Source organism: Arvicanthis niloticus, chromosome 7 (assembly GCF_011762505.2).
Source record: "Arvicanthis niloticus isolate mArvNil1 chromosome 7, mArvNil1.pat.X, whole genome shotgun sequence".
NCBI classification, from domain to species: domain Eukaryota; kingdom Metazoa; phylum Chordata; class Mammalia; order Rodentia; family Muridae; genus Arvicanthis; species Arvicanthis niloticus.
In genome coordinates, this window is record NC_047664.1 from 15,788,883 (window position 1) to 16,077,240 (window position 288,358).

At 35.9% G+C, this 288,358-nt stretch overlaps 1 non-coding gene and 1 pseudogene across 1 annotated transcript; both read right to left on the minus strand.

Annotated features, from left to right (window-relative positions):
- Positions 1 to 169,161: 169,161 nt before the first annotated feature.
- LOC117712342 (NHP2-like protein 1 pseudogene) lies at positions 169,162 to 169,537 on the minus strand (annotated as a pseudogene).
- A 116,705-nt stretch (positions 169,538 to 286,242) lies between these two features.
- LOC117713202 (small nucleolar RNA SNORA48) lies at positions 286,243 to 286,385 on the minus strand. The gene has a single exon (XR_004607381.1). It is a non-coding gene; the product is annotated as a small nucleolar RNA SNORA48 (small nucleolar RNA).
- Positions 286,386 to 288,358: the final 1,973 nt, after the last annotated feature.

The window sequence follows — 288,358 nt, forward strand, 5'->3', positions numbered from 1 at the left end:
TCTCTAGGATGCCTCTGGATGCAGTTTCCACAGGGGATTAGATCAGCTGTGTGAGTGCTCCAGCCACCAGGATCTGGGTGAGAGCAACACTGTCCTTCTTAAAACAGAGAATTTTCTGAAAGAATAACAACTGTTAATATAGAAGAGGAAAACATTTTTGCACAAACTTACATTTTATGGGAAGAAAATATTTAGGGCATTTAAATAACAAAGTTTACTCTTTTTAGTTGTTTCTCTCTGGAGGTGAGATATAAATACAGCCATCTGCATGCTTTTCTTGAAGATGCTTAAATCAGTGTTACATTTCTTCCCTCTTTCAGTTGAAGCTTCTTTTTGCATTTAGATTATTCCATCACATTTTAATCTTGCTATTCTCTTTATTATCCATGGATTTTACCTATATTGCATGGCCTTTGGTTAAGACATCACATCACTGTAGTCCATTTGACCTAAATACACATACCACTTTTATTACTGACTTCCAGACACATTGTTATCTCTCATATCCACTCCTGGACAATTTCCTTAATTCCAAGGTTGTCATTGTTTTGTCTCTTGTTACAAATTAAATTTGTCTATGTAGAAGGAGCTAAGGTGGGAGGAGTAAGGAGAGGAAGAGGAGGAGTAACAAGAAAAAAGTGGTGCACCAAGTTCAGGAATAAATTCACTAGAAATTTAAGTCTATTCACCTGAGAGTAAAAGTTTTATTTTTATTTTATTTTTTTTAAAGAAAGTGAGTGAGTGATGATTAGTGCTGATAGGAGTCACATGACACCAGTGCAGTAACTATGAACAAAGAAACTGCTGGCAGGCAGGTCCTCTCATGAGAGAAATTACAGGCTGCTGCAGTAAGAGCCAAATAAATAAGTCTCCAAAGTTTTGGAGCAGTTACTGATTTAACTGTGAATTTATAAATGAGGATTACTTGCTTTTAGGAAAGATTTATAAACAAATTTGTCTGAATCACATGGGGATTATCGCCCGTGGCTTGGAATTTAGAGAAAATTGTCACTGGCTCTAGAGTAAAGAGAACAGTGAAGAGTGTATAAGCAGAAGCTGCTCTGGAGTACAGAGCCAAACAGATAGTATAAATCAGTGTATATAGTATAAACAGATGGTATACATGAGACCACAAGAAGAGGGAACAGAGGAGAGAGTGCCCATGGAAGAAGAAAGTATGGGAAGGAGAAAGGGAGCTGCCATGGGCTAAGAGCTGGAGAACATGGTCCAGAGGGCTACTCAATTGGGTTAAGAGCAGACAAAATGGAAAGTATCAGTGCAAGTGAAAACTTGCAGTTATCGATAGAAAAAAAAAAGCTTGTAACAGCAGTGAAGATAGGCAGCTACCCTACTATTGTGCTGCTTAAGGCTTATTTAAAAATATAAGGCTATCACTCTCTTTCTCTGTCTCTGTCTCTGTCTCTCTCTTTCTCTCTGTGTGTGTGTGTTTCATCTAGAAACATAAATGGTCTAAGGTGAGGAAGAACCTCCAGGCCAGAATTTTTTAAAAAATATTTTTTACTACAATATTACATTGTGTAAGTTTTACAACTTGATTTACTGATTAAATCTCTATTTAAACCATTCTCAAATTAACTAACATTTCTTTTTCATTGTAATGATCTTTACCTTTCATTTGGGTTTAATTCAAAATTTTCTTTAAGAGTTTCCATTTTTCTACCTTCTTCAATTTTTCTTAGGTTATTTTTTGCATTTATCACATCTAAACATTTTTCATGCCTGATTATTTTCTGTATCTCATTATCTTTAATACCTGCCCTGAAGTTTTCCCTCAATTCTGGTGTTTTAAACTTAAAGCTGTTCATTTTACATCTGCTCTACTTTGTACAGCTAGGATGGTGCACGTGTTGTATGTGATTTATTTGGGTGAGTATTATGTTCTCAAATGTTCTTTCTATATATTTATAGTATTATTTAAAATGTATAGATTTAATGTATGTCTTGTGCTTAAGCAACTTGAACATATTTCTTCTTTAATTTCAATGAAATTATTTTGTTAAATTAACTTGACCAGGAGTAGCCACACATTTCTGCTAGTTCCTTGGTTTACATACCTAGCACTGTATTTTTTATGAGTTTTAAAATTTCTGTTTAGATTAACACCAAAACAAAGATTTTTGTAATTCTGTCTAATTTTCTTTCCACTCTAAAAGGATGGTGACTGTGCCTGGAATTTGTCAGGATCCTCTGTTCTCCATTTTCTACTTAAGTCTCTCCAGAGTGTTGCACACTATTGCATACCTGTGCTATTAATGTTTTATTTTACAAAAATGATTGTTTTATAGCAGTTCTCAGTTTATCTGATTGCTAAAATTTGCATTTTGATTTCTAAATGCTTTAAACTCAAAGTATCAGTGTTGTTTACCAGGCTTGCAGTCATGTTGCAAAATTAAAAATGTGTCCACAATAGATTTTATAAAGAAGTAAAATGAAAACCCAAATCTATTCTCAGTGAATTGGGGTGCCTTGATGCTCTCCTAATTAAACTGGATGAAGGAGATGAATCAAGTAAATAGTAGCAATATAGTGTACTTCAATGTTACCTTTGTTGTCATGATACCAGTAGTAATGTAAGAAAAAGTACACTCAGGGCAGAGTGTGTTTCATGTGCAATTGATTTCTAGCATTGCAGAGTCAAGAGGCTGAATACCATGCTCAGGCCGAACAGCTTTGTGATGGATTGTTTGAAAAACACTCATCAATTTTCCCCATCTCCATGACAACAAATAATTATAATTCTCAGGAACCTTTATCAAATCATAAAATAACTTGAGTCTTGGAAATGATCTGTTCTATTTTATCTCTAGAGATAGAAGCCTCTTATGATTAAGAGATCTAAATCAAAAGTAGAATTTCTGATATAATTGCTTAACCTAAAGACAATTGTTTTTCTAAAGTTGACCATAAAGTATGTGGTTACTTACAAGACTGGCGCTAACCTCATTCTGAAGATGCCTTGTGTTCATTTGTTTGACAGAAACATTTTGGGATAGGCACTTCTCTCTAACTTATTTTCATTATTAACAATAATTTAATTGTGAAAAAGTTATGAATAGAAATCATATAAGGTTTCTGTAAAAACAGACTTTTTAAAAAACAATTTGTATTTGAATGTCAATAGAGAAACATCTGTTACATTTACTCCTAAGAAGCCAACTGTATACTATCAGACCAATATCTAAAAAGTCAATTGAATTGTGCTATGTCCAGCCTCAGATACTTGATTTTGCGTTTACTGGAAAATTATAATAAAATGCCTGGAAATATTAATGATGCTGATCATTTTGAATTTTGAAGAGACTTTCTATGTAGAATGTTTCCAATATTGAGCATCTGGTACAAATTTTAAGAATTAACTTTTCTTCTTACAATGGAAGATGACAGAATTAAAAAACTCTAGTAGAGTCAAATATTAGCAAAATGAAAAGAAGACAACAAAGAGTAAGTGAACATCATCATATATTTTGTTTTGTCTCTGTGGCTATTTGTGCATGAGGTGCATAGCAGTTATAGTTTTTATGTAAATATCTCCTGAAATGGCTCATATATTGAAGGTTTGGCCCTTAATACAAGTAGCATTCAAAGGCTAAGTTTAGGGAAAGAGATTAGAGTCTGTAGGCTCTGACTTCATAATTCGTGGATCCATTGGTAGATTAAATTAGAATAGAATATAAAGGGGTCATAGAATTTGGAAGGTGGATCATGGTTGTAGGAAGATTACCAGAAGCCTGTCTTTTGAGGTTCTCCTATACTGCATTCTTCTTGCAACAGCACTCTGAATCCTGGTTTTCTTGAAGTGAACTTCATTTTACCACATGCTTCTTGACATGCTGACCAGGCTTAGATCACACCCCAAAGAACAGACAATTTAATAGAACAAAAACCCTGAAAATGTTTGCCAAAACAGATATTTGCCCCTTTAAGTTCAGGTTTGCTACAGTATCCATCTAGTGGTGAAGAGCTGACATATACAATACCCAAAGCCCACATTTCTTTCATGTCAAAGAGGTTCCACTCTAGTTTCCTATTACAAAAGAATTTATCAGTTAGCATAGACCATACAGTGCATTATTTAATGCTAAATTTCATGTAACTTTCACAATAAACCAACTACTAGCCAGCTTACTCCTGAAAAAGTACACAGATTTATTTCTGTTTTCTTGATGTTTGCAACTCTTTTCCTAGACTCAAACCATATCCTTCTAGGCAGATACAGCTTCCTACTGGGTTCCTTGTTTCCATCATGTTCCGCTGTACATTTCTGAGCACGGCTTTCTATATATGTGGAATAATATACCACTCTTTCCCAAATGTGACACCAAATTTCTTTTTCAGCCATATTGTCTATAGGCCCCAGAATCCTCTATGTCAAATTATACCAAATAAATGTATAGTCAGTAGAATTTTCCTATGCTGGTATTATTCTGATTCTACAAGGTATTATTGCTCAAGATTTCTTTTCCAAAGGAGGCAAAGTGTGGGACAGAAACTGAAGGAGGGGTCATCTAGAGACTGTCCACCTGGGTCTCCATCCCATGTGCAGTCATCAAATATAGACACTGATATGGATGCTAGAAAGTTCATGCTGACAGGAGCCTGATATAGCTGTCTCCTTAGAGGCCTGCCAGAGCCTGACATATACAGAGGCAGATGCTCACAGCTAACCATTGAACTAATCATGGGGTTCCCAACTGAAGAGTGTGAGAGAGAGAAGATTGAAGTATCTAAAAAGGTTTGCCGCCATATGAGAAGAACAATACCAACCAACCAGAGCTCCCAGGGTCTAAACCGCCAGCCTGGGAGCACATAGGAAGGGACCCATGGCTCCAGCTGTATATGTAGGGGAGAATGGCCTTGTCAGTTGTTGGGAGCCGCAGTGAGCATGTCAACATTCGCCATTACAAGATGGCGCGGACATCCTGTCCTCCCACTAGTAAACAACTGACTGCGCAGGTGCAAAAGGCAAAAAGCACGCCAAAGTCACTGCCCATCCCGGGGCGCAATATGAGTGAACAGCCAATCAGAAGTGAACAAGCCACTCTAGGGTACATAAGCAGTGCCTTTTCCAGTCTTTCCATCTTTCTGCTTCTGCTTATACAAGAAGTAAAGCCTCGCTGTAGTAACCACCCGAACATTGCCTCACGTGTCCTCAGAACAGTCAGTCATATGTAGAAGAGTAGGTCCTTGGTCCAGTGAAGGCTGGATGCCTCAGTGTGGGGCAATTCAAGGGTGTGTGAAGGATAGTGAGCAAGTGGGTGGGGGCACATCCTCATAGAAGCAGAAAGGGGGTGTGTGATAAGGGTTCCTGGTTTTTGGGGGGTGGGGAATGGGGAAAGTGGATCACATGTGAAATGTAAATAAAATATCCAATAAAAAAAAGAAGAAAAAATTTAAAAAAGAAATTATTCCTGATATTTCACTTCATATAGTTATAAGTACTTTCTATATACAAAATATTACTTACATCCTAACAAAATTTCCTTAGTTAATACCTGCTGACTCCTTCCACACAAGAGTTAACCAATTTGGCATTTTAAATTTTTATATCAAACTGTACTTATCAACTCAAATATAAAGATTTTATTTATTTATCTATTATCTATCTATCTATCTATCTATCTATCTAATATATCATCTATCTATGTACAGGTGGTCATGAGATGTCCTGTAAAGTACTCTAATCTAATCCTTAGTTTTCTACAAAAACAGCAAGTGCTCTTGAACACAAACCCATCTCTCCAGTTGACCCACTAAACTATAAATCTTCTCTAAAGTCTTCAGTGTTGTTTGTGATAATTCTTTAAAAGACCTTTCTATGGTTTAATCCTGTAAATCAATTCTATCCTGACTGTTTGGTAACTTCAATTTTTTGTTTTCTTTAAAGAGATAGATGACCAAACCAATATCATATGTGATCTAAAAAATAAAGTCTCAACTTTAATCATGTTTCACTTTTTTATCTTACTTGTTTTTCCATTTTGTTATGAGTTTGATATCTTTTAATTGTAACTTGTGACTAAGATTCATGCACTTTCCTTAATATGCCAAAATTTTTTAAAATGCATTTTAAAAATAGACTGACTGTCATTCAATTTTATAAATGTTTTTTTCAAAGATAAAGCAGAAAAATATACATTTTAAACATAATGGCCAGTTTTTTTCTTTAAATAACACAGGATATATACTTCTTACAAAAGACTCATCTTTTTAATAATCTGATGTTGATAAGGAAACCCAACTTTTCTGTTCACATAAGATAGACATAACAGCTAAAAACATTTTGATTTCATATGAAATAAAACAAAATCATTTAGTGTATTTAGAAAATCAATGCAACTGGAGATGCAATTCTTCACATGCTTCACATCCTGCTTGTGTCTCTATGTATATGTGCCTTAGGGCATTAGGGTGACCTAGTTTTAGAAAGAGCTTAACTAAATGCCTCAAAATTGCCACTATTTCAATTTTTAGGTGTAAGATTTTAATCAATATCTATTACTCTTTCAGTAAGTTTAAGTTGAATATCTCAGATATTTTATTACAGCAAATAAAACTAAAATGGAAAGTTTGTTATATGATATCAAAATTAATTTGTATATATCATAACAACCATTTATGTTCATAAGTAAGGTATATTAATGATAAATTATTATGTAATGCACTATGAAAAATTAAGTGTGCATTGTTGTCAAAGGCATATTAAAGGTCACTGATCATTTAATTTCTACATTTAGTGGCTATGTTTCTAAGATATTTAATTCATGAAATGATATGTAGACTTCTTAGCATGTTACTCATTGTCTAAAGTGCTTATATATCCATAGATCTTCTAAACATTTTTCAGTGGTTGGCCTTAGCTAAATCTGAGTAATTAATAATTTTAGATAATAGCCTCTTAGAAACCAACAAATCCAGGATTGGAGTAGAAGTTGAAAGGATATTATAACAAGGCCAAATTGGGACAATTATTCAATCTATTATATAGTTATATAGCCACACTGATAGAAATTATTACACATGGCTAATTTTATGTACAATGTAGAGTTGAAAGCAGAGTATTTGAAAGCAGAATATGTGGCTTCCACAGTCAAAAATATCTCCCATTAAAAGCTTTGTTTAAAATCTTCCCTAGCATCTGGCCTAGAAACAACTCTGCTCTGGAGATATGGAGTTACTTCTTACTTTTTGTTCTTTGCTAGCTGGAGTGAACAGATGTGCTTAACTTGTCCTTATCGGTTTTCAGAGTATGAGACATAAGAAGATTATGCATGTGTGAGTCAGAAGGGAATAACTATGGGATTGTTGACACATCATTTTTCTTTAAGACTTGGTGGAAATTGAGTAAGTATCAAGGAATTCATAAGTCTACAGAAAGACAACTTTATATTGTCTGTCATATTTTGTTTTCTAGTTGTGCTTTCAATGCAGCAAAATTGTTTTTGTTTGGAAACAGTATATTTTATCAAGCAAAGTTATATTCTATTGAATATCACTTAGAGTTTCTCAAATGTAATGCCTATATTAATGTATCCTCAGAACACCTTAGTTGATGAATTTATAAAATCTTGATACCTGTTTGTCCTGCATGAGCAATATGGTTCTTGGGTTGGAAAGATGTCTCAGTTGTTAAGGGCACTAGATGTTCTAGAGAATTTATTTCAATTTCCCACACTCACATGGTGGCTCACAACTACCCATAACTGTAAACCCATGGGATCAGGTGCCTGCTTCTGTAATGCAAACTTAACTGTAAACAAAATTTTCATACACAAAAGCACATAATAAATCTTAGAAACAAATATAAAACATAAAAAGGAATATAACATATTCAAATTTCTAAAAATTTAGGACAAATTTAGATTTGGAGAAAAATATAAAGATATCAAAGAGACTATCTAATATGTACATCTATCATCACTTTTAACAAAATGGGGGCTTATTTATAATTTGATGGTTAGTCCATGATCATCACTACAGCAGGAAGCAGGGAGATATGGTGCTGGTACAGTAAGTATCTGAGCAGGAGGCAAGAAGAGAAAGAAAAACTGGTCTGACATGGGCTTTTGAAACCTGAGAGCCCATGGATCCTACAAGGATTCTTCAATCCTTTCCAAATAGATACACCAACTGGGAACCAGCATTTAAACACATGAATCTAAGGTGTCTATTTTTATTCAAACCATAACAAGCCCCTCGAATGTTTAACTAATACCAAGTGGTCAGCTGTAAAACACACACACATATATGTGTGTGTGTGTGTGTGTGTACTAATGATGTTAGCTGTTTGTAGTGCTTGTTTGTGTGTGTGTTTTTTTTTTTTGTATACAGGTAACAATAATTAAGGAAAATGAGGTCATAACTTGAGCAGGTATAAATGTAAGACAATAGAGGAATTGTAGCAATGATAGATGCTGTGGGAGTAAGGCTTGTTTGTGTAATAATGTACATATTTTCTGAACCCAGTACTCAGTACTAATAGTGGAGGACTCTTTCCTTCCAAGGAATGTCCTCCCTGTTAACATTTATGGCTCGATGATAATTAGATGGCAGGAGTCCAGGAGTTGAGGGAGTGTGGCTCTTTTTCAGCAAAAACAGTAAGCACTGGGACCTTCAGCATAGTCCTTAAGGCTTTAGGAAATAGTTCTAAACACATGAGTTCAAAAAATATATAATTTCTCAACTATGCAAAAAATAAGGATGCAATATGGATTATATGAGGGGCTTCATGAATTTAAAGGAACAAAAGCAGCTGAGCTGTGAGCCAACTTGTTAGAAAGTTACTAATGAAGGAGATAAAGAGATTTAGGGAGTGGTGATTGCAGAAGATCTCACCCAGCTAAGTTTTTGTTTGTTTGTTTGTTTATTTGTTTGTTTATGTTTACAAAGGCAGATAGATTCCTGAGTTCAGGTTCAGCCTAGGACAGAGCAAGGTTAGGCCCAGACATCGTGGAAATGATAATTTCAGGAAAGGGGGCCACCCAACTAGCTCTAGCTTACTGTCTGTGTTAACCAAATCACAGATCTCTGAATTCTTTTTCAATGTTAAGAAAAAATGTATACTTGCTGTCTCCTTAGAAGCAAAGGGCTGGGGTTATGAAATGCTGATTCATAGGACAACCAAAAGGAAACTTTGAATAAATAACTAAAGTGATTTGTAAAATTAAAAAAAAATCTGGGTTTTTTTTTTGTCTTCATGAGATGAGCTAGCAAAAAATGATAGGAGATTTTCTTTAGAATATTCTCTAGAGAAAACTGGGCTGTCTGGAGATGTCAGGGGAGCAAAAATAGCTCTTCAATATTTTTTTTTCTAACAGGATTTTTGACTTGGTCGGAAGATCCAATAATTTGTATAGAAGCTTTTCTGTCCTTAGTCAGAAAACCAATCAGCTATCCAGCTAGCTTTTACACTTTTGCTAGGAGAGAGAGAGAGAGAGAGAGAGAGAGAGAGAGAGAGAGAGAGAGAGAGAGAGAGATAACAGCAGTCTGGAAAGCCATCTCAATAGAACCTAGGTTATCAGCTTGGACCCACGATTTGATTTAGAGTCATTTCTTTGGTTTTGGTTTTGTGTTTTTTATTGCGTATTTTATTTATTTACATTTCAAATGTTATTTTTTTCAGTATCCCCTCTGGAAACACCCTATCCTATCCCCCTGTTACCCTGCTTCTATGAGGGTGCTTCCCCACTCACCTACCCACCCACTTCTGCCTCAGTCCTCTAGCATTCCTCTATACTAAGGCATCCAGCCTTCACAGAAACAAGGGTCCCCCTCCCATTGACAACAGATAAGGCCCCTTCATCTCCTTCAGGCCTTCCCCTAACTCCTTCACTGGGGTCCTTGTGCTCAGTCCAATTGTTGGCAGTGCGCATTCACATCTATATTGGTCAGAATCTGCCAGAGCCTCTCAAGAGACAGTAGTATCAGACTCCTGTCAGCAAGCACTTCTTGGCATCAGCAATGGTGTCTGGGTTTGGTGCCTGCATATGGGAAGGATCCCCAGGTGGGACAGTCTCTGGATGGTCTTTTCTACAGTCTCTCATAACTCTTTGGCCCTGTATTTCTTTTAGACATGAGCAATTATGGGTTAAAATTTTGGATATGGGTAGGTGGCCCATCCCTCGACCTGGGGAGGGGGGCATGCTTAACCTCTGGATATGGTCTTGACAGGTTCTCTCTCCCCTTTGTAGGGGTATTTCAGCTAATGTCTTCTCTGTGGGGTACTGAGAGGCTCCTGCTTTCCAGGCATCTGAGACTTTCTGATTGCTACCCTCAGTTCCTCATCCCCCATCGCTACACACCTCTGTTCAATTTCCTGACCCTCTGTACACCCCCTTCACTTCCTCCCATACATGATTCTGTCCCTCTTTTTCCCTCTCCATCTTCTCTTCTTCCCAAGTCCCTCCTACCCTCCACTTCTCTTGATTATTTTGTTCCCCTTCTATGTAGAACTGAAGCATTCATTCTTTTACTTCTTCCAGATAACCCTTCTCTCAGGAACCCCTCTCCAAGCCAAGGCTTGTCCTTGACTGGCTTTGGGGAAAGAAACCAAGGGAAGATATGATATAATTATATTTTAATTGAAATAACATAAACTTATAATTAAACAAACAAATATCTAAAGGAAAATAAGTAAAAACAGCTTGGGTACCCATCCATACCCAGCAATGCCTATGATACTCAATTTCTGCTATAAAAATGCCAAGAACATCAGCATTTAGTGCAGAGAAACAAGAGAGAGAGAGAGAGAGAATTCACACTGCTGAAAACAATAGAGACTGAACTTAAGTGTTGAGAAAGAAAATTAGCTCATGCCAAATTTTGGTAAAACACTGGAAAATAAATAAGCATATATATTTTTAATTTCTACAGAAATTAAATCTAGAAGACACAAACAATTCAAACAGACTTGTAAAAACAATGTGGTTGAAGCAGCAGTGAAGTCTTCTCACCAAGAAATTCCCTGAACAAAATGAATATACTGCTGATTTCTACCAATCTGTAAGGAGGATCTAATACCAATATTTCTCAAATTATTCTATAAAATAGACAGAAAAGTAATGTTAACCAATTCATTATATGAAGCCAATGTAACTTTGATATCAACTCCAGAAAAGAAACAAACATACAATACACACACACATGTATACACATGCAAAAAAACAGTCTGACACAAAACACAACATGCAGAACAATATCCTTGATAAACATAGATGAAAAATCCCAACAAAATACTTACAAAATGAACTCAAGATTAGATTAGAAAGAGCATAATGATGACTAGCTTATTTCACCCTTGAGATGGAAGACAGTTTCTACATCCACAAATAAACACATGTAATAGACAACTTTAGTAGCCTTAAAGACTAAAATCTCATAATCATATACATAGATGCAGAAAAGTCATTTGGAAAAAAAACAACAAAATTGAAGACACTAAAGTAACTAAAAACAAATCTCTAGGTAATAAAGCTACATAGCACTGAGTATAAATATAACCTTTGTACTCAATGTGAAACATTGAAGAATTTCTTCTGGAACAAGATAAAGGTACCCATTCTCTCCACTATTATTCAACATGGTGTTTGAAATATTAGCTAGAGCTATAGAGAACATCACTTGTATACTATGTGGAAGCATTGTCTGTCAATAAAAAGTTGATGGCCTATTAGCAAAAGACAGGAAGCAATAGGTGGTAAATTCCAGTAGAGAATTTGAACTTCGGGAGAGAGTCAGAAGTAGGAAGATTTGCCACATGGACTTAAAAAGATAGAAATATGAAACTAAGGAGAGGTAGCCAGACATGTGGAACACAGAGAATAGAATAAAAATATTATATAAGTTATTAGTTAGTTGGTCAATGAGCCAAAGTTTATGGCCTAGGCATTTATTCATAAATCATTAAGTCTCAGAGTAATTATTTCAGGAACAGGTGCAGGGATATAAAACCAGTGGCTACAAGAAACAAATTTTAAAAAGATAAAGTTTTAAAGAAAGAATTTAAACTATCCTTATTTGTGAATACCATCAATCTATCCTTTAACAACAGAAATAACAGGAATGATGCAAATATGAACTCAAAAAGACTATGGCAGCTTGTATAGAATCTGCATGAATCTAAGCCAGATGGGGTTCTATTGCTGAAAGGGAAAATGGATACAAACAGAGTAGCCACACTTAGACCAACAATAGATGAAAAACACAAAATAAATTCAATGGTATTTTGCTGTATTTTTTTCTCATAATGCTTTGTCGATGATGATGATGATGATGACAATAAAGATAGATGTTCTTACCTTAGAGGTCTTTTGCTTATATATTATGGTTTCTGGATTTGTATTTTATGGCATTTTTTTTATGTATGAATGTGCATGTGTTTGCATCTTGTGCTTTTTCTTTACCATTTTTCTGTTTATTTTGTCCTATTCTGTTTCTCTTTTTTATTTTTATTATTTTATTATTATTTTTTAGATGTTGCTTGTTTTCTAATGAGATATTAAAAGGGTGTGTGGATTTGGGTGAATAGAGGTGAGGACAATCTGAGAAAAGTTGGGAGAGTGGATATCCTAGTCAGAATTTATAGTATGAAAAATGATCTATTTTCAAAAAATACCAGTCTCTACTATAAAATTTATGAATCTTATGAAAATTTTCAGTTGAAATATGGAAAAACAATACAAAAATAAGTCACATTTAGACTGTACAATAGATTTTACACATAAATACCCTGAACATTTATATTCATTGCTGCTTTTTTCACAATAGCAGTAGCATGTAGTTATATCAAATAATCATGAAAAAAATCAACAATGAAGGGATATAAATACACAATGGAATATTATTCAACTATAAATGCAAAATATAAAGAACAGATAAATAATGTGTATTTCCTCTCATATGTAGATTTTAGCATCTAAACTTTAAATATTTGTAGTTGAGTGGGAGAAAATATAGATAAAAGCCAGAAATATAGAAAAAGACCTTTAAGATGGAGAACTGGAGGGAGGTAGACTAAAGGGCACCTGAGAACCTGAAATATGAAAAGAGAAAGTAAAGTTATGGTGGCCAAAGTATATAGTAGGTCAGGAAGGGAGATGAAGATGGAGGAAGCAAGGAAACTACATCCAAACTATGTTTGTAAAACACTTCTTAATGTCATTATTCCTTCAATGCATTGAGAATTTACTCTGTATTAGATGTATTAACATTGTATTACATACTGTCAATGTCACTTTTACCTCCTCAGATGAAGAAATAAGATAAAAACCACTAACAAGCTGTGTGAACACACAACTAGGGCTGAGCCACAACATTTCTTTCTCCGTTTTAAGAATTCCAATTGTTCTAGCCCAGGATGCTTCTAATCTCCATACAATCTAACTTCCAACTTGACTGACTCAATCTAGCTCCTCTTGGATTCTGACTAAAATGCTCTGCTTGACAGAATACTAACTTGGAAAATACATTATAATCTTGTTTTCTTCTCATTCTCTGCCTTGTTCTGTCTTCACCTGTGTCTAGCTTGTTTTCTCTGCATCCTGTCTCTGTAAAATTGTCCCAGTTAAACTGTCATACAAACACACCACACACATTTCTCTATCACTGCTCTTAAGTAGTCTCTCTTTCCTGTCCTGTTCTCTTATCCTAAGCAAAACCACACAACAGGAAATCAGATCACCTGACCTTAAACTGTTAGTAAGCAGATTTAGTGACAAAGACAGCATGATCCTAACTCCAACAGGTGGATTTATAAATGAATAGGGATGCAGGGTATAACTTTGAATCTCCCTAAAAGAAAAGTGAAATAGTATTTATTGAAAAAATTATGTTCAAAGAGTTCTATTGTGACAGTGACATTTTAAAATAATTTAATAGAGTCAATATTTTAATAAAGAAAATACTAAAACTGAAATATAACAAAAATGTAATTCATATATATATATAAAATGTACATATGTGTATATGAATATGCTTTTGTATATGTATGCACATATGTGTATATGAATATGCTTTTGTATATGTATGTACATGAATAATTAAGATTAGTATATATCCATGCACATGAGAATAGGAGTGTGGGTTATATATTGTATAATATATATATATATGTGTGTGCGTATGTGTGTGTGTGAATATATGTTGGCTATATGATATATTTGTATATGCATAACTCTGTGTTTAGAAATAGATAGAATTTAATGGATCAGTTATTGTTCTTTATCACTTTCTATATTTTCCACAGTATGATACAAAGGTTAAGTGCTCTTTGAGTGACTATTTGTGATTGATTATGTGATTGGCTTCCAGCTGATGTGAATTAAGAAGCTCTTCAAAATATCATTTTGAAATGCTTTAACACTTTAAAAAAATAAAAGCGATAAATGTCTATAGTATGATGTAGAGGAGTGGTGCAGATGCCTTGATTTAATGGGGAAATATGTATGTAATGATGCTGAAGGTCCTTGTCCCCAACTGGTTCTTGATCAATCAATAAAGATGCCAGAGGCCAATGGTTAACTGTAAAGAAAGAGATAGGAATTCCAGGTTCCTGCCAGCTAGGAGAGAGGAAAGAAAGGAGGAGGGAAAATGAGATACTTGGGGGAGAGATACGAAACAAACTGAAAACAACAGGGGAGATCTTCCAAAACGTAGGGGGAAAGGTGAAGTGGCCATGAAAGTGCAGCCTGAACGCATCTTGAGCAGCAAGCCTGTGAGGAGCGGGTGGGACGGTGCAGCCAGCTATAAGGGTGCCTGCAAAGTCTTGAGCGCTGCTTCTTGGCGGTTTGTGTACCGCCCACCTTTCTCTGACAGAGCCATGACCACAGAACTACTGTGCAGACTTGCTGCCATGCAGAATCGGGCTGTTTGAGGTGCACCAATGAGGCATGCCCATGTGGCAGGTGCTGATTGGGACAGGCAGGGGTAAAAAAGACGGCCATTAAGGGGCTGAGAGAGGAGGGCTTCCAGAGAGAGAGGAGGGAAAAGGATCCTGAATAAACTGCGTTGAGAAGAACTCTGTTGTTCCTGTCTGCTGGTTGGATAGAGAAGTGACAAGTGGTGGCCTGTACGGGGAGTTCAGAACTCATTGCAGTCAGGGCAGCTAGCTGGTAAGTTCCCAGGTAAGTGGGACAAGTTAAGTTCTCAGATAGGAGACAATATAAGTTTCCAGTTTTGGGACGAGTTAAAAGCGAAAGGAAAAGTTATTACAGGCCGTGGATAAGGTTTTGGTTTCAGGAAAGGACCTTAAGATGGCCGAGGAATGAGGGGTACTAGTCACAGGAGTAAAAGGCACTCTATACCAACCACAGAAGTTTTTCCAGGAGTATGAAATCATCTTTGTTTCTTTTTCCCCCCTCTATTAGTATCTATCGAAGGAACGAGGTCAGCAAAAGTCTGGGTGTCTTTAAATTGGCTTAAAATTTTACTGGAGTATAAAGATTTTAATATCCAGAAGAAAGGGTAGTGAATTGATGCACCCCTCTTAATTTTCAGTAAACTTTGGTACTAGACTAGCCCTTGAATAAGAAGAACACACAGTATTTAAGGGATTTCTTTTTTAGTTGCATTAAAAATAAAAGGCCCTTGTGCTTCTAATACAAACATTGCAGCAAGCAGAATGGGAAATTCATCATCCTCACAGTCGCTGCAGCATGCTCTTTGTGGCTTGCTAAAAATGAGAGGGGCTGGTCTTAAAAGGTCCACCATGGAAAAATTTTTACAGGCTATAGATGAGGTTGCACCCAGGTTTTCAGTTTCGGGGCACCTCACACTACCCAGTTGGGAGAAGTTAGGAAGAGATCTTAAGTCAGCTGAAGAAAAAGAAGAACTAGCCAGCGGAGTAAAACCTATGTGGAAACTGGTGAGATCTTGCATTGAGAATAGAGAAGGGAAATGCACTGTAGAGTTAGAGAAGGGTAGCAATGCATTAGAGCAACTGAAAGAGGAGCGATCTCAAAAGTCTGAGAATGAAGAAAGTTCTGAGGAAGAAGAGTTTCTGAAGCCTAGTTAGAGAGGCTGTCGCAAGACCTAGAGGAAGATATAGAACCCTCTGCGCCAGGGCCATCTTTGGCCGCCTCCGTATGCTCCTACTGGAGAATCAGGACGGAGTTTTTGCCATGAAACCTGTAGGGAACTACAGGCTCAGTGTTTCCCAGTATTTCAAGACGCCCAAGGCATTTGACACCATGAGCCTCTTGATTGGAAGGTTATTCAAAGACTGGCTGAGGGGGTCAGAGCATACAGCGTTAGTGCCGCTTTTGTGGTTTCTCAACTGAAGTCCCTCCATAGATATTACATGACACACAGTGATTGGCAGAATTTGGCTAGAGTTTGTTTATCTCCTGCCCAATACTTAGATTGGAAGGCCTACTTTATAGAGTTCTCAGCGGAGCAATCTGCTGTAAACGCCACTAATGGCCAGCAGGCCTGGGACCAGGACATGTTGTTGGGCCAAGGCAGATTTGCAAATCAACAAACAAATTACCCTTTGCAGGTATATGAGCAAATCAATTATATAGGGACTAGAGCATGGAAATCTCTTCCCAATAGAGGTGAGGTGTCAGGAAACCCAACTAAGATTGTTCAGAGATCAGCAGAGCCATTTGCCGACTCCATGGCTAGAATGGTGGAGGCAGGGGGAAGAATTTTTGGGGATCCTGACACAGCCATGCCACTATTAAAGCAACTGATTTTTGAACAATGTACCAAAGAATGTAGACAGGCTATTAATCTTTATAAGAGCAAAGGGTTAGAGGTGTGGATGAAAATTTATAGAGAACTAGGGGGGCCTCTTTCTAATGCTGGGTTGGCAGCCGCTGTTATGCAAATGACCCAAAGTCAAAACAACTCTAAAAGTGGAAAATGTTTTAAATGTGGTCAACTGGGACATTTAAAATGAGTGTCCCCAGTTTCAAGTCCCAGATGGCCCCAGAGCAAGGGTGCCTGGTCTTTGCCCTAGATGTAAAAAGGGAAGCCACTGGGCGAATGAATGTAGATCTGTAAAGAATATCAATGGGCAGCCTATCAATGCTGGATATAGAGGAGTCAGGCTAAAAAACTTGCCACAGGGCCCCCGACCTCAGGCCCTCAAATATATGGGGCAGTAGCCAAGAGTTGGCCAAGCCTGAGGCCTCCAATGCAATGGGATCGCCACGGTGAGCCACAGTGGGAAGTGCAGGACTTGACCTCTGTTCCACCTCCAGACTCATATTAACACCTCAGATGGGCCCTCAATTAGTTGACACAGATTTTCAGGGACCATTACCATCTGGCACAGTGGGTTTGACTATAGGAAGGAGCTCCATCACTTTGCAGGGCTTAATAATTCATCCTGGGGTGATTGATCCAGACTATACAGGAATAGTAAAGATTATGGTGTCTTCCCCAGAGGAGTGTCCGCCATTTCTCCTGGAGATAAAATAGCACAGATATTACTTGGGAGGCCACTGGGCCAGTAAGGCAGGATAAAAATGAGCTAGTGTGTGTGTGTGTGTGTGTGTGTGTGTGTGTGTGTGTGTGTGTGTGTTTCATCATTGGATTCAAGAGAACCTGGGCAGATAGCTGATAGCACAGCCAGCCCAAGAACTTTAAAGTGGAGTAGTAAAAACTACACGCTACAGTATTCTCTTTCATTCTTCTACCAAACAATGACAGTATTGTGCTCGAGGTTGCAGCAGATTTCTCAATAAAAAAGAATAATCAAACAAGAAAAGTCAACATGATAATGATAATATAGTGAGCCAAACAGAAAGAGCCAGGATCGGCTACTATGAATCAGCTGGAGGGATGCACGCAGCTAGACCCTGATGAAGCCCCTGCTTTGAGTTCAAGTCTCATCTGCAGAACTTCTTCTCACCTATAGTCATAGCATTCCAAGCTCCATGTTTACAACATGCCACAGTCCTATTTGCAGCTTTAAGATTTGAAACTGTGATCGGCAACATTACTGAAATCAGACCGAACTCTCATATTTAACATAGAGCATTTGTGGTGCATTTGATTGGCATTTAGATGGTAATAACCCTACTATATACTGGAAATATAGCTTAATATTCTCAAAGCCTCGTGCTATTTTCAGATATACCACTTACAAATACATTTCTAGTAGGCAGCATCTAACTGTCATTTATAAACCAATTTATCTGTCTCTTTGCCACAAGTCTAAACATTTGTTATTACTGAATGAAAAAATAAAGAAATAAATCTTAAGCTAGGCAAGTTGGTGCATACCTTATAATTTGTACTTGGTATTTTAAGGCCAGAGAGTTATGGAATCAAAGCTATTTCCCTTACACAGCATGATATTTTCTCAAAATAAAAACAAAAATAGCAGCACCTCCTCACACATACATATCCTGAGGATATTTTACTCTAAACAATCACAAGTAATTTTTATATTTATGTGTAAAACTGAGCAGAAAATAGCCTTAGTCAATTTCAACAGACATCTTATACATTAGTGCAAGATCTTTATTAACTATATTAATAAAAAAAACAAAGTCTTCATAAGGAAAAGAAGACTGAATATATTGTTCTCTCAGACTCCTTTCAATGCATGGGAATGTACTGGTCAAATATACTAAAGAACAGAAAGAATAGAAAGAACATATACATAACAACACTTGAGTTATACCCAAGAGGTTGAGAATCTGGTAGTTTCTTGGTCCTTGAGGCTGGTTACCTCTGCAGACAGAATAGATACATAGATATTCATAAAGAGATATGTCTCTCACTGGATTGGCTGACAATCTGCTAGTTGCTCAAGATGGGGACACTCAGTAGTCCCAGCCAGCCACTGAAATCCTGGAAAGTTCCTGAAGAGCTGCTTGACCTTAATATGTATGAGAGCTTGGAAATGCTGGCTCTGGCACCAAAGAATCAGCAGCAGGAAACATTAGTTCCTGGCAAGAAGACAAGGCAAGTTGACAAAAGTGGGGTGATCTTCCTCAGGCCATAGAATGTCTCATTTGAACTAGGAAATCTTCCCCACAATCCAGTTATTCTTTCTAAATCTTGGATGCTGTAGTTACATACAGAAAGATAGTGAGGATTGCTATTAGGTAATCCTGGTTTCTGAACACTTGATGTTGAACCAACAATGTTAGGAGTAGTTTGTTGTTTTGCTTTATTTTGGTTTTTGGTTTGTTTTGCTTGTTTCTGCTGTAAGAGATAAAGTGCCACAATGCTCAACTGGCTTCCCTGTTTTATCAGTCTAACAAGTTACTTTTAGTTGTAAACCTTCCATGTACCTGGCCAACAGAGTCACTACCAAAAAAAGCCATGTGGTTTATATGATTTCCAGTTACTGTCTTGTATTGTTCCCTTCCTTATATGACAAGAGGGTTTTTTGTTTGTTTGTTTGTTTGTTTTTAAAGGCTTCTAATGCAAAATTTGTCTTCTAAATTTTGTTTTTATTTTCTGACAAGGTTTATAGGTAGATGAACCAAAAATAATATTAAGTGGCTTACATTCTAGATCTCAAATTCTGTTTCTTAATAAGGATACTTAAATGAGTACAGAGTATAACAGCACATGATTACATAATATACTGTATTAAAAATCACCATGACTTCCGACAAAAACATCACAGTGTTTCTTTCACTCTGGAGAGACAAATTACTGAGAATAATATGTAGTTATATTCCCTGTTTGGGATACACTGAAAATCACTTTTTATGGCTTGAAAATTATTATTGAATGAAACTATCTTCAAAGATTGACCTCCTATAAATGCAATGATTCATGTTCCATTAGGAAGCTCCAACATGGTTCATTTACTACTTAAAATATTTTATTGACAAGCAAAGGCTTATTGTTTTAGGTGTTTTTTTAGATAATAACAACAGAAATAATATGAACAAAGAGCAAGGTGTTTCTCTTCTTTTTTGTAAATTTATTTTATGTATATGTGTGTTTCAAAAGCAGATATATATAGTCTGTGGAGGTAAGAAAACATCAGGTCCCAGGGGCTAGTGTTACAGCTCTTTTTAGATGTGGGTTCTGGGAATTGAATCCAAGTCCTCTGTAAGAGCAACAGCACTCTTAACCACTAAGCTATCTCCTCGGCTCCATTTTGTTTTGATTCTGAAATTTAGATTTGTTATCTTTTATAGAAGCTTTTCTTATTTTTAAGTTTAGATAGTTTTTCTCAGAATTACCACAAGACAACCCCTAACATGATTAGCCTTTACAATGTTTTGTGTGAATGAATCAATACCTTTTCCATTTTTCTTGGCTACTTGCTTAGGAAAGGGGGTTTTATATCATATGGGAATCCCAATACAGTACTTACTGATTACAAGCTCTCTGTTTGTTGGTGGTAAGTATTTGATGCCCCCCCAAACAATCCAAAACAAACAAACAAACAAAACCAAAGCCAACAAAAATAATCTCAACTAACAAACAAACAACCAAAAACCTGTTAATTCCACTGGGAAGGCATTACACTGTTTCTTGAAGAACTACCTAAAAAATTTAGTAGGTATTAAAGTCTTATATCTCAGTAACGTATTTTACTTTGTCTATAATTTTTATTTATTTCAGTAATAGAAGCTGAGAAGAAAGTATGTATTTAAATTAGAGCTTATTTTAGCTAGAAAATCATATTGTCATTGGCTGTTTTAAACAATGCAAGTCATTTAAGCTGAATGATTCACATAGGACTAGTTAAGTTGCAGATTCACTTGGTGAACAGAAAACTCCACAAACCAGGACAATATGTATTGCAGTTTACTTCATGCATTAAACAGAATAGCTAATGTCTAAATTAATAATAAGGCCTTTATTTATCCTTCTTCTTTTTCCCATGAAACTTTTTGGGTAAATATATGAATTAATAAGTGTTTCCCTTATTTAAAATGCATCATTAATTATTTAACTAGGCATAAAAATACTACCAAAGTAAAACTATAAAATTAATCATTTCACATCCAAACAAGCTGAAAAAGTTCTTTGTTATGCTAGAAAAACTTAATTACATTAATTGACTGCAGTAACAAGAGAAATGAAATTATTCTTGATAGTTTACTGGTTTACTGGAGGTGGCAAATGTACTCCTAAAGTAATAATAAAATTATACAAGGAATGGCAACATCTAATGCACAAATCACTATTGCCCTCTATCATCAGTTCTCTTCATGTACTCCTACAGAGACAGCTTTTTGATAAGCAAGAAGGCATGCGGTTTATAAGTTTCTGTTTTTATATCATTGATTTTAATTTTATTTTAGTAGAGACTACATTCTATACACTTCAATCACTAGAATTTTTTTGAAAAATTATGTTCCATGTGTATTTTCAAAAAAAAATAATCTGTTATACTATTGCTTTATCTGAGAGGTCATGATAGTAGGGTGACATTATTTAGACCAGGTATGTTGCTATTAATCGTTTAGGCACAGTAATTGTTTTTTAAAAAGTGGAATTTTTTAACAGTGCTTATAATCTGAGTTTCTTTAATGCTTCTGAATTTTTAACTATATAATTTTAGCTTTGGTGTCAGTTGCCACATAGGCTTTAGGTTGATGTGTGAAGGGATAGCATCAATATTAAATACCTATTACAGTGTGATAATTTGATGTTTAGTTTTCTTCTGTCATTAATATAAGCACTTTGGCCATGTAATATATACTGTTTACATGATGCATATTTAACTCATCTAATTTCAATGTGTATATTTATATACAGAACTTAGCTCTTGCATGTAGCCTAGAGTTGAATAGTTCTATCAGTTCTGACTTCCTCAATTGTTTTGACAATTTCATATATATATTCTACTTATATCATTTCTCTGTTCTTTGTCATCCCTCCAATCTCCCTGCTCTCTCTCAAATTCATATCTGTTTAAAATATTATTGATACAGATATATAAAATAAATAAATATATAGAGAGAGCCTGCTGTGTGCATTTAGTGTTGCTTACATGTATGTTTTAGAGATGACCACTTGGTTTCAGATAACCAACTAGGGGGCTCATTCCTGCAAAAGATTGATTTTCCCACTCTCAGGAAACATTGAGTATCTGTAGCTCTTCATCTGAGGGGTAGGGTTTTATGAGATTTCCCCACAACTCTGTTGACATATCAGTGGATGATGGTATTGTATATATCTCATTTAGGTGACTATATTGTTGAGATTTCATGTCAAATGTAGAGGAAACTATCTCATATTCAGACATCATGGTCTTCTGTATTCCACAATATTTCTGCTATCTCTTCCATTATGTTCCCTGATCCTTAAGAGGTATGGGTTGTTTTGTAGATGTATAACTGGGAAGCTCATAGTCAGTTTCTCTGTATTTTGACCAATTGTGGTTTTCTGCAATGGTTTCCATAAGTGACAAAAAGAAGATTCTCAGTAAGCAGTGAGAGGTATCTCTGGGTATAAAGGCAATATTTAAAATGTAATTAGGAATTATACTGATTTGGTAAAGAAGCTGTAGTGGGTTCACCTTTATGTTCCATGATGTCACTCCCGAGGAGTATGGCTAAATTTCCAATACTAGGCAAAACATTTTTTTCTATTGAGTTTGTTTGAAGTCCAATTAGACAAGTAATGGCTACCACTAAGATATAGGTGCTACTACAACATATTGGAGATATCTTACTTTTCTAATCAATGTTTTGTTTCACAGGTATCTCTCCTGGGTATAACTAATAATTGTCTTTCTCTTGAAGTACCAACGAGAACCAGTTCTCAAGGAGGAGGCATCCTAGTCAGAGCCAGTCCTATGAATTCCTCCAAGACCTATTTCTGAAGTGTGTATATGTGTGTGTGTGTGTGTGTGTGTGTGTGTGTGTGTGTGTGTGTGTGTTTCAGCAAAGGGGACTTACTTTCAACTTCCAGAAAGCAACCAAGACCAACAGTAATAGCTTATATTAGTTTGAGAATTAATTAGATATCCTTGACCAACAGCTGGAAATGCTGTTACTAATGCTGGGTACTAGGATATTGTCAGTCCATGGTTCTTGGGAGGATGACACTTTTCAATTGTGGCCCTTCCCGGTAATTTCCAGAGGGAAGTGACTTAAAGCTTGGGGGGATATAACTTTTCTCTAGTTGCTAAAACAGTCTGTTCTATGCACATGAAGACAAGCACATGCTTGTACAGCTGTTTGCACATTAAGAAAATAAATGAATCATATGGCCATACAGAACTACGCTTTCATTATGAGTGCTGCCTGATACCAATAGGGCATACTCAAAGCTATTGTTGCTTCTATTCAATCTCCCATAAGTCTTTTATGCAAGTTGTAATATTTAAAACTCCTAGAAGCAATTTATCTTCATAATCCTGTAATCAAGATCACTTTCTTCTGATTTAGTAATTTTACTACACACAATCTTTCCTATTAAGATATGGTTCTCTCTCTCTCTCTCTCTCTCTCTCTCTCTCTCTCTCTCTTCTAGGAACACAGAAACTATGCTACAAATGGGGATATGACATAAAGTTTATAAGGTGTGAATATTTGACATAATAAAAAGCATAATACAAAGTTTAATATGTCACAACTAATACATTTCATAAAATAATACACTCATTTTCTTAGTGAATATCTAATTTGAGAAGGGACAAAGTCCTAATGAGAAAAATGAAGATTGAAGCTAAATACTGAAAAATAAATTATTTAGTTAGATTAGGGTTCTGGTCATGCCTGGTGGATATAAATACCAGAATGCCAATAGGTGTTGAAAATGTTGTGGTGATAAAAATTCATGTCATGTTAAGTAATTGACTCTTTCACTTAGTTAGTGTAATAATACAGTATCAGTATGCTCAATGGGCAAGTAATATGATAGAGTTTATACTTGATAAATGTTTCTGCATAAAATGCAGACAGAAGATAAACAATTATCATATAGATATTTGTGCTTGATATTAGCCAAGCATGAATCTATAGCCACATTGGGTATCCACAATGATCTGTTGGCAGAGGAAGAAAAGACTGGTTTACTGATGGTTCTGTATATTATGTAGGCACCACTTAGCAGTGGACAGATGCAACATTACAATGCCTTTCTGGGACAATCTTGAATGACACTAGCAAAAACAATTTTTCACAGTGGACAGAATTTTGGGCAGTACATATGGTATTTTAGTTTCTTTGGTAGGAGAAATGTCAAGGTGTGTGATGATTCACTGGTTCATAGGCTGTATCCAATGGATTATCTGGATGGTCAGGGACTTGGAAACAGCATGATTGGAGAATTGGTGAGAAATAAATCTGTGGAAGAAGTATGTAGAAAGACCTCTCCAAATGTGCAAAGGATGTGAAGACACTTCCCTTGTAAATGTTCACCAAAAAGTATATTCAGCTGAGGAGGAGTTCAGTAATCAAGTATCAACTAGGTGGTAATAACCTGGAGGGGTAGGGTAGGGTTCCTCAGAAGGCAGTATGTGCTTTGAATCAGTGTTCAATATGTGGTATGGTTTCCCTCATTGCTGGGATGCATAGGTCAAGGAATCAAAGGGTGTAAAATGGAATAGTTCTTTTCACTACCATCCCTAAGGACCAATTAGAAAACTTTACTTCCTGTTCCTGTGACCCTGAGTTCTTCTGACATAGAACTTTTATTTTCAGAGTAGAAAGTACTCCTACCAGGTAGGAGACAAAACAAAGAGTACATTGAACTTGAATGCCCTTAAACCCACATGATAAGAAACAAATTAAAGCATTAGGAGTGATAATTGATCCAGATTACCATGAGGAAATTGGATTGCTTCTCCACAATAGGGGTAAGAAAGATTATGTCTGGAGTGCAAGAGACCCTTTATTGCATCACTTGGCACCATTGTGCTTTGTGTTCTATGATTAAATTCAATGGGGAACAACAACAGCCTAATCCAGGAAGAATGACAAAGCACACAGACATTTTAGAAATAAAAGTATGGATCACTCCTACAAAAAAAAGAGCCAAGACCTGCTGAGGTGCTTGTTGTGGGTGGAGAAAATACAGAATCGATAGGAGAAGACTGTAGTTACATGTATTAACTAAAGCCACGTGACCAGTTATAGAAATAAGAATAATAGTTGGCATGAGTGCTTCTGTTATATTTTGTTAATAATGTATTTATACAGATATTTGTGTTTTCTTTAAATTTTATTATCATATGTTTTAATATCATTTAAAAGAATGTCAATGGTTTCCATATTTAACTTAAAGATATTAAAAAGATGTTCCCCAAGGGACATTGCCACCTATTATAAATTTGTGATGCATTTGAACTGTATGAGGGATATTTCAAGTTAGGCATAATTATGACCTGGTTACATAGATAATGCCTTTACAATTTTATGTGAGATACCTATAATATGTTTACATTCAATTATCACCAGGTTATTGATTTCATTTGAAAATTAATCATGCTATAAGGAGCTATGATTGTGTGTTAACTTGACAAAGTGTGGACTTTTGGTGGGTATTCTTGATTGTCAACTTGACTATGTCTTGAATAAACTACAATCCAGAAATGGAGGGCACATGAGTAAAAGATTTTCTGCTTGCTTTAATGAGGTTGATCTACTTCTAGTCTAGACATTTGAGGTAGGAAGATGCACCTCTGATTTGGATCTTGAGGTAAGAAGACAAGATAACTTTGATCTGGATCTTCAGGTAGGAAAACACATGACTTTAATCCAAATCTTGAGATATGGGCCATACCTACTGCTGGAAGCCTGTAAAAGGGCAGGAAAAAAGGAAGGGTTTGCTCTTTCTGCTTTCTCTTTCATTGCTAACACATTCATTCCTTCATTGGCATTGGAACCTACATCTTTGGGATTCTTGCATATACAGAACACCACCTGAGAAACACAGCCTTGTGAGACTGAACAATTACTAGATTTTTGAGCTTTACATTCCCGGCTAATTATTATTTGACTAGCTGAACTGCAGCCTATAAGTCATTCATATATGTATATGTGTATGTATATGTATAAATGTATATTTATAAATTCATATGTATGTGTGTATGCATATGTATGTACATATATATGTGTGTAAGAACATATATTCATATATGTGAATATATATGAATCATATATAAATATAGATTAGACATAAGTATAGATAAAGATTCCCGAGGTTTTTATTTTTATTGTTATTTTATTTTTTTTTTATTTATTTTTTTATTAGATCTTTCATTTACACTTCAGATACCATCCTGTTTCCCCATTCCCCCCCCTTAGAAAACCCCTATCCCATGCCCCCTTTTCCTTTTTGCATTTATACATTTTTTTAAGAGATGTTAATCATAGGCTTTATAAGTTTGGTATTGTTCAATCAGAGGTGTAACCCACTACCCAACCTAGATATATCAACTATCTTTGACTGGTGGAGATACATGAACATCTGCTTCCCTGTCTCCCCCCTCTATCTCTCTTTCATCACCTAGCTTCTCCTCTCCTTCTTCTTCTCCTCTTCTTACTCCTTTTCTTCCTCTCAGTACTCCTCCCACCTTAGCTCCTCCTACACATCACCCTTTCTGTTAAAAGGAAACTTTTCTCTCAAAATACAATTAGAGCATAATTATGCCTATTTGTACCAGTGAGGTACAAGATAGTCCTAATACCCAGTCCATCCTTTTGTTGACTAACCAGCACCTCTGTCATCTATCCTAACTAAAACACTTAGTTCTGAACCTGGCTTTTTCCTTGGCTTTAGGATGAATGTCAGCTGATGACCATACACTCAGATCTTTTCTCTCGAAGTAAATAGCCAGGATTGGCTATGAGGCTATAAGTTTTCAACCCCATCAGAAATCCAGAATGACTGAGTTGACTATAATTGTGGGAAGCACAAAGCATAGCTTCTAAAACTTAGCCAATTTATAGAGACCTCTGAACACCTGGACACTCGCTCTACTTCAAAACGTTGGAGCATCTGTTCTTCTGCCTTCTGGCCCAGGATCATCTGACAGACCTTAGTGCTGCAGAATTATTAAGGGCTGATTACTCTGTCTAGGCAGATATAATCAGTCGACTATTCTGCAAGTGTGTCCTTTTCTGGACAGTAATTTGTCTGTAGAAGGAAAGTGGCAATTCTTGCCTAGTGGCTGTCTCACCACAACTGGAGTAACTCCAAGGATGCTCAATTTCTTCTTAGAATTTAACATAGGAAGCTGTCCGGAGCAGACAGGTCTCTAATGAAAATGAACATTAATACTGAAATGTTTGTCATGTCAATTCTAAGGATTTCTGATGTTTTGAAAACCAGCTATCCATGTAAGGTAATCTGTACTGTTGCCTGTTAACTCCACTCAGCTATTTCTAAATAAAACATAGAGAACACCCTTATAATAAACTCCAAGTCATGAATTTGCTATAGTCCCTTAACTCACAGGCTGACCATCTCAAATCAGTTAAAAAAGTTAAAGAAGGACTGGGTCTAAGCTTTGTATTCCTAAGTGTATTATACTGGTACAATGCCTATGAGAGTAACAATATTCATCTCACTCTTATATCACTAAGAAGCTCATGCCAATGAAAACCTTAAAATTTGTAAACAAAGTAAATTGGTGCCATTTAAGAATTTATATCTTCATCTTGATATTAATTATACAGATTTCTACTAATAGGTTATGGCTATGTAATAAACCCTAGCTAATCCTCTCTATTCCGACAAAACCACTACTTTTCCCTAGGGAGACAGCCCAACATTTACCACCTTAGTCCCCATGCCCAGGGAATAGGGGCGCTGACTCATCATTAGCTTCTTCAAGCTGATTATGGGCGTTGAGATATTAGAAGGGGAGTGGGGGGGGAGAGCAAGTTGACAATCCTCTGATGCTGTGTCTTCGCTGCCTCCAGATGGAATTCACGGACCTCAGAGGTTTGAGCAGGTCTGCCCAGCTTGCTTGTTGAGTAGATACACCAAGGCTGATCATTCTGCAATATACAATTCTCAAAACAAATTTTAGTATCAAGATAGTTTTTTTTTTTTTTAAAGAGGGCTGACATTTTATTAAGAATGTTGGTTCTAACCGCTTTTCTATTTTTCCCCTCTTTTATTGGATATAATATTTACATTTCAAATTTTATCCCCTTACCATATTTCCCCCACCACCCAGGAACCCCTTATCCCATCCCCCCTCCTCCTGCCTCTATGAAGGTGTTTACCCACCTACCCCCAGCCTCCCTCCCCACCCTCAGATTCCCCCCCCCTCAGTGCTCAGCCTTCAGGGTACCAATGATCTTGTCTCCCACCTATGCCCAACAGGGCCATCCTCCCCTACATATACAGCTGGAGTCATGTGTCTCTCCCTATGTGCACCTGGGCTGGTGGTTTAGACCCTGGGGAGCTCTGGCTGGTTGGTATTCTTGCTCTCCTCACAGGGCCACCAGCCCGTATGGTTCACGGTTCCTTCAATTTACTCTCTAACTCCTCCATTGGGAACTTTGATCAGATTAATGGATAGCTGTGGGTATCTGTCTCTGGGTATGTCCGACTCTGAGAGACCTCTAAGGAGACAGCCTTATCAGGCTGCTGTCAGCTTTCCCATCCTGACATCCCTATCAGCGTCTATTTTTGGTGACTGCCTATGGAATGAATACCCAGACACAATGGTCTCCCTACAACCCCCCCTTCAGATTCTGACCCACACTTTGTCTCCATATTTGCTCCCTTGGTTATTTAGTTACTCCTTCTAAGAAAGACCTAGGCATCCTCACTTGTTCTTTCTTCTTCATGAGCTTCATGTCGTCTGGTAGTTGAATCTTTGTTGTTTCAAACTTTTGGGCTAATCTCCGCTTATCAGTGAGTAAATACCATGTGTGTTCTTTTGTGATTGGGTTACCTCACTCAGGATGATATTTTCTAGATCCATCCATTTACCTAAGAATTTCTCGAATTCATTATTTTTAATAGCTGAGTAATATTCCATTGTGTAAATGTACCACATTTTTTGTATCCATTCCTCTGTTGAAGGGCATCTGGGTTCTTTCCAGCTTCTGGCTATTATAAATAGGGCTGCTATGAACATAGTGGAGCATATGTCTTTGTTATTTGTTGAGGCATTTTCTGGGTATATACCCAGAAGTGGTATAGCTGGGTCCTCAGGTAGTGCTATGTCCAATTTTCTGAGGAACCGCCAGACTGACTTCCAAAGTGGTTGTACCAGCTTGCAACCCCACCAACAATGCAGGAGTGTTCCTCTTTCTTCACATCCTCGCCAGCATCTACTATCACCTGAGTTTTTGATCTTAGCCATTCTGACTGGTGTGAGGTGGTATCTCAGTGTTGTTTTGATTTGCATTTCCCTGATGACTAAGGATGTTGAGCATTTCTTAAGGTGCTTCTCGGCCATTCGAGTTTCCTCAGTTGAGAATTCTTTGTTTAGCTCTGTACCCCATTTTTTAATGGGGTTATTTTGTTGTTTGGCGTCTAATTTCTTGAGTTCTTTGTAAATATTAGATATTAGCCCCCTATCAGATGTAGGATTGGTAATGATCTTTTCCCAATCTGTTGGTTGCCGTTTTGTCTTGTTGACAGTGTCCTTTGCCTTACAGAAGCTTTGCAATTTGATGAGGTCCCATTTGTCGATTCTTGATCTTAGAGCATAAGCCATTGGTGTTCTGTTCAGGAAATTTTCCCCTGTGCCTAGGTATTCGAGGGTCTTCCCCAACTTCTCTTCTAAGATTTTCAGTGTACCTGGCTTTATGTGAAGGTCCTTTATCCACTTGGAGTGGAGCTTTGTGCAAGGAGATAAGAATGGATTAATTTGCATTCTTCTACATGTTGACCTCCAGTTGAGCCAGCACCACTTGTTGAAAATGCTGTCCTTTTTCCACTGGATGAATTTAGCTCCCTTGTCAAATATCAAGTGACCATAGGTATGCGGGTTCATTTCTGGGTCTTCAATTCTGTTCCATTGATCGTCCTTTCTGTCTCTGTACCAATACCAAGCAGTTTTTATCACTACTGCTCTGTAGTACAGTTTGAAGTCCGGAATGGTGATTCCCCCAGAGGTTCTTTTATTGTTGAGAATAGTTCTCGCTATCCTAGTTTTTTTGTTATTCCAAATGAATTCTTAAATTGCTCTTTCTATCTCTATGAAGAATTGATTTGGAATTTTGATGGGTATTGCATTGAATCTGTAGATTGCTTTTGGCAGGATAGCCATTTTTACTAAATTAATCCTGCCAATCCAGGAGCATGGGAGATCTTTCCATCTTCTGAGATGTTCTTCAATTTCTTTCTTGAGAGACTTGAAGTTCTTGTCATACAGATCTTTCACTTGCTTTGTTAGATTCACTCCAAGATAATTTATTTTATTCGTGGCTATTGTGAAGGGTGTCATTTCCCTGATTTCTTTCTCTGCCTGTTTATCCTTTGAGTAGAGGAAGGCTACTGATTTGTTTGAGTTGATTTTATATCAAGCCACATTGCTAAAATTGTTTATCAGGTTTAGGAGTTCTCTGGTGGAAGTTTTAGGTTCACTTAAGTATACTATCATATCATCTGCAAATAGTGAAATTTTGACTTCTTCCTTTCCTATCTGTATCCCTTTGACTTCCTTTTGTTGTCTAATTGCTCTAGCTAAGACTTCCAGTACTATATTGAATAGGTAAGGTGAGAGTGGGCAGCCTTGCCTAGTCCCTGATCTTAGTGGGATTGCTTCAAGTTTCTCTCCATTTAGTTTGATGTTGGCTACTGGCTTGCTGTATATTGCTTTTACTATGTTTAGATATGGGCCTTGTATTCCTGATCTTTCCAAGACTTTTAACATGAAGGGATGTTGAATTTTGTCAAATGCTTTCTCAGCATCTAGTGATATGACCATGTGGTTTTTCTCTTTGAGTTTATTTATGTAGTGGATTACATTGATGGATTTCCGAATATTGAACCATCCCTGCATTCCTGGGATAAAGCCTACTTGATCTTGATGGATAATTGTTTTGATGTGTTGTTGGATTCGGTTTGCGAGAATTTTATTGAGTATTTTTGCATCAATATTCATAAGAGAGATTGGTCTGTAGTTCTCTTTCTTTGTTGGGTCTTTCTGTGGTTTAGGTATGAGTGTAATGGTAGCTTCATAGAATGAATTGGGTAGTGTTCCTTCTGTTTCTATTCGATGGAATAACTTGAAGAGGATTGGTATTAGGTCTTCCTTGAAGGTCTGAAAGAATTCTGCACTGAAACCATCTGGCCCCGGACATTTTTTGGTGGGAAGATTTTTAATGACTGTGTCTATTTCTTTAGGCATTATGGGACTGTTTAGGTGGTTTATCTGCTCCTCGTTTAACTTTGGTACCTGGTATCTATCTAGAAAATTGTCCATTTCCTCCAGATTTTCCAATTTTGTTGAGTATAGGCCTTTGTAGTAGGATCTGATAATTTTTTTAATTTCCTCTGTTTCTGTTGTTATGTCTCCCTTTTCAGTTCTGATTTTATTAATTTGAATGCTGTCTCTGCGCCCTTTGGTTAGTCTGGCTAAGGGTTTGTCTATCTTGTTGATTTTCTCAAAGAACCAGCTCCTGGTTTTGTTGATATTTTGTATAGTTCTTTTTGTTTCGACTTGGTTGATTTCAGCCCTGAGTTTGACTATTTCCTGCCGTCTACTCCTCTTGGGTATACTAGCTTCTTTTTGTTCTAATGCTTTCAGGTTTGCTGTCAAGTTGTTGATGTATGCTCTTTCCACTTTCTTTTTGTGAGCACTTAGAGCTATGATTTTTCCTCTTAGTACTGCTTTCAATGAGTCCCACATGTTTTGATATGATGTGTCCTCATTTTCGTTTAAATCTAAAAAGTCTTTAATTTCTTTCTTAATTTCTTCCTTGACCAAGTTATCATTGAGTAGAGCATTGTTCAGTTGCCAAGTGTATGTCGGTTTTCTGATGTTTTTGTCCATGTCAAAGACAAGTCTTAATCCATGGTGGTCTGATAAGGTGCTGGGGATTATTTCAATCTTTTTGTATCTGTTGAGGCCTGTTTTGTGACCAATTATATGGTCTATTTTCGAGAAGGTACCATGAGGTGCTGAGAAGAAGGTGTATTCTTTTGTTTTAGGATGAAATGTTCTATAGATGTCAGTTAAGTCCAATTGGTTCATAACTTCTGTTAGTTTCATTGTGTCTCGATTTAGTTTCTGTTTCCATGATCTGTCCAGAGCTGAGAGTGGGGTGTTGAAGTCTCCCACTATTATTGTGTAGGGTGCAATGTATGCTTTAAGTTTTAGTAAAGTGTCTTTTATGTATGTGGGTGCCCTTACATTTGGGGCATAGATGTTGAGAATTGCAAGTTCCTCTTGGTACATTTTTCCTTTCATGAATATGAAGTGTCCTTCTTTATCTTTTTTGATTACTTCTGGTTGAAAACTGATTTTATTTGATATTAGAATCGCTACTCCAGCTTGTTTCTTGGGACCATTTGCTTGGTAGATTGTTTTCCAACCTTTTACTCTGAGGTAGTGTCTGTCCTTTCCACAGAGGTGCGTTTCCTGAATGCAGCAAAATGTTGGGTCCTGTTTACGTATCCAGTCTGATAGTCTATGTCTTTTTACTGGAGAATTGAGTCTATTGATATTAAGAGATATTAAGGAAAAATGAGTGTTGTTTCCTGTTATTTTTGTTATTGGCAGTGGAGATATGTTTGTGTAGCTACCTTCTTTTACGGTTTTTGCAAGATTACTTTCCTGCTTTTTCCAGGTTGTAGTTTCCCTCCTTGTGATGGAGTTTTCCACCAATTATCCTTTGAAGTGCTGGGTTTGTGTTGAGATACTGTGTAAATTTGGATTTGTCATGGAATATTTTGGTTTCTCCATCAATAATGATTGACAGTTTTGCTGGGTATAGTAGTCTGGGCTGACATTTATGTTCTTTTAGGGTCTGTATGATATCAGTCCAGGATCTTCTGGCTTTTATGGTCTCTGGTGAGAAGTCTGGTGTAATTCTTATAGGTCTGCCTTTATATGTTACTTTGCCTTTTTCCCTTACTGCTTTTAGTATTTTTTCTTTGTTTTGTACATTTGATGTTTTGACTATTATGTGGCGGGAAGTATTTCTTTTCTGGTCTAAACTATTTGGAGTTCTGTAGGCTTCTTGTATATTTATGGACATCTCTTTCTTTAGGTTAGGGAAGTTTTCCTCTATAATTTTGTTGAGAATATTTACTGGTCCTTTAAGTTGGGAGTCTTCCCCCTCATCTATTCCTATTATCCTTAGGTTTGGCCTTCTCATTGTGTCTTGGATTTCTTGTATATTTTGGGTTAGTAGCTTTTTGTATTTTGCATTTTCTTTGACAGTTGTGTCAATGTTTTCCATGGTATCTTCTGCACATGAGATTCTCTCTTCCATCTCTTGTATTCTGTTGGTAATACTTGTATCTATGACTCCTGATCGTTTTTTTAAGTTTTCTATCTCCAGGGTAGTCTCCCTTTGTGATTTCTTTATTGTTTCTACTTCCGTTTTCAGATCCTGCATGGTTTTGTTTAATTCCTTCTCCTGTTTGGTTGCATTTTCTTGTAATTCCTTAAGGGATTTTTGTGTTTCCTCTCTAAGGGTTTCTATCTGTTCTTTGAGAGTGTTATTTATGTCTTTCTTAAAGTCCTCTATCCTCATCATGAGAAGTGATTTTAATTCTGAATCCTGCTTTTCTGGTGTGATGGGGTGTTCAGGGCTTGCTATGATGGGGGAACTGGGTTCTGATGATGCCATGTAACTTTGGTTTCTGTTGCTTATGTTCTTGCGCCTGCCTTTTGCCATCTGGTTAATTCTAGTGCTACCTGTACTTCTGTCTCTGATTGAAGCCTGTCTTTCCAGTTGTCTCGCTTTTGTTTGGTCTTCTAGGAGTCCAGATGTCTTTGTGATTTTTTTCCAGCTGCCCTGATTACAGTGGTATCTCTAGGATGCCTCAGGATATGGTGCCTTCAAGGTAGCAGTCCAGCTAGATGTCTGCTGTTCTGGGTGCAGTGTCTCCTCTTGGATATCTCAGGGTATGTTGTCTGACACTCTGAGTTCAGTTGTTCCTCTGTGGCTCTGGGTTGAGCGGACCTTCCAGTATGTCTCAGGTGGAATCCGGGGTCCACACAACTGCAGACCTGGTAGAGGTCTGGTCTGGGACTCAGACCCTGCAGGCCTCAGACCGGAGGGGGGGCGAGCAGCAGAAGGAGCGTGCTAGCGCTGGCTATGGGTTCTATGGATCCCCCAGAATGTGTCTGGGGGACTCCTGGGTGCACTCACCCGCAGGCCTCCCTTAATAGTCTATGTTTGAAAGAATAGAATTTAGTGTTGGAAACTGGGAGGACAGGATAGGATGGAGATAGAAATACATTAATGTATTAAAACATCAAAACAGCCTGAAGATGAGGTTCAGTGACTAAGTAAGGGCACTGGCTCTCTTCCAGAAGACTGGTACCAACTTGGAAACTAATCCTTATCTGTAACTCTGCATCCATATTGGAGGAGCTAAAATCACCTTCTGGCCTCTAGGCTTCTCTCCCAGAAGACCTAGAACCAACTTGGTAACTAATACCCGTCTACAATTGTGCATCCACATTGAAGGAGCCAAAATCACTTTCTGGCCTCTAGGAGTATTAGATATGCATTTGGTACACAAACATAGATGAAAGCAAAGTATCCACTCATAAATAACAATATAAATAAATTCTAAAACATTCTTTAAGGAGAAGCACCAAAACACAAAATGGACAAGTAGTAACACCCAGAGAGACAAAATAGTGATTTCATATCCTGTATGTTAAATCCCAAACTTAGAGGGAAAAAAAGATAGAAACACATTTCAAGCCTATCACAGGCTGAGTGAGATGGCTCAGCAATAGAAGTTCTGCCTCTGGAGTCTTGTCAAGCTGAGTTCAATACCTAGAAGTCACTAAAGATGGCAGGAGTGAACTTACCCTACAAAGCTAACGTCTGACCTCCATACGTACACCATTGTACATGACACTTGTCTCTGCTTAATAATAATAAATAAAATACAATAGTTTTTAAAGTGTTATAACATACAATGTTCCATGAGGTCATGTAGAGATTTTGGAGACAGAAGTCTGGTGTAACAATTTCAAATGCTGAGCTTTTTTTGTTTTATAAAAGTTTGTTCAAGATGAAAGGAGACTAACCTGAGGAGAAGATGGCATTGACAAGCAGATTTAGAGACTCCTTAAAAATCTCTCAGGTGCATAACACAGTACATCTAGACTGTGGATGTGAGTGACATTTTTATCTTTCAAAGAAAGTAATATTTTCTCAGCATGAATTATGTTGCTATTGATCATTGTGACTAAAGGCTTGATGAAAGAAGCTCATTTAAACTCATTGTATATTTTCTCCTTGAGTTTTGTTTTCTAGTTTTCCACTCATGTTTTAAGTCAAAACAAATAACAGCCACAAAAAAATGTCTGATTGTGCTACCTAAAAAGCACAGGTTATTCCATGGTATAGTTTTAAATTTTTGTTGCCCCAACTCACAGGTGACTTTATTTTTCCCTATTCAATATCATGTATCCTTGTGTTTGTCCACAGAATGCTTAAAGAACAAAATCCAGTAATTCACACTTGTAGGTAGGTTATCCACAATGCCTTTGAATAAATGGAATAAATTTTATTTTCATGGATCCTAGAGATTATTAAAAAATTTTAGGAAGATATTTCATAAAATGTTCAAAAAAGAGTTGGGAATATGGCTCAATAATTAAAGACCTTTAGCACAAGTATAAGGACCAGTGTTTGGATCCACAGCATCCACATGAAAAAGCTGGGTGAGAATGATAGCCTGTCTAAAATCTCAGCACTCTACTGATGGATACCATCCAATAGCCCACAAACCCAAAGAAACTGAGTAACAAGGAGGGCCTAAGTGAGGATGTATGAATCTCACTCAGAAGGGGAAACAAAATATTCATCAGAGGTGAATGGAGGCAGGGAACTGAGTGAGAAAGGGGGTGAGGAGAGGTGTGGGAGTGTCAATCAGGTGTGGGGGAGGGGGTGAGTGAGATCTGAGAGTAAACATAAAAAATCAATGGGGGCCAGTAGGCTTCTACTTTTTAATACCTAGTTTTAATAAGGGTTCTTAAATGCTTTAAACTCCCTTCTAGCCTACTGCCCACCAGAGCTAGTAGAAAAGAAAGGTTATTAGAATACAGGAGAAGTGGACTTGTTTAAAAATAGTTCTTTGGAAAAAATCCAATTTGTATTGTCCGGATATGACCATTTCAGTTCAGATAAATTGGCAGCAGTAGCATAGTCTACTTATAAACATCATTCACAAATCATCAATGGCAGGTTGATCCAGAAGAAGCTGCAGGGCTCTGCTGTATGCTGTTAGAAGTAGTTCCTTGAGGTGATTTCAATCTCCAGTTGTCAGGATACTAGCAGTCCAGTTCAGTAGTGTCAGGATAGCAAACATGAATCAGAAGTGGTAGTATGACCCAGCAGAAATAACCAGACCTCTACTGAACTGGCATGAGTCAGCAGAAGCAACCAGGACCAGCAGGAATGACAGGAGAAGTTCTCTACTATGCCTCTCTCAATTAAATGCACATTATCAATCATTCTGTGGAAGCAGCAAGAAGCCAACAGAATACCACTAAAAGTTTTTTTTGGTGAATTTCTTTCTATAAAGTCACAACAAAGTATGACCAATAAGGAATGGCAAGATATACCAATATCATTTGGCATCATCTACTGTCTATTGGGTTACATTTATATTGCTTCTTAACATCATGTGTCCTTTCACATGTTTGCTTTAGCAAGACATCCTTTGCTTGCATCTGCTTCAGGAAAACATTCATTCCTATGATTGTTTTTGCAAAACATCCTTTCACCTCTATGGTGGAGGAAAACATCATTTGACATAACTGACTTTTCAAACAAACCAGAAGTTTCTACTTCAAGGGCAGTTCTGGGATGAGGGAGGCTATAGAAAGTCTATGAAGTTGATGCTATCTGAGATTTCTACCAGTAAAGTATATAGAAACTGAAATGACTACCTCCTGTAGCCAGGCAGGACTTCTGTTTGAAGGAGGGGGTCAATGTATCCACAAAATTATCAACTTAAAAGTTTCCTTCCTACAAGATGTGCAGGAACAAAGATGGAGCACAAACTGAAAGAACTCCTAACCAATGACTGCCCTAACTTGGGACTTATCTCAAGGGAGAGAGACAACCCCTGAAACTAAGAGTGATACTCTATTATGCTTGCAGACAACAGGAACTTAGCATAACTGTCTCCTGGGTAACTTCATTAAGCATCAGATGGAAACAAATGCAGAGACCCATAGTCAAACATCAGATGGAGCTTTTGGGTCTTGTGGAAAACTGGGAGACAGGATTAAACAAGCTGGAGGGGTCAAGGATACCACAAGACCTACAAAGTCAACTAACCTGGGCCCACGGTGGCTCACAGAGACTGAACCACCAAACAAGCATGAAGGGGTTGGACCTAGGCCACCTACACATTTGTAACAGATGTGCTGCTTGGACTTTATGGAGGTTCCATAACAACTAGAACAGGGTTTGTCTCTGATTCTGTTACCTACCACTGGATCCCCTTCCCCTACCTGGACTGTCTGGTTGAGCCTCAGTGGACTGCCTGATTGAGCCTCAGTGGGGGAGGATGCCCTTAGTCCTGCTGAGCTAAATATGCCAGGGTGGGGTGTAGAAAAAAGAAAAGGGGAAGGGGAATCAGGGGAGAGCTTTTTAAGGGTGTGACTGGGAGGAGAGAAGGAAAGGAGGTTGAAATTTGGATGTAAATTTTGAAAAAAAATAAGAAAATCATTCCAGTATATCCTAGGCCTAGAGCTCAGAGAAAGTCAACAACTAAGACAAGCAAAAGAAACCACTAACTAGTATGTGTGTATGTGCATGCACAAGCAAACACACACACACACACACACACACTCACACACAGAGAGAGAGAGAGAGAGAGAGAGAGAGAGAGAGAGAGAGAGAGAACTTTCTACAGTAGAAATTTGAACAAATATCCTATGAACTACCTTGTATCTTTATGAGAAATTTTATTTCTTGTAGAGTCAAACACCAATCTGAATTAGAACCCATATAATAATATACTATTAATATGAAAGGCTTGTCAGGGGTTGGGGAGATGGCCTAGTTGTTTAAAGTGGATGCTGAATAAAGAACTCCAGTTCAATTACAAGCATCAGACTAGTAAGACACAAATTATCTTGCAAGCTCAGCACGAGAGAAGCAGAAGAGGATTTTAGCTTACCCTAAAAGAAAAGCTCCAGGTCTCAGTGAAAATCCTTTTCTCAAAAATTGAAGTGTCTAGCTCCAGTGAAACAGCTCTCATGGTTGACCTCTGGCATTAACATATACTCAAACAGAAACTTGCATCCTCCCCACATAATCACATGCCTGTGCCTTAGTTAAGGTGTTTATTGCTTTGAAGAGACACCATGACCAAGGCAACTCTTATAAAGGACAACATTTAATTGGGGCTCACTTAGGGGCTTAGAGGTTCAGTCCATTATCATTATGTCAGGAAGCATGGTAGCATCTAGACTGGCATGGTGCTGGAAGAGGTGAGAATTCTGTATTTGGATCTGTATTTTGATCTGACTCCATCCAGGAGAACATTGACATCCTCAGGCAGCTAGCAGGAAGCTCTCAAAGCCTACCTCCACAGTGACACACTTCTTCCAACAAGATTACTCCTAGGCCAGCAAGGCCATGCATCTTACAGCGTCACTCCCTGAGCCAAGCATATTCAAACCATCACAACCTGTAAATATACAAATATGTATACACACTTGCAAAGTATATACACTAAAAATAAAATAAAGAAAAAGAAAGAATGGAAGGAAGGAAGGAAGGAAGGAAGGAAGGAAGGAAGGAAGGAAGGAAGAATGGAAGGAAGGAAGAACAAAAGAGAGAGATAATGCCCTAGGGAGTTTAGTAGGGTGAGAGGAGCTTGAAACACAGCAGAAATATCATTTTATGTTTTATGATATCAGAACCATAGTATGATATAGTAAAACCTATGATTTCAGGTAATCTTCTAGATGAGTCTTTAGCTTACAACTGGAAGTCCAAAGTAGAATTAAGGTTTATGAGGGAAAATAATTAATAGTAAGCTTTGTTCTTAGAAGTACTTCAGTACTGAAGTAGGACCTGGCAAGTGAGTCCTTATTGTATCTATGTCTTCACAGCTGAATAAATCTTTGGAAAGTCATGGAAAGAGGATTATAATATGAGAACAATCAAATGGTTAATGAAAATAGACACAGAAGTTAGTGATAGGCAGATTAAAATGCTGGAATAAAGTGTCTGTATTTTTAGTCCAGATTTTCTGGGTTGCTGAACCTAAAAATTGAATTTTCACTTTCTTTCCAGATGAAAAGTATCACAGATTTTGAGTAAATATTCCCATCTGACTGTGACTTTAGATGTGTTGGTAAAGAAAGATAGATTAAGGACATCTCTGTGGTGTTCCAAGAAAAAAAGCAACAGCCTTAGTCACATACACACAGTGTTTTCCAAGGTTGAGATAATAACATTTAAACAAATGGTGTGGCAGAGGTGGAGGTCTCCAGTATAAATAGTTATATCTATATAAATAAGAGTTACTTAAGTAAAATTAATGAATGTAAAGCAAGTTTTATAAAGAGTGAAACCATGTAAGCAAGAGAATGAGAAAAGATAGCACGAACCTATAGCTGTCTCTAGGCATTATGCCTTTGCCTTGGTGGCTCTTTTATGTGAAAGATACTGTCAAACCACAAAAGAAATCATAGAGAAATGTTAGCTAGAATGCTAGCTAACATAATTCTAGTTACTTCTCTCTTGTTTCAAAGAGGAAAGACATTGTTTTAAATGCTAATAGGCTGAAACTTATAAATGGTATTTCATTGTCACTGACTTTGATGTGTCCCATGCATACACAATGCCTATTGAGAACACATATTCCCCACCAGAAGCCCTCTCAAGTTCTACAATACATGCCCTTCTATCTATCAAAAGCCCATAACATTTTACCCAGTGACGACAGTTTGAAAATTACCAGATTGTTAAACTACCTACAAAGGTAAAGTGTCCCAGCGTGAGATTCACAGATATAGAATGAATAGCTTATACCGTGCAATTCATTATCAGTAATATTTTTTTACTTTAAAAATTTCCATTAAGGTAAAATATGCTTTGTAATGTACATAATTAAGAATATAAAGTGTTGATAAACATTGACAGCATTATAGCCAAAACCAACCACAAAATTTAAAAAAAAAAAATCCAAAAAGTAAGATTTTCTCATATTCCTGTAGTCTATTTCTACTTCTCATAAATATGACATGATCACAGGAAATTATCTTTGCCTATTTATGAATATCATATATTAGAATCATCTCAAAATGTTTTCTTCTAGTCTGTAGCTACATTTTCAATTTCCTAAATGTGTTTTTTGATATGAATATTTTCATTTTAATAAAGTTAGCTCTATTTCTCTTTTATGATTAGTTTATCTAAGAAACGGTGACTTTCTCAATAACAAAATATATTCCACAGTCTATCAAAAGATCAATACTTTTTACTCTAATGTTTTTGTCTTTACATGTGTCAAATGAACTTGCATATCTGGTACAATGTCTCAATAAAGGTTCATTTCTGTGCACATATTTGTGAGGTTATTTCAGTGACCTTTATTGTCATTCATTCCTGTTATGACTGTGTTGTCTTTGTTGAAATTAAATTGACTGTATCATCCCTCTTTCCTGGATTTTCTATTTCTGTTAAACCTGTTCAGCAAATATTTTCAGAGGCAGTGATGTTAACTTTTCTAATTACACTTTTGGATATTTTAAAATTAGTTTTCATTATTTAGTGAAGTTTCTTGAGCATAGATATATGTATTTTAATTATAAATTATGTTAATTTCTGTATCTTGGTCATTTTGAGCAATTTTTCAAGGCAATTTTTTCTTAGTTATTGATAACATTCTTGATCCTTCTTCATAGATCATTTACTGTTATTATATGATGTGCAATTTCTTTTAATACCTTCAACTCAACTATATTTCTTTCTAATATTGTTTAAATTTACATTTTAATAGTTTTGAAATTTCTAGTAAATATGACCAGTCCTTTGGATTTTGCTTTTGTAGAGACTGATGACATAGCATGGTATGATTGATGGGAAGGTTTTTATCACCAGAGGCTCCTAAAAGAGTAGAGAGCTGAGAGGAAACATAGTATTGTAGACTTGGCCAGCAGACTGGAAGTGGCTGTGAAAGATGCAGGAATAGAGTTAAGGGTGGGAGTGTGGAATAGGGAAGGAAGATGAGGAGAAGGTCAAGAGAATTCAAAAGAGTAGCAAGCATAGCCAAAATAGAAGGTATATTAGAAGAAGGTAGAGGAAACTAAGGGAAACACTTGAGCTGGAGGATGTTTGTGGCAGGGGAGGCTAAGTCTAGGATGGTAGCATGGACTCTGAAATGTGTAACAAAACTTTTGATACTGAGGAAGGCTGGAAGGTAGTATGTGCTATGTGCTTTTGTATGCTAATAGGCACTACAGGTAGCCATTTTTTAATCTTCTGCCAGTGGTAAAGAAATGGTTCTTTTAGTAGAGAAGGACTAGCTCATGAAGTTCCAGAGGAGTCCTGGCTTTGATCTAAGTTCCACATTTTGGTGAACGGCACTTTCTTTAGACCTGACAGGTTTTTAGAGATGGTATTGATGCAGGTATCTAACTGTGATTGATCATATCTTGGAACAGCTGTACTTCACTCAGGGCCCTATGATGCTGGAAGATTAATACCAAACCAAGAGAGTGCTGAGCTCACTGTCAAGTTTCAGTGATGGCTAAAGACAGACACATGTAGAAACAAGCAAAGCAGAATGAAAGCGTCATTTAAATCAATTAAAGAAAGAGAGAGAAAATGCCAAAGGAGAGCTCATCTTAAGACAGGCTGAAACTCTCCAGCATTTTATCATGAGGTATTTACAGGGTTATGGCAGAAACCAAAATATGTATAGATAAACCACCTAGAAAGTAGCTGTCAACATTTGAAAAAATTTTATTCTTTGCTTTCCATGAAAAAATGTAAAAACCATTCATGTCTAAGAATTTTAGAAAGAGCCAACTGCCATCACTTAAATTTCCAACACATTGTGATTGAAAATAGAAACTGACTGATGCTTTTGTCCACAGAACTTCCTACTTCTTTTAGTTACATTGATTTCCAATTTGAAAAGAATTCATTGTCCAATATTTTGTGGAACTTCTCTTAAATATCTTTTTACTATCTAAGCTAAAGAATAGTTTCAAAACCAAGTTTAATAAATTATCCAGTCTTCCTAAGAAGTAATAATATAGAAATAATGCTTTTATGTGTATTCAGTGTTTGGAACAGTAAAAACTACACTTGCAGCTCTTTGGGTCCAGGACATCCTTTATTTTCATGGACATTTTCCACTATACCCTGTTTTCTGGTGCTTACTGTACTGTGATTTCATTGTAAGAAGACTGTATGCTATATATGACATTTGAATGGACTATAGAAACCTGCCAGATCTATGTGATTTACGATATCATTTAACTCTATCATCTCTCTCTACAGTTTGTGTGGCTGATCAATCTAGTTATTAAAAAGAGAGTACTGAAATCACCAGCTGTAAATATGTTCTGGCTAGTCTCTTGCTCTATGTCTAGTTGCATTTACTTAACGAAATCCAGTGCACTAGAGTTTCATGCATATATGTTTAGGATTGTACTCATCTAAATGGCTTGATACTCCGATGATAAAACTCAGAATTTCTTCTATGAAATGTACTAAGAAATATAAAAGAAAGTTAATGATTAAATCCTATAATGAGTGTTTGCAATAAAGGCAAATACCTCTCGAAACTTTTGAATAATTTATTTTGTAAGAAATCTTTAAAGTTTTTCATGTTGTTTCTTGATCTTCTTTATAATGATGTTGTAAATTGAAAAAGTTTCTTGATAGATTGTTTTCTTGAATCACTGGGAAGTAACTGTTACCAGCTCTTCTAATTAGATGTGAGTAAAGAATATTTCCACTGTAAAGTATTATAGCAATGCCTGCTTTTCATCTGGGTCCACGTACTTGGAACGTTTTTTCTGTTAATCTTTGATGGTCATGTACATCTTCCCATTATTAATTTGAGAGCACTGATCTTCAAAGCTACCAAAAGATCTGTATTAATTCCTGGAATTTATTTACATATGGTGTTTGTTTCCCCAGTACCACACAGAAAAAAGAAAACATCTTCAACAAATGGTGCTGGCCTAACTGGATGTCTGCATATAGAAGAATTCAGATAGACTCATATATATCACATTGCACAAAATTAAAATCTAAGTGGATCAAAGACCTCAACATAAAACCAGATATACTAAAATTAGTAGAAAAGAAAGGGAAAAAGCCTTGAACTCATTGGTACAGAAGACAATTTTTGGAAGAAAACACCAATGGCTCAGGCCCTAAGATCAATAATTGATAATGGGACCTCATGAAACTGAATAATTCCTGTAAGGCAAAGGACATTGTTAACAAGATAAAAATGGCACTCTACAGATTGGAAAAGAATTTTTACCAACCCCACATTTGAGAGGGACTAGCAGCCAAAATTCATAAATAGCTCAAGAAGTTTGACACCAACTACCCAAATAGTCTAATTAAAAATTGGGTACAGACCTAAACACAGAAATAAATTAATCTCCAAGGGCTGATAAGAACCCAGAGATATGTTCAAATCCTTAGTCTTCAGGGAAATACAAAACAAAACAATTCTGACTTTTATCTTACAGTCATCAGAATGGCTAAAATAAAAAAAACTCAAGAGATAGCACATTTTGATGATGAGGTAAAGTTAGGTAGAGCAAGGAGAAAACTCCATTACTAGTGAGAGTGCAAATGTGTACAACCACTCTAGAAATCAATTTGTTGTTTCCTCAGAAATATGGGACTAGTTCTAGCTCAAGACCCAGCAACAACACTCCTGGTCATATACCCAAAAGATGCTCCACCATACCACAAGGCCACTTACTCAACTATGTTCATAACAGATTTATTTGTAATGGCCAGAAACTGAAAATAGCTGAGATATACCTCAACTAAAGAATGAATAAAGAAAATGTGACACATCTATACCTGAAATTCTATTCAGTTATTAAAAACAAAGACATGAGTTTTGCAGGCAGATGGATGGAACTAGAAAATACCAACTTGAGTGAGGTAATCCAGACCCCAAAGAACATGGGATGTACACAGTTATGAGTGGATATTGGCCATAAAATACAAGAAATGCATGCTATACTCCACAGGCCCAAAGAAGCCAAACAAGGAAAAAGATCCAAGCTAAGATGCTTGAATCTCACTCTGAAGGGAGAATAAAATCTTCATAAGAGGCAGAGAGAGGGAAGGAGGGGTGTTTGGGATGGAGATACAGATAGAGATAGATAATAAGTAGATAGCTAGATGGATGGATTAAAGATGTTAGTCAAAAAAAAAAAAAGTACCACACTTTTTTCTGTATTGTTTTGCCTTCTTTGTCAAAAATCCATACATGTGTGAGTTTATTTCAGGTACTTCAGTTTGATTCAACTGATCAAACTGTTTTTTCCTATACTAACACCATGGAGTTTTTATTACTATTGTTTTATAGTACACCTTGATGTCATGGATGGTAATACCTTTTGACGTTCTTCTTTTTCAGAACTCTTCTTAGCTATCCTGGGTTTTTGTTTTTTCCATATGAAGTTGAAAATCATTCATTGTCTGTAAAGAATTATTTGGAATTTTGATGATAATTGCATTGAATACATAAATTGCTTTTGGTAAAATGGCCATTATCACTATGTTAGTCCTACAAATCCATCAACTTGGGAGATCTTTCCTTCTTCTGATATCATTCTCATTTTCTTTCTTTAGAGATTGAAGTTCTTTTCAAATAGGTTTTTCACTTGCTTGGTTAGTGTTATTCCAAGATATGTTATATTACTTGTGGCTATTGTAAAGGGTGTTGTTTCCCTAATTTCTTTCTTGGCCCATTTACCATTTGTATAAACAAGAGCAACTTGATTGGATTTTTTTTTTTTTTTACTTAATTTTGTATCCAGTCACTTTGCTGAAGGTGTTTATCAGCTGTAGGTGTTCTCTGGAAGAATTACAGGGGTCATTTATATACAATATCATATCATCTACCAATAATGATCCTTTGACTTCTCCCAATTTGTATCCTTTTGATCTCCTTTAGTTATCTTGTTGCTCTATCTAGAATTGCAAGAATGTTATTGAGTATTTTTATGTCAATGTTCGTAAGTAAAGTTGCTCTAAAATTTTCTTTCTTTGTTGAGTCTTTGGGTGGTTATGTATCAGGGAAATTGTGGAGTCACAGAACAAATGATGTAGTGTTCTTTCTGTTTCAACTTTAAGAAATATTTTGAGGAGTATTAGTATGAGCTCATCTTTAAAATCTAGTGAAATTCTGCACTACAACCAGCTAAATCTGTGTCTGTGGGTTTTTTTGGGGGGGTGGGGAGGGTTTGGTTTGTTTTTTGTTTTTTGGGTTTTTTTGTTGTTGTTATTGTTGGGAGGCACTTAATGGCTGTTTCTACTGGTTTAGAAACACCTGATCTTGATTTAACTGTGGTATGCAGTACTCATCCACTTCACATAGATTTTCCAGTTTTGTAAAGTATGGGCTTTTGAAGTAAGCCTAATGATTTTTTTTTTAATTTCTTCAGTTTCTATTGTTATGTCTCCCTCTTCTTATTTGATTTTGTTATTTTGGATACTTTCTCTGTACCTTTCAGTTAGTTTCACTATGGACTTGTCTCTCTTGTTTTTCTCAAAGAACCAGCTCTTGGTTTTGTTGATTCTTTGTACTGTTCTCTTTGTTTCTAATTGATTGATTTCTGCCCTCTATTTGACTACCCTTGTAATTTGACTACTTCTTTTGGTATGTTTGCTTCTTTTTGTTCTAAAGATTTCAGGATCCCTATTAAGTTGCAAGAATAAGATCTCTCCAATTTCTTTATTAAGGCACTTAGTGCTATGAATTTTTCTCTTTGCACTACTTTTATTGTGTCCCATAAGTATGGGTTTGTTGTGCCTCATCTTCACTGGATTATAAAAAGTCTTTAATTTCTTTATTTCTTCCATGACCAAGTTATCATCAAGTATAATTGTTCAGTTCCCATGAGTATGTGAGGCTGAGCATGAGGAGTTGAATTCCCCCACTATTATTATGTGGATTTCAGTGTTTGGTTTGATCTTTAGTAAATTTTCTTTTATAAATTTGGGTGCCATTGCTTTTAGAGTATAGATGTTTAGAATTGATGTCTTAATGATTTTTTTCTTTGATGAGTATGAAGTGTCCTTCCCCATTTCTTTTTTTTAAATTGGATATTTTATTTATTTACATTTCAGATATCATCAACTTTCCCCATTTCCCCTCCTATACAATCCCCCTCCTCCTTTTTGCTTTTATACCATTTTAATTACTTGCAAGTATTAGGTCAATTTTAGGTTGAGGAACTAGCAATACAATAGATACAAATAGTCAAGGAACAAGCAAGACAATAAATACAAATAGTCAAAGAACAACCAAGGCAATAAACAAAGTTCCATGAACACTTCTGTGATCACTGTTTCTAAGAGCTTATCAGGATGACCAAAATATCTGAGCCTACTTCCCTGTCCTAGCCCAAAGTCATTTTCATATCTGAAGCCTACTTCCTTGTTCTAGTCTAAGATTTAGATTCCTGCCTGAAATTACTTCTTTGTTCTAGCCTAATGTTTATATTCCTGCCTGAAATTACTTCTTTGTTTTAGCCTAAGATTTAAATTCCTGCTTGAAATTACTTCTTTATTCTAGTCTAATGTCAGATTCCTTCCTGAAGCCCACTTCCTTTTCTTTGGCCAATGTCAGACACCTGCCAAACAGCCCATTTCCTTGTCCTTGGTCCATCTCAGATTCTTGCCAAACAGCCCCAAAAAAGGTCTCCAACTCTTCCCCTTTTTTATTTCATAAACAAGACTGAGCCTGTCTTAGATCAGTCTGTCAAGAATGCCTTCCTTACCCATCATGGAATATACATTATCAAAAGCAATGCACTTCTATCTTAGGTTGGTAAGACTGTGCAGAATCTTACCCATCCTTGGTTTGCCAGCCTGTTAATTTAATACCTCTGTCTGGGTGTGCATTTTCAGTTTCAAGCCATGTACTTTGGCTGCCAACATGTTGATGCTGTTAAAGACAAGCTTTACCATGATTGGCAGGAATAAAAGTATTCCCAGGACAAAAAGGGATAGCAGGATCAAGCTATATAAGCCATTCTTGAAGCTTGACCAAAATAGAAATGCTGACCTCAGGCCATGGGTAATTTTATCAGCAGTATCTGCCACATCAACACTCAGCAGAACAGCATTCTTTAAATGTATAAACTCAGTATTCAAAGTTAAAACATCCAAAGAGGTATTAGAATTATGCCAAATACGCTGAAAGTAAGGTTTTTTTAATTATAATGACTATCACTGTAAATTTTAGAACTAACACAAATCTAATGGTATTTGGCATGATACTTGAGATGGCTCTTTACTCTTGAACTCTGAACCTCCTTTCAATAATTTGAATAGGGTAAAGAACATCAATCGATTCTTCCAAGTAACTCTTAAAAATCCTTCATAGGACTAGTTTCATTTCTTTAAATTCCACAATTCTGCATTTATAATGGAACGTGTGTGTGTGTGTGTGTGTGTGTGTGTGTGTGTTTTATTTCAATCATGACAGATTATTTTTTACTAGGTTTTGTAATCTAGGCTGAGATCTATGGTCTCTCAGATCTTATATTACATTTGTCCTAGAATCTGGCTTTTAATGTCATCATGGGGGAGGGAACAGGGCTGTTATTCTGATAGGCTTTCCTTTATGTGTGACATGGTCTTTCTCTCTTGCAGCTTTCAATATCCTGTATTTGGTACATATTAAATAGGGAAGTTTTTTATTATTGTTGCTTTATGTGGTCCTATTTAGTGTTCTATATATGCCTTTGAACTGAGTTAAAGTCTTTTTTATTTAACAACTTTACTTTTTCTATGATTTCATTGAAAATATTTTCTATAAATAACTCAGTTTTTTTTCTTTTTCTATATTGTTCAGAGTATTTTTTCTGTTTATAATGCTCCATTTTCCTGAATCCTCTGTTCATGGGTTTTTAGATATATCATTTTAATTAGCTGAGTATTCTACTTCTTCTACATTGAATTCAATCCCTGATATTCTCCATTCTATTTGTTCTTCCTATTGCTGAGAATTTCCACTCAAAATTGGCCCAGGCTCTAAGTTCAACTATAGACAAATGGGATCTCATAAAATTGAAAAGCTTCTGTAAAGCAAAAGGCACTGTCATTGGGACAAAATATCAACCTACAGATTGGGAAAAGATTTACCAATCCTACATCTGATAAATCCTACATCTAATATCCAATATATACAAAGAATTCAGGAATTTGGATTCCAGAGAACCAAATAATTATATTAAAAATAGTGTACAGAGTTTTTGAATATTTTAATTTTTTCTTTATTTATCACAATATAATACATGTATACAATAAAATGTGATCACATCTCTACCCCACTTTCCCAACCCAAGCATTCCCATACCTGTCCAATATTCTTCTCTGCCAATTTCATGTCTTTACTGAACAACAAAATTTAGTTAGTGTATGTGTTTTGGTTTAATTATTGGAACATGAGAAACATACCAATGACTATCTCCTAACAAAATAATAAATAAAAGTTTGACTCACTTGATCTTGTGCAGGCCAGCATAGCAGCTGTGAGTTTTATAGGTCATGTCTATGCCACAGTCTGAAATCCACATTTCATAGCACTCCTTCCCTCACACTTACTAGCAGTTATTCTTTCCTCCTCCTATTATGTAGTGTTCCTGGAGTATTGGTGGTTGTTGTTAGTAAAGATAATCCATTTTTGTGTAAGCACCTTCCAAACCCTGTTCCCCATTAATCCTCATTAGGATGAGGAAGGTACCCTTAAGGAAATACCCTGAAGTTCCACTGTCATCCATTCCATGTGAATACAAAAGGCTGTGTAGATTGCCCACATATGGGAATAGTTTTTTAATAATATGTTACTGTGGTACAGTGAAGGTGTAAGATGCTGTGGTAGTTTGAACAAAAGTGGTCCCATAGACTAAGAGAGAATGGCACCTATTAAGAGTTGTGGCTCTGTTGGAACAGGTGTGGGTTTGTTGAAGTGGATATGCCACTAGGGGTTGGCCTTTGAGGTCTCAGAACCTCAAGCCTGGTCAGTTTGTCACTGTCACTTCATGCTGCCTGAAGATCCAGATGAAAAATTTTCAGTTTCTTCTCTGGTACCATGTCTGCTGGTACACTACTATTCTTTCATCACAACAATAATTGTCTAAACATCTGAACTGGAAACCAGCCTCAATTAAATGTTTTCCATTATAATAGTTGTCTTGGCTCTGCTGTTTCTTCACAGCAATAGAACCTTAACCTAGACAAGTTCTGCTTGTGAAGAGGAATGCTAGACATATTTCAAATCATTTTACATTCTCTGCAAAGTAAAATAAGAACATACAATAGTTGTTCTGTTAAATATCATTTCAATCACCATAGTCAAACATCATTAGTTTTTATTGCTTGGGGATTTATAAATTCATTTTTAGAAATAGTGTTTAGTGGAATGCAGGGGAGATTTTCTATTTATTTCCTATAATTAACTTTAGGAGATGAGAAAACTGCTGTTATTTATTAAACCACAGGAGGAAAAAAAACAACAATGAACAACTATGCCAACAAGTTAAACTACAAGAAGACATAAAAATGGCCTTGAGAGAAACTAAGTGCTACAACAAAGGAGCAAAGTCATTTTCTGAGAGGACATTCTGAGCAAAAGTACTTAGATTCAAATTTGACTGCTACCTCACAGGATGGCTGTCATTTGGCCCTTGTTCTACAACACTTAGATAAATTAAATGAGTATTACAGATAATGTTTTTGTGAATTTTCCTATAGCTACATCAAAACTATCTAGACAACATGGTATTGCATTTTAATACAAAAAATCTTATGAATAAAAATGTATATGAAATTATTACTTGAATTTAGATTTAGAAGAAAATATTTTAAACTAATAAGTTAGTACCAATTAAAAATGTGTTTGTGTTTTCATTTTTCATGTTTTTGAGGTTGCATAATGATCAATACTGTTTTTCTTCTAGCTTTCTTTCTCTCTAACATTCCTTTTATAACACTCAGTTTATTTTTAGTGCCAGTTATAAATCACCTAGCAATTCCTGCCTACATATTGTTATTACTAAACCTGATGTTTTTACACCTTTGAAGAGAAAAATATTGTATAATAACTACATCATATGTACATTATAGATACTCATATTTAAATAGCAAACACACCATTATAGAAAGATCAGAATGTCGATATTTAAAAATATATATTTCCTCCTTGATAGTGACCACAACTCCACCTTACAAAGTGGGGTTGTGGGATCTTATTTTAAGTTGCCTCTGAGTTTATAACTCTGCTATAAGACAAGTTTTGATGTAAAACTCAACACATGTGAATTTGGTTTGAACATGCTTCATTATACTATTCAAGTATATTTTAAATTTATTAAAATATTTTATGTGGCAGGAGAAAAGTACAAAATTTGAATGAGAATATATCTTGTATCATTTTGTACTACTATAACAAGGAAATTAATATCTCACCTAAAGTATATATTTTTCAAGGTATGGATGCAATATGTTATTGTGTTAACTGAGAGTAAGCCATCAAGAATGTTAAATCAGCCAGAAACGCTCAGATAAAAATATTTAGAAGAAAAATGAGAATGAGAATCATTTAGGTTTTCTGTACGAATTTCTTTTTTTTACTAAAAAGTCAGATTTTAGGAACTTTCAAAATGTCAGTTATACAATTATTTTATTACAATAAATTTGAGTGATTAAAAATAAAAATGCTCATTTGCATATATATATATATCAAATTACCTCGACTAAGATAAAAAGTAATCAAATGTTTACTAAGTCTATTAACCAAAGGCAATATTATTAGACAATAATACACCTATATTTGTCTTACATAATTGTTGTGTATAGATCAGAACATGAAAGCTTCAGTTGAATATTAGACTCAAATACACATATCTTAAAGTTCTAGTGTATCACTGAAATTAATAAAACAAGTCTTAGTTCTGCAAGCCTGTTTTATAGAATCCTGAAGATAATACTAACTTTGGGAATAACTTGTAAAGATTTATTAATCAACTTCATTGAAGATCTCATTCAATGAAGTGGTGTACCACACTCCTAATTCATGAGAACATCATTTTCATGTATGGACTGACACATTTTTTTTTTTTATTTTTAATTGTTTCCACTATTAACAGGGACTATTCAAGATACTAGAATAGGATAAAGTACCCATCCTTTGCTTTGTTAGAGTTTTTATTACGTATTCAAAATCTGGAGGTTCCCAAAGGACATTAGGAGTTTTGAGTTCAACTAGGAGGTAGCAAATGCAAAGCAGACTTTTTTGAGACAAGCACAATGAATACTGACAATGACAATGACTCACACTTATATAGCTGTCTCTTCAGAGGTCTGCAAGAGTCTGACACATTCACAGGCGGATGCTCACAGCTAATCATTGAACTGATCAAGGGGTTTCCCAATGAAGGAGTTAGAGAGAAGACTGAAGGAGCTGAAAGGGTTTGTGGCCCCATGAGGAGTGCAGCAATATCAACCAACCAGAGCTCCCAGAGTCTAAGTCACTAGCCTGGGAGAACATAGGGAGGGACCCAGGGCTCCAGCTGTATATGTAGGGGAGGATAGCATAGTTTGGCATAGGTGGGAGAGGAGATCCTTGGTCCCATGAAGGCTGGAAGCTGAGTGTGTATGTGGGGGGGTGGATTTGAGAGTGAAGAAGTGGGAGTGGGGGGGGGTAGGTGGGGGCACATCTTCGTAGAAGCAGGAGGAGGGGTGTTGGGATAGTGGGGTGAGAAATGGGGTAAGGGTATAACATCTGAAATGTAAATAAAATATCCAATAAAAATAAAAATTAAAAAAATAAAAAATAAAAAAAATGACTGACATTGAATAAGAGAAAGAGAATCTTTGAGATACTATACTTCAAGACATGTTAGCTGTGGGGCTGTTGTCCTGAAAATTAAAGAGAAGCAAAAATTAGTTCAGAGTTGCTGTTAGCCACAAATTAGAGCTTACAAAGCTTTTGGTATAGAAGAAAATCAGGTAATATATTTTGGGATGTGAAGTAATTGGTAAAAAGTTATAATGAAGAAACAAAAGTTTGATTGAATAGTGTGGTTCTAAATAGGGAAATAGAAAGACTTGTGACTATGTTTTTCTAATTGAAAACACTGCAGTTACTTCTGGAGTGTGGAAAATTCAATGAATGAAAGTGAAATAGAAGATGACCAAGACAATTGTCAGTTAAGTTATTTTAAAGCACAAATAAGCTAGATTGACATGAGCTTTAGAAACTGAAATGCTGGGACATGTGGCATGGTCAGATACACTCGATAAATATTTAAGTTTTCTCACCACAGAATTTTGTACATTTAGTTAAATCCAGGAAGATAATTAATTTAGCTAATCAAAGAACAAAGTACTTTCTTTAGAAAAAATAACTATTTCTGGAGATACATTACAGCTATGTGTAGGCTTATCAGTGACTGTCAAAATCTTTGAACTAGCAATAAATAACTGATAACATTGAAAGAATGTATGCATTGTGATTAATTAGAATTCATTGACATAGAAATTCTTTTCTCTCAGTTTTATATGAAACTAAGAAAAATGTAGAACACTACATCACAGATATGTGTGTGACAGTCAAGAAAAAAAATATAATAAGCACATAAGAAGAGGATTATTTAGAATATCTGTAAGTCTAAAATATACCCTTTATATAATTAGGCACTTGTAAACATTTAGTAAGTTCCTATGTTTTTCTTGATAAGAAATATTTGCTCTATTACCCCAGAGCCAGTTATCAAAGTTGTAATCAGCACTGCAATGGAATACCAACTGTAGTTCTGTCCACACCTACCATGGATTCCACAGACCATCTCCCCCTGGCCTTCACTCCCTGCTTTGTCTCTATATCTGTGTCCTCAACTCAAGTAGACAACAGAAGCCATATATGCAAGATGACAAAGGATGCTAGCCTTGCATATTTCCTATATTCCATGATCTCCCAAGCTCATTTCTCAGAGTCACCTCATTCACTGCAACAAACCGTATATGCCTAGAATCTATTTACCTACAATAGGGCTCTCTTAACCCTAACCCTAATCCTAGCCCTAGCCCTAGGCCTAGCTCTAGCTTTAGCCTTAACCCTAAACCTAACCCTAGCCCTAGCTTTAACCCTAGCCCTAGATCTAATCCTAACCCTAGCTCTAAACATAACCCTAGTCCAACCCTTAACCCTAACAATATGTATCTACAAATCCAGTTCAACAGAAGATACTAAAAGGAAAACTCACACCAAGGAGTGTTGCTGCCCGAGCAGCCCTACATTTGGGGGCCAGAAATGTTGAGAAATACACTACCCCACGTTTGGGGGCCAAAATGTCTCGGACTGTTCTGTCAATGTTGGGACTCACGCTGCCAAAAGCCTTGGGGACTCAATTGTCCTGTACTGTCCCAAGCAGCTCCAGTCCATGGGTCAGGGTTCAGCAAGAGAGAGAGAGTGAGGACAGACACGAGGAATGGAGACCAGACAGAGTGTGATTCAATCCCGTTTATTCTTCAGTCTCTCTTCCTAGTACAAGTTCCAAGTCTTGAGTTCCTAGTCCCTAGTTCCTAGTCCCTAGTGCCTCCAAGTTCCAAGTCACTTCTTCCAAGTGCTAAGTGCCTAATGTCTAATAACTAATTCCAAGTTGTACTCTCTAACCTAATTCCTAGTTCCAAGTTGTACTCCAAGTTGTACTCTCTAGTGCCTAATAATCTGTTCTTCCTCAGTGCCTAATTCCTACTCCAAGTTGTACTCTCTGAAGTGTCTGATTCTCTGATACTCTTCTGTCTGCCTCTCGACTTTTATATGTCTCACTTCTAAGCCACGCCTCTAAGTCACACCTTTAATCATGCCCTTAGGTCTTGTCTCTAAATCTGATCTCTAAATCATGCCCTTAAGTCACACACCTTTAAGTCTCACACACCCAAGGGAAAATCCTGGGTATCTAAAGCAAGATGTTATCAGAGTGTGCTCAGCTATTGTAGGCTAATGCAATCAAGTCTCTGGTCAGGGTATATGGCTCAAGATGTCTACAAGGATGATAGCTGCTTTCTGTCGGCTCCCCACAAAGGAGGTTAACTTCACACATGAAAACAGAAGAAATAGAGAAGTCTAACAATTACGACAAAAATCGGTGAAACAAAGAGTTGGTTCTTTGAGAAAATAAATAATACTAATGAACTGTTAGTTTAATTAATTAAATTTCTGCCCAGGGTTTGTACCCTGACTTAGGTCATTTATGTTCCCAATGAAAGACACACTCACAACTTTTATATTTACAATAAGCCTTAAAAAACACAAGACCTGGGCAGCTGCCTACACTCCATTTTGATAGAATCTACTTTCTTATCAATAACCCCAAGTTATTACTTACTATTTATTATGTTCCATCTTGTCTGCTCTTACCACCAATTGGTCATTGCTCAGGACCATGCTCTCTTGACTTTTAACCCATGTAATTTCTCCTTCCCTCTTTCCTTTGCATTTGTCTTCCTTGTGGTCCCAAGCCTAGGAAACTTAAGCAAAAATACTCAATAAAATAGATGCAAATGGAATCCAAGAATGCATCAAAAAGACCTTCCACCATGATCAAGTATGCTTCATCTAAGAGATGTAGGGATGTTACAATGTATTAAATCAGTAAATATTATCCATACCATGAATAAAATGTAAAGAAAAATATGATCATGCATTAGATGCTAAAAAAGCCTTTGGCAAAACTGAACACCCCTTCATTATAAAAATTTTGGAAAAAGCAGGGTTACAAGGGACATACCTAAACACAATAAATGTAATTTATAGTAAGCCTAAAGCCAATGTAAAAGTAAATGGAGAGAAACTCGAAAAAAATCCACTAAAATCAAGAAAATGCCAAGGCTGTCCACTCCTTCCATACCTTTACAATGCAGTACTTCAAATTTTAGCTAAACCAATAGAAGAACAGGAGATGAAAGGAACAAAGAAAGGTCAAGCTATCTTTATTTGAAGGTGATATTATTGTAAACATAAATGACCATAAGACATTCTATACACCCTAGAATTTTTATAGCTGATAAACTCTTTTTGCAAACTAGCTGGATAAAAAATTAACTCACAAATATCAGTAGTCCTTCTAATACAAATGATAACAGATTGAGAAAGAAATCAGAGAAATAGCATCTTCCATAATAGCCTTAAATAATATAAAATATCTTCGGGTAATTTAAAGTAATCAAGTGAAAGATTTTTATAATAAAAACTTTAGTGAGTGCATACCATGTGTGTTCTTTTGTGATTGGGTTACCTCACTCAGGATGATATTTTCTAATTCTATCCAGTTTCCTAAGAATTTAATGAACTCATTGTTTTTAATAGCTGAGTAGTATACCATTGTGTGAATGTACCACATTTTCTGTATCCATTCCTCTGTTGAAGGTCATCTAGGTCCTTACCAACTTCTGACTATTATAAATAAGGCTGCTATGAACATAGTGGAGCATGTGTCCCTGCTGTATGTGGAAACATCTTTTGGGTATATGTCCAGGGGTGGTACAGCTGGGTCCTCAGGTAACACTATGTTCAATTTTCTGAGGTACCACCAGACTGCTGTTCATAGTGGTTGTACCAGCTTACAATCCCACCAACAATGGAGGAGTGTTCCTCTTTCTCCACATCCTCGCCAACATCTGCCATTACCTGTGTTGTCGATCTTAGCCATTCTGACTGGTGTTATGTGGAATCTCAGGTTTGTTTTGATTTGCATTTCCCTGATGACTAAGGATGTTGAACACTTTTTCAGGTGCTTCTCAACCATTTGAGTTTTCTCAGTTGAGAATTCTTTGTTTAGCTCTGCACCCCATTTTTAGTAGGGTTATTTGATTGTCTAGAGTCTAATTTCCTCAGTTCCTTGTATACCTTGGATATTAGCCCTCTATCAGATGTAGGACTAGTAAAGATCTTTTCCCAATCTGTTAGTTGCCACTTCGACCTATTGATGGTATCATTTGCTTTATAGAAGCTTTGTGATTTTATGAAGTCTCATTTATCAATTCTTTCTTTTCTGATCTTACAAGGCTTTTAGTAAGAAGTGGTGTTGAATTTTGTCAAATGCTTTCTCAGCATCTAATGAAATGATTATGTGGTTTTTTCTTTGAGTTTGTTTATGTAGTGGATTATGTCGACAGATTTCTGTATATTGAATCATCCTTGCAACCTTGGGATGAAGCCTACTAGATCATGATGAATGATCATTTTGGTGTGTTCTTGGTTTCAGTTTGTAAGAACTGTATTGGGTACTTTTTTATAGATGTTTATAAGGGAAATTGGTCTGAAGTTCTCTTTCTTTGTTGGGTATTTGTGTGGTTTTGGTATCGGTGTAAACGTGGCTTCATAGAACAAATTCAATAATGTCCCTACTGTTTCTATTTTATGGAATAGTTTGAAGAGAATTGGTATTAGGTCTTCTTGGAAGGTCTGATAGAATTCCATACTAACCCCTTCTGGCTTCTGGGCTATTTTTGGTTGGGAGACTTTTAATGACTGCCTCTATTTCTTTAGGGGTTATGGGAATGTTTATATGGTTTATCTGATCCTGATTTAATGTTGATATTTGTTATTGTCTAGAAAATTGTCCATTTCATCCAGATTTTCCAGTTTTGTTGAGTATAGGCTTTTGTAGTAGGTTCTGATGATTATTTTAACTTCTTCAGTGTCAGTCGTTTTATCTCCCTTTTCATTTCAGATTTTTTAAATTTTCTGTGCCTTCTGGTTAGTCTGGCTAAGGGTATATCTATCTTGTTGATTTTCCAAAGAACCAGCTCCTAGTTTAGTTGATTCTTTTTACAGTTTTCTTTGCTTCTATTTGGTTGATTTCAGCCCTGGCTTTGATTATTTCCTTCCATCTACTCCTGTTGGGTGTATTTGCTTCTTTTTGTTCTAGAGCTTTCAGGTGTGCTGTTAAGCTGCTAGTGTATGCTATCTCCAGTATCCATTTGGAGGCACTCAGAGCTATGAATTTTCCTCTTAGCACAGCTTACATTGTGTCTCATTAGTTGTGTACGTCGTGCTTTCATTTTCATTAGATTTTAAAAAGGTTTTAATTTTATTCTTGATTTCTTCCTTGGCTAAGTTATCATTGAGTAGCTTCAATGTGTATTTGGGATTTCTGTTGTTTTTGTTGTTATTGAAGACTGGCCTTAGTCTGTGGTGATCTGATAGGATGCATGGGATTATATCAATCTTCTTGTATCTGTTAAGGTCTGTTTTCTGACAGATTATATGATCAATTTTAGAGACAGTACCATGAGGTACTGAGGGTATATTCTTTTGCTTTAGGATGAAATGTTCTCTCTCTCTCTCTCTCTATATATATATATATATATATATATATATATATACACACATATATATAGACACACATATATATACATACATATATATGTATGTATATGTATATATATACATACATATATATGTATGTATATATATTATATCCATTGAATTCATTTGGTTCAAAACTTCTGTTAATTTCACTGTATCTCTGTTTAGATTCTGTTTCCATGATCTGTCCATTGCTGAGAGTAGGGTGTTGAAATCTCCCACTATTATTGTGTGAGGTGCAATGTGTGCTTTGATCTTTAGTAAAGTTTCTTTTATGTATGTGGGCACCCTTGCATTTGGAGCATAGATATTCAGAGTTGAGAGTTCATCTTGGTAGATTTTTCCTTTGACAAGTATGAAGTGTCGTTCTTTATCTTTTTTGCTAACTTTTGGTTGAATTTCAGTTTTATTCAGTATTAGAATGGCTACTCCAGCTTGTTTCTTGGAAACATTTGTTTGGAAAATTGTTTGTCAGACCTTTACTCTGAGGTAGTGTCTGTCTTTGACACTGGGGTGCATTTCCTATATGAAGCAAAATGCTGGGTCCTCTTTATGTATTCAGTCTATTAGTCTATATTAGTCAATGTTTTTTTAATAGGGGAATTGAATTTGTTGATGTTAAGAGATATTAAAGACCAATGATTGTTGCTTTTTTTGTTGTTGTTGTTAGAGGTGGAATTATGTTTGTGTGGCCATCTTCTTTAGGGTTTATTGAATGAATATTACTTTCTTTCTTTTTCTAGGTTGTAGTTTCCCTCCTTGTGTTGGAGTTTTCCATTTATTATCCTTTGTAGGGCTGGATTTGCAGAAAGATACTGTGTAAACTTGGTTTTGTCACATAGTATCTTTGTTTCTGTGTTCATGGTAATTGAGAGTTTTTGGTGGGTATAATAGCCTGGACTAGCATTTCTGAGGGTCTGTATGGCATCTGTCCAGGATCTTCTACGTTTTATAGTCTCTGGTGAGATGTCTGGTGTAATTCTGATGGGCCAGCCTTTATATGTTACTTGACCTTTTTCCCTTATTGCTTTTAATATTCTTTATTTTGAGCATTTGGTGTTTTGATTATTATGCTATGGGAGAAATTTTTTTCTAGTCCAACCTATTTGGAGTCCTGTAGACTTCTTGTATGATCATGGACATGTCTTTCTTATGTTAGCGAACTTTTCTATAATTTTGTTGAAGATATTTACAGTTAGGAATCATCACTCTATTATATACCTATTATCCTTATGTTTGGTCTTCTCATTGTGTCCTGGATTTCATGGATGTTTTGATTAGAAGCTTTTTGCCTTTTTAAATTTTCTTTGACTGGTGTGTGAATTTTTTTCCATGGTATCTTCTGCACCTGAGATTTTCTCTTTTATCTCTTGTATTCTGTTGGTGAACCTTGTGTCTATGACTCCTGATCTCTTTCTGAGGTTTTCTATCTTCATGGTTGTCTCCCTTTGGGATTTCTTTATTGATTCTATTTTCATTTTTAGATCCTGGATTTCTTCACCTGTTTGGTTGTGTTTTTTTGTTATTCTTTAAGGGGTTTTTGTGTTTCCTTTTTAAAGGTTTCTACCTGCTTATTGGTGTTCTCCTGTATTTTTTTAAGGAAATTATTTATTTCCTTCTTGAAGTCCTCTATCATCATCAGGAAAGGTAATTTTAAATCAAAGGTTTGTTTTTCTGCTGTGTTGAGTTATCCAGGGCTTGCTGTGATGGAGAAATGGGTTCTGATGATTTCAAGTAGCCTTGGTTTCTGTTGCTTATGTTCTTGCCCCTGTCTCTTGTCATCTGGTTATCTCTGATGTTAGCTGGTCTTGCTGTCTCTGACTGTTTCTTGCCCATCCTCCAACCCTGTGTGTCAGTACTCCTGGGAGACCAGTTCTCTCTGGTAAGAATTTGGGTATGAAGAGCTGTGGCACAGGGTCAGCTCCAGGGTGCAGACAGAAACTAGAAGGATCCTGTCTTTGGCTGTTTCTTGGTTCCTGTGTCCTGATGGCTCTGGGCGGGTCCCTCTTGGGTCATAAATTTGAGCAGAAGTGGTGGTCTTACCTGTGTCTCAGGTTTGTCAGCACTCTTGGGAGCCCAGCTCTCTCTTGGAAATATTTGGGTATGGAGAGCAATTGCACAGAATCAGCTCCAGGCGCTGTGTCACAGGGCCAGCTCCAGGCACAGATGGAAACTGGAAGGATCCTACTTGAGGCTACTCCTTGGTTCCTGCATCTAGAGGCTTCTGGACTGGTCACTCTGAGCAGACGTGGTAGTTTTACCTATGCTCACAGGCATGTCAGCACGCCTGAGTGCCCAGCTTTCTCCTGGCAATATGGGAAGCTGTAGCACCATCAGTTGTTATTTTTAACTTTTCAGAAAATCCTTAATTATTTTCTTGGATGTCATATATTGTTTCACAGGTAAATGAAAGGATTAAATTGAATGTGTTTGTGTGCTAAACAACTAAGTGCTAAACTTTATGTAAAAAGAAATTCTTAGATTACAAGCTATATACTTTAGAATATATAAGCAGTTTATTTCTTCCCTTCTGTCAGTTGTTAGTTTTGTTCCTCAGCTCACAGTTACACAATGATGTCTAAGTGTCAAAGCAAGGTTCATAGACAACTCCTACCTGAGATTACATTTGTTAAGATTACTCTTATCTTATGTCGTCAGTACCTAAGAATTGCTTTGTCCATTATTATCTCCAACTTATTACTTTGGTCACTATTTAAGAAGGTCCTTTTACCAACAGAAAGTGACAACATCTGTTGGGAGCTGACTTTAGTAGAAAGTGGCTAGATCAACTTTGCAGCCATCTGGAACCATATACCCTGATGAAAGACTTGGTTGTCAAAAGCCTATAACAGCTGAAGCACACTCTGATAAGTATATTGTTTATCCCACATAGCTTGTTTTGCTGTTTAGTGACCTCAGCTGTATGGTGCACGTGGTAAAATGTTTTCACCTGTGTTCTCCTGCTTGTGTATATAAATACCTCAGAATTCCCTTCAATAAGAGAGACTTGAGAAAATAGAAGAGACTGAATCACACCCTGTCTTGTCTCCATTCTTCGTGTCTCTTGCCCCAAGAGCCACACTCTCTCTTGACCAGAGCACTTAGCCCCAAAAGTGTTGAGGCAAAGTGTTGAGGCAGAATGTGGGCCTGAACAAACATCTCTATTTCACCATGATTAAAGCAAGTTATAAGGCCTCGTATAATTCTCATATTCATACAACACAGGAAGGTGGTGTAATCAGCTCAGGCTATGACTAGAGGCACTTCAGGACACTAAATATACATATATACATAGCCTATTACACACCTACCAACTCTTTCAATACCACTTCCTAGTCAAATACCACTCACTGGCATATATTTGCACATCAGTAATTTTTCTGAGCTTCAGTTCAGTTCTTTTTTTTTTTTTTTTTCAGATTGTATCTACCCTGTTGCTTGGCTCCTTCAAGCCATATTCATGTTTGTCTTGGGCTTTTCAACTTAAAGGTTAGTTAGAGTGCTAGAATGAGGATTTTCCTAGAGATCCAGCTATTAACACCATGTTGGTTACCTGCTTAGGAGGTTCCAGTTCCTTCTCCTATCCTTTCTTTAAAGTCTCCTTGATAAGCCTAACAAAGTCACTGTAGGCGAATGAGTTTTCTGATTCTATGGAAACAAATTTATATCCATAGAGCTTGAATATACCAAACTTAAAATTTAACATTAGATAAAAATAGAGCTTATTCTCATACAACACTCTCTCAATATTGACAACATTTTTGGACTTTGACTCATGTTATTTTCATTGATCTCCTTTGTTTCCAAAATTTTTAAAGGTATATAATCTTCTGCTAGTGGGTCAGGCCTTCATAGCTTCTACCACAATAAAATAACATATTGATTGTGTAGTAAATGTCATTCATTTTTGAATAGCATTGACCCATGTTAACCTCCTTATCATGATATACTTTTGCAAGTGGGAGCCGTCAGCATCATCCTATCATGATGCTTGTTTGTGTAGCAAGGAACATTACAAGCAATAAATAATGTCTTGAGAAATATTATGTGGGGAGCAGAACTCAAGATGGTACCTGGCTGGGTGCCAGACTCCCCTAGCATGTTGGCGAACCATTTCAGGAAGCCTGGGTGGCACGTAGGCTAGGCTTTACTGTGCATGCATTTTGCTTGTTCATCATTACTTAAGATCAGGCCATGTGACGTATGCGCTCAGCACCAATCAAGAATGACTTCATGGTAGGTTCTGATTGGAGAGGACACAGAGATTTAAGAGCTGGGAGCTACAGCTTGTGGGCTTTTGCAGTAATTCAAGGTTCCCGAATAAACCATGTTGGGAAGGAGATCCTGTGTCCGTTGTCTTCTGTCTGCTGGTCGGTTTCAGGAGACGACAAGTGGTGGCCCCGTACGGGGACCTTCAGAACCCATCACAGTCAGGGCAGCTAGCTGGTAAAGTTCCCAGGTAAATGGGACAAGGATAAGTTCTCAGTTTAGAGACTATAAAGTTCCCAGTGGGACAAGGATAAGTTCCCGGTTTGGGGACAAGTTAAGCAGAAAAAGCGAAAGGAATAGGGCTTAAGAAGGCTACTGTGGAAAAGTTCTTACATGGCTTGGATGAGGTTTCGGTTTCAGGGAAGGATCTTAAAACTGCCAAGGAACGAAGGGTCCAAGAATGATAATGTTAATTGATTTAACTTTTAAAATGGGTGTGATTCTGAGTTGTCTACTTATATTTCTCCTCTGGATAAAAGGTCAATGTAAAGGTTTTTCTGGTTAGTGGATAAAGGAAAGGCTGATTTGGGAAAAAGGGTTTTTCTATGAGTTTTTTGATGAGGTCATTAAGGTAGTAAGTATATCTTCCAGAATTATATGGATCAGACATGACAGAGGTAGGCCTCCAGAAGACTAGATTCCAGAGAATCAAACAAAATAATCATCTTGATACTAAAATTTGTTTTGAGATTTGTATATTACAGAATACACAGCTTTGGTGAATGAATCTAATCCCCTGCATGTTCACCTGATGCCCTGGACTTCCAGCTGGATGCAGTTAAGACAGATATCAGAGGCTTATCAATTTAATCTTCCCCTCATCCCACTTCTAATATCTCAATACCCATGTTCAGCTTGAAGAAGTTAATGAAGAGTCGGTGCCCCAAATCCCTGAACTTGGGTACTGAGGTGGTCTTTCTACGGAAAAGTAATGGTTTTACTGGAACAAGAAGAGGTAAAATTGATTACACAGCTATAATCTATTGGTAGAAATCTGTATAATTGTTACTAAGCTGATGCAAATTCAAGGATTTCATTGGTATAATTTCTTCTATTGAAAATTTGTGGGTACAAGGTTTGTGCGGGCCTGCTTAACACCTGGCCAATATTTAGATTGGAAAGTCTATTTCATAGAATATTCACCTGAATATGTGGCTCAAAATCAGGCAGCTGGACAGCAGGATATGCTTTTAGGACAAGATAGATGGACCATCTTGGATATCAGAGAGAAAGGGTTTTGAAAAGCAGTTGTTCTCTCTCTGGGTTGTGTCAGAAAAAAAGAATGAAAAGGTTATTTCAGAGCTCTCCTAGGAACAAGAGAAAATTCAGGAGATGTACCTTCCCCCCCCACCATGAGCAAGCCTGAAGAGACCTTGGTTACCACAACAAGGTCAAGTGACGGGATCTAGGTGGAGTTACCCACCTTGGCTGCCCGGAACACAGAAGCGGAACTGCCCCTGGGCTTGCCTTGAGACATCTCCTGGAATGGAATGGACTATGGACTATCCCACCCATCTGGAACCAGGAGGGGTTGTGGGTTGGGTCTTCCCCTTTAAATTGAGAGCCGAACATTAAAGCTTTGGGCCTTGATCAGAGAACTTTGTCTTGGCCTCATCTCTTCTCGCCCTCCTTCCCCCTTCATTCCCAGCCCCCCTTTCAGGTGAATCCAGTTGACTTGTGGCCGCGGGCGGCTACAAGGAGATGTCTTGAGTTTCTCTCGGACTTCCACAGGAGAAATCCTTAGTTCTGCTTTCTTTATTTCTTGTCTTGTCCTTAGTGCACCAATGTCCACGTGTGTCAAATTGTCTATGTTTCGTTGTCTGAATGAATGAATAGTGCTCTATGTTTCATGTTCAAAAGAAAAGATTGTTAAAACTGCTTGATCCAGCCTTTGATCTAGTTTACCTTGGTTTGAATGGCAGTCGTAATGTGCACAGCGGAGGCTGATAAGTTACCCTACACCTGTAGCTAAGAGTTGAGCTGAGCTGAAAAAGCCGTTCCAGGAACTTATTGTCAGCATAAGTTGCTTTTAAAAGGCCCAGCAGCTTTTTGGCTTCTATGATAAAGAAGAGTTGTCTTTCTTAGAAAAATCTCAGTGATAAGGTGCTTTTCTCTTGAAATTACAGCTAGAAAGACAAGAAAATTTTGTTGGTCTAAATATAAAAAATTTGTAGGGAAATAGGAGGAACTTTATCTAATGCTGGGCTAGCCGCTGTGGTATGCAAATGACAAATGACTCAAGGTACAGGTGCAGCAAATAATAATGTGTGCTTTAAGTGCAGGCAACCAGGACACCTGAAGCATCAATGTCTGCAGCTGCAGGGTAATCAGGATCAAAGAAGCCAAATTCCAGGTTTATACCTGAAGTGCAAAAAGGGAAATCATTGGGAGGCACCATCAGTTATGACCCTTTTTAGAAATAAGAGAGATTTTGACATTACAGCTGCTATCATTACAGCCATTACAGTATCTGCCATGGCGGCTACAACGGTTGCCATTTCATTAACTACCACTGTTCATACTGTGGCAGTGGTCAATAACATTTCTGCTTCTGTGGCACAAGTCTTAGATACTCAAAGCAATATCAACAGCCAGCTTAAAGCTGGAATTTTGTTACTGAACCAGAGAGTTGATCTGGTGCAAGAACAGGTGGATGTCTTAATGGAATTGGCTCAGCTAAGGTGTCAATGGAAGTACTCTGGGTTGTGTGTGACCACAGTCAAATTTGAGAATGCTAGTTATGCAGCACAATTATCAAGAAATATTTCTCAGTATCTTACAGGAAATTGGTCCAGGGAGATGGATGATCTTCTTTGAAAACTACGGCAGTCTATTGTTACCATCAATTCTACTCGAGTGGATGTGTCCTTTGCATCTGACATGGCTGATTGGATTCTACAGACAGTTTTTCATCTGAGGGAATGGGCAGGCTTGGGAGCCTTGGCTCTGTGTCTTCTACTTATCAGTTGCCTAGCATTCTGGTGTCTGTGTCGCATGAGAGTTAGACATGCCCATGATCAAGCCCTGATGGTACAGGCATTTGCAGCAGTAGAGCTGGGACAGTCGCCACAAGTATGAATTGGAAAAGATTGATATGGATATATGGTTTGATGAGAAGAACCCTTGCCCAGCAGTTTTGAGGAGGGCTCTGTGTACCAGTAATCACAGGGTGTCAGGTGGCACTGCAAGGGATGTCCTTGAATTATATCAAGGTAGATTCCCTGAGGGATATGCCTGATTGCATGGAGGTTGACACCAAAATCCTTCCGCCATGAAAAGGGGTCGGGACAGGTATGATTAGTAAACCTACTGCACAATGACAGAGGGCTTAAAATCATTACAATGTCCCATACCTGTCATTCTGATGGGGATCAGGCCTCTACCCCTCCAATAGAAAATGGTAATGAGTACCCTATCCTCTTTTTGTCTGAGGTCGGTGAGACTTCTCATCAAATCAATATAAAAAGGGGGATACACTTGTCATCTCCTGAACTGACCAGCAGACAGAAGACAATGGACACAGGATCTCCTTCCCAACATGGTTTATTTAGGAACCTTGAATTACTGCAAAAGCCCACAAGCTCTAGCTCCCAGCCCTTAAATCTCTGTGTCCTCTCCAATCAGAACCTGCCACAAACTCATTCTCGATTGGTGCTGAGCACATACATCACATAGCCCGATCTTAAGTAATGATGAACAAGCAAAATGCATGCACAGTAAAGCCTAGCCTACGTGCCACCCAGGCTTCCTGAAATGGTTAGCCAACATGCCAGGGGCATCTGGCACCCAGCCAGGTGCCATCTTGAGTTCTGCTCCCCATAATATTAAGACAAACTTTGAGTGGCTTTTAAAAAGTGACAGAAATATTGACTGATTTTAATCTCACATTAAACAAATGTCATATATATATATATATATAATATATGGCATTTGTTATACACATATATCTCCACTCTGATAAGTATTGAAAGCTCACTGAATCTTTTTTTTTTTTTTTTAATTTACAGCAGGTAACAATGCACCAACTTTTGCTTGTAGTCACCTGGACTTTGTACTTATTTTTATCTAAAGACCCTTCTCATGTATGTTACTGCACTTCGTTTCTGCCATTTACACAAAAAAGATAAGTAAGGAAAGAATGAGCCTGAGTCATGTGTTTCTTTACTTCAGGACCATCCCATACAAAAGTTCATTTGGAAATTTCAAATTTTAAAAATGATAAAAGACTGCAAGAGAATGGGTAGCGATTGCTTCTGTTGTTATTTGATGGGAAAACATACTGGATATTAGATTATTGTATTCTGTACTATAATCACTTCTTAAGAAACAACTATTTAATTCAGACTTTAGAGTTAAAACATCTTGAGGAATTACCTATCACAACACATTTTAAATAGTCTAAACACCCTGAGAATGTTTCTATATAAAATGATATGCTTTATGCTTGATTACATCCCATAATACCATATTCATTTCTTTGCAAGGCAGCCCAAGCTTTAATTAAATCATGATTACAGTGCAATGTTTGTTCTGGAAATTTGATCCCAATTTTGTTCTGTTGGTAAACATAGACCAAATTACACAGTTCTCATGAATAGACATTCTTATAAAACTTTATAGACAGGGATTATTTATTTTTAAGTTTGTCTATGTGACAATTTATTCTTTTCCTTATGGTTTGAAGAATGTTTGCTCTGGTGATGATTAAAAATATCAGAATAAAGTTAGTTAAGAAAGAAGTGTGAAATTATATTTTTACATACAATTACATTTTGATATTTTACTTATTTTTATGTGTATAAATATTTACCTAAAGAGGGCATCTGGTTTTCTGTAAATACAGTTTTTAGCTGCCATGTAGGTACCAGGATTTAAATCCAGAACTTCTGGAAAAGCAGCTAGGGCTCTTAGCAGTTAAGCCATTCTACATTCCTGAAACTAACTTGATTATTATCTTTATCCACAATTGTCTTAAAATAAAAAAAAATTGAACCTAAATATTTAATTTGCTTTTTAATACCATTGGCTGAAATAAAGAATAGAACAAAGAACAAACCCAAGATTTTTATGTTTATTTTCACTGGCATGTATAAAAAGTTGAATACAAAATCAATGTAGTGCCATTTAACTTTCTAAGGCTTTGAAGTTTAAAAAATAAAAAGGACAAACATCACAGTGCAGTAATGGGTATTAAGTACTGACCAATTCAGTTTCTAAAATGTAGAAAATTCACTAAACACACAGGATCCTGCTTTACATTTAAAATGGTCTTTGAGAATTTTGATGACATCAAAATTTAAGATGTTAATGTGGCCTTTCCAAAGTCACCCTAAAAGTACTGATTGAAATAAAAACATAATTTAGAATATAATGTATATTTCCTCTAGACAACTGGAAATTTTTTAGTGAATAACCTTTCAGGTATGAGTGAAATGAATCTTACAATCATCATTATGCATTTTAAACTTATGACACTTAGAAATAACATCCATCTCCCAGAGGGACAGTTACATATTTTGTCAGTAAAGTAAATATAGGACTTCAGGATTAGAAATATAACATTATTTATAGTAACTGCAATACTGATATTCTTTGCTTCTATCCTGCGTGCTCCAGAGGTGTAGCAAGAGCTAAAAAGAGAATTCACAACAGAGTAATCACAAATGGTCAAGAAGCACGTAAAGGCTTGTTCAAAGTCCTTAGTCATCAGAGAAATGTAAATCAAATCGACCCTGATATTCCACTTTACACCAATCAGAATGACTAAGATCAAAAACTCAGATCACAGCAGATGTTGGTGAGGACGTCGAGAAAGAGGAACACTCCTCTCTTGCTGGTGGGATTATACACTGGTATGTCCACTCTGGAAATCAATCTGGAAGTTCCTCAGAAAACTGGAAATAGATCTGCCTGAAGAACCAGCTGTTTCACTTTTGGGAATATACCCAAAAGATGCCCTACCTTGCCACAGGGGCACATGTGCCACTATGTTCATAGCGGCCTTATCTGTGATAGCCAGAAAATAAAAACAACCCAGATATCCCTGAACTGAAAAATGGATACAGAAAATGTGATTCATTTACACAATAGAGTACTATTTAGCTATTAAGAATATGAACATCAAGAGTTTCGCAGGTAAATGGATGAAATGCCCAACTGTGGGTAAAGGGAACCCATAGAGTCTACCTCCAATAGGAAGACAGGATATCAGTTGTTGGGATGGGGTTGCCATCTCACAGTCAAATTGACCAAGAATTGTTCCAGTATAAAAGGACTGCAGGGACAAAAATGGAAAAGAGACTGAGGAAAAGATGGTCCAGTGACCAGCCCAACTTGAGGTTCATTTCAAGGGGAGGCTCCAAGGTCTGACAATATTATTGATGCTATGGTGTACTTATAGAGAGGAGCCTAGCATAACTGTTCTCTGAGATGCTCAACAAGCCACTGACTGAGACAGATGACCCCATAGGAATACCACCAGTCTCAACTATCCCAAAACCCTGAGATCTCTCAGATACTGATCCACCAACCAGATAGAATACAAGAGTTGGTCTGAGGCCCCTATCACATATATAGCAGAGGACTGCTTGGTCTGACCTCAATGGTAAAAGACACACCTGACCCTTAAGAGACTTGAGAATCCAGGGAGTGGGGAAGCCTGGCAGGTGGGTGGACATCTTCTTGAAGACAGTGGGAAGGAGGAAGAAGATAAGGAACTGTGGAAGGGGGGACTCGGAGGAGATAACCACTGAACTATAAAAAAAAAGGCATCACACTGTGAGGAAAGGACAGACACTATTAAGTCAAACATTTTTTTATAAGAGCTGGACAGCTGCTTGATGTCTCACCTTCTGAGACAGGGATGAAGACCTTATGATCATAGCAAATTAATTCTCTCTAGGTGAGAGAAAGAAAATCTGCCACCAGAAAGGCAAGCATCTGACTCTAGAGGAACGGAACTCTATAGCATAACTCTATAGCTCTTAGGATTCACCGTGATGGACTGAGATGGTTCTGCTGTAAGACCCGCTAGTTATAAGTTTAAGGTTTTAGAAAGTGGAAGTAAATGAAAGTATTGGACAAAAGGATCCAAATTTGTCATTCCAGAGGAGGACAATTTTATTTTGTTCTAAGAGTCTTAAAATAAAACCGTTGGAACCAGGAAAATTTATGTACAGTTTATAGCAGTTGGCAGATTAAAAAGAACTTTCACTATTATATCCCAAATATACAACAGCTTTCAAAATGGTATTTAGTATTTACAACATTAAAAATGTTGTGTTGAGGTTGAAAGAATAAATCTTTTGTTTTGTTTTGTTTTTGTTTTTGTTTTTCAAGATAGGGTTTCTCTATGTAGTCCTGGCTGTCCTGGAACTCATTCTGTAGACCAGGCTGGCCTCGAACTCATAAATCCAAATCCACCTGCCTCTGCCTCCCAAGTGCTGGGATTAAAGGCATGCGCCACCACTGCCCAGCAAGTCTCTTGTTAAAATAGCTTACTATTCTTGCAGAGAGCCTGAGCATGGTCCCCAGCACCTACATGGTAGCTCTAGTTCCTAGATTTTGAGTGTTCTCTTCTAGCATCTGAGAACACATGTAACCATGTGTGTGGTGCACACTAAGTCATACACATTTACACATATATGTAAATTTAAAAGATCGTTTCTAACAGTCTGTATAAACACATACAGACATAATATGAGTTAATGAAAAAAGAGGCCATAAATATGCATAGCAGGAGAGCAAACAGGAGTATAGCAGAGAGACTGGAAGAAAGGGTTGAGGGAAATGTAATTGTAATCTCCAAAATAATTTAAAAGATCATTTTTAAAACAGAAAGGAAAGCTGTTTTATTCTGCTACCTAGGCTGTAGCTATAGCTCACTGGGTGGACTACTTGTATCACTGGATTCCCTCTGCTCAACCCAAGGATCCAAAGAGGAAAAAAGTAGGGGATCGTGGTGCCACTTCAATTCGCACACCCAGAGAATGATAGCAGATGGATCTCTGACACTTGGCAACCAATCACTCTAATCCCCTCAGTAAACATAGGAAGGAGAAACAAGCTGTCTCAAAAGGCACCTGAGAAATGATGTCAAAAGTTGTTCTTTGACCTGCTTGTGCACCTATACTGTGCCCTCATGCACACACAGAGAAAGCATCATCTTTCATAGCCACATTCAAGGGAACACTTTATGAATGACTTTTTTATCTTAAAGACTTTCTGTTAATTATGTTGATTAATTTTCAGATATCAAATGTACTTTTGCTGTCTAGAAATATATGTACTTATTTAATGAAGATTATCATGTCATGTTCCTAGACAGATATTGTTTGCTCTTAATGTCATAGAATAATTCATTTAGAAGGTATCAAGACTTAAAATGTATTTATGTGGGGTGTGTATGTGTGTGTGTCTGTGTTGGTATGTATGTGTCATAACTGTGTGTATGTGTGTGTAGTAAAGATTAAAAGCTTAAAATCCTTAATTGAATTTGTTATAACAAAGCACTCATGTATAACATTTATGAGCTAAGCCATGTGAGAAGGTTTTAGGTCATTGAATGGGGTGTGTCTGAACAGGGATATTGGAAGCTCAAGTTCAATCCCCAGGACCCATGGCTGGAAGCTCACACCTACTTGAATCACATCTCTAAGGAATAGAATGCCTCTGGCCTCCTGGGCATCTGTAGGAATGTGCATATACCATCCCTATGCACATGCATGCACAAAAAACCATACATACATAAATTAAAAATAAAAAAAACCAAAACACTCAAAAGCAGAACAAACTATTCTTTTATTTTTCTCCCATTATCTGTAAAATTAGTTCTTAGTGTCTGAACTTAGTGATGCCTACTTTTCCAGTTTTATGCTTGATCCAATTTCTGGAGAATATCAATTTCAGTAGCTGTTTTACAGACCAAGTCTTAATTCTTGGTTCACTCTATGCATTTTTTCTGTATTCATCTCTAATCTTTTACAGTGACAATGGTTTTCCTTAACTTTGTGGATAGATATTTACAATAGTCATTTTCAGAGATTCTGCATGTCTAAATTTGTCACTAATGCAATGAAGTTCCACTCAAGCAAGTTGGTATGTAGTGGCCTACACACACATTTCTTTTCATTGCTGTTATGCCATTATACTTTTCACTTTTAATAATATTCTTTTAAATTTGTGAGTTTTAAATGTATATTTATTTACATTATTGTCTATTTTTTATATGTGCATGTGTATTTGTTTCCTTGTTTTATGTGTATCACATTTGTCCAAATACCTGCAGAAAAAGATGATATTGGAACCCTTGGTACTGGACTGATAATCAGTTGTAAGCCACCTGATGTATATTTTAGGACCCAAACTTGGGTCTTCCATAGGAATAGAAAGTGCTCTTAACTGCTAATCCATCTCTCCAGTTCTCAAATGCATTTCTTAACTTTGAAAAAATAATTATCTCTGTACTATGGATTTCTAACTTAATTTAAATAAGTTCTAAAAACATATTATGTATCTTATAAATATGATAAATTAGTTGACAGTTTTTTTGGTTCAGGATATATTCAATTTTGATGGATGTTTTCCTTCATAATTAAAAACTATATATTTTATGAGAGCAGGAATATATACATATAAGATGAATTACTGTAGTTATATCTGTTTTTCAGATATTACTTGTGTGCATTCTTTTACATCTATTTGTAATAGGCTTATATAAAATTAGAGAGTCATCTTGGTACACTGAACATTTACCATTATGATGTGCCTTTTTATTCACTTCCTCTCATTAGTTAATGGAGACTTTTGTTTGTAATTCTTCTCACCGTGAAGCTCTCTGTATCCTTCCATTTGAGGTCCATCAATCTAAGCATCTTGTGCTTTGCTTGCACTGATCTTTATGTTAACCTTTACTTTTGGCTTCATCATCAGCTGAATTTGTGTTTGAATCCACCTAGTTTTAGTATTTTTAGCTTTTGAGCCCTTCATGTTTGTTTTTCTCTACCATTTTTTTTTTAAATTACTATTTTGAGTATTGCACTTTCACCCCTAATTTCCATTTTAACTTTTGTTTGCACATTAATTAGACCTTATAGCAATTGTAGTTTACAGGTTGTCTCAGACATTACTTCAATTGGTGTATTTTTAAAATTCAGGCATATAAGATGCTAAATAGCAGCTTATCTCATGGTGTGGCATCCTCCATATTTTTAAACAGCCCATGTTTACTATTTTTATCATCTTCATTGTTATCATATACTCACTGTGCACTCAGTTTACCCATGCACATGACTTTTGTGCTATTGCTCATTGCACTTTCCCAACTTATTCCTGAGATAGTATTTTGTCGACATTTCTTAAATTTTGTGTATGTGCCAAGTGGTATATTTTGTTATTATAATTTTACAGTGTATCACTGTACCACTTTTATTTCAATGTTTCCTATACTGTGAGGAAAGCCTTTATTATGTTCTTGTTTCATTGTTTACACAAACAGATCTACTCATGGGTAGATCCCTTCTGTCCTGATACAAAATCTTTATTCCTTGTGGCTTTCAGCTGTTCAGTTTTGTGTGTGACACTCAGGTGTAATTTCTTTTACTTGCCTGTCTTTGCATTCATTGTACTTTTTTTTTTAAAAATTTTAACACTTGCCACATATTTTGTTGAATGAGGAAGAATCTCAGACTATACTCACATACACATGCATACTGCTGTTGACCATTTATTTCTTGTCTATTCCTATGTGATTCTAGTAAACAAGCAATCATTAAAGTACTTAGAAAATCAGGAAGGCCAACTGCCTGAGGACTGTCTCCACACTCTCTGTTTTGTGACAGGAGTTTTGGCTACTTCACTGGGTAAAGTACTTTTTTTCTACCACCCCTCTTTACCCCTTTAAGAAAGGTAGAGAAGAAATAGGGCATTAATATTCTTAGAATACTTCCTGATTAGAGGTATCGAATTGTTTGGGGGGCATATCCAAATTCTTCTATGTAACAAACAGCGACCAACTGCAACCAGCAACCGGCAACCGGCAACCGGCAACCAGCAACAACAGCAGCAACCACAATGAAAACAACAACTGAAACAGCAGCAGCAGGAGGAGGAGGAGGAAGAGGGGAGGGTAAATGACAGTTTTGGCTTCTCTTGGGTGCTCTGGCATTTGTATACCCTCTTTAAAGTCCCCAGAATTCCAAATGTAAATGACCTGCAGATGGAAAAATCATGCCCCTGCTAGAGCATAAGTCAAGTCATAATTAGGCACAGTATACAGTCTGAAGTAGCCCTATAGACCACACCAGGGATTAAAACAACAACAACAAAAAAACCATATTCACATCTCATATTGTGAGATCCAGAAAGAAGAACTGAATAAATCAGTTTAAAAAAACAGAGACAAAGAAATAAATTCACAAAAGTTTAAACACTTCTGTGTTTAAACAAACAAAACTTCTCATTACACTGTTCCCAAGGCAGATACCCCTGTCTAACTACAGGCCACACCTGCAAAAAGGCCAGATAGACCAACCACCTGGGGACCTTTTCTACTCTTTAGCTTCCAATAGAACCAATCTTCATTTGGCCTTCACCTTTCATCACTGCATCCCAGACACAACTCTAGCAAACAGCCCCTTCTCAAACACAGGGCACACCTTCCAGGAGAACAAGTAGGTTAACAGCTTGTTAACTCCACTCTCAGTGTGTCCAGCCCAACAATATCAGCAGTCTTCCCTCCTGTCCTTATTACCATGCTCCAGCCCCCAACTAGAGCAGAGATAACCTGATCAACAGGAGACCAAGCCACCTACCAGAAGTCCAGCTCCAAACTCATGTGGAGATGGCTTGCTTAAACACATACCACACAGGCTAGAAGGATAGAGCATAAACAGGAAATAAGGAACAAAACACCCTTCCAAGAAACACAAACTCAGAAATCAACACTTAGGCCTATAATCATTCCAACCCTAGCTGCTTAGACAACAATATATGAACACAATCAACAACAGCCAGGGCAATATGTCTCCATCAGAGGCCATCTATCCTAATACAGCCAATCCTGGATATTTCAACACAGCCAAAAGGAAAAGAAAAGGACCTTAAACAAACTTTAAGAAGATGATTGAGATCCAGAAAGAAGAAGTGAATAAATCACTTTTAAAAAGCAGAGACCAAGAAATCAAAGGGCAAGATCACCATGAAAAATCGAATAAATTGTTCAAAAACAAACAAGCAAACAAAAAACCATATAAAATTGTTCAAGACTTTAAAATGGAAATAGAAACAACAAAGAAAACACAACCTGAAGGAACTATGGAAATGAAAACTCTATATAAGTGAACAGGAACAACAGAGGCAAGCTTCACCAACTGAATAAAAGAATGGAAGCAAGAATCTAAGGAGAGCTAGAGGGCTGATCAACTGAAATACCTCTCAGGCTTAGATCCTGGGCTTTGAATTGGTGGAAGTCAACATCATGAGCTGCTCGAAGAGGCTGATACTACAGATCCAAAACTACAGGATCTCCATGGCACAGTGCAATAATAGTATGTCTGAGAGGAGTCCTAGTGAGGCTCCATTATTGATGGTTTTGCAGAAGCCATAGGTCTTGGACCAGACCAGTGAATCATTGAACATTTCAAAAAAAAAAAAAAAAAGTGTGGACAAAAGGAATACTGTGGGACACACTATGGCACAGTACACCTTCCAGAAAATTTGTTTTTTTCTGTTGGTGAGGAGGTAGCAAGGGTGGAGGGTAAAATAGAGGGGAGAAGGATTGGAGTACATAATGTGAAATTCATAAAGAAATGATAGAAATTTAAAAAAAAAATAGAAATAAAAGAAAAAGACGAATCCCAGCTCAAAGGCCAGGAAAATATTTTTAATACAATCATACAAGAAAATTTTCTGACCCTAAAGATGGACATGCTATAAAGTTGCAAGAAGCTTACAGAGTACCAAATACATTTGAACAGAAAAGAAAGTCCCCTTGCCGCATAAGTTTAACACATTAAATATACAGAACAGAGAAATGATTAAAAGTAGAACAATTAGAATTACACCTGACTTCTCAGTGGAGACTCTAAAATTAGTCAGACAGGCCTGGACAGACGTTTTATAGACCCTAAGACAGTACAGATGCCAGTCAAGATACCCAGCAAAATTTCAATTACCATGGATGAACAAAGCAAGATATTCCATAATAAATTAAAATATACACAATATCTATCTACTAATCCAGCCCTAAAGAATATACAAAAAAAAAAAAAAAAACAAAACCAGCAAACAAACAAAAAATCCTCCAAACCATGGAAATTAAGTATATCCATGAAAATACAAGAAATAAATAATCTTACCCTTATCCAAACTAATTAAATAATAAAGAGAGACTATCAAAATTAACAAAATAAGAAATTAAAAGGGGGATATAACAACATTCCCCTTTATATTTCTTGTTCAAAGACTTTTGCCAATACTCCTCAAATTATCTCCTACAATAGAAACAGAGGGACATTGCTAAATTGACCTATAAGGACACAATGACCCTGATAGCCAAACATACAAAGATTCAACAAGCCAAGAAAATTTCAGACTAATTTCTCTCATGAATATTGATGCAAATGTACTCAACAAAATCCAAGAAACTAGCAAAAAGAGTACCCACCATGATCAAGTATTCTTCATCTCAAAAATACAGGGATCATTCAACATATAAAAATCAGGTAGGGTAGCCCAACATATAAACAATGTGCAATCAAAAAACCCACACATCATAATCTAGTTAGATGGTAAAAAAGCCTTTGACAAAATCAACAGCCCTCTATAATAGTCTTGCAGAGATTAGCAATAAAGGGGACAGCAAGACTTTACCAATATCAACTTGAATGGAGAGAAACTTAAAAAAATAATGCCACTAAAATCAGGAACAAAAAAGGCTGTCCACTCTCTCTGTATTCATTAAATACAGTACTTGAAGTTTTAGCTAAAGCAATAAGACAACTGAAGGAGAACAAGGGAATACAAATTGCATAGGAAGATGTCAAAGTATCATTATTTGCATATGGTATAATATGGGTTTGCATTCTGCCTCATCACTGGGTTGCCAGGATACTACTTAGATAAATGAAATGCAGAAGAAGTAAGCTATGGCACCCACCGTGCCATTGGGGTTAAGTGTCAGGCTAATGGCACACCAACACCTGCTCAGGGGAGGCAAAATGCAGCCTAAGATGGGGGTAGGGGAATTGGCAGCCCATTTCTCTGGGTAAGAAACAGTGCAGCCTGGACCTGAGTCTGTGGTTCTCTAACTCCCAGGCACCCAGATGTCACTGGGAACCAAAAGGAATTGAGAACTGGGGCCCACCACGGCTGGGGGGAACCCAGCTTAGCTCAGGAGTGTCATGAGCGCTAAGGGTCCTTTTGTGGGAGGCTTAGGTGGCACAGCTCAGTAACAATGACTTCCACCCATGACAGTTCTTCAAGAAGAAGACAGTCCTTGGTTGTTCAAACAGTTTATTCATGGTGAAAAGAGTACATACCACTTACTCAGAGGGGACCAAAGATTAAATTCCTTTTACAGGACAGAATGTCCAGGAAGGAAAGCTTATTGGCTAAGCCATCAAGGCTGACCTATCAAAATGAAGAGCTCTGGGTTCTATGCTACTAAGAGGACCAGTAGTCACCCCCTCTTAGTAGGGTGTCATGGTTACATGCTCAAGAACAGGAGTCTGATTGGGAGCAGTCTCAAGTGACTTCCATTCTCTATTATGAGAATTGCAGGGGTTCCTTAATATGCTGAACCTTACAAGTTTTTCTGTCTGAAAAGAAAAAAAAGAAAGAAAAGAAAAAGAAAGAAAAGGATAAAAAAATCAGTAACTCTCCTATATTCAAATGACAAAATACAAATATACAAAAAGCTGAGAAAAAAATTAGGGAAACAACCCTATAGCTTTATTTTTTTAATTTTATTTTTAATGATAATCCTTAAATGCTTTAAGCTTCCTTATAACCCATCACCCACCAGAAGTAATAGAAAAGAAAGGATACACAGGAAGTGGACCTGTTTAGAAAGGTTCTTTGGAGCAACTCCCATCTGTGTTATCTGGAAACTAGCAGTTCAGTTTATGAGTTAGCAGGCAGCAGCAGCTTGATCCACTCAAACACTCCTCATGGATATACGAGTAGTCTAGTTCTGTAGAGTTGTTAGCAACAGTGATGACATGATCTAGCAGAGACAGCCAGGCCTCAGCCTCAACTCGAGTCACCAGAAAGGACCAACAAGAACACCAGAAGAAGTTCTTATCTGTGCTTCCCTCAGGGAATCAAAGATCAGTGAAAACATGAGACCTGCAAGCATTGCTGAGTGAGCTATGCCAGCAAACCAAGCTCTGTCTCCTCGGAGTCCTATTCATACCCTCCAAACATCGAGTGTCCTTCCTGTGCCTTGCATTAGCACGTATCTTGCCTCAGAACAGGTATTGCCTCAGCATATGCATCCAATAAGCCCGAGTCTTTGGAAGTGGCAACAAACTCTAGTATGTCACCAGAAGTTTTTTGGTGCATTTCTCTCTATAGTGTCCGAACAAATGAAGCTCAACTGTGCAATGTAAAGCAGACCAATACATGGGTGTTGTTAGCAAAGAATCTTTCATCGTGTGTCCTTTCACATGCTTGCTTTAGCAGAGCATCCTCTTATCTGTGTCTGCTTCAGCAAAACATTCTTCACAAGCCTGCCTTAGCCTTTCATACCTGTGTCCACTTTAATGAAATGTTCTGTTACTTCATGTGTTTCCCCAGCAAAGCACCATCCAATCAATTTCCAAAGAACCCTTAAGTTTCCACTTCACAACCCTTTTTAGAATAGCCACAAACAATATAATAAACCTTAGAGTAACCATAAAAATGCAAGTAAAAAACATGTCTGACAAAAAACATCAATTCTTTGAATAAAGAAATTGAAATATCAGAAAATGGAAAGAGTGTCATGTTCATACATCAATAGGATTAACATAGTAAAAATGGCCATCTTACTACCAATCTACACATTTAATGCAATCCAACAAAATTCCAACACAATTTTTTTACAGACGTTGCAAGAGTAATACTTAACTTCATATGAAAAAACAAAAAACCCAGGATAGCTAAAACATTCTTCACAATAAAAGAACTTCTCAAGTTATCATCATCCTTGATTTCAAGCTCTAATACAGAGCTATAGTCATAAAAACCACATGCCATCAGCATAAAAAAAAAGACAGGTTGATACATCTAATCAAATTAAAAACCCAGACAAAAATCCAAGTACCTCTGGACACCTGAAAGAAAGAAGCCAGAATTATCAAATGAAAAAAAGAATGCATTTTCAACAAATGGTGCTGGTTTAACTGTATGTCAGCATGGAGAAGAATGCTAATAGATCTATATCTGTCACTCCACACACAACTCAAATCAAAGGAGATCAAAGATCTCAACCTTAAAACAGAAACACCAAGCCTGAAAGAGGAGACAGTAGGGAAGAGCCTGGAGCAAATTGTCACAGAAAACAACTTACTAAACAGAATACTAATAGCAAAAGCCCTAAGATCAATAATTAATAAATGGGACCACATGAAACTGTAAAGTACATTGTCACTAGACAGTAGACAAAATGTCATTCTACAGAATGGAAAAAGTTTTTCACCAACTCCACATTCAATAGAGGGTTAATATCCTTCATTAATCAAGAATTCAAGAAGCATTGGCACAGGGAAAATTTTCCTGAAGAGAACACCAATGGCTCAGGCTTTAAGATCAAATATAGACAAATGGGATCTCATTTGAAATTGAAAAGCTTCTGTAAGCAAAGGATACTGTCATCAGGTCAAAACAGCAACCTACTGACTGGGAAAAGATCTTTACTAATCCTTGCATGATAGATGGCTAATTTCCAATATATACAAAGAACTCAAGAAGTTACACACCAGGGAGCGAAATATCCTACTAAATAATGTGTCAGAGAGCTAAACATTGAATTCTCAACTGAGGAATGTTGAATGGCCAAGAAGCACCTAAAGAAATGTTTAACATCCTTAGTCATCAAGAAAATACAAATCAAAATGACCCTGAGATTCCACCTCACAACAGTCAGAAGGGCTAAGATCAAAAAACTCTGGTTACAGGATATACTGGAGAAAGAGGAACACTCCTCCATTACTGGTGCGATTACATGCTGGTACAACTACTCAGGAAATCAGTCTTGAGGTTCCTCAGAAAATTGGACATCGTACTACCTGAGGGCCAAGGATGTTAGCTATTAAGTTAAGGAAAGTCTTGCAAAAATGTACAGACGCAGTGAGACTAAGTCACAGAGAACTCTCTCTCTCTCTCTCTCTCTCTCTCTCTCTCTCTCTCTCTCTCTCTCTCTCTCTCTGTGTGTGTGTGTGTGTGTGTTATTGTGGGGGTTGTTATTGATCTCTCTGGGAAGAGAAAAAGAATAGAGTTTAGAGTTTACTTGTAGACTTCGAGTGAGTCTGTATGGGAATAGGATGGATCATCTGGAGGAGGGAGAAATGAAGGGAAAGAGTAAGGGGGGATATAATTGGAATTGGTATTCATCTGGTAGACATTGTGGAAACCTAGTACAGGGAATATTGCCTAAAATCTATAAGTGTGGCCCTAGCAAGGGCTTCTACTACTGGAGGCTATGAAGCTTAAATAAGAAGGTTTGAGTATTAATGTCACCAAGCATGCAATTAACTCAAAGAAAACATGCTTTAGCAATGCAGTCCACAAGACAGTCAGAATAGTGAAGTTATATTTCACAGTGGATTAGAATAAAGACTCATGAGCTAGGTAAGTGATTAAGAGTATATGAATAGCAGTGGTGGCTAAATTCTGTTGGAGTATAGATTAGAGTGGAAATAACAAATGCTATTTGAGACATTCACTGCTACCTCAGAATGCTTTGCATAGCTCACATTCTATGTACATTGTACTTTAAAGCTTTTCAGAGTCTACAATCTTTATTGACTAGTTAGTGAATGAGTGTATTTTCTGGGCATATGTATGTCAATATCTAACTTTCTATGGTTTTCTTTTTATTAAAACCCGAAGAAAGATGATCAGTGGAGTAAGCAGAATTTTAGGATTATCCTATAAGTCTTATCTTCAGAATTAAGCCCCTGATTATGTTATATTACATGGCAGAGGGATTGTGAAGATGTAATTAAGATTTTTAATCAGTTGGTCTTGCATTAATTCAAGTAGAAATTATCCAGGTGAGCTCAGCTTAATCCCAGGAATCATTTAAAAACAGAGTTTTCTTTGAGTCTTTGTAGATGTCAGAGAGATTTAAAAATGGAAAAATGTAGCTATGTGGGAGGTTCTTACTGTGATGGAGCCAGCTGAAGGGCAAGGACCTAAGAGCACACTCAGAAACAAAGGCAGACTTTTTCCAGAAACAAGGAAGGAAACAGACTTAAATCCTATAACCACAAAGTAATGAATTTCTACATTGTTGCGTGATGTCTCTGAACAGGATTTCACTGGGGAGTTCATGCTGGCTTTGAGCTTTTCTTTCCAATGGTTCTATCTCCCATAAAACTGGGGTTTTTTTATAAAAAAAAAAACTGAAGAATATACCTGGAAGGAGAATTATTATTATTATTATTATTATTATTCTCAAGATGATAACAGACCAGCTGGCATGTTGATATTAAAAACAGAGAATTTATTCCAAGCACCCAAAAATTCTGAGCTAGTGAGACTAGGAAGTATCATTTTAAGTTGCTAAAGTTAAAAGAGTTTAGGTAGCAATAGATGATGATAAAGGATATTTTCTTGTTGGTGGTGGTGCTGGTGGTTTGATAACAACCTCTCAAGTGGGAAAACAGACCTTGCAGGATGATTTAGAGCAGTGGTTCTCAACATTCCTAGTGCTGCTACCCTTTAATGTTGTTCATTATGTTGTGGTGACCCCCCAGCAGTTATCAATTACAAATAGCTTCTCAGCTATGGATGAGACTGCTGGGAGAGGGAAAGGTAATTTTTTTAAGGCTTAGCCTCTGGTAAGTTCTGACCCAACTCCAATAGAATCCCCATAGCCAAGAGTATATTGGCAACATTAATTGTATTACATGAGTCCAAAAATGCAAAAAATAAAAATGAGGATGCAATATTGAGAGGGCATGGACTAGGCAGTGGATCACGCAGGAACTGGAGAGGGACTGAATATGACCAAAACACAATGAATGAAATTCTCAAAGAATTAAGGTTAAAGTGTTAACTGTATTGTCATAGCTAACTTTAGCAAGAGATAGCTTTCTCAGCTCTCAGGTCTGTGACTTCTTGCTCTTTGGTACTGATGTCTCTGAAGTATACCTTTGTTTCTACATTTTAACAAACTGGGAGATTTGGCAGTTTTCAGTAATGTGTTAATCTCCTCATTCTTGCACATATTCTTTCATGTTGGCCCTAAATTTTATTTCCAGAATGATTACCTTCATTGGACTATTTTCCTTAACATCTTTAAAGGATTAGGCTAGAAATACTGTTATACAAGTCGAGACTGTTTTGTTTATTGTCTACTCAATGGGCATTTTCTTTACATTTAAAGTTGAGATTTAACTGGTACTTTAACTTATTATTTTTCTATCCACTATTTGCATTACTACCTTCTTTTTAACCACACAGCATTGTTGAATGGTTATTCAGTGGATACTTCCTGTGATTATACACTTGAAGGTTAAACTATCTTTACTTGTAAGGAATTCACATAAAAAAAAAAAAACTTTCACTTTCTGGACTGTCGTTCAGTACAGGCACTGTAAACAGTGATTTAGGTAGAGGGGTGACTTTGTGGGACACAACCTGGTGTCTCTAAGTATGCTTCCTGTAGGTAGAGCTGCATGTCATTCATTACACTTTCTTTACGTGTCCTTTACACATCTTAGTCAGTTTTACATTTCTGTGACAAAATACCTAAGAGAAATGTAGGAACATTTAAAAGAAGAAAGGTAAATGTTGGCTAATGACTTCAGAAAAGGATGATTCTTGTCTTGCTTATTCCAGGGCCATTAGTTAGAGCCAAGAAAGGCGACTGTAGAGGAACTGGTTGTGGCAGGAGGCTAGTCATCTCATGGCAGTGAGGTCACAGGACTAGAGACAAAATACACTTTTCAAATGCATTTTCCTAGTGGCATACTTCCTCTAGGAATGCCTACCTTTGGGTATCAATCAAATTCAGGTGGGAACTCATCCTGTGGGTTAATCTATTACTGAGGTTAGAGTCCTCATGAATTTATTACTTCTCAATGCTATCACCAACTAAGGCACAATCCTTCAATATTTGAGCATGATGGGGGAAAGGGGCTTCATATTCTAATCTAGGTAACTGTTAACTCTTAAACCTCATTGCAATGAGATCTGCTTTATGTATCAAACATCAAGCCATCTATTTGCCTCTCCTTCTCCACCCTTCTTTCTCTTTTCCTGGGATATTTCTAGTAGCACTTTTATTTGGCAATGTCTTACAGCAGCTACAGAAATTTACTATACCTGCTGAAAAATGGAAATGGGATGTTGTGAAAAAGCCCAATCCTCTGAGAGGTGAGGTAAAAAAGAGTTTGGAGAACATCATACAAAAATATGGAGTATGACAAAGACTCATAGGAGAAGACACCTAGACATTTGAGGGACTACTAGGGAAGACTCAAAAGTGAGTGATGATATCAATCCTATAAAGAAATCTAGGAGTTCTTGCAAACTAATACAAGTGGAATTTTCTACTAGGCCAGAAAGGAAAGGAGAGTAACATGACTAAAGTCAGAGTTGGGAACGGGTCATTCATAACCCACATCATATGATAGCCTTTAGATGCTGAGTGAGACTCATCTAGCGCTGCCATAAGAAAGCATTTCCAATTTCTGAGCTCTACAGCTATTGCATGTCCAGTTTCTGCCACAACCAAAAAGAGACTTTTCTTTTTTTTGTCAATAGCTACAAAAGTACATGAAGGGAGGGATGATTTATTAATGATCACAGGCAGATTTTTGTGTGAAGATGTATTCCTAGTTATCATTTTAGTATAGTTGCATCAGATTCCTTTGCCAGAATATTGCTAGGATAGTACATTCATTTTAGAGATTTACGTTCAGTTGTGCTGTCATCTTACTTTCTAGCATTGTTATTAGGATCTATTCCATATAAAATTTGCCTTTTTCTCCTCCTTCCTTCCTTCTTTCCTTCTTTCTCCCTTCCTCTTTCTTTTGTTCTTTCTTGCTGTGTTCTTCTGTTAGTGTGTGCATGCATGTGTGTAATAGTGTGTGCATGTGTGTAATAGTGTGTGTGTGTGCTTGTGCATGTGTATGTTAAATCTCAGTCAATTATTGATTGGTAAAGTGGAGCTTTCTCACTTAATACTACTTGCCAATTTATCATTATGGAGTTAAAACATTGTAAACCTTTCTGACTTAGCCATGTTTGTGTGGGCAACTAGCTGATGAAATGTCATTGCCATAGTACACAGTATCATGAGGACTAATGAGTCATATATAAGACTCTCTTCACATGTACAAAAAGTCACCTTCTCTACACTTTTAGATTGTGATAATTTATATTTGAGTTAGCAAAACAAAAGCTCAAACTGGACATCTTAGTATTTTGTGTTGGGGCTTGGTATGTTAGGGTAATTTGGTATAGGAATTTTGGTGACTCTTAGGGGGATTTGCATTTGCTGTTAACCATTTAGTCTATGCAAATGGTTAATTCCTGAGAAGAAATAAGATGTAATACATAATTATCATTAAGTTACATCTCTACCAAACTATTTTGAAAATCAAGCCATGTAAAACGTTCTAGAAATATTAGCTTCGTGACAAAGAATCTCATGAAAATGTAGTATGTTTTGTATGAAAGGTTTTAAAAATGATTTTTATATTACGCTTGTGAAATATTGATTTACTTATTTATTGTATGTATGCATATATGTGTGTAGGTGTGTGCTTGCATAGACAAACATGGATGTCAGAGAATATCTTGCATGAGTCTGTTTTGTCCTTCAATCATGAACTTCAGGTACTAAACTCAGGATGTGTTGGCAACAAAAGTCTTTATTCAATGAACTATATTGCCCCCATATAGAAATTTGAAATATAAGTTTAGTTCTCATTTAAGGAGATGGTAGAATTTCCTACTGGTCATCTGGTCCCCATGCCCATTTTATAAAGCACCCTATAAATAATAGTATATCAAGTTCAATTTAAAAATAAAATCAAAATAATTATTCCAATATCTATATCTATTAGAGTAAATTTAATTAGATCATAAAAAATTTAGAATCTAAAAATCTTAAATAGGTATAATGTTATTTTACTCAGTTTTAGTTGCTCCCCACATTGCCTTAGAACAAAAGCTATGGGAAGGCATTGTAGGAAGTAGAAATAGTTTGGTTTATTAATTTCTGGCAGTGCTTAGAATTGAATCTGAGACTTTGTACATGCTAGGTCACTGCTCTACCTCTGCGTGCTATCCTTCCACCATCAGTTTGTTCTCCAGAGCATGAACTAGTATAGAGAATTTCTAGGCCCTTACAATAGAAATTGCTCATGTGCTGGGGGTGCAGTCCATAGTGCTTGACTAATTGCCCAAGGTCTTGGCTTTATCTGAAGCACTGCAGAACAAAGAAGCCTACAAGTAGGATAAATTGAAGCAGATCGCATTCTGAATGTTGCTCCTTTCTTCTCAAGTATGGGGAGATGCCAAAACAACATTAAGGATGCACACTGTTCAATGCTGGAATAAATTTAGACTGTCTCCTTATTGTGACTCTCTGAGATTTTCATTTTATTTCTAATATTATTCAATGTGTCATTGAGAAATTATCAACTCTTCTGCAGGCAGATTATTAGAAAAAAAATAAACTTTTTAATGCCTTGTTATGCCCTTTAAACATTTTGACCTTGGACAGATCTTTCAATTTAACTGGAGTCACTCCTTACATCTGCTGAACTTCAACTTTTTCTGAGGTTTATACTTTTATATCCACAACCATACTGAAGGTATTGTTTTCTTGAGTCCAAGTAATAGTATACTCATTACGTCTACAATCATGTAGTTGTTAACCATTTGCTATCTTAAATGCAATTGGTTTCTCTTTCAAATAGATTAAAGAAGCAGAACTTTCTAAACATTTGCAGTTATGCTTCCTGTGCCTCCATTCAGGAGTAAATATATGAGGTTAAAGAGTAAAGGGATGCTGTGATATGACTGAGTCATGAAAAGTTGAGGACTACTAACAAATCCTTGTATTGTGTTCATGACATAAAAATCACATGCACTATAAGTAATGATGCTATATGCAGATAAAAGTAATAGAGCATGGAAGGTACCATTTGCCATGGTACATGTTTTATAGCCCTTGGTGATGTGTTGTATTTATTCTTGTTGACTGACCAGGAGAATAGGAGAACCCAAACATGCTGCCAGCATCACTGAGCTCATAAATTAGAAGTCCGCCTTACTTCAATGTCTGTCTTCTTACCACTAACAGAAAACACAACCAAAGAAACATCTTGGCATGAAAGATGGCAAATGTGCACCTAAGGTGATGGATGGATTGATGGATGGATGGATGGATGGATGGATGGATGGATGGAGCATTTTATGATATAGAAAGAATTATGAATTTCCTTAGAATTTCTGCAATAAACCTGCCTATTCTATAACAGGATTTTCTTTGTCTTATATTTTAAATTATTGCTTTTTTATAAGACTGAAATTTAATACAACTTCATTTTATTATAAAAGTCAAATAAAAAATTGAGAGCAAAAATAATTTACTGGCTAAAAATTCTACAATTCACTTACAAAGACCTATTATCCTTTTTATAGTTTTCTGAGGAGTTAAAGTTGGGGTATATATTATCTCCCTCTTTGATATTAGCTAATGATTCTGTGTGAATATGGAGACATTCATATAGCTTATTAATTAGCCATCAAACATTATCATTTCAGGAAAGTGTTTATTCATATGTAAAGTCCTATATTAACTCAACGCAAGACTTTTCTGATGGAGAATTTTAGTGTCACAGATACCCATAAGACTTTCTGAAGCCGTGGGGTCTGGAATATATGGTGGCTTCTTTCCTGCTAGTCCCTATTACATCCAGCACACTGACGATAACTGAGATACGGCCTGCAAGGAGAAGATCTGTTACAAGGAAGTAAGAAAGCGCAGGAAAAGCAAGTGTTACATTATAATGAATATAAACATTTTCTATACATTCAATATTTACCTCTTCATGTCCCATTGATAGCCACATGAGTACATCCTCATACATAGATATATGATATGATATATATGATAGATAGATCTCTCTATATATATGTGTGCATGATTTATGTTTCTCATTTGTTTTTTAAATAATTAAGAATTTTAAATAAGTGTATGATTAAAATTAGTTCCATTGTGGAAACAACCAGAAATCAAACAAGATGACCCTAAGACTCCTAGTAATGGGGAAAATGAAACCCGGAACTAGATATTTCCTGTAACCAGGCAATACTTTCAGTGGAGGGATTGGGACACTATCTGAGCCACAAAACCATTGACCTGCAATTGGTCCTACCACAAGATGTGCTGGGGTAAAGGTGGCACAAAAATATGGGAGTGGCTAATCAATGACAGGTCCAACTTGAGACCTGTGCTAGGAGAGGGACTTCAACCCATAACCTGCCTAGAGAAACAGAAACCAGAAGCCTGATGGTGGAGAGACCTAAAATAAAAAAAAATAAAAAAAAATAAAAAAAAAAATCTCAGTAACTATATATAAATAGACAACCAATAAATAAAAAAAAAAGAAAAGAAATAATTACTAATTATATTCTGCTATACTCATAGATAATAATCACCATCTGAAAAGCTCCACACAGTAACTGATAGAAAACAGAAGACGAGACCTACCGACAAACAAAACTCAGAGAATCCTGCTTGTTGAGAGCTTTTGGGGCTGCTTCTAGAAATTTGGAAAGCATTTGTCACTGGACTCAGAATGAAGGCTCAGAGAAGAGTACTTACATTAATTCGAAGTTCAAGGTAAACTCAGCTAAGGAATGTGTGGCATTTCTTTTATCTTGGTCATCCTGATAAGCCTCTAGAAACAGTGAACTCAGGGCTTTGTTTAATATTTTTATTGATTACTACTACCTTATGTGATCTCTCCGTTTACTGCTTTGCTTGATCACTACCTTGTGTGATCCCTTTGTTTATTGCCTTGATTGATTATTTGTCTTTGATCTAAAAACTGTCTATGGTTTTTGGATGTACCTAGATTGATATAAAAGCAGACTGGGGAAAAATAAAGCTGCTTCAGCTGGAGTCATGTTATAATGTTGTTTAATTGTCTTTTTCTTTTCAATCCTCACTGCCCGCCTTGAGATCCTGTACACTGACTGAGCTGGCTTGGTCACCTGCTGAAGGAGAGGATAAACTGTACGAGCCAGAGGGGTCAAGGACACCACCAAAAGAAATCCAACTAACCTGGACTCACAGGAACTCACTGAACCTGAACAGAAATCAGGGAGCCTTTGTGGCTCTAACCTAGGAGCTCTACATATGTGTTATAGTTGTTTTGCTTGGTGTTTTTGTGCTCCTCCTAACAGTGTGAGCCTGGTTGTCTCTGACTCTTTTCCCTACCTTTGGAACCCTTGTACTCTTACTGGGCTGCCTTACCCAACCTTGATATGAGGGTTTATGCCTAGGTGTTTTGGAACTTGATATGCAATGTTTTTATGATATCCCTGGAAAGCCTGCCCTTTCCTGAAGGGAAATTGAGAAGCAGTGTATAGAAAGGGGGGAAAGGGGAGAATGACTAGGAGAAGGAGAAGGAGTAGAAATTAGTTGGGATGTAATTTAAGATAGAATAAGTTAATAAAAAATTAGTCCTACTGCACAGTTGTACTTGTTTTTACAAATATATATATATATATATATATATATATATATATATATATATGATTTTGTCAGGGCTTTCCTCAGAACTCTTTTGGGGAAAAACTATAAGCCTTGTGTGTAAGAGTCCTTTTTTAATCCCCCTATGACAATTCAGGTTAGTATGTATTGAAAATTTATATATTTTGAAAAGAAAGCAATTAAAAATACTTTAATTTGAGGATAGAAGTATTGCATTTACAATATAAATTGATCCAATAAAATCTTAATGAACAAAAACCTGCACAAAAATAAAATTAAACTTACTTAAAGAAATTTTCTGTTTTCTTCTGCGTGTTAAATTAATCATGACCTTTTAATCTAAGTTTTCTGTTTTAGTAAAAAAAAAATAGTAATTTTAAAACATTATATCTCTATTCTTCAACTATTTTCCCCATTATATTTTTTTCCCACACAAGAAATAAGCCTTGAAAGCAATAAAATTCTTAAGGTAAATTATTTTTCAAAATTATCCAGATTGGTCTATTAAAATTTCCTATAGTTCATGGTTGATTACATAATTTCAGTATCATCTGTAATACTCAGACTGTTTACAACCAAATTTAATGATCCTAACATGCTTTTTCTGAATAGTGAAATGACTACATTCATTTGTTATGCCATCAGTGTTACTGGTGTACCAAATATGCATGTATACACCTGCATACACATCTACATACCCCAGAACCAGTACCAAGACAGCATGGCACTGACAGTGGTTATTATGTCACTAGGTACTTTCACAGTGTCTAATCAAATTCTGATTTAAAAAAAAAAAAAAAAAAAAAAACTGACCAGATGGAACAAGAAACTTCTTTATATCCAGAACAATCAAGTCTACAAAGGAAGAGATTTGTTATGGGCAAACTGAAACAGTGTTTTGCCAAAGTGTAATTTGTTTCATTGAGAAGATACAAATATAAACAGAATTATGTTCTAGATTAGTTTATTAGTTATTTGTATAACATAAAGATATTTTGTAAAAATATCTTAATATATCAATTGAAAAATTAAAAAAAAAAAAGTCTGTTTTGAGCAATTTTGATTGACCCAACTGCTTGTTGACTGTGTCAAGTTGGTACATGATGATAAGGGAACCTCAACTCATGACAGCTGGTGCAGAAAAGCACAGAGTGCCACTTTGGACTGGTGCTACTATGCAGGAGGAACTGCGGTGGGTAAGTGAGCTTCCTGGAGAAGGCTCACCATTTTTGCACAGCTGTGATGGATATACCTCAGAGAGGCAGCAACTAGGGGTTCTTCTCTAGACTGCCTCTTGCTGCTGCTGTGCCTTCTCATTTTTGTCATTGCTACATTCCCCCTGTATCTGGCATGGTGTGAATGGGTACACAGAGACCCTCACCGCCTATAGTCTTGTGTGATTGCTTCTTGGGAGACAATTGACTATATTGGGCAATTTTCCTGCAGAGCAATATGAAGATGAACATTTATAGATTAATATTATTTAGATGAATTACTATTTTTACAAAATTCTTGAGTTGAGTTGAGTTGAGTTAAATAACTTTTGGAAGTAGGATAGTTGATAAGAAATTTTAAGGAGATTGTTTAGGTTATTTTACTAGGAAAATATAACAAATATAGATCCAAGACTAAAATGCGCCCCTTCTTTATATAGTGTGGGCTTTATAGGCTATAAAAGAAGTACATGAGGACCAAGCTGCACATCTGCTGTATACGTGTGGGGGGCCTCAGTCCAGCAAATGCTCCTTGCTTCGTGGTTCAGTTTCTGAGAGCCCTCATGGGCCCAGATTTGTTGACCCTGTTGGTCTTCCTGTAGAGTTCCTATTTCCTTAGGGGTCCTCAATTCTTAGCCCAACTCTTCCGTAAGAGTCTCTGAGATCTAGTCAATGTTTGGCCGTGGGTTTTTTCTTCTCTTTCTGTCAGCTGCTAGGTGGTACCAATCAGAGGACTGTCATGCTAGGCTCCTGTCTGCAAGTATAACAAAGTATCATTAATACTGTCAGGGACTGGTGCTTCCCTGTGGAATGGTCTCATGTTATGGGTTGGCTATTCCCTCAGTCTCTGCTCCAAAATTGTCCCTGCCTGACTACAGGAGGTGGCCATTTCAGGTTCTATAACCCCACTGCTATGAGTTTCTTCCCGTAGACTCCTGGAAGGCTGTAGCTTCTTGAACCTACTAGCAGACAGAAGACAGCGGACACGGGATCTCCTTCCCAACACAGTTTATTAAGGAACCTTGAATTACCACAAAAGCCCCCGAGCTCTAGCTCCCAGCCCTTAAATCTCTGTGTCCTCTCCAATCAGAACCTGCCACGAAGTCATTCTTGATTGGTGCTGAGCATATACATCACATGGCCTGATCTTACATAAAGATGAACAAGCAAAATGCATGCGCAGTAAAACTTAGCCTACGTGCCACCCAGGTTTCCTAAAATGGTGAGCCAACATGCCAGGGGTGTCTGGCACCCAGCCAGGTGCCATCTTGAGTTCCACTCCCCACAGAAGCCACCAGGCCATAGGTTTCTGCTAGGTACTAGTAATGACCACAGGGCCCCACCCCCACCAGCTGCAGATCTCCATTCATTCTTCTGGGCCTCTGGTACTTCCTTCTGAATCTCCTTACACTCATTACAACCCTGCCTATTCACCTCTCCATCCTCTCTGCCACCAAATCCCTCCCTCTATCTGCCTCTTTTGACTAATTTACTCACCCTTCTCTGTGAGATTTGAACATCCTTCCTTGGACCTTCCTTCTTGTTAAGCCTCTATGGGTCTATGGAGTATAGGGTGGTTATCCTATATTTTATTGCTAATATCCACCAATAAGTTAGTACATACCATGCATGTTCTTTCAGGTCTGGGTTGCCTCACTCATGATATTTTATGGTTCTATCCACTAGCCTGCAAAATGCATGATGTCCGTTTTTTTGTTTGTTTGTTTGTTTGTTTGTTTAAATACCTGAATAGTATTCCATTGTAAACACAAACCACATTTTCTGTATCCATTCCTTCATTGAGTAGCAGCTGGGATTTTCCCAGTTTCTAGTGATTACACATAAAAGTCCTATGAACATAGTGGTGCATGTATCCTTGTGGTGTGGTGGAACATTTTTTGAGTATTATGCCCAGGAGCAGTATAGCTGGGTCTTCAGGTAGAACTATTACCAATTTTCTGAGAAAATGCCAGATTGATTTCTAGAGTGGTTGTACAAGTTTGCACTCCCCAAAACTGGAGGAGTGTTCCCTTTGCTCCTCATCCACACCAACATGTTCTGTCCATTGAGATTTTATTCTTAGCTGTTCTGATGTGTATAAAATGGAATCTCAGTGTTGTTTTGATTTGCATTTCCGTGATGACTAAAGACAGTAGACATTTTTTAAGTGCTTCCCAGCCATTTAAGATTTCTCTTTTGAGAATTCTCTGTTTGCCCCATTTTAAATTGAGTTATTTGGTTTGTTGGTGTCTAATTTCTTGAGTTCTTTATATATTTTGGTTATTAGCCCTCTGACACATGCAACATTAGTGAAGCTCTTTTCCCAATCTGTAGGCTGCACGTTTTTCCTATTGACACATTAATTCACATCTTTTACTTTTTAGAAATTTATTCTTAAAAACAAGACATAGTTGATTAATTTTAAAATAACTTATTTTAAGTTAAAATTATTTATAATATATCATATACTTATATATTATACATAATAGATTACATATAATATACTCTGAAATTTATTTACTATATTTAAATGATTTGTATTTATACAAATTATTTATATATTTGGGTTAATATTTGGTAGATATTATTCTATATTCTAATTATTATATATTTTTTGTTCTAAACCTCCTTTTTTCATCATCTTTTATGGCTTTGTTTGAGGGATTTCTATGTTTTCAGGATATCTTGTACATCAGCATTTTAATTATTTTCTATCAAAACCCTTTTAGTGGTTGGGTATGAAGGTACTTGAATATAATTTCTGTACTCTGGAGGCAGATGCCAGATTGTCTTAAGTTCAGAGAAACCCTAAACCATATGCTGTGATTTGTGGCTACATAAGATGAAGTTTCAAAACAAAGCAAAAAAACAGCCAAAATCCAGGCAAACAAAAGGCATGTGAGATATATCATTACCTTCACATTAATAATATATGTTGAAAATTATATGATTAAGTCTCTCTTACGCTTCCTTTCTATATTGGCAGAATCTTTCATTTATTCAGTAATAAGATATTTACAATTATTACTTCAAAAAAAAACCCAAAAAACTTCTAGACTAATTAAGAATAAGAAAACTTACACATTCACACATGGATTTGCTCTGAACACACTATGAAAATCACTGTTTCTATTTTATGTTAAATTCTTTTTAACTTCTCTTGCAGAGTTCATAAGCATACAGAATATTTCTCCCATTTTTGTCTGCCTGAGAAAGTCTGTAGTCATCTACTTTTGAAGCATAGTTTCACAGTTATAGATTCAAGTTTGATTGTTTCCTTGTGCTAACAGTTTAAATGATTTACTTTGCTTTCTTCTCTCCAGCATGGTTTTTGACAAGAAGGCTCTGTCTCCTCTTCTTGCCCTTTGATGTGCATTAGTTTCCTAGGACTGTCATAACAGATTACTGCAACTGATGTGGCTTTTAAGAAAACAAAGTTTTCCTCTCACTGTACAGAACACACATTTGAAATGAGTGCTGATATGGTTCCTTCTGAGCCTGAGACAAATTTCTCCAGGCTTCTTATAGAACGTTGGAACTTCTGTACATGCATCAGGGAACATCTATTTGAGTCTGTGCCCAAAAGCCCTTATTTTTATAAGATTAGTCATTCTGTTCCATCCACATTCATCCATGATGATTTATTCCTCACTCGATCATGTCTGCAAGTCCTCTTTCAAAATGAGGCCATCTTGTTGGTATCAAAAACAAAAGCTGTGGACCTATATTTTGGGAACACATTTAATTGTATAGGAGTAAAAAGCTACTTTGTGGTATTAGTCAACATATTTCTATAGAACTGGTTGCTTTATTTCTGTTTGAATAATAATAAATAAAAGTTACATATTTTCTTTTATCTCGTGTTCTTCTGAGCTTTTTTGCAGCTATGGTTTCATACAGCCATTATTTTTCCAAATATTTATTCTGCTCTATTTTGTAATCTTTTGATGTTCTAATTGTGTATACTCTGCCTTTTATCTCCTGTATTTCTGTATTTTTCCTTTTTCTATTTGAGATTTTTTTTTATTTAAGTAGGTTCTTTCTACTCTCAGTTCTCAGAAATTTGTTACTGTCCCAATTTGATGTTCTATTAGTTTATGGCTCCAGAGGCCCCAGCTTCTGAAAAGCAAATCTCAGCTGTAGCTCTTTCACATCACCTGTGTTTCCAAATGTAAAGGTTGTCACTTTCCCCATGTTCTTTTGGAAGACATACCTATCCCAGAAATAATGTCATAGAAAAACATTGAACAAAGAAAACAGAACAAGAACTGTTATTTTAATGTAATCTTTTCAACTTTCATCCCAGATAAAGAACTGATGAGAGTCTAAAGCAAGGGAACCACCAATGCTCAACATGGTGAATCAGTGAGTATCACTGGTATTATTCACTCAAGTATGGGTGGCAGGCTATTTACAGGAGCAGAAATGATTCAAAGATGGTTGTGTCGCTAAAGGCCACCCCTCTATCAATGATGAAGATAACAAAATCTAGAAGTCTGGAACTCACTGCACAATGTAAAGGCAGCTTGTTCTTTGGAGAATGTCTCTTCCAGGCAACTCAGCTGGTCTCAGTATCACCCAGGCACCTCAGCTTGTTGATGAGTGTGCCCCTTTATAGTCCTTAGTTCTGGAGAGGGAAAGAGTATTTTGAAACTACTTAGTTTCCAGGACTTTGTAAAACTTTTGAGATGTTCACTTTCTGGGCTTAAGGAATTTTGTTGCAATATGTAATGTGTTACCTTCGCTTAGAATATCCTGTGACTTATGGAGCTGCACTCAAAGATTCAAAGTTTTATCTTAAAGGAAATAGCTGCATCATAGCCACAGGCCACATGTTGTTAATAGGACATATGATTTTTACTTAAGTGTTTACATTTGATTTTCATTTAAAAATTAAAGTAGAAAATTAAATCTCTTGACACAATGCAGAGGAGAAGAGCTGTAGAATGGGGAAGGCTGAGGGACTGTAGGAACTGTGGACCAGAAGGGGCTATGTAAAGTGAATAACAATGGATCTACCATATGGTTCAGCTGATCCTCTTGAGATTCCAAAGCTAAAGGAAGTTAAACCAGAATATCAAAGAGAAGTCTACATTGGTGGAGTGATGTTTTGGCAAACTGTGTAAAGACTGTCTCTGTTTTATTCAAATGTTGATTTCTGAATTGGCAGTGATCTGATTACAGACCATCTCTAAATCTTAACCTAAATGATCCTAAACATTCATTCACTGTCCTAAACTCATCCAAAAACGAAGATTAAATATCCTCATACTGTTTCTGCATTTTAGTAGACTAGAAGATACTTAAAATAATAGTGTTTGAAGAGGAAAGAGAAATCAAAAGCTGGGAGGGTATATGGTATATAGTATTTTTCAATGACAAAGTATAAAAGGCTTTGTATGCAGTACTGTAAGACACAAGGCACTTAAAAGTACATTCAAGTCTTCAGCTAAGGCAATACCAAGCATTAAAATATTAGTGAGGCCTAAAGACACTAACAAAACAGAAAGTTTGTTGACTATCTGTCTTCATGCCAAAGCCTCAAAAATTTCTATGACAATATGACAACCAAAGAAAAACCACTATTCACATGTGAATATCTAAGTAGAAATCATCAAATTCTGTGAAAGTCCTCTTACTTATGCGAGTCATGTCTCAATGAGTTATTTTTAAACAGAAGCCCAGTGCCAATACCTCTGAGCTGTTGGGGAAAGCTATGAGGAAGTCAGATAGAGAAGTTGCAAAGGAATTATCAGCAGTAACACAGAAGCTCAGTAGAGAAAGGGCTAGGAATTACATGCATTTTCACAAATGTGGATGAGCAAGTATCTACAGTAAGCAGAGGTTGCTTCAAAAGATTCTATCTCAGAGGTGCACCATGCCCTTTAACGCTGTTTAACTCTGTGAAGGTGTTATTCAAACACACCCATCTCCATCTACTGTAGCAACTTTGCATCACTTTGCAGACAGGCTGCCTTCTTCCACCTCACACTAACTACTAACCCTTACCCTCTGGTGCCTCCTCCACAAGCACATTTTAGGTTTTGTCAGGCTTGAAGCCCACATGGATTAGTACCTATTAATCATTTACTATATGTAAGATTACACTACTGATTTGAATTTGGTACCTATATTTTTTGTATGTTCTAATGATGATACTGGCCACTGTGATATACTCCTTTCTCCACAAATTCCAAGCATTCTGATATATCATTTTGCACAATGTTATGTTATATAGCAGTACACGTATGTCTCTAACTCTATTTATGACTGAAGTTGAGTATCTGTCTGGATGTTTTTTCACTCCCATCTCAAGCACAAGCTTTACCCTGTATTCCTGTTTTCCTAGATGGCTTCTGATTTTACATTCTGAGATTCAAAAGCTATCATTCACACACCATTTAGCTAACAAATAAATACACTGACTATGACAAAGGATGTGTGAATAAAGAAGAGATCTCTTTATTTTTCATTAAATATTCACTTTCAGTCCCTACAAACAATGTTTTATTCAATGGCTATGTCAATAAGAACCTGAAACATATTTCAAGCCAGAAGAATTTGAATTATAGAATTTACCATCTAAAGAAAAAAGAATAAGATTTGTATGTTTTTTTTTACATAGTTCATATATTTAGTGCAATGGGGAGTCTAAGAACAAGATAGAAACATTTTTCAAAATGGATTGAAAAAAATTTTAATCAAAACTGCTTCTCCAACTACATGGACTTAAAGTGGCACAATTATGACAGCTGTTGTGTAGTGCTTCCTGGTATTTTACTGAAGCTTTATGGTAACTTCAGCTCATTATTACTAAAGAAAGACTTCATCTGTCGTTTCCAAAGGAGAGAAAAAAGAAAGAAAAATATAAAACCTCAACAAGACTATCAAGTAATATGTAAAATCCACACCACAGGCAAAGCATTGTTGTGACAATTAGAAGGGCATATTTTTATCTTACAATTATAGTCACACAGAAAGAATAATAGTTCCTCTGTATGTTCTGAAATGTGAAGGTAGGCATGCCAATGAACGAGTGTGATTATTTTTTAAGATAATGGGATTTTCATTTCACACTCCCTGAGACATAACACAAAATCAATGAACCATGAAACCGAGTCATATTTAAGTCCCTCTGTATTCTTAGTAAGTATTTCATGTTTTGGTAAAGTCAAATATAACAACTGCAACAAATCATGAAGGAATTAGAAACTCAAGGACTGAGCAATTTTTTTTTTTAATATACAGAACTCTAAGAACAAAAATAAGAGAAATAATCAAAATAACTGAAAAATGATACATGCAAGAGTGCAGGAATTGCCTGGTTCTTGAGAACACAGGTGGCATATGACAAGCCCCCCATCAAGTGCAAGTGGCACATAGTGATATGCTTCTAAGCAACTGGAGCCTGAGTTTCCTATGTACATTGTGATGACTTGGTCTGCCCCTCTGCTGGGGTGCCTAGGTGCCACTGGCAATTCTGCCCAGAGAGGGCAGTGCAAAAGTTAGATTTTAGAGTCTGTAGCCCATGGTTTCCACCTGGTCCAGACTGAAGAGGGAAACAGCGGGATCTGGGACAAATGATGTGGTTCCTGGTCTACTCTCTTTGTACCCAGGCGCCACCAGTATACTCTCTCAAGAGCAAGTTAGAGTTGATGGTCCATAGTCTACCTTTTCCCTCCAGGCATCTGTAAGACAGGGGAGACAGGAGAACTGAGAGTGATTGGTTTGAATTAATGAGAAGTATCTAGAGGAACAAACAAACTAAAACCTAAAAAAATCAAGGCAAAAGTTTGACTTTTGGGTGTAAATGAGGTAGCTCCACAATTCTGTTCTTTGTGGGTAGAATTTACATAGCCAAAATGAGTGAACATTGAGTAGTAATTAAAACAAAATAAGGATTTAGGATGTTGAATAAATAATAATGCTGATAGAGCCAAAGAAAGCAGGAAAGAAAAAGAAATAAAAGGTATAAAGGAGGAACACAAAATGTCAGATTATTTCCATTTTTTTTTTTTGTTTGTTTTTCGAGACAGGGTTTCTCTGTGTAGCCCTGGCTGTCCTGGAACTCACTCTGTAGCCCTGGCTGTCCTGGAACTCACTCTGTAGACCAGGCTGGCCTCGAACTCAGAAATCCGCCTGCCTCTGCCTCCCAAGTGCTGAGATTAAAGGCGTGCACCACCACTGCCCGGCTGATTATTTCCATTTGTAATTAACATGTAGAAATTTCAATACTCCAGCAAAAGGAATTTAAACTAATTTTCTACAAAATCAACATAAAAATTTATAGAAATTTTATATGTCATTAACAAGTTTTCTCAAAAGGAAATTATAAAAGCAATTTCATTTTCAATATTGACAAAATCTTTTAGAATGCCTAAAAATAAAGTTAACCAATGAATTAATGAAGAAAAAAATACATGGAAACATTACTCATCTTCATGGATAAGAATCAATTTTGTTAAGTTTTACTATTTCAGTGATCTACAGATTCTATCAAGAATTGCAACAAAAACATTCTCAAATTAATGTGACAGCATTAAAGTCCCTGTGTTGACAACACAAACTTCAATAGAGAGAGTGAGGCAGGGGATCAACAACTAGTTTAACAACATATTATAGAAATGTACTTACAAACTCTAAATGGCATTGGACCAAAAACTGAAAAAAAGGACCAATAGCAAAAATAGGTATAGTAGAAATAAGGTCCTGATGCTTCACAAAGGATTCATAATCATACATTGAAGAAAACAGATTGTCTTTAAAGGTCTGGGAAGCTGTAGAGATGGCTCAGAGAAAAGAGAGATTTTGATACAAAAATGAGGATTTTAGCTCAGATATCTGCACCCATGTAACATCTAGGTAAGTTTCTGTGATGCCAGCTATCTGGGAAGGATGGAGTTGAGGCAGAAGTTTCTGTGAATCTCATTGTCTAGCCACCTGGACCAAATCAATGAGCTCAGTGAGAAATCCTACTTCAAAAATAAGGTGGAAATTGAGGAAAACATCAGATCTTGAACTCTGGCTTTCAACTTCAGGTACCTACACCTGCACACGCACATGAGCACACACACACACACACACACACACACACACACACACACACATCATATACACATGCACAATGATGACATGATGACTGGCAAAACTAGATACCCATATGGGAGAACTGAAAAGCAGTTTTAAATCTTAATACAGTTCTACATGTCAATCCTGGAAATGACCAAAAGATGTGTCAAGGATCTAGATGCATAACAGAAAGCTACAGGTCTACTAGAAGTAAGCACTAGGAAACATCTCAAATCATTAGCACAGAAAATTATGTTTACTTGATTCCAAAAGCATTAAGAGAAAAGCAAAAATTGACAAATGGAATTAATCAACTAAAATATGCACAGCAACAGAAGTCAACAGAATGACAAGTAAAGGAAAGAATGAGAAAAACTACTTGTCAACAATTACTCATGTGGGAGAAGATTGACATTAGATAGACGAAGAAAGCAAAACAATAAAAAAGTAATCTGATTTAGAAATGGAGAAATTGTGAGTAGACAATTTTCTTAAAAAAATAAAAAATATAAAACAAATACAAATATAAATGTAAAGGACTTCAAATGTTAAATATCATTTTCTAACAAGAAAACAGAATTCAAAAGTACAGTGAGACCTCATCTCAACCCAGGTACAGTGGTTATTACCCAAAACAATTAAAAACTGAAATTGCTTGTGACAATGGGGAAACAGAGGCATTTATAAACTGTTGCAGTTAATGTAAATTAGAATAACCATCTGAGAGAAATGTGTGTTGGTTCTCAAATACTAAAAATGAACCTATTATAAGATTTAGCCATGCCACTTTTGAATAATAAACAAAGGAAATAAACACATATTAGAAATCAACAAACAAAATAGGTTTCCCACTTAGGGTCATAGTGAGAAAAGAGAACCTTAGGAGGAAGTTGTAAGGAGCATATGAGAATAATGGGAATGAGGCCTCATGTAAGAGGAAAATCACAGAAACAACAGATGCCAAACTCTGCCAAACTCTGCCAAACTCTACCAAACTCTGCCAAACTCTGCCAAACTCTTAGCTTCGTAACTCAATGCTCCAAACTGAAAACAAAGCTTATAGAAAGTAATACACCCCACAAATATATGCGAAAATAAAATTCATCTCATAGATTATGCTTCAGAGTATACAAAAACAATTGGCTTCAAAAATCTACACAAGAGATCAGTACTTCAAAAAGCAATTACATTATATGTATAAACAAAATATAGTTCACTCTGAAGAGCAATGGTAATCAGTAGAAATTTAAGTAATCTATCAAAATCAGTGACTTTATATATTTAAAATCTGTTAGATTTTGTAGTTTCTTAGTATTTACTATAATTAATCTGAGAAATTTGAATTGGGAATGTTGTTGATACTAACAATATAATAGCAGTGACTAGTTTGTAAGAAGTGAAAAGTTTAACTTATCTATATCCTGTGACAAAAGAACATTTTTCAATATTACCACTAGAAATGACTAAGTATGAATGTGACTTATTTATAAAATAGCAAGATATAGCTTCTTTTCTGGTCATGCAAAAATGAAAAAAAATTAATCCTCCTTTAGACCTCATATGCAACAAATTGTAGATATTATTTGTGATATATTCTCATCTTTGTCTAGACAAATTTTATTTTAATTTCATTTTAATTCAGCTAGATAATTATATTAATACTAGTAGGCATATTCAAACATAAGTGCATGAACTTAGTACTTCCTGATTTGTAGATATCATAATCAGATATACAGATTTCTAGATGAAGTTTTTAGCTGTCAACATAAAGTTTAACATTTTTATATGGACAATGATTGAACCTGGAAACACCATGTTATGCATGGCAACAGGTAACATGGATTTGAATATTTAGGACATATTAATAATGAATAAATAAAAGACCTAAGTGATCAGGGATGCAGGAACCATAAGTCTTCTTTGCTATTATTTTAAAGGGTTTTTTGTTTGTTTGTTTGTTTGTTTGTTTGAACTAAATATCAACAGCACAATTCTGGAGAGTGTAATATTTAACAAATAAAAATTTGTGAATTAAAATTTTGGTTACTGGTATTTAATATAACATAATTTACCTTCAAATGCAGAAGATAGAAAACATGAGAAATATTTTAAATGCAAAAGATAAAAAGTGATCAAACAAAATTGTTTCAATATTTGAACAAACAAATTTAGGGGTAGATATAATTTTCATGGAATGTTCATCTTATAGTTTAACAAAAAACATCAAAGAACTGTGTTATTCAAAGAAATACAATAATGAGGCATTTCCCCATTGTGTTCTTTCTTCTCTTTCTTAAGCTGAAAGCTGGCATGAAGAAACTATGAAACCAAACACTTCAAGTAAACATGTCTTTTTGAAATTTAATTTTAGCTGTTACCAGCTACAGGTTTTGTTTTGTTTGTTTGATTGTGTTTGTTTTTCTGTATTCTTTTCTTTTATAAAAATTTCCAATCCTGGGAAAAGTTTGTATTCAGAATGATTTTTATGTTTGTTTTAATACAAACACAGTTTGGAACCCACCCTATTTAAAATGGTCTAGATAAAGGTAAGGTTAACAATCGTGGTTTTCATTCTCTGCTTATCTAGAGTTCACTAAGGCTTTGTCAGCTACACCTGATATGAGAGATCCAATGCAGTGAGATCAAGACAAAAGTGACTGTGGTTAGTGTACAACAATGAATATAGAGTCATAGAAAACAGACACTGGAGAAAAAAATATCACCTTCAACAAATCATGCTGAAATAACTAGGTGTCCACATGTAAAAGAATAAAATTAAACTTATATTTGTCACTCTGAGCAAAGCACTCAAATAGGATCAAAGACCTTAATGTGAAGCCTGAAACACAGAAACTTATAGAAGCGAAGATAGGCTGTAACATACAAAGTATAGGTACAGGAAAAGACATTTTAAGTTGACATATAACATGATTGCTCTATGGCTTTTCAAACTTGCTTAGTGTTATTTATCCAGTAGTGGGATAGAATCTCAGAGTATTAACAGACAGAATTATAAAACAAAACAAAATAAAATAAAACCCTAAAAACAAAGTCAAAATAGAAAATAGCCACTTGTAAAGGATTTGAACACAGATAGCAGGATTGCAAACTGATCTAGCCACTCTGAAAAGTGGTGTGTAATATTCTCAAAATACTAAAATGAAATCTCCCACATACCCAGCTATAGCACTACTTGGCATAAGCCCAAAGGTCTCAACATTCTACTCAAGAGACACTTGCTCAGCAATTTAGTTGCTAATCCCTCAGGCACATTGTTCAGTGTAGAAAATGAACAGTCAGCATGCTGTCACAGCCCTCAGACTAAATAGGTTTCTGAAGCCTCAAGAACATTCTCATATGCTGCATTTTGGCCAGCTTCTCGAGGTTGACAGGAAAGTGTCACTTGACTCAAGTCTCATCCTGAAACTCACTGTGGGTGGTCAGGCTAATAAGGAGTTTTGAAAATAAAGACTAACTTCACACGGTCTCTTTGGAATTGATCTATAAACTTGATTGCAACACCACAGTTGTATTGACAGGCTTGGACAGTAGAAGTCAATAGAATCAATAGGCACATTGCTGATTTTGAATCATTTTGGAGGGAATAAATATGACTCCTGAAATCCCTTGTCTTATACAAAACAGATGCTGTGTAGCAAATGCTGTATACGTTCCAAAATACCTGGATTTTGACAGTGGAGTCTGAGGGTGGAGTGGAGTGTGAGGGTGGGAGACAGGCCTGGTGAAATGATTCACTTCATAAGGAAACATCAGCTTGACTCCATTGAAACCCTGTCAATGCTAGCATTGCCTAATTTAAATACTAACATTTTGCATAAATGCCCATTTACATCTCTCTATTAATGTATTGCTCTGTTTTCTATTCATGTTTTATATGTCATTTATCTACATACCTATCATATATCTATCAGACATCTATCCATCTTATCATCCTAGATGCTTTCTCTCTTTAGAAATATTTATCATTATTACTTTTTGGTCATTATCATTTCCTAGGGTAAATTGAGCTATCTGGGCAATTCATATTCAGCAAGAATTCTAAAACTTCTTTGTCTAAGATTGCCTTTGTAGAGATATTTTTTTAAAATGAGTTTCTTAAAGTATTTAAATGCCAAAAAAAATAAAGAATGGTATTTAACCTATTTAAATTGAAATACATTTTTTTCTTATTTAACATACTATTACATAGTTTTAGCTTTCTTAACAGATTTTAATCTTTATCTTAGAGATTATCTTAATTTTAATTCAAGGATTATTAATATAAAATAAGTTATAGCAGAACAATTTAAAGATTAATTTTATATATGCACATTCCCCAGTAAAATTTAATAAGATAAAATTTCTATAGAGTTCATTTTTCAACTGTATTCTTAAGTATAACCCAATAAATATGATTTACAGAGCAATTATACAAAAGTCTTTTTTATTATCACTGGATTAAATGTATTTGAGGAAGTAATCTAATCAAATGGTGATTAAGGCACAGCATGTCTTCCAAATGAGAACATAAAAGTTGGCTGTTTTTTCATTCTTTTCTCTAGTCCTATCTGTCCTCAAATGACTATAACTTTGTCAAGCATAATCTTATAAAACAATGTCTAACCCTGTAGTGATGCTGGTCAGACAATGACAGTCATCAATGTTTCTAGCAAGAGGTAATCTGTTGAAGTAATTATTTTTAAAAAGCAGCCGCTGGTCAAGCTGACTCTGGCTAGATCAGATGCCATGTTCAGTGGCCAGAGGCCACGTGGGCACTGCAGCTAGAAACAGCCAGCCAGAAAAACCAGCCCTGCCACCCACGAGACACCAGCATGGGAGATAGCTCTGCCAATCTTCCATGCTGTCTCTGCAAGGCTGGGCATTGCCCAGACTATCTCACCATCCATGTGGGCCCGGTAGAAAAATAAGACTCTAATGCTTAAAGATTAATCAAAGGCCTATATATTTGGTAATGATCAATAACAAGATGCCCTTACAATCAGAGGTGAAACCCAATACCCAACATAGATATACCAACTACCATTGACTGCTACGGACAAGCAAACATCAGCCTCCATGTCCCCCTTTCTTTTATCTCACCTCTCCCCTAGCTCCTCCTCCTCCTTCTCCTCTTCCTCTCTTACTCCTCTTCCTCTCTTTACTCCTCCCACCTTAGCTCCTCCTACAGTAATCTTGTAGAATCTCATTCTGTTATTCATACTGAATCTATCCAGAGTGTCTCAATCTTCTTTATCTCCATCTACGTAACTCAAGAGCTGAGGAAACTAGTGATGAAATTTATATCTATTCTAAGTTTAATGCTGTCTAACTAAGCATCATTAAATTATGATTATGCTCAAAATGCCATGGATGATTCAAGACAGAATTTTGGGAAGGAAATGGTACTTTGACATTTCTTCAGGACTTTCTTTCTAAAGTCTTTCTTTATACATACCATTTCAATTAATTTTGAGTGTTTATATATGCAGTCATATATCGTATTAAAGCATTTTAAATTCTAAATAGAAAAGAAGTAATTTTTTTAATTTGTATCTCATTAAAACATTAGTTTTAAAATATATTAATTTGGGACTACATTGACAAGGGCTCTGCCTTTAACCCTGGCGATCTGCTATCATGTAGGAGAAAGAGGAAAGATCACTGAGCACCAAGCCCCTGTCCTTTGGATCCCCTCAGCAAACCTAGCAGCTTTGAGGCCTGCCCTGTCCCCATCCACACTCCATTTCCCAGGCCACGACTCCACCTGCATCCCTGGAGGACCTGTTGTCACCTTGGGCAACCATGGGAGATCCCTAAACCTCAAAAGTCCTGCTTACAGTGTCCCATAGGAAGCCTAGCAGGAATGAAATCTGCCCTGTCCACTCTGTACTCCATCATCTGGTCCATACTTCTAACCAAGTTTCAGAGGTCTGTAGCCTTCAGAGACACTTTAAAACCCAGAAAGGCATGGGCAGATGTCTTACAGTCTCCAAGAGATTACAAATGGCAGCCCAAACTCTTCAACCCAGCAAAGCTTTCAATTACCATAGATACAGAAAACAAGATATTCCTTGACAAAACCAAATTTAAACAATATCTTTCAACTAATATAACCCTACAGAAAATACTAGAAAGAAAACTCCAACATAAGAAGGGTAACAACATACAAGTAAATACAAAAAATAAATAATGCCACACAAGAAAAACAAAGAATTACACAAATACACACATACATGCCAACTGTAACACCACTAACATCAAAATAACAGAAATTAACAATTAGTCATTAATACTTTTCAACATTAATGTACTCAGCTCTCCAATAAAAACACACAGACTAACAGAGTGAATGTTTAAGCAGGATTCATCACTCTTATGCACATTAGAAACATACCTCAGCAACAAAGATTCATAGTACCTCAGAGCAAAGGGCTGAACAAGATTTTCCAAGCAAAAGGAAAAAAAATCAAGCTGCAGTAGACATTCTAATATCAAATAAAATTGAATTTCAACCAAATTTAGTAAAAACAGATAGAGAAGGCCACTTCATACTCATCACAGGAAAAATCAACAAAGAGGACATGTAATTTCTAAACATCTATGCTCCAAATATAAGAGCACCCACACTTGTAAAAGAAACATTGCTAAAGCTTGAATCACACATTGAACCCCACATATTATTATGGAGAGGCTTAAACACCCTACTCTCACCAAAGGACAGGTCATTGAAGCAAAAACTAAACAGAGAAATAATTAGCTAACAGATGTAATGCATCAAAAGGAACTAGCAGATATCTACAGAACATTTCAACTAAACACAAAAGAATATACCTTCTTCTCAATAACTCCTGGAAACTTCTCTAAAATTGACCAGATTGTTGGTCACAAACCAAGCCTCAATAAATATAAAAAAATTAAAATGATTTCTTGTATCTTATCAGACCACCATGGATTAAAGCCAGACTTCAACAACAAGAGAAACAACAGAAAGCCTACAAATTCATGGAAAATGAACAACTCTCTACTCAATGATGACTGAGTCATAGAAAAAATATAGAAATCAAAGACTTTCTAGAAATCAATGAAAATGAGGGTACAGCATACCCAAACTTATGGGACACAATGAAAGCAGTGCTAAGAGGAAAGTTTGTAGCACTAAGTACCTTCACAAAAAAAATTGAAGAAGTCTTAAACTAGCAAGTTTTATGTTTACCTGTAAACTCTAAAAACAACAAAACAAAACATACAAAAAACACTCACAAGAGGAGTAGACAGCAGAAAATAATAAAACTTAAGCCTTAAATCAATCAATTAGAAACAGAGAACAATACACACTGTCAACAGACCAAGAGCTGGTTATTTGGGAAAACTAACAAGACAGACAAAGGCAACAAATTCTTAGACAAACTAACTAAAAAGAAGAGAGACAGTATCCAAATTAACAATACCAGAAATGAAAAGGGGTACAGAAAACAGACACTGAGGAAATTGAGAAAATTCCAAGAATCATCATGTCTTACTTTGCAAGCCTGTACTCCACTAATACAGAAAATCTAAATGAAATGGATAATTTTCTAGACAGATACCACTTATGAAAATTAAATCAAGATCAGTAAACTATCTAAATCTACTCTAACTCCTCAGGAAATAGAAGCAGTCATTAAAAGTCTCCCAACTAAAAAGAGTTCAGGGCCAGATGGTTTTAGTACAGAATTCTACCTGACTTTCAAATAAGAGCTAATATCAATATTAATAATCCTCAAACTAATCCACAAATAATGTGAAATATCTTGGTGAAACTGTTTAACAAGAATACCAAGTCTCTCAAAAAGGAAACTGAGGAAGATATCAGAAGATAGTAAGATCTCCCGTGCTCATGAATCAGTAGGCTTTACATAGTGAAAATGGCCATCTTATTAAATGGAATCTGTAGGTTCAATGCAATTCCCATCAAAATTTCAACACAATTGTTTACAGATTCAACAGAACAATTCTCAATTGTGTATGGAAAAACAAAAATTCAGGACAGCTAAAAGAATTCTGTACAAGAACACACTTTCTGGAGGCATCACCATCCTAAACGACAAGCTGTACTGCAGAACAATAGTAATTAAAAATGCATGGTATTGGTAAAGAAACAGACCCACCGATCATTGGTACTGAATTAAAGACACCCCCCAAAACCCCTCACATACCTATGAAAACTTGACTTTTAATGAAGAATTCAAAGCCATATGGTAGAAAAGGGGGAGCATCTTCAACAAATGGTGCTGGTCTAACAGGATGTCTACATGTAGAAGAATGGAAATAGATTCGTGTTTATTACTCCTGCAAAATACTCAAATCCAAGTGAACAAAAACCTCAACGTAAAACCAGATAAACTAAATGTAATAAAACAAAAAGAAGGGAATAACCTTGAGCTCATTGGTACAGGAGATAAGTTCCTGGACGGAACATCAATAGCTAAGACACTAAGATCAACAATTAATAACTGAAACCTCATGAAACAAATGCCTTTGTAAGGCAAAGGACTTCATCATTAGGAGAAAATGACAGTCTACAGAATGGGAAAGGATCTTCACCAGGCCTTCACTCTAGAAATGAGATATCAAAACAAAACAAAGCAATACAAAACAAAAGACAAACAAAATAAAACAAAAGAATAAAACAGAAAATGGGGTACAGAAGTAAACAGAATCCTCAACTGAGGGATATTGAATGGCCAAGAAGCATTTAAAGAAATAGTGCTTTTAGTCATCACGAAAATGAAAATCAAATAACTCTGAGATTTCTCCTTAAACCCATCAGAGTAATAAAGATAAAAAACTCAAGTAACTGCACATGCCTGTAAGCATGTAGAGCAAGGAAAACACTCCTCCGTTGCTGGTGGGAGTTGCAAACTTGTACAATCACTCTGGAAATCAGTTTGGCAGTTTCTCAGAAAATTAGGAATAATTTTAACTCAAAGTCCAGTCCTGGGCATATACCCCAATGATGCTCCTACATATAAACAGGGACACTTGCTCAGCTATATTCATAGCAACTTTATTCCGAATAGCCAGAAACTGGAACCTAGATGTCACTCAGCTGAAGAATAAGTAAAGTATGCATACTACTCAGCCGTTAAGAACAAGGACATCATGAATTTTGCAGACAAATGAATGGAACTAGGAAATATCCTGAGTGAGGTGACTCAGACCCATTAGAACATGCATAGTATGTACCCATTTATAGTTAAATATTAGCCATAAAGTACAAGATACCCCATGCAACAATACATAGACCCAACATTGCCAAAAAACAAGGAGGGCCCAGAGGAGGATGCTTGAATCTTACTCAGAAGGGAATAAAAAGCAGACATTGGAGGTGGATAGAAGGAGGGAACAAGTTGGGGGTTGGGATATTTGGGGATCAAGTGTAGGGAGGGGGGAAACAGAAATTGGCAGTTGTCAGTGTGTGCATTTCTAGGATGTGCCAGAGACCTGGGATGGGTGACACTAGCTGATACTCCTAGCAGTAGGATATACGGAGCCTGAAGTGGTAACCTCCTGTATCTAGACAGAACCGTCAGAGGAAGAATAAGGACACCAACCCATCCACAAAATCAAAAACACTGGTCCTTTCCCTGATCCGTTGCCTGCTTGTAGATCATGTTCCCCTAACTAGCCTGCCTTATCTGACCTCTTAGGAGAAGTTGTGCCTAGTCCTGCAATGACTTCATGTACCAGGATGGGTGAGACATCCAGTCGGCTTTCCCTCTTCTGAGAGGAGAAAAGAAGCGAAGCGGAAATGAGTTAGTTAGCTGTGGGAAGATGGGTCTGGGGGTGCAAGCTGGATGTAAAGTGAATAAAGAAATAAATACAATATATTACTTTTGGATATATATTCATAATTTTTCTTATATATAATTTTATGTCGTCTAGTAAATATTTAGATTGCACTTAGTGCAAAAGTTTTGTCAAATCTAAAATATATTCAATCTTAAAACTCATTCAGGAAAATTCCTGTTCTTCAACAAAACACACACATACGCACACAAATGCACGTATGTGATTAATATATAATTGCAATATATACTTAGATAATTAATTTTATATTACCCAATATTCTAAATGATGAGGATTTCTGTTAAATTATCTTCTGTTAATATTACAGCATATCTCTTCAAATAATGATAATCATGAAAATTTTTAAAAATAATAATTATAAAAGAAAAAATTTAACTACTCCTATTTATCTCTTATAGACAGAGTTGTAAAAGTTAATTAATTTCTAAAACATAACTACAGATACATTTTTAAATTCATTTTTACATGGCTAGATACTTTGTCTTCATTTGGATAAATCTTAATAAACTTACAAATATAAACTAAGAGCCAATAAAATCCATATTAAATATCAAATAGTGACCAATTATCAAAGTTCTTTGATGATAAATTTGTTGAGACTACTGATAATTATTACATCAATTTTCTTGAAAATCAAATATTAACAAATTACCTTGATAATTACGTTTAATCAATGATTATAATTACTGAATTTCTCAACAAAAATCATAGTGTTTTTCTTTTTCTTTTTGGCAATGGAAAAAAGACTAAGAAAAAATATACTATACATTAACATTTGGTGAAGTCTTTTTTTCTCTCTTTTTTTCAATTGGATATTTTATTTATTTACATTTCAAATATGTTTTTTCTTATTCCAAATGAATTTGAGAATTGCTCTTTTTAACTCTGTGAAGAATTGAGTAGGAATTTTACATTGAATCTGTAAATTGCTTTAGGCAAGATCACCATTTTTTTACTCTATTAATCCTGCCTATCCATGAGCATGGGAGATCTTTCCAATCTTCTGAGATCTTTGGTTTCTTTCTTCAGGGACTTGAAGTTCTTGTCATATAGATCTTTCACTTCCTTTGTTAGAGTTACATCAGATATTTTATATTATTTGTGACTATTTTGAAGGGTGTCATTTTCTTAATTTCTTTCTTGGCCTGTTTATTCTTTGAGTAGAGGAAGGCTACTGATTTGTTTGGGTTAATTTTATATTCAGCGACTTTGCTGAAGTTCTTTATCAGCTGTTGGAATTCTCTGGGGTCACCGAAGTACACTATCATATCGCCTGCAAATAGTGATATTTTTACTTCTTCCTTTCCAATTTATATCTCTTTGACCTTTTTGTGTTGTTTAATTGCTCTTGCTAAGGCCTGGAGTACTATATTGAATAGATAGAGAGTGGGCAGACTTGTTGACTCCCTGATTTGAATGGAATTGCTTTAAGTTTCTCTCCATTTAGTTTGATGTTGTCTACTAGTTTGCTGTATATTGCTTTTACTATGTTTAGGTATGGGCCTTTAATTCCTGATCTTTCCAAGAATTTTAACAAGGAGCAGGGTTGAATTTTGTCAAGTGCTTTCTCAGTATCTAGTGAAATTATTTTTGAGTTTGTTTATGTAGTGGATTACATTGATGGATTTCTGTATAATGAACCATCTCTGCATTCTTGTAATGAAACCTACTTGATCAGGGTGAATGATTTTTTTATTTGTTCTTGGATTCTGTCTGTGAAAATTTTATTGAGTGTTTTGCATTGATTTTCATAAGGGAAATTTGTCTGAAATTCTCTTTCTTTGTTGAGTCTTTGTGTGGTGCGTGGTATAGGTATAAGGGTAATTTTGGCTTCATAGAACAAATTGGTTAGTTTTCCTTCTGTTTGTATTTTGTAAAATAGTTTGAAAAGTATTGGTATTAGGGCTTCTTTGAAGGTCTGATAGAATTCTGCACTAAAACCATCTGGTCCTGGGCTTTTTCAGGGGGGGGGGGTGAAGTGGGGAGACTTTTAATGACTGCTTGTATTTCTTTAAGGGTTATGGAAATGTTTAGATGGTTTATCTGATCCTGATTTAACTTTGGTACATGGTATCTGTTTAGAAAATTGTGCATTTCATCCAGATTTCACAGTTTTGTTGAGTATAGTCTTTTGTAGTAGGATCTGATAATTTTTTGAATTTCCGCAGTTTCTGTTGTTATGACCTTCTTTATCTTTTTGGATAACTTTTGGGTGAAAATCAATTTTATTTGATATTAGAATGGCTACTCCAGCTTGTTTTGTGGACCATTTGCTTGAAAGCTTTTTCCCCAGCCTTTTACTCTGAGGTAGTATCTATCTTTGTCACTCAGGTGTGTTTTCTATATGCAGAAAAATGCTGGGTCCTGTTTATGTGTCCAGTCTATTAGTCCATTTCTTTCCATTGGGGAATTGAGTTTGTTGATGTTAAGAGATACTAAGGACCAGTGTTTGTTGCTTTGTTTTTTTGTTGGTAGAAGTGGAATTGTGTTTGTGTGGCTATCTTCTTTGGGGTTTATTAAAAGATGTTTACTTTCTTGACTTTTCTAGTGTGTATTTTTCCTCCTTGTGTTGAAGTTTTCCATTTATCGTCCTTTGTAGGGCTGGATTTGTGGAAAGATATTGTATAAATTTCATTTCTGTTGCTTATGTTCTTGCACTTGCCTCTCACCATCTGGCTATCTCTGGTGTTATCTGGTCTTGCTGTCTCTGATGGGAGCTTGTTCCTCCTGTGAGCCTGTGAGCCAGTGATCTTAAGTGTGTGCACAACTGGTACATCAGCTCTCTCCTGGCAGAAGTTGGGTATGAAGAGCTGCAGCTCAGGGTTAGCTCCTGGGTGCAAATGGAAACTGGACAGATCCTTGTCTCTGGCTGCACCATGGCTCCTGTGCCCTGTGGGCTGCTGGCATGTCCTTCTTGGGTCAGGTATTGAAACAATAGTAGCGGTCTCACCCATAAACATAGGTGTGACAGCACCCCTGGGAGACCAGCTCTCTCGGGGTGAGGTTTGGGTACAGAGAGCTGTGGCACACAGGGGTGGCTCCTGGGTGCAGATGGAAACCAGAATGTGGTGAAGACTTAAGAAAAACTTTCTATGAAAAGGGACATAAATGAGAATTTAAACTTTTCATTCTAATTGAAATTTTTTATTAAATTTTCTTATAACTTTCATGCATATGTACTCTTATGAAGATCTTTATGTACACCAGTGGGTATTTGCATCCACATTTACATCTACAGTAGTAAAACCCTGGCCTGAAAGATTTCTTTGATTTTAGATTTTCCCAGAGTTATGTGTGAACAATATCACCTGAGCCACAAGCACAGAGAGCAAATTGAACTTGGGTTTGTGACAGGTATGCTTTTCTGAGAGGAAGTTGTTGGCTTACACATTCCTTGAGTCCAGGTGATATGTTACTTCAAGGCAATATACTTCCAAATGCTCCTATCCAACTTTGTATAACCAGTAACTGATCAATCACAAGTTCCACAGCCAACCTTGTGTATTTATTTAAACTTGGATGCTATTAAATAACACATTTCAATTTATCTTGTCTTAGAATAGACAGCCCAAAATCTGAAAATTATTAAGCCTGACATGGAAATGGAGATTATTGTTTTTCTGAGGAAGTCTGCTTTTTTTAAACGTTAATTATGCTGTTTCATGAATTCATTAATTTTATTCACCTTTGAAAAAGATGATTGTGTGGCTAATAACATCCAAGGAGTGATCTGATTTTATCTTCTGGATGAATATAAATGATAAGAATATTCTTATTAGGAAAATGATATGTAAACTTCATAAGAAATATTAAGTTTTCAAGTACTTTGAGCCACTGCCATCTTTTGAAAGCTAAAGAAAAAACAGCTAATAACCCTGTAGAACTTTGGATTTCACATTCATTTCCTTATCAAGAAGAATATATATATATATATATATATATATATATATATATATATATATATATATATTCTCAAAGATAAATGTCAGAAAAAAAAGATTGTGCATTACACTAACAATACATATATATTATTGTTCAAAGTGCTGCCACTGCCAGGGCATAAGAAACTTGTACATAACCAAAAATGATATGGATATTCTCTTTATACTTTAACAAAACCCATTAAAAGAGAGAATTGAGCTTTTCAGTATGGGGCATATGTAATTGTCCTAGTGTGCACAATTAATCTTACCTAATAGTACAGTTAAGTCTGGAGCATCCCCTTAGCAATAATCACCATGCTGAGTAGTCCAGAAATTCCCATCTCTGATGCATAATTCAGCAAAACAAATGGGCACTTGTAGATTTCCTTCTATGTAAAACTCACATCTAGATTTACCACTTTACAAACTCAGTGCCCCAGCTTCACTGACATAAACTCACTGCAATTCACAGTCTGGGCCCTTTATTATTTCTTTCCCTGCTGTGTGATTTTGGATATTCCTTCTATAGAAATAAAAGAAAAAACTAACTCAATAGGAATGTTTATTAAGGTTCTGACTAGCTCTACTTAATATATGACCATTAACTGGATCTTCCAATATAACTGAAATTCCTTGAGAAGAATCTAGCTGTTGTGCAGGACACATAGATTGTTTATAGAGCTGGGTGTTATGGTTAGAATTTTTTTATCTTGTCTCAGAACCTCACTGTCACCCACCCTTTTCAACAGGGTAGTAACCGTTCCTGTGCTGTTTTCCACATCAGCTAGTGGTAAGTTTTAAAATCTTGAAAAATTGAAAGCTTTTTCATTTCATCCTAACCAAACTCTCATTTGGAAGATAGGTAAAGAAGTAGCTTCTAACCATGGCAGCACTGGCTGCCATTTGTCTACTTTCCTCAAACCTGGAGTATACCTTTTAGTAACAAATTGGCTCTTTGCTCTTTGGACTTTTCTTTGGTACTTCATTCCCACATTTGTCTGGTCATTAGGATATTGCAAGATACCCATAGGCCCCAAACAATGAGACTACTAATTTTGAACTTCCCTGTGGGTAGGATTTTGTCTAGAGATGTCACTAGTTGTTGTACCCAGAACATTCACCACATATACTGATCTTTTTTTCATCCTAGAGAAAAAGAGTTTGACATAGAGTTTTACAAAGTGTTGACACTTCAGCCCATTTAATTGGGGAGTAAAGTCTAGTGAGCATAATTTTCTGAAGCTCTTTGAGATAATAAAATATATTACAATGGTTAATGATTTTTTCATTTGCCTTCAAATTTCATAAAGTCACTTTTGAACAACTGAGTAATACTCCCTTATGAAAATATATCACTTTTTCTTTATCCTTTTTTAATTGGGGCATCTAGATTTTTTCACTTTCTAGCTATTTAAAAAAAATAGCTGCTTTGAACATATATGAGCAAGTGTCAGGTGGTAGGACAGCACATCTTTTCAATATTTTCCCAGGAGTACTATAGCTGGAACTTGAGGTAGATCAGTTCCCAATTTACCAAGAAACTGTCATATTAATTTCCATAGTGGCTGTACAAGTTTCACAACCACCAGCAATGGAGTAGTGTTCTCCTTGCTGCACATCCTTCCCAGCATGTGCTGTCCCTGAGTTTTTGATCTTAGACATTTTGACAGGTGTAAGATGGTATCTCAGAGTTATTTTGATTTGCATTTCTCTGGATGACTAAAAATATTAAACTATCTTTAAGTGCTTTTCTATTATTAGAGATTACTCTGTGGAGAATTCTCCCTACCACATTTTTTTAGTTGGGTTATTTGGTTTATTGATGTCTAGTTTCTTGAGTTCTTTATATATTTTAGATATTAACCTTCTATCAGAGGTGAAGTTGTTGAACATGTTTTCCCATTCTACAGGCTTCTGTTTTGTCCTACTGATAGTGTCTTTTGCCTTATAGAAACTTTTCAGTTTCATGAGGTCCCATTTATTAGTTGTTAATCTTAGTGCCCGTGCTATTAATATCCTGTTCAAGAAGTTGTTTCCTGAGCCAGTACATTCACGGCTAGTCCTCACTTTCTTTTCTTTTGGATTCAGTGTATTTGATTTAATGTAGAGGCCTTTGGTCTACTTGTACTTGAGTTTTGTACAGAGTGATGGCTATGGATAGATTTGCATTCTTCTATATGCAGAGATGTAGTTAGACAAGCACCATTTGTTGAAGATGCTTTCTTTCCATTGAATGGCTTTGGCTTCTTTTTCAAAATCTAAGTGTCCTGTGTGCATTTAACTCTGGGGCCTCTATTCAATTCCATTGATGAACCTATCTGTTTCTATGTCAATACCATGTAGGTTTTTATTACTAAGTCTCTGTAGTATAGCATGAAATCAGCGATGGTGATACAACCAGAAGTTTTTTTTTTTTATTGTTCAGGGTCATTTTAGCTCTTCTGGATTTTATTTTCCATATGAAGTTAAATATTGTATTTTCAAAGTTTTTAAGGAATTATGTTGGAATTATAATAAGAATTGCACTGGATTTGTTAATTAATTTTGGTAGGATGGTCATTTTTACTCTGTTAATTGAACTTATCCATGGAAAATCTTTTTGTGTTCTGATATCTTCTTCGATTTCTTTCTTCAAAGATTTAGGTTGTACCAGTGTTTCACTCGTTGGGTTAGAGTTATCCCAAGATGTTTTATATTAATTGTAGCTATTGTGAAGAACATTGTTTCCATAATTTCCTTCCCAGTTCGGTTGCCTTTTGTATATTGGAGAGCAGCTGACATTTTTTACTCAATCTTGTATCCAGCCATTCTGTTAAAGGTGTTTATCAGCTTTAGGAGTGCTCTGATAGGATGGTTGGGGTCACTTATGTATCCTATCTTATCATCTGCAAATAATACTACTTTGATTTCTTTCTTTCCAATTTGTATCCTGCCAATTTTCTTCACTTGTCTTATTGCTGTAGCTGGAGCTTTGAGTACTATAATAAATCTATATGAACAAAGTGGATAGTCTTATATTGTTCCTAATATTAGTGGAACTGCTCCATTTAATTTGATGTTGGCTATCACTTACTGTAAATTACCATTATTATATTTGTTGTATCCCTGATCTCTCAAAGACTTTTATCATGAAGGGGTGTTGGACTTTATCAAATGCTCTTTTAGTACATTAAGGTAATCAAGTCATTTATTTTCCTTTCAAATTATTTATATGGTAAAATATATTGACAGATTTTTTTTTTATATTGCAACATTCCTGCATCTCTGGGATGAAGTCTACTTAATCATGGTCCATGATATCTTTTGATGTTTTCTTGGACAAAATATTAACAAAAGCTAATATTTTGTTGAGTAATTTTCCATTAATTTTCAGGAGGAAAACTGGTCTGTGATACTTTTTTGTAGTCTTTGTATGGTTTGGGTATCAGGGTGACTGTGGCATAAAATAAATTTGGCAATGATTGCAATGTTCTTTTTGTTTGTATTTTGTGAAATAATTTTAAAAGTATTGTTATTAGCTCTTCTTTGAAAGTGTTGTAGAATTCTGTGTTAAAACCACTGAAAGAAAGATTTTCTTGTTGGGAAACTGCTAATGACCTCTTCTCTTTCTTTAGAGTGATAGGTCTATTTAAATTGTTTATCTGATCTTGATTTGACTTTGGAAAGTGGAATCTACCAAAAGATGCCCATTTCCTTTTGGTTTATCAATTTTGTGGAGTACCAGTTTTTGAAATATGACTTTATGATTATTAGGATTTCTTCAGTGTCTTTTGTTTTGCCCCTTACCCTTTCATTTCTGATTTTCTGAATTTGGAATAACCTCTCTCTGCCTGTTTGTTAGTTTGTCTAAGGGTTTGTATATCCTGTTGATTTTCTCAATGACTCAACTTATGTTTCTTTCTTTTTTTATTGATTCTTTATATTATTCTCTTTCTTTTTATTTTATTGATTGTAGCCCAAGTTTGGTTATTTCTTGGCATTTACTCATCTTGCATGTGTGTGCTTCTATTTAGAGCTTCTATCTAGGGCTGTCGTGTGTGCTGGTAAGTTGCTTGTATAAGATCTTCCCAATTTCCTTATGGAAGCATTTAGTATGATAAAGTTTGCTTTTAGCACCACTTTTATTGTGTCCAATAATGTTGGGTATGTTGTACATTAATTTTTATCAAATTCTAGAAAGTCTTAAATTTCTATCTTTATTTCTACCTGGACCCAGTGATCATTGATTGAAGAGAGAGTTCTTTAGTTTGTAAGCTTTTCCTCATTTCTCTGTCTTTTTATTGTAGAATTGAGTCCATTAATAGTGAGAGATATTAATGACCAATGACTGTTTATTTCTGTTGTTTTGTTGGTGATGTTGGTGTTGGTGCCAATGGTGGTGGTGGTGTGTATAAGTGTACTTTATGGTGTTGGTGATGTAAGATTATTTATTTCCTGTGTTTTCATGGGTCTAGTTGGCCTCCTTGTGATGGAGTTTCCCTTTTAGTATTTTATATTGGGCTGGATTTGTCAATAGATACCGTGTAAATATATCTTTGTTATAAAATATCATGTTTTCTCCTTATATGTTGATTGAAAGTTTTGCTGCATACAGTAGTCTAACCTGGCATCTGTGGTCTCTTTGAGTTGGTAAGATATCTTTTGAGGCCACTAAAAGATATAATTTTAAAGATATAAAGTGAGGTATAATTTTAGTAGGTTTGCTTTTATATGTTACTTGGCCTTTATCCCTTGAAGTTTTTAATATTCATTTGTTCTATATGTTTATTGCTTTGATTATTATGTGGTGGAATTTTTTTATTTACCCAATGCTTGTGGTATTCTGTACGCTTCTTATATCTGTATAGGTATGTGCTTCTTAAGCTTAGGAATGTTTTTTCTATAATTTTGTTAAAAATATATTTTGGTCTCTGAGCTGGGATTCTTTTTCCTCTGATATCTGGATGTTTTGTGTCAGGAGTTTTTTAGATTCCACACTTTTATTGACTGATTATCAATTTCCTCTATCAAATCTTCAATGCCTGAGATTCTTTCGTATTTTATGTTTTTTTCAGTGGTTCTTGTGTCTGTAGTTTCTATTTATTTACCTAGATTTTCCAACTCAAGAAGTCCCTCAGTTTGTATTTTCTTTATTGTTTGGATTTCCTTTCTCAAATTTTATTCACTTCCTTTACCTTGTTGATTGTAATTTTTTTTTTTTTTTTTGATTTCTTTAAGGGATTTACTTATGTCTTCTTTTCAGACTTCTGTCTTCTACATAAAATTGGTTTTATAAAATAGGGTCATATTCTTGTGCTTCAGCTATGTTAGACTATCCATTTCTTGCTGTAGTAGAATAGCTGTGCTCTGATGGTTCCATATTGGTTTGACTGATCTTAATTGTGTTCTTATACTGGGTTGTAGGCATTTAGGTTTGGGGTAATTATAGATTTAGCAGTCAATTTCTGTGTTTATCTTTGTTGGATGGATTTTTTTCCCTTGGTTTTGCTTTCCTTTCAGGCCTTCTGACCTGAGTGACCAGTATTTCTGATGACCAGTGAATCCTCCAGTACAGTAGCCTGCCACCCATGGGGGCTTGGCAGCCAACTTGACATTTGGAGTTCTGGTGTTCTTCATACTGGTATGGCATCTGGGATTCCAGGTACTTATGCTGGCTCTAGTAGAGCAGGGTACTTCTGCCAGAGTTTTAAGGCAGGATATGGAGACCAGATATGATTGTTTCTTATAATTTGACCTACAGAGAAATTTATAGACAAGCCCCAATGTAAAGAAAAATCTTAGTATGAAAGCAATTTATTTTATATGCTTTGGAACAACTTATATAATTTCTGGAGCTATGATACAGTGTGCTATAATATATAGACATTTACATATTAGCAGATGAAAGTAATATTCTTTGTTCATGTCTTTTGGGCATGAATAAAGGCTGAGGATATATGGTACAGATTTAGACATAACTTTTTACCAAATTTGTATTCAACTACTGAGAAGTACTCATATCCTCATGTATGTGTAGTGTACAGATAATAAAGTATGTCTTTAAATATGTAAGTGCTTCTAGGCATGTGATAGGTGAAGAGGATGAACAATGGGTGTGTTTTACTAATATGAGACCTGTCAAGACCTCAGTGATTTTCTTATAAATAACTCCATAACCTAAATAGTTCTACTTATCAAAAAAAATAACCAAATCATTCAGTGATGTGGAGTGAATGTGTTTTTTGTGAACATGTCTTACTGTGCCAGCCCCATGTATTATTGAATTCTATCCAGATACACCATAACAATAATAGTAGAATGGGGATTGGCAGGGAGATTTTGATTGAAAATTTAGTTAAAAGTTCCAGGGATGTTGAACATACATCAAAGAGAAATCTCTGTGTGACCTTAAAACCATGAGTAAGCAGTTGAGGTAGGAATGGGAGGAATACCATGAGCAAGGATGTCACCTGGGGGATGATGCAACCAACATCAGTAGAAAAGTAGGATGGCGGATGGAAGAAGGATATAAAACTAGTCTCTTTTATGTTTAAAAACATTACTGTGTTAGAGAGGAGAAATGTCTTGCAAAGCCAAGAGCTAATAAAATCTGTTGCATTTCTTGGTTATCTACAGATGCCTTCAATATAAGAACCTATTGTAAAGAAGAAGAGAAAGAAGCAGGAAAGTGAAGACTTCTGTCTTTTTTTTCTGGAATGTTTCACTAGTATTTATGAAAAAAACTAACCTTTCCCCTCATTTAAAAGTGTCCCTTGAGCTGCTGGTCAGATTTTATCATAAGATATACATTTCTAATCTGTATTACAGTCATCACTATGTTCTTCCTGGGCACAGCACAGCTCCCTCATGTTTCATTTTCACTCTATTTCCACTATGACTATCACACACAGAAAATCATTGTGCAAATTTCAGTAGTCACTGAACTGAAAGCACTTTTTATCTTTTTTTGCCTTGATATCTTGGTTTTACCAGTGAGGTAGAATTAGGTATGATCTTTTGTTTACCTGTAAAAAGACATATTGACTTTAGAGACTAAAGCAATGCTCTCTTTGTTTACAATGACACTGCATTTACAAAAATCTCAACTGCAGCTATCAATTCATGGTGTCCTAACTAAAGTAACAATTTATTTGAAATAACCATAAAGTGTTAGCTGTGAATAATTCTTTTGCAAACTGCCATACTAATAAAGAAAAGGCAAAAGCATTTTTCATCTCACTGTCAGTAGTTTTATATATTAAACATTTTGACATTGATAGTTATTAAAAAAAAAAAGAGCATCATTGAATGTATTAGTAATCTGGACCACATGAGAACGTGCTAGTTGCTGCCAAACCCATGGCATGTTTTCATAATTATAATCAGCTAAACTGCCTAAGTTAGGGATACCATTTAAATTTGGAAATGAAAACTTTGAATTACTTTTCTTCAAATATGTGGCTGCTTGTTAAGGAAGCTAATGCTTGCAGGATGCCTGGGTTTTCTGTAGCCACTGATTGTGTGCTGTTTACATGCACTCGACAATTTGCCTAGTTGCTTCTAATAAAATATTAATGCAATCAGATCTAAAATGTTTTTTTCACAGTAATCTTATTGAAGGTGATACTCTAAAGTACTTTTATGAAAATGAAAAAAATAAATTTCCATTTAACTGTACATATGTTAGTTTAAAATTATCGGACTAAAGCAGTCAAGATTTTTTAATTTTTTTCTTCATTTTACTCTGGGTATTTATGGTTTTTAAAAGCTTTTCTGCAAAAAGTTAGATATATACATGTGCCAGATACTAGTACACTGTTGAGTTACAGGATGAGGTTCTGACATTTACAGTACAATTTAGAAACAATAGTACACACACACACACACAAAGATAAAGCAACATTTCTCAGGAAAAGCAGCTGCAGGTTGCCAGTGCTAAAAGAAAGCAGTTCACCTTGGGGCAATGGTGTGATCAGATGATGTTCTGCTAGACCTGAAGACAGGGCAAGGATACATAATTTCTGTCCTCTCACACAGCTTTAACCTTGACCCTTTTTCTAAAGTACAGACATGCTGTAAAATTAGGACATTCCATTATATAAAACAACCAAGTATTAAGTCAGAGTCATTGATGGTATATGAACTGAAGTTGTTAAACCTGGTGTGGGGGGTAAACATAGAGAAAATTTGAGGCATAATTTTGACCTGGAAAAAGTGAATGAGAGTATAAGGGAAACCAAAATGGAAAATAATTCTGATGAGAATGAAATTGAAATACTTTAATTCAAAGAGAATTATGAGTTCAAAAAAATCTTATACAAGCTGAAATAAGCATAAATGATATTATACTGGGCTGAGATATGTCTAATGTGCTCCTAAGTTTCTATGTCATAATACAGTCTGCATTTAACCAGAAGTTCAAGACACACTCTGTACTAGTCCTTCTTGTATGATCATTGGACACTGACTTCCCCAAACTATGGAGCTAACAGTCATACAGCTAAAAGTCTTCTTACATCATAGAAATGGTTATTGATTTAATGCAGAAACTGATGTCATCCCAAATAGTCTACAGGCTTTGTCATGTCAATAAATGGTTCTTCCTTTTAGAGGTCAGGGAACCCTGAGGAAGAAAGGAAGGAATAATTTTAAGAGTTAGAGAAGATTTGTCTGTCTAGGACAGTCTACAGAGGTGAGTTGACTGTGGTTTTTTGATCACCATTGTCTAGTTCTGAGTGCATGCTTCGGTCTGGAGGAGGTCAACAGTGTCCTGCTTGCCCATGGAAAACATCAGTTGCCCCAACACTAACCAGATTAGAACCCTACTCCAACAATCCTATGGCAATTGGATCCACCCACCATCCCAGTTGGGTCTGATTTAGGCACAGCCTTCATAGTGGGGTCTGCTTGAGGCCCAGCCAGCAGAATCAGATACTCAGATCTTCATTGTCTGTCCTACTATAATTACCCAACATAAGAAAGATTGGATGTTAGGTGGTAAAATGAAGATAGATAGATAGATAGATAGATAGATAGATAGATAGATAGAATTTAAAAAGAGTTAGAGGAGATGGAATACACCAGAACATAGCTCACTGAATCAACTAAGCAGGGCTCACATGGGCTCCCAGAAACTGAAGTAGAAATCACAGGACTTGAAAACATCTGCACTAGGCCCTCTGCATATATGTTGTGACTGTTAGCTTTGTATTTTTGTTAGATTCCTAGCCGTGGGAGTGGGTGTCTTTCTTTTGCATTTGCCTATTGATCTTGGGACAATTTTCTGCCTGTTAAGTTGCCTTGTCCAGCCGAGATATAAGGGCTTTTGTGTTGTCTTATTGCATCTTGTTTGCCTTGTTTAGTTGTTGTTTCTTGGAGACTTGCTCTTTTCTGGGGAGAAATGAAACAGGAGTGGTTTTGGTGAAGATGGTGGGTGGAGGAAAACAGGAAGTAAGAGGAAAACCTATGGTCAGGATGTATTGTATGAGAGAGGAATCTATCTTTAACAAATATTTTTTGTAAAACAATAAAAATAAAGAATTACAATAATATAATTATAAACCAACCGACCAAACATAAAATCTTACCATAACTGAATAAGCAAAGGTAAACCACTGCTTAAGATTTGAAGAAGAATCAAGGAATACATTTCCTGTCTCTCCTGGAGTAGACAAGTAAAGAGAAAGCTAAAGTTTCCTCAAAAACATTACTCACATGTTGGATTTCTTAAAATTTAGTTATGTATATATGTTTGGTAGTGAGGATGCATTATATAGTGCAGGATGCAGAGAAATATCTTCTGTCTCATGTTTGTTGTGTGTTTTACCACAACTGTCTTTGATGTCAAAATAAAAATTGTTTTCAGACATTTGTCCCTTTCCCTTTGTGGGAAAAACCCTCTCCTGGTTAAAACCCAAATGCCAAGAAATTGGAGGAGAATGTCGCTATGCATAAGTAATCATCTCAGTTCAGTAAAGTCTCCTTGTTGAAGTCACTTGTGAAAATAAAGTATGAAGAGTAAGTAGACACAAATTTAATTAACAATCCCAATTCAAGTCTTTGGGGTAGTTTGTAAAACAGATTACCCAAATTATACTATTTAAGTCAGAAAAGACAAATACTTCAGACAGATATGGGTAGAACTCAAGTAGGCATGCAAACATTTGAACTTCAATGTAAGTTTTTCTTTAAATTTACATGTGCATTGTTTGTTCTTAAAATCAAACTCCCAAATATTCGATTTTTGTTGAGGGCCATCTCCAACACCACAGTGTAAACTGAGGAGAGCTGAGTGTAAAGACAGTGAATGGGGCACTGCTGATAGCAACCAGCAGAGTCTTCTGCAGATAGTGGCAGATAATACACAGCACAGTAAAGTCAATGAGAGAGCAGATTTAATTGTCTGGGGCTGGTACTCTCTGTGACTGGCAAGAAACTCTGAACTCTTTAAATACTTTGGAGGATGGCTAAATATAAAAATAGAGAAAAGAGAAAATCTCTCTCTCTCATACACACACACACACACACACACACACACACACACACACATTAGGTGAAGCAAAATAGGGTCCAACAAATATACCTTTCTCCTTTAACCCTTTTACATCTCCTAAGACAAGGTTCTTTATATAAAAAAAATTACCTCACTCAAAAACAGATAAAATGTTACAATAGAGGGAATTATAGAAGGATTGTTGATTTTATGTTCAAAACTATAGCCTTTTATCTTTCTTTCATTCTATAAGTTTATTACAAGTTTAAAGCAATAGTTTTTTATGTAATAGAATTACCCATTCCTTGTTCATGACCTTGCATACTGACACCTATGACCTCTATCCTGGACCTAACCTAGAATGAATTATTTCTTTGATCATTAATTTGTTCCAAGACTATTTTTCTTTCTAGTGCAATTTATGTGCTCAATCACATGAAACCTCATTGAACTCCTTTTCTAACCTATGGAGCCTCTACTATGCTACAAGGAGAAAGAGGCTCATTTTATGTTTGATTCTAACTTTAAACTTTTTATCAACTGTCTTTACTTATGAGCAGGAATTATAAAACCATCAATTTATCTAAACAGCATTATTTTATGAAAGTTCAGCTTTACATTGATGTGTAGAAAATTTGTCCAGTAGAGTGAGCTAATATGCAAAAATTAATTATCACAGATTATAAGCACTTCATTGTAAAATCACACCATGTCAGAAAAATGAGGAATACAGCAAAGACAAACATTAGAAGGCAAGTCAGTGTCAAGAAGCAATTTTGGGAGGAAGCTCCTGAGGCCTTGCCTCTCCAGGATTTACCTGTCATAGATTTGCATAGCAGTGGGCTGTCTCCAGGAATCTTGCTTGCTCACTGCAGCTTCTCTTGCATGGCATCAGCCAAATTTTTACAGTAAAGACTCAGGAGTCATGTGCTGCTGTGAAAACCTGCAGACTCACAGAGGCAGAAGCTCTTGGGTTGAAGGAAGGTGCTAGGAGTCAGTCATATCACAACAGTAAACAGATTTTTCCACTTTACAATCTTGGGGTTTACAATGTGATCACATATCCTGCAACATGTTTTTTTTCTCCCATCCCTGGAAATATGGACAGGAGCAGCTTTTGGGTATGTACAAACATCTGTTATGTCTTTAACACTGTAGACAACCATTGGGATCAGAGACTATGAACAGACTTGGATGAACGCCTTACCATTCTGCTCTCTTAATCAGCTCATTTCCCTTTTGTTAATGAACAAGGTTCTAAAAATAATGAAAAAGACACTGGGAATCAGACACATGCAGAAATGAGATGAAAAATATCACTACTAAAAGATAGGACTGATCATGTTTCAAGTCCATGACTCAAAATGCCTAATAATCTTCATAACAATCCATTTTCTGATTGAATTTTAAGTCCTGCCTCACAAAATTAAACCCATACCCGGCACCATTATCAGGCTAAAAGCCTATGACTACACAGGTCATTGCTTCTAGGGAAGAACCTTCTATTATGTTGCTAAATGGACAAAACATTAAGATGACTTCTAACGACTTATTGTTATTTTAGCAGATCAATATTTCACTCATGTTCACCTAAAGAAGCTTTTTATCCAGAGTAGACGGTGAATAACACAGTATCCTGTGGGACCATGAACCATGGTGTGATCACTGGTTGAGCTAAGATAAAAGCCCCAGAGACCCTGAACTGATGATAGGAACTTTGCCTGTTCCTAGGCACCAGGCCGCTGTCAATAGCTGTAGACCCCCTACCCCCATAGATTTGTGGCCATCAGTCATATAAGAGCAATGCCCTAAGCCACTCTACATGCGAAGGACCTGACCTGTAGTCACATAGGCTCATGACAGATCTCCATTTTCATGAGGTATATAAGGGCCTAGAAGGCTTAGCTAATAAGCTTTCCTTCCCAGACAGACATTCCTCCCTGAAAAAGGTCAAGTGAAGGACTCTTCTCAGTGAGACCAGTTGGAGCTCCCCCATTTTTCTCCTAGCCCTAGGCTAGATCTAGCCTGTGGGCTTCCACTCCTTTCTGCAGCTTCCAATGGTGTCTGGATGTCCAAGAGCCTGAGACAGCCCTTGCCTTCTTGCGGGCTCAAAGAACCAAGCCTATGCCTCTGACTGTGCTTTCCCAACCCTGGAGCAGTGCACAGGGCTTCCCTATGGTCCGACATCCACTAGGTGAAAGTGTGGGGTAAGCATAGTCAACTCCTTCCTCCCCAAGCAGCTGTATCCCATGGCAGAGTGGACAAGGACCCATAACACTACAGTTTCCCACGAATAGATAAAGTACAGAAAACCAGAGACTGCAGAATGCCCAGTCCTAAACAAAACAAATATACCACACAGCACCCTAACACTCAGAGATCATTAGAGAAGGGGGGTAGGTAGATAGAGTGCAAGAGTCCAAGGCAGTAGATGAATACATGGGAATATTATTAAATATTATTGTGTGGACACCACAAGGCTGCACATTTGAGGACATAGAGACCATAACAGCTTGACACAGCTAGAGCTGAGCCACACCACAAGAAACAGATATTTCTAGTTCACAATCACAAGGATTAAAATTTGATCACAAAACCTACAACCTGTATTTTATTTTTTGTATTTAGTTTGATATTCTTAATTTTCCTACTCATAATTGATAACATTTTTGATGAAGCAAGAAGATATGATATAAACATTAATAAGGGATTGAAACTATTGCTCAGATTGAGTGCTTGCTGACTTTCCAGAGAAACTGAGTTTGATTCTCAGAACCTATGACAGCCACTCACATTCACCTGTAAGTCCAGCTCCAGGGAATCTCACACCCACTTTTAGTTCCTGTAGGCACCAGCACAGATGTGCAAAATACCTATATGAACACACATATAAGCATAAATAAAAATAAATCTTAAAAGCTAATACAGTAAAATATGAAAAACTGGCATTATGAATTTTTCAGCTTATTTGAAATGGTATCATTATAAACCCAATATTATAAAAAGGGTTTTTAGTTTAAGTGGAATCTTTTCATGAAAGGTGAGATAGTTTGGTATAGGATAACATTGGGTAATTCTATTTACTTACATATATTAATACAAAAATTACATAAGCTTTGGAAATCACTGTAGGTACAATGAAAATGGATATAAATGCTTGGTCCACAAATTGACCCATTCTTGAGAATAAACCCATCTTGTTTAACATTATATCACAGTTTTCTGAATGCAATTACCCATTTGGGGTGGTCTATATAGAACTACACTTCAGTTGTCTTCTCACAACTTCTTCTTTTCTATATTGTTACTATTATTATTATATTGTCATCATTGTCATTATTGTTGTTTTTGTTGTTATTTTAATTTTTACAGTGTATTTCAATCTTATGCTTCCCCTCCCCCAGCTTTTCTGACATCTTCTTACCTCCCAATACCTCCCTTCTTTTTAACTTGTATTGTTATAGCTAAAATTCTGTTCATCTTAAGGGTTCCTTTCTCCATGCATGAAAACCACTCCCTATACCTTCTATTTTTACCATCACTGGCCTATTACATCACACTAACAGACACTTGGCTTTCTGTTTTGTGCACATTTCCCTTTTTGACCCTGGAGAAAAAAATCACATAGAAAAAAACCATCAATGATGAGTTCCAGAAAGATGAATCAACAACCTATCAGAAGATAGGAGTGAAAGACACAGATGCTATCTCTCTCATCTGAAGGAAGTTCCTACCAGTGATCTTGCCAGCAAGAATATTTTGCTAACATTGGACATTGAAAAATATAAAGCCATCAAAGTAAACACAACTTGATGAATGAATAGGAATCTGAAATTGCTGAAAAGAATAAAGTTTAGATTTGGAAAGCTTTGAACAAAAGGAAAAGATTTCTAAATTTCACATTAATGAATTGAGTTTTGTAGCTGATCATTAATCCCAATTTAAAATCATGGCGCTAACCAATACTTGGGTAGAAGAGTTTAGAGAGCTAGCAGTGTCTTAAACATGAGAACAAAAACAAAAATATCAATCAGATACACACATGCACACACACAGGCATATGCACATGCAAGCATGCATACACACACACAAACTGAGAGAAAGACAGAGAGAGAGAGAGAGAGAGAGAGAGAGAGCGACAGACAGAGCCAGAGACAGACACAACTGATGCACCATTGAATACATGGGTATCTTTGTGACTCAGGCTAGTACATGGTACTAGCATGTACAGTCTTAGTCTTGGGATGAGATTGTTCAGACTCTTGGAGAAAACTTGTTTTAGTCTTTTGCCTACATATTAGAACATTGCAAGGTTTGAATTGTGCCATAATCCTTCACAGTGTGATGCTTTGAACAAAATGAGAGCTGTAGCACTGAAAATTCATGACTAAATGAAAATAAAGAAAATTTCAACCTGTAAGTCCTTCCCTATCAGGGGGAAAGCAGTATAGTTCTGCACATTAAAACACCTTAATCTCCACAATATGATAACAGCATGTAGAATATCACATAAAAGAGGGAAAGTTTGGATCAGGAGACAATAGTGAAAAAAGTATGAAGCATGGTCTAAATTTACACTATTTACATTATTCAACAAACAAAGGATATCAAGAAGAACTTTTCTAAAAGCTGATAGACATGAATGACTTTGCTTAATATTCTTAAAATAATTATAACATTTTTAGAAGAAATAGATTTGCAAAATTGAAATAAATAGCATATCAGAAAATGTTAATATAAGAAACATTCCAGTTAAAAGAGGCCAAACAAGCAGCTGAAAGAGTCAGATGCAGATATTTACACCCAACCAAGGGACAGAAGACAGGGACCTCTGTGGTTAAATTGTAGAAAGGCTGGAAGAAGCTGAGAAGGAGGGCAGCCCCATGTGAAGACCAGCAGTCTCAACTGACCTGGACCCCACATATCTCTCAGACACTGAGCAACCAACCAGACAGCATACACCAGCTGATATGGGGCACCCGACACATATACAGCAGAGGACTGCCTGGTCTGGCCTTAATGAGAGAAGATATATCTAACCCTAGAGACACTTGAGGCCCCAGGAAATGGGGGAGGTCTGGTGGGGTGGGGGTGGGGCATGGGGACATCATCTTGGAGACTGGGGGGAAGGAGGTATGGGATGGGAAGCAGTCAGAGGGCAGACCAGGAGGGGGATGAAGTCTGGACTGTAAAAAAGGATTAAAGAATAAAAATAAATCAATTTTAAAAATAAAACAAATAGAACAAGGAGATGAACCCAATAGTATATGGAAATAAGATAAAGGCACAAATAACCTCAACACTGATTTTCATAGAGAATAATGCTTATGACAACTAGAGATCAAAGAATAGGTATAAAATTTCTAAGTTTTAAAAGTTTTTTTTTTCCATTTTCTATGTAATATGCTAACACTGAAGTAAGTGAAAACAGAAGGCACACATTGATGTCTGGAATTTAACATTGCTTTTAAGAAGCAGTGAGATTCATGCCTGAAATTACTTCTTTGTTATAGCCTAAGATTTAGATTCCTGCCTGAAATTACATCTTTGGTCTAGCCTAATGTCAGCTTCCTGCCTCCAGGCCACTTCCTTGTCCTTGGCCAATGTCAGACTCTTACCAATCAGCCCTAAAAGCTCTCTGCCTCTCCCCCTTTTTTATTTTATAAACAAGACTAAGCCTGTCTTAGGTCATTCTGCCAAGAATGCCTTCATTACCCATTGTGGAATATGTATTATCAAAAGCAATGTACTTATGTCTTAGGTTGGCAAGACTCTGTGCAGAATCTTACCTGTCCTTGGCTTGCTATCCTGTTAATTTAATAATTCTGTATGGCGTAATTTCAGGCAGGAATCTAAATTTTAGGCTAGAAAAAGGAAGTAGGCTTCAGACATGAAAATGACTTTGGGCTAGGACAGGAAAGTAGGCTCAGATATTTTGGTCATCCTGATAATCCCTTAGAAACAGTGATCACAGGAGTTTTCATGAAATTTTGTTTATTGCCTTGCTTGTTCTTTGACTATTTGTGTTTATTGTCTTGCTTGTTCCTTGACTATTTGCATCTATTGTATTGCTAGTTCCTCAATCTAGAACTGACCTTAATATTTGGATGTAATAAAAAATGGTATAAAAGCAAAAAGGAGGAAGGGGGTTGGGATAGGGGGTTTCAAGAGAGGAGAAATGGGGAAAGGGGATTGCATCTGAAATGTAAATAAATAAAATATTCAATAAAAAGAAAAAGTGAGATTGTAAGCTGAAATTCAGACATCTCATTTTCCAATGTGTTACTGATATCTCACTAGTTGCGGCCTACTACAATTGTTAATCTGATTGTTTAAACATTGTGCCTTGTTTCTTTGATCATAGTTGCAAGTTAAGGGCATTTTGACAGCTCTAGCAGCATGTCAGTAGACTAAGCTTTTCATGTTGAAATAACAAATCAAGGACAGCTAGAACTATAATCACTACATGAGAGTGCTGTGGACTTATCTATGAATTGTCATGGCGGGCATTTTTAGAGTGTTGGAAATACTAATAGAAACTTTAATATCTTGAAGGTTACTTCAGTCAACATTGGTCAAATTCTGTGTCAACTTGAATAGGATGTGTTACCCTGTGACACTTGGAGCTCAAAACCACTTAAATACATCATAGGAAATATGTCAACAGATGTTCTAAATAATTAGTTTTTACAAATTACCTAGTTTGTAATACATAGTTACCAAAAAGTGGTTATACTTAATATTGGAGACATAAAACATAAATTGTAAGGAATGATCAATGCATTAATTATATAGGTCTTAATTAATTTCAATCTTAGTAACTCATCATTAGAATGTCTAGACACCCAAAATTAAATCTAACTCATTTATAATCTACATTTGCCTAATTTGGTCTTCTAAAAATCATATCTCAAATGAAAATTTTAAATTTCCATAATATAGGTATTTATTACCTTGATTATAATATTGACATAAAAAATTATAGATATTTAATACACCCAAACTCTTTGTTTGAATATACTGCAGCAGAGCTGAAGAATATGCTTACTACGAGTGATGAGTATCTTCCAAACTCTCCTCCTCAAGTCTCTAGTAACTGATTGTTCATTCTCTTTCTATGTATTTTTATTTCTAACTAGGAGATCATAGTGATATTTTCAGAAAAAATAACAGAAAACCTTATGAGTCAATGAGGATAATTTGATTATAACTTTGGGCAGGGATTTTAGCCCTCCATTTGATCTGGGGTGACAAGCCTCACACCTGTTGGAGATGTATCTGACAGCACCTTAATGAGCTATACCATTGACAGCACCAATGAGACAGACACAGGACAGTTTCTAACAAAAATTAAATGTTATATTTCAGTGCTACCTTGTACTGTAGTGAATGAATCCTTGAGCTGTTTTCTATGACTTGAGGGGTTAGTTCAGAAAGAATAGTTACTGTGAAAGGAAGCTTTCTCAGATGGGAAAACAAGACTAGTGAATGTAGCATTGAATATGTTTATGTTTGAAGCATCAAATTATTTTCTAAGTACAATTCTATTTATTATTTATTGAGTACTATATTATGTATCAAGAACTTTTTAGATATTATCTCATTTAAACATTATAAAATTTAAACTACCTGTTCTCTATTTTATAGATTAGAAGATCTAGAATGAAGTTAAATTGGATTTCCAAAATTTATTTGTCCAGCAAAATAACCTAGATTTAAAGTTTGATCTTTGTCTCCAGTGATCCTAATAATGCCTTTATTTATCATTTTAAAAGAATTATTTTCTTCCATAAGTTGGAATAGATGCTGACAAAAATACTATAAACCTCTTTATTATTTATTATTTTGTAAGCAGAATTTTATTTATAACATATCTTTCAAACTCTAGCATCTACTTCTTGTTTATAGAACACTCTGTGACCTCAAAACAGCTATTGGATACATAGATGGCAGGTAAGACACGGCCTCCCTTCATATGGTCAGGAAAGCGCAAGAGACTCCCAAAACAGTATAAGCTTTTGGTATTATCCCTTGATTGCTACCCAGATCTTCAAGAAAACCCTAATTGAGAAATATACCACACACTTCAGATATAGGACTTGGAAAAATTAGACTGGATTAACTTGAAATAGTCCTCTGGGAGGACTAGCTCTCATAGTATCTTAAGGTGCTATATAAACTGCAAGGGAGACAAGTCATCAATAGACTTACCAGCCTGTAAACCACAACAATGGTCAAACTAGCAAAATATTCTAAAATTTACAATAGTAGATTCCAAATATAAGTTCCAAAATTTATATCCTGAAAGTAACCAACTTAATTTTTCTCTCAATAGAAAGGAGCATATGATAGGTACAATAAAACTACCTAACTACCTGTATCTGATTAGGTCATGGATGTTGGAGCAGAACCTACTAAAGTCATATAATCAGTGTAATTCCCAAAAACATTATAAATAGTTACCTTTATATTTACAAATAAGTCTATGTATCATTAATCAACAAAAGCTTTTATGACATAGTTGGAGACCATTTCAGAAATCCACAATTATTTAATGCAGAGAACAACTGATCATGGAGTGCTCATCCCCATTTATACAGTAATACCTGAGGCTGAGAATACAACAGTGAAGAAGAAAGGACTGTAAAAGCCAGAGGACCAGGACATTTGTTTGGACTGCTGCATCTATGATATCTGAGCCATATGACTGCCTACAGAATGATACCACCAGTTTACATCCCAATACAGATATGGGAAATCTTAAGGATTTCCAGTATAAATGAAGATCTTTATGCAATTAATGTATGCTAAGAAAGGGAGACCCATGCTTCTCTAGAGACCAGCTCTCTGACAGTATTCCAACACCCATTGGTGTGCCCTAAACTCATAAAATGGATGACAGTAAATGGACTTATGCAGTTGTATATATGTCAATTTAATATATGTGCAATTATTTTCATACATGTGTATGTTAATATGCAAATTATATTATGTATATTATATATATATTGCATATACTAGATAAATGGCATACATTTACATATAAAACACTTATATTTAAGAAGTTGTGAGTTTGATCTTCTGGGGGACAGGACAGGAGTTTTAGGTAGTGAGAAGAAAGTGGGAGAGAGGATGGGGTAAAAATTATGTACATATGGTGCCCATGTATGAAATTTTCAAAATTAAAATAAATGTTAAAAAATATAATACCATGATTTGAGTCCCCAATAGAACATGTACCAGGTCAGGAACATGAGGTTACTGAACAGACATTACTTTATTACATTTAGTTTGGAAAAATTCAGAAATGTGTATTTTCTCTTTCACAATGGACATATGCTTCCACCAATTTATATAAAAAGCTGATATGCCACAAGTCAATCCTAAATAATAGGGTCCATTCTATAAAATATTACAAATATGAAGTATTATTTTATATAAGAACTCATAACTCTGTAGTCAAACCATTCCCAATTAGAAACATGTACAATGCTCCTTAACCTCAAGATGAGTTTCCTGTTGGAAGTTCAGAGTTTTTCAGACTACCTAAATGAGAATAACTAATGATTCAAGTCAAATTATTAAAGAAAGTATTTGAAAATATCATTTAAGATTAGAAAAATTAATTGGCAAGTGCTTATCCAAGCAAAGTTGGTTATGACAGAAATGTAAGTTCTCTATTTAGCATTTTAGGCTACAACCTGCCATATAACAATTAAATGATAGTTATTCTGTATAATTGATATTTAATGGTAGATATTAATGTGTTTGAATTTTTTATTATGGGCATCACATTAGTTGCCTTTAAACTTATTTGTACTCATGAGTCCAACTATATTTAATTTCCTTACATATGAACTTAACATTAAAGTTTATATAAAGTGAAAGAGCTCAATATCGCAAACTATTCTTGGTGACTGAGGCCACACATTTGATCTCCTTTCTCTCTTTTTACTGAATATTTTTCTTGCCAGTTTACAGAAAATAAACACTTAAAGTATGTGATTATGTGACAGAATGTACTTGGGTTACATTTATAAACTTATGATTTTACAATCATAAAATACCATTCAAAGAATCATCTGATAGTGCCTAATTACGGGCCTAATGATTTTACATCTTCCTCAGAGAGAAGGTTTATGGTACGTATGCTTGGAAAATCTGGAGAAAGGCAAAGACCATTGGTGAACTCATGACAGCTGAGTATTTAGGTATGGTTCTAGATGTTCTTTTCTTTTGACTCTAAGGGCCTTCCAGCACCTCCACACTGAGAGAACAGGAGACCTCTCTGAATAAGACTAGTTTGTGATTTGTGTTTGTAATGTTACCTCATTTTATAATGAATTAAATGTATACTTTTAACCACACACATCTATTTTCTATAGATATGCTTAGCACATTCTTAAGGAGTTAGCTCAATGTTTCACCTGGGCTGTATGCAATATGAGAACAGCATTATTAGGAACTGTACGTCCAATAAATGGATAATGTTTTGAAGGGTAATGATAAATTAGTCACCTAATGATTGTAAAGCCCAAAGGGGAAACAAATGTAATATTACCAAAAATAAAAAGGATAGCAAAAAAATAAAAAAAGGGAACAACCTTCGAAATGTTTATATATGGGTCTCTCAAGGTGTGTGGTGGGCAGCATTTCTCATGCTCAAACATAGGCCAAAGGGGATGGGGCAATAACCTAGGATTCAACTTATTGTTAATAAAGAAAGTAGACAATGAAGGAAAGCCATTCTACTTGCTCAGTATTTTTGATGAAGTAATAACTAATATGCCCTCAAAAATCCATGAAAACGTAATCTGGATAAGTACATCAGAGCAATATCACCTGTGACAGACCCTGAGAAGTACAGTGTGAAAATGTGAGGAGTAAAAGATATGGTAGAGTAGAAGCATTCTGTACAATCTAAATGTCAGACAAATATCATGGGGATTATGATGTACTAGGAATCAAGATACTGATACCCTTTTGAATTAAACAGAGAACCGCTCTTTAAATAACTACAGAACTACCTAGAAAAACATCTCACTACATAAAATGACATTTACTGTATTTATAGATTTTAAGACATTTATAGGATTTAAATGTCAATTATTTTCACAAATACTCCATGAATATTCATGTTTAAACATTTTTGGAAAGAAAATGCATGGGATAGAATTAGGCAACATATCACTCACTCCATCCCACGCAATGCCATGAAACAAGATCCAAAGAGACTAGATATGTGTTTGCTTTATTTCACTCCAACAGCAGGAGAGCTCAATTGCTTTTCCACCATGGGAGAGAATGTTCTGTTCCTACTGTCTGTCAGTTTCCAAGCAAGTAGCATGACGCTTTTGTGTAGCTGTGTTGCACTAAAGGAAATAAATGTCTTTTTCTAGTACTTTTTTCTTACAATGTTTTGTTTTCTCATCTTAAGTTTATAGAAGCAAACCACTCAATCAATTCTCAAGGAACATTGTTTATGGCAGTCTTGCTTATCTTAAACATTTATCATTGTATCATTATGACCACAAGTGCATTAAAAACACTGCTCTCTGATCAGTGATATAGCATGGTTATTGGTTTCCTCACTAAATCAGAACCACAGTATCAGACCACACAAAAAGGTAGAAAGAGGACTTGAAATAAGCCCTTGTCTTTTCATTCTTAATACTTGTTAGAGTATTTGAATTTTGGTTATTTGCCTTGAAATTTGTAGAAAAATATGGCTCAGTAGTAATAGTGTTGGGTTTATTAACACATAATATCTGAAAAATGTAACATGGAGTGTCAATAAGAGAAAAATACAGACACATAACAGGCCACTGATAGGAGTAAATCGATAGAGTATAATAAAAAGAAAAATAGAAAGAAAGAAGTAAACCACTCGCAGACCATATTATTTTCATCACCACCACTATGGATGCTAATGCAATTGTTATTGTAACTGTACATAGAGTGGAACGTGAAATCATAGCATCAAATGGAGACTGTGTTTATGGAAAGTGCCCTAATTAAATGATTAAACAATTCTATATACTGGACACATCAAACAATTTATTGTTTAATCCACTCAACTACTGCATTAGACAACTTTTAAAAATATTTTTCAAAATACTGAGAAATATGAGTTTTCTTGGAGAGCACTAGACTTTTATCATTTACCAAAAGAGAAGTATTTGTTTCTCCGTACTTGTGTTTCCAATGAATCAATCTGGTAAGTAGGAACAATTCTACTGAAATAAACATCATTGTTATTCTCCTGTGAATACAAAAATGAAAAGGTTTGAGGTAAACGATTTATAGCTCCAGAAACGGTATTTCATTCATAATGATTACTTATCCAGTTGACAAATAGATCAATAATATTAGAGATTGTGGAAAACATCCTTATACCCTTACTAGATTTTTTTTCAGAGTCAAAAACAAAACTAAGACCATGAGACGACCCATATTCTCCAGACTAAAGACCTCAGCATTATTTGGCTGGATATGGAATTGTCAGAAGCCCTAAAAACTTCTGGTCATGGCTATCAGGCTGAACTGGGTATATTAGAAAGTTCATATAAGTTAAAGAGAGATGACTTTGGCCAAGGAAAGTCTTTTTTCTTTCTGGTTATTATTTACTGGATCTCTTCCTCCAGGTAGAACAAACACCCTGAAGGAATCAAGAAATTCTGGATGGTATTCCAAATGTTTTTCTGTTGTTTGAGAAATATCTCAGAACAGTAGTCTATGAGCAAAACTTACAATGAACAGTTGCTCCTCTGGGAGCTACGTGCAGGGTATTGCTATATCTTCAGTTAATTTTTTTTAATGATTTCCTTTACATTTCTAGATTAAAAATAATTTTGTTTAATACATTTTCATCTGGCTCATAAAGTTAGACAATAATGATCCTAGAGAAGAATAAAGGGAGGCAACTGAAGATGAAGGGGAGTATTAGTAGTGCTAAGAGCTGAATAAATTACAAGAAACAAAAAACAGTAATTGCTCATTAAACTGTAACATGATACCACAGGAAATTTGAAGAATGTATAATAAAAATACATTTTCAGAGAAAACACAAGATAAAATTATGAAGTTATAACAAGTGTAATTTTTTGTTTCTTCTGCAAAATAAATGCAAAGGAGGAATGTATGAGATGGGTCATTAGTCACAAGGAGATGTGGTAAGTGAGGTAAATTTTATTGTTATAATAAAATGGAAGAAATAGAGGAACTGTGCAGGGGAGACACAGAAAGGAGGCCATGGGCTGTGTTCCATAGGAAATGTAAACGATAAATTGGAGATGATAAAAAGAACATCATTTACAGAGAGTCCATATAGCTGCAAGACTCTAGATGAACAGAAGGAATATTTCCAAGAATCACACCTTGCAGTGACTTTAGACTTAATGCTCAGTAGTCATTTGGAAACAACGTGGAAGTATCAGGAGACTGAAGCATTGTGCCACAGGGCTGAGAAATGAAATGGACAGTACAGATCTTGATGGAAACAGTATCAAAAATACAGATTTTAATTATCTTGTGTGTGGCCTTCTTCTGATCCCAAGCAACATAACAGAAAGACAGTCAAGGTAAAATAGTTAAGTTGATGATAGAAAATACTAGATATATAATAAAGACATATCCAACTATGACTGTAGATAATAGACATGTAACAACTTCCAGGTGGCTACAAACCAACCTTTCAGCACTAAGTCACCAGAGAATTGCTACAGAAGCACTAAGCACTGAATAGATGGGCTTATAGATTATTCCTTACGTTATCTGTACCAACTTGGATAAGAACACTGATGAGGAAGATAAATTTCAGAAGCTATAGTTTTGGTTTCTCCTGGAGGGATGTGAAAAAAGGTTAAGAGGATCCTTAGTGTCACAGACATTACTTCTGGCTCTTATGGAACTAGCAATTCCCAGTTACAACGAGATACTTGCAGGACTGTTGCACTCAAAAAGCTTTGCTTCTTGTTCTGTCTCTGAAACATCACAAATGTTCAAACTAAGACCAATGTCTTAATTTTGTTTCCTTACCTTTAAAGTAGAAAGTAGCTATAAAAACATCAGAGTGATTTACTGAGCTGACAATAATAATGGAACCTGTCTCACCACAGGAAAAATTATACTGCATGTCAATCTTTCACAGAAATTCAGTACACGTGATAAATCCAGAAAGTAAAAATTATAGAGAGAATGAAGCCAAGGGACAATCACTTGAGTTTTCTATGACAAATGATATATGGAGTATGCCTTCTCCATTAAGTAGAAAATGAGAATAAAGTTCAGTGTTAATTTTATAAAAAGCAGTTAGTGTGCTCTTCTAGTGACAGAGTCTATTAACTTATTGCCACTTATTCCCTTTCTTTATACATGGGCAAAATATTAATTCAACTCTGGATATAGCCCTGATGCCAGGAAGTAGTTTTATCACCAGCTCATTAGGTCATTACTTGAAGTTTCTTATTGAAATATGATTTTTTAAATAGCAAATGATCTGCATATGTTAGGTGGAATGTGGTCTTGAAATTTAAAAAGAAGGTACTTTCTACTCCAATTAGTCACAATGAGACACTGAAATAACGATGATTGGTGTGTTCTTACAGGTGTTTCTAGGGCAAGAGAACATCTTCAAAATGTTCTCTATTATCTTGGTTTCATTTGACAACTATGGAGAGGGTATATTTTGGATATGTGTTAAGGAGGTAAATTGCACAGAGACTATGAGGCACAGGCTTTGTATAACAGGAGTGGGAACTTCAGCACCATCTAGAGAGATGTATTCCAAGCTTTATTTGAGAGTGAGCCAAATGATCCTGCCTTCTAAAGCATACTTGAGTGATGCCCATGATCATTTAGTTTTTGAAAGGTTATGAAACCTGCTCTCATATGTCTATGTACTGTCCTTTGCCATGTTAATAAGAAATATTGGTTTCTTAGTAAGGTAAACTACTGTTATATCAGTTCTTGAAAAACAGACAAGAAATTGAGAAAATACTTGAAATGGCCATATGTAGTACATGAAGGCATTTTCTTGACACTTTCATATCTTTCTCAAAACCCAGTGGTAAAGGCTCAGCATGCTCACATGCCATCACTCCCACTGACTTGAGTCTCCTGGCAATGATAGATGTTTTGCTTGAAGACACAGGATGCTCTTGCTGTGTTCAAAAGTGTAGCTCATCAATTTTTTGGCAACCACAGCTATTGAAAACAAAATCGTAAAATATGACTGAACATACAGTTTGACGATGGGGAATAAATTTTCCTATGAGAAGAATGTTTTTTAATCCTCTAAGTTTGTACTTGGTGATATGTGCTTTGTCAGAAATGATAACTGTGTTGGATTTTCAGTCTAGTGGGATTTAAGCACAATACAGTTAAGGACAACACAGTCAAGTCATATTTGTTTAAGATTATGAATTTAGTATATTCTTAACATACAATATCTGGCTATAATTTAAGTGGATAAAAGTCATCCTACAAGGCTATAATCATAAAATCTCTAGATGAGCATTTTATAGTTTGTATATGAGAAAGTTATGAAGACTATGCACATGCTCTTTGTGGTGGGGCTTACAAATCCCATTGTTTATCTCTCATTGGTGTACATCTTATTGTTCTTTAAATTTTATACAGGGAAAATGTAGTCTTGTAAACACCCTTCTAAAAAAATTAGACTACAATTGTCAGCTTAGATGAGTTCAAGATTTTCAAAAATTGTTCTGTATGGTTGGCAGTGATGGTTAGTCAATAAAATGTCACTTTTTGGTTTGGAGTATAAAATTTTCAGTTGTTAAAATAATCATTTCATGTTGAAATACTTTTAGGACTGGCACTGAGATGAGATGTTATCTGTGTTTATGGGCACTAGCTTGGTAGTTTTTTATGTCCTTGAAAAGGCAAATGAGGAGATATATATAGTATATATGAATTTTCAAAAAAAGAAATTTAAGATTTATACCTTTGAGAAAGAGTCAGCTTTATTGGCTATAGTGAAGGAAGAATTCACATATTTGTAGGATGCATATACTTGAAGAGAGATTTATACTTTAAATAAATAAAGCAAGTTCTGCTTTTAGAACTTGTAAGATTCAGTGAGTCAAAGACATGAAATTCCACAAGAAAAACTTTCATGTTCAGTTACTATGATTTACTAAAATTACACTATATACTGTACAGTGAAAACTTATAAGACCATTTTATGAAATATATGTAGACTTTTTCTTTGCCCTTAGACCTGAGCAGAAAAAGTACAAGTTCCAGAACACAGAACTGAAAATAAGATTTCAGGCCTTCACTGCCCTGGGACACATTCTGGGTGGAGGACATTATCCCTGAATCAGAGGACACTTGCTGGATTACATTCCTCAAGCCTCAGGGAGTAGACCCACCTGTGGGTGGGAAAAGCCCAAAAGCAGGAAGGCACATTCCTGACCACAAAAAGGATACAAGATGGGGCTGTGACTGGAGAAAGTGAGAAGTAGTTAACCTGAAATAGTTGGTAATGACAAGGTAGGGCACAGTGACATGGTAAAACTACATTTTTGAGAAGAATGAGTATGCAGAGTAATTTTCACGTGGCTCTAAATAATTTAGGGTGGATTCCTCTGAAATGTTCCACTGTTCTTGGTTAACCCCCACCCCTTGAGGTTTCCCAGTGTTACAGCCTGCTGATGTTCAAAATTTGTAAAACAACCAATCGTGTGTAACTGCGTGAAAATTCCTTCCTTTCCCCACCCTGTGCTATAAATAAAACCCCTCAGCTTGCTGGCCTTTTGTCAAAATTCTGTTCCTGCGTGGACGAGGAGTTTTGTCCATAGGCTAGCCAACTCTCCCCAATAAACCTCTGCTGATTGCATCCGGGTATGGTTTCTTGTGCTTTTTGGGTGGTCGTGATTACCTGAGACTTGAGGAAAGGTCTACCGAGTTTGGGGGTCTTCATATACAACACTTGCATACAATAATTTTCAGTGACTTGATGGTTCAACTAAAGTTAGAGAAAAAAATATGAAACTTACTGATTTTTTTTTTTACAAAAACGAGTCACTGTAATACACAGCCTCAATCCAACTCCAATCTGTAAGAAAGTACCATTTAAAATATATACAGTTCCCATAAAACGTGGTCTCAATTTTTCTCCTCCTAAGTTATGTTTGTAGCCTTTTCTCATTCAATGATTACAGATTCAGAGAAGAGGGAAGGGATGATGACTCAAATCAGGAATTCAGCATTGGTAGAACATTGAAGGAGAACGCAGACAAAAAAAAAAAAAAAAAAAAAAAAAAGCCCAGTACTCGGACAAGGATGCCGAGGGAGGCTCAAGACAAGTCTGTTACATTGTTGCATACTGGAAGCTCTGCATGGAACAAAAACTACAAGAAAACATTTCCAGAGAAGAAGCTGAACTATTTAAAAATTTAGCAACACCAGCAAAACTAGGATGTGACTACTTTCTAAGTTTAAATTTAATTCTTATAAGTCCAGGGGACAAATGGTAGCAGAGAATCATAAGGACAATTTAGCAGTAACAGGAAAAATATATATGAGTGCATTTAGTGAATGACTACCTTGTATTATTTTTATCACAATCTTTTAGTTTTTAATTTCTTCGTATATTATAATTGACTGTGGCATTCTTCCATATATCTGATTCTGATACAGTGTTGCTCATGAATACATAATAGAGGGAGTGACTTTTTTGCAAACCTTTTTCTTTTTCCTCATGTGCAGGCTACTTTTATGTCAATGTGAAAAAGGCTAGAGTCATTGAAAAGGGGGGACTTTCAAATGAAAATGTGACTTCATAAGATCTGGCTATATGCAAGTCTGTAGGCTTTTTTTTTTTTTCTAGTGACTGATTGAGGAGGCCCTAGTCTATTGTGTGTGGTACTGCTTTGGACTAGTGGTCTTGGGTTCTTTAAGAAAGAAGGCTGGTGAGGAGGCTGCCCATAAGCAGCACCCCTCCATGGTCTCTGAATCAACTCCTGTCTTCAGGTTTCTGCCCTGTTTGAGTTTCTTTCCTGACCTCCTTCAGGAATAGACTATGATGTGAAAGTATAAGACAAATAAACCTTTCCTCTTCATGTTGCTTTTGGTCAGAGTGCTTCTCACAGCACTGGTTACCCTAACTAGAACACTTGTGTTCTTCCCAGTGTGCTTTACCATGAAAGCTGGTAATATTAGTGTCATGTTGCTCTTTGATGGGATTGGAAGCAGCACTTCTCAAATAAGGTTGTACAGATGTTGATTGAAAGAGACAACTTTCTAATGGCAGCTCAGTTTAACTGCATTAAACATTGTTTATTGGGCAGGACTGTGATACCCAGGTCTCCATTAGGATGCAAATACATTTAAACTGAGATTTAGAGATGGCTACTATCAAATCACTAATGGCTATCAATAGTTAGGGATTTCCTTAAGCTGGAAGAAACTACCTGTGCAAGGTCAGACTCCCTAATAATCATAGCCTGGATCCTGAGAATGTTTGATAAAAGTGTGTATGTCTGATTCTCCAATATCTTCTCAGTTCCTGAGCTCTAATCAAGCTCAGTGGGGCTCAGTATTTTCTTCTGCTGAAGCCAGGTTCTATTGCATTCATCTCAAAAGGTAACTACAAAAGCAGTGCTTTTTAAATTTTGTATACTGATTTCAACCTACAAGTCTGCTTCATCAATATTTGGCTTGTAGTTAATTATGCTTCTCAATAGACTAAGAATGCAGAAAGACAGTATAATTTGAAATCAGCTAACAAGGATTAACTCACTGGTGATAAATGGAACTTGGGTACTCATGCAATTATTAAAACTTCCATTCATAAGAAGTAAACTGGTAGACTGAAATACACCAGCAGGTATAAAGTGACATGTCCTTGAGAAATATGAGAGAAGTATTATTTATTAAGGTGACTAAAGCTGAGTGTAGCTGGAGACTGGGACAAACTAAAAGAACAAAAACAAAACCATAAAAGCCAGATGATAGATCAGGTAATAAAATGCTTGCCTTGAAATAATGAGACCTATGAAATAATGACCCTATATTTTATGCCACTAAAACCATGTTTTAAAAAGGGGTAGCCATAGTAGTATGCACTTGAAATCTTAATGCTGTAGTCGCATGAAATTATGAATTTCTTGTATTTGCTAGTCAGATAGCACAGCCTGTGGTGAGCTTCACGACAAATGAAAGACATGGATTTCAAACCAAGGTGAACAGTACCTGAAGAGTAATTGCTAAAGTAGTTCTGTGGTCATCACAAGCTGGTGAACATTCCTGCCATCAAACTTATACCCTTGTTTACAAACATGCACATATGTGCGCGCGTGCGCACATACACACACACACACACACACACACACACAGAGAGAGAGAGAGAGAGAGTACAGCTGCAGAGAAGAGTGAGATAAATAAGGTCATCAGGTTTCAAATTCTTAAAAATAATGTAACAACAGATTTTAGGTCCTTGACCAGTAGAGGTAGGACATATTTGTTAGAGGACAGTACTTCCACTTGTTCTAAAGGAATCCTTTCTTCTGTGACATCATGTATCCTCCTCAATATCTGAAACTCTATCCCATATTAGGCAATATGTTGGGTGTGAAGGTTATATCACATGGTAATCTGAGGAAAAAAGAGGCAGGGTTGTGCATGGAAAAAGGAGACTCAAATCAATTGGTCATCTGGTGAAACTGTGAAATATGTCCAGAACTGAAGTGAGAATATGCAATTATGCAGTAAAGGTTTATTTTAAAAGGTTTATTTCAACAAACATTTTAGGAAAGACTCCAAGTTATGGTACTGAAACAATGTTAGGATGCCAGTTTGAAGCATGGAAAAGAAATGTTGTTCCAGAATAAGTAAAATAGAGTTTCTAAGACTTCTATGGCCAATGGTAATAAAAAGGAGTAAATATATATGACAAGTTTTCAGAGTTCCTAGGGTTTACAGGAATTCTAGGAAGGCACCTTACTTTATAGTCATAAGAAATAGAATGGTGAAAGCAACTAAAATAGAGGTTACAGCCTAACTATAGTCTAAGAATAGGGAAGGAACTAGTCTCCTTGATAGGCACAGTAATGACAAACTTCCAGAATAATGTAGTATATACACAGGTTCTTACTAGTTTTAAAAAGGAAGTTTCTATCACCTAATAAGGAGAAGGGTTGGCATGGCAACCAGAATGCCATGGCAGAGAAAATATCACAGATATAGCTGATATGACACATCATTCTTGAGGTCAAGATTTGTACCTAGTGTTACTCAGTATCTCCAATAAGAATTTAAAGCTCTGCTCTGTCTTCTTCAGTTCATAATGTCTCCTGCAATTGCCTCAATAATTTCTCAGTATCCTCACAAAGATCCTTTCTGTACTGATTTGGCTCAGTCCATTCAACTCTGTACATCTCTCTTTGTAAAATTTACTAAAAATACTATTTTGCTTCTGATGATATATTACTCTTTTACTCACACCTATTATTCAGTTTACCCAATCCACATGTAGTGCTTATACAACAAATCTGGTGACTTTGGAAGGACCTAATATGTCTTTATTTGCATTGCTGATTTTCTAAGAATTATCTTTATTCCAGGACATATGCTTTGGATGTCATAGAATATTGCTTATTGTGTTACTCTAATGTACCTAAATGTGTGGAGTGACTGTCCACCATAATAAGATCTTATTAAGCATATTGTTAAAATCACAATTTTTAAAGATAAATGTCATAATTGTTTCAAACACAAGAGGAAATACTGAATCAAATCTGGATTCCCATGTTTGGTGGTGACTCTGATTGATAATTGAGCCAAAAGAAGCAAAAGTTTGGAAAGGTATGACTAATCTTTGACATAATTGTGCTGGTGGTAGGTGATCTAGACATATACAACAATGAATAGCCGGTTTATTTATCTGTTTTATTTAGTAGTTATATAATGCTTATTGCTACTGGCATATTATCTTGAACTGTGCATTGGTGGACAGACAAGTAGAGCAGAATAATACAGTGGTAGCTAGGTTTATAATAACAGTAATAGAGCTATTTGCCCACTTTAGGAAAAGTCAGAATACTATCAACTGTGATTCCAGGTATTACTCAAACCTTCAGCTGCAAATAATTTTGGGTATGCCATATCATATAATGAGCATAAGGTTAATTAAAATTGGGATGTCATGCTATATCATCCATGAAGTTACCATTCATGATGGCCTGGTACTTTGTATTGATGCAGATGTTTGGGTGGTCACCCATCCTCCTGTAAGCAACCCCTCATCCATGTTCTGTAAGTGAATCCATTAAATTCACTTCTCTGTCCAAGTTGAGTTTTGATGAAATTGTAGTTTACAGTTGGTGCCCATCTCATGTAAATAGGTGACCCTTTCCTTCTGCCCAGGAAAATCAATGCAACACCAGTACACATACATTATACAAAAATAATGGGTTTTGTTATGGCATTTTATAAATTTAGAGGATACACTTTGGACCTATATACCTTCTTCATTAGCTACACAAAGGAACTCTTGTAGAAATGAAATCTTATAACATGTTTGTCACTTCTTTTAGAGCTGAGGCTAAGGGGCGTCTCAAAAATGTAAAGAACAAATGCTCAAATCTTAGGCTTGGCTCTCCCTTCTTCCCTCCAACCACATTTCTTCCCCTAGCCCAATTGTTTCCTCATTTCCTTCAACTGAAGTTGCCTATTCTTTCTTCTCTAAAAGCCCAACTATCCCTTAGAATTTTAAGTAATTGTGGGTCATCTCTACTTTTATGACTGAAACATCTCAAACAAAACAAAACATGATGAAGGCTATATTCCTAGGAAAGGATGAGAAGAAGTATAGAAATTAGAATCTTCATAAACTTTGTATCCACAGTTACATACATTTCTTCTTAGTAATACTCTCAGGCAAGTATCATTATGAAATGCAAAGTGCTTGTTCCCCTATACAGTGAGTGTAAATATAAATAAATCCACTTTTGAAAAACCTAGATTGGTGACCTGGGTCTGTTCTCTGAGGTTAAATTTTTTCACTTATAGAATGATGGTGTGAGAGATGATCTCTAAAGACCCAAGAACCTCAAAGCTGTCTCTATGTTATGAAATGATATAAGGAAAACCAACTCAATGGGATAGAAACTTATGAAATTTTTAGCTTATCCCAGTTAGAGATTCTTCTTAGCAGATTTTATGTCACAGTGAGAACAGATGCTACTTGGCTTTATAATGTGTGTTTAATTCATTTAAAGGCTCATAATGCCTTTACAGTGGAATGGCTTCTCTACGTAGGGGATAAGTGATACTCCAGAAAATATTTCCACTCTCTGAGATGAAGTTATGTTTATGATTCCTGTTGAATTTGCTATTGCAAGGACTTTCCAAGGCCTTCATTTGCCTGCTTGCTCTGATCACCACCCTCTTTCTGTTTCCTTGCCCATCCTGAGATGCCATACACAGCCATTTGACAAGCAGAGTGTGGAGTGTATCTGAAGATTTTCTTCCTACTGGGTTGCCTCGCCAAGCCCTTATATGAGGGTTTGTACCTAGTCCTATAATATCTTGTTCCATGTTCATTTGATATTTTTGGAAGGCTTGCTCATTTCTGAAGGGAAACAGAGGAGTAGCGCATCTGAAAAAGGGAAGGGGGCCTGGGAAAAATGGAGGGGAGGAAACAGCAATCAAGATATATTGTATGGGACAATAAATAAATAAAAACTGAAAAAAAAGCTGAACTATATTTCTTAACAACCTTTCCTGAGCTCTTGATTTATTTCCATTCTTTTATGACAAAAGAAGAAGGTGGGCTCATGTGGGACCGTGAAGGGTAGCTTGGTTCCTGGTCGAGCACAGGCCTCTAACCCCGGACCCTAATGGGATGACGGTAGGTGTTCGGCCATGCCCTCAGACCCCAGGCTCCTGACATCAGCGAAAGACCTCCATTGATCAGCACCTTTCAGTCACATAGGGCAACAACCCTACCAGCCCCTCCCAAAGAGGTTTGTGTCACCTAGTACAGGTAGAGGGCATGACTATTGGCCTCAGCCTCAAGAGATTTCCAGATTAATGAGATACCTGAAGGCCAGAGGGCATAGACAACTAAGTATTCCTTCCCAGACCCTCCTCCCTCCCTATTTAACTGAGGTCTACCCTGAATTTCGGTGGGGCGAAGCCAGATTCATCTACTTTCTGCCATGACAATAAACCCTTTAAGACCATAGACTTCCTTGTGCCTTTGGGGCCCCACCATGACGAACCATAGAGAAGGTCTTTAATGAGACACCGCACCGCTGCCAATTAATCTTTTGCTGAGGACTTCTCTCCATTCAGCCATGGGTCTGGCTCCTGGCCACTGGACCATCAACCAAAAAGTACACATGGAGAGACCCATGGCTCTAGCCACATATGTGGCTGAAGATGGCCCTGTTGGACATCACTGGGAAGAGCATCCTTTAGTCCTATTAGGGTTTGATGCCCCAGTGTAGGGGAATGCCAGTGTGGAAAGGAAGGATTGAGTGGAAGAGTGGGGGAGTACCCTCAAAGAGGCAGGGAGAGGAGGATGGGATAGGGGTTTCTAAAGGGAAGCCTGGAAAGGGGATACCATTGGAAATGTAAGTAAAGAAATTATCCAATTACAAGAAATAAGAAAAATATGAGGAAAAAAGAAGAAATGGAGCCAATAGTTGGTCCATGAACTTTAAATGATAATAACATAAATGATGGTTGTTCTTGGTGCACATGAATCACATATCAAACAAGAACTATGATCCTCCTTAACTCCCAAACATTGCAGTACTTTCCCAAGTCTTCACAGGGTGTTCTCCTGCCATGACACAATCTTCCTTGCTGCATACACAACCATTCACAACTACCCTCTCCTGTTTTGGTGTCTCAATAAGCTTCGTTTCACAACAGTGTCTGTCATCCTATTTCTCAATAAAAAGCATTGCGTTTTCCAGAGCTCTCACTGTGTGACCTAAATGCCATTTCCAAATTCATCTCATATGACCTATTATTACCTACGTTGTGCCAGAAAATGTTTGTGGAACCCTAAAAGACCCCAAAGGAACACACTCCAATGCTGTTGCATTAGGGTCTTTATTACAAGCTTTGGCTTGGAATCCCTCCCGGCCCTGACTCAGCAGGATGGGAAGGCAAAGCCCTGAGCCTAGATTTAGACAAGCATTTATAGAGTCAAGAAGAAAGTATCTAGCTTGGCATACACCTGACTGGAGGGGAGGGCATTATGGTTTTAATCGAACTGGCTGGTGCTGGGAGGCAAACCATAAACTTAACTGTTGTTTTTTTCTTGATTGGTGGTTGTTAGGAAGTAAAGTGTCAGGGACGGGCTTGTAACCTGTAGGTTCAGATTTGTTGGGGAATAACCTGGAAATAGGTCTTGTTGGAGGGAAACCTGGAAACTGGTGCTCTGTATCAGTCTGTTATATAACTCAAACTTGACCTTATGTCAGGTTCTCTAAGATGGAGTCTGAACCCAAAAGATCCAGTCTTCCACCTGTAACTTCAGATCAGCCATTATTGTGTTTTCTTCCCAGTGTATTGAATAGCTTGTCCACTCTTCTGACATCTTCGGAGCCATATTTTACTCATTCCATTCAGAGCCATATTTTACTCCTTCCATAATAATTAAGGTTATATACCCAGCTTGTTGGGAGTTTTACCTCCGTTTCTCTCATTTGCTAATAATTAACATATTAACTTCATTTATAGTATTCATTTTTCCTCATTATTAAATTAGACATATATCTAATTCACTTCCCACAAATATTTTCAGCAAGTGAATTTTTTGTGTTCAGACATGTACACACCAAAGAGCTGTTCACCAGACATGTGAGCAAACAATATTCTTAAAGAATGAATAAAGAAAACCATGTAAACATTTTTATATTTAGAGAAATAAAAAAGATGTAAATACATTTTAAAAACAAACGCATGAACTGTATGAACAAATTAACAAAACGCCATTCATTACATGCTTTATAAGTTGAAAGAAAATTTCAAGTAAATTCTTATAAAAAAGAAAAACTTCTAAGTAAATATGAATGAATGAAACCATACTATAAAGGGCACTGTTGATGAACTAGGACAAAGGATGACACTGTAAAAGTCAGACCAAGTGATAGAGCTTACCTAGTACCACCTATGTTTTCTCACTTTCAGCACTTACACACATGACAATTTTACTATACCTTGAATTCGGACATTGGCTGCTCAAGTTAAATGTGAACAACAATGCCAGGACATTCCGTTTCATATTACTGTAAAGCTCCCAAGTAGGGTTTTTTTTTTTTTTTTTTTTTTTTTTTAATGTGTGTTTGGCCATTTTAAATCTTTGCAAAGCTTGTGTTTGTGGTATTTTCTTTTTGTGTTTGACTAGTGATTTAATGTCAAAATGATTGCATTGTCTAGCTCTTGATAATAAATGTAAAGGCTGAGACTCATGTCCAGTTGTGGATTATATATCTGTTCCTATGAGTTAGTGGTTACCTATTAAAATACAGCAAACCAGAGAGATAGAGACACATGTTGTTCTAAGCACAAACTCCTATTCTGGCCACTGCTATTTTTAAAAAATGCAGAAGCTTCAATCTGTCAGGCTGTGATCAACATGCTGTGTAGGCTACTCTTGACAAGGAAAAATGGTCCTTCTACAGGCTCTTCATCAGAGTTCTAATATCTCAGAATCCACACTACAAACTTTCTCTAAAGAATTGTACTGTTCCCCTGTAGATTTTTCGCATCCTCTCTAAAGTCTATTTTCTCTGGATGATTTGAGTGCTGAAAAGAAAACAGAGGTACCAGAAAGACTATGAATATTTGAGTTAAAACCTCTGTCAATTTGGAAGAGACAAACACTGCTTAAAAATAAAAGAATCATTGTTCTTCTCAGCATTGCCTCATTGAACATCAAATTATAATTTAGTCATCTTTGAAAGGCATTATTAAGAAAATGAAAACATCATCAAAAGCAAGCAAATATTTACAAAACGTGGTAAATTTTATAAAATAATTTTATGTTCATAACAAAAGGCATGCACAGTTGAAATTTGATCAGGTACACTTAACAAAGAAGATCTGAAGGGCAAATACATGTGTATAAGTTTTTAATCTTCATAAATCATAAATAAATGCAAAGCAGACTGGAGTGAGTTATAAGTATTAGAGTAATAGCTCAAAATAAAAACTCAGACATGCAAGGTGTAACTGAAATCCCTAGTGGGTTTTACAATGTTCCCAAATCAAAGTCAACCTAATTTTGGGCATGAAGGATTAGGGGAACATGGTAAATTGTTACTCAGCATGAAGAAAGGGATGGGATAGTGATAAGGATAACTACTTGAATGCAGTTCAAAATTATTTTTAACTGTATAAGTGGCTAGATTGAAAAATATCTTATGCTTTGTTTATGTGATATTCAGGCAAAAGTAATTCAGCTTGGACTTTTCAAACTCCAGTAGATTAACAGAAGAGCCATTCATGACTCCTGGTTTCCAGACATAAGATCATCTGTGTTGGAGAAAGTGTTTCTCAATTGTTCAATCTAATGGAAAAGGAATCTTAGGCTGTGGAAGACTGACTGGGAGGAATCTCTTCCTGTGAAGTTGTGACACTTCAGGAAGTGAGTCAGACTCACACAACAATCGGAGCCCTTTGCTGTTTAATTCAGTATTTTCTGAGGCTTGCTTATTCAATTACTGAGTTGGAGTTTATATTAAATATAGTAATACCCATCAAACATGATCACAACCTAATCTTGTGCTTTAATAGGACAAAAGGATTAGCATGTCCCATTTAATGATTCAATACATTAAATAATTATAGCATGTCCCATTTAATGATTCAATAATTAAATTTATAATATATAAACCTGTAGATTTGCTACATGTTTAAAATACTTACTGTCATGTCCTTCAACAGAAACATTTTAACTCGATGATTTTGCATGTAGTTAAGAGATTATGGTTCATTATGTTATAGATACATAATAAATGTCACGGCAACATATATTTCTTTATTTCAATTTAGAAAGCTGAAAATGAGTGCTGCACACTCTTTCTTTTGATTTCTGTGACAATCATGATTATCAAGGTGATATAATTTAGAATCACTGTCCTAGGTAAGGTTGCTATTATTTTGATGATATACCATGAGCAAAGCAACCTGAGAAAAAAAGGGTGTACTTCAACTAACACTTTCAGGTAAGCAGGTAACAGTCCAAAAGTGAGGAAACTCATGGGTAAGAACTTAATCAGGGCTGGAACCTAGAGACAGGAGCTGATGCAGAGGTCATAGAGGAGTGCTACTTATTCACTTGCTAATCATGGCTTACTCAGCCTGCTTTCTTATAGAAACCAGGACCAATAGCCCAATGTAGAACTGCCTACAGAGGACTAAGCCCTTCCCACACCAATCACTTATTAAGAAAACATCCTACAGATAAAACTTATAAAGGCTTTTCTCATTTGAGCTTTCCTCATTTCATGCTGGCTTTTGTCAAGTTCACATAAAACAAGCCAACATCATTGACCCCTTATCAATTTGACACACAAACATATTACTGTTAAGCCATAACCCCCTTTTTTTTTGTTCTTCTCCACAATCACACCTAAATATCATGACTTTAATATTTCAAAAGTCCCACAGTCTTTAAATATTTAAATTCAACCACTTGATAAGTCTCAAAATCTAGGGCTTTTAAAATTCAGTCTCTTAACTGTAAGCTTCTGTCAATCAAAAATAAAGTGTTTTCTTTATTTCAATACCTAGAAGGTATTGAACCAGAGCACAGTTGCAATCTGAAGAAAGGAAAACAAATTCCAAAAGTGTAAATAATTCAAATGTTCAAGTATTTGGGGTTCACAATGACCTTCTGGGCTCCTCTAAAGGGTTTTTTTTTTCTCCAAATGTCACTTTGTCTGTTCTCCCTTGGCAGCACACACAGCGTATCTTCTAGTTTCTGGCTGGTTCTACTCCATTGATGCTGCTGTTCTTGAGGCCATATCAAGATACTGGCATCTCCACAACTGCTGTTTTCCCTTGCCATAACTGGGATGCACTTTCACTTTCTCTTGGGCTTTCTCAGGAGACTCAGCCCTGCCATCTATTGCCAAGCTTCTACTATTCTCTTTGACACCCTCCTGCCTTCAAAATCAATACCATCCACTTGACACTACCAAGTTTGACTCTGAGCATGAAATAAAATCTTAGTCAACTCTGGAACACAGATTCTGTGTGTTGACTTTCAAGAAAATTTCCAGAGAAGACTTCACTTGAATGATGCTAGTCTCTTCTCAAGGACCAGCCTTGACAACCAGGTACTGAGGAGGGATACATTGTTGGATGACCAAAAAGTGAGAGCTTCTAGCAATTGACACTCTCTTACTGTTCTGAGGCTAGGTTTGATGGCTTCTGGCCATTGACTCCTACTGATAGCAGGATTAGGAAAAAAAAAAAAAACAAACCTTAATTTCTAGTGCTCTTTATTCTTTAACTCAGGGGCTACTCTTTCTGCAGCCTTTACTGCATGGCTTTTGCCACTCTAAGTCACAGATAATTCTGCAGTCTCAGCTGATGAGATACTCTTCAACCTATTCCACAAAATAGAAACAGAAGGAACACTAACCAATTTGTTCTATGAAGCCACAATTATGCTTATAGATAAACCACACAAAGACACAACAAAGAAAGAGAACTTCAGACCAATTTCTCTTATGAATATGAATGAAAAACTACTCAATAAAAATTTCACAAACCAAATCCAAGAGCACATCAAAACAATCATCCATCATGATCAAGGATGGTTCAATATATGAAAATTCATCAATGTAATTCACTCTATAAACAAACTCAAAGGAAAAAAAAAACCACATGATCATCTTACTAGATGCTAAGAAAGTATTTGACAAAATTCAACACCCCTTAATAGTAAAAGTCTTGGAAAGATCAGGAATTCAAGGCCCATACCTAAATATAGTAAAAGCAATATACAGAAAGCCAGTAGCCAACATCAAACTAAATGGAGAGAAACTTGAAGCAATCCCACTAAAATCTGGGACTAGGCAAGGCTGCCCACTCTCACCCTACCTATTCAATATAGTATTGGAAGTCCTAGCTAGAGCAATTAGACAACAAAAAGTCAAAGGGATACAAATAGCAAAGGAAGAAGTCAAAATATCACTATTTGCAGATGATATGATAGTATACTTAAGTGACCCCAAAACTTCCACCAGAGAACTCCTAAACCTGATAAACAACTTCAGCAAAGTGGCTGGTTATAAAATCAACTCAAACAAATAAGTAGCCTTACTCTACTCGAAAGATAAACAGGCTGAGAAAGAAATTAGTGAAATAATACCCCTCACAATAGTCACAAATAATATAAAATACCTTGGTGTGACTCTAGCCAAGCAAGTGAAAGATCTGTATAACAATAACTTCAAGTCTCTGAAGAAAGAAATTGAAGAGGATTTCAGAAGATGGAAATGGATTAGCAGGATTAATATAGCAAAAATGGCCATTTTTTCCCCCAAAAATCTATAGATTCAATGCAATCCCCATCAAAATTCCAACTAAATTCTTCATAGAGATAGAAAGAGCAATTCTCAAATACATTTGGAATAACAAAAACCCAGGATAGTGAAAACTATTCTCAACAACAAAAGAACATCTGGGGAAATCACAGCCTCTGACCTCAAACAGGACAATAGTGATAAAAAAAAAAAAATAACCAAACCAAACCCTATATGGTATTGGTACAGAGACAGGCAGGTAGATTAATGGAATAGAATTGAAGATCCAAAAATGAACCCACACACCTATGGTCACTTGATCTTTGATAAAGGAGCTAAAACCACCCAGTGGAAAAAAGACAGCATTTTCTTTTTTCTTTTCTTTTCTTTTTTTTTTTTTTCAGTTACTGCAGCACTTTTATTTTTCTTTACACAGTGACATGTTGCTGGGGCCTAATGTTCTCACTGAACAGTAGAAAACCAAAATTTGTCATTTCTTAAAGAATTGAGCACAAAAAACCTTACATAAATTAAAAGGATGAATATATTTACATATGTGGATACAAACGTTCCCAACTCAAGGCAAGTAAAAACCCATGGTGGCCAGGAGGGAAAAAAACAGAACAAAAACTGGGTCCCAAGGCTTGGACTTTCCCACCCTGTTAGACTGGCAAGAAGGGGTAGTAACTGGTTCAGGAACCCGTGCTAGCCTCGGGAAATCCTGGAAGAAAAGACAGCATTTTCAACAAATGGAGCTGGTTCAACTGGCAGTCAACATGTAGAAGAATGCACATTTATCTATTCTTATCTCCTTGTATAAAGCTCAAGTCCATGTGGATCAAGGACCTCCACATAAAGCCAGATATACTGAAACTAATAAAAGAGAATGTGGGGAAGAGCCTGGAACACCTGGGCACAGGAGAAATTTTTTGAACAGAATACCAATGGCTTATGCTCTAAGATCAATAGTCAACAAATGGGACCTCATAAAATAGCAAAGCTTTTGTAAGGCAAAGGATACTATCAATAGGACCAAACAACAACCAACAGATTGGGAAAAGATCTTTACCAGTCCTACATCCAGTAGAGGGCATTTATTGTCCCAGGAAAGCAAAGATTTTACTTTAGTTGTTCTGGTCTCTTGTTAATCACAACTAATTCTTCAGGTACAGCTAACCACATACCACAGATTTGTCACACAAATTTCCCTGCAGAGTCTTTTCTCACCTCTGAAACTTGGAAATACCGGTCTCCATTGTTTGCAGTTCCCTCAATTTTTTTCATCTTCCAAACATGTACAGAACAGCTCGCTGAGTTCTCAAGACTCAATGGTTTTTCTAGTCCAAAGTTCCATAGTCCTTCTACAATCCCCACCCACAACAACAGGCTCAGGTCTGTCAACAGCAATACCTAACTCTCCAGTGTTTTTTCTAGCCCAAAGTTTCATAGTCCTTCTACAGTTCCCCCAGGCCTCCCACAACAACATGATCAGTTCTGCCATGTTCAATACCTCACTGTCAGCATACTGACTTTTGTCCAAGTTAGAGTTACTATAGCAGTAATGAAACACCATGACCAAAACAACCTGTGGAGGAAAGGGTTAGCTAATACTAACAAGTAATAGTGCATCAGTGAAGGAAGGATGCCAGAACAGGAGCACAAATGGCTAGAACATGAAGACATGTACTAATGCAGAAGCCATAGAGGAATGCTGCTTACTGGATTACTCATTATGGCTTAATTGCTCTGCTTTCTTACAGAACACAGAACCATCAGCCTACCAGGTACTAGACATTCCTCCATCAATCACAAATTAAGAAAATGCCCTATACCCAGATTTTATGGAAGAATTTTCTCAATTGAGATTCTCCTTGTGTCAAGTGAATATAAAACTAGCCAGCATGTCACAAATCTCCGGACAACTGTGGAAGGGATATTTAGATTAGATTAAGTAAAGTGAGAAAGTTCATTCTAACTCGGGCAGCATCTTCTATGTTGTAAAGTTCTGTACAGGAATACAGCAGCAACACACTGAGCATTAGCACCCATCACTCTGAATCCTGCCTGAGCCTACCTGGCGACCGCGTTTGCCTGCCATTCTGCCTTCCCTGTTACATGGCACTGTGTTTCTTGGAACTAAATGACAAAAATCAACTTTCATTTCTTCAAGTGGCTTTTATCACAGCAATGAGACAAGTAACCTCAGTGGTTAGGGGCTTATGGAATCAGGAACACTGCAGGAGGTTACATTGCCTACGTTCACCTCTTTATCCTTATTTACGAGGGAGGTTTAATAATAATTACTGCCATTCTACCACTAAAAGTGTCACACATTACTATTTGCTGAAGTCAAAGTGCTCAGGTCAGTGCCTGCTATAATGCATCTTCTCAAAGTTAACTGTTCCACCACTCACACTGACAACTCTCAATGTGTTTCCTTAGTAACCCTTTTCTATGGAGCTCATATCACAATACATAGGGTGAGAAATGAATAAACAAGATTGAAAGACTGTTCTTGTTGGTAACCATGGATTTCTAAATAGATCAGAATTTCACATTGCTTTCAAGTTATAAAAGGTTTTAAACAAATTATTCCTGGCTGCCAGACTGAATTGCTTTTGAATAAAAAGTAAATGTAAAAGCTTTAAGCCTAAAGAAGTGCTATCCAAATGCTTTTCCCTTTTTCACTGTCTTAAGTACAGGGATTCTGCCCGGTAAATGGTGATTCACTGAAACCATGAATTTGAACTTTATGTGGTAGGGGTAAAGACTAAACTTAGCTCAAGGATTATAGAAGAAGAAAATATTTGGAGAAATTACTAGCTAACATTCTTCTAATAGTTGTGAGTACATCCACGTTCTTCAACATCAAATTAATTTTCTGTTAAGAGCAAAGTAAAATGTTTCTTTTTACCTCCTCACTTGATGTTCACTGACATAATAATTTGAAATTCATGAGTAGAAGTAATTATTTAATCACTGAAATTGTGCTAGAAAGTAGAAATTGTATTAAAATAAATCTGACTAAGATTATTAAATAGCATGCTGCCTTGAAGCAGAGCGGTTGCTGTGAATAGCTGTCTCCCTGCATTTAAACCATAGTTGATTAGCGACCTTCCTGTCCTTGCCATGCTGACAGCACGACTAGCATTTAGAAGCTCACATTCAGATCTAGAAGGATCTCACAAGGTCATCTAAACTAGAACTTTATTCTTTTTATCTAAAGTTCTTGCCCTGAGGAAAGACTTCCCAACCCACTTACTTTTATGTATTTGTACTTAGGCTTTAGTAGATCAGAAAAAAAAAATTCACCTAACATTCTTCTCACACCTGTGCACAAGACTGAATATCTAGGAATTCAAATTATTTTAATGGTCTCTTTGATACAAATTTTGTAACTTATTTTATACTCCAAGCCAATGCTATTATCCATAAATTGTTTTAAATTATCTTTTTTAAAGAGATTATTCTGGCAAAATAAAATTTCAAATATTATCCAAGCTTAGAATATCTTTAGAATTTTGTTCCTTTAAAAAATTCCTTTAAAAAAATTGACATGTGTTTATGATCTATCAATCATCTATTTATCTATCTGTAAATCTATCATCTAGTTATCATCATCATTGATTGTCCAATCAATCAATCAATAAATTTGTATATTTCCTCTAATAAATGTATTTCCCTAGCATAGAAGCTACAAATACCATAGACAAGATTAAGATACTTAAGATGAAAAATCTGTTGAGAAAACTAAAACAATGGAATAATTTTGTCAATAGAGAATTATAATTGGCAGGTTTTGTGACATTGGAATTGAACGTGAGTGGAGATGTGTGAAAGAGAAGTAGCAATCTACTTTCTCTTCCAGATTGCATGAATCTCTCTTCTTTCTTGGTGAGCATTTGCAAACATATTAGGCACCCATCCCTTTACCTTATCTCTTCTAAAGCCACATTCAAATACTTAGTGGTTGAGAGCTGTAAAAATTCTCAGAACACTTGTGAAGCCATGGCCATGCCTACCAAGCATCAACTGATAAACAGAAGAGGCAGCACTGAGGCAGGGGAGGTCTGACTGTAATACAGTGTACAACCCATTTAAAATTTGGCAAATTCTTCTGGTAAATTCTACCCTCTTTAAAATTCTTATTTTAAAATGGTGATCAGACATACATTAATGGTTCCAAAATGTTATGTTCTTATGAGTAATTTTCTTTCTTTCTTTGACTCTATTTTTTATTCTCAAAATATTTTTAAATTAAAGATTTAATCTTTGTATTTTGAGTTATTTTAGATAAGCTGGTGGTTATGTCAGATTTTGATCGACATTTTAACTTTTTCAAAGTTTTGTTGTTATTTTGACACAGAGTGATTCACAGCTAAGACTGGGTTCAAACTCAACAAAAACATGAAGATGACCTTCCTCCATTTTTAAAGTGCTGGGATTACAGGCACATCTCATCATCATCACATGTCTGCCCTAATTTTGTAAGTGATTTTCAAAATAACTTTATTTAAGGTCATGAAGTACTTCACAAGTAAACTGAGGAAGCACAAAATATATATCTGCTCTTCTGTCAACTTGAGTTTTCTTGATATGTAATATCATCTGAGTATTTATGACAATCCTTTCAAATATCAATACATTGCTCAATATTAAATTTCACTTTATCCATAACTGGCTGGGTGAATAGAGAAAGTTGAAATAAAAAATTAGAAAATATTCTGGTTATGATAGTTTTCTCTTAGAAACAGGAGTTGTATCCCAGGACTCCAGATAGATGCTTGAATCTGCTAGGAGCATGCTTAAAAGTTGAATGGCTCTTCTTGGCATTCTTGGACAGAAAATATCATTACTCTTGGATTTTAGGACCACAGCTAAGTAAGATAAAAGTTGATTTCATGATAATCAATTTGATAACTGAGACAGATACTCAATATCTAATAGGTGGGTAGCATATTCAGAATGGACGTAATGGACAAAGTTTATATCCCAGGTCAGATGGGGCAAAATTGTGCAGATGGTATCATGTTATTCAAAACAGCATACACTTTAAATCATATAAATTGTTCTGTGTGGACATTCACTTAATATTTTAGGCTACAGGTTATTGTTGGGAATAAAATCACAGAATCAAAACCATGGAGAAAGGAAGAATGTTGTATAATTGAGTTGAACATTTAAAACTCTTTCTCTTATAAAATTTAATAAAACATACTACATATACAGATCACTAGCTGGGTAACACTTTTAGGTGCTGACATGCCTCAGTGATAAAGGCATCTGCTGTCAAACTTGACCTGAGTTTTCTTCAAAGAATCCACATGGTAGCCAGAAAGAAGTGATGTCTACAGTGGTGTTCTAATGTCTATATGTATACCATGACATATGCACATGTGTGCATAAGCAGACAGATGGACAGACAGACAGACAGGCAGACAGACAGACACATAGACACACAATGATATAAAATAAATGCAGCTAGATCTGTGTTGTGGAAACACTGAGGATAGGAAATTGCCAAATTTTCATTTCCTCATCTCCAGACCCTTATCCAAATTTAATCAAGAGCTGTTTCCTGACTCAAACTCTCATTATCTTCAACACAGTGTCTTCCATTTTACAACCACATATGTGATTGAGATAGCATTTAGAACATCATGGTCTCAAAGGTCTTTGACCTCATTTAAGCAATATATTCATGACTGTAGGAACAACCTAAACCTTTAAATTATCTATAGTAAGAAACCTCAGACTATGATTTAGCACTAACCCCCCAGGCCTTCATTAAATATGACGTTTAGGCCATCAAATTCACTTCCAACCTAATCTATATTTCTCAGTATAGCACTCCACATGGCATGTTCGTAGGCATGTTTGTCAGCATGTGGCTTCACATAGAGACCTGTCTACATTGGCATACACTTATCAAGTCTGCTCTGTATTTGAGCTTAATGAAGGGCATAAAAAGTACTAGCTACAAACCAGAAATCAGAAATAACCGTAAGTCTTTACAATGACTACTCCCAATTCTAGCTCTTGCTTAGATTATAGTCATAAATTTTAAACCCAAATTTCCTTTATACTTTAAAAAAACTGTCTTTACTTTAATTTTAAAATCAATATATTCAAAAGTTTTCCCATTTACATCTTTTCCTGATCTATTTTGACCTTGAAGAACTACATAGAACCATTTTTGTTTGTAAGTTACTATAAACTAAAGCACTTATGTAAGAACGTATTTTAAAGAATCAATATATTTTGAACTAAAAAAAAATATGATTTATTTAGGTTTCCTACTCATGGACTTAATACTTGTGCCACCACATACTCTGAAATGAACATCATCATACCTTCAAAGATTAATTTCTATCTAATAAGAGAACCTGTTCTTATTTTTATACAAGTGGTTTATTTTTGTAACATCAGCACTACTGTGGGAAAGAGACACATATAATCCTGGACCTAGTTGACCAGCAGCTTAGCTGAATCAGTACAACTCCAGCTTCAGTGCATGATCCTGTCAATAATGATGATTTTTGTTTTTTAAAAACCTAGTTATGATATATGAATATGTTTTTGTTTAAATACCAGGTGTGGGATATGTGTCTGCATCAGACTGTCCACATCTTCTATGATTGTCTTATGCTCTAGGATAATTAAACCAAAAGCAAGATGGGAGAGGAAAAGATTTATTGACTTACATATCCAAAATCACAGTCCATTGGGGGGGGGTGTGGCCAAGGAAGAAATACTAACCATTCAGGAACCTAGAAATGGGAACTCATACAGAGAATATGAAAGAGCTCTGATTAATGAATGGCTTGCTCTCCTTACTCAGCACTTGCTCAACATACCTTTTTCATAAACCCTAGAAACACCAGCTGATGGGTGAACACTGGCAATCAGTTGGACCCCTCAATCAATCACTAATTAAGAAATAGTTCTATGGGCTTGACTGTTTATAGTTCATTCTTTTGGAGGCATTTTGTCAATTAAGGTTTCTTCCTTGAAGATAACTATAGCTTTTGTTAAGTTGACACAAACCTAGACAGCACAGGAACATACATATAACTAAAAATATAAGTAGACAGAGAATGAAAAAGACAATCAACACCAACTTCTGGCCTAAACATACACACATATACATGCATCTGTGTGAACACATATACCCATGTATATATATTATATAGAAATTAATATATACACATACACAAAACAAGTCTTCCAAAGAGTTGACATTCATTATTATATTATATAATAAAATGAATCAGAGATACTATTTATGATTTTTCTCTTTTCATGCAATTTTATATGACAGGCCTTACTCTGAATATATTTATTTTCTAGAGAAAACAATATTCATAAACTTGCTCAGAATATTAAATAACATATAACAAATTGTTTTAGGCAGAATAGGTCCTAAATTTCATTGTCATTACTTATGATTATTTTTTAAGATGAAGCCTAATCTTCCATAAAATAAGAATTTTACAGTATTCATTCAATTCATATTTTGTAAATCATAAATGAAAAAGTAGTAAATTTAAAAGAGAGAACAAATAATATCAATGTGAATTCATAGGTAAGTAGAGATAGATGATACATAAATAATTGATAAGTGATACGTAAATAGATAGGAGATACATGCATGCATAAATAAATAACATCTAGATGGTTGATATGCAGATAGGACAAATATAAATAGCAACCACTTCCATATCAAATCAAATCACATACTCAGTTCTTATTCTGTCAGTAGAGAAATGAACAAGATAGAAGAGGAGGGATTTATGTTGTTCATTGATCAACAGAAACAATTTGCACAAAGCTTCAAGCCTGAAAACAGCCTCAGAAGAGCTGGGGAAGAGTATAATTAATTACAGTGTATACACACAGCAAAGATAAAAAGAAGAGACACAGTGCAGAAGGCAAAAATGACAAGTTTTCTTACAAGACTCCTTCCTAATCCAAGGCAGAACTGTGGAGAAAGATGTCCTATGTCTAAGGAAGGACAACAAACTTTTGGAAAATAATCACACTTTGCCCTTGATGTAAACACTGAGCCTAGCCCAGTAAAGCTTTTCAAATTTGAGCTCAGTGCATGCCTTGTTTTCCAGGTTGGTATTAGCTGACAGAACATCCAACTTTAAAATATGCCAAGTCAGCTCTAAAAGCCATAGACACTAAACTTGATGTAGTACATGACCTCAATCTCTGGTTACACTCTAGAACCAGAATTATGTCTCATGCAAATGGAAACCAAGTGGAACAGGCAGAGATACACTCAGAGTAGACAAAAAATGTTTAAGTAAAAATGTAGTATGAAACAAAGGTGGTATACTGCAAGGGGTCAGTTTATTCAGAGACTGTAACACCTATAAATATATATGCACCTAAACAAGTGAAGCAAATATTAACAGATCTGAATGGGGAGAGAAACCACTATACTGTATATATAAGAGAGACTTCTGACAATGCACAAATCAGTCTACTACAGAAAGAAACCACTTACATGATTCAGGAGTAAATGGATATGATATACATACTAAGAACATCTTACCCAAAAGAAACAGAGTATATATTATTTCTTGCTTGCTAAGCAAACAAACACATTCAAGAAACTTAAGAATGCTAAAATTGTATCAGGTAGTTTTTGTGACCAAAAATGGTATGAGATTACAATTAAGAATTCTGCTTAAAATGGCTTCAAATGTTAGACATGGTGTGTCCCTGTCTGTGATGCTCTACCGCTATTCACTGATAGGAAAACAATGTTACAATGTTTACATAACTGGAAAAAACCTGTGAACTTAGATTTTTTTAAACCTACTTTTAACAATGGTTTTCAAATACTTTTACCCCACTTCTAACCCATCTTCCAAAGGTACAGGAGGAAAGACGGTAAATAGAAGGAGGTGTGGACCTGTTTAGTTCTTTGAGGCAATTCCAATCTCCATTTGTCAGGATACCAACAGTCCAGTTCAGTAGTGTCAGGATAGCAAACGTGAATCAGCAGTGGTGGCTCAATCCAGCAGAAATAGCCAAGCCTCTGCAGAATTGGCACAAGTCAGCAGGAGCAACCAGAATCAGCAGGGTCGCCAGCAGAAGTTCTCTGCCATGTCTCTATCAATGAAACAACGATCTGTGAAGATGTGAGACCAACAAAACTTTTCAAAGCTAGCTAAGCAAGCACAGTGTTACTGTCTATTGAGTCTTATAGCATATGCCTTCCCACAGTCTTGCCTTAGCAAAACACCATGGGAGTCTACATCAGAAAAACACCACCTGAGTCTACATGACATGATATATCCAGAAACTTCTACTTCAAATACTCAACGTATTAATGGATACTTTTCTTTAATGTTGAGCACCAGGTAGGAAAGCAATATTGCACAGGCTTTGAAATGACCTTACCTATTCACAGCAAGAAATGTTCTACCTATTATCATGACTGGCACTTAAGAGGTCTATTATCAGCTGGCTAGGTGATTTTACTATTTGACTTTAGGCAAGTCCCTCAACTCAGTATGTATTTGGTGATAAAAGTAGTATGAATTCTATGGGGTATTTGAAAAGATTAAAATGTCTTAATATATATAAAGTAAATTCCAAATAAACAACAAATGACAAGGTATGGACATATGCAAACTCCCTGTAAATTTTCACTCTTCTCTCTAGGAGAAGGAAATTTAAATAAGAATATTTAAATATTTTGAAATATTTCCTTCCAATGTCTCCTTAGTATGACAAATTATTCTATTCTTCAACTTCATTTGCTAAAGAAAAAGAAATGTTTCTTTTGTCTTATTGACTTCCAAACTGTTAGAGCCGTGGCTCTCAACCTGTGGGTTATGAACACTTCAGGGTCACATATCAGATATCCTGCATAGCAACTATTTATATTATAATTCAAAACAGTAGCAAATTATAGTTATGAAGTAGCAGTAAACATAATTTTATGGTTGGGGTAACAACATGAGCAACTGTATTAAAGGGTCACAGCATTAGGAATTTGAGAATCACTGTATCAGGGCTTACAATAATTATCTACAGGTCAAATCAGAAATAATATTAACATAAGTGCTCTGGGAATGCACTGCCTGATTTACCACAGAACTCTTAAGTTCTAGGTAAACCTTGTTCAAGGTAAAGATGTCTGCTTTTGGGCAATTGTGAGCCTGATTTAGTATTTTAATGCTGGGAATTAGACACATCTTACTTATTTTTCAATTAACTATTGCTTTCCAGGAGGCTTTTGTAAACTAAAGTATTTAGCTCCTGTATGACAAAGCATCTACTTGGAAATTCTTCATGTTAAACTATAAAATCTTCAACTACCCAACTAAATATATACAAGATCCAAACAGATATGTTTGCAGAATGCTAACTAGTTTTCCAATAATATTCACCTGTTATTGTTACTACATCTGTTAAGCACTCAGTTCATTTCAAGGGGAGTAGAATATTTAGAGATCCATTAATGTTTGGTATAATAGAGAAACTGATTAAAGTGATGTGTGTGTGTGTGTGTGTGTGTGTGTTTTCAAAATCATAGACACATTATTATGTATCCCTTTCTCTGAGATCAAATTCAGATCTCAATCTCTGAGAATATGAGCCAAGTTATATTAAATCATATGAAGCTAGTTCCAATGAGGAGCTGCAAAATTGAGATGTCATTTCTCAAAATAAACTTAAGTGATTTTTGCCACAAATGGGATATAAAAGTTGGCATGGCTAGACATGTATTAATAGCATGTTATCCATTCATGGTTTAATTTTAAAGCAACATTTCTATGTATGTATTCAGGCAAAAATATTTCACTAACATCCAAGTGAAGTAAATTATATCATATTATGAACAAACTTCTAAGGTAAGTCAATTTGAGTATACTTATTTTAAGAACTTATTTTTACTGTTTGACTATGCATGTATATGTATATCTATGTGGGGATACATGCAGGTGGATGCATTTTACTGAGAAGGCCAGAAGAGAACACTAGAAACGCTGGAGACAGTTATAGGTGGTTTTGAGAAGATTATTCTGGGTGCTAAAAGTGAAAATTCACAGTCTTCAAGAGCAATACATGCTCTTAACTTCTGTGCAATCTCTCCAGACCCCAAATTTGAGGTTGTTTTATATAATAGTTTTACTAAGATAACTCAGTATCTATAAAATATACCTATCAATTGCATAATTTAATATTTGGGACATTCACAGGTTGTTATAACCCTTACCATAGTGAGTTTTAGGATCTTTGACTCACTTAGAAAATAACAGATGCCATATATTTATCATTTCCCAACCTATGTTACACGATTAACCATTTGATGCCTAAGGAGCTGCCCAGCAATTGTGTAAATTTATAGAACAACATTCCCTCATGTCTAGTTCTCCAATTTTTTTTAAGAGAACACAATGGATAAGCCTAAATTAGTTAAAATTATTAACAAATTATATAATTGTGAAAATTATTTATACAATCAATAAGAAAGTATTTTATAATAAATGTATAATTTTCAAATATTTTATTTCATTCTTTATATTTTCTTTATTTTCAGAATCTTATTTGTCTTTTGATGCAAAAAAGCTGTTAATATTGATGTTCAATTTCTATCTTTAGATCGTTTAATTATCATTTGCTGTATATGGCTTCCTAAAAACTTAATTTCTATTGTACAATTTTCTGTTTCTATCTCTATTACATATCAAAGAAATGTTCTTTAATCAAAATTTCCCACTTTATTTTCTCTTATACCCTACCTCTCCCAGAATATTCCTCCTCCTTCCCGGGTACCCCTTTTATTTTTTGTGTGTGGGTGTGGTTGTAAGTGTGGAAGTGCCCACATTTACTTGAAATTTCCTGCATGATCATGAGTTATTCATACTTTTGCTTTTATGTATTTAAAGACCCGTATAGAGTCTGGATTTTTAGTTGATCAAATGCATATGTGTGATATTTGCTTGTATTGTATAGGTAATTTCTTTGCTTTTTTAATTATTTAGATGACTATACAGAAGATCTTTAATTTGATGTACACTTATTTGCCTTTTTTCCTCCTGGCTGTAAACCTAGAGTCCTATTCCAGAATTCCATTTATTGAGCCCAAAAGAACTTACCTGTTTCTTTCTAGAAGTTTTACTGTTCAGGGTGTTTTGTTTTGTTTTGTTTTTATATATTTAGACCAATTTTGAATCGATTTCTAATTGGTGGTTGATAGGTGTACGTTGTTGCAGGAGATATTTGAGAAACAGCAGCCTACATAAACATTCTTTAATTTTTACTTTCTAAGTCTCTCTCTCTCTCTCTCTCTCTCTCTCTCTCTCTCTCTCTCTCTCTCTCTCTCTCTCTCTCTCTCTCTCTCTCTGCGTGTGTGTGTGTGTGTGTGTGTGTGTGTGTGTGTGTGTGTCTCCATACATATATGTTCCTGGAGGCACTAGTTCCTTCACAGCCATAACCACCCAGTTGTCAGTGGACCCACCTTCCAGTAAATCAAAACTCTAGATGCTTAAAGATTAACCAAATAGATTTATATATCATCAAATACTCAATACAAAAGATGCCCACACAATTAGAATTGTTATCCCAATGATCTAACCTTTTGATATGAATAACTTTTAGAGTCTGCTAGAGACACACATCTGTAGCCATCTCTATTCTCCTCCTGTCTATCCTCTCCCTGCGTTTTTATCTCCTCCCAACTCCTAGCTCTGCCTACCTCTTCCCTATCCAATGACAGAGCTCTGCTGCAAATACATTGGGCAGGAAATTTTTGCCACAGTAGGTTTTCAATTATTTTTCCTGTAGATATTCAGTATTCTCAGCATCATTTATTAAAGACCTTCTCTTTCCCCATTGTGTACCCTTGACATATTTTTTTCAAATATAAATTGCCTGTAAGTTCTTGGTCTTGTGTCTATAACTATTCCTTTTAATAATCTGTGAAACTGTATGCCAATTCCATGTTGTTTTGATTACAATTGCTTGCAGCATAATTTGAGGTCTGGTAGTTTGATGTTTACCCTGTTGGCTATGCCTATTATTTTGGCTATTCAGGATATTTGGGGTTTGGGTTTTTTTTTTTTGTTTTGTTTTGTTTTGTTTTGGTGTTTTGGGTTTGTTTGGGGGTGGGGGTTGTTGTTTGTTTTGTTTTTGTCTTTGTGCCCCTGCATGACATTTAAAGTTGGTTTTTCTAACACTTTAAAGAATTATGGTGGTATTATAATGAAGGCTGGCTGGCTGAGTAGATAACTTTAGGAAGATCTCTGAGATTCTAATATATGTTTGAATATTGGCTCCTGTCAGATTAAAGAAATTTCCATCCAATGTGTCTTTCAGCACATATCTTAGCCTTAGTTCACTTTCTTTGCCATCTATAGTTTTATGGTACATGGACTAAGTGTCTTTGTGCCACTCCATAATTCTTGAGGACTATCTTCATTTGCCCAAATTCTGTCTTTTATTTTTCCTGATTGGTTAATTTCTAATGGTCTGTCTTCAAGGTCACTTACTCTGTTCTGAATTCTACCAAACTGGCAGTTGAACTTTTCTGTGGCATTATTTTTTTTTTTTTACTTCAGCTGTTGTATTTTTCATTTCTTATATCTCTGTTGATGCTTGTCTATCAGTTTTTCCATTTTATTCTTGTACTGCTTTCTAAATTTTATTAATTGCACAAATTAAATGTTTAATTAATTTTTTTCAATTCCAGGTATCTACCTCATGTGTCTTAGGCCAATAATCTACTGTAGGGCAGTGGGCTGTGAGAAGCAACTGGGTGTTAATCTACCACATGTCAGCATTCTCAGCCTTTATTACATGCTGAGTCCTGCTTGACCCTGTGGACTGAATGGTGAGAATTGGCTTCCACCGAGGGGACAGAGCCAGCAGTATGTAGGCCTCCTTGAATATTGACAGTTGAGATAGATAGATAGATAGATAGATAGATAGATAGATAGAGGCATAGATATAGACATTGGTGTAGACATAGATGTAGATATAGACATAGACTTAGACATAGACATAGATAGATATAGATATTTTCATGTTACTCCTTTGGGAATTATTCTCCCTACCAAGGTTATTGGAAAATATTTTTCCTGCCAAAGCTATGGGGGAATGTCTTCTCTGTTAAAGTTAACAACTCGAATGATAGTCACAGATTTCATGAGGCTGAGAGACAAGGGTGTCTCTAATATCTCAGTCAAATGGTAAAACACTGTGACATTCAGGACAGTTCAGAAAGCTGTGGGGAAGAACTTTGAAAACATGAGTTAAAAGATATATAATTTCACAGCTATGCAAAAATATAAGGATGCAAAATGAATTATATGAAGGGCTTTGCAGACATAAAAAATAGAGGCCACTGCACCATGATCCAGATTGTCAGAAAGATGCAAGGACAGGCAGATACAAAGACAGGCTGATTCTTGAGTTCAAAGTCAGCCTGGAAGAGAGCTAATTTAAGTCCAGGCATAATAATAATCTCAGGATAGGATCCCACCCAGCTATGTTTGTTTGTTTCTTGGGTTTACAAAGGCAGACAAATGTCTGAATTTACTTGCCATGTTAAAAAAAAACAAACAACAAAAAACAAAAAACTTCTCAGCACTCTAGAGAAGCTGGCCTTTGTTCCACAATCCTAGTTTTATTTTTCCATATGAAGAAGCTGGGAGTAGAATGAGATATTGAGAATCTAGGCATTTGGGTCACTCTAACCATTAGACAAGCAGCTGTAGAGGAGTGGAATCATTAGTTCTTTATGTAAGAACTTAACGTATCTTTTAACTCATTAATTTGGGAGGGAAAGGGCTGGCCCCAGTTCACATTCTAGACTCATACTGTTCCTTCCCAAGATTCAGCAGATTTTCTTGATGAAAAACCTTTCATTTGCTACAACATGCCCAAAAAACATTTTCTACAAACTGAATATTTTATAATAGCATTTAACAATTTCAGGAAAAAGTCTTCAGATTTTCTCACACTGTTCTACCTGTAAAAAGCTTAAATCATGAGATTTTATTGACAGTAAATCTATGTGTAATTCATGTAAAGTAATTACATGAATTCATGGCTAGACAGATGGCTGAGCATTCAGGGGGAGGTACTACTCTTGTAGTGGGCTGGAATTTGCTTTTCAGAAGCCATAGCAGGCACCTCCAACGCCCTATAACTCCAATTCCACGGGATCAACCAAAACACTCCCCACTAAACTCTAGAACTTTCTATTAACATGCAATCCTGCTGCCCCCACACACAGCATACTAATGATTTAAAAAAATAAAAATAAATCTTTTTATTTGAAATTTGGGTCTTTACAAAACTTAGAAATGGAAAGCAGCCATTCTTCTACATCTTTCTAAAACATCCTCAAGGCCTTGTTATGTAGTCATTTACTGTGTTGGTTCTCTAAGAGTCATTTAAACTTAGCCAAGACCTGCTTGTCATGGCTGCTGTATGTTGTTTAATACACAAAATCACAATATGGCATAGAAGATATATATATACATATACATATATATATATATATATATATATATATATATATATATGTATATGTATATATATATCTTCACAGTTTCAAAAAGTATCACAAGTTTCTTCTAAAAAACACCAAAATTTGTCTCACTTCTGAAAGTGCCTTCACCCTGTGCTTCGTGTTTAGTAATAACTGACCCAGGCAGTGTTCACTACTAAAACCATGGAACAATTTTCAATATTTAAAATATAAGTTGAGCTTTGTTTTCAAGCAAGTAAATTCAGACATTTGTCTGCCTTTGTAAACCCAAGAAACAAACTTAGCTGGGTGGGATCCTACCCTGAGATTATTATTATGCCTGGACTTAAATTACCTCTCCCCCAGGCTGACTTTGAACTCAAGAATCAGCCTGTCTTTGTATCTGCCTGTCCTTGCATCTTTCTGACAATCTGGATCATGGTGCAGTGGCCTCTATTTTTAAGGTCTGCAAAGTTGAGCTACCTAGTAACAGCACTAGATTTCTTTGCTTTGGGGTTAAAATGTTTTAATGAAGTTTTTATTCAAAAGTTTTCAAATACTGGAAGAAAGTTTTATTAGATATCAAAAAATATTACTAAAATTTTCAGAATTGATTATGTGTGTCAGTGTAATTAAAAAGAATGAAAAATTATTCAGCTAGTATATCTTTCTAGTTTTTGATATTGTTTTCCCTATTATAGAAACATGTACATTGCCCATATTAATCTTATATAAATATATTTTACTTTAGTAATTTTGTTTATTTTATGAGAAAGAATACTTTGTTCTTATTTAATGAGCAAGAAAATGTTATGCATTAATGTGTGGGCACCATGTGTTTGCAGGTGTGAAGTTGCCTGGAACTGGAGTTCCAATTGTGAGATACTATGTGGGTCTTAGAAACAGTCCATGTAGAGCAGCAAGTGCTCCATTTTTAAATGAAATATGAACATATTACTTATTAGTATGCTCAATAATGAACATGTTATCACTTTCTTCATGTGAGAGACAATACACCTGCACCATGTGATGGGAGGAGCAGGATAAGGGCTCTCAACATGGGTGTCAAATGTCTCCACAAGAAATCCCCATTTACCAAGCAAAGGATGTTTCCTGTTAGCATTTTCTCTTCTGTAAGTTCCAGGCAAATAATCACGATTTCCCCAGAATCCCTTTGAGCGGTCACTGCCTCATATTCAGGAGAATATAAGGTTACATACATCAAAAACACACAGGACATTAATAAATGACACTTGGACATAGATCCAACATTACCAAATTTCTTCAAATGTTAAAGGGTAGGAGGGACAACTACCCAAAGAAAGTTCCTCAGTCATGGTAACATTTATGGAAATCTTATATCAAAGGCACAAGGGATCACTGTTACTGTCATGTTACCCTGTGCAGTAGAATAAGTTTGCAGATAAATGTATACACTATCCCTGGCTTAGGTTTCTCCTCTGGTTTTCTTTTTTTTCCTTTTGTTAAATGGTGACATTCTGCCTTTCACCTGCCTTAGCTGTCATTTCATTTTTTAAAATAGAAAGAGTAAAAAATGGTAGAAGAGGATGAGGACATGGTGAAAAACAAACCTGTTAAGACGAAAATAAAATAAAAATTCAAAAACTAGATGTAATACAATATAACAGAAAATGGGTGGAAACAGTACATGCTAACAGACAATATGACACACAGACAGTATGGGAGTAGACAGAGAAGTGCAGAGGCCACAGACTATACCATGACAACAGCCTACACCAATACCACAGCCTACACCAAGAGCCTTTCAATAGACTGCTGAAGAAACTGGATCTGCTGCTTTAGCTGAGAGCCTTCTTTGATGGAAACAGAACAGGAGATGACCATGACTGGCCTGGAAACTCCACAGGCCCATCTTAAAGCCTTCTTGGAGCACACAAATATGTAGGGGACATTCTTGTCTTCACACAGCAGAGGAAGTTGAGAGATGATCTCCAAGGGCTCGGCATCTGCTGCCATCACAACGAACTCAGAGATGCGCCCGTTGAGGGTTTTGGTGGCTTCCCTGGCTTCTTTCTGAAGCTGCTTGTAGTTACAGCAGTTTTTAGGTGAGGTGGGCATCCGTGAGGGGAAAGAAGACCGTCAGATTCACATCAGCCTTCGTCATGGCTGCGGTTCGCCAGCCTTGCAGCAGCAAGTCCTTTCAAGCCCTGCCCCATCTCTCCAGCACCCATGTATTTTATAAAAATTCAAAGATTGTGCATGTGTATATGACATGAAAGACTAAGTAAAACTGCTCAGTGGGACAAAGAAGTCTAACCGATAGTGAGAGGACTGAGAAAGAAAAGGGTAGTAGTGGTGGAGGGGAATGGGTACAACTCAGTATTTACTTCTATGAGATATTCTTCTGTACCACAGTACCATGTCTGAAGATTATATGCTATGAAAGAATTTCAAAAGAAAATACATTTTAATAAATCTGACATTAAAAGAAATATGTTTAGTGAGTTTATTCTCTACTTTTATGTAACTAGTTGTATTATTTATAGTTCCACATTTGCTTTTAGCTCATTGAATTGTAATAATTAATAATGATGAGAAATACTATTGTAATTGTGATTTTCTCATTACCCAGTCATTATTTGAAATCATTTTAGCATATGGTGCCATAAGAACTCTGCTTGTGGGTTAGGAAAGATGATTTCAAAGAATTTAGTTGTGTTTAAATGAAGATCAAAAGCAATAGAAAATTAATGTGGCAAATTGCCTGCAACTACTAAAAGCAATTTTTACTCTCTTTCAGCTAAACACTGCTAATTCTTAGGTAAACAGCCTTAAATTAGTTGTTATATCTATCTAATTGTACACACATGTTACATTTATAAAATGTTCCCAAGTCATATGATTTAAAATGCCATTCCAAATGCCCTGAAATTAAATAGTCCAACCTTCTGAATAATATAAACTGAAAAATGTAACTTTCTTTAATTTGAAAACACACATGGAAACGTATATTAATGTTTATATAAATATGTTAAAATACTTGCTATCTTCAGTTACACCTGGTAGAACTATGAAAACTGTCAGTCATCAGGGCATTAATAAAGTCAGAGAAAATCTAGCATTCAAAGTGTTGAACCTTGAAAAATATGTTCTGTAACACCAAGGATTAGCAGCCCCAACAGTGGTTAACATTGTGGAAAACAACTAATTTCAAAATAGAGTTACTTAAAAAATAAATTCTTGGCTCTAATGGACTCTTAGTTGCAGGAAATTCTCTTTCCTGCCTTCTAAAACCAAAATGTACTTACTTCTGGTCTGACTGTGCTGCCAAGATAATCAGTTTCCAAATATGCATACACAAAAGCACCAGGCCTGGGGCCAGAGTGCACACTAAGTTAGGCAGTCAGCTCTGTAGGACCTTACATGATAGTCAGGAAATGAGCTGCATATATGCAAATTAATAAGAAAACAGCAGTTCCAGTAGAAAAACAATATGAAGAAAGCTCTCATATTGTGGTGAGTACTTCACACCTTTAAGAAAGTTCAACAATCCATCGGAGTGCATGTTGTAATTCCTATTGTGTTTCCAGAAAAACTAAGGCTCAAAGAGATTTGTATTATTTCTAAGAAATTACAAAATGTACAATCATACTCATATATATATATATATACATAGAAATATATACATACATGTATATGCATATACATGTATATGCATATACATGTATGTATGTATGTATATATTCCTAGTAAATTCTTATGCTGCTTCCCCCAAGGCTTGGGTCCTGGAATGCTGGTGTTGAGGGAGTGATAAAAGGACTGATATCAGCACACATAATGGTAAATCTGGAATTAGGTGAAAAGCTTTCCTCCATGAATCAGTGCAATCCCTAGTTAATGTATATTTTTTAAATTAATTTTTTTGCTTATTCATTTTAAGTCTGGCTCACTTCTACCTGCCTGTCATCCCCTCACACAATTTTTCCCTTACTTCTCCTCTGAGAAGTTGGATATTCCCCAACCCTGGCACTTCAATTCTCTCCAAGGCTAGGTGCTTCCTCTCTCACTGAGGCCACACAAGATAGCCCAGCTAAAAAAACATATGCCATGTACAGGCAAAAGCTTTTGGGATACCCCCAGCTCTGGTTGTTCTGGTCCAGCATGAAGACCAAGCTGTACATCTATAACATATGTGCAGGAAGGTGTAGGTCCAGCCCATGTATGTTCTTTGATTGGTGGTTCAGTCTCTGAGAGCCTCAAAGTTTCAAGTCAGTTGATTTTGCTGGTTTTACTGTGGAGTTCCTATCTCCTTAGGGACCCACAATCCTTCCTCCTATTCTTCCATAATGATCCCCAAGCTTCAGGCACTGTTTGACTGTGGGTGTCTGTATCTGTCTGAGTCAGCTGCTGGGTAGATCCTCTTAGAGGAGAACATGATCCTGTCTAGAAGCATGACAAATTGTCATTTATAGTGTCAGGGATTGGTGATTGCCATGGGATGGGTCTCAAGATGGGCCTGTTATAGGTTGGCCATTCCCTCAGTCTCTGCTCTATCCCTTGTGCCTGAATTACTGGTAGACAGGATACAATTTGGATTGAAAGTTTTTCAGGAGGGTTGTTATTACTCCACTGGAGTTTCTGTCTGTCTACAGGAGGCGGCCTCTTTGGATTCTATATCCCTAATGCAGTGAGTCACAGCTAAGGTCATTCCCATTGATTCTTGGACATCTGCCTTATTCCAGTCTCTGTCTCATCTTGTAGATGCTTCCCCCGCTACCTCTTCACCCTTGTCAGTTGCAGATTTCCATTCATTGTCATGGCTATCTAGGCATCTATTCTGTCCTTTCCCATACCCGCTCCTGAATCTCCCATTCTTCACCTCATTGCCCCTACCTCTCAGTCCCCTCCCTCCATCTGCCTCTTATGACTATTTTATTCCCCCTTCTAAGTGATATTCAAGCTTCTTTCCTTGAGCCTTCCTTGTTTAGCTTCTTTGACTCTGTTGGTCTTCCTGTGGAGTTTCTATCCCTTTAGAGGCTTCCTCCTGTTCTTCTCTAAGAGTTTCTAGGCTCCATGCCTCTGTCTTAGTCAATTGGTGGGTCTGGCCTCTTAGAAGACAGCTATGCTAGATTTCTGTCTTCAAGCATAACAGAGTATCATTAATAGTGTCAGGGACTGGTGCTTGCCCATGGAATGGATCTAAAATAGGGCCAATTGTTGATTGGCTCTTCCTTCAGGCTCTCTTCCATACCCAATCCCTATATTTCTTGTAGACAGGATATGTTTTGGATGGAAAGTTTTGTAAGTGGGTTGGTCTCTATTGCTCCACCAGGATTTCTGCCTGACCACAGGAGGCAGCTTCTTCAGGATCCATATCCCCAGCATAGTTAGTCACAGCTAAGGACACCCCAATGGATTCTTAGGTGCCTCCCCTATCTCAGGTCTCTGTCTCTTTCTGGAGAGGCTCTCTACCTCCCACCCCCAACAGTTGCAGATTCTCATTCATTCTCATGGCCATCTGGCCATTCCCCTGCCCCTCCACAAGTGTATTTTAACATGGGCACAGCCATGGAGAAGACACATGGGGCAATTGGCAAAGCTGTTGTAATACAGCTCAGGCAAAGCTTTTCTTAAGAACTTTTCTGAGTATGAATGTTAACTGAATGATGGACCACTATGTGCAAAGTCTATAAAGTCCACTTAGATGTTTACAGCTGGAGACCTCTCTTTACAGAGACCACCTGCATAAACTACTTATCTCCTTCCCCTGGGCTATACCTAAAGCACTAAGGTTCCTGGTTATGGTGGTAGCAGTAGAAGAACTTCACCTAATTCTTTTGTGGAATAGGTAATCTTATGTTTCAAAACAAAATTTGGAGGCTATAGAGATAGCTCAGAAATGAAGAGTGTTTGTACCCTTGCAGATTTCCCAGGTTCCAGTCCCAGCACCCAGATCAGGCAGGTCACAACCATCATGACCCCAACAGCACAGTAGGTAGGACATATTCTTCTGGACTCCATAAGTATTTACATTTACATGTCTACTCTCCCAAACACATATGCACAATTAAAAAAATAATAAAAGGAAATGTTAAAATACAACTAGGAATCATGTTACCAAAATCTATTAAACAATCCTAAGGACTTCTGATTACTGGCTATCAATCATTTAACCAGATGTTCCAACATGTTCCTGTAGTCTGTCTTGTTTTGCCTCCTAAGAAGGCATTAATGTGGTACTATGGGAATAAATGAGGTGTGTTCCTGCTCTAAAGGCAAACATTCTGTCGATCTGAGGCAAGCACTGTGGGCATCTTTCCCAATCATGTGCATCCCACAGGGTTGTCTCTTGCACAATATTCTTATTTTGTGTCTGCTGTGCTTACCTCATTTATTTCTACAGCATCACACTAATGCCTTCTTAGGAGGATGTAGTATCTCCACAATGCTATGTGTTGGTTTTGCATGGTGTGTCACGTGAAGAATGGGGGTCATTGTTCTCTAGAGGAACAGAATGGAAACAATGGCAACATGCTGCCAAAGAAGATTTATTAGATGAACTTACACAGTAGGTGCTATGTATTCCAACAATGGCTGTCTGTGTACTTGGGAAGCTAAGAACTTAGGCTTAGTCTGTGATAGAGGATGCGTTAGCCATCTCACTCTTTTGCCAAAGCTTGGAAGCTGCAAAAAACAAAAAACAAAAAACAACAACAACAAAAACCAAAAACAAACCAAAAAAAAAAAAAAAACCACCACCACCAACAACAACAACAAAAACCCCCAGCTACCCAGCTAGTTTTTAGTCAGTGGAGAATCTGGGCTTGGAGACCAGTGGTGTAAAATAGCAGAATTAGCAGCAACAATTAAATAGTGACACTTGCAATGAAGAAGCACCGCAGGCCTGCAATCTGCTCTTTTTCTTTGGACACCTTTATACAAGGGCTATCACTGGAACGTGCTGCTCACTATGAGGGAGGCTTTGTGCCCACAAATCCTTCCTGAAATGCTCTTACAAACATTTGGAGAGTGATATCTTTTAGTTGATAATGGATCCAACCAAGTTGTCAATTAAGACTAACTATTAAAGATGCCCAAAGGTAGGGAAACTAGATTGTCTTCATTTCTAAGTTCTTAATGTAGTACAGCTGAAAGCACCACCACAGTAAACATCACCAGGAAACTGAGAGAAATGGTCACTGTGGGATATGAATGTGCATTTCTCAAGTACTAAATTTAAACTCCTCCACTTGCTTCATTTAAATCTATAAATTTACAAGATATTTTGGTTATGTTAGTTCTCCTTTTAGTGTGTCTGTCTAACCCCTGTAGAATGTGTTAAAGCATTTCAAAATTCAAATTCAGTTGATATAATGGGGTGGGGGGAAGCAAATGCCTATCTCACAAATGGAAATGTTGAGAACACAAACAAAAATTATGTCTGGAAAAAATGTGTCATATTATTGAAACAAAATTCACAAAATATAGAAATGATGATAATGTATACATTGTTGAAGAGATTGTTATGGACTGGACTGTGCTGCCTCTCAATATATTGAAGGTCAACTCTTAAATTTTAGGATGAGGCTGTTTTCAGAGTGGTTATTTAAAGAGGAAACTGTATCTGAACTCACTAGAGTGGTCTCTGAGTAAACCACTCTCCTTGGGAAATAGGGCACAGGCATACACAGAGAATAGAGTACATAAAGATACAAGGAACAGCAGGTGAAAGCCAGCAAAGAAAAAAAGCATCCTAGAAATGCATGTTTGGTGACAACTCGATTTGTGTCTCACACACAGGGAGACAGGACTTCATGCTGTTTCAGCTACCTAAACAGCAGTTTCACATCATGGCAACCCTATAAAGTGTGCACATGTTCTCTTTAAAAAGCATTTATTTGGTAGGAATATAAAAATGAGAGAAACCAAATATGTTAAGAATTGTCAATTGAAAACTGAGTGGAATATTTTAAAGACAGAAAATAACAGAAGTATTTTTAGTAGGAGAATAGAGAAATACTTTGAGTTATTATCACATATAGAAAAAGAAACAAATTACAGAAAACAAGCTTAAGAATGCTATATAAATATATTCTTAATTATCTAAATTACAATCATTAACCAATTTAAAGTTATATTGGCTTGCTTGCATGTTCTCTAGAGGTAAAATTGTTTTTAAAGCACCATACCTCACCAACCAGCTCAAAATATAGTTATTGGGATTTTGCTTCAGTTAGTTATTTGAACTTTTGTTGTGTGTCTATCGAAACCCTGAAGACTGTGATTACTTGTATGAATATTCATCATGTTATCATAATTTTCAAGCATTTTGTTCTCATATTTATATAATCTTTATATAGATCAAGCTTAATTTATTTGCCTTTTAGTTTTAAGATGTTGTATTTCTTGTGTGTGTTTGTAAGAAAGTTAAATATAATCTGAGAAAGCTCCAAAGCTCATGTCTGCGAGGACACATTTTTTAGCACCAGGACTGATGTTGGATTTATTATCACAATAATAAAGCAGTTAGTCACCTAATAGGCTGAGTCACAGGCCACCAGCTCCATGATTGCCCAATCCTACTTTCTACAGGCCAACAGTAACAGAAATAGCATAGCATTGCACTGAAGCACACATACATCAGTGTACTATAACAGAGGACATGATAAACATCCACATAACAACAGACATGTCATAGTTCACAAGGATGCCAAAATTATACATTAAAAAAGAGCTTATCTACAAATTGTACAGGAAATGCTTACTATGGCATGTAAACAAATTATACCAAACCTCAACTCTTTTATCTGTCAACATTTAGCTGGCCAGTTCTTGGCCTAAAATTGATACATAATCCTGCTTTGACTGTTTGTTTTCAAAATGTTCATAACTATTATTAAGTAAATATTTCAGCTCTAAACTAATATATTTGATATGAGAATAGTTTTAAATAATTGTTATTTGAACAGATATACTTCTCTGACAATTGGGAGTTTTTTAATGGGTCTGAAGCAACATGTGAAACTACAACAAAAAATATTGTATGAGACAAGTTATCAATGCAGAAAGAGCTGGGTATTTAAGCAGTGAGACACTAGAAAATTTACTTAGACCCTAACTCAAGGCTATAAACACAGGTTCCATATTTTATATTTTTTTTCAAGTTGGGTCGAAAAACATCAATATACAATTAATACTTCCAAATTATATAAAATGGCATAAATGTTCCAAAAAAAAAAAACAAAACTCAGATACCACAAAGAGATTGCATATAGTTACAAACTTAATTACAACATTAAAAAAGAATTGTTCACAATTTCTAAGAATGAACATAGAAGAATTGTACAGATGGATATTTTTCTTGTATTTAAATTACTAAGCAATTTTTACATTTATTGAAAAAAATACTTCCCTTGTTCCCCATCTCAAGTGCTTGTATTATCTACTTTGCTCTCCATAAAGATTTCCCATCTGAAACCTTGTTAACACAGATAACAATAAGACATAGATGGATGTGTTCATCTGCTGAAATGTGTGATTAATTAGTTGATATGAGCTAAACGAAGACAGAACAGAAAAAGTACATAGAAAGTTCTGTTGGGCTCAAGTTAGCACAGGTCATACAGAAACATAAAAGCCTCTTTAACTATTAACTAGCCATATTATTTTTCATGATAATATGCTATACTTCATGAGAGTAGTGTGAATTTTCTTAATTTGTTCATTATTTTTAAGACACTTAAATTACAGAAATGTAAAGAAAATGGTGATAAAACCATTGCAATAAACTTGAACTTTTGTCCGTGTGTGTATTATTTTTTATTATTGAATGATTGTGTGTGTGTGTGTGTGTGTGTGTGTGTGTGTGTGTGGTATATTGCAGTGTGTTAATAAGTATGATATTGTACTTGCTTATGGATGGATGTATAAAAGCCACTCAATCTCCAGAATTTTTAAGACAGGATCTTGCCCAGAATCTGGATTTCTTTTTTTTTTTTTTTTCAACTATAAAAAGCAATATGAATCACCTGCCTCTGGTCTTGCACTGGAGTTTCAGAGTCATGCTACCGGCCCAAGCTTATGTGCCTTACTAGACCACTTCCTCACATTTACAAATACTCTGCGTTATTCCTCTAGCACTTAAAATTAAACAGACTTAAGCATTGCTAATTATTTGCTAACCAAGTAAGTTGTTTAAAATGATTTAACCGATTATTGGCTAACTAGAATTGCATTCTATTTTAGCTATGTGCTACTATGACTCAGCCCTGCATACCATGGATATTAACTGCAAACATTGATTGTGAAGAAGAACGAACAGGCACCACAATAAAGAATCACAATATCCTTTGTTTGCCATTGAAATACAGAGAAAATATTTTCTCAACTGAATTACCTTTGCAATTTCTTTCTGTAAATTTCATTAGCATAAAATTTTCCATTCTAACTCATACATTATAACTGGGTGAGAAAAAGTCTGTATATAAAAGGAAAAGAGTGCATAATTTTAAAATGCTTCCTAAAATACTCGTCATAACAATTAGCGTAATTTTATCATTATTTTGTTTATCTAAATTTATATTCAAATAAGTCAAGACTTAATGTGAGGGTTCTAAAGATTTCAAACAAGTTTTCTATTTGAGAAGGAAATGATTGCATACTAAAGGCATTGTAAGGTAAGAAAGGCCAAACCCTTCATGGTTCCTGTTTTGCTTTCTTTGCTTGGAATACCAGTTTGTCTTTACGAGCACTGCAGTTGTAGCTCCTGCAGCTCTGGTTTGCACTAGAAGCACTCTGCAGGATGAATCTTCCACAGACACTAAGATGCAGGAAGGTTTTAAGGAGATGTGCAGATTTTCATTTCCTGCTCAGAATCTTTGACATAAAATTAGCTTCTTGATGACTTATTTCCCATGGAAATAGAATTCTATTTCACTGCTGGGATTTAACTGTAGAAAACAGCTTGTTAAGCATTTATTAAATGATCTGCTTTCCTTCATCTGACATTAAATCACATTGTAATGCCAGGAGATCACAACTAATATGCTAATGAGTGACCATGACAAATCTGAATGAGAAGCTGAAAGCTCAAGCATCTTGAACCCAAACCACCTGAACATTGTGTTGTAACTTCTGTTGCTTTGCCTTTCTTTGTATTCACAAATTTGAAAAAATCAGTGGCTGATCTCATTCACAAAACGATAATGTGATATCCACTTTTTACTTTGTGTAGGATAGGAATTGAACCCAGGTTCCTCACATGTCTGGCAAGTGCTCTCCGCGAAGCTGTGCCTCAGCCCTATTTTACTCTTTTATTTTGCATTAAAGTCTCACTAAATTTTCCAGGAGAAATTGTTTTTCCTCCCAGGTGGCCAGATGACAGCCCTCAGCCACTAGCTCTGTCTTCAGATCTATCTGGACATCTTCTCATCCTGGTGATGTCACAGAAGTGAGACAGGGGATCAATTATCTCAGACTCAAGCAACAATTTTACAGGAGTTGGTGACAGGAGAAAATGAGCTCATTGGAAAAGATGTTTGTGGCAAGTAAATGGTGGGTTAGAACAGATGTAGCCGTGAGAAATATAAGTGCTAGGTTAGCAGAGAAATGTCACACAATGTCCATGAATCTATAAACACTGTGACTCAAAAGCTAATTTTACCCAGACAGAATTCACTTGTTGAGGATTGGTTTTTTGCTATGTATGGTGATGCTAAATACTGGCTCCTAAGGTTTGCTTGCTTCCCTGTACTAAAGAATCCATACATAGACCCAACTGATGTTATGGAGGGGACCCTATCCCCTCCAAGTTGTATGCCTACAACCTACAGCTGGACAGAAAAGAAATAGACTGGATTTTTGGTTCTTGAGCTTGGGGTCAGAGGCAGGAGACCTGAGGTGGGGATGTGGGGGAAGGAAGAAAGGGAGAGAGGAGAGAGACCATGGGTGTGAATCATGTAAATATGGCCATGACTGGTGAATTGGAGTTAAGAGCAGTCCAGATGGAACCTAGCAAGTTATAACTTGGGGTTATTTATAGGGAAGAAGATTCTAATAGCTTAAAAGGTAAATTTTAATTTTTAAAAAATTTAAATTCCACCAGGACAATTTAGTGAGACTTAAATACAAAATAAAAGAGTAAAACAGGGCTGGAGTACAGCTTAGTAGAGAGCACTTGCCAGATGTGAGGAACTTGGGTTCAGTTCCAGTCCTATACAAAGTAAAGAGTAAATTTTACATTATTGTTTCTGGGAACTGAATGATCAAAGGTAGGATAGAAACTCAGATTTGAGATTAAATATTTCCTACAATATTCACCTTCTGGACTCCTTCTATGAATTGAAAAAAATGCCCGTTGTGTCATTGACCAACTGCTTTCCTGTCACCACACTTCAACCAGTGGACGGTACATGATTCATGACCTTTGTACATGTATTTTTATACTCTACAAATATACTGTAAATAACTTTATTGGCGTTAGCCCTTCTCCAGTGAAAATTGTTGGTCACAAAATATGATGATTTCAGGCAAATTAATATAAATATTGAAAATATTTTATGTTCCAGGAAAAAATATGAAACCAGTTAAGAACATGATCACCTAGAAAAGAGAGTTTAAGATGAATCCGATTTTTAAGTACTTTAAAAACATGCTATCTGAATAATAAGGGTGACAGAAGAGAAAACAAAATAGAAAAATTTAAGACACCTTGAAGTGATCATAGTGTCCATGTCTCATGGCAACCTAAAGTAGCCTAGACCACATCCCTCCTCAGCTCTCTTTCTGTCTACTCAAAATACAAAATGGCAACTTGTATCTACTGTCAGTGTCAACTCAGATGCCAGTTCAAGTCTACCTCAAAGTACCTTTAGTCTAAAGGCTACAGATAGTTGTGGAAATATTACTAAATGCATTTATAAACTTGAAAATGATTCATAAAAATGGAGGAAAGGGAGAGACCAAAAATGTATGTACTAAAGTAAAATGGATAGAAGATATACATGTCATAAATTGATACAGACAAATAGATGAGGTAGGTAGCTAGATAGATGATAGATAGATAGATAGATAGATAGATAGATAGACAGACAAAAATACACCTCAAAGTAATTGTATAATTTGTGACTCTTGATCACATGAAGATTGAAAATAGGTACCTTATTATTATGAAACCATTATCAGTGATAGAATTAAAATATGAGAAATTACTCCAATATCAAAATGTCTACTTATCACAGTTGGTATATACTATTAAATACCATCTGATATATAGCAACGTTAGAAGTTCTAACAGGAAGTTGATCATCTTGGGGCTGACAGGAATACCCCTCCTCTTTTGACTTTGTATATGGTTTGGATTCCACCGAATCCTCACAGATAACATTTTCACTTGAGTTCTAAGCTCTCCCTGAACATGATGCAAATGCCCTACAGGAAGGGAATGTACAAGCATGGGCATGCATATTTCCTTGGCTTACACAGATGTGTTGCTATTCCATAGCATTTCATTTAAAATGCATATTACATGAATAGTTTGGAATGAAAAATAATGGCAACAGATAAATATCAGCAGTAGAGATCCTACACTGTTAATGTTCTCATAACATTGGCTCTGCATACAGTTTAAGCAGGTAAAGTAATTATTGTAAAATTAAAGTCTCCAAATCTCACAGCAGTGGGAAAATTGGTTAGGCATTAAGATGTGTAAACAGACTTTTTGAAATAGCAATGAAAATAAGTTTAGGAAAAAACGTGGAACAGAAGAAAATAACCTATTGTATCTTTATAGCATCTTTTCTCAAGCAGGCTTCACTTTCCATTCATCAATGATAAAAACTGAATTGCATCTGGAGAATGGTGAAAAATGATACTTTTCCATTGAAATACTCTCTTCATCTGCTCTGCTTTTATTTCTTCATGCTTATATCTCTGGAACAGACACAGTGTTGGCAAGGTTACAAACCCACGTTCCATGATCTGCCACAGATGCCTGTGAGGTGAGTCATCCCTAGTCTAAATACAGATGGATTTTTTTCCATCAATTATAGACAAGTTACCTTTCTGTCATTTCAGTATTACATCAAACCACAGATTATAGGGACCACATTTGCAGAATATCTTAGTCTATAGACAGAAGCCACTGCAGAAGATTCCTCAAAATCTTAGCCTCAGCTCAAACAAACTCATCACTAATTGCTTTCTTCATAAATAGGCCCCCTGAAACTTTTGAAACAGTTAATTTGGGTCTTTGTGTTTAAACACAACAAAACTATTTAATATATTACTACCTCCCAAAGCTATCTTTCTATCCAGCTCTATTTCAAAGGAATTCTCTTCTTCTTTTCTTACTATTGACCACCTTTTGTGGGTAGGTGGGAACAAACATTGATTCACTCCAGATGGGAAACTGACAACAGACCCAAGTATGGATTCCACTGTCCAACTTCATGAATAAATGAGTTGTATTAGAGCTTCTCAGAAAAATTAGGTTACAGGTTAGTTAGATGTGTAAAAATTATTCAACCACAGTCACATCAGTAAAATCCATAACAGTGTAAATAATAACTCTGGAATTTGGAAAGCTACAGCACACTGGACAACCTGCCTGCCACTCAACAAATTGGAGGGTATAGTTTCCAAATAGTTCAGTAGATCTGAATATGTTTCAAGTTGTTTGGCTTGTCTGATTCCTTCAGGAAGCTGGGCTTGTCTGAGAGTGACTCTTACCAGTCCTTGCTGCTTCCATACAATTGGGACATGAGGGACTCAGTGAATTTAGTCAGTTTTAGGGACTTCCTGAAAACTTTGAGCTGTTTACTTTCTGAGCTAAATGAGTGTTCCTGTCATATGGAATGTTTCACCTCCCCTGTGAACATCCAGTCTTAAAACATCCTGTTATTTTTTATGCCTTTTCATATCCTGTCTTGAAGACTTCCTACTAAAACAGAGGGTTATATCTCCAAATATTTCTTTCTCCACAATACCATTATGAAGAAAAATCACAATGCTTATATTAAAACAAGGCCTGATATCTGAACTTTTCATAAAAAAAAGACTTCTATGCCAATATTTTCCTCACTGCTATGTTCTATGATTCCTTTCACTGCTTTAAGCCCTTAAGGCCCAATATAAATTTATCTTGTTAGGAGAAGGGTATACTTTGAGGACCTGTAATCCATTGGAAGGTAGATACTTTGCTTTAACATGGAAACTTATCACTCTTTATGTTCATTTTTGGCACCACTTAGAAGTAAGAATTAAAGTACAGGTCTAAACAAGAATATGTCATGAACACAGCATCTAGTGCAGTGAAATCATGGCTTCATTTCTAAGCAAACAGCAAACAGGAAGTTTTCAAGAAAGATTGAGTTATATATGCCTGAGAAGAATATTTACTAAAACTTGAAAGTTTGAACATTCTCTGTATTATCCATTCAAACATACTCACATTTAGAATCTACTGTTTTTCATATTCAAACTCTACAGTTATACTACAAGTAAATCTTATCAAAGATGGATAGTTCTGTCTTTAGAAATGATGCCACCTTAATATTTATCTTATTAGTGTTTTCAGAACAATCATCTACTTGAATTCAATTCTAAATTACGTTAAGAGGATTGTACTCTAAAATTCTTCTTCTAGAACCCTGTGATCAGAGCCTAACCAAACTTACATAACCAGGAGCTATCTGATAACTGTCTATTAGTTATGTAATATAACTTAGTAATTTACTGCCTCCTGTCTGGTCCAGAGATGTGATTTAAATCCCATTTCTATGACTAGCAATTGGGGTTAGGTACTTTCTGCCCTTGAATTGAGTCCTTGATTATGAGGGCTCTGACCTAATGTCCTCTATGCTTGTTAATATCTAATGAGGTACTTAATGCCCTGCTGTAAGTTACTTTTCTTTGAGCTAGGGAACTACTATTTTGGGGAGTTCACCTGTATCTCCTTAAAATAAGGATCACTCAATCTTTTTATATCCCCATAGAGGGGCAGGTAAGGTCACATCAGCATCTAGATATTTCCACTTTCTATGTTCTGTTAAATGCAACTCTGCATGAATTACACATGGTCTCAATGAAAGCACTAACTACACAGACTAGGAAGACTATGGGAGAGTCTTAATCTAAGTGGCTTTGGTGATGTTCATTGCTGATGAGGAAAAACTTCCCAGATAAAGTCTGTTGTGGGCAACAACGTGGATTCTCCTGGAAATAACTCCCATCTATGATCTGTAATGAATGTCATTGGAATATTACTCCAGAGTGAACTTTGCAGTAATTGTGCCTCAGTTAATCATTGTCACATTAGGAAAAGGGGTATATACTGCTTATATCTTCCCATTGTATGGAATTTTAAAACATACTCCAATTTTCAGAGTGTGACTACATAGGCCAACAATTGGCCTAGTCTTTCTTTATTCTTTTCAAGTGGCTTGATAGTATAAAAAGCAACTGCAATGAACTTTTTAATTATATTAAAGCTATATGAAAACATAATTGTAAGAGAGGTTCCAGACTTTTAAATCACACAGTCCTGGTTTGCTGATATGAGTTCTGAATCTCTTTGCCCTGCCTATACTACATCTTAGTCTTTGTTTCTTTAGTTTAAAAGAACAGATTAATTCTTAAAATCATTATGGAGTTAAAATGAAGTAATTTTTGTAAGCCATTGCCACAGGCCTTGACACATAAAATAGATGCAGTTAATATCTAGAACTCTCCTCATTTTACAGGCACTTCTTTCCTTTACAAAGCCCTCTCTTTAGAATAAGAAGATGATGGTCATTATTTTAGAAAATATATGTGAAACTTTAACACTTCACCTAAATCTTTTGTATCTGACTTCTGCACTTATGATAAACACAGCAGCAATTGTTATGTGGTTCAGAGCTCTACATTTTGAAGGAAAAGGTATACCTTAACTTGAGGGAGTTCAACCTATACACTTGCTGCATAAATTCTGAAGCCACAAGTCCAGTGGCTCACAAAGACTTGCTGTCTTTCATATCCTGTGGCATGGTCAAAAATATATCCTTACCAAATATCCTTTGAATCAGTTTCGATATTCATGATCACTCAAAACAAGGCTGTAAAGAGAGCACTAGTTACTAATTCAGTTAGAGTACTTAATGTTATCTTACTGAAAGCACACACAAGTGTTCTGAAATGTGATCATTATGCCCTAAAAGAAGACTTTGGAATATTTAAAAGTGAGATTAAATGTAGCCAAACATACTTACCTGGATTTTTATACTATTTAATTCTCTACTTAAATTTTAAATATATGAACATAGAAAAGGAAAAAATAATAGGTAACACCCACATTTTTGTTATATGACTTATATAATGTATGTATATATACATATGTGTGTATATACAGGTATATATCATCAAAGCAGAACAACTCTGTTAGGGGAGCAAGGTGACCAGTGAGGAGGGCAGGAGAAATAGCAGACATTAGTAGGGAGTAAATATGAGAAAGATGCATTAATACGTGGTAATTAAAATGTCACAAAGGAACCTGTTATTTTGTATGATAACTAAAAATATAATCAGAAAAATAAGAATGTAAATGGAAAATAATTGTGTAATAGTGATGTACATATATATGTGTGTATATATGATTGTATTATAATAATAATATAATACATATCAGAGTAGAGACCACCTTTCTTATTTTTCTATAGTTTTGATTGTACCAGTCCTTAAATAAAAGCAGGGGGACCTTTGTTGTTATTAAGCCACAAGTTCACTATATGTAACTATAATCACAAATTCCATGGAAGCTTCTCTAAGCAGCTCTGCCAGTACAGGATCTGGAGCTACTCTCTTCTTCTCTAGAAGATGCATGTTCAGTTTCTCTGTCACTTCAGTGTGAGTGTTGTTAACAACTGATTCAAGGTTAGAGAGCCTGTAGGCAGCCAGTTTGCTGTCTCTGCTCCCATGGTCCTTGGTGATTATAGCAGAATATAAAAGTTACTTGTAGCAGAAGATCAACTCTCTTCATTTGTCCTAGATATATGACTTTTAGTGATAAAATAGGAATGAGAATGTCCCAAACATACCAAGATGAGGAAGCCACTTTGGGGACTGTATAGCCTAAGGGACACTCTCTCCCTTTCATTTAGATCTCTTCCTTCATCTTCACCACCCCTTTCTGCTTTCATGTCACAAACATGTACACACACACACACACACACACACACATACACACACATTGCACATAGGAAAGAAAACACAATATTTGTGGGCTAGCTTGTTTTATGTCAACTTGATAAAATCTAGAGTCATTTGATTAGGAACCCTAATCCAATTGAGAAAATGCCTCCATAATAAGGCATTAAGACTATAAGCAGGAAAGCCTGTAAGGCATTTTGTGCTTGGTGATCTGTGGGACAAGACAAAACCTATTTTGGTTAGAGATACCTCTTAGCTGGTGGTCCTGGGTTTTATAGGAAAGCATTAAGAGCAATCCATAAAGAGCAAGCCAGTAAGCAGCACCCTTCTACGGCGTTTACATTAGCTATTGTCTTCAAGTTTCTGCTGACTTTGACATCCTGCCTCAGTTTCCATCAATGGACTACATTGTTCGGGATATGTAAGCCAATAATCTTTTTCCTCTCTTAAGTAGCTTTTGTCATGGTGTTCCATCACAGAAATAATAACGCTAACTAAGACAATTAGTTGTTCTGAGTCTGTCGCGTTTCATTTAACATGATCTCTAGTTTGATCCATCTTACTGCAAATGATAAGATTTCATTCTTTTATAGCTGAATAAAACTCTACTGTGTAATGTATCATATTGTCTTTATCCATCCATCTGTTAATAGGCATCTCAACTATTTTGAGTGATACAGCAATAACATGGATGACAATTAAAAAATTTAAATATAAAAATATACAAATATGAAAGTATATGATTATTGTAAAAAAACCTCTCTATCTAGATTTCAAATTTATTTTTTATTCTTGAGAAAAATTTTATGTGAAATCAGCTTTATAACCTTGTGTATATTATACGTAATTCATTCTATAGTTCTCTGAAAATTCTTTTACAAAATATTAGTCATTTTTGTTTTGCTAATTTTTTTGGTCAATGTGTATTGCTGTTGTTGTTATTGTTTTTTCCAAAAAGTATTTTTGTTGCCTTTAGCCAAAGATGTTATGATAGCTTAAAATCTTTGTGTTATTTTTCTTGATTTTTACACTTAGTGATAGCTAGCTCCTGCATTTTGCAATTTCTCCCTTGCTCATCATTTATTGAATTTATCGATGGGTTTGCCACTACATGAACTGAGGGCATCTTCTTCTAAGGAAGCCCTGTATTCTTTTGTTTGAGGCATTACAAAGGTTCCTGCACATAGCTGGAATCAAAGTCTGAATATAATTCTATACATTGTCACTAGTAATTTCACCCAAGGTATTCCCATATCACGACTCTCTCTGTACAATTATAATCTTTAGTTGTTGCTTAATATTTATAATGTGGATAGAATAGTCTGGTTATTCTTCTATTTTAAGACATTGTATTTGTTCTCACATTTATAAATGACATTACAGAACATCCCTAAATTCAAAGTGGTTTGGTTTAGACTGCCTTATCCATGTTGGGTGTAAATTGCAGATGTAGTGTAACATTCTCATGCTTTTGATTATGAAATTGTTATTCAGAAGCCTTAGTGCTCTTCACAGTCCTCAGCAGTGAGTCAAGCGCCCACCTTAGCTGCCTCTGCTCTGCATCTAACAATGTGTGGGTGGATGAGGGCACACTACAGTTTCAAATTTAAATTCTGTTATTCTGGTTTTTTTAACTGTAATGGTGTTGAATATTCTCCATATAAAAAATCCATTATATATTCTTATATTAAAAAATCCCCAAAATTATCATCTTAATGTACTTTTGTCTATTTTGTATTAATCTGTTTTTGCCTCAAATCTTGTGAAAGGATCAGGCAAAATCAACTTAACAATTTAAAACCTTGGGACATTTTATGTACAGAATAAGAAACTCATATATTATTGTTTTGTTTGTGAGCTATATTACATTTAGTTTTGTTTAAATCAAGGTTTAGGTGTATATGTCTAAACAATATACCTGTTGATAAATGTGGGTTTATTTTTCAAAATTATTTCATTTATTTTTTACTATAATATAATTACATTATTGCCCCTTCCCTTTCATTCTTCCAAACTTCCCATATGATCCTCCTTGATATCTTTCAAATTTATCACCTCTTTTTTGTTATTTTTACATGCATATTTGTATATGTTCTTAAATACAACATGCTTGACCTCCATGATGTTATTTCTTTATTTTCAGGACTGACAATTTGATAGATAACAAATTGGTATGCTCTTTCTCAGGGGAAGTTATTCCTCTAGTTCTGAGAATTTTTTAGTCACCTGTAGTTCTTTGTGTACAGTTGAGACTTCTGATATTTTAGATATGATTCTCTTTCCCACTCAATGGAACATATTGCAATGAAAACAAAGGCTCTGACTCAATTTTATGATAAATAAACTCAAATGTGTAAAATGATGTACTTTCTTAGTCTAACAATGTTCTAAAATTAACATTGTATGGTGAATTAGTTTGCTTTGTATTATTTTATACTATTGAAACTAAATTATAATGTAAAAGATTTTATTTTTGCTCCCAATTCTATAGATTCTAAATAGGTGGGATCAGGCAGACTCATTGATTTGAGTCGCCAATGCACATGACATATCATGCCAGGTACATGGAAGAGATAATCATATCATGAAACAAAAAATTGAGACCATGAGACTCAAGAACCACAATATCATCTGAAGATAAAGCTCCAGCAATCTTGGTATTCTTACAAGATCAGTCACACCTCCTAAATTTTTATCCACTAGTAACACATTATCTCAGAGATTATGACTTAAAACATGGTGCTTTGGTGACACTCATCCCAACAGTAACATTTGCTCCCTTTATCTCATTGGTTCATGTCTGAAATAATGCAAAATAAATTTCTCCTATCTGTAAACCAACTTTTCAATAGTAAAAGAATAATCTCTAAGACTCAAGACAAACTAAACCCTGAGCTCTTATACAATAAATAAAATAGTATACATACATCAGAGATACAGCATTAGGACAGGCACAAAGGAACAATGACATTCAAAATAGCAGAAGAGAGGCATAGCATGGAGAAAAAGAGCTAGAACAGGCCTAAGGGGTGGAAACTGGCAAGGCAAATATTAAATCCTAAATTCCTATTTCTAGTATCACAGGTATGGTGAGTAGAGTTCTGGTCTCTTAAGGGCTGTTCCCTGCAGCACATATGCCTATACCCCTGACCTGGCTTTGAATGCAGCTCATTGCTTAGTGAATAAACACCACATTTTATCTTCCCAGTGTCTTTCCAAGATGCCACTTCCATACCTTAACTGCACATTGTTCCATTAGAGTCACCTTACAGAAACTGCAACACTACAATATAACTTGAAAATTCTCACAGAAAAAAAAACCAAGGTCACCACAGGCACAGATTTCTTGGAGTCCTACAGGAGCACGCTTATATGTATCGTGCTCTGTAGACTGAGTGTGGAGAAATGAATCCAAGCATCATGATGCAAAGGCACTCCAGAAATCTTTTCAGAAATTACTTTTCCCTACAAAGGCTTAGAAATTTTCTCTCTTTAGAGACTTTAAAGATTCCTGAAATGCCCTCAAATCGTCTTTCCAATAGTCCAGCTAATGGTGGCTTAAAAATAATTGACATAAAAATTTAGTTTTGTATATATGAAGGAGGAATGTGAGTACAGGTGTTCTCAGAAGACAAAAGCTTAAGATTCCCTTAGAGCTACAGTTCCAAACAGGTGTGTTGTGAACCAGCCACCATGGATCCTGGGAACTGAACTAGGGTAAGAGCAATGACATCTCTTAACTGTGAAATATCTCTACAGCCCCTTTAACAGGTGTTTTCCACATTTGTAGCTATAGATCTTAAAGCATTTAGCTACAATCCTTAAAGCATGCAACAACAACAACCACAGACATATTTCTTTCTATTTATACTGTAAAATTCCAAGTCTGTATGCTCTTCTCTATCTTGTTCCTGATTCTCACTGTAAACCTACAAAAGACAGTACAGCCTCTCACATTCAAACTACACTGCACACACTTTGCTGCTTTTCTTGAGATTTTTTCCAGCAGATCAATTTGTTCATCACTCTTAACTTTGGTCTCCCAGAAGGACCAGCAAACAGACAAACTACATCAAATTTCTTTTCACTGTTGAACAGAGGGAGAGAGAGAGAGAGAGAGAGAGAGAGAGAGAGAGAGAGAGAGAGAGAGAGAGACCTTGATTCTAATTGCTAATGGAGACTTTATTTCCATCAGCTACCTGATCATTCAGACCTCAGGGTCCACATTCATTTCTCCCAGCATTCTAGTCTCCAGAGCCCTCACTAGAACTGACCAGTGGAGCTCCACTAACAACATTCTAGGCTTTCTCTAATTTATTTCTCCAAACTCTTGCATACTCATACCAAAATCCAAATCTAAATCCCACCATCTTTTATAGTATTAAATTATTAAACAAATCCTGGGGGTGGCATATTCCTCACGACCCTCCTCAGGTTTTTGGGTTCCCAAATGAAAGAGACAAACACAGCCTTTATAATTTGATCTGCCTTAATCAGCTCAATAATGGAGCTACTTCCTAACCTCCATGTAGTTAATCCATGCAATGCTGATAATCCCAAGTTATTACTTAATAAATCAAACATACTGTCTTGGCTGCTCTGGACCCAGAGTGATACCCAGCTGGGTCTCACTCTCCTGATCCTTCACATGCTGGCTATTCCTCCCTGTCCTCCATTCTTCTCAGGCATGGCAGCTCTCCTCTTCTCCATCTCCCAGCATGGAAGATCTCCCTCCTCTCTTTCTTTATCTCCCTTGCAGGGGAATCCTGAAAGTCCTGCCTCTATCTGTCCTGTCTAGCCATTGACTGTTGGTGTCTTTATTTAGAACCAGGGGCAGGGTCCCTCAGGGTCTTACCTGTGGACACTCGTGGAAGCATTTTGGGGGAACGTAATTAACATGAGAAGATAAGCAGCCACAATCTGTACACACATGGGTAGAGTTTAGAATCAAGAACCCACCCTTTTGTACCACGCTTGTACATTAGTTTACATTGTTATGTGTGTGAAAATTAAATGCATGTGAAAAATTAACTTTTGTTACATAAAACAGTTACTTTGGGACTGGGGACTAGGTAAGTGGATAAAGTGGTTGACATGCAATTGTGAGGACTGGATTTAGATGCCCCAGAACACATAAAACTAAGCAGGCATGACATCTTTCAGTAATCTCAACCCTCAAAAGACACAGACAGGGGGTCCCTAAGGCCAAAGGACTAGATGAGTTATATTACACAATCTTCAGTTTTAATGAGAGATTCTGATTCAATTAAAAAAGTAGAAAGCTGCTAAGGAAGACACCAATACCAATTTTGGGCCTCCACATGTATGTGAACCCAAAGGCATGTGAGCCCATGCATGGCTCCTCTCACATGAGAACATGTATATACACATGCACAAATATTACATATTAATAAATCTAAAAATTGTGGATATTTCAGATTAACTGACTCATAATCGGTATGTGTTTCTGGCCAGGGAGACAATTCATATCACCTACATGGTAAAGTTAACACTTTACATTATGAGCCAAGAATTCAGTTGCTAATTTAGAGCCCACAATCCCTTTTGAGAACACCTGTACACCTGAATGCTTTACTGTTTATCAGCAAGTAGCCCATGAAACTGAGCCTTTAAAGTATTACCTTAGAGCAAATATTCATCCAAACTACAGGTTGTCCTTGAAAATAACCCTTATGTAAGCATTTGTACAGTTTTAAATTTATTCTTATTCATACCAAATCAAGGATCAAATAGAATAATAAGGGAACAAATTTCAGTATTTATAGCAAAAATAGCTATTTATTGTTTAATAAATGGACTTACTAGCTGGTAAGCAACATTTATGTACTACTCAGACATTTAGTCATTAATCTATGCTGTGTGTGTGTAAACATACATAAGCATCTGTATAAAAGTTATATGCATACAATTATATTACATAGACATATTTTCTATGAATTATGTCTTGTCTCAAAATTTTACAAGATTTTCTTCAAGTGAATTTTAGTTGTTGAATTACAAGTTTTGTCATGTTAAAAAGTAGTATAAGTATTTATTCTTTGGGGGCCAATTATAAAACAGGATTGAGTAACAGCAGGACAGGAAAAATGTAGACAGATGCAGATAAAATGGTAAACTCACTTTATGAATATAGTGCATAAATGAGTACAATTATTTCTAGCCTTAGAATGAAGTTGTTTCAAGCCTGACAGAAAAGAAGTTGAGTTAAAAAAAAAACACAGTTCAGAGCTTTAAGATGAAATTTAGAAATTTCATAAAACAGAAGATTTAGTTGAATGGAAAATGTACCTTTCAATGTACTTTAATGATGAGACCAAAATTTGATCATCAGAAAAATTATATTTCCTTTCCATACTCAGGTTAAGTTATGGAATCATAGTATAACACATGATTTGTTTCTGGATTCTGTAACATAGAAGCTACCCAGACTTCTTTCTCTTTCTGATTTATTCTTGGTCTATTTGGTTTCTCTCTGAGCTGATAGAGAATATTAACCACCATCCGTGTAATTTAACAGGTCTTCATATGATTTTAACACTCAATCTTTGACCCTTACAGCAAAGGCCTTAGACATTGTGAACCAAACATACTGATACTTGCTTTTCACATCTTTTTGGGAGAAAATTTTTATGTACAAGACAATTACAAAGCTAAATGAATGAAGGCCTACCGAATAGCTCACCAAACTTTGATTTTTGAGTCTTTTTTTATTATCTATAAAATAAAACGTATTTTGTCCCTGGCCATACATATTATTGACTAAAATAACATAGTAGTAGTGAATATTCTTAAGTCCCTGAAAAAATTAAAGAGGATTCTAGTAAAAATATGTTGAATGTTTTAGTAAGTGTTATAGAAAATAATACGCAATTAAAATAGCTTGGAACAAAGATGAGGGGCTTAATAAGTAAATGTTACTTTTAAGTTTTCATTCAACTTAGGACATTGCTGTCATTTTCAAATGGTAGGATGTTTTATTTTTAGTATTAGACTTTTTACTTTTTAAAATGAGCCTGTGTGTTGTACAAAATAATAAAGATGCTTTAAATATCTTCAACCTGGCTGACATATGATACTAAGATCGCAGAACTAAAATAATTTATCTATTTTTTTCTCTGCTGACAGACTTAATCCTCAAGTCTCTTATTTCAAAGCAGCACACTCTCTTATGGGTTTTGAAGCATACAAAACAGCATCTATTTCATGTTAGTCAAGTTAGAGACACACTCTTTCTTGTTGCCTATACCTTTATTAACTGTCTCCTTTGGTAGTAGTTTTGGCTCAGCTGAGTCTACATTATATTTTAAAGTTTTAATTTTTTTTCAGTGGCGAAAGCCCAAGTGAATACTTCCATTAGAAATGAAGCACTCAGTAGGTTATAAAATGTACAGCGTCCTTATAAATATACCCTTAAAATACCTTTCTTTGGTTTAAGAAATCAACTGCATTTAGTGCCTAAGAGTCTCCTAAATATTTTATGTTATGTAGTGTGGTGATTTTAGTAAAACTGTCTCCAATAGAATCACCTATTTCAACACTTGGCTTCTGGCTGGTAGCACTCTTTGAGAGGTTGTAGAATATTTAGGAGGTGCAACCTTGCAAAAGGAAGTATATCATCGTATTTGCAATTTGAGAATTTATAACCTTGCTTCACTTCCAGATTCTTACTCCTTTCTGACTGTGTCTGAACATATGATATCTAAGTTTCCTGCTATGGTTACCTGTTGTAATGCTTTCCCTGGCATTTTTAGATCTCTCCAGGAAACTCTACCTCAAATAAATGCATTCCTTTGTAAATTGTCTTTGGTTATTGTATTTTATACAAGGAGCAAAAAAAGTAGCTAATATATTTGTGTTCTGACATGTTTGTCATTTTCTTTCAAGGCATTAAAAGCAATGCATTCTTGGTAACATTTTTCTTTATCTTATATTTTAATTTTTCATAATAAATATAAGACTATAAAATTAGAATGTTTCATTGTTCTGTATAATTTCTACAGGACTGATTTAACATTTTAGATAATGTTCCTTGGTCAATAATTTGCCACTCCTGTGCTTCCAAAGTATTGCAATTATGTACAGTGTTAAAAATCTGCAAATTTATCATTTGTTCATTCAGTCAGTGTTTATTGCCCAAAAGCAATTTACCAGGCTCTGAGCTAATTTCTAAAAATAAAATAGCCAGTAATTTAGGACTGGCCATTGTTTTATAATCAGTGAGTTTATCCTAGCCTCCAATTGAAATATGAAAAGATATACCTCCCAGGGAAGAATATAGCTCATCTTTTCTCTGCTCCTCCAAATCCAATCCCCCAACTCTACCCCCAGGTCTGTAATAGAACACCTACAGCAGGCTTCCCCTGTACCTCATCTCTAGTGAATTCTATAGTTCTTCCCATCCTAACCTCCATCCCCAATCTCATTACTTTGTCCCAGCCCCCAACTCCAGAACATACTTCTTGAGAACTCACAGCTCATTGCTGACCAAGGACAGGCTAACTGCAGATTTTCTTATACCACTCCATTCTTCCAAGTCCCATCCCCCAGTTTAGTCATCCCAGGCTCTATAAAAAAATCTCTACTGTAGTCTTTCCACACATTCTGGCCCCATTCCAGGGGATTAACTAAGTAGATTCCAGTGAAATATCCTACTTTTCTCATTCCTTTGAGTCTCCCCAACACACCCCAGCCAATCCCTATTCCTAAGTATCAGGTACCAATAACCATAAACACATTTAACCTAGACTCTCCCATGGCCACACTCATTTAGGATCTCAGTAGAAGCAAGGTTACAACAGTTACCCCACCTCACTCTCCTAAAATCCTGAGAGAAAATCAAAATCTAGAAACAAAACAACCACCCAAGAAAGATAAAACCAGCACCTAGAATTATAATCTGCCTAATCCCAGAAGCCCAGATGCCAGAATAAAAACACAGTCAATAACAACAAGGACAGTGAGTCTCCACTATAGCCCTGTAACCATACCACAGCAGACCTTGAATATTTTAAAATAGTAGAAGTACAAAATAATAAAAAAAAAGACCTTAATACAGCTTTTATGACTGTGATTGATGTCTTTAAAGAGAAAATAAATAAATCCCTTAAAGAAATCTATAAAAATACAAAGAAACAATGGAAGTAAATGAATAATAGTATTCAAGACCTGAAAGCAGAAATCAAATCATAATGAAAATGCTAACTGAGAGAAATCTGGAAATGAAAAACTTAGAAACTAGAAGAGAAACCATGGAGGCAGGCCTCAACAGTAGAATACAAGAGATGAAACAGAATCTCAACCTTTAAAGTTATAATAGAAGAAACACATACACTGGTTAAGGAAAATGTTAAATCTAAAATAACTTCTAGTGCAAAACAACCCTGAAATCTGGAACACTAGAAAAGTATAAATTTAAAAATAATAGGAGTGTGGGAAGGAGAATAAAGCCAGGTCATGAGCACAGAAAATATCTTAAAACCATAAAAGAAAAAATTTTAATATAAAGGAAATGTCTATCAAAGTACCAGAAGCATATACAATACCAAATGGACTGGACCAGGAAAAAGAATTTGCCTTGACACATAATAACCAAAATACTAAACATATGGAACAGAAAAAAATATTAAAAGCTGCAAGGAAAAATGACCAAGCAACATATAAAGGCAAAAGTATCAGATTTACTCATGACTGATCCATGGAGACTCTAAAATCTAGAAGAGCCTGGGTAGATGTGCTATAGATTCTAAAAGAAGGATGTCAGCCCAGACTACTATACCCAACAAAACTTTCAAATACCATAGATGAAGAAAATAAGACACTCCATAATAAAACCAAATTTAAGCAATGTTTATCTATACATCTAGCTCTATAAAATGTGGTAAAAGAATAATTCCAACCTAAAAGGAGGTCAACTATATCAAAGAACACACAGGGAATAAATAATTCAAGAAAAACAAAATCAAAAGGAGGAAATACACACACACACATGCACATACACACACACCATAGCCACTACCACCACCACCAACAATAACAACAGCAACAACCACAACAACATCAAGAACTAAAACAACAAATAATCAGAATCAGCCATCTTTGGTCATTGGTATCACTCAACATCAGTGGTTTAGATTCTCCAATAAAGACACAAACTAAGAAAATTCATATGAAAACAGGACCTATCCCTCTGCTTCATCTAACAAATACATCTTAACAACAATGATAGATATCACCTCAAAGTAAAAGGATATTCTAAGCAAATGGACCACAGAAACAATTGTATTATAGCCATTTTAATATGTAACAAACTAGACCTGAAACCAAAACTAATCAAGAGAGGGACACTACATAATTATCAAAAAAAAAAAAAAAAAAAAAAAAAAAAAAGTCCACCAAGAGAACATTGCAATTCTTGACATCTCTGCCCCATACAAAAGGGCAACCAAGTTTGTAAAAAGAACAGTATTCCAAATTAAATTTCATACTGATCCTTACACAGTGGAGGACTTCAGTAACCAACTCTCACTAATAGACGGGTCATTTAGTCAAAAAGCAAACAGAGAAATCCTTGAAAATGATGCTATAAACAAAATAGACCTAAAGATATTTACTGAACATTTTACCCAAAACCAAAAAAATTCATATGTTCTTTTCAGCACCTCATTAAAGTTTCTCCCAAAAAACTCAAGGAGATTTATGGAGATGGCCCACCATTTTGAAAGGCTTTAATGAGTGCCCTCTGGAGACAAGGTCCCCAGAGACTTCATATCAGGATTGTTTCTCACTACTGATATGACTTTCCTGCCACTATTACATAGCCTAATGATTCCTGGGTATCAGTCTACTCTATTGGGCAGATTTCCTGCAGAATCAATATGATGGTGTACTTTCATGCAGTAATTCTGTGTAGATGAATTGATGATTTCATAATTCCTGATAATGATTTATTGAAAACCTATGTGTATTTGGGCTAATTATAGTTGAAAAAGAAAACATGCTTGTAACAAATTTACAATCAAGGAAAACAGTCATTCTAGGGTATGAAAGAGGCTACTATCTAATAATTAGAAGCCACAAACTGGGAATGGGAAATTTATTGTAAGTCCACAGACAGAAAATAAAAGATCCACTAGATTATCCATACAAAATTTCAAAATAATGAGACACAAGTCAGATAATCTGTCTCTTAAGAAAATTGTGCTAACTTGTGACATAAATGCTATTGCTTTAAACATATAATCAACTTTTCATGCCAGAACACAAATAATGAATGTTAGGTAGAGTCATAATGGAAAGAGATACAAACAATTCTGTTGTAACTCCATAAACCTTATTAATCCATGATGTGAACTATTGCTTTAAATTTAAACGTGCTTAAAAATCCATGTAATCAGTTAACCTGGAAGGATAAAATCTAAGAGCAACAATAAACTTGTGGTGTAACCTTTTTCTGCTTCATCCAGAGTGTATGTTCCTGACTTTCTTTCTCTTTCTTTCTTTCTTTCTTTCTTTCTTTCTTTCTTTCTTTCTTTCTTTCTTTCTTTCTTCCTTCCTTCCTTCCTTCCTTCCTTCCTTTCTTTCTTCCATTCATTTTTTTCTTCTTCTTTTACTTTTTCCTTTTTCTCTGGATCACAAAGAGTTAATGAACTCTGAGCATCTGGCCTAATCAGTAAGAAGCCTTTGAGTAAAAGAGAAAAGAGCCCAAGTAACTCAGTTTCTTTTTTTTAATTCCTTGTGCTATCAGTAGGAGTAAAATTTTCAAAAGCTATCATCTTTTGGTTCCAGGAGAGAGAGAGAGAGAGAGAGAGAGAGAGAGAGAGAGAGAGAGAGCGCTAAATAGCTAAAAGTCATCAGCCTTTGAGCCCTGCAAACACTACGCCTCACTGCCTTCCTCAGTTACCTGGAAACTGAGCTGACACTCAACAAGATACAATAAAATAAAAATAACACCTTGTATTCTATCTGGCCACCTTAGATTAAAGCTGGACACCAACAACCACACGAATAACAAAGAGCTTACAAACTCATGGAAACAGAATAACACTTCACTGAACAAAAAATAGGCCAAGACGGATATTAAGGAAGAACTACTTTCCAGAATTGAGAGGAAGTCAAAACACAGCATTCCAAACTTATGAGACACAATGAAGGCAATTCTAAGAGCCAGGTTCATAGCACTAAGTGCCCACATAAAATATAGGAGAGGTCTTACCTTAGTAATTTAACTGCATACCTGAAAGCTCTAGTATAAAAAGAGTAAGTTACACCCAACACAAATACAGAGAATCTTAAAGACAGACTTTAAAAACCTATTCTCCACCAAATTGAAAAATTAAAAATAAACAGATAATTTCATCCATGTATTCCAGTTACCAAAGTTAAATAAAGATCATAAAAGCAATTTAAACAGACAAATAACTGCTAGTGAAAGGAAGTAATCATTAAAAGAGTCACAACTGAAAAACAAACAAAAACAAAACCCAGGGGCCAGGTGGTTCTGCAGCAGAATTTTATCAGACTTTGAAAGAAGCATTAATACCAATACTCAAATTATTCCAAGAAATAGAAACAAAGGGAATATTGTTCAATGTATTTTATGAGGTCACAATTACTGAGATATTCAAACCATATAAAGACCCAACAAAGAAATAATTGCAGATCGCTTTCTCTTATGAACATAGAAGCAAAAATACTCAGTAAAATACCCGCTGACCAAATCAAAATACACATCAAAAAGATCATCTATTATGATCCAGTAGGCTTCACAGAAATGCAGGTATGGTTCAGCATATATAAATAGTAAATATAACCTACCATATGAACACATTAAAAGACAAATATACATGGTCATCTCATTAGATACAAAAATGTAAAAGCCTTTGGCACAATCCAATACCAGTTCATGATAATAGTTCTGGAGAGACTAGAAACCTGAAGGACAAACATATATCAGCATAATAAAGGCAGTTTCCAGCAAACAACTTAATTGAAAAGTAATTGAAACCTATTTCACTAAAATCAGAAACTCTCCCAATATCAATTCAATATATTATTTGAAGTTTTACTTAAAGCAATAAAGCACTGACGGAAATCAAATGGTTACAGTCTGGAAATGAAGATGTCAAAATATTTTTATTTGCAGATGATATAAAAGAATACAAAATTGAACCAAAAATCCCACTGTAGAAAACTCCTACAGCTGATAAACACTTTCAGAAAAGTAGCTGGATATAAAATTGATTAAGAAATATCAGTATCCTTCCTATATATAAATAACAAATGGACTGAGAAAGACTTCAGGAAATCAACACTTTTCCCAAAGGCCTCAAATAATATATCTTGAGAAAAATCTAACCAAGCCAAAAAAATAAATAAATAAAATAAAATAAAATAAAATAAAATAAAATAAAATAAAGTCTTGTATGATAAAACCTTCAAGTCACTGAAGGAAAAATTTGAGGAAGGTATCAGAAGTATAATAAAATGACTTCTAATGATATACTGCCTTTCTCATAGATCAGTGCATTATTCAGCCATCATCACAGAAGCTTCCTCCTTCACCAGATGGGAATAAACACAGAGATCCACAGCCAGACATTATGCAGGGTATGTGAGATCTTGTCTCTCTCAGCTAAATGGGATGTCTTCATCAAATCGTTCCCTTCAGAGTTCCAGAAGCCCTGCAAAAGAAGAGACGGTTAGAGTGTAAGAGTCTGGAGGACTGAAGGACTCCAAGAAAGCAAGGTCCTCTAAATCAACATGAGCAAAGCTTATACGAACTTCAAGAGAGGAAGCATCATATACATCATATACAGGGACTGTACAGGTCTGCCCTACGTTCCACTATGGCTTGCAAATGAGTGTGTCTCTGATTGGGTGCCTTCTCTTAGGCTCTTTTCATTACATTGGTTTATCTTGTCCAAATCTGATGTGATAGTTTTTTATTTATCTTATTATATTTTATTTTGTTGTATTTTATTGTGATCTCTTAGAAGGTTGTTTTTTCTAATAAAAGATAGAAAAGGAGTAGAGCTACATGGGAGAGAGGGTGGGAAAAAACTAGGATGAGTGAAAAAGGTGAAAACTATAATCAGGCTATGTTATGTGAGAAAATAATCCATTTTCAAAAAAGGAAGAATAGAAATATGAAAAGTTTTGCATAATTTCTCAAACCGACCTGGCAGCATTTCATTTTGCTGACTTACTATAATATGCATTGTAGTGGAGCACAGAACCAAAGGAAACATTTCCACATTTCCATAGAATCTGAACTCCTAAATTTATAAAACTAGCTTACACAATTAGGAAAATGTATCTATTTAAGTATCATATAGTACACAAATCACTAATTGGGAGTAACAAGAATTATCTTAAAAAGTGAAAGGAGAAAAAACAAATTAAATAAGTAATACTTCCTGATTTCAAACCTGAATAAATACTGTCAAGATTAGTTACTGTATAATGAGCTGAAAAGAAAACAAGCAGATCAGGTAGAATACAGCCCCCCATTTAAATTTGTTAGCATTAAATTTACTAACATTTATAGCATATAAAAATGTTTCATTCACAATAAACATATCTAACTTTCAGAAAATTTTACAAGGCAAACAGGTAGTAATACAATGCCTAACATCAACATGAAACACTCAGAAGTACAAACAACGATTAGAGAGTGAATTAATTAGTTGGCAGCCAGCAGAATTGAGATGAGTGAGGATGGATGCCAATGTTCTATGGATAACAGGACTGTGGATAAGCCAAATATATTTGGGAATAGAAAGCCTGGAAGGAAAACTTATACAGTGATTCACTGACGTGATTCTTCCTGTATCTGCAGAGATCGGGCCAAGACTAGAGCTGAATTACTTAACTCTTAAAGTAGAAACATAGGGGGCAGTTGTTGCATGAAGTTTGGCTGGGACAAACATTTGAAGGAACGTGGACACAGTTGAAAAGCTAATTCAGACTAGTGAAGGAACGTTTGGCAGAAGCAGACACAGGAGACAGGATGTTCTGCTAAGGCAAGCAGTGAAATTACATGCAATGAAGGATTCTTCCGAAATGACACACATATATATTGATCTGCCTTACATTGCATAGTTGGGCTGCATTTGTCGGACTCCATAGAGAGAAATGCGCCAAAAACCTGGTGGTAGTGTACTGCAGTTTCTTGGAGCTTCCATGGAGTCAGGCTGATTGGCAGAGTGGTGTCAGCTGAGACAGAGTTATGTGCTGAGGCGAGACCTATGGAGAACATTGAAGGTATAAGTAGGACTCGATGGACAGTGACAGAGTGGTGTTTGGCATGCTTATAGAGCTAGCTGTGCAGTAATGCTTATGGATCTCAAGTGTTCACTGTTCTTCACTTCCCTGAGAGAGGTTCAGCTGAGAACTTCTCGCATTTCTGCTGGTCCCCCTGAGCCCTGGCTGTCTCTGCTAGGTATTGCCGCCGCTGCTGCTGTTTGTTATCCTGACTCTACCTGACTGGACTGCTGGTGTATCTGTGAAGTATTTGCAAGGGGATCGAGCTGCCATGCTAACCCGTGAACTGCTGCTTTCCAGACTCCAAAGAACCTTTCCAAACAGGTTTATTTTCCCCCCTCATCTTTTCTTTCTCACGACCTCTGGTGGGTGGTGGGCTAAAAGGGAGGTTAATGTGTTTAAGAACCATCATTAAGAATAACATTTGAAAAAAATAAAGTTACAAACTCTCCCTATAGTTAAATGAAATGAGGACTAATGGAATGTAATATTAACTCACTATTAGTAGAATTGAGTTACAGAGATGAGATCGACAGAACATTAATTGTACCCCACAACTTCCAAACAAAGAATTTACTATAGGTTTATTCCAGTATCATGAAATATTAGTTATGTAATATGAATATAGAGATTTAAATGACAGTGGTGCCCATAGGCTCACATATTTGCATGCTTATTCCCCAGTTAATGAACTGTTTGGAAAGAATTAGAAATGCACCTTGTTGGAAGAGTTGACTTTCTCTACCTAGTGCCTGTAAATCAGGAGCAAAGCTCTCAGTTATTGCTCCAGCACCATGCCAGTCTGCCTTTTTCTCTGGGATGATTATGACTAACCCTCAAAAACTTTAGGTAGGCCCAGATTTAAATCTTTTCCTGTATAAAGGTTGCCATAATCATAGTGTCTTTCCACAGCAATAGAATAGTAACTAAGACAAAAGTTGGAACCTGGGAGCAGCATATTGCTGCAACAAACCTGACTATGGTGCTGCTTTGGAGAAATATGAATGAATTTGAAACTTTGAATTAGAAAAGTAGTTGAATGCTTAAAGAGGTACCTAATGGGCCATCCTAGTAGAAACATGGAAGACAGTGCTAAGGGTAAGATGGATTATGAAGACCCAGCTCAAAAGTTTTCAGAGGAGAGATTCTTGTGATATTTTGGCAAAAAAAAAAAAAAAAAAAAAAAAAAAAAAAAAAAAAAAAAAAAAAAAAAAAAATGTGGCTGCATTTTGCCATGTCCTAAACAGTTGACAGAGGTTAAATGTAAGAGTTTTAGACTAATGATCTTGGCAGAGATTTCAAGACAGCTCATTATTCATGGTTATTAGTGATCACTCTTATGCAGATCTACAATGAAAAAGAGCAAGCATGGCAAAAAAATATAAACTATTTAGTTTGAGGAGTAAAAGGAACGTGAGGAAAAGAAATGTTGCAGGCAAGACTTGCACTCAAGGAGCTAAAATGATTAAAAATAAGATAAAGGATTGGTTAGAAAAGTAATAAAAGAAGTGATAACCTTAGGCCAAGATCTCACCCAGCTATTCCTGAAACTTGAGATAGGAAAGGCCTGAGGAATTTCTTTGGCCTAGAAACCATCAACAAGTAAAAGCTTATGAAAACACAAGTCTTCCAGAAAGCCAGGTTTCAACTGAAACAAGAAGTAGAGTTTGGGAACTTCCACAGAGTGTATCTGGAGTCAAGAAGGAATAAGAAAGCAGGTTATAGAATCTTCCCCTGTAGTTAAGGAAAGCTGTTGAGACCAGGCATTTACCAGCACAGTCTCTGTGTGGAGGCTAGAACAGGCCATTCCATGAAGCTTGTATTATGTTGGAGACTTCGTTTGAGATGCCAGAGCCATGAGACACCTACCAAGAAAAGATGTCGGCCAGGTGTGAAACTGTCTCTAGAGAGAGAAGTGTGTTGAAGTCTCAATACAAAGCCCCTTGACTACATACCTAGTCAAAAAATCATGGTGCCTGAAATTGTTTTCAGCTCATAACATACATATAAACACAAATGGACCGGGGCAAGATATTCAAAAAGGACCTATCACCAGTGACTTATCCCTTCATCTAGGTCCCATCTTCCGAAGATTCAAGAACGTCCCAAAATACCACTAGCAGTAAGGAACCAATCATCCAAAAAAAAAAAAATGAGTCTATGGGTGATATTTTGTGATCAAATTAAAGAGATGTGATTCAATGGTTTCTGGACCATTTTGTCTCTGCCCCACTCCTGCACATTCACCCCCCCATGTGCATATATGTATACATACAGGCATAATTTTTCAACTCCTCCAATATATTTAGCAAGTCGTGCTTTCAGTCAGTCTCAGAATCTTCCAATCTTCTAACAGCACTTTGATGCCCTACCACCTCATGTGTTTTTAAGTCCTATAATTGAAGGACAGTTTAAAATGTAAGCATATGGTTCGCCTTTTAGTTAACCAATCAATTAAATATATTTCTTAACTAGACTTTCTGAGGAGAAATATTAAGTCCAGAGAAATAAGTCCCTTTCAGGTACAACTACTGATTAAAAATCTAGCATTGAAACTTCAAACTAAATATTAAAAACGAGTCAATCTACTTCATCAAAAGACAGGGTGAGAGTTTCTTACTAATGATGCACAGGTCTGATCTTTTACCTTCTGGTTGAGCTGAAAACTATTTCAAGATCTTAATGAAATCAATTCAGTGATATTTTTAGTGTCGCAAAACTATTTGAATACCAAAGTATAAATTTAAAAATTCTCATTTAAAACTATGATTTTCTGAGAACCCAAAATTTCTGGAATTTAAATTCTAGGTTCACTATGGATAAATAAGGATACATAATTTATATGCAGTTACAAAAGATATATATGAAAATCACAAGTAATTTATTTTTGGAACTCCTTTTAGTTTTTCTTCAATATATTTATGAGTTCTTATATTAGATTTATATTTAGCAATATAATCAAAGAGCCATAAATGGATAATATTTTGTAAAGTTCATAAAAAAACTGCAGGTTGAAAAATTAGTCTGACCCAGATTTCAAACCTTTCATAAGTTAGAAATTATACCTGCACATACTTCTTTGTTTTGTGTTCTACTTTTATTGAATTAATAGGCTCTTACCAAGATGAAACAGTATATCTAATTGTACCTGATATCAAAAAGTCTAAATTTCCCAAAAATATTAATGAGAAAAATAATATAAAAAGTACTTTCATGTGGATCCTCTCTTAAGTATAAAATAATTGAATGACTTAAGTAGGTGAATCTCATTTGTTTCCTCTCTAAAATTCATCAAAATACCTTTTTATTTGTTCAGGCTCCTTACCTACATTGCATTTCAGAGTGTCTGCTGCAAATGTGCATGATTGGGGATCATCTACTTGGCTGTTACTCCATGACTTGCTTTAATCTTTCCCTTTCCTTGATGTACTGATCATCTAAGCTATACTTTTCTCAGGTTCTGTTCAGAAATATCTCTTCTTTTTTAATTTTTATTATCCACAATTACAATGTTTACAGACAGAAAAATATATCAGCCTCTCTTTTATGATAATCTTGAAGGGACAATTGATGGAAATAGAATACATTCATTGACTTATTTTCAATTTCCCTATAATTACAGGATTTCAACCTGTAATCCAGATCATGGAGGGTTAACATAGAAGGCCCATCTTCAGTAGTACACTCACGCTCATTCATTCTTAGCCCTTTTACCAGATACCAGTCTCTGTGATAACCATATCCTATTTTTTCTTTTAGAATTATGATTATAGAATATAAAATAATTATCAGTCCAATGTTGACCTCCCTGTTGAATGTGGTGTTGTATTTCATTCTCAGTATGTTTAATAATACATGCACACACATATGTGTATTTCTCTTGAGTTGGATCAGAATGTTTTATTCTTATTCTAGTTCTAAGGTAGTTTTCTAAAAATAATAATGATGATAATAATTATAATGATAAACCCACAAAATTTATCTCAATACTTTCAGTTACATCTGAACCACAAAGGAAAAATATCTTCATAACTTGTTAGTAAGGTACAGATTTCTAATATCTAAAAGCCTTCTTATTATAAGAATAGTTGCAAATGGTTGTCTTATCTGTTTTACAATGTTCATTAATCATATTGCCCTTGAATATAGAAAGATTTCCTATCCAGGAGGTTAATAACTGGGCTTTACTTCTTTAGGAGGAGAGAGATGCAGATTATAAATGTGTCATACACCTGAGACAACAGCGCCCTCATAAAACATGGCAAGAAGTTTATAGTGATAAAAACACATGAAAAAAAAATCGCTTTCTAAAGAAAAAATCTTTAAGCTTCAGAACTGAGTTTAAATTAAGTACACTACTTCTAAACACAGATTCAGACTTTTAAATTAAGCTCAATAAAGGACAATCTAATAAAGTTATAAAAATACACATCTACCATAATCATTCCATCCTGTAGTGAAAATACAGATTAAATGGAAGAAATGAACCTTAATTGTTCCAAAGAAAAAGTTTAGAACCTTCCCCAATCTCATATCAGAAATATAAAAACGGGTAATCATTCATTGTCACTTCAAGAAACTAATACATGTTCATTAATATCTTCATATATTAATTTTATATTAATTTTAGTAAGAATTATACCTCCTGTCAATTTTAAAATTCAGTGATATCTTTGTAAAGCATCCAAAAATTATTTCATTAAAATATAATGATGCAGGAACATAGCATCTCTGGGTCTCAGTTTTACTGAGAGGTTAGGTCAGCAACTGGACTTAAGTTACAAATCTGTCTCCTTTGACAAATGTAGGTGAATTATTCTCCGTTTGAGCAAAGGAAATTACAAACAGGTCACTGCCATTATTACTAGATGAATTAAAGATACAGAATGACTACCCTGCCTTATTCCTGAGAAATTATAAGTGTTGATATATAAAATTGTGGATTCTGCTTGATTATATGAATGAGTGAGATTTCTTTGTGCCTCTCAGATCTTTTAAGTTGATTCCATATGCTGAGTGTCACCATTTAGTTCATTCATACTGAAGAATTTAATTTTTTCCCTTTATGGCTTTTCCAGAGATTTCTGCTACATTAAAAAGACATTTTTGCTTTGTGCTTATATTATCTAACTCACACTTTCAACTCTACTGCCATATCTTAGTAGAAAAAGTTTAGGCTACAGAACCTTGGTTTATACATGTGTAATATACACATATAAATTGAGGAAAATTGAGGATTTCAATATTCATATTCCTTAAAAAGGATAATATATTACAGAGAATAACCAACATAATTTTTTCTTGATTTCACAGGGAGATCAAGCTTCAGGAGATTAACTATGGTGAAGAATTAAACATGTAATATAATTATTGATATAATGGATAATTTAGGGGTTTCATAGAAAATAATCAAATAATTACTTGATATACTCTACTTTTGAATCATCTGCCAAAAAAAGTAATTAGACATTTTTGAAGATTGCATAGACATTTTAATAGCTTAGACATTATATGTGAACGGTATAATTCTTACTAAAATAAATGTTATTATTTGCCTGTTTATTTTATGAATTCTTTCAATACAATTTAACATAATCATTTAAAATATGTTTTATGAAGTTAAAAAGTAATCTCTGAAAACATTACAATAATAACATTGCTTCATCCAATACAATAGGGATCATTATTACTTTGAAGAATGATAAAACTTTGCCAGAGGCATAGCATTAGAAAAGGAGTTTAAGGCCATACATACCCATGACGTCATTCAACAGAAATCATCAGTTCACATGAATTTTAAAATTTTATACTGTAATAGAGACTTAGAAATCATATCTTTTAGGTTGACTGAAAAGTCTGGCACTTATCGGGGCTAAATATAGGATAAAAGAGTGGTCTCAGATGGTCTGCAAAGGTTTATTGTGGTCTTAGTTTACATAATTCCTTGCATCATCTTTCTCTCAAAAAATTTTGAAGATGTAAAATTAAATGACACTACTTTTATATTAAGAAATATAATCTTTCATTAATCTGATCAAAGGTTCCCAATGGAGAAGTTAGAGAGTAAACTGAAGGAGCCTAAAGGGTTGGTGGCCTCATGAAGAGAGCAACAATACCAACCAGCCAGAGCTCCCCAGGGTCTAAACCACCAGCCTAGGAGCACATATAAAGAGCCACATGACTCCAGCTGTACATGTAGGGGAGGATGGCCTTGTTGGGCATAGGTGGGAGATGAGGTCAATGGTACCTTGAAGGCTGAGCACTGAGTGTGTGTGTGTGGGGGTAATCTGAGGGTGGGGAGGGGGATTGGGGGTAGGTGGGTAAACACCCTCATAGAAGCAGGAGGAGGGGGGGATGGGATAAGGGGTTCCTGGGAGGTGGGGGGAATGCAGTAAGGGGATAAAATTTGAAATGTAAATATAATATCCAATAAAAGAGGGGGAAAAAAAGAAAAGTGGTTAGAACCAACATCCTTAATAAAATGTCAGCCCTCTTTTAAAAAAAAAAACTATCTTGATACTAAAATTTGTTTTGAGAATTGTATATTGCAGAATGATCAGCCTTGGTGTATCTACTCAACAAGCAAGCTGGGCAGACCTGCTCAAACCTCTGAGGTCCAGGAATTCCATCTGGAGGCAGTGAAGACACAGCATCAGAGGCTTATCAATTTGCTCTTCCCCCCACTCCTCTTCTAATATCTCAACGCCCATAGTCAGCTTGAAGAAGCTAATGAAGAGTCAGCGCCCCTATTCCCTGGGCTTGGGGACTAAGATGGTAAATGTTGGGCTGTCTTTCTAGAGAAAAGTAGTGGTTTTGTCGGAATAGAGAGGATTAGCTAGGGTTTATTGCATAGCCATAACCTATTAGTAGAAATCTGTATAATTAGTATCAAGATGAAGATATAAATTCTTAAATGGCACCAATTTACTTTGATTACAAATTTTAAGGTTTTCATTGGTATGAGCTTCTTATTGATATAAGAGTGAGATGAATATTGTTACCCTCATAGGCATTGTACCACTATAACACACTTAGGAATACAAGGCTTAGACTCAGTCCTTCTTTAACTTTTTTTAACTGACTTGAGATGGTCAGCCTGTGAGTTAAGGCACTACAGCAAATTCATGGGTTGGAGTTTATTGTTAGGGTGTTTTCTATGTTTTATTTAGAAATAGATGAGTGGAGTTAACAGACAACAGTCCAGATTACCTTACATGGATAGTTGGTTTTTAACACATCAGAAATCCACAGAATTGACATGACAAACATTTCTATATTAATGTTCATTTTGATTAGAGACCTGTCTGCTCCTGACAGCTTCATACATTGAATTCTAAGAAGAAATTGAACATCTTTGGAGTTACTCCAGTTGTGGTGAGACAGCCACTAGACAAGAATTGCCTCTTTCCATCTGCAGACAAATTACTGTCCAGAAAAGGACACACTCGCAGAATAGTCGACTGATTATATCTGCCTAGACAGAGTAATCAGCCCTTAATAATTCTGCAGCACTAAGGTCTGTCAGATGATCCTGGGCCAGAAGGCGGAAGAACAGATGCTCTAATGTTATGTAGTAGAGGGAGTGTCCAGATGTTCAGAGGTCTCTATAAATTGGCTAAGTTTTAGAAGCTATGCTTTGTGCTTCCCACAATTATAGTTAACTCAGTCATTCTGGATTTCTGAAGGGGTTGAAAACTTATAGCCTCATAGCCAATTCTGGCTATTTACCTTGAGAGAACAGATTTGAGTGGATGGTCGTCAGCTGACATTCATCCTAAAGCCAAGGAAAATGCCAGGTTCAGAACTAAGTGTTTTAGACAACAGAGGTTCTGGTTAGTCAACAAAATGTTGGACTGGGTATGAGGACTATCTTGTACCTCACTGGTACAAATTGGCATAATTATGCTCTAATTGTATTTTGAGAGAAAAGTTTCATTTTAACAGGAAGGGTGATATGTAGGAGGAGCTAAGGTGGGAGGAGTACTGAGAGGAAGAGAAGGAGTAAGAAGAGGAGGAGAAGAAGGAGAGGAGAAGCTAGGTGATGAAAGAGAGAAAAAGGGGGGAGACAGGGAGGCAGATGTTCATGTATCTCCACCAGTCAAAGATAGTTGTTATATCTAGGTTGGGTAGTGGGTTATACCTCTGATTGAGCAATACCAAACTTATAAAGCCCACAATTAACATTTTTTAAAAATGTATATGTGCAAAAAGAAAGAGGGGGCATGGGATAGGGGTTTTCTAAGGGGGGAAATGGGGAAAGGGGATGGCATCTGAAGTGTAAATAAAATATCTAATAAAAAATATGTCTTAAAAAAAGAAATATAATCTTTGCCTTTGGATGGAAAAACAAACACATAGCCAAACTACCAGTAAACTCAGAATGTTGATTTTCATATTCTTAGAATGACTGCAGCTCTGTAAAGCGAAGGTCCATCTCATGTAATTTCATTATGTCATGTGCAAGGCAGATCAGCAGTCTGTCTATGTCATCAGTGCTGCCCACATGAGCTTCTAAAGAATGCTTATAGGGTTAATGAAAGATAAAGGAGTTGAAATCCCAGCTCACACTGATTGAAACATAAGCAATGCTTACAACATGATGGCTCTGTGTTCAAGTACAAACCCTAGCTAATCAGAGGAACCAGGTTTTCCATATAGCTGCTTTTTTTCTTGCTGTGCCCACTGGTATAAAGTAAGAAAGCAATTACAAAAGCCTCTTTTGAAAGTGTGCCTTTCACATATTTGATCTAATGTTTCTTTTCTCCTTACTGTCCTAAAAAGAATGTCATGGACTCTACAGCTTTAACACAAGGCCATGTGCAAGGAATGTGCTTTTCATTCCATTGATCTTTTCATGGCAAATCATTAGAGCACATTGCCTGGGATATACCAGGAGCTCAGGAGAGTGTAGAATCCAAGTATTTCAGAACGGTTACAAATGTGATTGCCACTCATTTGGTGGAGATTCTCCCCTTCCTTTAAATTTGCTTCATTAAACTCAATGTTACTAAACACTTGGCTCACTTAAACAGATTAGACTATTAAAAATACATTATTTACCATTAGGAAGAAATATATTTGGAAAAAACATATTTCAGATTAGAGGTAACTCCAGTAAGGGAAGATATGCCCAGGCTGTCAAAAAACTTGAAATGAGTCTACTGTAGTATAAGTCAATCTAATAGTTTACAATTTTGCCCATCATGATCCCTAGCCACCAATAAAATTGTATTTTTTCTTGTTTGATTAGTTATATATAGTTTTGAAGACTCAAGGATCAAAGGAATTGTACCCATGGATTAATTGCCAGGGTCTGTAATAAAACACAGATATCTCATGTGCAGTACCATATGCAGATGATTTGCCTTACTCCATGATAGAACCATATTATGGATGATGCAAGACGTGAAAACATTAAGCTGGTACTGACTGAGATGCTGCCTGCCAGCTGGCTAGCTTTCATAGTCCAAAAGGTATTCTGTAGCCTGCTGAGAAAAAGGTCAATAGCAGTCTTACTCAGACACAAATTCTGTGAGCCACAATAAAGATCAGCCTGGATAAAATGTGCCCATGGTTGTGAAAGTAATATGAATATTATGGGAGTAACTATGTATTTTTTGATTGAATTTAAGGCCCACTCCACAAGAAGGAACTCATGCATAGTAAAGTAAACCAAGAGAAAACCTGTGCTGGAGAGCACATAGGCCTTACTGGTCAACCTACTATTATTATTTTGCTAGATGAATTTAGAATAAAACTACCTCTTGAATATGTGTCTCTGTGCCCATATATTGATGCATCTCTAGTTATCAGAAAAGCTTCTCTGTGGAGCGGCTGATGGTTGACATATTGACTCACAGCTGGTAAAATTGCAGAGAATAAGTATCTGTTGAATGCTCAGACATAAATCTTACAAGACTCAGACATAAATACTCCAAGACTCAGGAAATGATACAAATGAGACTAAGACCTGAGATGAAACAGTGTTTCCTAGACATAATGGAACCATTGTCTTTGTAAACTCACAGCTACTATAGCGTTCTTCAAAAGCTCAAGGCAGGCAATATATCAGCATTCTTGTGTACCATGTCTACCTGAGATGATATTAACCATAGATTAGCTGCTACAGAGGGAGATACACTCTTCCTTAGTGTGTGGTTCCTAGAAGGTTGACCAAACTCTAGGGGCTGGCCCCACACTCATGTGTGTACACATGACTTGACTCCATGGGTTGTAAAAAAATAATAAATTAAAAAAATTAAAGGATGTGATGTTGGGAGGGATAAGAAATTGGACTCTGGAAGAAGTGAGAGAGGGACACAGCCATGAATATGATCAAAATATCATACATAAAATTTTCAAATAATCATAGTTTTTAAAAAATGAGAATCTGTGCGATGGGTCAGCAGATTAGTTGGTTCACAACCAATCCTGAAAAATATGAGTTCAGTCCTCAGAACCGACAGTGGAAAGAAAAAACTGCCTCCTATGAGCAGTATGTGATGCATACAGCAAACATATGCTGTAAGATGTACACCAGTCTTCCCTGACACATGATATGAGACTAAATAAGTGATAGAATGAATTAATGAATGAGAACAATTTGGTATAATCATCTCTGGAACTAGTGTAAAATGGTATACGTGATTAAAACCATCTTACAAAATCTTTGAACATGTTCTAATAGTTACTAATAATTACAAAGCATAAAACTTACCCTAAAATTTATTAGACATCTCAACGAATAAAAATCTAGATTTTATATATAACTATGAAAGACTAAATTCATATAACATATTAAATTTAACTCATTTAGAATAAAAAAAAAATCACATTCACATTACGATTTAGAAAATGCCCATATGCCCTCTTGGGAACGTCTTGTAATTGCTTTTATATTTTAGTGAGGATTAACAAAATTGCAGATCTATGGCAAATATTTACAAATTTAAAGTGATAACAGATGAAATAGCTATACTTAACTTTTTATAAACAGGTATTACAAATCACTTAACTTATAACAACAAAGAGCTTTCCTTATTGAGCCCATATTGAAAGTTTACTGAAGTGTCATTTTGAATGCTTAGCCCACACGTCTTATGGCAATATTTGGTCATCATTTCCTTCATTAGCAGGGCTCAGGTTGTAATTTTAAACCTGCATGCATGAGGTAAATGAAAACCCAAGTCCCTGAAGACTGCAGAATGTCTGCAGGAGTCTCCTGCCGCCAAGAGTTGTGTCTTTGTTCATTTGTTCCTTTTATTAAAATAATCTCAACAGTCTTCATCTTTTAAGTCGTTTACTTCATAAAACAGACTAGACTACTGTTCTTCAAAAGTTTATTCAATGTTGGTTCAGCTACTATGTTAAAATACTAATATAGTTTTAGCTGCCTATATGAATGAATGTTATTGATCATTTGAATAAAAAATTTTAAGTATGAAGCTCATTTTTCCGCATAATCATTATGTATATAGAAAGTAGTTATTGCTATATACTATATTATTATATATGTATACCATACTTATACATGCACAAACATGGCTTATACATGTATGTGTATAACTACATCTTTCTGTAAAGTGCAGAAGTGGTGTAATTTATTTGATTTTAGAGAGCACTGTGCTTTGGATTTTAGGAAATATGGTTATCATGTGACTTTTTATGGAGCAATATGAACAAATATCTATTTATGTCAGACAGGACACCAATAGCAAACCAAAGCAATGATTCCAAATAAGTTTAAATGTTGGAGGTATAGAATTAGTAGAAGTTATTCACTGGAGCATAGATAGAGTGTTAGTTGTAAGATCATAGGTGACTCAAAGGCATATGGGTTGCCAAAAGGTCATTCACTGCATGTGTGACGTAAAAACTGTGTTTCCAGAATTCCCTGGCAAGCTCCCAGGTGCTCTCCTGAAAAGTGTTCTTACCCACAACTATCCAGTGTGTATAATAACCTCAGGGAGAGGCCTCCTGAGTTTTCTTATTTGCTGAGCATACTTTATGGCAAATATCCACTTATCAGTTAGTACATACCATGCACGTTCTTTTGGATCTAGTTTACCACACTCAGGATGATATTTTCTAGTTCCATCAATTTGCCTGCAAAATACTTGATGTCCTTGATTTTAATACCTGAATAGTATTCCATTATGTAAATGAACCACACTTTCTGTATCCACAATTCAGTTGAGGGTATCTGAGTTCTTTCTAGTTTCTAGATATTACAAAGGAAGTTTCTATGGACACAGAGGAACATATGTCCTTGTGGTTCTGTGGAGCATGTTTTGGGTACGTGCCCTGGAGCAGTATAGCTGGGTCTTCAGGTAGAACTATTTCCAATTTTCTGCAAAACCAGATTTGATTCATTTCCAGAGTGGATGTATAAGTTTTCAATCCCACCAGCAACGGAGGAATGTTTCCCTTTCTTAACATCCTTTCCAGCATTTGCAGTTGCTTTGAGATTTTGCCATATTAATTGGTGTAAGGTATAATTGCAGAGTCCTCTTGATTTGCATTTCCTGATGACTAAGGATGTTGAACATTGCTTTATATGCTTCGCAGCCATTAAATATCTCTTTGTTGAGAATTCTGTTTTGTTCTGTACCCAAATTTTAATTGAGTCTTTGGATTATTGAAGTCTAATTTCTTGTGTTCTTCATATATTTTGGATATTAGACCTCTGTCGGATGCAAGGTTAGTGAACATATTTCCCAATCTGCAGGCTTCTGTATTGTCCTATTAACTATATCCTTTTTTCTTATAGAAGCTTTTTAGTCTCATGAGGTACCATTTATTAGTTGTTGCTCTTAGAGCCTGAGCCATTGTTGTTCTATTCTGGAAATTGTCTCCTGTACCAATTTGATCAAGGTTATTTCTCACCTTCTCTTCTAATAGATTTAGTGTATCATGTTTTATATTGAGGTCTTTAATCCACTTTAACTTGAGTTTTATGCAGAATGAAAAAAATGGAACTCTTCATATTCTTGTACGTGTATACATCCAGTTAGACCAGTACCATTTGTTGAAGATTTATCAACTATTTGTTGAATATTGTTGCATGGTATTCTGTACCAATAACATGCAGCTGTTTTTATCACTATTGCTCTCTAGTATTGCTTGAGAACATGGATGGTGGTGATTCCTCCAGAAGTTCTTTTATTGTTTAGATTATTTTAGCTATCCATGATTTTTTATTTTTCCAAATGGAGTTGACAATTGCTCTTTCAAAATCTGTAAAAAAAAAAAATTGTTGTAATTTTGATGCTAATTTCATTGAATCTGTAGACTGCTTTTGGTAAGGTGGTCATTTTTACTATGTTACTCCTACTGAGCCATAAGCATGAAGGATCTTTGTGTCTTCTGATATCTTCTTCGGTTTCATTTTATAGGGGCATGAAATTCTTGTCATACAAGTCATTCACTTGCTTAGTTAGAGTGACCCCATTATTTTTATATTATTTTTGGCTATTGTGAGGGCTGTTGTTTTCCTATTTTATTTTCTCAGTTCATTTATCATTTTTATAAAGGGAGGCCCCTGATTTCTTTGCAGTAATTTTCTATCTAGCCACTTTGCTAAAGTTGTTTATCAGCTGCAGAAGTTCTCTGGTAGAATGTTGGAGGTTGCTCATGTATACTATCATATCACCTTCAAACAGTGATATGTTGATGTCTTTATTTCCTACTTCTACCCCAATAATTTCCTTTAATTGTCTTATTGTTCTAGCTAGAACTTCAAGTACTATATTGTATAGATAGGGAGAAAATAGGTAGCCTTGACTTGTCCCTGATTTTAATGAGATTATTTCAAGTTTCTTTCTACTTGATTTGATGTTGGCTATTTGGTTGCTGAATATTACTTTTATTATGTTTAGCTAAGTGCCTTGAATGCTTGATCTCTCCAAAATTTTTAACATGAAGAAGTGTTGAATTTTATCAAAGGCTTTTACAGAATCTATTGAGATGATCACATAATTTTTTCCTTCAGTTTATTTCTATACATTACTTTGATGAATATTTGTATATTGAGCCATCCCTGAATGCCAGAGATGAAGCCTTCTTGATCATGGCAAATGTTTTTGATGTGGTCTTGGATTCTGTTTGTGAACATTTTATTAAGCATTTTGCATCAATGTTCATAAGTAAAATTGGTCAGAAGTTCTCTTCGTTTGTTTGTGTTTGTGTGGTTTAGGTAGTAGAGTGACTATGGACTCAGAATGAATTAGGTAGTGTTATTTCTGTTTCTATTTTGTAGAATATGTTGAGGAATATTGATATTTGCTATTCTTTGAAATTCTGGTAGAATTCTGGACTAAAACCATCTGTCCCTGGGCTTTTTGGGAGAGGGTGGGTTGTTTATTTTGTTTTGTTTTGTTTTAGTTGGGAGAATTTTAATGCCTCCTTTTAATTCCTTAGGGTTTATGGGACTATTTAGATAGTTTACCTGATCTTGATTTACCATTAGTAAGTGGTATGTGTCTATAAAAATCACCCATTTTATTTAAAATTTCTAGTTTTATAGAGTACAGGCTTTTGAAGTAAGACCAAATGAGTTTTTGAGTTCCCTCCATGTCTGCTGTTATGTCTCCCTTTTCATTTCTGATAATGTTAATTTGGGTACTATCTTTTTTTCTTTAGTTATTTAGTTAATGGTTTAGTTATTTAGTTAATGGTTTAGTTATTTAGTTAATGGTTTATTATTGGTTTTCTCAAAGAACCAGCTCTTGGTTTTGTTGCTTCTTTGTATTGCTCACTTTTAATTGGTTGAGTTCAGCCCCTGAGTTTGACTATTTCCTGCCCTCTATTCCTCTTTGGATATTTTTGCTTCTTTACCTTTTAAAGCTTTCAGATACCCTGTTGAATGGCTACTATGGGATATCTTCAATTTCTTTATGGAGGTACTTATTGCTATGAATTTTTCCTATTAGCACTACTTTCATTATGTCCAATAATTTTGGGTATGTTGTGGCTCTGTTTTCAGTGTATTCTAGAAAGTCTTTTTTTTTCCCTTTATTTCTTCACTGACAAAGTGAACACTGAATATAGAATTGTTTAGGTTCCATGATTATGTAGGCTTTTTGTTGTTTCTCTTGTTGAAGGCCAATCTTAATCCTTGGTGATCTGATAAAATGCAAGGGGTTATTTTAAATCTTCTTGTACCTATTCAGGCTTGCTTTCTGCCTGCGTATGTGGTCAGAAGGTCCCATGAGGTGCTGATAAGAAGATATATTCTTTTGTTTGTGAGTAAAAGCTTCTGTAGATATCTATTAGATCCATTTAGTTCATACCTTTTATTTTCATTGTTTTTCTGTTTAGTTTCTGTTTTGATCACCTGTGCATTAATGAGAGTGAGATGTTTAAGTCTCCCCCTGATAATGTTTGGGTTTCAATGTGAGATTTGTTCTTGAGTAAAGTTTCTTTTATGAATGTTTGTGCCCTCAAATTTGGAACATAGACATTCAGAATTGAGAAGTCATATTGTCTGGACCAAGGCCCCTAGCACAAACCTGTAGCTCAATCTCCACAGCTGCCTTGTCTGCCCTCAGTGGAAGCAGATGCAACTAATCCTTCAGAGAATCAATGCACCAGGGTGGGGGATCCCCAGGGAAAGCCCCACCCTCTCAGAAGAGAAAGTGAGGGGAATGGCAGAAGAACTCTGTGTTGGGGTACCAGGAGGGGGACAGCATTTGTGGTGTAAATTAATTAATTAATTAAAACAAAGACTACCATGAGTTTCAGAAATAAATTTGTACTTTGGACTTTTATGAAGTTGAGACTATAATTGGTTTTGAAGACTATTGAAGTTGGATCAAATGTATTTTTCATTATGATATCACTATAAGCCTATGAGGGCTAGGGAATGAAATGAGATGGCTTGAATAAAAATGGCCCCCATAGGCCCACAGGGAGTGGCACAATTAGTAGATATTCCCTTGTTTGAGCAGATGTGGCATTATTGGAGGAAGTATGTCATTGGGGGTAAGATTTAAGGTCTCAGAAGTTCAAGCTAGTAGTTCACTGTCTCTTCCTATTGCCTCTGAACCCAGGTGAACTCTTAGCTCATTCACCAGCACCATGTCTGCCTACATGCCACCATGCTTCTTGCCATGATGATAATGGACTAACCCTATGAACTATAATCCAGTCCCAATTACATGTTTTCATTTACAATAGTTGCTGTGGTCATTGTGTCTCTTTACAGTAATAAAATACTAACTAAGACAAAAAAACCCTAGATGTCCCTCAAATGAAAAATGGATAAACAAAATGTGGTACAGTTTTACAATGGACTACTACTCAGGTATTTAAAAAAAAAAAAGACATCATGAAATTTGAAGGCAGAAAAAAGTAACTAGAAAATAGTCTGAGTCAACCAAGACTTAGAAAGACACTCATGGTGTGTAGTCACTTATAAGTGGACATTAGCCTAAAGATACTGGTTAATAAGGATGGCCCAAGCAAGGAAGCATGGATCTCTCTCAGAAGAGGAAAGAAAGCAGACCATAGAGAAGAATAGATAAAGGAATTTGGGAGAAAAGGGGGTAAGGAGGGTAACAGGGATAGAAATCAGGTATGGTAAGGGGTTGGGGGAGGCATGAGAGAGAGAGAGAACAGAAGTTTGTTGGGGGATCTCTTGACCTAGCTGGAAACCCTGGATGGGTAAGAGTCCTGGGAGTCTTTTGGGATGACCCTAGATGAGACTTAGCAGTGGGGATATGAAAACTTAAGTGGCTATCTTTTGTAGCAACCAGGACTTCTAGTGGAGGAAGGGGAACATCATCCCACCCACAAAATCTTTGACCCAAAAATTATCCAGCCAATAAGTTGAGCATAGATAAAAATGGAGCAGAGATTGAGAGAACAGCCAACCACACACTGGCCGAACTTGAGACCCATCCCATGGTAGAGCCCTAACCCCTGATACTATTAATGATACACTGAAATGCTTGCAGAGAGTAGCCTAACATAACTGTATCCTGAGAGGTTTCATCTAGCAGGAGATGGAAACAGATGCAGAGATCCATAGCCATATATCAGATGAAGCTCGAAGAGTCCTATGGAAGAGTGGAACATAGGATTGTGTGAGCTGGAAGAGTCAAAGATACCACAGATCTACAGAGTCAAATAATCTGGCCCATGAGGGCACACAGATACTGAACCACCAACTAAAGAGTGTGCAGGGCATAGACCTAGGCCCCCTAAATATTTGTAGCAGATGTGCAGCTTGGTCTTTATGTTTGTCCCCTACCAGCTGGAGTTGGGGCTGTCTCTGACTCTATTGCCTGTTATTCGATTCTATTCCCCTAGCTAGTCTGTCTGATTGGGCCTCAGTAAGAGAGGATTTTACTTAATTCTCCATCGACTTGATGTTCCAGTTTGGATTTGTATCGAAGAGGAACTTCCCCTTCTCTGAGGAGAAGAGGGAGGTAGTAAAGGGGAGAAGGATTTGTGAACGTGGGACTGGAAAGAGAGGATAAAGGGGGGTTTGAGACTAGAATGCAAAGTGAACAAATGAATACATTAATGGAAAAAAGAATTGAGATGAGACCCAAATTTCATGCTTTGCTTTCTTCGGTGAAAAACAACACACTGTGGAAAAATATATTTAGCCAGCGAAGACATTAATGAAAAAACAAATAAACACCCACTAGGTGAGGGAAAATATGAAATCTATAATACCCTCAGACTTTTGGTTCCCCATTCTTATTGTTTTAGTTTTTTAAAATTTTGAAAATCATTGTGGGATTTATCTGCAAGGCAGGATTATTATTTCAGTGACGCACACCAGCAGGTTGCAAAATAATCATTTTACAACTTATTCCAAAGAGGAGTTAGCCAACTCCGATACAAGAGACAGGTAATGCATTGAGTAGAATCATTCTGACCATCAGGATGCTAGCTTCAAATATTGCTATAAACACATTATAGTTAATTTTTCTAATTTGTCACTTCTTCCTCTCTCTGCAATACAAAAGTAAAATTACAATATCTGATCATTTAACACTAATGAATTGAGAACTTTTAACATTGAGAAATTAATGCAGGTCTTCCTTTGCCAAATTGAAACTAGGATTCACAAACCTTGCATGATTCATCTATGTTGTAGATTTAGGCATACTCATACCATTTTCTAATTATAAATTAAATTCATTAAGGATACAAGATCTTAGACAATATAATTAATCTTTTGAATGTTAGGCTTCTTTCCTGAATGGATGCTCATATTTCTGGAATAAAGATTGTATTTGTTAGATTAGAATAAAACTAAAATGCATATAATGCTGATCCCTAAGTAATGTCTTATTCATGTACTAAGAACACAAGATATTGAATAAAAATAAAAAGACAACAAGAATTTCAGCAATAACTTTTTTCATCTCTATACTTAGTCCTTTAGTCTCACAACAAAAATGGGGAAAGTGAGCTATACCAAAAGTTCTAAATAATCAATGCAGAGTGTGTGAAAGAAGTAGCAAGAATATCAGAAATACAGTAAAAAGAGCTAAATACAGTAAAAAGTGTGTAAGACACATGATTTATGTATGAGAAATGATTTGCTTCCTACATCCTGCCTTCCTAGCATGGTCTTCTTGGTTATGTATCTGTTCTTTCACTAGAGAACTACAATATGGCAATGAATACATCATTTTTAAAAGAATCTTTCTGCCCCCAAAATGTATTTGGTCTTAATCATATGTTTATTTTAACAGATTTTTAACCATGGTGTGCCTGGGATTTAAAGATAAATTAATTTCTTTCCAAGGTCAACATTCAGTGGCCATTGCAATCCCTATTTGTCAGTCTTCTGTGCTGGTGCTTTCACAGTTTGACTTGTGGATCACACTCTTTCAAAACTGTAATAATTTGATTTCCTATAACATTCTGTATTGAATTACTGACTAAAGATAATGTCAGTGAGGATCATAGCTAACAATATTAATTGCTTGTTATAAAGTATGATTGCTAAGCATTTTATGTGAATAAATTTAATCTTCAAATAAATCAATTCTGGGTATGATTACTTTCTATAATTGGAAACTAAGGTAAAGGACTCTAAAAAGATGTGTAAAATTGCCATTTAGTTCACAGGATCCAAACAGAGATATAATCTTAGCCTCTATGAAAACTGCATTACAGAATCAATAGTATCGGGCAGCAGGATCAGCGCCTCTCAGCACATCACTTTAACCTGGCCTCCTTCCTGTTTTTGTAGAATCCAAAATTGAGAATTGTTGAAAAAATTAAGGAACTATAGTATAGCTTGTGTTAAATAATATGATTTTTTGTATAGGAAAATTGTATGAGATTTACATTCTACTTTCTGTAAGTATAATATTCCTTTCTAAAATTTTACACTGTAACAATAAAGTTTAGTGCTTTTGATAAAAACATGTCTTACCCCCCAAACTCAGAATATTTATTATCTAGTTCCTTGAGAGAAATATTAAAGAGCCTTGGAAAATGAAATCATTTAAAGAAAGAGGGTTAAAATAAACTGAATATTTTCATATCAGGACTTAACTCAAAAGGAAAAAAAATGCACAAAAGTTAATGAAAAAAGAAATGAAAGACCAATGCTGACAAGTGTTGCAGTTATATTTTAAATAGTGGCACCCAATCTGGCTTGTTCTTAATCAGCCACCATCTTCTCAACTAGAAAAGGCCTGTGGCCACAAGCTGCCACTATGTATTTCTGCCTCTGCTCGACCTCCAGCTCAGGTGGTCAGAGACACCGGCCCTGCCACCCATGAGATGCCAGCATGGGAAATGGCTCTGCCAATCTTCCATGCTGTCTTCACATGGCTGGACAGAGCCCAGACCATCCTGCCATCCACAGGGACCACAGTAGAAATGAGACTCTAATGTTTAAAGATTGTCCAGTAGCTTTATACATTTGGCAATTCTCAATAACAAGATGCCCACACAATTAGAAGTGTTAACCAGTTAACTAACCTAGATATAAGTTGTTACCAAGGACTTATCTGGATACATGCGTGGTCTTCCATTGTGCCTACATCTCAGCCCCTCTGCTCCTCCTCTCACTCCCCTTACTCCTTCCACCTTAGCTCCTCCTGACTTTTGGGGAAAATTTCCCACTACAGTCAAGTAAGGGTACCTATTGCTGCTTTATATTCTTAAACTATTCCTTCCCACTAATACTAATAACAAAGCAATTAATAAAAATAGTAAGTGTAATTCATTGGTATGATGCTACAGCCATTTACCAGAATCTACCAAAATTATAAAATGTTAGTAACAACCTAAAATAAGCAAGAACATTATGAAGAAGAGTTTAAAACATTTAATTTACTAGCAATCCTAAACAGCATTATTTTCATATTTATTTATTTTTATACTAAAATTATATTATATAAAAAACATATACATTCCACTAAAAGTTGAACTTAAATATCTAATTACTTCTGACATTCTGACTTTAATCAAAATATTAAAGAAACATTTGTTTTTAAGTTAAAAAGTCTTTACTTTTTTGAGCTGCAATGTCATCTTACATTTTACAGTATAAGGCTGTCCTGTGTTTATAACTGTATTTAATTCCAAATGTTTAAATTAAAGCTATGGCCCTCAGTGACCCTGGGAAAACCACTCCAGTTAGATATAGATAGGAAGGTTCATGGGACACAGTCCTGAGTTTTATCATTTAATAATGAAGTTACACCTGCTGTCTTCAATGTGCAATTTTTTATAAAAAAATCAAATTTAACCAATTGGTTATACGCATTTGATTATTCCTCTAAACAATGGTGTTTAGGTATTGTCCATTCTCTTTTATCCTAATTTAATTGATAATAAATATGGAGCAGAGACATATTCTAAGAATAAGAAAATAGCCCTTTTGGTGTTACCACTATGTAACTGTAAAATATTTCTGGACCTAAGTAATTATTATGAATAGTAGCTGATAGTTTTAGGCAGTATGATGTTTTAAATAGATATGCCCCACTTAGACTTAGCTTGTATTTGAATGCTTAGTTCATATGAAGTGGCATTATTAGGAGTTGTTGCCTTGTTGGAGAAAATGTGTCACTGTGGGTGTGGGCTTTGAGTATATCCTATACTCAAGTATATCCATTGACATAGTTTTCTTCTGATGTCCATGGATTAAGATGTAGAAACTCAGGTCCAGTTTCAGAACCTTGTGTGATGTGCCTGCATGCAGTCATAGTTTCCATCCTGATGATCATGAACTAAACCTCTAAAACTGTGAACAAGCCTGAATTGAAATATTTTCCTTTGTAAGAGTTGCCTTGGTCATGGCATATGTTCACAACAGTGAAACCCTAACTATGATTGGGAGCACAGTCTCACTGCTTATTTATAACAGTAACTAGTTTGTCACATGTATAACAAGTTAAAAAAAATAGACTTATACTAGGTAAATAAATATCTTAGTTTTCATTGAGAGATGTGAAGATGAAAGCAATAAGTTAACTTGTTTGTCATTTCCAAAATGATATTCTGTCCTATGAATATTATTTTAAATTGATAAAAATTGGGAGTTCCTTCACTGATGACTTATTGTGTACAATATAAAAAAATTAATTGTGTTTGCTGCTCATGACACAGAAGAGTTATTTGGTATAGATAAAGGCATAAAATTGATGCTTAATTTCTTTAAAATTACAACTGAGATGGGATGAGCTTCCAAGGTTCCTTTTATACAGAAATCTTATTAGTGTATCTTGGGCTAGAATTCTTGCCAGGAAATGTAAATTCAGGCTACACTGCTTACTTAAAACTGATATTTCTAGAGTGTATACCCAGTTGAAATCACTGAAAAAATGTCAGATTTGTGTTTCTCATTATGCAAGATAGAATTAGTTCTAGTGATACAGAACGGGCTTTAACACTGCAGTGAGCAGTGAGTGCTGAGGTATTATCTCTGCTAGGCCACTCTCACTGTATGCTCTTTGCCAGAACGCCACACCTGTTGACATTGTATTCTCTTACCACTGAAAAATGGGGTGCTTTAAGTCAATCCTCCACTTCACTGTCCACTGTGAGTTGAGTTATTCCTCCTCCAAATTAATATATGGACATCCAAACTCTTAATACCTCACAAAGGGATAGTTTTTTGTGAATAAGATCATTGAACATCTAATTAGCTGAGTCAGAAAGAGGTCACTCTGAAATTAAATAGGTTTCTTGGTCCAAGGTAATGAATTTTAATTTGGAATGATATAGCAAAATAGGGCAGTTTACAAATCAAGGATAAGACATGAAAATAAATGTTATTCCCCCTTTGATAAATTAAGACTCTATTTGAGGAAAATCCTACACATTTTCAAATTGTTAACTTATATACAGGATGACATGTATTTAGTGGAAAAATCACAAGTAAACTTTATATATATATATATATATGTGTGTGTGTGTGTGTGTGTGTGTGTGTGTGTCTGTGTGTGTATGTTTTCTTTTCTTTTTCTTTCTTTTATTTTTCCTTTTGTTTTTATTTGCTTATTTGTTTGTCATTTGTTAGGTTTTGAGAGAGAGAAAATAATCAAGTGCTTTCCAGGCTAACAAAGGATGACTGCAAGCCAGATCTTACCCCTGGAACTCGGAGATGTTTTGTTTAATTGTAATGGAAAATTTACAGGAATGTTTAATTAAGAATCTTGGGGCAGTAATATTATCATGAGTATATATCATATGTATAAGCTTTATATGTAATTGTGTCCTCGAGAAAAGAGGATGACAGGACTGAGTACTGCAGAAGAGTTTTTGTGTGCAGGGGTGGCAACAGAACAAAAATCTACCCTGACACTACAAAAGGCTCTTGAATCCAGAACTCAAAATTTTGAAGAAGCCAGACAATGGAAAACAATGACTCTTTCTCAAGAACTTCTGGAAAGGAAGCATCCTCTTGAACTCTAACTGTAGGTAGCTCAAAATGGACAGGGTATGAGGGAGGTGAGATGGATGGATACTGTACTTCTGAAACCCTGAACTGTGAAGAACTTGTGGGTCTTACACTGTTATAAGAAAAACCATACATGGTGTGCTTTACTTAATTCTTTGTGAGATTTAGAAAGACTGAAGATCTCTCTCTTTCTATATAATTTTCTCTCAATTTACGTAATTATGGGTATATTGGCTATTCTCTCTTGCTAAGATTGATTCGCTGATAAGTAGAGCAGTTTTCTTCTTTTCTTTACATCATAGGAAGCAGCTTCCCATGTGTTGAACCAAACTAAAAATTGGTAGACATATTGTAAATATCAGCATTCTAGATACACCATGAGTAAGGATGTGAAATTATATATCAGTTATTATATAATATATAATATTATATATTATATATTGTAATTATATATTATGTATTATACATTAATTATATATCAATGTATAGTGTCAAGCAGGTACTGTCTGTGGACTGTATTTAGAATGACTTTTAAGCCAGAGGAAGTACTAAATTAGCATCAGAAGATGTGAGATTCTCTAAACATTTCAAAAAGCATTTATTTCATGACTATAGAAATTTCCATCCATTTGGAATGATGAAAAATGTTATTAGTCAGGTAAGAGGGAAGATTTATAAAAAGCAAAGGCATCACTTATCTGTCTGTATCCAACCCTCATTGAAATGAGACTTCTAGATATTTCTCCTGAGACAATATAAGACAAGACCCATTTTTCTCAAGGACTCTGAAGTCATGTTCCAATAGCTTGAGGTAAAATAGAGGAAACAATTTTTTGTGTCATGAGAAAAGCAATATCAAGCTTATAAAATGACAAAAAAGGACTAAATGTTAAATCTTATGCAAAGTAAGCATTTTTAAAACTAGTAACAAAAGAAAAAAAAAGTGACATACTATCTAAGGGGCCATACAGAATGACTGATTGAATCATCCTTGATGGAAATAAACTAAAAGTGAAACAATATTTTTCCATAATTCATTTTTTATTCACATTGCATCCCAATTGCAGCCCACTTCCCTCCTCTCTTCCAGGTCCTGCTCTTACAAATGTCTCCCTCAATTGCTCTTTCTCCCTTCTCTTCAGAGAAGGGAAAGCCAGTGCCCCCCTTGGATACCAATCTACTCTGAGATATCTCTTTCCAGTAGCACTTAGGCCCCTCCTCTTCCACTGAGGTGGAACCAGGCAGTCCAGGTAGGGAAAAGGATTCCAATGGCAGGCAACGTAGTCAGAGACAGCTCCCAATCCAGCTCTTAGGGGACTTACATGAAGACCAAGCTGCACATCTGTTACAAATGTGTAGAGGACCTAGGTCCACTCCCTGAGTGTTCTTTGGTTGAAGTTTCAGTCTCTGTGAGTCCTCATTGTTAGCTTTTTGTCTAGGCTCCGCCCCACAGTTACCTAGCAACATCCAGGTATGCCTGATTCACCATAAAAGGGCCTGCTTGATCTCTCTCTCTCTCTCTCTCTCTCTCTCTCTCTCTCTCTCTCTCTCTTTCTCTCTCTCTCTTGCCTTATTCTAACCTCCTTTCCACATGCTCATGTCCTGCCTTTACTCTTCTACTCTCTCTGTGTGTCTTTCTCATCTCTTCTACCCTCTCAACCCCCTTTCCGATACCCCAAATAAACTATATTCTATATTATACCTTCTTGTGGCTGGCTGATTCCTCAGGGGGAAAGGATGCCTCAGCATGAGTCTTCAGTGGCACCTCCTTCCCCCATACCTTAACTCACCTCCACCAAGTATATTCTTTCACTATCTTTTTATAAAACACAACTCTCATGGTGTCAGGTTAGTTGACACTGTAGATTTTCTTGTGGTGTCCTTGACCGCTCTAGCTTGCTCAACTCTATCCCAGACTCTTTTACAAGACTCCCCAACCTCTGCTTGAGCAACGCAAATATAACAGTTCTTCTTTTAAGGATTTGTTAATCTTTTATAATACTATTAAGACAAAATATAGAAAAATATTCCAGATGAGCAATGCTACAGTAAATGTGGGAGGATAGTTTTCAAGTAGAAAATAGTAAAGACCCCCTATCTGGGGAGACCCTCACTCAAGTCTCGGGAAGTCACGGCCACCCAAAAACTCGCAAGACACCGAATCTGGATGCAAACAGCAGAGGCTTTATTAGAAAAAGTTAGCCGGCTAATGGTCAATTTGCCCACACAGAAGCTGAATTGACAAAAAACTGCTGGCTGAGGGGCTTTTTAAAAGGGGAAAACCACAAGCGAGGGGAGTGAAGACAGGGTGAGGGGTTGCTAAGGAAACATAACATAAAAATAGGGGAAAATTCTAGAGGAACTCTGTGGAGAACCGCACTAGCCCATGTTGGGGGCCAAAATGTTGCGGCCCAAGCTGCCCCAAGTTTGGGGACCAAAATGTCTCATACCGCTCTGTCAATGTTGGAATCCATACTGCCAAAAGCCTTGGGGGCTAAATTGTTAGAGCCTGTGCTGCCCCAAGCTGCTCGGGGAGTCGGGGTTCAGCAAGAGAGAAAGTGAGGATGGACTCGAGGAATGGAGACCAGACAGAGTGTGATTCAATCCCGTTTATTCTTCAGTCTCTCTTCTTCTCTTCAAGTCCAAGTCTTGAGTTCCTAGTCCCTAGTTCCTAGTTCCTGGTACCTCCAAGTTCCAAGTTACTTCTTCCAAGTGCTAAGTGCCTAATGTCTAATTCCAAGTTTTTCCTCCAAGTGTCTAGTGCCTAATACCTAATAATAATAATTCTTCTTCCAAGTTCTCTAGTCTAAGTGTCTTCTACCTCATGCCTAATTCCTACTCCAAGTTGTACTGAATTCCTCTGTCTGCCTCTCGACTTTTATATGTCTCACTTCTAAGCCATGCCTTTAAGTCATGCCCTTGGGCCTTGTCTCTAAATCTGATCTCTAAGTCACGCCCTTAAGTTACACACCTTTAAGTCTCACACACCCAAGGGAAGATCCTGGGTATCTAAAACAAGATGTTATCAGAGTGTGCTCAGCTGTTGTAGGCTATTGTAATCAAATCTCTTGTCAGGGTATATGGCTCAAGGTGGTTGCAAGGATGATATCTGCCTTCTGTCGGCTCCCCACAGAACCCAACCTAAGTGAGTCAGGGTCATGTGGAAAACACTCTGTATACTCATTCTTCTCAAAATGTGGTCTTGCCCTGTCACTGTGGCCTTGCCCTGTCATTGTGGCTCTGCCCTGTCACTTGCTCTGAAGACTCCTCAAACTCAGGAGACCCTTACTCAAGTCTTGGAAAATCATGGCCACCCAAAAATTGCAAGACACCGTACCTGGATGCAATCAACAGAGGTTTATTAGGGAAGAGGGTTGACAGCCAACAGTCAAACTGCTCACTCACGCAAAAGTAGAGTTTGACCCAGAGTGGCAGGCTAAGGGGCCTTTTAAAGAGGAAAACTGCAAACCAGTGGAGTGAGGAGGGGATGAGAGGTTGTCAAGGATACATAACATAAAAATAGCAGAACATTTCAGAGGAACCCAACCTAAATGATTTAGAGTCATGTGAAAATCACTCTGTACACTCATTCTTAGTTTTACCATGTCATTGTGCCCTACTCTGTCATTTATCAACTATTTCTCACTTTCTCTGGCCACAGCCCAGTCATCTTTTTCCTTGTGGGCAGCCAGTTCTGGAACTGGCCAATCTACATTCTTGGCTCGTTTCAGAAAGTAGTTTTCCACGTCTTTTAAAGAAAAACCTAAAAATTTTCTATCTATCTATCTATCTATCTATCTATCTATCTATCTATTTATATAATGATTTTTATAATTTTTCACTCTTCAGCTCAACTATTTCTCAGTTGCTCTGGACACAGCCCTGCCCTGTCATTGTGGTTAGTAGTTTCTCAGCACCACCTAGATGACTTGCATTCCCCTCTTCTGGTTCCTGAAACTGGCCAGTCTACATTTTTAGCCTGCTTCAGAGAAAATTTTCCATGCCCTGTAAAGTACGGCTTAGAGAAAAGTCTATATACATTTTATAAAATGAGTTTTATAATTTTTAACTCTACAAAGTAATAGCAGATAAAACTTGAATTTATACAAATAAATCACAGATTTCACAAATGATGAATAAACAAAGACCACATTCTACATCTACAAACCCACATGCTTAGTTCCAGATTGTGTCAACAGACCTCCTTTTTTTTTTTGTAGGCCACCTTTGTCCAGAAGTTGTTTCTTCCCTTTTCATCCCCACTTCATCCAAAATTCTTTATGTAGCCATCTCCATAATCACAGGCTTATCTCAAGATTGGTGACCTTTAACCCTGCTTTGTTTAAGAGTCACCTCTGACTGGTGAGATATTCCTTTACTCTGCCATTCTTCTCTCTACTCACTGCCATTGAGAGGACTGAAACAGGCTGACTCCATGACAGGCTTCAAACTGGTATTTCAGGAGACTGGGCCTAGATCTCTGTTTCCCAGAATTGGGCAAGTCCAGGCAAGTTAGTTACTAGAAAGACCCCAGGCTGCAGGCAGCCAATCAGAAATTTCCTAGCCATCAGAAGCTGCCCTACCACCTGGACTGAGGCAAGAACAATGAGTCAGCAACAGTTTCTAGCCCCACAACCCCCAGCAATGGTTTTAGGATGTCTCTAGAGACAAAGTTAAGGTCACCTACCCTTCCCTGGAATTCCTCTAATGTGCTTTAAATTGGGCCTGCATACTTAACCTGGGTGTCTCCATCTTGGCAAATGTTAGACCCCAGCATGCTGGACTTCTGCAGAATAAAATATTCTTTGTTTTTGTGTACTATTTGAGTCCACGGTGTCATTCTTTGGGGACTCATGTACCCTTACACCATTTCTATACCTAGGTACATATTGTTGTTTAGAAACAGCCATCTTTGTCTGGTTCAATAAAACATCTACCAGCTTTACCTGGTATACCTTAAGTCATACATCTCTTGCACTCTACCAATATAAGGAAGGCCAAATTATAATCTCTCTCTCTCTCTCTCTCTCTCTCTCTCTCTCTCTCTCTCTCTCTCTCTCTCTCCATAGACCACAAAACAAATACAGAAGAAAGGAAACAAGTCTAAATCCTGCTTGACCATTGTGCAGTAAAATTTAAATTGAGAGCAAACAAAACTCTAGTAAGTGCAAAAACTCAGTGAACTTAAAAAACATTAAGAGATGATGAGTGGGTCATGAAGTGTTCACAAAAGAAATCATAATATCCTGGGAACTAAATGGAAATGAACATGATGCACTGAAAGCCTTGGGATGCCTTTAAATCAGTTCTTAGAGGGAAGTTTGTAGCCCTGGATAACAAAAGTTTTAAAAAAACAAACAAACTAGAAAACATTAGAAAAAAATCAAAAACAAAAACTTAAGAATGTAACTTGAGTATTTGGAAAAATAAAACAAACCAATCCCAAATCCAGGATACTTTAAAAATAATAAAAATCAAAGCAAAAAATAATGAAACAGAAAAAGAAATACAGTCAACCAAAGATTTTAAAAGCTGGTTCTTTGAGAATACAAATGAGATTGAGAAATAATTGGCCCTACTGAACAAGCAACAGTAAGAAATGAATCAGAAGCCAACAAGGAAACATTATAAACAAAGAAATGGAGAAAGAAGGATACTTTTAAAAAGTTGTAGCAAATTTGTATTGAAAAACCTAAATAAAATAGAGAAATTTCTTGATCTGTCCAAGCTGACAAAAAATAAAATAAAAATAAACCCACAACTAGCACAGAATGTTAAAAATAATAGGAATGATTCAAGAGTAATTAAAAAATGTTACAAGTATTTTCTCAGAATTATGCACAGAACAGAATAATATCATTAAAGGAATATTGTGATAAGTAAAAGATAATTACTGCAAGGTCTTGGGATGTATCTCAGTTGCTAGAGTGTTTGTTAGCATATATAAATCGCTGGGTTGGACGCCCAGCACTCTGGAAGCCAGATGTGTGGTCCTACATAATTGTAATCTCAGCACTTGGAGGCAGAGGCAGAGGGATCAGAAACCCTAGGTAATCTTCAGCTGCCTATCAAATTTTAGGAGGTTAGAGGTCAATTTGGCAACTAGTGTGACACATACCCACACACACTCTCTTACACACACACACAGAGAGAGAGAGAGAGAGAGAGAGAGAGAGAGAGAGAGAGAGAGAGAGAGAGAGAATATAACAAAGACTAATGCTAAAATTCCAATAATGAAGATAAAATTGAATACTAAATGGGAAAATATACTAGAGATGAAAAAAAAGAAAAAAAAAAAAAAAAGAACAGACAAAATATGTTACAAAAAAAAAAACCCCAAAATTTGGTTCCAAAGCCAATATACTCCATGTCAAAAAACTAATTCACCAGACTGGGTTTTTTAGAGTGTCCCCATTCATACACAGGCATAGCAGACACCCTTTAGGTTTTAAAATCAGAGGAGTACTAATCATGAGAAACTAGAAGAGGCCTCATGAATGTTACCTGAAATTAATTTGAAGATAAATAAGTGTGTCTGAGAAGAGATGTGTTTTATATCATCAGTTAAGAATATATAATCATATATATATGAAAAGTGAAAAAAACACTATGACTGCATATTAAGTCCACTTTATATAATTTAAAAATAAGTATACATATCTTGATAGTACAAGACCTAAATAGTAGTATCAGAGAAAAAGTTGACTTACTTACTGTTTTAGACAGCCATAACGATTTTTTATGTAAAAACGTATTGTTAGCTGGGGTACCTATTGATTGCTTTACTAAATAAAATTCAGTACACTTAGGAAATACATAATTAACTTATAATTACAACTTATGAAGAAGCATACCTAGAAGAAAACCTCCAGAGTTGAGCTGGGTGAGAGAAAAAGATAAACTTAATACACACACACACACACACACATACACACAAACACACACACAGAGACATAAACATATATATGTACATGTCTATACCTATATATGTATATGTCTTACATATTTTATATCTATAATTCACAAAAGATATTCTAGTAAATATTCAATGACATAAATTATGAAAATCAAATATACATAAACAGAATGCTCAGATACAGAAAATAACAGCAGAGTAAAAAAATAAGCAACATAGCAGGATTCTCATTATATAAATATTGTCTAACTTATAAAGTCTTGACAACATAGAGAAAAATAAAAATGAAATTGTTACTAAAGCATATTTAAGAATATCTATAAATATATAGCCTATAAATATAATTATTAATTTACAATTAAAACCTTGGCATATAGTCAGTCTCAAATCCTAGTCTCTTTACCAGGCAAATACTAAGCATTAGAAAATGAACCAAGATCAATATTATCACAAAGTCAGAGGAGAAAAAAATGTACACTCCCCAAAATCTTTTACTAATCCAGAATTTTTCTCCTATCAAAATAAGGCAAAAACATAAGAAAAGAAAATTATAAGCCAAGTTTCTCATAAATACAATTTCAAATATAGTTAATAAAAAATATAGCAAATTGAACCTAATAAAGTAGAATTTATTCTAGCAATGAAAGGTCAGCTTGACATCAGAAAACCAAATCAATTTAAAATGCTGCATTAGCTGAACACAGCAGAGATAGCTATGATGGTTTCAAATGACACAGGTAAATCATTTGCCAAAATAATAAATCAATTTCTCTTACAAACTCTGTGATTCCTAGGAAAACTGTCAAGAATGTATCACTAAAAAACAGTAGATATTCACTAATGACAGAGAAGTACCTTCTCCTCCAGAACACAGGCCTCCACAACAATTGTATTACATATTCATTCTAAAACAAACAAAAAATGATCTGTGTGTATCTGTTTGTATACCGTGCATATTTGTATTTGTACACTTGTGCATACATTCCTGTATGTAGTATACATGTGCCTTGGCTCATGTGTGGAAGCAACAAATCAAGCTTGGACATCAACCCTCACCTCCTTTGAGACAGGATCTCAGTTCATTGGTGACTATGTGCACCAAGATGTCTAACTTGAAAGCCTTGCAGGATTCTCCTTTCTTCTTACAGCGGGATTGTAGGTGTGTCATAGAGTGTGGCTTTTGTTAGCTCTGAAGGATCTGGTTTAGGTCCTCATACTTGTACAGAAAGTTCTTTACCCATGGACCATCTCACTAGTCTACAAAATTGATGTTTCCTATATGCCAGAACCCCCCTTTCTCTATAAAATAATTAAAATAATAATTCCTGTTAAACTAAAACCATTATAATTATAGACCCTATTAGAAAGCATAAACATAATTTAAGCAAAACTGGTTAGTCAAAAACAAACCATCATAAAAAAATATTAAACTGAAATCTAAATTTCTGTTCCTTAAATATCACCATCATGAAAATGTCATTGTGCAAACAATTATTTTCATACTAATTAAAAAGGCTCTATTAGGAAATTAAAATATGGAGCTGGAGAGATGTCTCAGTGGTTAAAAGTACTTCCTGATTATTCTCAGAACCCACATGGCAGCTCAAAACCGTCTACAATACTAGTACCAGGGATTCCAATGCCTGCTTCTGGCCTCTGTGGTCACTGTATTCGTGTGGTCCATGTACATACAGTGTAGGTAAAACATTCAAAGACATTAAACAATATAGCATTTAAAAATAAATTATAAAATAGAATTTATAATACTAATTTAGCTGAATGAAGCTTATTAAAAATATACAAGCAACTTTCTTATCTTAAGTGCATGAAAATACATACCCAATAAAACTGTTCAGAACAGTCAAGGCCAACTGCAATATATACAACAAGGTCTATTTTATAGGGAAACTCCTGTTTCATATTCAGACTATGGGATTAGTTGTGCAACTTTATGCCTTTTTCAAATTTGACAAAATTCTATAGCAAAGGAAGTAAATGTTTCCTTCTGTAAATATAAAAATTAATAAAATATTTAAATAGTTGTTTTCTCCAAAAGACAAACATGGCAACAAGCAGTTAAATAATGCTACCATTGGGAACATGGGCATTAAAACACTTACAAAATTAAGAATGCTAAAAATATGAAGAGTCAACTTAAATTTTATAGAGAAACATTTTCTATTATGGTACCTGACCAATTTTGTGAAGCATCACATATATTATTAGAAAGTGGATTTCAACTCTCAGTTATTTAGTCAAAAGAAATAAAAATCAACATTCAAAGAAATTGTTGTACTTGATCACACTGATGTCTAATGCCCTCCCTAGTAGGCTTAATTCAACGTGCAAACTGTGCTACATCTACCATAACTGCTCACATGTGAACAACCTGTTTCATCTGCTAAAACATCAGGACCAAAAAAATAAAAGAAAGATACTGAAGAGTCTACACTTTGAAAAATTATTTCTATATCTAACTAAACATGAACAAATTAGGAATCTACCAAGGGGTCAGAGATTGTATTAGATCTGATGCAAAAATTACATTATTATTAAGAACAGTAAACAGGGGAAACCTGGAGGTGAGGGACATATTTATTAATTGCATAATAGCACAACATGTATCATAATCTTCATGTTTTTAAATCAGAGTGCATAAGATTATGTGCATAGTTTAGGGTGGCAACCAAACTTCAAAGGTGTTGGAAGCACGCAGAAGGAAAGCAGAGTACTTTCCAGGATAGCTAGGAGGTTAGAGATGGAGAGAGACTGGTCAAGGAACTGCCTTTGGGGCTGGAGAGATGTCTTAGAGGTTGAACACACTGACTGTGCTTCCAGAGTTTCTGAGATCAATTCCCAGCAACCACATGTTGGCTCACAGCCATTTGTAATGTGATCTTGGTGTCCTCTTCTGATGTGCAGGCAGAATACCGTATATAATAAATAAATAAATCTTTTTTTAAAAAAAGAAAGGAACTGCCTTTGGATGCAGTTAACTTTTCCCAGATGAATCCCTATCTTGCAACATTTGTGTGTGTGTGTGTGTCTGTGTGTGTGTGTGTGTATGTATATACACATAAATGTATATATATACATTTATATATATGTATATATACAAATAAATGTTGTAAGATAGGGATATATGTATGTATACACACACACACACACATATATATATATATAACTCAGTGATATATATATATATATATATATATATATATATATATATATATAATCACTGATTCAAATTTTTGCTGATCATGTATTCCTGGGTTCGAGGCCTTCATCCAATGGAGCATATAGTTTGGCCTAGCTGGGGTCAGATTCTTATGAAAAATTGTGTCTTCCTTTTTCAAACTATCAACCATCAATAGATTTTCATACCTACTTAGGTTGTTTGCACAAGATGAAGCCAGTCAACACTCTCGCATAGAAAGGGAAGGAATTGGCCATGACTTCATGGGTACAGGTGTCTTGATATGTCTAGAGGAGAGAGAGAGAGAGAGAGAGAGAGAGAGAGAGAGAGAGAGAGAGATAGAGAGAGGATTATTTATGGCTGAATACTCCACAGAAATGTAATCTCTGCCCTTCAGCCACTATCCACTACACAAATAAATTTCTTTGATTAGTTCTGAGACCTGCACTAATATATAGACACAAAAATATGAACACAGAAGGCAGTTTGATAATATGTCTATTTAACAGAATAATAGAAGTAGGTACACTCTGGTGTCTGTGAGCTCCCCAACCATGAGATTGTGGTCAGACTTGCAGTGAAAGGTGTGTTTATTTTGTGGAGTAGACCTTAAGTCCAAACAGAAATCATCTGGTTCATGCCACTATTGCACTTATGTGCAAATCTTACATGGCTGATCTTTATTGTAGTTCACATGGCTAATACCTGTGCAACATTGTTGATGACTTTTTCCTACCAACAATATGCATAGCACCTATGAAATACACCCAGTATTATCTAAGCAGGAAGAAGATTCCTAGTCACTATCTATCTGATTTTTCTTTGTGCTATCACTACTATATGCTGTATATTCAGCAATAGGTTTCTGCCATAGGTTAATGGTAGGAAATTGACAGCCTACATTAATTTGGGGGGGTGGGGGCAGTGTTTTGTACATCTCTCGAACAAGAACTTGAGCATTGTTGAATAATTTGTGTAGAATGTGTTGGACACAAAAATCTTAGGAGACACTGTAGAAAATAATTCAAAGAGTAAGCCTCTTGAAAAAATTAGAGGCTATTCTGGATCAAATACTGAAAGTTGGAGGAAGAACTACAGATGTAGAACTGTTGACATTATGGCAAAAGACGACATAAACTGATGGAGTTAAAAATTAGTGGTGGGCCATAAGAGGTTAAAACATTTATTCTCACCTGAAAGAAGGTGTTGGTGAATTTTACTAAAGATGAAATCCGTCAGAATAGTAAGTATATTGTCAGGATATTAGCAGAGTGACAGCTTTGAAGTTGTACTTCCGAGAATTATCAATATGACTAGATGGTTGTCACTTTAAGAAGTCCAAATAAGTACCAAACCACAGAATTGCCTTTTTTTTTTTTTTTTTTTTTTTTTTTTTTTTTTTTTTTTTGGGGCACAGGCAGTGACTTTGATGTTGACCTCTGAGTCTTTGCACTTCTTATGCACAAGATAATCCCTTAGTACTCAGAAGCAGATAAAAACAGGGCATGCTGTTAAGAGGGCAGGGTGTCATTTCTGCTAGCAAATTGAAAATTAATCACCCCCAAAGAAAATACTTCTTCTTTCTCTGCTAAAATTCTCTGGCATGTAAATAGACGTGTAAAGTTGAAAGTCACTATTTTTGTATATTTAAACAGATTCAGCAAGCCAATCAGATCGATTCATGGAAAAATCAAGAACAGAAATTCTATGTCTTGTTTCTATTTTAATTACCACCTAATATGTTACTATCAATGTAAACCTCAAGTCTTATGAAAAAAACTTCTGGGATCCAATCCTGGCACCCAGTTTACTGAGGAAGACAATAGAGGGGTATGGAGTCAAAGGTTTGATTTAAGTTGCTTTATCTTTATCAATTCTTTTGTCTTCTTTACCGCTATGTTATTCTATGGCCCAAAGCCTCTGGCTTCTGGAATTTGTCTCCCACTGACATTAGTAGGGGAATAAGAAAAAGCTTAGTTACTCAAGTTCTTTTCTCGCTGGTTCAAGGACTTCTTGATGACCAGGGGAGAGGCTTGAAGTTCCTTAATTCTACATGAGCCAGTGGCAAAAGAAAAAGGAAAAGTCAAGCACACACATACAGACACACACAGACACATGTTGGCTGGGCCTAACTACCCATCTCACCAATTCCACAAGTGTTCATGCGTTCTTACATACATACAGATATACCTACATCCATATATATGTACATATGGATAGACAGTCAGACATATACATATAAACATTTGGTGGATGGAGCTGAGTCCCCAAAACTACACTTTATTCCTTCTCTCAGCTTCTTTTATATCTTAAACAAAAGATTTTTACATTATTTCCTCATAGGAAAAAAATGTTACACAAAAAGAAAGTTATGGAAGGATTTTGATAGTAAGTTCAAAGCAGTATTTAATTCTGTAAACTCATTATACGTTTGAAGCAAGAATTTTATATAGTCTTGCTTTATCATAGTGCACACCTGCAGTTTCATCCTTGGACCTGACCAAAAATGAGTGTTTTCCCTTGATCATAAATCTTTTCCAAGCCTAATTTTCTGCTATTAAATTATGAAAGCTCATTGTATTCTTTATTATTCAGCTTTTTCTTACTATTCTATAAGGAGGGGGGGCACATTCTATTCTTGATTCTTTATTACATCCTTCTGGCAGAACAACTAAGACCATATCTTTAAACTTTCTTCTTAAAATTATTTGAATCAAATTAGGAATGCTATAATTAATTCATCTAGCACTAATTCATGAAAGTTCATCTTTAAGTGACAGGCAGGAAAATTTCCCAATTGGATGGGCTAACATCCAGGCATCATTAACTTATGTAATAATGCCATGAAAGGCATACCAGAGCAAGAAGAAATCCTGGGATGAAATCTCTGGGGATTGTGCCTCTCCAGAGTGTGCCCATTGCAGTCATGCAAAATGATGGGCCATCTACAGGATCTTAATTGCTTGCCATAGCATTTCCTGCATGGCCTCTAATAAAACAAACAAACAAAACAAAACAAAAACAACCCTCTACTTCTAAAATATCTCTATTGAACAACATAATAGGTAAGTTGTCAGGGGAAATGCTGCCAAAACTGATACAGAGCATTTTACAGAGTATTTCAAACTTCTAACTTGTGACGCAAATAACCTACTTCCCTAACAGTAAGTCCCAATCTTCTATTTCCTTGGAAGATTTGCTTATTTTCTTCTGAGATAGGACTCCTATCTCCATCTTACTTGTTAGGCTTGGAATCCAAAAGTGTGCCTCTTCAGGATTGATGCCAGCTCTTTGAACGCAGTCATTAAAGAAGAAAGCTCTTTAATATTTCCTAGTCTCTCTGAAGATAAGATCCAAAAGCTGGTAAGCCCCAATTAGCAAAGCTGAGTTTTGCATGTCAATCCTTTCCCTTTAACTTTTGTTTACTAAGAAGCACAAGCGAGAGATGTCTTACTTACAGATGTATTTGGCTAAATATGAGTGTCTCTAGTTGTATTTCTTTTCCAGACACATCACAAAATTCCATTCTTCACATGGCTGAGTCCAACTTTATTTGGCTTACAGCATTATAATTATCTACTTATCTCTTGACATATAGCTCTAGTGGTACCAAAATTTGATGATTTAAAACAATGGTGGAATAAACATAACTTGACAGATGTCTTTTTTATGTTGCCTTATAGTACTTTGGTACAAACTCAGTGAGGTAATATAATGTTGACTTACATGGAAGCCCAAAATTTTGAACTGATTTTCATATTGGTTAGACCATTTGCATTCTTATCATTGATAAGTAAGGGTTTCCTCTGCCTTATATCCTTGCCAGCATTTTCTGCTTGTCTTCTCAATGGTGGCCATTCTATCAGGAGAAAGATTAAATCTTAATATAGTTTTAATATGTTTTTCCTGTTATCTAAGTATGTTGATCATTTTTCATGTGCTTATTAGTCATCTGTGTTTCATCATTTACAAAATGTCTATTTATTTCATTAGCCTATTTATTAATTGGGTTGTTTAGTTTTTGATGTTAGTATTTAAAATTATTTACATATTATAAATGTTAGTTACATCACATGGACTGCTAACAAAGATTTTCTTACTGTCTGTGGGGTGTCTTTTATTCAATCACTTGATTCGTTTGCTCATTGAATTCTTTTAAATTTTATACAATCCCTGATTGAAAATAAATAAATTTTATTTTCAATCCCTGATGCTATTTCCTAAGCTATTAGAAGATTTGTTTAGAATTTTTTTTCATATTTCTACTCTTAGTCTTGAACTATGAGCTACCTAGAACATATACACACATATGACACATTACATACATACACACAAACACACAAACACACACACATACACGCACACATACACAAACCCCTATAACAGTCTCTTTTTTCCTTTACCCTTATAGTTTATTTTACAGTTTACGCTGTTACAGGGATCTGACAGGCACCTTACCAAAGGGTTTTCTGTAAGGTTCTAATCCTCACTTCCACAAAGAAAGTTACCTGAGATCCTAAACAATGAGTGGTTAGAGGTAGAACATCTTTATTACAAATATATATTAACAAAAGGGCCAAACATCACCTCCTTTTTATATTACCTAGATATCATAGGCAACTTGAGTACAAATGTCTACTATAGGATACTTATCAGCTACACGACACAACATTTCTCCATAGCTTTGAAATTTGTAAGAGGAGACCCATATTTACACTTGTGGGTCTGAAATCTTAGAAACCCCTACATATTCTCTGCATCTATAGCATTAATAACTTGCCTAATACATCTTTCATCCAAGAGAATAATAATCTGCCCCATTGTCCCATTGAGCCTCGAATTCCATAGGGTTACTTGCCATTACTTGGATGGGTGCCTCCTTGAAACAGACCATTCTTTCAGGACCCCTTAAACTTTGCAGTTGGTTTACACCCAAAGGCGGCCTCAGTTGAGGAGTCTCTCTAGTTAACCATCTGCCTGCTATCTCTGTATCAGACAAAAGTCAACACTAAGTCGGATACTTTCCCAAGGTTTGGGTCAGACCCCACTATTGTAAAGCAACTGAATTTAAGGTTGCTTAATCTTACCAAATTTACTGTTGGTAACACTAGTTCCATGATTAGGCAGAAATAAAAGAACATGAGGACACTGGCTGTCCTCACCTTTTTCTACATGCTTGACAACCAGACCTAATAGTCTCTCAAAGTGCTTAGAAACTTAGTTTTATACAATGAAATATCAAGTGAGTAGAGATTCCCTATTTCAGGGCCACAGTCTATCTTCAAATATTACCTTCCCTCTGCCAATCTTCTGTTGTTTTGCAAATCCTATTATAACACAAAGGATCTAATCCTCTCAAAACCCTCCTTCCCTAGCAGTTTGAAGCCTGCAATTTTCTCTGTAGAAGTTAGCACAACCTCCTTCCTAGCCAGATCCCGCAGAGCTCACAACAGCTGAAGTTCTCTTTCTCCTGAGATATAAAGTACTTTGTGCTTGCTATTTCTTTTTCTTCTGAGTGCTTTTCTATTAAAATGTCCACGATTCCCTATACTTTCTGCTTCTTTCCCTGGGTATCACTGTCACCTACCACATATCAGTTCTTCATCCCCCTCATTCAGGTACCCATCTCCAGAGTTGTCCTTCTCCTCAACCCTCCTCAAGGAAATATCCATTATGTCTCCACTTGCAAGTTCCTCTCCTGAGCAGAATGAAGCGAATATCAAATACTCAGATCATCTAGGATAGTGAGTCTATCCCTCCCCGACTGCTTACCTATGACCAGAGTTAAATCATATTTTACCCCTGGGAGTCAGTTTGATTCCAAATGGGGTCTCCCATTTTTTAATCCCTCCTATCTTCTGATCTATCAACAAAATACATATTTTTAATCAAGCAAGCAAGCAACATATACTACTTCTGTAACCCACAAACATCTCAACCACATCTTTTCAAGATTCCCAGGACCTATACACTAGAGGCAGAGCATTTTAATTCTGTCTATGCTTCCTCCTGCACAGAGTACACTTCTCAGCCACACCAACAAAAGATAACAAGCCTTTCAACCAGAGTAAAAACATAATAATAATACGAAAAGTTGTACTACTTAGGTAGTAGAACTTCCCTGTTCTGTCTGGTTAAATGCTCCTATATATTCTCCTAAAACAACTTCATGAGGAATATCCAAAGCCTTCTACTCTGTCCTTTGCTCATCTATGTGGCTAAGTGCTGCCAAGTTACATGCTAAGTCATGTGCTGACCAGGTGTCGTATTTCTTCCTAACAGTTTTATTTAATATATTTTACATGATCTATTTATGTCCATAAAAAATCTATGCCTATTTTCCATTAGAGTTATAGTCTTGAATTTAAAGATGTATATCTATATATCAGTGTAGATGTGTGGGCATGTCTGGATATAGCTGTGTATGTATGGTTATATAAACATTTAAGGTAATCAAGGTTTTAATAAAAGATGGACAGGTACATCTTGAAATTTGAAGATACAGATAATCCTAATTTGATCTTTTAGCAAAAGCTATTACATATATTACATATATATATATGTAACATATATATATGTAAAATGTAACATGCTGAGATAAAACTGATACATCTCCTTACAACAATGAGCTTTTAAATATTAGTTTATTCACAATATACTCATCTTTTTGCTAGATAAAGCACCTAAGACTTTACAGCTGATCAGGCAAATGCTGAGTGTGTTTCTCACTTGTTTTAATAGTAGTAAAATTTTATTTAAAAAGAAAAACCTTAATCTTCTGTGAGAAATTTCTGCCAATTAATCATAACACATAAATTTTCTGAAAAAAAATACTTAAATCTATTTTTAAATTTGGCCAATTATACACAGATTTCACACTGCCTGTTGTTTTCTGTCCTCTAGACTGATGATTAAATATATATGATAGCAACTAATAAAGTGTCAAAATTAACTAAAGTTTTAAGTCTGAAAAAATTCTGTCAGTTCTGCAAAAACTAAGAGTAACTCCTTTGGAAAAATCTTTATTATGTTTTTACAGAGTAAGTACATGCCATCTTATAAAAATATTGTGAAAACCACACAGGTTGTCTCCTTTAAAGAGAAATGTGCACCAGCATGAAGAATTTTTAAAGATAAATAAGTAGCATTCACTTATTTTTCCCTGTAGAAATAACTCAGTCTGGAAACAGAAATCAGCAGCTCCAGATGTTTAAACAGCTGTTGAACACATGTCTGCTTGCACCTCATCTAGAATACTCAGAGCATGTATGTATATATGTTTATGTATATGTGTATATATTTATGGAACTTTTATATAGTGAGAAACATAAGATTCTTAGATATTAGTGATATTTTTATTAAGAAAAGCAATACTGTCAGAAAAATAAGTGTATTCTTAAAAGCCATGTGATAATGTTTCTTGATAGAGTATTACAGCCCATTCTGACTTCTAACTTCTGGATCCATTCCATTTTGATGTAACAAATGTTCTTTAGTGAGGAGATGGCAGCGGCTGCAGAAGAAGCTACTGTGTGAAAGAACAGATTCATCTGAGGCTGGGTGAATCAAGATCCATTAATGGTCTGATTTTTTTTTTTTTTTTTTTAAGAATCAATCTTTGATGCTGAGTTCGATTGAAAAGATAACTGTGGGAAAGCGTTATTAGTCTTTTTTGAAATTTCTGTTCGCTCCTGCAGAGGACAGTGGCCTAGGTATCCGTTTGGTATTAACAGAGATTGAAAATTAACTCCTACAATCACTCAACTTCAAAATCAGGTCAGGTTGTTCTGTAAATGAAAACCCCACTGAAGCTGTTTCTCTTATCCTCTTCTTTGTCTAAATCAGGATCCTAGACTTCAAAGCTAGAATGTAGTCTTTCAGAAGCAATACAATCAGTGCAGACAAATGTAAAAGCGGCAGCCTGGCCTCTTCAAACTTTGAAACTAAGATGAAAAGAATGATTTAAAATTCTATGGACAGTCAAATGTCCTATTAATCATAGAAGCTGATCCCATGGGAGTAACTTTTCTGATGCACCTTTCTCAGGAGCAAAGGCTGCTGTCCCACGGTCATTAAGGCAAGATAACTGAGTGAATTTGATTTTTAAAAGTCTATAGAGAGTTCTTGAACTAATCCAAAAGTTGTAACACCTAATATATGTCCTTTGTGTTATAATTGGTCACTAAAAACTTTCTAAAATCAATTTTAAAAGAAAAGTCACATTCCTGAATATCATTATTGACTCTCAGTCCTATACTTCTAAAGATTGACTATATTTCTCAATTCCATTTTATCACTGGCAAAGGAAAAGACAGAAAACTCATCTTAACATGCTTTTAAATCTTAGGAAAATATGATTTTAATATAAACATGTCCTTATGGGTTCTCAAGTCTAGTATGGAAGGCAAATTCCATAGGTTATTGAATGTACTTAATAATATTTTACTCTCATAAATTAATGGTACCAAAGAAAACTCTGTCTCTTCAAGAGAATTGACTAAAACTATTTTTGTTTTGTTTTCAATTGTTCAAGAGCTTTATTTTTCTCTCTCTTTTTTTTTTTGGATGTTTTATTTACAATTCAGATGTTATCCCCTTTCCCCATTCCCCCGATCCCCCAACTAAAGCTTTTAAATAGAGGTAATAACAGTATTCAGACAGTCATGAAAGCACGGTACATTTGATGAGCTCCATGTCTGCTAAGATGTAGAACATAATATTAAAGGTACACTGAGGTGGATGTCTCATCATAGCAAGACAAAATCTGAACTTTGGTCTATAGGTGATAAGCAATCAATAAACATGACCTCATGACACGTTTCTTTTGGCTTAGTTTGTGAAAAACTAAATTGGGAGTGATATGATGAGTTTGAGTTGAGACTGATCCATGCAAATATAAAATACACTGCCAATTAATGGAATAATTGAAGGAGTTAGATAGGGATGAAGCAGTCCGGTCTCCGTCCATTTGTGTGGCACAATCAAGAGATGATAGTATAATGAATAGGGAGAAGTAGATGGAATTTGAGGCTACAGATGAGAAGATAAAGTGGTACAGACCATCAGTGTGGAAGCCTCCATAGGTGAAGTACATTGGGGAAGCTTCATAAGTCAAAACATTTAAAAGATACGATATACAATCATCCACTGACCTGATGATCTGAGAAGGCCTCAATTGAAGAACTCACTCAGAACATCAATAATTAACATAGGGAAGTGCAAACTGAAGCTCTCAGGAGGAATAGCATTTGAGAACCCATGAGAAAAAAATAGCCAAACAGGAAGGCTAATGAAAAACTCATACAATTAGAAATGGTTGCTGCTACTATGTAACGTAAAAGAGATCATTACAGAAAGAACATAGCCAGCATTCAAAGAACAACACATGCACCACAATGCCTGCATGGTAACCTACTTTCATCAGTTTCTCATTAAGTTTTTATTTTTATTTCTTTTAAATAGTTAGATAAATAAGATACAATGTAGGTTTTATTGTTTTTGTTTTTGCACTGCATACAGACATAAAAATGCATTGCACTTTTAACTATATTTCCCTTTTAATCTTTATCTCCCTATCAGTTAGGGGTCACAGTAGACTTAAAGTAACACAATATTAAAATTTCATGTTTTCTACACTCGAGGAAAGCATTTCTCACCTTAAGGAGAAGTTACAGTCTGTTATATTAACTTATGTAAGTTATATAAGTTACATATTATATAACATATAATATATAAAGTTACTTATAGTTATAAAGTTATGTATAGTTACTTATGTAAGTTACATAAGTTATATATTATATAAGTTACAGTCTGTTATATCATAGAAGTTATTGTCTGTTATATTAGCTTTAATGCAGTTGTGAATTTACCACCCTTATGTATCAGTGTCTAGCATTATGTCACTGTATGGCTTCTAATCTCAAGGCCGAGGTGGCAAATAAAGTTATGTTTATGAGAACTGACCTGACAGTTTAACATAAAGGGCACACCAGTAAAATTATGCTACCCACATCTGATTTTGATTATTTAAAAGAGGTTTCCCAGGATCCTTGCTCAATACTTACTCTCATGAAAGTCTACCTGCATTTGAGATTAGAAATATGGCACTTATTTCTAGTGGCAGTGGGCCAAATTAAAAATTGGAGTATAGATATACAGTGAGTGATTAGCGTGTCACTAGTGGTGACTGCATAGATACCCAACCTCCTATACAAAAATTCATGTGGCTTAAAAAAGATTAAGATTTTTAATTTATTAGAATTTAACTGCTTAAAAAGATTATGATTTAGATTATTTTTAATTTACTAGCTACATTTTTTAAGGTAGTTAGTAGTCAAATGGAAAAAATATAAGTTAAAAACTAAAAATTGACTTTTTAATTTTTTACTAAGAAGTTGAATACAAAGAGTCTTGTGATATAATGCACTAAAGTAATTTTAGGACTGGGGCAGTGTACAAGTTGATAGGAAACTATACCAAATAGAGAAAAGAAATGGAATAAAACACAGAAATATAGCATTTCTGTGTTTGAGAAAGTTGAGAATATTGCTCAACTCCAGAACTGAAGACAAACTGTAAACCTCATAGATTAGATATAAAGATAAAGCTGGGAATTGGTGAGAGTTGAAACATCCAGCTCCTAACTATCAGCTACTAAAGGTGTTTTTAATGGAAGTTAATTTTTCAAAAAAAAAAAAGTCCAATAAAACCTGTGTGGAACTTGTATTTAATTTGTTAGTTTGTTAGTTTTGTTAGTTTTTTACAATTTTCTAGGCAATGATTTGTTGCATGCACTGCACAAAATTGATAGTAAAAGAACTGTCCTGTTTTACAAATAAATCTTCAGGAATTCAGTTTGAGCTTTTATGTTTGAAGAGATAAAATGTTAAATGTATTTCAATCACAGATCAAATTTTACACTAAGTGGTGATAGTAAGGTTACTCTACAGGAGTTTGTAAACTTCTCAAAAAAGATTATCTAATTAGTAAACATTCTTCATATTATACTGAATCAGCTTTTCTAATCTGCCAGAGTGGAGTGGCTGTTGTTTGAGTAAAGTTTCTCCACCTGTTGGGGGCTGGACTTCTGGTCAAGCATGTGGTTTTTGCCTGCAGATCTGGCAGATAGTGTGTCCTCTGATCTAGCAGGGTTCCTTTGCTGAAGTTCTGGTAGCCAGTGTGGCTTCTGATCCAGCAAGGAGCTTCTGGTGGAAATGTGGGCCAGAATATTGTGAAGTGGAGAGGAGGTTGTGTGTGGGTAGACTGGTGGAGACAGTGAGTGAGTGGTAAAAGTTCATGGATAGAGAGGTTACTTAGGGGTCTGTCTACTGAAGGGGCTTATAGGGGAGCAGGGTGAACACCAACTACTTCAAGTGAAGGTGATAGTTCTTCCCTTTCATTCAAACTTTCCCTAGAAAAAAATTGTTAACAAACAAAACACATATGATGCAATTATTTCTAATTTTATCTAAAACTTTAATTTTGGAAATAAATCATACCCATTCAATTAATACCAGCAGTTGCTTCTGTGCCTTTGTATTAGAGATTTTTTTCTCCATCCATGTGTGTCTTTATTTAGGTGGTCATGCACTGGTGCTCTATGCTTGTGAATGGCGCACATTGCCACTTGTATTAGTTACTCTTCTGTTTCTGTAATAAACTGACATTACCAGGAACAACATGAGTAAGAGTTTCTTTAGGCTCAGTTTTCAAGAGGGAGAATACCTACCAGAGAAGCATGGTATCAGATAGCTGGAGAAAGAAGCTGAGAAGTCTCATCTTTATCTGCAAACAAGGCAGAGTGGTTAACCTGCTTGTGGAATAAGGCCATAAACCCTCAAAGATGTGCCTAATGATGCCACTTCCTCAATTAGGGCTTTAATTCTTAAATATTTCACAATATCCCCAAACAGTGCCAATAGTCATGAGCCACATGTTGAAATATTGGAACATTTGGACTCATATTTTATTAATTCTTCCATAGTACAGTGGGACAGTGGACTGTGCCAGGAAAATTGGTAAGGTTGAGTGGGTTCACAAACCCCAGCACCCTCGGAGGATGGTAGCCATCTCCCTGCTCTATACCAAGATTCCTGGCCTGGAACATGTGACCACACTCCCTATAAAGGAATATGATAAGTCGTTACATTACCCTGAACAGAGTTCTACATGCTAATAAGATATCTAGAGGCCCTGAGGGTTTAGCCAATAAGCTTTCCTTTGATGATATTCCTTCCTGAAAAAAAGATATTTATTCACTTGGTACAACCTGAGGAGGTGGCATGCACCAGAGCCTGGTTATCCAATAGTTTGGGAACCCTGGGCTTTGGCCTCCTACTCAGAGAATCCTCTCTTCCCAACTCTATGCAGTTCCCATCAGTAACTAGACACCCAAGAGTTACAGAATCCAAGCTTCAGCTTCAGCCTATTTTGTTCTGACTCAGGCTGAGGCCCCCAGTCCAGGCTGCATTCTCCTACCCTCTGAGCAGTGCGTTGGTGTTTCCCACAAGCTCAGAACCTGATGATGGCATAGGGTAAATGCAGTCTAGGAGCTCCTGTTTTGCCTTCCCAAGTGGTGTTTCCATATACCAATGGCAAGGTAGAATATGGAACCACTTAGTACTGTAATTTTTTTATGTCCATAATACTGTGTAGCTTAGATATATGCTAATATAAACTTAAGATGATGAAGATATACATAATACTTAGAAGTTACCTGATGAACCTCTTGAAGCACTCCAAGGGAGAAGAAAATATGGCAAAGAAATCTTAATATTAGTAACAAAAATTGCTTTAAGAAGGCTGTCATAGTTTGCAATTCTTAGATAAATCTTTTTCATTCCTTTCTAAATACTTTCTAAATCTAGAGTTACAGTCCATCACAAGACCCTTAAATCGTGCAGGCTTCAGCACTGAATCTGTCTGGATGCAAGCTTTTCTCTGTTGGGAGACTATTATTATTTCAATCTTGTTTTTATAGACACAGATTCTTTGTTTAGTTTAGATAGACATACTTTTAAAATGCATCCACCTCACCTAAGTTTTATAACTTATTGAAGTATAATTGTTAAAAATGTCTTTCAAGATCACCTGGGTTTCAGTTATATCTATTTTAATTCTCTCATTTTTTTTGCTACTAACTATATTAATTTGTGTCTTCTCTCTGTTTCTTGCCATTAGTTTGGGTAAGAATTTGTAAATCATCTCTTTAAAGAATTAGCTCTATTTCACTACTCTTTATTTCTAAAATATGAAAATGATTTGGTACTAAATAGTTGCTGGTATAATTTAAAATAATATTAAAGAGAAAAACTGGGGTGAGAATACAGTTCAGTAAAATAGCACTTGCCTTTCATGTTCAAGATCCTGGATGAGATTTCTGTCGCTGAGAAAGGAAAATAAAGAATAAAAAAGTCATTCTGACATTATTATGAACACTAAAAAGAAGGTGATAAAAATTATTTTTTCTCAGTAAAGTGAAATAAGTGTTCAAATATGGTAGAGGATTTATACATATTTTATATCTGCACTTATACCTGCAGTCACATGCACAACTCTGACATTGTTTCTAGAATGCACCACTGTAAACTACTACTAATGAGGAGGTAGGAAGATAATTCTATAAGCATATATCAAATGCTACTTGTCTTTCCCACTTTTTAGTTATTTCCTTTATACAAGATTAGCTTAAACTGTATTACATTTTCTTTTCAAATTAGATTCTATCCTTTCAGAATTATTAAAATTTGTAGTATATCTGTAGTAAGTAACCTGGCATGTATACTATACAGTCATTAGAGAGTCTGTAAATCTGTAGGTCAAACCAAGGTAGCATTTCAGGTAGACTTAATGTTGAAGTATTATTTTAAATTTAATACTTAGCACACAAAATGTTTAGAAAACAATTTATTACATAAATATGTTAAAATTACATCTGAAGAATTTTGTGAATGTTTTCAAGATTTTTTTCCTGCATTATGTCAATAATCATTTTCACTCTGTGCAATATTTTTTCTTTTACTGAGAACCTATCTGTGTGTACCTAATTTTAACAATAATGACAACAGAACCAAAATGGATGACATCTGCAAAATAAGCCCCTAGTGTTCCAGGACAGAAACTTGATTTTCTTGTGCTTACACTGAGCAAGCAACCTGAACATCTGTGTATAACACATGCTTCAAGGCCAAGTATAATATATTAAGAAAAACTTTCATAGCCTATAAAGTCTCTATGAAGTGGGATAATCTATGAAGTGGAATAATCTCTTGAGTACTAGGTGGAAGAATCATCTGTGAATAAAAATTTGATGGCTCATCGGGAAGAAAAAGTGGAATTCTGGGAAATAAGCACAAAGTGTTTGCTACCTGGACTTGAATAAGTTGTATATGTGAAACTGAGGAGATGTAACTAGCCATATGGCAGACTTAGGATAGTATAAAAGGAATATTATAAATTAAGAGCTAGTTTAGAAGCAAGCCTAACTTAAGGTCAAAGACATAAGTACATAAATAATTCTCCTGTCATTATCCCAGAACTGAGGGAGAATAGGAAAGACAAAAAGTTAGAAATGGCATCCAATATGAGGGCTCTTAGAATTCAGGCTTAGAGGCTGAGTACTCCCAGGCAAAAGGAGGTTTCCACGAATGGTTGGGTAGAAAAACACAACTTATTTGGGTTCATGGAAAAGCCTACAACCATGAGAACTGAGCAGATAGAGGGACCAACCTGATGAGGTTAAATTGAGAAGCCAGAAGTCTGAATGACTGGTAGCTCAGGATCAAAAAAAGCCTTAACTCAGAGAAGTGAAGCAGAGACAGAAAGACTTGACCAACACCATCTACAAACACATTGAAATGGTGTGAAAAGCTAAAATGTCAACAAACTTGGTATGATACTTGGGAAGTCATTAAAACAAGACTTATAGAGAAATTAAAAAGAAAATATTTTCTGTCTTAAAAATCGAGAAAAACACATGACAGAAGTCACAGGGACCCTGTATAATTTTGTTCTCATTATTGGGATGCAATTAATTATTGTTCTGTAATAAATGTAGTTATGTATTTCCTTTTTTAAAAGATCAGAATAAAGCAGACTTAGAGAAAAAGACAAAACATTAAGTTCTAGACTGGAGCTCATAAAACATAGATTAGAGGATATTAAAAATCAGAATAAAGAATTTTCAGAAGAATCCTATCTGAAATGTACAATGACAGCAAAAAAGAGATAGTTTCATATGAAAAATATCCACAAAGGCCTGAGGAATTGAAATGGAAAACCATAGAGGTGCAATACACTGAGTTAAAAATACTGATTAATCAAGTCATCTTAAAGCAATCTCATACAATAGTTTATGTGTTTTATGTTGTTGAGTTTGAAAATTTAAAATGCTTGTGTGTGTGTGTGTGTGTGTGTGTGTGTGTGTACATTATACATTTGATGCATGTTCAGAATTCCAAAGAGTTTCTGCCTTACATTCTAAAAAGAGTAATTCTGAGATTGCAAATTTATTAAAGTAACCAAGCCAGGTCAATCGGTTGACTGGGTCTCAAGGGAGGGAGCAAGGATTGGAAAAAAAAACAATTAGACAATATTATAATATGACTTTATTTCTCTCCAGTCTGCTTTTATACCTTTCTAAGTACAAGCAACGGATAAGGTCAGTTCTAGGGCATAAACAGAGTAGTTAATGAATGAACAAAGCATAAACAAAAGTCCCATGGTTACTGTGTTCAGGATCTAAACATGACAAATCAAGATACAAAGAATACATTCCTCAGCAGTATTCATCTTGAGCCTACTTCTTAGATCAATGCCAAATTACTGCCAAATACCTAGAAGGGTTCCCAAAAGCTCTCCACATTAAAGATGATGACTATTTTGAAGATGCCTTTACAAACTGAAGCTGATAATGCTTCAACATATGCATTCATTACAGTACAACAATATTTTAGATACTATGTCATGAAACATGCTACTGGCATATCTCATAATCCTATAAGATAAGCAATTGTGGAGAGATCCAACAGGGCTTAAGGAAAATATTCACTGAACAGAGCAAAAATATGGGATTTCCAAGAGATCAGTCAAATACATCTTTATTGACTTTAAATTTTTGAAATGCCAATAAGACAGCACAGCTGCTGAAAAATGCTGAATTTTAGGAAAGACTAATGAATTCAATTGGGCTATATATGTCTTAAATTCAGAAGTGAAGGAAGGAAATATGTTGAGGTGGGACGAAGGTTTTATTATTTCAACAGGACAAAAAAAAAAGCTATGGATTACATCTAAATTATTAAAGACTAGATTTGACTAGGGGAGACCTCCTGAAAATACTGGCTTCTAAAATGAAGTAAAAAATTAAGAAGAAAAACAAAACATGTAACATGAACATTGGTCCTTTTACATGGGAACATATCTGAGACTTGTTGAGACAAGAAAATGTCTCCACTCAAGACTTCAACTAGGTATAGCCAATAAATCTTGTTGGTTACAGAGTCCTCATGATATCCTTTCAAATGACAAGGATGAAACTTTATATTACACTTTGGTTACAGAACCTTCACTAATTTTTAAAAAGGACTTATAAAGTTTGATGCCTTTTTTCTACTTGAACATAGAGCAAAGAATTACCCTTAACTAAACTATATACTTGACATATGCTGTATATGTGTTAATAGGGAAATGTGTGTGTGTGTGTGTGTGTGTGTGTGTGTGTGTGTGTGTTTCCTTTGAGAGTTTAATGTTTTCAGACTAAAAGGTCCAGAAAACAAAGAAGCCCAGATAAGTTTTGTGTGTGTGTGTGTGTGTGTGTGTTTGTCTGTGAGTGTATATGTATGTGTGTGTTACCTTTGAAAGTTTAATGTTTTCAGACTAAAAGGACCAGAAAACAAAGAAGCCCAGATACTCCAACCTCAGACTGCCTCAAATGCTGTTTACTCAAAAATCTGCCTCCAGAACAACTTCAAAGTACTAGCTCAACTGGTCCAGGCTTACAAACTTTTCCAGCCAAGATGTCAGCTAAGCTCCATACTTTTGTATCACACAGAGACTGGACAGCAAATGACACAGATAGCATTCTGAGGATATGGCCATTATCCCAATTTTTAGGGCCCCCAAAAGGCTTCCCTCCACAGACAGAAGAAAGCAATTTTAAGAAAATGATGCCCCCATTCCCAAGAAGTGGAATAGATGGCTTTTGTCATTTGAAAGGTGATGAATGATTTCCTTCATTTAAGCAGAATTGATTATAAATTGTTAATGGTCTTGGTCAGGGAGTATAGTATAGCACAGTATAGGAGAGTAGGTTTGAGAATTTCTATTTCATGTGTGTGTGTGTGTGTGTGTGTGTGTGTGTGTGTGTGTGTGTGTGTTTCTTACTCTTTCTCTCCTATCTATTGTTAGGATAAAGGGGGAGAATGGAATGAGAAGAAAAGAGGGTACATAAAGAATGATAGAAACAAAGGGTAAATTAATATTATCTACTTTTAAACTAAAGGGCATTTTGTAAACCAAATATTTTAAGCTTGGCATGGATTTTGTATATTCATACAAATTTAGGGTTTTTTGCTACAGCATTTTATATATATATATACATATGTATATGTATATATGTGTGTGTGTATGTATGATGTATATGTATATGATGTATATGATGCATATGTATATATTTACATATATATTTGTTTTAGGTTTGAAAACTGATATTATAAACTATTTAGACTAATTAAGAAATTCAAGCAATAAAACTTGTAGTCATGTTAGATACTAGTTTAGTTAATTATAAAAATAAGCTATATTTAGCTTCCTGTAGATGTTTTCAAAGTTAAACAGACAGTAGATAGTTAGAAACATGAAATGTTTACTCATTCAGATATACTCTAGATAGATGATAGATAGCTAGATAGATGACAGATAATTTTCAGAAACTCAGAGGTCTACAGAATATGGCATTTAATGATGTATTAACATAAGGCTTTTCATGACAGTGAGACACAACTGCTCCTGGCAGCACACCCACACCATGTAAAGATAGTGAAAATCTAAAATCCTCCATATGGAGTTTGCTTCTATGTGGCATGCTATGAACTGAACAAGAAATTTGCCTTTCTACTGATGCTGACAGTATACTGTCCTAACTTGACAAGACACAGGAAAGTCGATTGCCAAGCTTTGCCAAGAAAAGGTAGGCAAGTCCTTAAATATCACTGCTTCAAAAAAAAAAGTCTGTCAGATATTTTGGGCCAGAAGACTGAAGATGATGCTCCAACACTGAAAAGAAACCATGGGTGACTATCCAGGTAGCCAGCAACTTTTCATTTCTATAGTGTTGGAAGCTGCTTGCTCTGTACTTCCGTTTTACTCAAGTAGTATTTATCTTCTTTGGGTCTCTGATGTGGTTGAAGATTAGATAGTTATAGTTTCACAATTAAGATCAAGTTATTTAGGATTTAAAATATTTTTTAAAATCTAAAAGAATATTTTTAGTATGATAATGCAAGTTGTGATAGAAAAATGACTTAAGAGCAGATTTTTTAAATTTACTGACTAATAATGGAGTACTTCTTTCAAGATTGCTAAATACAAATAGACTGGACATTGTAAATATAATTTTTACCTGATAGCCTTTATAATTATTCTTATTGTACATAATATATTGATGTTAGAGGAAAAAGCCTTTATTTTACTAAAATGGGAAGATGTAGGAATAATCTCTTGAGAACTGTTTGGAAGCATCACCTGTTAATAAAAGTCTGATGGCCATTATGGTAAAACAGGATTAGAAGACAAAACATTGCCAGAGAGGCAGGAACTTAGGAAATAGTCAGGCATGGGAGATTCACCACTTGGACTCAGAAGACATATAAAACTGAGAGGAGGTAACTACTATGTGTCATACATAGAATAATATAAACAAGAAAACATAAGTTAAGAGCTAGAAGGAAAGCAAGCCTAAGGTAAAGACAAAGGCATAAATTATTTAAAAAAAAATCCCAATGTCATTATTCAAAAATGAAGGAATGTAAAAAAATAATAAAAAAAATTCTCTTTTATTGAGTTTGTAATAGTCCAAACATAATGAACTGGCTGAATACAGCTATGAAGAGGACAAAGCAGAGAAATGTCAAGGAGCCACCAGAAAATATTAATAAGATTTCTTCTTTTGGGGAAAGACGCTGCTTTGGACAGGAGGTAGGGGAAAACATAACTCTGAAGGATATTAGTGTTTGAAATTCAAGCTAGATGACATTGAGCTAGCACTATTATCATCAAGGAGAAAATGAAGCCACTGCTCACTATGGAACTGGCATGATTGACTATTTGGAAATCACGGTATCAGAAGAGAGAGTGGCAAGAGCATAAAGAAGTCCAAATCAAAGTCAACAGGGCTAGTCTAGGACCTCCTCCTTCACAGCCATCAGTACCTTTGAAATCTTCTCAAAGTAACCATAACAAGGCCCACATTTTATACCTTCATTTATCCTGCCAAAAACAGTCTACACAAAACAAATTCTGTCACAAAAATAGAACATGAAACTCAGAACATAGCTTTCCTTAAATTCTATTTGCATAAAATTTTATTCTATGTTAAACTTCATATAAATAAGTTACAGAGACCAAAAGAAAAGAAAGAGAAAGAGCACAGCTAGAATTCACAAACTTATGTCATAGACACTTATTACAAACTTTAAATATTGAAGTATTCCTGCTCTGTATCTACTGAATTTTTTCTGCTTCACTCAAAGTATATGCTCCAATACCCTCTCCTTTTCTTGATGACCCTCTCCAACACCTTGATATTTAATGCATTATTGCTACATGAAAATTTCTTTGTATTTATTAATGTTAACTGTATATGTGTAGGTCTTTTGCCTACATATATGTCTGTATATCATGTATTTGCCTACAGAGGTGAGAAGAGAAAACTGGATACCCTGGAAATGGTGAACCAACATTTTAATGAAGATTGATTGGCTAATTAGCTATGGGTTTTTTTATATTTCTAAACTATTTTTCTTTCATTTCTTAATATTTCTTCTCCACCCTAAGTTTCAAAAAAATGAAATACAGAAAATTAGACGGAAAGAAGATTCAGGAAAAAATGGGGATAAGTATTTAAAAAAAAAAAGAATATCAGCTTTTTAAGTCCTCTTGTAAACCAGGCACTGCTTAAAGTACAGACTATAGCTCAGTGTGGGCTTAGTGTGAAAACCTGAAGTCCTGAACTTAAAACTCAAGGACCCGTATAAAGACAGAAGCAGCACTGTATTCCTGTGCTTCTTTAGTGAGATGGGTATTAGAGTCAAGAGAATCCCTAGACACTTGTAAGCCAGATAGCTCAGCATTAGTAATACAGTGGTAAAACAAACAAACAACAACAAAAAGATCATGTCTTAAGCATGTTGGAAAGTGAAGACTAACATGCAAGGGAATCCTTTAACTTCAACTCATACATATCACACACACACACACACACACACACACACACCTGAGACTTCTGATCATGTTAAGATAAATTGCAAAATTTCCAGTATTCAAAAATAATATATTTCTGGAAAACAGGCTAACTTTTTCTGAGAACATTACACATGTTGGTTGAGCTATAGCTTGGTATTAGATGACTTACAGAGAAAGATAAAGGTATTAAAGATACTAGAATTCAGTATCCTCTAGTGGAAAGATGTCAGCAGTGAGATGTACCTAAAAGAAATCCCAAGCTGGTCATGGTGGCGCACGCCTTGAATCCCAGCACTTGGGAGGCAGAGGCAGGCGGATTTCTGAGTTCAAGGCCAGCCTGGTCTACAGAGTGAGTTCCAGGACAGCCAAGGCTACACAGAGAAACCCTGTCTCGAAAAACAAAAAAAAAAAAAAAAAAAAAAAAAAAAAGAAATCCCAAGCCTTTACTCCTTAGCACATCTTCAGGTGAATGTAGGTTGATGCTGCCAGACTTAGGCAGATGCCCCATGAGATAGCTCACAAACAGATAGTTAAAATAGTAACAAAAATATTGTTTTCTTTGTGATTATTTTAAACAAACATTCACTCTATTCTATAGTCTCCTTATAATTCCAGCAAACATTTTATACTTCTATGAAATTCTATCATTTATATTTTCTAGAGCTGCGTCTTTCTTTTGAACCATCAGTGTTGGCAGCAAGAACATTTGTCCATTAAAACATCTAGCCAGTCCACACTTCTTCTTATACTCACCTCCCAATAAAGTGACCCTTCTGTTGTACCAGCCAATAAAAAAAACAAACAAACAAGGATATCCATTTGTGAAGCCCCTGAGTAATCCACAAAATAGTTTTTGTTTTATGTTATCCTCTGAAGTCAATATTACACTGTCATTAATTCAGTTGGAAACTTTTTTGTTATAATTGATCTCTTATATGCCCTGTTCAGTATGTTACTTGCCCAGAACAAACAATGTCTGTTATAATTTTTCTGGAGAAAAATTCAAATAGTCATGTTGAAAAATTTTCTAACTACCCTCTCTTACTTAATGCCAGAAATCTTCAATCAAGATGAAGCCATTTATGATTTTCTTTATTAAACACTTATGACATTTTTCTCTCTTATTCAGAAACAAGAAAGAGCACTGGCCATATATTTGCTTTCAGCCTTTGTGGAAAAGGAACATAAATATCCAAAAAAATAATTTGTAATCTTGCAAACAGAGACAATTATTTAAAGATGATTTATCTAAGAGGAAAAAAATTGTCAAATGATGAACAGACTGAAGTCATATAAACACGCACAAGACTACTACTTTTAAAGTACAAATTTTTCTTATAACCCATATTTTAACTTAATTTTATTGTTTTTGCTTATTTAATTTACATCCTGCTCACTGTACACGTATCAATCACTCCCCACCTCAATCCTTCCCACTTCCACTTTCTTCTCGGAACAGGTAGTGGTCCCCTAAGGGATCCTCCAACCTGGCACTTCAATTCTCTGCAGGGCTAGGCCCCTCCTCTCCCATTGAGGACAGACAAGGCAAACCAGTTAGTAGAAAATGTCCCATGTACAGTCAACAGCTTTTGGAATAGCCCTTCATATGAAGTTGAACTTATGCTACATATGAGCAGGGAGGCCTAGGTCCAGCCCATGAATGTTCTTTGGTTGGTAGTTCAGATTAGGAGATCCTCAATTTTCCAGGTTAGTTGGCTCTGTTGATCTTCCTATGGACTTCTAATCCCCCTAGGGATCCACAATCCTTCCTCCTTCCACAAGAGTCCCCAAGTTCTTTGACTATGGGTATCTATATTTTCTGAGTCAGCTGCTGGTAGAGCTTCTCAGAGGACCACAATCATAATTTTATATGTTTTCTTTGTACTATGCATATTCATCCTTCGCATTGATTTTTTTGGGGGGTCATCTTTGAGTTTGTAGAAAAGCAAGATAGAACAAACTATGTACCACCTTAAGGAAAGAGATAACTGAATCTCTAGAGATTATCTTCTTAGACTATGGGATTTGTTGTCTCCACCTAAGTGTGATAATTAAGGCATCTGATCCTTAGACACTCTATAGCAACTGTTAAATATTTACTATATTTTTATATAGTTATCAGAATGGTAGGCCAATGAATTCTTTCCAGATTATTAAATGTGACTATCTTTTCCTCAAATGAGTTTTATGAAGCTGTAAGAACAAAATAGTCAAGAAGTTTCTGCACAGGTTGCTGAGATGAATAAGCAAACAGTGCCTCTATCATCATCCTTCACTACACTGGCTATATTTGCACAAGCTAGTGAATAACCAAGGTAGAATCTTAGGCAAAATATCAATATATAAATAAAGTGACCATTCCATATGTGGAAAACAAAAGCCTGATGCAATTTGAGCAGAAACAAGCCTAGGAAGCAAACAGTGCTTTGCTATGACCATCAGCAAAGAAGAGTGAAAGTAAGACAAAGAACTTCCAGGTGCCCTATTTCTGAGTCAGATCTTCTCTTCAAATATGAAAAGTGGAACATGTTCTCTTTACTGTTATATATGATTGATTCCCTGCTTCTGGATAGATAATATGTAGCTTCCTCATGTGAATGCCATCAGTTTGAGTATATACATTTTCTTTACATTATTGAAAAGTTTTCCCATCCCACCTTTGAGCTTCTGCATGATACTGATCTTAGTGGCTAACTACTTCATAGTGGCAACTCTGGACAAGTAGTCACAGTTTTACTTTCTGACTGTTCTCATTAATTTACATAATACCTTCATCCATTTGAACTGTATAAAATTAGTTTCTACAGTTGTCAGTATCTGAAAATAGATACAATAAAGGAAAAACAACAAACCCCCAAAATATAACATTTAAAGGAATTTTTGAAAGAAATTTCTTATATAATTTTTTATATACTATATAGAATCCTATAGTTATTAATGTAAATATTAGATACATAAACATTATATTCTGGACTCTCTTACTACTATGTTGAGGCTATCATGTAGACAATTAGTTGAAATAAACTTTAGCTTATTTAAAGCTCATTAGACTCTTTTTGTATTTTCTTTATCCATTTAAATTTTTTAATTGATTGTTTATTATATACATTCTCATTACATAAAGCCTTGGCTGGCTATGAACTTGCAGCAATGTCCCTGTCTATGTCACTGCTTTTGCCTCTGCCTTGAATGTGGGGACCAAAAACATGTGTCACCACATCCAGCATGTATCTTTTTACTATGCAATACCTTTTCTATTTGCTCATTTCTGTATGGTAATTCTAAAGGAGTAGAGGTATAAAATGTGTCCTGTCTAGCATAAACCTAAAGTAATGTCTTAACAAGGACCAGTGCTTGAATTTAATCTTTAAAAAAATGGATGGAATTTCTTGATAAGAAAATGACAGGTAATGTGATGGGTGGATGGATATGATTAGATACTTTATAGAACCAACAAAAATCCAGTACTGTCAAGAAAAGTCCTGTGCATGTTAATATCAGTGAGGTTGTGAATAACAATGCAGAAAGCAGGAAGTGATAAAATACAGGGAATCTAAATGAGAAAAACATCCTTTTTTTTTTTTTTTTTTTTTTTTTTTTTTGTTTTTTGAGACAGGGTTTCTCTGTGTAGCCCTGGCTGTCCTGGAACTCACTCTGTAGACCAGGCTAGCCTCGAACTCAGAAATCCACCTGACTCTGCCTCCCAAGTGCTGGGATTAAAGGTGTGCGCCACCACCGCCCAGCCAAGAAAAACATCCTTAATTAACAATTTTATCTTTTAAAAAACATGAAATATCTGATAATTTTTAAAAAGTGCCATACAATCAAATTTATATATCACAGGGCAATCCTATAATGATCTAGCAATGATTAAATCTTGGTCATGAGAGTTTGTGTGTGCTGTCAAAAGAATAATTATTTCCAAAATATGAATGCATTTTAGTCACAGATGCCTATAGATATGATTGGCTACTAGGGTGATTAATCAAAAGAATTAGTAATCAGGTGGGACTACAAAATTTCAAGGGCCTTTAAATATGGAAACAGATGAGTCTGTGTCAGAGCAACATGCAAATACTTGGTATGCTGTTCCAGCTTTGAAGATAGAAGAAGGGTACAGCCAAGTAAAACAGGCCATCTCTAGAAATTTAGAAAGCAAGGCAACGTGCTCTTCTCTAGAATATCTAGAAAAATACAACCAACATCTTTGCTTGATTTATTGACATCCATTTTGATTATCTAGCCTCCAATTCTCTGAGATAGTATCTGTGCATTGTGAGAGAAAATTGTTATAACACATAACTTTATGAACTTACTTGTAATGTTGGAAACTGACTCAACCTTCCATTTCCTCCACATCATAAAGAGGTATTACATCATTTATCGCTGAAGAAATTGAAATGTTCTATTATAGCACATTGCTCACTGCTGGCAGGATAAACATCACAGTAGGAAATCAGAGCAGTAGATATAATAGTGCTTGTATATCATTGTGAAGGGTAGCATATGATTGTTAAGTTGACACAACTTAGAATAACTTTAGAGGAGCATTGCTAAATCATTACTCATATTAGGTTAGCATGTGGGCACATGTTGGGGACAGGATTATCATAATTAATTTATATGAATGATCCAGACTACTGTGGATGGCACAATCCTTTAAATGAGGAGTCCTGTACTCTATAGGAGTGAAGAAATCAAGCTGAATGCAAACAAGTGGATATGACACATTTATTTTTACTCTGTGTTTGAATGGAAATATGACTAGCTTCCTCAGGTTCCTGACACCTGCCCTCATGATAGACTGTTACTTAGAATTGTGATCTAAAAAAACCCCTTTATCCCTGGGGTTGCTTTCTTGAAATATTACATCAAAGCAATAAAAATAAAGTCAAAACAATTATCTTCATTGTTATCTGCAATAATGTGAAACATGTAACACTGGGTTAATACAAGTTTTGGAGTTATTATACTCATTAGAGAAAACAGGATCTAAAGAAACATAATATTATTAATAGCAAAGAGAAAGTGATGTGGTAGATCTTTAAGGAAAGATTCAAAAATGCTTGAACTTACACTGAAAGTAAAACATGTGAAGAACACATTTGTTTCCCATTTTACATGATATACTACACAAATATCAATTGTGTAATGACCCATGTCAATTCAAGTTGACAGTTATTTTGAGAGACAGTCTCAAATACACAGTCCTTCTGCACTTAATCAATGCATTAAGATATTGGATATTTCTGTGATGAGCTACAAGACAAATAAATTCTAAATAAGACAAAGTCAGATACCCACTGCATCTTCTCTGTATTATCTTCAGTAGCATATATATATATATATATATATATATATATATATATATATATAAATCACATTAACTGCCTCTTTCTCTCTGGTAGTCTAATATACTTTAATAAACCCTGCCCACAAAATAATGACAGTGCCCTGCAATTTGTAAGTGTTCTAGTCTAATAATTATCTTCTCTAAGTAGCTAGTTTTAGCCTGTTTCCAACAGTAGAGTTTCTTTGTTGCTATGTATTCTGGATATACAGCATTTTGTTAACTCTTGAACCAACAGTTACTGAAGTAGATATTTTCCTTTATCTAATTTGTTTATTAACAAACAAACACTTACATATTGAGAGCACACTTAGGTTGTCATCCTGCTGAAACTAGTCCTTGGACCTCTGCTAATTTTAAGCTTTACACATGACCTAGAGTAAGGCAGTTACTGTGAACTAGCTGGAAATACTAATCAAACAAAATTGCAGACAAGGAAAAAGTAGAAGCTACAACCATACACATGTGGAGTTCAACGTGTCTTGTAGATAAGTGGGGTATGGTAATCAGAGTATAAATAGGAAGCCTTATGAAGCACTATACAGGCTGGATATAAATGATTATGAAACAAGCAATTCCATTCAGTAGAAACTCATGAATTTGGGGTCATAATTTGAGAATAGTCTATCGTAGATGACAAATTACGTGAAGCTATAATTAGGTTAGAAAAAGGACAAGATCCACTAAAATGACTTGGTTTGAAGTAGATTTCCATTTTAATTTACTTTAAAGTAAATTAAATTTCCACTGCTGGCAGTAGAAATATGAGGACTGGTGTATAGAAATACATCAAATGTATATTCTACTACACTAGCCAAAATATAATAAAAAGTCATACCAAATAAATTCAGCTGTGTTTTGCACAAGTATGGACATTGTGTGGAGTCCTATACAATTTGATATCTTTTGATGAATGTACACACCAATATAAATAACACCTCAGTTAGGTTGAACACCTCTTTCCATTCATGTACTAATTGTGCACACACTACTTTAAAATAAACCTCTCAGGCAGCTGTAGTTTTCATATCAGGCTCCACAGATAAGTGTGACATGTTATAGAATGTCACATATGAAGACCAGCATGGTATGCACTCTATCTTTGGCCATTGTCACTTTTGAGAAACCCTGAAAGTGGTATACACCACCTAATCTTTCAATGGTTTTAATCTGTTCTTTCACTGATAGAAATTTAGATTGCTTCTGCATTAGACTATTTACAAACCTCTTCCAAACTGCCTTGAATATGTCTTCATTTTTAGAGATAAACTTTAATGTACTTTAGGCATTACTGACAGAGTAGGTGTGACTTTAATACCATGGAAGATAGCCAAATATTTTTCATCATTACACTCATTTATATTCTCACAAATAAAGCATGTGGTGCTGAGCTATCAGTGCATATTTTTGCCAAATTTTGCATTTAAAATATACTATTTTGTGAAAAAGATTCTTATTTTGGGGTTAGAGTTGTATACTTATGAAGACTAAACATGCTTAATACATTTCAAGAAGACTTAAGGACACAGTGTGTCTTAGTTTGTATTTTATTTCTGTGAAGAGACCCCATGACTATGACAACTCTTATAAAGGAAAACATTTAATTAGGGCTGGCTTACACTTCAGAGGTTCAGTCTATTATCATCATGCTGGGAAGTATGACCATGTGCAGGTAAACATGGTGCTAGAGGATCCAAGAGTTCTAGACCTTATCTGCAAGCAGCAGGATACTGTTTGCCACATATGGTTTAGTTTCACCAGAGAATGTCTCAAAGCATGTGCCCATAGTGACATACATCCTCCAACAAAGTCACAATTACTCAAGTAGTCCATTCTATTACTGGTGCCACTCCCTATGGGACAACTACGTGTCTGTGGGGGCCAAACCTATTTGCCAGAAGCCAACAAGAAGAATCTCCAAAATAGCAGGTGATCTTCCTGAGATAGTTCCACCTTGGTTTAAAATCTATGATGGATTTGCTCCTGTAGGCAAAACCCGGGACAATTTCATTTTAGAAAAATTTCCTCTTATGAGTATGATTTTCTTGTGTATACACACACACACACACACACATATCAGTAGGTATTAGCTCACCCTTTTGAGTAGATCTCCACAGAACTCTAAGATGTACCATCTTTTAGTGATGCTATATACACAAATAGATGATTTCTTAATTTTTAATGGTGATCCTATACGAATTTCTAAAATCATAGTAATTATTAAGCTCTTTTTATAAGACTGCTATTAAATCATTTCTGATGTCAGAACTGCAGTGAAAACTCTGCCAGCTTTCAAGAGTCAGGAGTTAATTGCTCCTGAGATAGAAAGCAGGCATCTAGTACTCAATGTACATTCCAAGATATTGTAAAACCATTAATCAAAGACCATAAAAAAGGAACTAAGGAATTACTATAGGTGCAGGACAAAAGATAAAATATTGAATGGGTTTATCTATACAAAACTTCACTAATACATTAGTCACAAAAATTATAGTTTTTAGCTTTCCATGAACTTGTTCAGCATTTAATAGATAATGAATGTTTAGCCAGATAATTACTCTTAGTGGATATGCATGTAAACATTCTCTGTTGTAAACTTCTCATTTGATTTATGGTTTGAATTCATATGTAAACTTGTGGTGATCTTTTTGCCATGTGGTCATATATTTTAAAAAATGATAAGTGCTGAGGATAAAAAGAGGAAACGGAACTGAGGAGAACTTTTTAGGCAGAACTAAACACAATAACTTAGAAGTAAAGGCTTTGGGCGTAAGATCATTATTACATCACAACAAGAGTAGAAAGCAAGATTAGAAGAATGCAGAGTAGAATAACTTAGAAACTATAAGACAACTTAAAAAATTAGAGAACAATATTCAGAATGCAGAGGGAAAGAAAAAAAGAAGCTGCAGAGAGAGAAGGATCAGGCAAGTTGCTCCTTACCATGGGATAAAACAGGTCCTTTCTTAATAGCAAGGCAGGCTTAGTCTTACTAAAGTGAACAAAGCTTTCTTCATACAGACTTGGTTTTAATTCCTTTAGCAATAATAGGGTAGAACCATTTTCGTTCTCTAAACAATAAAGATTGTAGCTCATTTTTCACCCAGAATGAGTGATTTCTTTCTCCACTGGCACTTGGTTTTTTGATCCATCTACATACATAAGTATGGATGTATGTGTGTGTGTGTGTATGTGTGTGTGCGCGCGCGCGCGCACGTGCGCGCATATTTGTGTAAATATGTAATTATGAGATAGTATGAAAGCTGGGCCCAACTGGTTTGAATGGAGATGTGTTAATCTCTATATGAATTTTTGTGAGTTCCATCCATATTTGTTTGTGTAAAAGTTGTTTCTTCCACCTTCTCAAAGGCCCATAGCTGAGAGAGCCCAGTGGACTTAGGACACATCACCTCCACGAATTCCACTACCCTTCTGGCCAATGCCTTCTGCTGGGGCAGATCTCCAGTTTGTCTGCTCCCCTGAAGACAGCACAGCCTGAAGGTATCCCAAGAGTTCCACTCAAACAGGAAAACTGGGCAGCAGACGCCATAGTCTAAAGACCTTCCTAGAAAAGAAATACACACAGGAAAACAGCTTGACTGCCATTGAAGCCAGGGAAACATGTCACTATTGTACATGCCCCTCTGAATACCACAGAGTCTGAAGTCCTTAGAGAAGGTCTGCTACAGCCAGGGCCACAGGCCTACCAGGAGATCTGAAGCAACTCAGGGACAAAAGAGGCAGGCTCTAGACAGAGACACCCAGTGTAGCAAACACCAGGGATAACCAGATGATGAGAGGCAAGTTCAAGATCATAAGCAACATAAGCCAGTATAAATGGGCATCATCAGAACCCAGTTCTCCCACCACAGCAAGACCTGGATGCACCAACACACCTGAAAACCAGAAAGCTGATCTAAAATCCTATCTCAGAAAGATAATAGAGTCCACTAAGGAGGATATAAGTAACTCACTGAAACAAGAGAAAACATACATACTCGTGGATACTGAACAATTCTCTACTTAATGATAACTTGGTCAAGGGAGAAATTTAAAAAGAAATTAAAAGACTTTCTGGAATTTAATAAAAATAATGACACACCATACCCAAACTTATGGGACACAGCAAAAGCAGTGCTAAAAGGAAAATTTATAGCACTATGTGCCTTGGTTAAAGAATTGGAGAGATCCTACACTAGCAACGTAACACCACATCTGACAGCTTTACAACAAGAAGAAGCAAACACACCCAAGATGAGTAGATGGCAGAAAATAGTCAAACTCAGGGCTGAAATTAACCAAATAGAAACAAAGAAAATAATACAAAGAATCAGAAAAACCATAAGCTGGTTTTCTGAGAGAATCAACAAGATAGATAGACCCCCTAGCAAACTAACTAAAGGGCCCAGAAACAGTATCCAAATTAACAAAATTAGAAAAAAAGGGGGAGACATAACATCAAAAACTGAGGAAATTAAAAAGATCATCAAATCCTACCACAAAAAAAAATATAAAATATCTTTGGGTAACTTAAACCAAACATGTGAAAGTTCTGTATAACAATAAATTCATGTCTTTTAAGAAAGAAATCAAAGAAGATCTCAGAAAATGGAGAAATCTCCCATGCTCATGGATTGGCAGCATTAACATAGTGAAAATGGCCATCCTACCAAAAACAATCTACAGATTCAGTTCAATCCCCATCAAAATCCCAACACAATTATTCAAAGACATGGAAAGAGCATTCTCAAATTCATCTGAAAAAAAAAAAAAAAAAACAGAATAGTGAAAACAATTCTTCTGGGGGATTCACCATCCCTGACCTCAAGCTATACTGCAAAGTAATAGTGATAAAAACTGCATGGTATTGGTAGAGAGACAGACAGGATGACCAATGGAATAGAATTGAAGACCCAGAAATAAAACTACACAGTATTGAACCCTTGACAAAGAAGCCAAAACATACAATAAAAAAAATAAAGTATCTTCAATAAATGATGCTGATCTAACTGGCAGTCTGTATGTAGAAAAATGATAATAAATCCACATTTGTCACCTTGCAAAAAGCTCAAATCTAAGTGGATATAGGACCTCAACATACAAAAAAATACACTTAATCTGTTAGAAGAGAAAGTAAGAAATTGCCTTGAAGTCATTAGCACAGGGGGAAATTTCTGAAACAGAACTCCAATGGCTCAGGCTCTAAGATCAAAGACTGACAAATGGACCTCATGAAATTGGAAAACTTTTGTAAGGCAAAGGACATAGTCAATAGATCAAAATGGTAACCTGCAAATTGGCAAAAAAAAAAAAAAAAAAAAAAAAAATCTTCACTAACCCTGCATCCAATAGAGGACTAATATCCAAAATATATAAGAATATAAGAAGCTAACCACCAAGAAACCAAACAACCCAATCAAAAATTGGGTATACAACAAAACAAGAGAATTCACAACAGTAGAATCTCGAATGACTGTGAAACACTTAAAGAAATGTTCAAAGCCCTTAGTGATCAGGGAAATGCAAATCAAAATGACCCTGAGATTCCACCTTACACCAACCAGAATTGCTAAGATCAAAAACTCAGGTGAAAGCACATGTTGGAGAGGATGTGAAGAGAGAGGAACACTCCTCCATTGCTAGTGGGATTGCAAGCTGGTACAAGCACTCTGGACTTTAGTCTGGAGGTTCCTCAAAAAATTGGAGATGGATCTACCTGAAGACCTAGCTATGCCACTCTTGGCCATTTACCCAAAAGATTCTTCTCCATGCCACAGGAACACATGTTCCACTATGTTCATAGTGGCCTTACTTGTGATCATCCAAAGCTGGAAATGACCCAGATATCCCACAACAGAAGAAATTATATATAAATTGTGATTCATTTACACAGTGGAATACTACTCGGCTATTAAGAACGAGGACATTGTGAGTTTTGCAGGCTAATTGATAGAACTAGAAAATATCATCCTGAGTGGGATAACTCAGACCCAAAAGGATGTGCATGGTATGTATTCACTAATGTGTGGATATTAGCCAAAAAAGTACAGAATACCCAAAATACAATCCACAGAACTCAAGAAGGTTAATAAGCCAAAGGGCCCAAGTGAGGGTGACTCAATACCACTTTGGAAGAAGAAAGCAAATCGTGGAGGAGCGGGGAGAGGAAGGAAGTTACCTGGTTGGGAAAGGGGACAGGGAGGGGAAGAGAGGAACATGATCAGGTATTCGGGAAAACAGGAATGAAGCTCTGAGGGCCAGCGGAAATAATGGAAACAGGCAACCTTGTAAGTTAGGAGATGGGGGCAACCTTTAGAATGTACCAGAGACCTGGGAGGTGAAAGACTCTCAGGCCTCAATGGGAGGGACCTTAGATGAAGTGTATTACAGTGGGGAGAGAGAATGTGTAGAGTCCACCTCCAGTAGAAAGACGCATCAAGTGGAGGGATGGAGTTGCCATCCCACAGTCAAAAACTCTGACCCAGAATTGTTCCTATCTGAAAGAACTGCAGGGTCAAAAATGGAGAAGAGCCTGAGGGAAAGGAGTTGCAGTGACAGGCCCAAATTAGGATCCAGATCAAGGGGAGGCTCCAAGGCCTGACACTATTATTGATACTATAGTGTGCTTACAAACCTAGCATAACTGCCCTCTGAAAGACACAACAAGCAGCTGAAAGAGTCAGATGCAGATATTTACACCCAACCAATGAACAGAAGCTGGTGACTCCTGTAGTTGAATTAGGGGAAAGCTGGAAGAAGCTGAGGAGGAGGGTGACCCTAGAGGAAGACCAGCAGTCTCAACTAACCTGGACCCCTGAGATTGCTCAGATATAAGCCACCAACCAGGCAGCATACACCACTTATATGAGGGCCCCAACACATGTACAGCAGAGGATTGCTGGGTCTCGACTCAGTGAGAGAAGATGCACCTAACCCTCAAGAGATTTGAGGCCCCATGGAGTGTGGAGGTCTGGTAGGGTAGGAGTGGAGGTTTGGAGGTAAGGGGGTATTTTCTTGGAGATGGGGGTAAGGAGGTATGGGATTTGAAACAGTCAGAGGGTGGGCCAGGAGGGGGATAAAGACTGGACTGTAAAAGAAAATTACAGAATAAATCTTTTTTAAAAAAGTTCTTCCTTCAATGAAGGTGAGTCTCTTCTCCTGGTTCAACAAAAGTTTATTGCTCCAAACTTCCCCGTAGCTTGACAAGAGAGAGACATCTGGACAAGAAGGAAAAGGATCTAGAAATGAATCCATTACTTAATCCCCTCCTGTCTTAAGATAAGGTGCTAATGCGAGAGACTGCAGCTTCTGGCCTGAGAGCAACTCAGACAGGCAGGTCAGTTACTGCAACAAAGTAACTTAGACTTAAGATAAGTAAACATTTTATTAAATAGCAACCCTAAAGATATCACACCCTCCGATGCTCTCCCTGTCATTGGCACCTTCAAGAGAGAACCAGAAAGAGAGAAGAACAGCAGAAGCACAGCCCCTGGCACCTACACAGTTCACTACACAGTCCTTCCTCTAATTTTGAATTGTATCATAAATACTATATGTATACATAAATACAATAAATGTGTGTGTTTATATGCAGAAATCTGTCACAAATAAATATCTTCCACACAATACCTTATATTTTTATATTATGAACAATACCTATAAATATAAGTGGGTGTTACATACAATACGCTTTAATTTCTTCTAAATTTAATGTATTAGGGGCATGGGGCATTGCTCAGTGCATATAAGAACCTGAATTTGAATCACAGAGACATATGTAAAATGCTGGGCATAGTACAACCTACCTGTAATTTCAGCCTTGGCAGGCAGAGACAGGTAGATCCTCAGAACTCACTGGCTAGAGTAAACAGAAATGACATCTTTCTATTTCAGTGAGAGACCCTTTATCAAAATACTAATAGGGAACATTAGAGGAAGACAACTGACAACCAGCTCTGGTTTGTTGGGTAATAGTTTCTGTGAAGATTGAAACGGTCCATCCTGCAGAGAAGCTTCTTAAGCCAAAAGGTAAACAACTTAAAATAGCTTCAGGAGGTCCCAACTGAACAGATTCCCTAGGTCTCTACCTCCCAAAGACTTCTGAATGTGTCTCTTAGACAAGCAGAATTGGAGAGAAGTCTCTGAGACAAAACTAGATGCCTGGAAGAAGCAGAAAACAACCAAGCTACCTGAGAGAGGTTTTGATTACCTGAGTCACTTGAAAAGGACACTCTCCAACCTGTTGAATTTCCTGAAGGGTGTGCAATGTGCTCCAGTTTCTCAGGTTTTGTAAATTGTCACCCATGCTAGGATGGCTTTTGGTGATGTACTTGTTTTTGAATCATTTATGCTTCTATAAATAAAGCTTCAACCCATATTCTTATATGAAATTGCTATAAAACTGAATGTTCATCAAGTTTGCCTTTGGTGGTATCCATATACTGACCTATTGTGGCTTCCTATCTGAGAAGAAAAGACATGTTTATTGTGCCTACACAGTAAGAGTCTTGTCATGCAATAGGTTTCTGTATTTGCAAGCAAGGCACATACATTCAGGTGCATGAACCACAGACACGGCACCTGCATACACATCCTTATGGAGATGCACACAGGTATATATTATGCTATCTTCTACAATAGTCAAGTTTAATTTTTGCTTTTATATAACTGAAAATAAATACTATTTGAGTTATTTTATGAATTGAAGTTTAATCACTCCTTTATGCTTTATTCCCTGTGTTTAACCAATTATTTCATCTATATATATTTGTATAAGTATTACTTTCTTTCTCATGGTTTGCATAAATGATTCTCAACTTCCAGGTCCTCTGCAGTGCTGCTCTGACCACTCCATCCAACACTAATGGTAAGTCTCTGAATGTGTCAGGTTCTCCATGGTGTTTTACTGAAATCAATGGTATCTCTCTGAATGTGTTTGTTTCTATGATATAAGCCTTCGACTTCAACATTAGTCTCATGCTTGTAGGTTGTTTATCTGAACAAATCTTACCATTGCTTGTGAAAATCTCTTTTACAACAAAGTTTGGCATTAGTCTGGGCAAGTTCTGTGGGAGAGTTGACTCAATGGGAAAAAAACACTTGCTGCTCTTCCAGGCTTTATTCCCAGCACCCACATAGTGGCAACCACCATCCATAACTCCAGTTCCATGGAACCAGTTGCTCTCTTTTGACCTCTGTGGGCACTGCATTTATGTGGTACACAAACATGTATACAGACAGAACAAACGTACATAAAATGTAATAGAATAAACAAATCTCAAAACACCAGAATTTATATTGGGGTTCTATTGTGAATGTATAGACCAATTTACAAAAATAGATTTACAAATAAATGTTTAGGCTCTAATCCACAAACATGGGTGTACTTATTTTAGCTTTATTTTTTTCTAGCAATAATTTCAGAAGATTTTCATTTAGAAGTCACACATATTTTTTTAAAAAAAAACACACTTTATGAAAAGAATGCTATAAATTCTTTGCTGAATTATATTCTTGGGGTGTTAATCTGATGCTTCAAAATGGAAATATATATATTGAATTAAACAATGAAATGTTATTCTCTCAGAGTTTCAAAATTTAGAAGTAGAAATTAAGGTGTCACAATGTCATGATATTCCAGATAGCACTAAGTAAAAGTCCTCCCTTGAAGTATGGTTTTTTCAAAGCCTCTGGAATTCTTGATGTGTCTTCATGTGTAAATAAATCACGCCAATCCACACTTTCATCTTCATTGCTTGTCCTTTCTGCATGTGTCTTACCTTTAGCCTTTAAGGACACTTGCTTACAGACTAAGGGTTGCTCTTCCTGTTAATTAAAGACCTGTGCTTTTTTTGTTTGGTTTGGTCTGGTTTGGTTTGATTTGGTTTGGTTTGGTTTGGTTTGGTTTGGTTTGGTTAAAAGTAAGATTATCTTGGGTTCCTGGGTGGCATGAATTTAAGGAGGGAGACACTGTTTACATATTATATCAAGCACACAGAAACAATTTATTTCATTTAATTATCTGAAGTCTGAAGATCTATGTTCATGTACTACATAACAGCATTGTCATGTGTAATACATTTTTACACAAGCATGTCGCTGCACAAATTCATTACTAAACCTTACATTGCTATCTGCATCATTTGCTGCCCTTTGCTTTCATTCTTCAGGCACCATCAAGTCAATGCTCAGTAGTGATGATGACACCAACTGCTTTATTCAGTTTGCAAGTAGAAACACATTGTCCATGGTAGTCTTACCAAAGGCCTTATTTCATATGAAAATAGGTTCCAATGGTTTCTCTTAAGCTTCTTACAATGAATGTGTTCTACAAACTACTTTCAATTAACTCATTGACTATGATAACTTATTTTTCCTACTGGTTTCATGTTTTGATTAAACAGTGTGTACTGTTTCTAATCTTTTGTGTATTTTAACTATCCACTACATTTATTTCAGCATTGACACTTACTACTTTTTTCTCTTTATTAAATGGGAATGGTTTATTCATAGTTTTCTAGTTCTTTGAGATACAGTGGTATATTTTTTGATGTAAGCATTGATGGCTATAATATTTTACCTAAGCATTTTATTTCCACATATTTTATACTCAAGAATATTTTAATTCTTTTCTTATAAAGTTTTTCTTTGATAAATTGGTTATTGAAAAGTAAGATGTGTGACAAACAACATCAAAAAATTATAGATGATTTTACTTGATGAACATAAATACAAAAAAAGAAATACGTTGAAATCCAAATTTAGAATGTAACAAAAGACCATTCACTAAGGTCAAGTTGGCTGCAGCCCATAAATGCAGTTTGTCATATGTAAATCAATGTAATTCACCAAATAAAGGGATTCAAGATCAGAAGTCACATGAACATTTTAATAGATTGATTAAAAGCCTGTGAAATCTCTTTGTGATAAGACCCAAAAAAGACTAAGGATAAATGGAATATATCTCAACATATAAAGCTCTTATTATTATGTTAAATGGAGAAAAACTGGACATATTTTTACTAAAATTAGGAACAAGACCAGAGTGTTCACTCTCATCATTCTTCTTCAGCATATTCAATAGTAATTCAAGTTACTTTTGGTTATGGAGAAAGCCAGTCTCTAAATAAACAAACAAATAATAAATATTTCAGAAAACGTGAAACTGTTTTAGATATCAGAACGATGAAAAACAGGCTGGACACAGTGATGCAGGCCCTTAATGCCAGCACCTGAAAGACAAGGGCAGGCAGACTTATATGAGTTTGAGACTATTTGGTCTATATAGCAAGTTACAGAACAGCCAGAGTAACATAGTAAGACCCTGTGCCAGGTCCAGCATGGCTGCATAAGGGAAAGTGTGACACAGTTCCTCCCTCTGGAGCATGACCAAGCCATTGATCCCCATGTATAAGGCTGACTGTTGTTGCCCTGAAACTGATCTATTGTCTCTTCTATTTTACTTGCAATCTCTCTTTCTGGGGAATATACCTACTCTATTATTCAGAGCTAACCACTTCCATAAAGAATGAAACAGATGCAGTTCTCAAGAATGAGGAATGAAGGTGGTTATGAGGCTGTGAAGGACAAGGAACAGACCTTCCTCTTGGCCTTTAGAGCAATAGGAAATGATTTAGACAACATAACTACATAGGCAATAAATGGTCCTTTGTAGAAATAGTTCATTGCCATAGTAGGCCTTTAATTTGGAAATATGAGGTGATACATGTATTCTCTAATCCAATGACTGATACAATAAATAGTCATGGTGAATTTTAGGCCATCAAAGATAGAGAATTAAAGTAGTCATGAGAAGAAAAGGCATGAATAGAAAAATAAATCTAGATGGGTTTATCTTATAGAAGAAAGGTTTATTTATTATCTGGAAACAAATAATATTAGAAGGAGAGTATATGAGGCTATGGAATTGCTAGGATTAGAGAATTAAAAGATGATGTATAAGCATATAAAAGTTACTACTTTGTTCTCCTATACTTGAAGGATTGGCAATGACAATGCCTAGAGAGATATTAGAGAAAGCTAGCTGCTTTACTTACATACATTTTGAAAATTTGTAAGAAATTACTTTAACCTTAGTAATCTGTCATCTTTCTCTTCTTACATGAAAGTAGTTACTGAAGACTGCTGTTTGCTGTACCAGGAGACCACAACAGCTGTGCCCAGCTACTCATGGAGAATAAGCTGTATAAAAATTATAAGGAAGGAAACATACTTTTGCTTTGTGTTTACTTTCTGTTTTAAGGAAGGAGAGGTTGCAAGAAATAAGAAGGGAGAAGGTAAATGAATGATGAAAAAAGAAAAAAATTAAAAAGAAGAAGAAGAAAGAGTGATGAGAATCCTTGGGGAAAGAGAGAGCACATGAACTGGCAGCTTGCATCCACTTCTGACTCCAAGTCGTTATTAAATCAACACTGTTTTCATATCCACCATTCTCAGGACCCTACTCAAGCTGAGGCTGAACCTTGGTAACCCTGTATACAAAAAGAAAGGTAGAAAGAAAGAAACAAAAAAGAAAGAAAGAAAGAAAGAAAGAAAGAAATAAAGAAAGAAAGGAAAAAAGAAAGGAAAAAAAGGAAAAGAAAAAGAAAGTCAAAACTACTTTGAGGTTCAATCTCATTGCAGTCAGAATAGATATCATCAAGAAAACAAGTGCCAGCAAGAATGTGGGGATAGAAGAACCCTTACTGGGTTTTGGTGGAAATACAAACTGGTACAAATGCCGTGAAAATCAGTATAGAACCTTTCTTAAAAAAAAAATAAAATAACTCCATATGATGCAGCTATTCCACACCTGGACATAATATCAAAAGACTGTGTTCCTGAGAAGAGAGACAAGAGGACATCATGTTCACTGTGGCTCTTTTCTTGAAACTAGAAAATTGAATCCACCTAAATGTTCATCAGCTAAAAAACAAACAATGAAAATGCAATGCATATATACAATGGGCTTTTGTTCAGCTGTAAAGATAAGAAATAGGGAAAAGAATAGATGGAACTGGAAAAAATGTTCTAGAGTGAGAAAGCCCAGGCCTTAAAAGGTAAATACCATATAATTCTCTCTCATATGCAAATTATACATTTGAACTTTTAAAAATTTTTTATTTTTTTATATTTTTATATTTATTTTTATATTTAAATTTAAATTGAACTGTGTGCTTGTACACAAAAGCTCTGCAACTGTCCAACAGCTACAATCATGAGTTCTAATCAGCCAGTCATTCTTGTACAATCCTTAAGAAAAAAGGAGTTTTTTTCTGAGACTATCAGTTCATGTTTAATACTTATTCTTTTTTTTTTTTTTTTTTTTTTTTTTGAGACAGGGTTTCTCTGTGTAATCCTGGTTGTCCTGGAACTCACCCTGTAGAGCAGGCTGGCCTCGAACTCAGAAATCCACCACCTGTCTCTCCCTTCCAAGTGCTGAGATTAAAGGTGTGCGCCACCACAGCCCAGCTTAATACTTACTCTTTATAAGAAAATTGATTTAATTTTCATTTGCCTTAAATTTATTGAGGTTTCATACCTCCGTCTTAGTCATTTAATTTTAGATGCTATATTTTTTATTTTGGCAATTTACAACTGGCTGTCTTTCACAATTTTCTTGTCTTTATCTCATTTTTTGGCCTCTTTAAAGTTGAAGTCTTTTATTATTTTATTTTTTTATAGCTTTTTTCATTTCTTTTTTCCCAAAACACTTTATTTATCAGTATTTGTATATACATACATACTTATACATGTATACGTATATATATACATATATGAACAATAATTAAATAAGATATATTTGAATAGTATTGGGGATTGGGAAGAGTGGGAGGAAGGAGAGAAAGAAAAAATTATGTAAATACAGTGCTCATATATGAAATTCTCAAAAAGGAATCCATTTTTTAAAAAATGTTCAACAGATTAACTTGCATTTTACAATATGAAAATAAATATGATCTATAATTATGTTGAAGGACATTTTAACTCACTACAAACTTTGAAATTTAAAATGAAATCAATAAAAAATTATTTTACCCAGCATACTAACAAAAACCACAATAACATTTTATAATTCAAAGTATTTCTGAGAACAAGAAAATGGATTGTCAGAAGCTAAGTCAGCAGAGCCAGGGGGACACTGTGTGTTATTTCTTTTCTTTTTTTTTCTTTTTCTTTGTCTTTTTTTATTATTATCAAATCATAATTTTTACTTTTTAACACAGGGGTTATAAACATGAAAATACAGGATGTGGGGAAGGGGATGACACAGGAGCATAGATGTTCAGTGGGAGTATAGATATCTTTCAAAACAGGGTATCAGTTGGGTGAAGGTTCAGGGGTCAGGTCACTATGACTGCCTATGCTTCACTTGTCCTTATCTAAGTTGGTACTATCCGCCAAGGCTGCCTATTTACAAGGTCTATAACTACTCAAGCTGGTAGATTTCCACAAAAGCTGTCTGTTTACAATAGTTTATAGACATCTGTTTCAGTGTTTTTCCATAGAGACCCAAGACTTTTTGTTAGCAGGCATGTATGTCAGGCCTATTGCTGATTTTAGGCTTATGGCTGATTTTAGGCCTTCAGTGTATAAGCGGGGATGCTCCTGACATCTCTTCCCTTCTCTAATTATAGAAGGGCTGTGGCGTTTCTAATCTTGCCAAGGCGAGGATAGAGGCTTGACCTCCAGTAATTAAAGGGGACCTTGTAATGGCTCCAGTCCTCCTGTCGTTGTCCAGTGAGGCATGAGGGCCATACCCATCCTGATGTCTCTTTCCTGGAGAGGGAATACTTTTGACATCAACCCCTATGCAGTCAAGCTTGTCCCTCAGGGAACCCAGAAACATATTTTTAACTTTTATTATATTCCCTTGCAGTGCTTAGCCTTGCAGCCTAAGCAAGAATTCAGATCGCCAGACAGAGGGGGTTCTGGGTGGCCCCTCTCTGCTTGGTCTAGGGGCAGAAGTCCCCTCTTTTAGGTTGGGTGGAGATGGGTGAAGTCTTTTATTTTAATTTAAAGATAAGGATTTATATTTTCTTTTCTTTTTTTCTTTTTTTTTTTATTTCGAGACAGGGTTTCTCTGTATAGCCCTGGCTGTCCTGAAACTCACTCTGTAGACCAGGCTGGCCTCGAACTCAGAAATCTGCCTGCCTCTGCCTCCCAAGTGCTGGGATTACAGGCGTGTGCTACCACTGCCCGGCTTATATTTTCTTATATTCTTATATTTTCTTTCAAAATGTCTTCTTTTTATTTCTTAAGCATGTACTCTCACAAATATGTTCATATTTTTAAACTTTTATATTTTTATTCATACATTCTTTCTGGAATAATCTTTGTTCTTATCCATACAGACTCAGGGAATATGTCTGTCCATTCATATCCAATCTGTTTAGCATTTCTACTGTCAAATTCTGCACTCTGATGCTTCTATTTTTCTCTACCCTTCTGGTTAATGTTTCTCAATTTTAAATATTATGGTTGTTTTTAGTACTTTTTCTATAGGCTCCAGTATGTATCTATTTTAAAGCATTTTTTCTGACACTGCAAATTTAAGTCATCAATATCTATAAAGAGGGACATTTTACCTCAACTATATCACTTGAAGAGGTTTGTCACAGGATGGAGGCATCCATTTCTAATTGTTTACCTTAACTTTATACTATAGCACATTAAATGAGAAAATGACAAGGTGTAAAAGAATTGTGCTGTAAAACAAATGAAAAACTGACCCTCCTCCAACGTACAAAGGAGAATAATTATTTAAAATGTATTTCTACAGTTTATACTGTTATTGACTTCCCAATAACCTTCTATGAAAAACCCTAAAACACTCAATGCTTTCACCCTTATTAAGAATTTTCTTCCCCTAACAAAATTTCTCATAGTGGTAATATTTTTTTCAGTTGACTTATTTCCATCTGTAATTTGTTTAGGATGGAGTTAAGGGGTAAAAAATAACCACCTGTTTCAATTATTTTTTCTGGCACTTACCATAAACCTTTCTTTGCATATATTTGCACTAAAACTAACATATTTCCTATAATAAAAAACACATAACTAGGGCTTGTCAATCAGTAAATTCAGTAATATACCTTTTTAAAATTTTGTTTCTCTGTTCATTTTGCATCTTGAGATTTCTGAGGTTCTCTTTATCTGACTTTTCTATTTTTCCCAAGTCAGCCCAAGCTTCATTCAAGCCTACCACATAATTTCTAATTTCATAAGGTAGATCTCACCATTTTTGTTCATATTATGCCTGCTTTGCTGCTTTTATAGCACAAAATTTACTGTGCTCATAAGAGGAAATGAATGGCTTTAACAGGGGAGGATGGGATTTTGATCAATTAGGTCAATTGATTGCTCACGTTAGTATATTTATCATTAAACTGCTGTAATTTCCATTTAGGACAAGAGGACAAAGCATATTTCCAGATAGATAGATAGATAGATAGATAGATAGATAGATAGATAGATAGATAGATGTTTGTACATGTGAGGGACACAAATGATGAAAAAACACATCTTTTTTCCTTGTAACTCAGTTTTACCAGAAAAAAAAATATAGTTAATATTATGAGTACCTTATCTTCAGCTCCTAATGCAAAATATTGCTGAGAATGCAAATGTTAAAATATGTGATATTATTGAATAATATTTGTAAACACCTGTGTGCCCAAATTAAAGGTCTATAAGTAAAAACATAAAGAAGCATAATTATCTCCATTTGAAAAAAATTAATCTCGGTTCCTTCCGGTCTAGGCCAGAGCACTGAGCAGATCTTGGGCGGCAGTTCTGCCCCCAATCACACAGAACCCAGAAGAAGTGGGGCTCCCAGGAACTCTAACCAGGCAGTATCTTAGGTAAGCAGACTGCAAGACCCATCCCAAACAGGGAGTAACTGGGACCCACAAGGACCCAGAAAGTCAATCCTGGCCCGGAGCACTGGTTCCCTTTGGTCTTGGCCAGAGCACTGAGCTTGGGCAGCAGCTCTGCCCCCAATCTCTAAGAACCCAGAGGAAAAGGGGCTCCCAGAGCTCTAACCTGGGCAGCATCCTGTCTGTGCTTGAGCACTGAGCAGATTATGAGCCCGAGTGCTTACCTCAGTAGTTACACCCACCCCACAAAGTTCTGATACAACCAAAATAATAGGAAAGACAGGCTCCAGTCAGGGACAGGGCAGGTAGCACTAAGGAGATACAGATGGCAAAAGGCAAGTGCAAGAACATAAGCATCAGTAACCCAGGGTACTTGGCATCATTAGAACCCAGTTCTCCCACACTAGAAAGTCCTGAATTCCCCATATCACTAGGAAAGCAAGATTCAGATTTAAAATCACTTCTAATGATGATGACAGAGGAATTTAAGAAGGACATAAATAACACTCTCAAATAATTTGAGAAGAACACAGGTAAACAGGTAGAAGCCCTTAAAGAGGAAACACAAAAATCCCTTAAAGAATTATAAGAGAACACAATCAAACAGGTGAACTTATTGAACAAAACCATCCAGGACATAAAAATGGAAGTAGAAATAATCAAGAAATCTCAAAGGAAGACTACCCTGGAAATAGAAAACCTAGGAAAGAAATCAGGAGTCATAGACACAAGCATCACCAACAGAATACAAGAGATAGAAGAGAAAATCTCAGGTGCAGAAAATACCATAGAAAATATCAACACAACTGTCAAAGAAAATGCAAAAAGTTCTTCACACAAAATATCCAGGAAATCCAGGACACAATGAGGAGACCAAATCTAAGGATAATAGGTATAGATGAGAGTGAAGATTCCCAATTTAAAGGGCCAATAAATATCTTCAACAAAATTATAGAAGAAAACTTCCCTAATCTAAAGAAAGAGATGCCCATAAACATACAAGAAGCCTATAGACACCAAATAGACTAGACCAGAAAAGAAATACCTACTGTAACATAATAATCAAAACACCAAGTGCACAAAACAAAGAAAGAATATTGAATGCAGTAAGGGAGAAAGGCCAAATAACATATAAAGGCAGACCTATCAGAATTACACCAGACTTCTCACCAGATACTCTAAAAGCTAGAAGATGCTGGACAGATGTCATACAGACCCTAAGAGAACATAAATGCCAGCCCAGGCTACTATACCCAGCAAAACTCTCAATTACCATAGATGGAGAAATCAAGCTACTCCATGACAAAACCAAATTTACACAATATCTTTCTACAAACCCAGCATTACAAAGGATAATAGCAGGAAAGCTCCAATACAAGGAGGGAAATTATACCCTAGAAACAGCAAGAAAGTAACCATCTTCCAACAAATCCAAAAGAAGATAGCCACACAAAGATAACTTCACCTCTAATAGCAAAAATAACAGGAGATAACAATCACTGTTTTTTTAATATCTCTTAACATCAATGAACTCAGTTCCCCAATTAAAAGAAAGGACTGGATACATAGGCTAATGGACTGGATACATAAACGAGACCCAGCATTTTGCTGCATACAGGATCATACATGCATCTTTGGAGTTATTCCAATTGTGGTGAGTCAGCCACTAGGCAAGAATTGCCTCTTTCCTTCTACAGACAAATCACTGTCCAGAAAAGGACACACTTGCAGAATAGTCGACTGATTATATCTGCCAAGACAGAGTAATCAGCCCTTAATAATTCTGCATCACTAGGTCTGTCAGATGATTCTGGCCAGAAGGCTGAAGATCAGGTGCTCCAAAGTTCTGTAGTATAGGGACTGTCCAGGTGTTCAGTGGTCTCTATAAATTGGCTATGTTTTAGAAGCTATGCTTTGTGCTTCCCATAATTTCAGTTAACTCAGTCATTCTGGATTTCTGATGGGGTTGAAAACTTTTAGTCTCATAGCCAATCCTTGCTATTTACTTTGAGAGAAAAGATTTGAGAGGATGGTTTTCAGCTGACATTCATTCTAAAGCCAAGAAAAAAAAGCCAGGTTAAGAACTAAGTCTTTTATTTAGGAGAGATGACAGAGGTTCTGCTTAGTCAACAAAATGATGGACTGAGTATTAGGTCTATCTTGCACCTTACTGACATAAATTGGTATAGTTATGCTCTAACTGTATTTTGAGAGAAAAGTTTTATTTTAACAGGAAGGGTGATATGTAGGAGGAGCTAAGGTGGGAGGAGTAAGGAGAAGATGAGTAAGGAGAGGAGGAGGAGGAAGAGAAGGAGGAGGAAGATGAGGAGGAGGAGGAGGAGGAGGAGGAGGAGGAGGAGGAGGAGGAGAGGAGGAGGAGCTAGATGATGAGAGAGAAAGAGAAAGGGGCCAGACATTGAGGCAGATGTTCACATGTCTCCACCAGTCAAGGATTGTTGATATATCTAGGTTGGGTATTAGGTTACACTTCTAATTGATATTGAGCATTACCAAATTTATAAAGCTATTGGTTAATATTAAAAAAATGTATAAAAGCAAAAAGGAGAAGGGGGTATGGGATAGGAGTTTTCTAGGGAGGGGAAATGGGGAAAGGGGGTGGCATCTAAATGTAAATAAAATATCCAATAAAAAATTTTTCCAAAAAAATTAATCTCATGCATATGATATTCCTTACCCTCTAAATGTCTTAGAAATCTTAGCATAGCTATGTGATATAATAATCAAATGGGAAATCCGATATGTGCCTGATATATTCTAACAATAGAGTAGAAAAAAATAAGAAAAATAATTTCATCACAATATACTTAAAGTTAATTAATTTGTTAATTAATATTTAATGAGTGATTGATTACTAAAAATAATACATAAATATATCCATATCATAGCTAGGAACTGAAGATATAGCCTTCAATACAGAAGAAAATTCTTCATATTCAAACAACTAATTTTTTCAGAATAAATTAATTCCTCAAAATCTGAACATAAAAACACTAAAAACCAAAATCTAAATAACCTTCATTAAACTAACTGATGACAAGGCATGTCCAAAATCATGAATCACAAGAGGCCAGTGTCTTAGACTTTTACTGCTGTGAACAAATACAATGATGAAAGCAATTCCTACAAAGACAATATTTAATTGGGACTGGCTCACAGATTCAGAGGTTCAGTCCATTATCATCAAGGCAGAAACATGGCAGAGCCAAGCAGACATGGTGCATGAGGAGCTGAGAATTCAGCATCTTGTTCTAAAGGCAAACAGGGAGATTTGCTGCCACTAGGCTAGGCTGAGGGTCTCAAAGCTTTCCCCCCACAGTTACACCCTTCTTTCCACAAAGCCAGACCTACTCCAACAAGGCTATACCACCTAATAGTACCACTCCTTGGGCCAAGCATATTCAAACTACCACAGACAGTAAACATATTTTGTAGATTATTTAAAAACTTAGTCATCTGTGAAAATAACATTAAAATTACACTCAAATTCCATCTCTTCTCAGGCAGTGATGTGATCTTCAGAAAGCAAACCACAACAGAAATATCTGGTGAAGATCCTGTACAGGAGACTGCCACATACTGCTCGTAAAAATTTAAACTGTACAAGGCTCTATGGAATACAGTGTGAAGAAAGCTAAATAAATTCCGAGTAAGGCTACCCTAGGTATAAGCCCAAAAGATATTTAAGTAGACCATTTGCTGGAGTACTTTCTGATTTAGACTATCCATTGCTGTGATAAAACACCATGATCAAGTCACCTTAGGGAGGGAGCACACAACTCACATGTAAAACTTCATTGCTGAGAGAAACCAGGGAAGAAACAAAAGACAGAAAAATAATTGTATAAAAGCAAAAAGGAGAAGGGAGTATGGGATAGGGATTTTCTAGAGAGGGGAAATGGGGAAAGGGGATGGCATCTGAAATGTAAATAAAATATCCAATAAAAAAATTCTTCCAAAAAAATTAATCTCATGCATATGATATTCCTTACCCTGGAAACAAGAACTGAAGTAGAAGCTATGAAAAGATGTTATTTACTGGATTGATCACTTATGGGTTTCTCAGCCTACTATAGTAGTGCACCAAGGACCACAAGCCCAGGGGTAGTACTTCCCACAATGAGCTGGGCCCTCCCAGCTCAGCATCCTCACCAAGAAAATCACACATAGGATTGCTAACAGCCCAATCATAGGAGACTTTTTTCCAGTTAAGATTCTTTCTGTCCCATGTAATCTAGCTTGTGTTCAATTTGACATAAAACTAGTCAGCACATTTTCATGTATACTTTTATTGCAGTATGATCTTCACAAGCCAAATTATGGGTTTATCTGTACTGTATATCAATAGATAAATGCATAAAAATGTGGAACAATGGGATTTTATTTGCCCATAACTCCTGGATATAATGATAGATGTATAATATATTCAACAACAGAAGTTCAACTCATAAAAATAAACATTTTTTCTGCTTGTGGTTTCTAGGTCATACATAGATACAGAAAAAACATATGTATTTATGAAATAAGAAAGAAAATGTGAAATAAAAATTTTAGGAAAGGGGAAGAAAAGAAGGCTGTGATCACAGTATATGTTATAGTTAAATACATTATCTTAAATAAGCCATCATTATAATACAATGACTTTTTATGATAAAAAAGACAAAAATTTAGTCCTTAGATTTTTTTCTATCTTATTATTTCCAAATTCATCCCCTTACCATTCCTACATTCTGTGTTAACCAGTCTCCTAAGTTCAATGTCAGTCAACTCTTTGATGTAATTTGCAATTTTCAGTATAAGCATATATCCACTCCTAAATGATGCTAAATTTTTCTATTCATAAAAATAAGGTCTGTCAGATGATCCTGGGCCAGAAGGCAGAAGAACAGATGCTCCAACGTTTTGAAGTAGAGCGAGTGTCCAGGTGTTCAGAGGTCTCTATAAATTGGCTAAGTTTTAGAAGCTATGCTTTGTGCTTCCCACAATTATAGTTAACTCAGTCATTCTGGATTTCTGATGGGGTTGAAAACTTATAGCTATTTACCTTGAGAGAAAAGACTTGAGTGGATAGTCGTCAGCTGACATACATCCTAAAGCCAGGTTCAGAACTAAATGTTTTAGTTAGGATAGATGACAGAGGTTCTGGTTACTCAACAAAATGTTGGACTAGGTATGAGGACTATCTTGTACCTCATGGGTACAAATTGGCATAATTATGCTCTAATTGTATTTTGAGAGAAAAGTTTCATTTTAACAGGAAGGGTGATATGTAGGAGGAGCTAAGGTGGGAGGAGTACTGAGAGGAAGAGGAGTAAGAAGAGGAGGAGAAGAAGGAGAGGAGGAGCTAGGTGATGAAAGAGAGAAAGAGGGGGAAGACAGGGTGGCAGATGTTCATGTATCTCCACAGTCAAAGATAGTTGGTATATCTAGGTTGGGTAGTGGGTTACACCTCTGATTGAGCAATACCAAACTTATAAAGCCCATAATTAACATTTTTTAAAAAATGTATATGTGCAAAAAGAAAGAGGGGTCAGGGGATAGGGATTTTCTAAGGGGGGGGGGAATGGGGAAAGGGGATGGCATCTGAAGTATAAATAAAATATCTAATAAAAAATTTTTTAAAATGTGAGTTAATTAAGTCATATTTGAAGTATTCTTAAGACATATTTCATCTATGTATCTAATATTACAATTTTGTTTTAATTTACATTAATGAAGGTAGTTCCACACATTTGTATTTACTAAAATAAGGTTTTTTAAAATGATATTTAATTATTGCTTCTCCATATGCCATTTCTTATTTGTCTTTGATTAATATGAGCAAAATTGCTATAAATATCCATCTCTCTGTCTCCCACAGAACAAAATTTGTTATAGTGAGAATTCCTTGATCATAAGAATCTATATCTTCCACCTTACTAGGAAACACCAACTGTGAAGCACTTTATTTCATGATTTTTTTTTTGTTTCACCTCATGGTTTTCCCAAGTTAGATCACCTGATTGATATTGTTATTCATCTTGAATGAATGACTCAAATAAATCATCAAAGCAGAAATCATTTCTTATCACTCTTCATCACTTATTCAATCCCCAAATCAAAGTTCTATCATAGATAAGTATTATGTAATTAGATATGGCTCTATAAAACAATAGAAGGCTAATTATTTTAAAATTCTTTATCACAAGGATATCGCACAGCTCAATTTATTCAGCCATAGCAAATGATTCTTATAATACACCCATATAAATTAAGCCTCTAAAATACTGAAGTGCATTATTCACACACACACCTTTCCCATAGCTGTATAGACGTGTTATCCATTTTAAAAGACCAGAAAGAAGTCTTTTCTTTTTTTACATATATCTCATCCATACAAACATAATACACATACTTTTGTTTATTGCTTTTCACACTGAAGAATAATCCCTGCCAGCAATGAAATTACTTTTTCACTTAGAAATCTATCATTTCCTGGGGAAAATGAGTGTGTGTGCATAAAATTACTTTCATATATTCATTAAGAAATCTACAAAATGGTCTTTCTTTTAAATTGCATGCACAAAATATGCTTTCTGAATATTATTTGTTTCAGAATATACCACATTAATATTATACTTGTTTACCATATAACTCATTCAGTTTTAAATCATAATTAGACTCATAATATTTTAAGTAAAAATAGAGAATTTTATATATGTATACATATATATTATATATGCATATATATATATATATATATATATATATATATATATATATATGACAATATACAACTCTCACTTAAAGTATAATGTTCTTAAGAAGCAAAGGACAAAGACTGCTACTTTGAGTAACTGAGAGTTTCTATTTTCTTGGGTCCTTCCATATTACACGGTATTCTGGCCCTATTCTATACAATTACTAACTTTAGAAATCCTATGCTTAATCCTATGGTTAACTCTACTGCCTTTACTAGCATAAAAAAGGGATAAGATGTGGTCCATGAACATTATCACTTTATTTGAGTATTGTGTGGTAAGGCATATTTCTTTTTCATTTAAAAAAGATTTATTTTATTTTTAATTTTTAACTTTTCTATTGATTCTTTGTGAGTTTCACATTATGTACCCCAGTCCCACTCATTTCCCTATCCCTTCACTTCTTCACTTCACTGCTGCAACCTCCCTCCCAAATAACACACACACACACACACACACACACACACACACACACACAAACCCACCACAAAGCACAGAAAACATCTCATCTTGGAAGCAGTAGTATGTCACAGAATGACCCACAGTATATCCTTCTGTCTAAACATCTTCACTTCTGAATGTTCATTGTACTGAGTTGTTGGTCTGGTTCAATATATCTGGCTTCTCTAATGCTATCAGTATTGGATGCTCATCTGCCCTACTCCTGGTTACTCTGTTGTTCTTGATACAGATTTTGGTATTGGCCATTTCAGAGCTCTGGATCTGGCCCTGAGTGGTAGCTGAGCTAGTCACCCTTCCTACTCTCCCTTATCCACACTATACAGGTGAGCTTTCCAGCATTGCTCTGGCTAGGCCACCCAATGCCACCATTGGCAGGAGGCAGGATAAATTCTGCTCTCCTGCCTTTGGGGTTGGCTCATCTACACCCATGCCTCCAGAGAAAAATTCCACTCTTCTGCCAAGTCAAGGTGTGTCCCCCACTCTCCCAAATACTGTAGCCTTTGGAACTGGGACAGCTCTTCTGCTCTCACAGACTTAGGGCTGGATCACCTATGCATTTGCCATCAGGGCAAGCTCCATTGTGTTGCCCAGGTGAAGGGCAGGGCCCACTCTTCCAAGTGCTGCAGATGGTGAAAGGCAGGGCCAGCTCATGGGGCCCTCATGGGGTCAGATCTCTTTACTATCTCAGGTGGTGAGGGCCAAGTGGCAGAAGGCATCTTTCCCCCATGTCAGCTAATGGAAAAGGGGTGGTGAATCTAGTTCTTCCATGCTCTTATCCCCAGGGTTGGCCATCAGGGTCAGCTTTGCTGTGCTGTCTAGGCAAGTTTTAGGGCCCGCTCTGCAAGTATTAAGGTCAGTTCTAGGTTGAGGAACTAGCAATACAATAAATGCAAATAGTCAAGAAACAAGCAATACAATAAACCCAGATAGTTAAAGAACACACATGACAATAAACAGACTCCTGTGATCACTGTTTCTAAGGGCTTATCAGGATGATCAAAATATCTGAGCCTACTTCCCCGACCTAGCCCAAAGTCATTTTCATGCCTGAAACCTACTTCTTCAGTCTAGCCTAAGACTTAGGTCCTTGCCTGAAATTTCTTTTTTGTTCTAGCCTAAGATTTAGATTTCTGCCTGAAATTACTTTTTTGTTCCAGTCTAATGTCAGATTCCTACCTTCAGTCCAGTTCCTTGTCCTTGGCCTATGTCAGATTGCTTCCAAGCAGCCCATTGCCTTGTCCTTGGCCAATGTCAGATTCCTGCCAGGCAGCCCTGAAAGCTCTCCACATCTTCCCCTATTTATTGCTTAAATCGGACTGAGCCTGTCTTAGGTCGTTCTGACAAGAAAGCCTTCCTTATCTGTCATGGAATATACATTATCATAAGTAATGCACTTCTGTCTTAGGTTGGTAAGTCTCTGTGCAGAATCTTACCCATCCTTGGCTTGCCAGCCTGTTAAATTAATAACTCTGTCTTGGGGTCCATTTTTAGTTTCAAGTCGTGTACCTGGCCTTTGTTATAGGCCTTTGGCTGCCAACCTGTTGATGTAGTTAAAGACAAGCTTTAACATGATGGGCAGGAATAAAAGCTTCCCAGGGCAAGAATGGCTAGCATGATCAAGTTATATATGCCATTCCTGAGGTGTGACCTAAAAGGAAATACTGATCTCAGGCCATGGATAACTTTATTGGCATTATCTGCAGCAGATGCCTTTCTAATACCTCCTGCTGCAGATGAGAAACAAGGTTAGCTCTCCTGAGCTTGTGACACTGTGGAGAGCTTTCCAAACTGACAGAGGTGGTGAGAGGCAGTGGAGGGGAGGAAGGTGCAACACTCATCTCTGCACCTGTGTCACCCCACAGCAGATGCTGTGTAGTCAGCTTTCCATCATTCACACTCTCAGGGACAGCACACACACAAACACACACACACACACACACACACACACACACACACACACACACACACCAAAGCCAGCTCCACTGTGCTGCCTGGGTGAGGTGCAGGACCTATAGGTGGGGCCAGTTATGCACAGCTTCTGGAAATCCACATGTTCCTGAGCAGCTGTCTGGACAAATGACATACCTTTGTTTTCTAGTGGTAATATGAACCAAGGACATGGATTCAGATATGGCCTTTATTGGTAGCTTGGGCTGGGACTTCATCATGGTCCCAGATGTTGGGGCTGGCTCGCAATACATATTCTTCTTTACTCTTGAGTCTCTGGTTCCATCTTCATAATGCTCAAGTTGTTCTACTTCTCTCTCTCCCATTTGACCACTTCATATTCATACATTGTGGTGGCTACTTCTGTAGTCTGGCCAAGTGGCTGGCAGACCACTGGGTGACTTCTTCCACTTATGCTGCTTGATGTGGCAGTAAATAAGTGTCCATGGTACATGAGTCTGTGTGCTAGAGGGCAGGTCTGTGTGCAGCATGATGGTCTGCACATCTCTGTCTTCCTCTTCCCATACTATGCTATCTGGATTTGACATGAATTTTATGAATCCTAGGCATAAGACAGCTTTGTGTTCTTAGCCAGGCATCAAGCTACAATGAACAAAGGAATATCATCTGCTCTGTCTATGACTGATATAAGAACAACACCACCAAAATAGTGTCTCTTTACTCATTGCTAAGAAGATAACAGATAATTTTTAAAGTCATTCCTAATAGGTACTTAGAAATGTCAATTCTGTCTCAATGTTAACATCTATTTACTTTTTAAATTTTTATTTAATAAATAATACAAAATAAACCCAATCGCGATGATGACAACAATAAAGGCAATTTTAGGAGAGTTTTCAGTGGACAAGGTAGTTCACTGATTTTCTAGAAAATAGAAACTATATTAAGTAAGGAAAAATGTTATATAGCAAAGGCTAAAATCAAGTAACTGATTAAATTCAAGAAGCATGCTCATGTCTGAATTCTATTAAATAAAAATGTTCTACATAAGTATCACAGATATTACAGACATATTTATGCTAAAAATACATATGTTCAGTACAGTTTTGTTTATATTTTATAGATTATTAGTGTATTTTTTATATTTGATCAAACTAGTCAGATTTTATTCAATACTTTTGTTAAGATAATTAATGTATACATACCAAATAAAATTCCATCAAAGCAGCATGAATAGATTATAAAATGCTGTCAAAATGGTAATTTCTATAGCAGGCAATTTTGTAGAAGTCAAATAGACACAAAAATAAGGTCCTCCAGACTATACCCTAAATGTGGTGTGACAAAGTAAAAAAGATACAAAATAGAGATTGGTTAACTCTGACCACATTCTAAGTTTAGTTTTTTTCACCTTATAGACACTTGCAGGGGATCAAGGCTGACCTGGTCTAGTTGCCTTCAGAGGGATTAGTCATATGTTTTTCAGGTTAGAGTCTATGGCTCCTTGGCACTGTGTGCTTTTCAGTGCCTGAGAAACTGAGGTACTTCGCCAGGCAGTAAAACAGTCAGGCTACCTGTGTATTTCTACACAACCCTAGAAGTCAGCAAAGAATATAGAAGTTTGAGAAAACAATTAGTCTTAGACCTTAATCTTGTATAGTCTATATAGCTTGCAAATATCATTGGATCTGGCAACCATCATTATATTATGGTTTAGATAAGGCTATGTAAAAAGTCTGATTGCTTGTAATAAACTCGTCTCAGCCTCAGTCTTGAAGAGACCCCAACTCAGTATAATTAATTTCCACCAACCACATCAGGAGATGTGGTTTGACTTCCATGGCCATATATGCTGCTTTCCCAAATACTGCCAGGACATTGCTCTGTGCCCCAGGTCTGCCTCACTTCCAGATCCTGACATCACATCTCTTTGTGTCTATCTATTCCCTTGTCAGGATCCTGCCAGTGTATCATTTTATGCCCATGATTATTCTGATCCCAGATTTTGCCTGTTTCCGGATGGTACCTACATCAGCATCATACTTTATACACATTATCCCCTTCCTGTAGAGAACTCAGGTTGCGAAGTCTCATTTGGAGATTTGTAGATGGAAAAGTCCTTACCTCCAATATTTTCTATTTTAAAGTGACTGGGAACTCAACTGGAGATAAAGTACTTACATTGGCCACAAGCAGCAAGTGTTACTATTACCAGAGTGGATTTAAACCACATTACTCAATTTTATCTTTCCTCACATCCCTTTTAATGATGGTCTGTTGAGAACCGCACTACCCCACATTTGTGGGCCAAAGTGTTGAGAACTGCTATACTAATATTGGAACCTGCACTGCCAAAAACCTTGGGGGCTAAATTATTAGAGCCCGCACTGTCCCAAGCTGCTCCAGTCCGAGGGGTTCAGCAAGAGAAAGAGTGAGGATGGACTCGAAGAATGGAGACTGGACAGAGTGTGATTCAATCTTGTTTATTCTTCAGTCTCTCTTCTTCTCTCCATGTCCCTAGTTTCTAGTCCCTGGTGCCTCCAAGTTCCTAGACTCAAATACAAGTGTCTAATTCCTAGTTGTCTGTCTCGAGTCTCAAGTGCCTACTACTACTTCCAAGTTCTTCCTCCAAGTGCCAAGTGCCTAATACCTAATAATTTCTTCTGTCTGCCTCTTGCCTTTTATATGTCTCACTTCTAAGCCACACC